General features: G+C 43.2%; 9 protein-coding genes and 1 long non-coding RNA gene across 35 annotated transcripts in view; 5 read left to right on the top strand and 5 right to left on the bottom strand.

Moving 5' to 3' along the window:
- The first annotated feature begins 6,657 nt into the window (after positions 1-6,657).
- Positions 6,658-43,326, top strand: TSPEAR (thrombospondin type laminin G domain and EAR repeats). Its single transcript, XM_053389821.1, has 12 exons — positions 6,658-7,232; positions 17,073-17,293; positions 19,087-19,325; positions 21,196-21,286; positions 27,574-27,730; positions 29,180-29,311; positions 30,121-30,353; positions 31,839-32,025; positions 34,645-34,874; positions 38,646-38,827; positions 39,141-39,242; positions 41,812-43,326. Exons 1-12 carry the CDS (start codon positions 7,139-7,141, stop codon positions 41,963-41,965), a joined length of 2,022 nt encoding a protein of 673 aa, XP_053245796.1. The 5' UTR covers positions 6,658-7,138; the 3' UTR covers positions 41,966-43,326.
- A 1,698-nt stretch (positions 43,327-45,024) lies between these two features.
- Positions 45,025-52,849, bottom strand: LRRC3 (leucine rich repeat containing 3). Of its 2 annotated transcripts, none has more exons than XM_053389825.1 (2): positions 52,643-52,849; positions 45,025-48,416 (listed from the first exon to the last, which is right to left on the bottom strand). In XM_053389825.1, exon 2 carries the CDS (start codon positions 48,386-48,388, stop codon positions 47,603-47,605), a length of 786 nt encoding a protein of 261 aa, XP_053245800.1. In that variant the 5' UTR covers positions 48,389-48,416; positions 52,643-52,849; the 3' UTR covers positions 45,025-47,602. The 2 variants fall into 2 exon arrangements, with proteins under 2 accessions (XP_053245800.1, XP_053245801.1); XM_053389826.1 differs by lacking the exon at positions 52,643-52,849 and adding an exon at positions 52,140-52,346.
- A 6,038-nt stretch (positions 52,850-58,887) lies between these two features.
- TRPM2 (transient receptor potential cation channel subfamily M member 2) lies at positions 58,888-98,185 on the bottom strand. 21 transcript variants are annotated; one of them, XM_053389789.1, is made up of 34 exons: positions 97,983-98,169; positions 93,076-93,139; positions 90,316-90,623; positions 89,968-90,053; positions 88,218-88,386; positions 86,549-86,729; positions 85,268-85,431; positions 84,437-84,617; positions 82,053-82,114; positions 81,159-81,359; positions 80,955-81,057; positions 79,446-79,567; positions 76,356-76,706; positions 74,983-75,120; positions 74,276-74,405; positions 73,206-73,351; positions 71,952-72,064; positions 71,579-71,792; positions 70,719-70,837; positions 69,604-69,736; positions 69,272-69,443; positions 67,632-67,815; positions 67,032-67,213; positions 66,411-66,543; positions 65,927-66,014; positions 65,334-65,421; positions 63,921-64,072; positions 62,533-62,609; positions 62,244-62,345; positions 62,068-62,154; positions 61,125-61,230; positions 60,549-60,650; positions 59,728-59,844; positions 58,888-59,089 (listed from the first exon to the last, which is right to left on the bottom strand). In XM_053389789.1, the coding sequence occupies exons 3-34, from the start codon at positions 90,508-90,510 to the stop codon at positions 58,964-58,966; spliced, it is 4,524 nt and encodes a 1,507-aa protein (XP_053245764.1). In that variant the 5' UTR covers positions 90,511-90,623; positions 93,076-93,139; positions 97,983-98,169; the 3' UTR covers positions 58,888-58,963. The 21 variants fall into 21 exon arrangements, with proteins under 21 accessions (XP_053245764.1, XP_053245760.1, XP_053245762.1 ...); XM_053389785.1 differs by having other exon boundaries at positions 97,949-98,169; XM_053389787.1 differs by having other exon boundaries at positions 93,008-93,139; positions 97,949-98,169.
- A 153-nt stretch (positions 98,186-98,338) lies between these two features.
- On the top strand, positions 98,339-105,573 carry CFAP410 (cilia and flagella associated protein 410). The gene is made up of 7 exons (XM_053389836.1): positions 98,339-98,551; positions 99,402-99,420; positions 100,504-100,550; positions 101,804-102,033; positions 102,289-102,463; positions 103,355-103,451; positions 104,579-105,573. Exons 1-7 carry the CDS (start codon positions 98,361-98,363, stop codon positions 104,705-104,707), a joined length of 888 nt encoding a protein of 295 aa, XP_053245811.1. The 5' UTR covers positions 98,339-98,360; the 3' UTR covers positions 104,708-105,573.
- A 4,506-nt stretch (positions 105,574-110,079) lies between these two features.
- PFKL (phosphofructokinase, liver type) lies at positions 110,080-149,452 on the bottom strand. Of its 3 annotated transcripts, none has more exons than XM_053389817.1 (22): positions 149,231-149,452; positions 141,993-142,066; positions 139,879-139,956; positions 135,085-135,274; positions 133,235-133,400; positions 132,005-132,049; positions 131,717-131,825; positions 130,478-130,573; positions 129,417-129,509; positions 127,188-127,313; positions 125,635-125,699; positions 123,644-123,707; positions 121,839-121,985; positions 121,425-121,495; positions 118,116-118,203; positions 117,087-117,239; positions 116,665-116,829; positions 115,061-115,122; positions 113,316-113,427; positions 112,798-112,897; positions 112,038-112,143; positions 110,080-111,161 (listed from the first exon to the last, which is right to left on the bottom strand). In XM_053389817.1, the coding sequence occupies exons 1-22, from the start codon at positions 149,334-149,336 to the stop codon at positions 111,014-111,016; spliced, it is 2,364 nt and encodes a 787-aa protein (XP_053245792.1). In that variant the 5' UTR covers positions 149,337-149,452; the 3' UTR covers positions 110,080-111,013. The 3 variants fall into 3 exon arrangements, with proteins under 3 accessions (XP_053245792.1, XP_053245793.1, XP_053245794.1); XM_053389818.1 differs by having other exon boundaries at positions 112,798-112,893; positions 113,312-113,427; XM_053389819.1 differs by lacking the exon at positions 149,231-149,452 and adding an exon at positions 142,508-142,565.
- A 4,807-nt stretch (positions 149,453-154,259) lies between these two features.
- On the top strand, positions 154,260-160,211 carry LOC128414471 (endothelial protein C receptor-like). Its single transcript, XM_053389824.1, is given in 6 exon segments — positions 154,260-154,846; positions 154,848-155,068; positions 156,565-156,600; positions 157,519-157,770; positions 158,821-159,093; positions 159,931-160,211. Coding segments are annotated over 6 exon segments (954 nt in total). The 5' UTR covers positions 154,260-154,787; the 3' UTR covers positions 160,044-160,211.
- A 3,280-nt stretch (positions 160,212-163,491) lies between these two features.
- Positions 163,492-178,162, bottom strand: DNAJB11 (DnaJ heat shock protein family (Hsp40) member B11). Its single transcript, XM_053389823.1, has 10 exons — positions 177,975-178,162; positions 173,934-174,090; positions 170,847-170,944; positions 169,046-169,178; positions 167,281-167,423; positions 166,671-166,753; positions 165,807-165,864; positions 164,908-165,019; positions 164,574-164,733; positions 163,492-163,856 (listed from the first exon to the last, which is right to left on the bottom strand). The coding sequence occupies exons 1-10, from the start codon at positions 178,040-178,042 to the stop codon at positions 163,792-163,794; spliced, it is 1,077 nt and encodes a 358-aa protein (XP_053245798.1). The 5' UTR covers positions 178,043-178,162; the 3' UTR covers positions 163,492-163,791.
- Positions 178,163-179,051: 889 nt separating this feature from the next.
- On the top strand, positions 179,052-189,005 carry TBCCD1 (TBCC domain containing 1). Of its 3 annotated transcripts, none has more exons than XR_008330666.1 (9): positions 179,052-179,169; positions 180,950-181,309; positions 181,627-181,776; positions 182,768-183,134; positions 183,255-183,441; positions 183,558-184,055; positions 185,341-185,498; positions 185,792-185,925; positions 188,548-189,005. XR_008330666.1 is itself a non-coding variant. In XM_053389822.1 (8 exons), the coding sequence occupies exons 2-7, from the start codon at positions 180,965-180,967 to the stop codon at positions 185,468-185,470; spliced, it is 1,677 nt and encodes a 558-aa protein (XP_053245797.1). In that variant the 5' UTR covers positions 179,052-179,169; positions 180,950-180,964; the 3' UTR covers positions 185,471-185,498; positions 188,548-189,005. The 3 variants fall into 3 exon arrangements, 1 of the variants encoding a protein (XP_053245797.1); XR_008330665.1 differs by having other exon boundaries at positions 185,792-185,904; XM_053389822.1 differs by lacking the exon at positions 185,792-185,925.
- Positions 189,006-201,815: 12,810 nt separating this feature from the next.
- On the top strand, positions 201,816-205,263 carry CRYGS (crystallin gamma S). Its single transcript, XM_053389831.1, has 3 exons — positions 201,816-202,145; positions 203,317-203,559; positions 204,921-205,263. The coding sequence occupies exons 1-3, from the start codon at positions 202,125-202,127 to the stop codon at positions 205,191-205,193; spliced, it is 537 nt and encodes a 178-aa protein (XP_053245806.1). The 5' UTR covers positions 201,816-202,124; the 3' UTR covers positions 205,194-205,263.
- A 63,375-nt stretch (positions 205,264-268,638) lies between these two features.
- The window catches only part of LOC128413439 (uncharacterized), a 6,051-nt gene continuing 1,463 nt past the window's right edge, over positions 268,639-273,226 (bottom strand). Inside the window, exons 2-4 of the long non-coding RNA XR_008330343.1 lie at positions 272,963-273,142; positions 271,477-271,563; positions 268,639-269,234 (exon numbers count right to left, since the gene is read on the bottom strand). This is a non-coding gene — a long non-coding RNA (uncharacterized LOC128413439). The remainder of the gene's footprint in view (positions 269,235-271,476; positions 271,564-272,962; positions 273,143-273,226) is intronic.

Genomic DNA, 273,226 nt, shown 5'->3' on the forward strand with positions numbered 1-273,226 from the left:
GGGAGCTGGACTATGGGCCCTTGCCTGCCTCAGCTTCCTAGAGTGTCACTCCTGCTGCTCCCTATGCCTCAGAGCCTGCCACATTTGTGGGGACAGGGACCCATCTGTCTCTGGCTCCTGCTTCTCCTGTACATTGACCTCCATTCCCTCGTCATCGTCCATCACTCTGTGAGTACCTTTTTCTCCACCCCCCATTTGCCCCTGTGTATTCCAGTCCCAGCTACAACACTTACTGGGATCCTCTTCCTCCTCCCTGTCATTCTGCCAGTTCATGACACCTCTCACAAGCCACTCTTGAGTTCCTATACCAATAATTTAGGAAGTTTTACCGCTGTAACCAAGCCACATTTTACTGCCTGTGCAACTTTTTCTGAATGCTGTATGGAAAAGCCCATGAACCAGACCCTTGAAGAGTTTGTAACTAACTCATTTTTTAATTTGCCAAACATGTGGTCTTTTCCTATACTGGGGGAATAGGGAAGTTTTGGAACTCACAAGGGCATATTTTAAAGGTCTAACAGACTATATTTCCACATTCAGGTAGGTAGCCGTGTTGGTCTGACACAGTCAAAATTAAAAATTAAAAAATAGTCCAGTAGCACCTTGGAAACCAACTAAGTTTGTTCTAGGTATAAGCTTTCGTATGCATGCAAAATTTGTATCTTGGCACCCAGGAATTCTTCCCTTCCATATCTATATATATTTTGCTTGAACCAACACAAAGGGCACAGGAAAGCTGAAATTAGATGACAGGGACAGGAAACAGTGTCTAAAGGATAAAAATGGTCATTTGTGCATTGTTCTGCATACCTGCCATACTACGATGTATGGCTATAAATATTTATTAGGCATCCAGAAACAGGAGCTCAAACAAAGGGAACTAAATGAAACCACAGGGCACCAATCAATACTCCAATTTTACAAGATACGCAAGGGGTTGTGCTTCAGGAGTTGGAAGTTGTACAGATTGGCTCAGATGAATGATGTATGGGCCCCAGCACACTGCGATGGCAGTCTTGTTGGCCATATTTCTTGCTGGTGTGAATGCTGGCAAAATGTTAATACTTTTATATCCTTTTTTTAAAAAATAGAAGTTCCTCAAACCCCACCCTCACAAACGCATTGAAAAATAATGAGGCGCTTAGTTCAGAAAGACAGGCTGTATTTTTACTTTATTGGGATTTTATGAGGAACAGTTCATTAAACCATGTGCTACTTGTAGCTAATGAGCTTGCATCTGAGGCTTCTTTGGACAACAAGGACGAGAAAGACTGAACTTGGCATTTTAATTAGTTCAAAATGTCTGCTATGCTCATACACTCAGAAAAGTCAAGCAGAGTCTTGTTTAATATGGACAATTATTATGATGCCATGTGTGAATCTTGACAACATTTAAGTTTGGGCACCTCAACTTTCAGAAACATACATATGGCACATGAAAAAAAAATACAAAGCAGAGAGCCCATTTTAAGTATGGCAGGAGACAAGACTTGACAGCTGAGTCAGCCGTCAAGTTGCTGGTACACTTAAGGGCGATCTACTTTCACACAGCTGTGTATACGCACAGCACTGGGAAATAGATTCAAACCAGGAAATGGCAGAGTCCTCATGACTCGCAAGGAGAGCCTCCCTGAAGCCCAAAGAGGACTTTGGGAGAGCAGTGAGAGCAGATGAAACTCCAGAGAGACCTGAGTGGGGCTTTTTGTAGGCTGCTAACCTTCCCTGCAGGGGACGCGGGTGGCGCTGTGGTAAAAGCCTCAGTGCCTAGGGCTTGCCGATCGAAAGGTCGGCAGTTCGAATTCCCGCCGCGGGGTGCGCTCCCGTCGTTTGGTCCCAGCGCCTGCCAACCTAGCAGTTTGAAAGCACCCCCGGGTGCAAGTAGATAAATAGGGACCGCTTACTGGCGGGAAGGTAAACGGCGTTTCCGTGTGCTGCGCTGGCTGGCCAGAGCAGCTTCGTCACGCTGGCCACGTGACCCGGAAGTGTCTGCGGACAGCGCTGGCTCCCGGCCTCTTGAGTGAGATGGGCGCACAACCCTAGAGTCTGGCAAGACTGGCCCATACGGGCAGGGGTACCTTTACCTTTTAACCTTCCCTGCTGCTTTCCCACATGTCCTCCAGCCTCCAGTTGGCTGCTGATGTTCAACTCTAGTCAACTCTAGCCTACTTTGTCTTTCAACACACATAACAAACTTAAAGGAGGATAACTCATATATAGATGTATCTATATAGATTCCCCCCCCCATTGTTTTGCCACAAAGCGGCTTACAAAAAATAAAGTGAAAAACAAGATCAACACAGTACTGTAATGAAAACGATAAAAGCAGCAGTGAAGTAAAACCAAGTGGACCACCAACAGGGCAAAATGCAATTTAAAAGTAGTGAAAATGGATATACCCACTGTAAAGGGAATTGGGGGTTGCTCGTGCGTAAGGGGGCTGCTGCTCTAGGCAACGTTGTCTGGCTAAACCTTTCCCTGTCTGGACAGCCCTTTCTCCGTGGCTGTCTCAATCACTGGCAGAATCCGTCAGTGGGCGTTTCTTGAACTTCTTCCAACATAAAAGCTCTTTGACGCCAAGTCTCCGCCTAGCCTCCCTGCGCGGAAGTCTTCTGCGCAGAGTGGGCGTGGCCAGCGGAGGTCCTGGGCTCTCCCCGCTGGTCTCTGTGGAAGAGTCTTGGAGCCATCTCTCCGAAGTCCTTCCCTGCTCCCCTTTCTTCCTGGTGTCACGCCGATTTCCTTCCCCAAAGGAGGTGTTCTCTCTCTCCCTGCTGGTCCCTTCTCCTGCATCGTTGGGGAGCCTTACCTCCACTCTTGGCTCCGATGGCAGTTCCCTGATATCCACTAAAAGCATGTGTGAAAAGGGCAAACGTTGTGTGATACCAAAAGGAAAATAAAAAAGTTTTTTTTTCTTCGTATGTTGGGGGAAGGAGTTATTCAGTTTGGGGCTGCCACACTGCCTCATTTCCAATTGGTGCATATTCTGTGGCTTCCTGCTAAAATCCCATAACCTTTCATAGCACAAATGTATTTTTTTTCAGGGGGAGGTCCCACTCTTGCTGCACTAGAGCCCCTCCAGATGCATCTGCAGAACTTGTGACTCACAGGTTTCTGTGAGTGATCTATAGTTCCCAGCGCTGTCTTCATGCTGTGACTATATTCCTGCTGGCCACCGTCTCCCTTGCCCTGGGGCAGTCCAGTGTGGGAAGGGCTCCATTCAATGGCAGGAAAGCCGCAGCGGCATCTGACGCCTTGAGGTCCAGACATACAACAATCTGTACCTAATTTGGAATTTGGATCATTGTTATTTTTTATGTCCAGAGGATGTCTGGGAAATCTGAACGAATAGCAGATCATACTCTTGGTGGTTGCCGTCTTTGCTCATCTCTGTTATTGGAACTGAAATGTCCAACGTTGCTGCAATTTTAACAAAAGTGCAGCGTCTTCAAGGCTTATCCTCAGACAATTCAGTTGCTCTTGCAAAATTTCCAACATTAGATGGGCAATGTGTTAACACTCGGGACCACCTATAGGTGAACTGAGGGAGAGGAAAAAGCAAATAAATCAGGCCCTCGAGGTCTTTTTTGGTGGCCCTTGGCAACATTTCACATGCCCCCCCCCCGACCCTGAACTGCCTTCCAAAGCCAGGTAAGCATGGTGCTGGGCTTTGGGAAGGAGGCATGAGGGCTCTGGCAGGGTCCTAGAGCCCTCTTCCTCCTTCCCAAGGCCTAGTTAGTGTTTTCCCAGATTTTGGAAGGTTATGAAAGGACTCTAGGACCCTGTCAGAGCCTCATGGCTTCCCAAAGCCCAGCACCTCAGCTGGCTTTGGGAAGGCAGCACAAGAACTTGGGTTTTTCACCTCACTCCCTACCACCACGTGAAAAGGTAGTGTGTGGCCTACAGGCTCTGTGTCAAAGTACTTTTGCAGCCCACTTGGTATGAAAAGTTGGGCTGCCTTGGTCTAAATCTATGCATATCCCGGCTTCTTGTTCCCCGCACTTTTGCCCCCAGCTGAGCTCAACACACTCCTGCAAAGTCCTCCCATGGGCTTTGTTCTTCCCCAGCAAAGCCACCATCCGTCACAACTTGAAGACTGTACTGTAGTGTTCCAAACCACAACTGAAATTTGAAATACATATTACAGCCACATCCAGAGATGTCAACAATTTCTTCCAGATAGCTGCCTTGCGCTGTCGTGCTCTGAACACCCAAAGTATGGACGACTGCCATTTGCGGCTTCATTGCAAATCTTTAGCTGGAATTCATTTGCAACATTTGCCTGTGAATACTAACCCAGCTTGCTAGAAGATATTCATATGATCAGGATTCTGAGATGCCTGAAGCCTTGCTACATGCATTGCAGAGTAATGGGAGGATTTGGGGTTAGGAATAATTAACGGCACAGAGGAGGTCCACATCCTGAAATGGTCTGTTTTCTTTTCCCATTGTCTTGTTGTCTGTGTGCTCCTAAGTCTGCTCTCTTTTCCCACCAGGTTCCTATAATTTTTAAAGCTGAGCAAAAGGCAAATATATTACCAGCTGCACCCTTTTCACAATGTGGAGCCTACCGTGGTTGGAAACTTTGTACCTGATCCATTGTTCTGCTCATGCAGCATCTTAAGAGCTGAAAAGCCCAGTCAGAGTAGGGAGGGAGTAAGGCAACAACAATAAAATGAGTAAGAAAAAATACCTTACTTTGGTGGATGCTTTTCTTTAACAATAAATAGAGCACCTCAGGGGGGAGGAATCCTGAGCCTCCCTCCCTCCCGGATCATCCTTCTTTGCAGTCAATAAGCTTATGTCACTTCCCCTCACCTTGGGAGGAAATGGGCAGCCAAGCCTTTTGTTGTACTCAGTCTAAATGAGAATTCGATATGTGAGCAGCCCCAAGCTGCTCCTTCCAGCCGCATGGCTTTAACCAGCCTCTTTTGTTTCAGACAATAATGGAGTTTGAAACCAATGTTTTCCTATACTGATAGTATAGGAATGTTTACCAAGTTTTATCCAAGCAACATCTTACCGCCTGTGCAACGTTTTCTGACCGCTGTATGGGAAAGCATAAGAACCTGGCCTTTAAATGGTTTTGTAAGTAAACCATTTTATAACTGTGGTCTATCTGTGTGCTAGGGGAAGTGGGAAACTGGAAGGAGCTCTTAAAAGAGACGTTTTGGAATTCACTGAAAAGGGCACATTTTAAGGTTTTGCAGCCTATATTTCCATGCTGTATGTTTTACCATATTAAATCTCTGCAAGGGTTCTCTCACTTGCCCCAAACTTGGATCTTGTCAGCCAGAATTCCCAACATGCTTTGCATTCAAAAAGTGCCTGGTTCAATTCCTGGCATCTCCAGCTAAGATTGGGAAGGACTCCCACCTGACTATAAGGAGAGCCAGTCAGTGACAATACTGTGCTAGATGGACCAATTGTTCTTCTGACTTGTACAAGGCAGCTTCCTATATTGCTTTCCTGGAACAGGCAGTTGTGTCAGTCTTGTCATGGTCAGACCATTGTCTTGTAGAAGCTCAGATGTCTGTGGCACAAAGCCTTCCATTTCTGGGTCTGATTGGAATGTTATGCTCTGGAGATTGATGAATCCCCTTGGTTTCCAGCACAGCATGTATGCAGGGCGGTGGTGGAGAGGGAAGGATCTAGTCATAGACCTTTTTGTCGAGACTCAAGATGCTAATCAGGGCTGTTCCCTGTCAAGAACAGCCTGGAAGAAGTATTTGAACGGGTCCAAATTCACCACGATGGTGCAAAACGAATTGGCACAGAATGGTGCCCATGTTCTTCCTAGGCATTCATTTATTATCTTCCAAGGAAACAGTCCCCATTGTTAAAGAACTGCATTCTCATTTTTGTGGCCACAGTAATTGGATGTTTGCTATTATCTAGAGACCTTGCAGCTCTGTCTCTAATTCTACTGTTTTAAATTTAATGAGCTTCTCAAGCTGTATGTTTTCTTGCACTTTTCTCATCCCACCCCACCCGTCTCACAGCCGCCGCCTCATCTCAGGGAAATCCACAGCTTCACCAACCTCAAAGTGAACATCTCTATGTGTACATATCACACATTGAAAGTATATTTAAAACACATGATTTATCCCAAATAATCATGTGCGCTGGAGTTTACCTTTCACAGCGCTTACACTACAGTTCCCAGAGCTCTTTGGAGGAAGCTATGTGCTCTACATGTGGTTTTTAATGCCTGGTTTGTACGCAGCTTAAACCCAGCAGCATCAGTTTCCTTTGTTTTCTGCGCATAGATTCCAAATTGAGTTTTGGCAGCATTTAGACAGGCAGCTAACTCCCTTCAATTGCAGTAATATTGGTGGTGTGAAGCACTGCCTAGTTATTTCAGAATCCCTTTTTTTCCTGCAAAACTCTGGTGGGTGGGAATAATTACAGAGCCAGGAAGACAAGGCACATAACACACGCACATGGCTCTATCTTAATCTAGGCTTGCAGCATCACGGTCGATGAGATGATGATGATTTCAGGTGCACACAAAAGCTGAGCTCCTCCTCCTGCTCTTTTTCTGCCATGCCCTCTGAACACTGGCTCTGCTGGAGAGGGAAATTCCTTTGCTTAAACATTAAAACCCAACCTCAAGAGGGCTGGGCAAAAGATGAAAAGCTCCCCAAGGCAGTACTTCTCCTCCTCTTTTTCAGGCTAGTTTCCATTTAAATGTCTGCAAAGGCAGCCTCCTGCTGTTGCTTATTTTGTGGCTGGTGGGAGGTCTCTTTCTCCCTGCGTCTTCAGGATGGGGCATTTCAGCAACTAGACACCAGAAAGCCACTTTCTGGCTTTCCTCTGCTGATTATGTTTGTGCTTCCCTTTGGGGAGAATGCCTCTTACCTTGCAGCCTAATAATAGCAGCTGGCTAAGCCTGGACGAGTGGTTTTAGGTGGCACTGGGAGGAAAGCCTGATGAGGAGAAGCAGAGAGAGGGAGAATTCAGACTGTGGTCACCAGCCTGATACAACCCCTTCTCCTAGGAGGGGCAGGAACCTTGGAGGGCTGGGTCACTCCTTGTAGGTGCCCCCCAACAAGATGTTCCTGTAAGGTCTCTGAATGACCCAAGAGCAGAGGTTTAGGATATGAGGAGATTAGATGATGACCAGGAGTGACAAAGTTCTCCGATGTCTGCTCTGCTAATGGTTTGGGCTGTGCTTCTGCACTTGGGGATTGAGCAGACCCTGGCCAGAGGAGGAAAGTCATGGGAGCACTGCACAGGTAAGAAGGGCTGGGGTGTCAGTATTGGGGTGGGTGGCTACACTTCATCCTCTGATCTTCAGATCCTCAAATGAACTTGCCTTCTAAATATGGGATCATGATTATATTGCAGAGCTCAAATACATGGGCTCCCAAGTCCTTACCCACCCACCCCGAAATAAACCATGATGTGTGGAATTAAAAGATGGGAGGGACAGCAAAGATATCATGTAGGGTTGAGGTAGAATTTTTTTATATAAAACAACAACAACTGGCTGCTTTGGACTTTTCTGTGTCAGGTTCCATTTCAGCTGTGCAGAACCCTTGGCAAGACAAGAACTGTGTTACTGTGTTAGTTAACCTGGAAGTTAGTTTTCTTTCAGTTCTGTCATGTTATCTAGTTGTGAGTGAAAGTGAATTATGTTGATGAGCCTTTTGAGAGCAATGCTTTTTCCCCCTCTCGCACTTGTTCTTTGAGAAATCTCAGTTGATTAAAGCAAAAGTGCCACGCTGCCCGATCCTGAGCATGTTTGATCAGAGGTCCTCCTGTGGCTGATGGGGTTTTCTCCCTAGTCTATGCGTTTGGGATGGTAGCCGTAGTAAATTTACTAAAATATCATTTGATGGAAACTTTCACAGCATTCAGGAAGGAGAAGATTTTGACACCCACCCCCTAAGTTCCCTCTTCCAATTAGCCATGTATTCAAAGATGCATTCTTGGAAGTAGCAAATTCTTGCAGATGTTAACCATGATAGGGTTGCCATATTTCAAAAAGTAAAAACACCCCGAAAGTTGTTGACCTTTTTAAAGGAAAAGTTGTTGAGCTGTTTTTAGACAAACTCCAACATTGTCAAGCTTCCCCCCCCCTTTTTTTCTTTTTTACAAATTGGCTTCAGTTTCAGCCCTTTGATCTCTACAGTTATTGGAATCACAGCTGTGGAGACATATATGCTGGGTCTGCTGAAATAACTTTTAGAAGCACCTTTTTAATACAGAATACCTGTGCACAATTGTTGCCCCTAATGAAAGCACTTGTTGAAATGTTTAGTCGCATTAATAAACTCTCCTGGCACCTGTCTGAAGCTCACCTTTTTCTGCATTTCTGGGCAGATTTGGTGCTGTTATTATTATTTTTTAAATCCCTTCCACTTTTCTTTCTTTTTCTATTTCAGTCTCGCGTATTAACATATTTTTGCATGGTAAGTGCTGCTCCACATGTTACAACACTGCTGCATTGAGGACACATCTGTCTAGCTATTGACATGCAACCCACATCACAAATGACCACGCAAGGGACATATGCCAACAAGCTGTGGTTTTCGGTGCTTCCCAAGTATGGGCACAGAGCAAAATAAACCCCACGTGTGCAACCATTGCACATTACTATCTTCATCTGAGGTTTACATTCATTTCTAAAATGCATTCCTTCTGCATAGGAATTTTGTTCTACATCTAACAAAACAGCTCTAGCTTTGAGACTCGGTTCAAATGTTCATGCTGTGCTGGAGCTACTGATCCTTGTTAAAAGCACCAGAGAAATTGTTTCTCTCTTTGCAAGTGTCTACACGAATATAGAAAATGAATGAGTTTGCCATCTTTAGCTGATGACTAGTTATATGCATTGCCTTCATTTGCCTCTACTAAACAGTTATTTTGGGGTGGGCGGAGAGAATCTACCCCATAGTTAACTCGCTGGGTTTTCAGGATTTGTCAATGTAATTTTAATTTTGCATAGAAATCAAACCATTTATATTTTGATTTGTTGTTAACAGCATTTAATACACTGCTTGTTTGCAAATAGAACTTCTAAGTGCTTTACTAATGGCAGGGATGACGCAAATCATAAACCTGACAGAAAGAATAAAAGCAAGTATAAACACAAAATGCTAAATTCCCCTTGGAATCACAAGAATTAAATCTAAAATATTCATATAACACAATAGTTTATGTGCCCATGGGCTTATCTGTAAGTGTAATTACATCTAGGCATGCCTGGTCAACATTTTTTTGATGCCTTCTCTTGGCAAGCGGGAATATTGTAACAGGCAGCGATGTGGTTTCTGGATTGTCCCAAGACACACTGCAGTGAATGAGCTCAACAGGGTAGTCTGGAAATGTCCATTTGCAAGTCCAAATCTATTCTGACATGTTTTCTTTTCTGCACACCGTTTGAATTTTGGTGAGTTCAGCATTTCCCTGCACATATCTGAGGGTGTCCAGTGTTTGGAACTGGCCCGTAAGATACGTAACTAACAAGGAACCAATTGAATACACTTCTTAAAATATATCTGCACATATTTTCTCCCCTCACCAATACAAAATCAAAGCAGTTTCAGTCATTAGTAATCTGTCTTGCTTTGAACCTGAGAATAAAAACTCAATTCCAGTAAGAAAAGGGACTAGCGTCAATTTCAGCAGGGTCATTTCAAGGACAAAAGCCTCCCGAGTACAGAACATTTCTGAATTACCCCTCCATGGAAAAAGGAGAGCAAAATGTTCGAACAGACTGCGTAAGTTCTTCAAAGCTCTTTATAGTTACATATTGCTAAGTGCTTTTAGTCTTTGAAACTAAGTGATGAGTGATGTGTGATTATTTCTATTCCACTTGTGGTTCTTTTCCGTTCATATCAGCAGTGGGAAACATGTGGCCCTCCAGATGTTGTTGGAGTCCCTACTCCTAGTCTAGCAACATCTGGAGGGTTCCTCACCCAACTGACCAAGCATAGCGAATCTCTCTCTCTCTCTCTCTCTCTCTCTCTCTCTCTCTCTCTCTCTCTCTCTGTGTGTGTGTGTGTGAGAGAGAGAGAGAGAGGGGGGGGGGGAGTGTAAACTGAGTATATGTTACTTAAACTATTCTTCCATATGTGTCTTAAATAAGCAAGATTCTTTGATTCCTGAAGTTAGTAATCTAGGATAATGAACTGATTTCTGGACAGCACAGCAATACACAATTTTATGCTTGTGTATTGTACCTCTCCGGGTGCTTTCAAAAAGGGATTTAATATGGTGGTGTTGGTGTTGCAAATGGGTCGTTGAGAACAGCTTTGGTTTTCCTCACCAAGGGTAAATTTGGGGGAGGGGAATACAGACTAGTGTTTTGATTTCGATGTTTTGTGGATGCTTCAAAAATCTTGTGCGTGCGAGGAGCACACCGAACCCAGAAGAAACACCTGATGTCTCTCCACGTAGTTGGGTTCTTCTTCTGGGGCCGCTGAGCAATCTCTAGGAATGCAAGTTTGATTTCAGCCCATTTCCTAGGTTTTCTTTATTTTAAATTACTGAAACAATTGCACAGTTATACTCTCCTGGAAGTGACATTGCCGGTGCCTTTCCCACTGTTAAAAAAACCATATTGCCTTATGTCAACTGTTGGAAGTTATTTAAAATGTAGTCAAGGGAAATAATGGGGGAATCCCCATTCCATGGTAAATTTTACCTTTTGAACCCCGGATGAGATTTCTTTTGCCAGGTTCAGGAGATTTTTTTGTCTGCGTTTATTTTTACAGTGCACTGAAGCAGGGAAATCCCCTCTGCATCCTGAGCCTTAATGTTTGGTATTGTAATACTGTACTGCAAGACATTAATTTCCATATGTTATCCTTTCAGATGAAGGATTTGTGTATTGCATGGGGTATTTCAAATATCTAGAATTGCGATAAGATCAGGATCTTCTATGGTTCTGTTACATAATCTAAACACAAGACAACAACAGCCCCCTCTTAGACTACTTATATTGAATTTATCGGTGGCAGAAAATGTTGCATTTGTCAGGCAGTGGAAATGGCTTTCTGCACCATCTGCTAAATATTAACTCATTAAAATAACAGGGACCATGGAGATGGATAAATTAATAGATTGTATCTGAAGAAGAAACAATATTCAGTCTTAAGTTTTTTATTTGAAAAATGAGGGAAAGGCACAGAAACTATATCATGCTAGGCGAAGATTTCTTTTGTGTGTGAGTTTTTAAATCTGTTTCAATCTTAGTCTTTACCAAGGAAAAATAATTGTAACCCTTTGATGGTGGGTCTGGTGCACATTTCAGTACAAACTGCACATATTAGGTGTACCAACACCTTGACTGAGCAGTGGCTCAAGGTAACCAACTAGTACATATATTATTTATTATTATTTATTGAAATATACTCAAGAGTCGCAAAGTGATTTCATGCTCTTTATTCAGCTCATAGTGGTGAGGAGGAATGAATGAATGTCCCCTCAAAGTATCTGCTTTATATACATTATTTACACAATGGGCTGCACATGATTGGCTAATTCTGGAATTCTACTGTAAGCCAATCAGGTTGTGGATTCACTTCTATCTGGAGCATGATTGGGTAGTTCCTGCCAACCAATCATACTGCTGCATTGTTCTAGGACCAATCAGACTGCTGCATTCTGAATCCTATTGTTCTAGGACCAATCAGACTGCTGCCTTTTGGATCCTATTGTTCTAGGACCAATCAGACTCCTGCCTTTTGGATCCTATTCAACTCAGTACATAACATTTATTAAATCTGTGAAGGAATTCTAGTGCAATCTAACTGCACAACCTTTGATTCTTTTCTTAGGATCTATTTACACAGTAGTTGTTAACCAGTCTGGTGCTACAGCACACAACTGGGAGCGTGGGAAATGCCAGCGGCACAGGAAAGCACATCTCTCATGAGCTGTGCCAGTTCTCAAAGTGAAATGTTTGCTTCAAGATTTTGCAGGAGCAACGTGGGCTGTAAAGCAAATTCCATTTGCCCACATGAATGCATCAAATCTTCAACGTGAAGATGGATCCAGAAGCATGAAGGAGATGAAAGAATGGACAAGTGGGGGAACATTCCCAAAGAACTCGGCCCTAGAGAAATATATAAAGCAAGACAACAATTTGCATAAGAGTGTATAAAAGCAATGGAAATACAGGGTTGTAGTCAACTAAGTCCTACTCTGACCCGGTGAAATAAATGAACCTATGTTAGTTATGGCCATTAACTTGAATGGGTCTACTCCAAGTAGGAATAGTGTTGGACGTTGCGCACATACAACACTGTACTATTTCAGTTGTTCCATCTGCATAAGCATTGCAACTTGCCCGATGAAACACCCCCTTGTCCCCCCTGTGCTGCTCTTTTAGTTCTCTCAACCCCCTTGAGCCAATTTTGGGGGGGGGGCTGAAGGGGGAGGGGATGGGGGAAAGCCCTGTTGCACAAGTAACAATTAGTATCAATTGCATATGCATTTCAGCTGTAGACTGAAACATCTAAGGCAGTATTTGACTAAACAGTTCCCCTAGCATGAGGAGTTTTCAGTTCACAGTGAAAGTTCCCTGTGCAACCGCTAAATGTGTTCTAGTGGTGCCCCCAACCCTTCAGAACAAATTATGGGGTGCGAGCAGGGAGAAGAGAGGGTGGGGAGTTCCATTCTGCAGCTAAAATTCCTTGAGCTTGGGCAGTGCTTTTCTTCTAGAAAAAAAGGTGTCAGTACAGCGTACCATTGAGTGTCCCCAGGAAAAAAGCGCTGCACTTGGGAAACTCTTTAGTAAGAAGGCTGATCTAGAAAGCTCTCAAATGCAGCCTTTGTTTTGAGACAGGAATTTTTAAATTGAGACATGATGGGCACGCAGAGGCCCTGATCCACACCCCTTTCTAGAGTTTACCCACATAGGCTTCTGAGTTTCAATTTAAAATAATTAACTGGAACATGTTCAACAGGAGAACTCAGCCAACTAGCCTTAAGTCTGAGAGCTGTGCTGAATTCCTGCTACAGGAATGGAGAATGGCCTCCATCTCTTAGGGCCTGGCACACATCTGCCATCCGACGAACAACCAGACTGATGGATAACTGGCAAAGTTGAAGGCATTGCATGTACTGACAATACCAAAGGCTGATTCTCTCCAGTGTGGTTCAGAGACATGAGGAACCACTCCCAGTACACCTGGCAGGTGCTTCCATCACAATCTTTTAGAGCTGCCAGATCAAACCCACTGAACTGATGGTTGCACGTGGCTGATATTAAGATGTCATGTAGTTTTTAGAACACTTGTATATTATGCAACCTGATGCTTTTTTGAGTGTTTTCACACAGAAGATATGAGGGGCATATTCCTCACTCCCAACCCCCGTTGTATAACTTCAAGTGAACATGTTACTATGAATGTTTGCTGTGGAGATTTTGCAGGAAAGGCATTACGCTTGCAAGTTCAAACACCGTATACAAATGAAAAACGGACGTTTAAATCATATGCAGCATAAATATCTCAAGGAGGCTGCTGTGCTTGTGAGGTTCTGAGGGACTTTGTGCATCCAGAGTGCTATGCCAGTTTGGTTATTTTAGAAGCCGCGCTGCAGTCAGGCTGCTTTCCCTCCCTGCTTTCTTCTCTTTCGGGCCCAGAGTGGAGCTCCATCGCTTTGCCAGCCAAGGGAGATTTAGGCTCCTGTGTAACTTAAGAGCTTTTGAAAAAGCTGCCCCAGGCATTCCCTTGATCTCTCGGATGATGTGGCCCTCCTCGAGTCTCTGTTAAAAGTGAAAGAAGGATCTAGTCAGAGTCTTCGCAACATAATTTGCCTCACTTCTCTCAAGTATCCACAGCTGCTGTTCTGTAATCATTAATAAGATTCTGCATAATCCCTCGCTGCACTTTAATCATTAAGAGCGTCTGTATAATGTGGGAGGTGAACTGAAAATAACTGCTTTGGCTTTCATTTTACGTCAGTTTGAGACCGAGGTGCTCCACCATCTCTGAGGAATCTGTCTGCAAGCCACAGACAGCTGAGCTGCTCAAAGTGCCTGTGGTAACCTACCACAGTCAGTCTTCCCATTGAGAAAAGAAACGCAGAGCAAATTTGTCTACTTGAGGAGGAGCATCACCCCTAGGGATCTAGGAGAAGGGATCTGATTTTTTAAAATGGGTAGTTCATTTACATCAGGGGGTGTCAACATTTTTGGACTCCCATGGGCCAGCGGTGGAGTGTGCTTTAATGGCGTCCAGGGCGGGCGCACACATGTGCCGGGAGAGATGGACAAAAGGAGCCCACTGCATGCCAGCCTAGCCCTTGCCAAAGCGATACCAGCCCTGAGCCTCTTTGCAAGGCTGGAATGATCCCAGCCTCATGAAACAGCACAAAGCTGGTTTGGGGAGAGCAGTGGGGGCAGCAGCCCCACCCAAGAAATGTGCCCCCCCCAAGCCCATGCCATGGGCACATTTACAAACTAGAAAAACTGTTGTGGGCATCTGGCATGCAGCCATGCACCCTCCCTCACATGCACACAGGGTTCCTGCAGACACCCCTTTTTTCACATCCATGATCCTTTGTGCTCATGATGCTATTAGGTGCTCAAACATAATCCCACTTTCAACATGGTTTGCATCTGCAAAAGTTTGGGGGCAGTCACACTGCTTCATTTCCAATCAGTGCATATCCCATCACTTCCTGCTTCCTGTTTATTTTTGTCCTAGTTTTGTTGCTCTGTAGCCTCCCTGGGCAACAGTCATGTGGTAGCATTGAGGAAATGTCACACAACAAATGAAAGCAGAATAAATCCACCACTAATATAGCACCTGTGTGGAGGGGCACTCACTTGCCCCTCTCCTGTAACCCTAGTCATTAGGTTTGGGAGAAAAATAAGGAAATAAGAAGCCAAACCTATTTTAGATGTTATATATGCATGCATGGAGGTGCAGAAGTTTGTTGTATATGACCTTACCTCCATGCATCCATCTGAAGATACATCAAAACGTGTAGGGTCTTTCAGATCTCAAAACTAATATGTATAAATGTACATATGCCTCTCACCATTCTTGCATTCATAAAACACCTGCAAGGGGGTAAACTTGAGGGGTAGGGAAAAGCCCAGTAGCTTTGATGTGACTACCGGCATGCTGACTGATACAGGAAATGAAAACAAAATTAATGACAGCATCCAACCAACTCTGGTGAATCAGTTGCAGGCACAGGATAATTTACTTTGCCATTCTTTAGTTGGGATAGATGAATGCAAGGTTTTTGAGTTGCACAACTCTTCAAGGTAGCTTATTCAACCTAGATCAAGAGAAAAGCTGGCTGCCTGTGTGCTGTGGCTGCTCAGCTGGACTTATTGGCTCTTAATCCCAAACGAGGAAGGTTAGAACCACAACTCAAGGCTGTCTACATTTACCATACTTTTAAAGCACATGACTCCCCCCCAAAAAAATAATTCAAGGAACTGTTGTTGGTTAACAACAGGTGCTGGAAATGGTACCTCTGTGAGGGGTAAACTGCAGTTCCCATAATTTTGCAGGGGGAGTCATGTGTTTTAAATGCATGTTGTGTATGGAGCCTTCCTTACTTCCAACTATTAATGACAGAATTACAAAATAGCTATCACTTCCATACAATTATCAGGCAATATTCTTGCAATGGCTCAAGACCACCATTTCCTTTTGCTCCTTAGGCAAAGAATAGCAGTTAATTTAAAATGTGGGTTTCTTTTTTTTCCTTTTTAAGGAAAGAAATTATATAGGTGCTGCATAAGCATGTGGAGCCTCCAGGTAAGGTTTAATCCCTTCCTATTTGCCCCCACCCCCACCCCCCAGCACAATATTTGGGAAGACATCAAACGGTGGGTGTTTTCCCTGCTGCTAAATGGACCTAATTTGGTGTTGCTGGTGTTTGTTTGAAACACCGCAGACAATCTTCACGCGGCTCAGCTGGTCCTGCAAGGCTGGTGTCTGTGCTTACCAGATGTTTTCTGTCATAGAGGCTTATCCTCTTTCCCTCAGTCCATGTGATTCCCTAGGGCCACACATGTGTCTTGCTTTCTTCTGTGAATAATTTGAATTATTTGGAAACTGCCTATCTTTTTGTGGATGTAGATTTGAGTGAGTTTGTTGCGTAACAAAGATAGCTAGGCTTGAGGCCAAATCCCTGGAACCTCATATCCATATCTATCTAGTAATGCTGCAGTTGTCGGATTCTGGGCTTCTGAAATCACCTGTTTGTAGAGCATTCATCCTGATTTGATTGCACAAAACTCACATGGAGGTTAGACGATGTCTGGTCTTTATTAATCAGCTCAGGACTGCAATACCTCAAGGACTGCATCTCCCCATATAAATTCATCCTGGCTGTGTTCATCATCCAAGGCCCTTCTTTGTGTGCCTCTCCAGTGGCTCTCAGTTTGTGAAATTCTCTTCCCAGTGAGGTTCACCTGGCACCTTCATTATATAGTCATACCTCGTGTTACGTTTGCTTCACGTTGTGGCTTTGCAGGTTACGAATGTGGCAAACCTGGAAGTGTTTACTTCCGGGTTAGCCGCATGCGCATGCGCAGAAGCGGCACTCTACTCATGGGCTTTTTGGGGTGCGAACGGCACCCCAGAACAGATCGTGTTTGTAAGTAGAGGTATCACTGTATATATATTTAGGTGACAGGTGAAAATGTTCCTCTTCAACCAGATCTTTGGCTGATTTATATTTTACCGCCTTTTAAATGTGTTTGTGGGAGGGTGGGGCTATTGTTTTATAATTTTGATTTTAACTACTCATTTGTGTTTTCATCTTGCATTTCTGTCTTGTGAACTGCCCTGAGATGGAACAAGTGTTTAGTTTCAAAAAATAAAAGATACTTGCTTTCAATAAGGGATGTCTGGCAACCATAGGACTTGATGGTCCACTTTCAGTTCTATGTCAATGTCCTTGTTAACCAATGTTTGGTTAAAAAAAACAGATGGATTAAGAAAAAATCTTCTGCATGCAGCCAGCTAATCAGTTCTTCCCATAATTTTGATTTATCTGGAAGCTGTTTTCCTGACATAAGTGCCTGGCCTTTGCAGTCCTTTGCTGTGTTTCCCCAGTTTTAGTAATGCGTTTTGGTGCTGTCTCTGGTGTAGATCTGCGTCCTTTGGATATTCTCTCCGAAGTGGTTCCTGTGAATGGGGTGAAGAGTGGGATACGGATGATCCAGATCCAAGGAGCACGTGGCTTCCAGTTCTCTGCAATGCGCCCTCGCTTTCTCAGTTTTCCAGCATCACGGATTTTCATATACTGTGACATCTTCCCAGAGGAATTCTCCATTGTGGTCACCCTAAAAGCTTTCCCCATGCAGTCCAAGGTAAGCATGTGGTAGGCTTTTATTTTTACACTAGAGCAGAATCACGTATCCAGAATCACGTATCCACTGATAAAATTGTGGTTGGTGAATTCAGTTTTCTAAACCTGAGCTTAATTAATACTGTAATCAATTTGGCAAACTTCGCAATATCACGTGATTTAAATAACTCATCCCATATAAACTCTGACTGGAACAGTTGTTGGCAAATTTACTTGGATGTAAATGTACTCGGATGCCTGATAGAATCAGTATGCATAATTTATGCTGTAGGTGATGAAATAAAACTGTCACAGGTGACAAGAGATAATCTTTAATTGGTCATGATGTACTTTATGAATTAGATCCTTAAAAAAAGAACTTGGAAAAACATCCTGGGGTTTGCTTTTTTCTGGATTGTGATAGCACAGGAAACAAAATGAAACTGGAGCTTGATTCTATCTTTATTTGGAAGTTAGGCTGCGTACACACACCCTGTTTACTCTGCATCCAGTGCGTTCCCACCACAGGTTTGGGAATCGGTATACACACAATATTTGCCTATATCCTGTCATTTCTTATGAAATACAGTGGTACCTTGGTTCTCGAACTCAATCCATTCTGGAAGTCTGTTCAACTTCCAAAACGTTCGAAAACCAAGGCGCGGCTTCTAATTGGCTGATTGGCCCCAGAAACAATGTCGACAGCTGAAATGGATGTTCGGCTTCCAAAAAATGTTCACAAATCGGAACACTTACTTCTGGGTTTGTGGCATTCAGGAGCCAATTTGTTTGTCAACTAAGCCGTTCGGGAACCAAGGTTCCACTGTACTGTGTTTTGAGGTGTTCCCTGCCATACCAGTTTCAATCTGAAGTTACCGTATTTTTCGCCCCATAGGGCGCACTGGCCCATAGGGCGCACCTAGTTTTTTTGGGGGGAAATAAAGAAAAAAAATTATTTGCCCCTCAGGCATGGGGCTGGGGTGGGGGAAGCCTGAACTTCCCCTGACCCCAGCCCCCAGAACAGGCTGCTATCTGCAAGCCTAGGGAGCCTGGCAGGAAGTCGCGCCGGGCTCCCACGGCTTGCGGATATCTGCCCAAAGCCCGGGGCGCGCTGAGCACGCCCCAGGCTTCGGGATGCAGGCAGCTCTCCGCAAGCTGTGGGAGAGCTGCATGACTTCGCGCCAGGCTCCCACGGCTTGCGAATAGCTTCCTGAAGCCTGATGAGTGAGAGGGGTTGGTGCGCACCGACCCCTCTTGCTCTCCAGGCTTCAGCGAAAGCCTGCATTCGCCCCATAGGATGCACACACATTTCCCCTTCATTTTTGGAGGGGGGAAAGTGCATCCTATAGGGCGAAAAATACGGTAGCCAGAGAAGCCCCTAGATGTGTTTTAAGGTGGTGTACACAGGGAACTGGGAATTGCAGTTCTCTGAGGTAAATAGGGGCATCCTAACAACTCTCCACACTGTTGACAAACCGCACTTCCCAGGATTCTTTGGAAGGAAGCCATGACAGTTAAAAGTGGTATGGTACTGCTTTAAATGTATTGTGAAGATGGGGCCAGAGTGCTCAGAAAATTAATTTAGTGATTCATATGCTGGTAGAAGAAAATAATGTATTTCAGGCTGACAAGCTTATCTGTGTTTTCAAAAAATGAGTTTCGGAGGACATTTATTCTGTGAACCTTATTGTTCCTCCAATGCTTAGGATTAAAGGTTTTCTTTTCTTTTTTACAAAATATTTTGACAGGTCAGGTTGATAAATAGGAGGAGCAGGAGGAAGCTTTCCGACTAACAGCCTTTAACTGTCCTTTCAGAGAAACGAGTACATCTTTACAGTTTTGGAGGAAAACAGTGACACTCTGCTGCTTGGACTCCGATATTCGAGGAATAAAATTCACTTCATCTTCTGGAGCAGAGAGCTTTCCAATGGCTGGCAGACACGGGTCACCTTCCGGGACATATTTTTGGCAGACAATCAGTGGCACACACTGGTACTGGCAGTAACTAAAGGCTCCTTCTCTCTCACTGTGGACTGCAGCATCCCCACAGATGTGTACGTGAAGCACGTACAATTCAGGGGTAATTTTGCCACCACCACCATCCCTGGGTTGGGGTTGCATGGAAAATTGCACTGCCCAGAACTGGGAAGTCTGAAGGCTTTGTGCAAAACGTGGGAGCTCTTTTTATCAGGTCCTGGCCAAAATCTGCCTCTGGTTTTCTACAGACACACATACACACACCTCCATCCGCCTTCCAGACAAACAAGAGGCATTATCACAGGAGGGAGCGGCTTATGGGAGGGTGTGTGAGAATGTAAGAAAAGCCTGCTGGATCAGGCCAGTGGCCTATCTAGTCCAGCATCCTGTTCTCAGAGTGGCCAGCCAGATATATGTGGCAAACTCTCTGGCAACACCCCAGCACAAGAACACTCTCCCCTCTTGCAGTTTCCGTCAACTGGTATTCAGAAGCACTACTGCCTTCGACTGTGCAGGCAGAGCACAGCCATTATGGCTAGTAGCCATTGATAGCCGTACCCTGCATGTGTCCTGGGGAGGGGCTGGTAGAGAGCCCCAGGGGCTAAAGGGCTGCATTTGGGGCCCCCACCCGCTGCCTAATGGTGCCCTATACTCTAGTCTGGCCTCCAGACTATGAAAGTGGGATTGTAGATTGGGTGGGTAAGCAACTAGGGCAACAAGATGCAATGTCATGAGAGCAATTAGCCTGTCATAGCTGCCTGGAAGGATTGAAGGCATAAATGGATTGCAGAAACAGCAGATAAACTGCAACCCTATTTTGCACAACTTTATAAACAAAAATATAGTACAGTGGTACCTCGGGTTAAGAACTTAATTTGTTCTGGAGGTCTGTTCTTAACCTGAAACTGTTCTTAACCTGAAGCACCACTTTAGCTAATGGGGCCTCCCACTGCTGTCGCACCGCCGGAGCACAATTTCTGTTCTCATCCTGAAGCAAAGTTCTTAACCCGAGGTACTATTTCTGGGTTAGCGGAGTCTGTAATCCGAAGCGTCTGTAATCTGAAGCATCTGTAACCTGAGGTACCACTGTACAGGCGACTCCCCATTTACATGTGCTCAATAGGTGCACGACTGTGCATACACTCAGACTTTCCCAATGGTCTTTCAAATATATGCAATTTCACTTAAATGTGAGGTGCCTTGGAACAAAACCCCTGTGTGAATTGGGAGTTGCCTGTAAATGGTTTATTCCCTGACTCCCGGAGGAACATAACCCTCTGAGCCAGACACCTGTATTGTCCAAGATTGATAAGCTAAGAACAAATCTTTGTGTCCCATCATGGCTTCTTTGAAGTGAAACAAACCACAGCCCCTGACTTGGACATAATGCCAAGCTAGGGGGCCATGGTTTGCTGCTCCTATTCAAACTAGGGAAGGTGGTGAAGCAGGAACTTCCTGTGTCTTCATGGTAAACCTTACTGCAAGGGTAGAGGGCATTTTCCAGCCTGCATTCCCTTCTAGGCAACATTTGAGGAGTGTATGTGTGTCACATTCCAGGGGTGGGTGGAGCCTAGAGTAAAAGTGGGCGGAGCAATGAATGTGCATTTTATAGTAAGCTAGTTTCTGTACACAAACACCTCTCTAGCCTTCATCCAGGGAAGCAAGAGGCAACAGCAGAGAGTTCAAGGACATTCCAGCCAGGCAAAAGAAATCAAGGAGATTGTGAAGTAGGGCCATTAGAAGGTGTGGCTGAGAAGGATTCTGACCTGGGGAGAGTCTCAGGGGCCACAATAGGCCCATGGACTTCAGGTTTCCCAACCCTTGATGTATGAATGCACACATCAAGAGGCCAGATGGAAGGTGTAAGTCTGTTTACCTCTGCTGTTACCAGTGATGATGACTTAACTGTCTGGATACATATGTCCTTTCCTTTTTTATTCACCTTAGGATTACAGATGCTGTTTTCCCCACATCTTTGACTGTGACAGGATCCCGGTTTTATGTAGGGAGCAGAAGGAGAAGAAAAGGTTTCTTCACTGTGAGTACATTATTTGTGTTGAAGAGATTATCATAGCCATTCAGCATACAATGGGCTGACTCTGCCATACATGGGGATGGAGATGTGCATTATCAATGCATGCCCGTTTAATATCACTTTAACTTTCATTGGTACCCCCAAACCATTTTGAGAATTATAGCTTGGCAAGATACTGAGAATTCCTTGTTTGAGATTCCTAGCTCCCCCCTTATGGAAATACAGTTCCCTTGATTCTCTGAGGAAGATGACCAATTTAAGTATAGTATAGAGATAAGTAGAGACTGCAACAAAATGTTGCAGCATACCCATCCTTCTAGCAATGGGAAGGGCCAAAGCTCAGTGGTAGAGCACGTGTTTAACTTGCAGAAAGTCCCAGGTTCAATCCCTGGCTCTTCCAAGAAGGAGGATTAATTCTCCTACTGAGTATTAGTTAACTATTGATAGCCACCGATAGAAATAACGCTGAGGCAGATGGACTGAGGGTCTGGATCTGCATGAGTCAGTTTTCTATGTTCTTCCTAACAGGAATGCTTCTGTTTCAGCCAGCCATTATCACCAAGCAGGGCATTCCACTCCCCTAGTTTTCTGTTTTTCTTTTCTGGCTGACACTTAACATACCTGGGGCCTGTTCTGCAGTTACATGTTCCTGTGTAATGGTGGAGCAAGAGACACTGCAGGCGAAGTCAAACTCTGAGGATACTGGAGGAGCCATGTTGTCAGGCCAAGGCAGTGTTGAAGGGACGGGGACTACTGCATCATCTGACTCGGAACCCTCTTCAGCAGTGCTGGCTGGTGGCTATTGGGATTGGTGGGCCAGAAGGCAGGAAGGTCAACAGTGGGTGGAGCCAGAACCAATGAGAGGCAGAGCCAACTGATTCTATTTTTGTCCCCGTCTTTCTTCTGGCTGAGGGGCAATGCTGAGACTCATGAGAAGGAAGGGGACAGGCAGTGCCACCCAGTGGCGGAGGAAGCATAGGGGCAGGGTGAGGGCGAGGCGATCAACCCATAGTGGCGGGGTGAGGACGGGGCAATCTGCCCATAGGGGTGGGGTGCACCATGGGGCCTCTGGAGTTTGCCTGCCTCCTCCCAGTCAGCCACCCTACAGCTGGAGAGGAGGCAGCGGGTGGACCGTTTGGGTCGCACGGAGAATGTGCCACCGTGTCTCTTCCAGGAGAAACGCATGACTCGGGCATGCTGCAGGCCCCACGGTGAGTGCTGCCCACCATTTTGTCACCCCCATCAGTGTTGACACCCGAGGCGGCCCACACCCACTGCACCCCCCCCTCCTCCGCCTCTGGTGCCACCCTCTAGACCAGCCTTTCTCAACCTGTGGGTCCCCAGATGTTGTTGGACTGCAACTCCCATCACCCCTAGTTAGCAAGGCTAGAGCTCTGGGATGATGGGAGTTGTAGTCCAACAACATCTGGGGACCCACAGGCTGAGAAAGGCTGCTCTAGACTATTTGTAAATAAGAAGGCAGACAGGTGGGGTGGCTGAAGGCAGACTGAGGTTGGTGGGTCAGTGCCCCATTTGCCCCAGAGGGCCAGCCTTCACTGCTTTTCAAGCCAACACAGGTACCCTGAGGCAGGGGCAGTGGAGTAGCGTGGGGGGTGCAGGGGGGTGCGGCCGCACCGGGCGCAACATCTGGGGGTTAGGGTTAGGGGGCGCAAATCCACGGGTTAGAGGGCGCAAATTACTTGCCTTGCCCCGGGTGCTGACAACCCACGCTACGCCACTGGGCAGAGGATGTGACAATTTTATGTAGGCTGTGAGGTGAGATATTGATAAAAAGTGGTCTGTGGTAAGAGTTTCTGTGACATTCATCAGCCATGTTCTGTGCAGGCCTCATAAAACTCTGGAGTATGCAAAGCTCTGCATAAAGATCAAACCAACTTCAGAACAGACCCTGAGGGAATCACACTGATGGAAGCCGTGGTACTAATCTGCTAGGAATGCTTTGGCTTTCCCTCTCTCTTGTAGCCTTTCCAGATAAACAGCAGATGCATACATGGAACAGCTTCTGTTCATTTCTGGGTTGCTGGCGATAATTTTTAGCCATTTTCTCAGATAGATCAGTAGGCTTTCATGAGCAGACATTGCAACAGATACATAATACCGTGTGTGGCTGGGACTGGGAGACACGATTGAGTGAGAGATAAAATTCTATTTTCCCTTCTTTTAAAACTAACTTGTGAAAAGAAGCCGACAGGAGCAGAGAAGCGCCTGGTTCAAGATAACTCAGCCTTTGGGGAGGATGATCTGAGTGTTCCATGCCCACAAATTATGTACAAGATAAAAGCTGATAATAAGGCTACAAAGCCAAAGGAAAGCCAATCTGATAGCCAAAGATTTTCATAGCAAAAATCACAGGGAGAAAGACACAGAAACTTCTAGGGCAAGAAAGATGAGTCAAGAGTAGGGATGGGACAGAAATTGGATTCAGTTACCATTTCAAGGCAAACTTGCAGAAATTTTCCAAAACAAAATGTGAAATGGAACACAGCCACCCTTTGAAATTCACACTTCTCCAGTTTTTTGCATTACAGTTCTCCAGCCAAGTAATGGGCACAAAATGCTTATACTAAGTTAAAGTGTGCATATAAATACATGTATTGGTGAGAAAAATATATGAAAGTGCATTATATTACAGAAATCGCTTTGAAATAAATGTGTATATGAGGAAAAAATTGCATAAAACAATGTGCATATTAGGAGAAATGTGCAGTAAAATGTTACCGAATTTTCATTAGGACTTTTTAAAAAAATGCAAATGTGTGCTATATGTGGAGAAATGAAGACTGGAAAAACAAGAAATGGAGAGAAGCCAGAACCAACACTTTCATTCATCTCTGGTCCATGTGATATCTGAAGAGAACACAGATATACCGAAACAATGAGAAACCCGGTGGAACACTAATAATCCAGCCATCTGTGGGGATTTTATTATTATTATTATTTTTCAAAATGTCTATGCCACTTGCAGATTAACAAAACTTCCAGGGTAATAGTCGTTAAAACAATTTCAGATAGCTATAGATATCACTTAACAATGATGGAACTGTAAAAAACCTAAAGAGAGTAATAAAAACTAGCAGCAACCAATAAAATTTATTGGATTAAAACCAGCTGCCATGTTGGAAAGGCTGACTAAATAAAAATGTCTGCTGCGGGAAGGACATCTAATTCAGTACCAGGCAAGGCTCTCTGGGGAGAACATACGATGTGTGGGCTGCCAGAAGGACCAGGGAAAGGGGTGGGACCTCTTTCTTCTGTCATCACCAACCTCATTTCAGAAGGCAGAGGGATTTTTAAGTAGGGATGGGAGAGAAATTTGATTCAGCTTGCATTTAAATGTAGAATTACCTAATTCACGCTTCTCCAGATTTTGCAGCACAGTTCTCCAGGCAAGTAATATGTACAAAAATGCACATACCAGGGCAAATTGTGCATATAAATTCATATTTCAGTAGCATACAAAAATGCATAGGTGAAAATGCTTTGCAAAAATGTGTATATTAGGCAAAACTGCATACAAAATGTGTATTTAGGAGAAATTTGCACTAAAATGCTGCTATGTTTTCAGGGCGACTTTAGAAAGTAATAATCACAAGCTGATGTAGAAATATGGAGAACTGAACTTAAAACTGGACAAATGAGATAATGAAATTGATGTATTTGGCCATCCCTAATTTTAAGCAGGGGCCTCCAATTATCACCTTAGCAATCATACAGGTTCATATAAAAGAAAACCATTTTCCAGATATCTGGGCCCCAGACTATTTAGGGGTTTAAAAGGGAAGCATCACCACTTTGAATTGTGCCTGAAAATGGCCTATCAGCCACATTAGTTTAAAAACTGGAGAGATACCTAGAGGGGTGGTTAACTATCCCAGCAGGTTTTCAAGCAGGGGCTGTTGGGAATGCTCTGGTTTTCCTGCATTAAGGAGGGTTTTTTTGGCTATGAGATGTGTTCCATTTGGTTGGTTCAAGTTACAAAACCTACAGAACGGACACAGTATATCGAAACGAGGCTCAGAGCACTGTGAATCCACACACACAAATGTAACAAGTCATTGTGAGTGTGCCTTCTCTAGGAATTTACAGCTCTGTGGTCCTTAACCCCTTCATTTACTAACTAGCATAGATACTAGCATTGTTAGGTTTGACTGCCAAAACTCCCACACTTTTGCATCCCAGAAAACGTGATTTGTTTCTGAGTACATCTTTGCGACAAAACCACCTATCCCTTTCTTAATGTTTTGCGATGGTTAAAGGTCAACAATCGTTCATTTTTTTAAAAAAAATAATGTTTTCTTGAAATGCTTTCCATTGTAGTCAAAAAGAGTCTTTGCAAGATCAGGTAGAACAAACAGGAAATGAAGAAGACATTAGCTGAAGTGATTTATGCTGATCTTCATCTCGCACTTACAAATGATTTATTAAATTCAGATTATGACAAAACAGCCTGAAGCGTACATCTCAAACTTAAAGAGAGTGAAAAGCCAAACTATTTGCACCGAGGGTGTGGGTGTGTGCTCAGGATGGGTGGCTGAAAGAGGTGTATTGGGGGAGTGCTAGAACTGGCTCTAAGGGGATAATTGGAAGATGGGGGGTCTGGCAAATTGTTTCTGAGATGCTGAGAGTAAATTTAGAGAGAGAAACTAGTGCAGGAAAGCCATAAAAAGGATCCAGTTACTGTCCCAAAAGACTTATAGATGAATGAGAGGCATAGGGGAAGAAGTAATTCTAGACCAGGTGTGGGAATCCTTTGGGCTTCCACATGCTGCTGAACTACAGCTGTCAACCCAGCCATTGTGGTCAATGACAAAGGATTATGGGAGTTCAGCAACATCTGGAGGTTCAGAGGTTCCCCACACCTGTTCTAGGCAAATTGGGTGCCAGACACGTAGCATGCAGGGACACCATCTGAAAGTCCAGGGAATTTTGTCTCTTGCTCCCCTTTCTGAATTAGATTTCACATGCTCACTTCTCAGGAAGACTCAGAAGTCATAGTTGCCAACAGTAGATAGAGGCAGAGCCACTGATGGGCAGAGCCAACTCTTCTCCCTGCTGAGTTCCAAAGGGGGCAGCTCTGAGGAAGAGGAGGAGGAGGAGGAACTTGACAGCCAGAGCCAGAGTAAGAAAGAAGGCAGGGCAGGTGGGGGCTAGCTGAATGCAGATTGAGGCTGGTGGGACAGTGTCCCATTTGCCCAAGTGGATCTGCCTCCACTCCTAGCACCTCTGTTTCTGCCAGCTCACTGCTTCTAAATGTGCCCCTGAGGACATTATACTCCACGGTTGAATAGTCATTCCCTTATTTGAAGTGAAGCCTATTGGAAGTGAAGGAAAATACTCACCACACTCTTACAACTACTGCACATGCATGCTTTTTTCCTAATCTCCCTCCTTGGACAAGCAGCCAGCCCAGCAGGTTTTTGTTACATATCTATGTTAAATAATGTATAGCTCGATCCTTAGTTCAAGAAAATATGGAATAGTAAGTTTTCTTAGATTACAGGGTGTGGGTTTTCCTCCACCAGTAGAAGCTTATTTCCACATTAGCTTCAGTAACAGTTTAATCCCTATCAAAGTGGCAGGGTAACCATTGCAGAAGTGTTTTATAACAAACCAATGTTAACATGGGGTAGTATACTGTTGTTTGAAAGGCAAGTGCTCCTTAATATCCAGCATTCCATGAAGACCTAGTATGTTTGTGCATGAAATGTTGCTTTGATCTGCATCTACACTGTGGTGTATAATTCAGCCATACACTTTCAACAAGGTCAACATAACATGAAAGTGTCATAATTTATCTCGTGTTCCCTATTACCCTCAACGTTAATGTGGATAGTAAAAGGACAGATTAGTCAAAGAATTATTGGTCATATATCATACATGTTCACCCATCGTGTACACATTGGTGAGAAGTTGCTCTTGTGAATAAAGAATAAAGGCCAGCAGCACAGAACTTATTTTGAGCAGAACCTCTGAGCTCAGCCCTGGAATCAATGTTCAATGGCACATTCAATAGCCCACTAACACATAGAGCAATATGAAGAGGCTGCCCCTGAGCACCTGAAAGGTAGTTTTCCCCTGTCACTGATGAGTCACAATTGCTCCCCACACATATGAAAATTGGGGCCCATGATTTTTCAAATGGGCTTAAGCCACGTCATCAACTGAACAAAGAAAGAAAGAAAGAAAATCAATGTTGTAAACATACCAACCATGGTCTTCCAACAACCCTGATTGATTTCATTCCCTAGTCTGTCTTCCTCTCTTTTCAGGGCTTGCTAAGGCAGCTGGTCCTGTTGCCAGGATCTGATGCTACCTCAAGGATGTGCACTGGCATGAACTTTAATCTAGCAGTGCTCTCCATCCCTAAAATTCTGCAGGATCTCCCCGTGAAACCAGCGGGCAATGGGCTGCTGAAATACCCTTACGGTCAGTAAAACAAACAAAATAGGTTTTGAAGTGCTTCCAACAACTTGCATTAGGAAACTATAGAGGAGAACAAGCTGGTAACCCTTCCAAGTGCAGAGAGAGAGCCTGGAGTTAGAGCAGATCTGGGCTGATTGACTTGCAGCAGCAGAAGGGTACGTTTCACTTTTGTCATCTAATACTATTCTGTTTCGTTTCCCCCTTCAATAAAATTGTGAGATTGATTCCTTGCAGTTAATGAACCTTTCTTCCTTGTGGACCTTTTCACTGATATACATAATATATTGCTTTAAGCCACCCAGAAAATTTTGTATCTTAGGACAAATGTTGTTAATAAATAAAAACATGGTACAGTGTTTCTGTTATCAAATGCAAAACAATATTTCTTGCTTATACTTTGATGACAGCAACATATGTCTGATTTGCCATTTACTAGTGGAAAGGTGTCACCACAGAGAAGGCCCTGCTCCTTATCCCTACCTGCCTGACTTCGGAGGCTGGCAAGTCTTGGAGCAGAGCCTCTCCTGCAAATCTTACCCTCCAGTAGTGTGTATATATGGGAGAAGAAATTGTATACACTGTAGAAGATTATGATTCCCATCTGCCTCAGCCACCATGGCCAGTGGTCAAGGTTGCTGAAGAGATATAATTGAGTGTTATCAGCCCACTGGTGACATTTAATTCTGAATCCTCAGATGAACTCTCCAAGTGGTTTTATGTAAAGATGTTAAAGAGCTACGAGGGACAAAATGGGACTGTGGGATTTCATACGAAAATTCCCAAGGGGAATTTTCAACAACAGTTCCACAGTGCAAGCTCCTAATTAAGCCAACTGTCATTGCTTAGTTTATGGCGTAATAAAACATTATACCCAGAGTGCTTCTGGATGAACTGTTCCTTTGCAGAAGATTTGGTTGTTATCACACACCACCATGGCTTGTTTATTGCCAACAAAACCACAATCTGAAGTGATGGTTTGTTGTTTTGCTTATGAATCTTGGTTTGTTTTAACTATAGCTTGGTGTTATGTGTGAACCCAGCAGCCTGTCTTTACCATGGCTTATTTGGTGACTTCATGTGCTAGACCAGTGGTTCCCAACCTTTTTTTTGGCCATGCCCCACCTAAGCATCTCTAAAATCCTGACACCACCCACCCCCACATAACATATAATTTTTATTATTCAAAAAGTGAACTATTCACATGGAGGAAGCCTAAAAGGCCATTCACTGTTTATAACTCATTCTCGAATTGCCCCCCCCTAAAAATCAAAGACCATACTTGTCCAGCAGCAAATGAACACAGAGAAAAACATGTTTGTAGCCAAGCATTATCTCACATAATCCAGTGCAGTTGCGTATTGATATCTATAATTGCATTTCTCGTAGTGCCAGAGCAAGTATTTATTTGCTGCTAATTTGCTTGTGTGTGTTTTTTTAACTGTTATCATTCAGAAGCAGACATGAAGGTGACTTTGGGGTCTCACCCTCCCTGTACCAAAAGTGAAAGTGGTCAGTTCTGGTTTAATGCTGCTCAGAAAGGGCTATTTATATGCAACGGGGATAAATGGATTTCCTTGCTAGAAGGTAAGCCTCTCTGGGTACCGATTGATTGGTTGTATTTCTGTTCCGCCTTTCATTCAAATGAATCTCAAATCGGCTTACAAACAATAAATAACAAATTGGTTGGCCTCCGTCTGTCTCGGGAGACAATGCAGGAGTGTGCCTTTGGGGGTGAAGTCAAACCTTTGGGGAATTACAGCACCTGCTGTGGCAGTAGAGACCAAAATGGGAAAGACATGTTTTGTTGCAGCTGGGGCAGATGAGGGTGTTCGGTTGTGCTGGTGCAGGTAAAGCATGGCATTTCTTCTTTCTGCGCTCCTCCAAGCAGTCATTCCTCTTCTGGTCACTTCTGTGGTTGCACAACCTGACTGCCTGTCTCCAGGTGCTGTGGTCATCTGTGAGGGATTCTTTCACGGTGGAGTTAATGTTGCCAGCCTTCACATCATGTTTCCAGACATCTTTGTAATGCAGGGTTGGTCTGCCAGCAGGCCTGGTGCCTGAAGCCAGTTCCTTGGGGATCCTGCCATCTTCTATTGTGTGTACATGACCAAGGCAGTATAGATGTCAATGAGATAGAAGCGCAAACATGCTGAGCCACCATGTTTAAACTGGCTTATAGGCATCTGAGCAGAGAAGCTAGATCTAAATGTGAAAGGTAAGTTTGAATAGGATCAGGAGTAAGGGAAACCAGAAGGAATGAGAGGGGAATTCAGGCCCAAGGAAGAGGGTCACAGAAGGGGTGAGGAGGAGAAGATAAATCATTTCAGGAATGCTAATTCTGCTGGATCATTCTGCCTACAGAATCCCCTTATTAATGCCATTTGATTTCATAGTTGAAGAAAGACTGGACTATCTGGAAGAATACCAGAGTTTAGCTACAAATTCTGAAACCATGGGCATTGAGGTCTTTGTCATCCCTGACGTGGGACTCTTTGCAGCTACTGCTAATCGGTACACTCCTCCAGGGTCAGCCATCTACAAATGGACGGATGAGAAATTTGTGGCATACCAAAATATCCCCACTTACCAAGCCCAGTCCTGGAAATTCTTTACTATCGGAAAAAAGGTAAATTGTAAGTTAATTTTCAGTATTACTGGATACTCCACTATTCCCATCAGCTTTTCTCTCTGGTCTTTTTCTGACACCTCCCTTACCAGTTCCTTAACTGGCAGTTAACCCCCCATCTGACAGTCAACTCCCAACTGAATTGGAACCTTAAGCCATTAAGAATCTACTGTCATCCAGACCGATCGGATTAAATTTACCTGATCCAGGCCCCACGTAATACATTTGTAAAGTGATAATTCTCTCTCTCTCCTCTGTCATAACCTGCCCCCAAGAACTACTACTATGTAGGCTTGCAACACCATGACAAATCAAGGCACTTTGATAAAGGTCACAACACATTTCCCCCTTCAAACACAAATAAATATACAGATATAGATTGAAATGGATATAGATATAATTCCTCCCCACCTCCATACTGGTGTTCTTATTTATCTAGAACAGGGATGGGGGGACTCCTTACCATTTGGCCAGCAAGGGTAGGAATTCCTTTGATTGAGAAAGGTGTATTCCTAGCTACCCATCAGTTTCAACTCCCGCTTGAGCTTTTCCTTCAGAACTCTGCAGTTTGAAGCATGGAGGGGGCTATGTTTGAAAGTGCACTCCTACCCACCCATCAGCTGATAAATGGTCAGCATGTGCCTTGATCAAGGCTTTCAAATGCGCCCCCCCCCCCGTGTTTCTTCAAACCATGATACTTCAAAGGGAAACATCACATGACATCAGTATGTCAGGTGTTGGGCAGGTGGGCAGCCCTGCCCACCGGTCAACTTTGGCCTGCCAGGGTGGAGAAAAGATCCAGCCCTCTGGCCAGAAAAAGTTCCCCACACTTGCTCTAGAAGAAGAGATTTGGAGCAGGCGGTTCTAGAAGACTTTAGCAGACCAAGAATCTCATACCAGAGATGTTTGGTGGCAAAGTGCAAGAGCTTTTCTAAGCTGACTTTCATTGCACTGCTGTGTCTTGCTCTATTGCTATTTATGAAATATGGCTTCTGTAGCGGTTTCACTATTTTATTGTAGGAAATTCTGAGAGCATTTTATGGAGTGTGCCCAATAAATATTCCAAATAAAGTATGTGTGGTCTGGGGTGGGGTGGGGGGAAGGATAGCATATTTTCGCATTTTGAGAGTTTTTCCTCTCTGGAAAAGAACCTGTTGTGCTTACAGGCCTTCAAGGTAGGCCCCCTCTGATAGAATGCACCATCGACAACGTTCGTAGAACTATTGGAAACTTCTGGAAAAGTCCTCTTTTCGTACTGCTTTCAGTTCTGCCATCACAGCAGCTTGGATGTATGAAATGTTGGAAAATCTGTGCCCTTTCAGTGCAGATTTCAGTTTTGGAAAAAGAAAGAAATCCGATGGGGCCAGACTGGGAAAATATGGAGGGTGGGACAACTCAGTAACCTTAGTAACGATTTCACGCAGAATATATGGATTGTTCTGTGCAAGAAGAGAGACTGAGCTGTTCTAGCTTCTTGTTTTTCAGATTTTCCTTGCAGTGGCAAATTTTGAAGCAAATGAAAGGGGTCAAGAGTTTTCTGTGATTTACAAGTGGAACTACAGAAAGGAGAAATTCACTGTGTACCAGAGGATCAACACATACAGTGCTCGAGACTGGGAGGCATTCGTCATTGATGGAGAGGCCTTCCTCGCAGTGGCTAATCATAGAAAAGGTATCTAGTTGCCAATGTACAGTGACACCAATTGGCATGTGCAAAATCCCTTCCCTTTGCCATTGGACAACCAGAACCACCTGGCGTGCACCTGCTTTCCTTACATATGTTCTGTTCCTCTTAACAGCTGTGTGGCATGCATCAAGTCAACAGGTGCAACTTTTGGCATGGAAATGCCGTGATGAGGGAAAAGCTGCCCTTGATTAATTTAATCTATCTATCTATCTATCTATCTATCTAGTCTATGCCCTGCTTGCAAGACACAGAGGACAAGTACAGTGGATGCTGGGGTTGCAAACATGATCCGTGCAGGATGCATGTTTGCAACCCACAGCATTCGCAACCCGCGTCTGTGTGTCTGTGCACGTGCGGGTTGCGATTTAGCGCTTCTGCGCATGTGCAAAGCACGATTTAGTGCTTCTGTGCATGTGCAACCGCCAAAACCCGGAAGTAACCCGTTCCAGTACTTCCGGGTTTCAGCGGTCCGTAACTCGAAAAAATGCAACCTGAAGCGGCTGTAACCCAAGGTATGACTGTATCTTAGATGACTTTCAAAGGGGATTAAATGAATGTGTATAGGGATAGGTCTGCCAGTCTCCACTAAATCACTGTTGCTCGGGGGAGAGCTACTGCATGGAGGCATCTGGTTGGCCACTATGGAAAGCAGGATACTGGATTAGGTGGATCCTTGGTCTCATCCATCTAGGTTTGTGTTCTTAGGAGACTTCCACCAGAAGTGACTCTTCAACCAAGAGAGATACTGCAAGGGATCACTGAAGCTGCTGTCACTGTAGCTATTACAATCAGCAGTCCAACTGACTGCAGCCTTCCCTTGTGGTGCTAATCAAGAGTTTTTGTAGGGTCTATAACAGGGAAATAATGAGTTGCACTCCTCTTTCGCCCCCACCTGCCAGGGTTCAGAGGCTGCTGAGCAATTCACTGTGTCCTCTTCAAATTAATAATTCCTATTGCTAAAACCATTTTTAAACAGTGGGTGTCTGCTTCATTTTGCACCAGCTTTTTCATATTTGCATCTGTACTATGTTTAGTATGTGGTTATACATATTTAGACCCCAGCAACAAATGGATGCTTTCTTTGTGTGTCAAGGCCTATGCAGTGTTAAGAGAGAGATTTAAAAAACCTGGATTTATGAAAGCAACCCTGGGGGTCCTCAATCCATAGTGAGATTGCAACATGGCAGGATGTCGTTGTCGTTGTCATTTATTTATTTTTAACCATTTTCCCCATGTTGTTTTCCTGCTGAAAATCATCCCCTTGTGGTTTCTGTCCCCCTGCCTAAAATTGCACAATAACGAATAGCAACTTTGTGAGGTATTTTCAGCTGGGAAATGGGTCCCCTGCTAGAGTGTGGGCCTTATCAGGTCCCCCACAAGGACAGACTCTGGTGCTGTGCCTGAGAACAAACAACTGATTCTTAGTTTCCCACAAGCAGTATGCTAAACCTTGGATGAAAACGTGGCTGGTAGTTTAGATTTCAGGCATCTAGGTTAAAATTCTGCAACATTCCTCCAAACCATCAGAATGGTTTGTCACTTGGTATGGTTTGCACTTCACAAACTATGAGCCAAAAAGCCAAAGCCTGAACATAGCTAAACCACAGGTTTGGGTTTGCCCAACACATCAAGGCAACTAGAGCTTCATTTAACTCAGTGCAGCAGCACAATTGGGAAGGAGCACAGAAACCACAATCACCTCTCAGAGGCTGCACACTCACATGATTGCCTTGGGCTTTAGCATGGCTTGCAAGCCTGGCCTCCAAACTACAGTGGTACCTCGGGTTACATACGCTTCAGGTTACATACACTTCAGGTTACAGACTCCTCTAACCCAGAAATAGTACCTCAGGTTAAGAACTTTGCTTCAGGATGAGAACAGAAATTGTGCTCCGGCGGTGCAATGGCAGCAGGAGGCCCCATTAGCTAAAGTGGTGCTTCAGGTTAAGAACAATTTCAGGTTAAGAACGGACCTCCGGAACGAATTGAGTACTTAACCCGAGGTACCACTGTAAAGTAGAACCTCCTGGAAGCTTTTTGGGATCCAAAATCATTTGGAGTGCCCATGAAATGACCATATGCTGCCACCCAGTGGAGTCAGTTAACATAATCCATGGAAAGAACTGTTTTTCTAAAATGTATTGTGTCGGAAGAAAAATTAAAATGTATAGTTTCAGCCTTAATATAAAGTAAACAGGGACAATATGGAAGTAAATGCTATTAAATCAGTCCTAATTGTACTGGGCCCCTCACTTGCTTTTGCAAAAAGAAAAAGGGTGGTAGTGGTTATGATTAAAATCTAATGCTTAGCTGACCAAATTCTTTATTCCTCATTCATGTAATGCCTTACTCTCTTCCAAGTCTAGCCTTGCCATTAGGCAGGCCTCAGGCAGCTGATTCTATCCCATGCAAAAATTCCATTGTCTTTTGAAATCTTTTCAGGTGAATTGAATTATTAGTTCCCTTTTTGGTTCTTTATCTGGTCAAAAACTAGACAGTCATTTCCTCCAGCTTGACAACAACAACAACCCTCTCACTTGACTCTCCATTTCAGATAAAAACCTTGAGGTCAGTCCTTGACGTCTGACATTTTTTCTTCCTTAGGGAATAACCACAATATAGACAGTGTCATATACAGGTGGAACGCCAGGACAGGCCTTTTTGAAACCAACCAGACCATTCCTACCTCGGGAGCCTACGACTGGGAATTTTTCAGCATTGGGCCTTATTCCTTCCTCGTGGTGGCCAACACATTTAATGGAACATCCACCACAATCAACTCTCACATCTACATTTGGCTCAGTGGAGCCTTCCAGCTCTTCCAGTCAATATTGGTAAGATATTGAGTAGGAAAACCCAATATAATTCTTTGATTGCTTGGGCAATGTATTTTGCCCCAAACACCTCAGTGGATATACCCTATATAGGCATAGGGTGGGTGGGTGTGCTGATTTTTATACAGAGTTCTGTATTCATGAAGCTGCACTGAATGCTGCCACTGCCACCAAAATGGCATAGCCAAAGATTTCCCTTCCATTCATATATGTCAGTACTGAAGTCTGTTGCACACAGGTAATGAAAACTGTACATGCAGATGTGACTGCAGATCAGGGGGATGCAAGTATAGATGTGCATTGTGCAATCTATTGTCTGTATCCCCCTCATAGTGCAGGTTGTCTTGAGTCACCATATACCAACTTTTGTGTTACTTGTTTTAATGGGACTGCAAAATAAAAGTGTGGGGTCATCCTTCCTTGATTTATTTTTCCCTTAGTGCTGATCAGCAGCATCACTGAGTATGCTAATTGGTCATATTAGCATATGTTAATATGCACAGTTACAGCTGTGTGTGTTTTTAAGTTCTGTTGGAATCTGTAACATTAGAGATTAAGTTCATTGGGGGACTGGTAAATGGCAAATAAAATCATGCTTGAATTCAGCTCCTCCCCTCCCCCTCCCCCGCAACCTGATGCCCTCCAGATGTTTTGGACTGTAACTACCATAATGGCTGGAGCTGATAGGAACTGAAGTCTCCGACATTGAAAAGTTGGCATTTTTTTACTTCTTCAAATGTAATGGGTTTTTCTCTGTCCCATCCTGAGCTTGGCTAGCCATCTGCTGGGATTTATGAGCCACTCCAGTCAGCAGCTGTTGCCTGAATGAGTTTACTAAGCTGTTTGAAGGCAAAAAGAGCAGGTTGTCTAAGGCAGGCGATAAAGTAGCAAGATAGGGCATGCTGCACATCCTGATGTCAGGGTGAGCTCACCCCCGGGCCACTTCAGTTCAGATGAAGGGAGTTGCTACTTCCCTGTTTCCCCACCTGCTGCCCGTAGTCTCAGGAATCACATGGCTCTCCTTCCTGGCTCCTGCTCCCTTTGGGCCTCCATGCTTCGTCATGCGCAATTCCTTCCCACAAGTCCCCCTGCTGCTGTGTTACTACCTTGGCACATCTCAGTCACCGTGGCAACCAGGCCAGCTTCCCAGCTGGAGATGGCAGCTGTGGTGGAGAGCATTCCAGTTGCCATGGCAATGTCACAGCTGTTCTTGGTCTTGCCATTCTGCAGTGCTCATCCCACTGGCCTGGAGAGAGACACTTTTGGCCTCACCTTCCTCTTTCCGTGAGGCAATTGAGGTCACCACTGCTGAGCCTCACAAAAAAATGGCAGCACTTGGGCCAGAGGCTCAGGCAAGTGGGGAGCAAGATACAGGATCCTTGCCTGGAGCCAACAAAAATCTGGAGCTGGCCCTTGTTTTCCTTCATGGAACAATGCCTTAGAATGATTCCTTATGATGGAAAGCTATTGGAAAATGCTTCACTGGAATAAAAAATGCACATGGATTTTTCTGGCAAGCAAGCTGCCTCTGGGACTCTTAAATCTGCATCCATACAGCAGTTTATTCCATTTCCCCATTACCCTAATTGTTAATTTCTGCATTATATTTGAACTTCCACACAATGAAAAAGCCACTTCCAGGAACATAGAGCAAGTTGATAGATTGTTTCCATGTTGTTTGCAAGCAGGGTTGTTTTTTCCCCCCTGGAAGCAAATTACATGGAGATGGGTGCTATACTTGCACTGTAGATTTCCAGAAGGGCTTGCTTTTAATGCCACGTGAAAGCTCAAATTAACAGTTAGGGAAATGTCATAAACTGCTGTGTGAATGCAGTCAAGTTCCAGTCTCAAGGAACTTTGAAGAATCTACATGGATTTTCAGCTTTGGCACAATATTTTCTGGCTACGTTCCTTCATAAATACATAGAAAACTGCTGTATACTGAGCCAGACCTTTGGTTCATTTAGCTCAGTGCTTTTAGCAGCAGCTCTCCAGGATTTCAGAGAGGAAGCTTTTCCCATTCTTACCTGAATCTGCCAGGGGTTGAGCCAGACACTTTCTTCAGGCAAAGCAGATGCTCTACCATTAAGCTACAGCCTTTGAAGTATTGCAATGGAGGAAAGACCATTGCCTCATTGAGACCACCCATAGATCAGTGTAGATGTTCAGCAAAGGCAATCCTATTTCACGTGAGCTATGTTAGAAAATGGGTGGGTTGGCATGCATCATTTAACACAGCTCTGGAAATTGTGGTACTAGTTAAGAGCAGAGGACTGGGTTACATTTGTCCCTAGTAGGGCTGCTACTAAGATAATGTCCTAGTGCAAGGGAATGTCATGCATGAAATAAGAGAGCAGGAAGAAGCATTTGCCAGACATTCTGCTAGCAATATTTCCAATGGAACCCAGCTGTGCAGGAAGCAGAATGGAATGTGGTTTTGCATTCTTCATAATTGTGAACACCAGGGGGTTTCCAAGTAAAAACCAAGTGAGTGAACAGGCTGACATATCTGGACAGCTTTCTAAAATTGGGACCCACACCAGACCTTCCTTCTCATTGCTAACTAACTGTTAGGTCTGCTTCTGCAAGAGTTACGTGGCAACTCAAACCCTCTTGTACACCAGGCTGCAGGGGAGAAACGTCATTCTTAGAGCAGGAAGAAAGAAATGGTTTTTGAATGAGAGTGGCAGGGGAGGAGGGTAGCCCATTTTAATTTTGGTAGAATTTCCCTTTTTAAAAGGCGATATGAGCACTAATATGGAAAAGAAGAAAAGCATTCAGCTTAAAAACACACACCCAAAAATGGGGGGGGGGGGGCAACCAAAAAATGCTTCCAAAATGGCTTGGGCATTTGGTGGATGGATTGGCGGTTGGAGTTTTCTTTTGTTTTCATGAGCAGAGGTCACAGGAACTGGGCAATGAGTGCCTGTGGCAGTATTGCAATCACCTTACACCAGGGATGAGTAGCCTTTGGCTCTTCATAGCTTCATGGCTGGGGCTGGTAGGAGTCCAGCTGGAGTCCAGTTGGAAAGCTGCAAGTTCCCCATCCCAGGCTTACACACACTACCCTCAGCCTTTATTAAGAGAGAGAAGAATCAGGTATGCAAGCAATTTTGGTTTGTCATTCAGTTACTGGCAAAATCAGTGTTCAAAGTCCAGCCTAAAAGGATGATGTCTGCACTGCTTGTCACCAAAAGGTTATGACAGTGGTGTTAATAAAATTCTTACTGTATGTAGAAGCCCTTAATGCAGGAATGGGGAACCTTTTTCAGCCTAAGGGCCACATTCACTCATGGGTCAGCTTCTGGGGGGCCACATACCAGTGGTGGGTGTGGCCACAGGCAAAAAGTAGGTGGAGCAACAGTGTGGTTCTTGCCTTTGTGCAGTAGGCTACATTCAATCCATGTACATGAGATGTTCTACATACATCTCTCCATCCAGACACAATTCAAGGACATATTCTAGCAAGGCAAAAACTCTCAAGGATGGGATGGAGCAAGGCCAGAGTGGGGCCTGGCCTGGAGAGGGTGAACAGCCTAGATAGCACCTTGAGGCCTAGACAGAGTGGCCTACAGGGCTGAATTTGGCCCCCAAGCCTGAGGTTCCTCACTCCTGCTTTAATGGAAACTGATGTGCATATGCTGAACAGCTTCCCGGAGGGGAAGTTGAGGTCTGGATTATTCTCCTCCATGTATTGTGTTGGATGCATTCTTCTGCAGTTGCTGCTCATTTCCTAAAAAGCTTTTCTTCACGCCTTCTCTTTTGGTCTAGACTTTTGGTGCTGCTGACTGGGAAGTCTTCCAGATCCAAGACAGGGTCTTCCTTGCTCTGGCAAACAGCTATGACAGTACAATTGTTGCCCCAAACAACAGCTTTGCCATCAATTCTTCCATCTATGAGCTTAACATTACTGCACAGATGTTTGTCAAGTTCCAGGACATTCTTACCTACAGGTGCCTCCTTTATGCATTGCTGAAAACACCAGCATTGTGTCATTTTGATAATAGAATGTGTTTCGGTCTGCCAGAATGTTTTGATTCTTTTTTTAAAAAATTGTAAGACTGCAGTCCAAAATGTGTTCTTAAATTGATCTAGGCGGTCGAAATGTATAATAGAAAGATGAAAACGCTCACTTCTCTTCAAATAGCCTGATTTTGGGAAATGGTTAAAAAAATGTATTCTAAACAGTAAATGGAAAGAGGATGTTTTCCCAGGCAGTTATCCCGCTGTTGTAATCTCTTCTTGTTTGGTTGGTTTCTGCTGCAGTGCTGTGGATTGGGAGTTCTTTTCAGTTGGAGAAGATAACTTTTTGGTGGTAGCAAATTCATTTGATGGTGTGACCTTTGCTGTAAACAGCATTATTTACAGGTAAGTAGGTGCACAACCCCCGCAGTGTCATAGCTTGAGTCATACTTGATTATTTTCATAGTGAATGAAAGCGGAACTAGTAAAAACACTAGTAAAAAAGGTAGGTAAAGGACCCCTGGATGGTTAAGTCCAGTCAAAGGCGACTCTGGGGTTGCAGCGCTCATCTCGCTTTCAGGCTGAGGGAGCCAGCGTTTGTCCACAGACAGCTTTCCAAGTCATGTGGCCAGCATGACTAAACCACTACTGGCGCACAGAGGACCGTGATGAGTGCCAGAACACACAGAAATGCCGTTTACCTTCCTGCCACAGCGGTACCTATTTATCTACTTGCACTGGCATGCTTTTGAACTGCTAGGTTGGCAGGAGCTGGGACAGAGCAATGGGAGCTTACCCAGTTGAGGGTTCAAACCGCCAACCTTCCAAGAGGCTCAATGGTTTAGACCACAGCACCACCTTATGATGGTAACTAATATAGGAAGGAAAATCAATCTGATCTCAACCTGTGGGGTTGTGTTATTGTAAGGGTCTGGATGCAAATGAATATGCATATGTAAATAACATAGATCAAATATCACGGCAGAATTTTCTTATCACCTGCTTAGGTCACATAAAACAAAATGCACTCTTCCCTCACATTCTACTTGGAATAATTAAAGGGTATACACGTGTGCACTAGCCCTCAATATATTGAAACACCAGATCTAGGAACTATCCCACGAGCATGTCACTGGATACCACTGTTGATTAGTTAATATTTACCCTTTAAGTGGGGACGCGGGTGGCGCTGTGGGTAAAAGCCTCAGCGCCTAGGACTTGCCGATCGAAAGGTCGGCGGTTCGAATCCCCACGGCGGGGTGTGCTCCCATTGCTCGGTCCCAGCGCCTGCCAACCTAGCAGTTCGAAAGCACCTCTGAGTGCAAGTAGATAAATAGGGACCGCTTACTAGCGGGAAGGTAAACGGCGTTTCCGTGTGCGGCTCTGGCTCGCCAGAGCAGCGATGTCACGCTGGCCACGTGACCCGGAAGTGTCTCCAGACAGCGCTGGCCCCCGGCCTCTTGAGTGAGATGGGCACACAACCCTAGAGTCTGTCAAGACTGGCCCGCACGGGCAGGGGTACCTTTACCTTTACCCTTTAAGTACAATTTCCCAGACTGCTGAGAACCCGTGCTACCTGCCCGCAACACACTCTGCTACCTGTTACATATTTCAGAAGCTTTTCCAGGAGGATATAGACTACACCTCCTCTATTAAGTCAGCTACTTTATGAAAGAAGGAAACTAGGTCAGTCTGGCATCATTTGTTCTCAATAAAACCATGTGAACTGTTAATGATCACTCGTTTGTTCTATTCAGTAACAGCTGTACTGGTTTTTTTAACTGTTTCCTCCCATCAGCTCTACTTCCCTGGGGTTTATTCCTTCCATTAAAAAAGGCATGATATTTGCTCTTTTTCCATTCGTCTGGGACTAGCCAGACCAACCCAGCTGATGCATGTACTCTGGGAGAAAGGATATGACTTGCAACAACTTGCTATGAAGACTTGCCTTGTGCATTGTATTGGAAACCTTAACTGGAAGTGAATGGCCCTAAAATTATATCTGAATACTGTCAAGCAATAGCAGCCATCCAGTATTGGATTCTGGACTTGATTGTGCAGTCCTAGAGAGGAGGGATATGCAGTCAGGAGTGGGTGTGCACAGAGGGTGCTGCACATGCAATTCATTCCCTAATACAACTGTTAGGACTGTTTTTCTTCCCTTCTGCCCCTCCCTCCCCCTCTCAGGAATTGGCAGTAAATCATGGTGTAGGGAAGTCAAAAGGCAATGTAGCCCCACCTGTGTAGCCCTGCTGGCTACCACAGCTCAGTCTATTACCCCCAATTTGTGCCCACAGTACATTTCCCTTCCTAAGTCAATAGCACTACCATATGAGTCTCTGAACAACAGGCTACATGCAGAAGTCACCTCTGAAAGCCAGAGGTGAGGAGCTTTAGGCTTAGGGGCCAAAAATGGCCCTCTGCACCTCTCTGTTTAACTCTTGGGGCCAGCTCACCCCTACATCCCAGCCTATGCCTCCTCTCACAAAGCCACACCAGCTCACTGACTGTGCTCCACACACTTCTCAAGTGCTCTAGCCTGGCCAGGACGTGTCATTGAATTGTGGCGATACCTCTTGCTTACCTGAATGGTGGCTGGGGAGATGTGCTTTCTTTGTAAATCTACATATGATCCACTGTATGAAGGAAGAGACACACATCTGCTACACCACTCGCATGCGTCCCCCAGAAGGGAATGTGGTCCCTGGGCGGAAAATAGTTTCCCACACTTGCTTTCAAGTGCTGCCTTGCAGCACAATGCCAGTGTCCCCTTCAAATATGATACAGTTATACTGGGTGTTAGGAGCATGTCTGCTATCTATAAGGTAGGCTCTTTGAACTGGTGTTAAAGGAGCGCATTCCTCACTAGGCCTTTTTCTGAACGGGAAAGCTGTTTGAAGGCAGTGGGGTAAAACGGATCCTGTGAGGTTGGTGATCATGAGCATTGAGTAACTCTTTTCTCTCTCTACTGTAGATGGCAAGGATATGAAGGCTTTGTAGCTGTTCACCATCTTCCAACGTTTGGCTGTAGGGACTGGGAAGCTTTCACCACTGCAGCTGGCTCTTACCTCATGTATTCAAGTGCAAAAGAACCACTATCCAGGGTGCTGAAGCTGAAAACCTTTTGATCTGGACAGGGGTGCTTTGATTTGCTGCAAACAAGTGGGCAAGTCTGGACTTGTGAGGAACTACTTTGGCTACTCAGGGCTAGGATCAGGAATGCTGTACCAAAGAGTCACTGCCATGAATGCCAGAGATGCCAAAGGATAGATACCCAGGTTGCCTCTCTGGATTAGGCTGAGTATAAGGCTGCTCAGGATTAGATTTCAAACCTGTTTTCCATTACCTGGAATGAGCTAAGAATATACATAACTTGGAGCTGGCCAGTGATATTAGTGAGTACAGTAACCTTGATTTCTCTCTCTCTCAGACATACCACACCATCCATGCAAGACAAACACATGCCCACTTCTGAACATCTTCCAGGAGCTGCTAATATAATCCACAATCCTGTGGGCAACAGAAACTAGAAGATGCCTTTAGCACATTATGGGCTACTGACCCCCAATTTAGCAATATGGAACAAGTATAAGCATTTGGGTTCACTCCTTCCAGATTCCAGATGAATGCTTCCACTGCCATGTCACTTTATGGGAAGAGCTTCAGTGTGCACCATTTTGGCATATTCCAACCCACTGCGAGCCCCTGTGGATATTGCTGGATCCCTGAGAAAGATCCCAGAAGAACGGAAAGAAGATTCCTTAGGATATGGATACGCTATATGTAGCTTGAGAGCTTTGTGCTACAGCAAAGACCCATCTGTTGTTTTTTCAAAGCTATTAAACCATTTCAGACATTTATTTATGGCTCTGGATTTTAGGAGTTCAAGGGAAAATATCTGGGCCTTGCTGAGAAAATGAAGCCCAATTATTCCCTTAATACAAAGTACTGCAGTCCACACCAGAGAAGATGCACAACCCATACTGGCTTGGGACGTCGTCATGCCAACAGTTGCACAGACCAGTGGGCTATGGTGAAAGCCCTGGCCTTACAAAGTGATCTGTACATTAGTCTTCCACATTTTCAGCATAACTACAAGGAACGGAAAGTCAGATGTATTCTTGTTATGTTTAGGCTTTATGGATTTCACAAAATGGTGCTTACTGACATTTGGAAAGCCATTAGTACCTTGTCATGTGGATCTGTGACACTTCTCTAGTAAGCTCTACCCCATTTTCATTGGTGCTTTCTCAGTCTTTGCTTACATGTTAGCCTGTGAATAATCCCCCACAATATAACTAATACTTGTTATTGCAAAGGATTTCAAATCATTCTCTATAAATGATATGTTTATATTGTATGAATTGCTACTATTGACAATAGCAGTTCTTATAGGGAGGTGGTATTATTATTTATTATCCAAAGAATATTTGCAATTTTGAAAGTAGCACCTAATAAAATTGATGGAGTGACTTTGATAACCTCAGGGGTTCTGCTTCAGGGGTTACTTTTGTTAGCACTGTAGACCCAAACACCCACCTTAGCTGAAATAAGTGAACAAATGCAGTTCCAGTTGCCAGAACTTTCTAGGTCCACATTACCTGGCTACCAGACTTACCTAAGTTAGGTTCGGCTTTGTTTGCAAAAACACACTGAAGTAACGAAACATAAAAGATGACTGCTGATTTTCACTACTACTTTGCATAATGCACGATTAATTTATGTAATTCACTGCCCCAGATTGTGGATTTGGCCACTAGCATAGGTAAGTCTCAAAGGGGATTAGAGATGGGAACATTTTACAGGGTCTGGAATGTGCTTCTAATGCAGCCTACAAAGTGCAAGAATGAGTGGAGGAATCCCATTCCAAAGCATCCTATGCAATCACAACTCCTAGTGAGACGTTCTTGACCACTTATGTCAATGTGACATCACTCTCCTGTGCAAAGGTCCCCCTCCCCTCCATCACTTTCACCATCTATATATTCCCTTCTCCTACATATTGCTTGCTTCTTGGAATTAATGCAGTTTTTAATTTGTTCATCCTAAATAAGAATATATATATATGCTGATCAATGATTTTATAGATAGGTTTAACTAATCTAGTATGTTCAGCCCTGGCTAAAAGTAAAAAATAAAATGGTTGTGTTCCTTACCAAGCCCAGGAGGGGGCAATGAAGGAGAATGTTCCAAAGGATGCTGTTAACAGTATGAAGGGGACTAAGCCAGTTAGTGGGGGTTTTAGTAATAGCATTTTCTAGGTAGGTCTTTTGGGCAATATAACCCTCATGTAGGAAATATGTGGGGTGTGTGAAGCAGTCTGAGGAAATGTTTGCCCTGTTCCTCACATACCAGGCACAACAAACAGCAGCAAGCCTGACTTTACTGTACTAGTAAGCGTACACTTAACCAGCAACAATGTAAGGCTATTTTATCTGTCTAAAACAGGGAGCCTACATGCTTCCCTCCAGATGTTGCTATGTTCCAGCTTCTCTAACCCTCAGCCATCATAGCCAGGGATGGTGGCAGCTGTAGTCCAACACATCTGGATGGCACACCACTGGCTACTCTTGACATACACCAATATTCCAGCTGGGAGTGGCTGTCTAGGGTCTCATGGAAGTTTTTCTCACCATCAGATGTTACCTGATTCTTTTAACTGGAGGTGGCAGAGATTTAATCTTGGACCTTCTGCATTCAGAGCAGGGGCTGTTCTCGGTGAGTTGTGATCTTCAAAGTCAATCAGAAAGCTGCTCCTGGTTCTCTGACCTAGATGATGTCACCTGTTTGTTACTTTCACATTTTGACAGTTCCTTTGAGGTGAGGGAATCTTAAGACAGTGCCAAGCTTTTTTGAAACGGCAATGTGTGAAGAAGTCCAAACATTTCGGCTAAACAGTGCTGTGGGTAGCTGTTGCCTAGGTAACACACACACACACACACACACACGACACAAATAAAGAGCAAAACCCTCCCAGCAAAACTTGCTAATTATTCCTTTTCAGTTATAACCAAGTCCTACATTCATCTGCTTGAAATAAGATGAATGGTATCTTTCTGGGCTGGCTTCCTGCCCCTGGACCCACAGAGTGGAACTGTTGCTGAAAAGATACTTGATTTAGGCTTGACAACACCTGATTTAAGCTTCAGCATAATGTGTACGACTGTTTCCAGACAATAAACACACACACAACATACCAGATTTTATCCATTGTGCTTGCATTAGCTCTGATCCAGCATCAACAGCATAATATGTCATCCTTATGTATAATGGATGCAGGTAATCATCTTGTCAGGGAAAGGATATACAACTTCTTTAAAAATGTGCAGTAGGAGTGCTCTAGCACTGTATCTGCGGGGGGGGGGGGGAGTCACACTCAGCAAGAAAATTACCGTATTTTTCCGTGTATAAGACAAGGGTGGTTTTTTTAACCACAAAATTAGGTTTAAAATTGGGGCTCATCTTTTACATGGGTAGTGCTGAGGGGTGTTTTCTTAATTTGGAGTCCCCCAAAATAGGGGGCATCTTATACACAGAAAAATACAGTAAATACAGTCATACCTCGGATTGCGAATGTGATCTGTACGGGAGGCACGTTCGCAACCTGCAGCGCCGCGTCTGTGCACGCGCGTGACGCGATTCGGCACTTCTGTGCATGCGTGTGACGTCATTTTGTGCTGCTGTGCATGCGCGAGCACTGAAACCTTGAAGTAAACCATTCCAGTACTTCCACGTTCAGTGCGGTCCGTAACCTGAAAACGCACAACCCACAGCGTTCGCAACCTGAGGTATGACTGTAGACAAATAAAATCCAGTAAAATATATCCACTCCATACTTCAGCTTGGCTATGACAAACTGTCAATTGGCTTCTCCATTTCTGGAACACACTCTTAATAGCCACTCCACTTGGTCATTAAACATTAGTGTAAATTTTGAAAGTGCCTCAAAGTCCTTAATTTGCTGTTTTATGCCCATCCCCTTTTTCAAATGTACCCTATAGGCAGGGACTGTATTGTTTTTTAATCTTTCTGAAGTGTCTAAAAATCTTTATAGGCAGCAGCAGTAGCAGTGCTCCTGAAACTGAAGAGCAAATGGTCAGGTGAGGGAATCTTAGACAGTGCCAACCTTTTTTGAAAAAGCAACGTGTGAAGAAGTCCAAACATTCCTTTTTAAAGTAGCACAGGATGGGCACTCCACTGTAGTGGCAATGGAACCCAAAGAGCACACAGCCACCCAATATAAAGTTCACAAAACAGGCATTTGTGTAATGCATCATGAGTGATGTCACAGGCACAAGTTGTCTGTGATACACAACTGCATACTACAAGGACATCCCAGTAGCAATGTGTGTGCTAACAGAAGGATGATTTGTGTTCCGCCAGTAATGTAACATAGCAGTTCTGAGTGTTGGGCTGAGAGATATCCCTGCAACCCAATCTTGAGGAAGTCATGGGCACAACAGCTGAATAGCAAATGTGCATAAAGAGATCATCTGAAAGCGGCCCTAAGATCCTGTTCTTTTGGCATTATGTTATCCCTCTTTTTTATTTTGGCTGTTAATTGCCAGAGTACTATTAAATTGGATCGTGTGTACTGCAGAAACAGAGTCTCAACAAACATGCATGTAGCTATATCCATTTTTCCAAAAAGGCTATTGGAGCTTTGAATACTGCAGCAGCTGAGATTATTTTAACAGTTTGAGGAACCACTTGAAATTTTATTTCCTTACTGTTTATTGTTTCAGCAAATGAGCTGCGTTGCCTAGGAATTTTTGTCAGCTGGAAAGACATGTTGAGTGTAGCAACTTGCCACTGCCATGTGCCCCCTAATTTTTGTTTGGTTTACATATACTCCATACCCCACTTTTCCGCCTTACTAAATTCCAGCACCAGCTACATCTTAGGACCACCCTTGAGGAAGTGGGGTGGGTTTGAAATATGAGAAAGAGGCATATTTAGAAATAAGCATTTTCAGTCACGTGCTTCCTTCCTCCCTTTCTGTGGAAGAAGCCTGTTCAGGCTCGTTCATTACATAATATATGCTTAAAATTGTCCTCTCTGATTATATTCAATGCTCACCTTAATAGTGGTCACCATGAAAATAGGTTAGTAACCTAACAAAGAGTGAAGAGGTGCAGACTCCAAATGCCATGTAATACGTAAGCCCAAAGGAAGCACATACCCTCTTCAGCTTTGCAACACAAGCACGCTTACATCAAACATAATTCCTGCTCATGTACATGAATCTATGCGTGTGCATGCTTGCACAATTTACCGATTTGAGAGAAAGGACTTTGTGTGGTTCCAAAAACTCCTGAGAGAGTGTGTTTGCAGCGTCCCAAAGAATCAAGTAAAGGTCAACCATGTACATACTTCCCATTGAAATCAAAAGCATTTTCGGAGCCACCAAGTTCTAGACACTGCAGGGCTTTGGGGTTTCTCCCACAGAATCAAATTCTGATTGTAAACATCTCATATCAACCGTCCATTGTCCTAAAGTTCCCCTAGAAAGCAGATCTCCTTATCTCTAGTTTTCTGCTGGAATCCTTCTGCTGGTAATATGGCACAGAACATGGGAACCTTGGCTTGGACACTCTTCCTATATTTATATAACAACAAGTTTTCATTTTCTATTAAACTGTTGGTTTGTTTTTGTTAAAAAAAAAGTTGTTGCAGAACTAGTTGGACATAAATGTCCCAAGTCCCTCCCAACATTCTTTCCTACATAGAAAACTGGAAGTCCAGCCAAGGATCAACATTCCTGGCTACAGGATAGTGCTGATGGTCTCTTTAGGGACCCTTGTGCTAGGCAGGGATTTCAGATATTCCAGGTGCTTCTTTGTGTCCTCTTGGTTGTGCCGAACATAGTACACCACATAGCTGATGACTAAAGTAAACCAGCTGAACATGGTAACAAACATGGCAACATCCGTGGTTTTCTGGTGCATGTTGCAAAAGTTGATGCCCGAATCGAGGATATGGAGCAGTGGTTTCCCAGCGTACTCCTCTTGCACAGATGTCTGGCAGGTGATCTCGTTGACTGAATCAGGGTCTAGTTTCACTTCCCACAAGACTTCCTGCAGAGTACATTCACAGTGCCAGGGGTTATTGGACAGGCGGATCATGGCATTTAAGTTGACCAGGGCTTCCTTTGGGATCCTCTGGATGTGGTTGCCAGAGAGGTCAAGCAGCCGCAGGCCATCGGCAACCCCTTTGAACGCTGCAGAATCAATCTTCTCAATGGCATTTTTGGAGAGGTCTATCTCCTGCAAGTGGGCGAGGTGCCTGAATGTGCTGTTAGGGACAGAGGTGATCTTATTGGCATCCAGTTTCAAAAACATGGTGTCCTTGGGAATATCTTTTGGAATTTCATCTAGGTTGCTAGCACTGCACAGAACAGCTGTGGCTCCCGAGTAGTTGGTGCACTGGCACTGGTCTGGGCAGGAGGTACAACAACCGGAAGGGGCGCAGAAGAGGAGGCAGAAGAGGGCTTGAGACCAGAACAACAGCACAGGCCGAGATGCTTCAGCTGCTAGAAACATGCTGGTCATCCAATCAGGAGTGTGCAGTCCTGCATGGCTGCAAAGGCAAAGGCAAGGCTCTCTCAGAATCTTTTGAACTAGGAATTCCTACCATCACACACCAGCCCCCAGCTATCTGCAGAAACACAGGTCCAGCCCAGCCACCTGCTCCTCATTCATTCCTCTTGTCTTCCAGAGGTGGGTAAGCAACCCAAATCAGTGCCGGATTAAACCCTGTGGAGGCCCCTAGACAGTCAAAATCTCAGGGGGGGGGCTCACATTGAACTAAGAAAGCTTGATTGTAATTTTCTTTCAACATCAAATCAATATTATTTTGACCCATTGTTGTTTGGCCCATGAGATGGTGCTTACTCTGCCTATTTGGTAATCTGGCACTGATCCCCATGGGGGAAGACAATATGAACAGGTTTTTCTAGGATTCCTGATTCTCCGGTTCAGTCTAAGACAGCTGACCAAGCACCTGCTGTCCTACAAAGTTTGAGGACATGTTACAAATGCATGTTACAAAGGCCTGATAGCCAGCCAACCTTCCTTCCTTCGCTGGAACCATGGACATGGGGGGGGGGGGAAACAAACAAATGACAGCAGAAGTTTAGCCCATATGGCCTTGGCAAATACAGGCTCCCAAAGCCACATTGGCTGAGATTAGTACAAACACTGGTCTGGCACCAGGGGTGCTTAACTGGTTTTGGATCATAGCTTAAGAGGACTTTAAAGATAATCTAGATATTGGTGTTCTTCCATTTAGAAAGGGCAGGGGACACGTGAATAAATCCTGTTTTACATTTGAATTACATTTTACTGGCTACTATGCAATGTGTTCTGACATTTGTATTGCACTGTCCGTTGTAATTTTTTTATGTGAGGAATTTTCTGTGTGGCAGTTAGTTTAACTGTCACTCGGGGCCTTAACTGACACCTATGAAGAAAGGTTGGTATTAGAATTCCCAGTATGCAAATAAAGGATTGAATGTATGCACATGTTGATTGGTGGGTGCAGGTTTAGAACTTTCAGTTAAACAGTGTGATTGGCTGGGACTGGAATGGAAGGACCAGAAGAAGCACATATAAGGTCAGCTGCTGGTCAGTGGTTAGTTAGTTGGCTGGAGACGGCTGGAGGTGCATGGTGTCTGTGGAGTCAGCCAAAAGGAAGAGACAAAACCAGAGGAAGAGGATTGGATAAGAGGAAGGAAGACCTGAGAGGCAGGTAGAGCGGTTTGGTGGATGAAGTACAGTGGAAGCATTTGACTTAGGCTGAATAGAAAAGGGGAGAACCTGCCGGCAGCACTGAAGGGAGAAGGGAGAAGCAGCTTGAAATGCTGGATTCTGGTGACTGACAGGAGTAGTGAGGGAAGATTCTGACGGCAGTACAGCAAGACAAACCAGTACTTACACAGGTCAGAAAAAAGGATTGGAAAAAGTCCTCCACTACATGTTGGTGGGGATTAACTTGGATGGAGAGAACAGAAGGGCAATTTGGCAAAAGATTTTTATAGGGAAGCAGTTACTTCCTTAAAGCTGTCTTCGCTTAACATTATAGTTGGATATAAGCTGTTGATATTTAAACGTGACAGTAACAACAAAGCGTATACTACAGTACTATTTTGAAGTAACCAGCTAAGCTTGTGCACCTTATAATCTTATAGGGCATAAAGGTAAAGTACCTTCATTAAATGTAATATCTGTATATGACTAGCTGTCAGCGCTGCCCAAGGTCCCAGCTCACACAAGACCAACGCTGCTTCTTGCTCAAGTTCGAAAGTCTTTATTGAAGTTCAGTCTCATTTCCAGACGTGCAGCGCGCAACGCTACATCTATCCGTCAGATCATAGAAGTCCCATCTGAATCTCCGCCCCCCTGACACCAGCTTAAGATTCTAGCTTTACTCCACCTCTTCCTCTGTTCCTTCTTTCTCTGGGTCCTTCTGCTAGTGGGAGTCTCTGCCCTCCGAGATTCTTCTGACGCTGATTCTCCCGACTCCTCCTCCCCCCTCTTTCGGGCTTTAGGACCTGGCTCCCAATCCGGGTTTTCTGCTGTCCCGCGCTCCTCCACATTTGAACTTGGCGCGCGCGCGCAGCCTCCCACTTTCCTTCTGACCGTTACACTTGTGTCACTGCTCCCCCTTTCGGGGAGGCTAGCTGGACCTGCCCTTCCCTCCGTCTCCCCACTCCCCGATGGAGGAGACGCTGGTCCTGACTCCCATGCCTCTTCTCCCCCACTGTGCTCTGGTGGGGGAACTGGCCCTACTTCTCCGCTACTCCTTTGGGACTCCCCTCTGGTTCCCTGTTTATGGATCGTCCCCTCTGGGATTCGCCTCGCCCTTACCATAGGCGCCCCCTCCTGGGAATCTTCTGATTCGCTGGAGAAGCTCATGGAATCTCTCGGTCCACTGTCATATTCCCCTACGCTCCCCTCTGATTCCTCTCCTCCGCTCTCTATTTGCTCTCTCCCCTGCTCTTCTGCTCCTGAGCCTCTGACACTAGCTTTGTACCATGCCTATCCCCCAACCTTACTGGGTTGCTGGAAAGTTAAGGGTTCAGACAAAGTAAACAAGACTGAATGAGCAACATTGGAATGAGAGATGGGTTTTGTTAAGTAAGGAAATGCCCTGCCCTCCTTTCCTCTACAGGTGGCAAGAAGGAAATGGGCCTTCTCCCCTGTTATCAGAGAGGTATTAACAACAGCATGCTTCTGTCACATCCATTTAACCAAAGGTTTTCCCAGTAATTAATGCTAGATTCTACAATCATATATTTTTCTGATATTTGTATTTTTCAAATGTATGCAGGAGCAACTAGTGCTGTGGTGCCAGTCACCATCTAGGCGGCAGCAACACTGCCAAGTGTGGCAGCAGGGGGGCAGTGTTTCAGCCTTACCACTGTCTTGTCCCATTCAGGTAAGTGGCAGCACCACCCCACCCATTCCTGAACATATTTTACATTGTGAACTGCTTTGAGATTTTCTTAATAATAGTAAGCGATATAAAAGTACTTTAAAATACATTAAAATAAATGAAATGTGTACCCTCTGCAGAGGGAAAAGCAGCTTTGGAGGGCAATGTGGAGTGGAGAAGTGATGCGTCTGAAAGGGGTTAGGCACTTCCTTAACCCCTACCACACCTCTGCTTTAAAAAGCGTACCCTTCAGAAGTATTTTTTCCTCAATGAAACCAGGTCTATCAGGTTCGTCACATGCATTTGTGCATAACACTCAAATATTTATTTGAATCATGTTCAGAATATATTACCAACTTCGTACGCTGTTAATAAAATGACCCCAATTTTTAAAAAATCAAGACACTGAAACCTGCATAACCGATGGCCATTATTGTTGCTGTTGCATTTATCAATCCATGCCTCAACCTATGCTACTCATAGCCCATTCTACACCACAAATTTGTATCAGTTTTATACAAGCTTAACTATGATGGATGAGAACTGTAATCTGGGGAAGGGTACTTACAATTCTATGACATCTCTAAACCTTCACTCATAGAACTACAATCCCCAGAGTTCCCCGAGGAAAGGAAATGACTAGGACTGCTAAATATGCCCTGCTAGTGGCCAGCTGGGATCTAGAAAATTGAAGTTATTTTGCATTTGAACATCAGGGCATTATGGGGTGTTGATGCCCAGCTGTATGTATCCTGTTATGGATCTCAGTCTTTGACTGTAGTGATGATGACGATGGTGATGATGATAGAGGAGAAATCCCCTCTATCTCCGGGAGAATCCCGCTGCTTCCCCCCTCCCTTGTCCTACCTAGGAACGTTTTCGGCGGCGGCGCTCCCTTTCCCTTTAATAGATGCGTCGTCGAGGGAATTCTGACAGGCGCAGCTTTTCCAAGCTGGGCAAGCGCCGTGACATGACAAGAGGCATCTGCTGCTTTCCCCACAACTATTAAAGGTACATGAGTCATAACGCCCAGAGGTTTGGCCATCCCTGCTGTAAGCCCAGCAGGGAAAGAGGCTGATCTCTCCTTTCCCTCCAGGCGATGTGAATATGACACTAAAGATCTCGCTGCAGCATCCGCCCACACGGCGCTTCGCAGACTTCCGAGCACGATGCCCGCAGTGCAAAAGCAGCCCGGATCTCGGAATCCCGCTTTGCAGGGCTCAGAGAGCCTCGCCAACACTGCTTTAACTTAGATCGCTATGGATCCCATCCATCCTGCAGATCTGTCCCCGTTAAACCGACCGGCTGGCCCTCCCCGGCGCACCCCTCCCTCCCTTCCCCAACCTGAGGATGGCGTGCAGGCGCGTTACCTGAGCGGAGGTCACTGGAGCCCACCGGACGCGACTGTGCCAAGTTTCTCCCGCGCCACCAGCGCAGCGCCGCTCTCCTGGCCACGCCCTTAGTCGAGGGGGCGGGCGCAGCCCAAGGCGGCGGCGGCGGCGGCGGCACCGCGGCTAGGACTTGCAGCCCGCTTGCGCGCAGGACTTGTTGCTGCCATCCTCTCGCCTTCCTCCCAGTCGCACACAAAGCCGTTCATGGGGGCTGCCGGCTGTAATTGGATAGCGCCTGCTTGTCACCGACAGCCTGGAGGGGGGCATCCTTGGGTTTTTTAAAGGGGCAGCTGCCGCTCAGGCAGAAGGGAGGCTCGCCTTGCCTCGCGCTCACAGCCATATTGCGCTTTTACGCATTTGGAAAGCAGATCCGGGCAGGCGAGAGAAAGCCGCCAATCCTGGTTGCGTCTGCTGTCGAGCCGCCGGCTTGGGTCTCGCTCCGAACGCCGCTTTTATTAGCTACTAAACTGCCATCTGTGAAGTTGCATTTCAGTCCTCGTGTTGAGAAACGGTGACATGGGATGGGGAACGCGCGTCTGCGCACACGTGGCACATGCATACCCGGCATGTGTTTGCAGGCGCGCCTCCCGACACCAGGGAAAGGTCCACGACGAACGCCGTAGGGCGTGAGTCCCGTTTGTTTGGCCCAAAGACTTAAAAGGCCGTACAGTAATTCATAGGCACTTACTACCATTCTACGTAATAGAACTTTGGTTGCAAGTCCGCGGCGGGAAGGGATCCACACACGTGTTCGGATGTGTAGGGAATTTTGAGAGGGGAAAACCTTTGTGAAAATTGTCTGGGGCCTGCCGCCTGGAAGGAGTTCTCATACAGTCTACTTTCATTAAGCCTTTTTAGATGGGCTGGGAGATGCCAGTGTGGTAAGTAGGTTCCTGTTCAGAGGCCCTTTGCTGTATAGCTGCCACATTACTGTACACAAGATTTCTGGATCTCACTTAAAAATATGCAGTGTGCAGTATAGCAGACCAGTTGTCATTTTCAAAACTTCACTATTTGAAAGCTGTAGATTTGATTCAGTATCAAAATTGTATTTGTATACAATTTCAACATTTCAACACTACCGAACTATTCACTGGTCACAGGTTTGCCCTGATTAGGCGTTAAAATTTTGTTGCCTAAAATCTACAAAGGAGGTGAGCACTTTGGCACTCTGGTCATACTTATGAGCTTCGCCATAGGCAACTTGTTGGCTCTCATGAGGCCAGGATGTTGTATTAGATAGGCCTTCAGAGTGCTTTTTACAAGAGTCTTCTCATGTTCACACAAACACTTAAATCCATCTCATGGCATAGGTGTAACCAGGATTTATGTTGGGGGGTGGGGAGCAGAACACACACCTGTCCTGTTCCAGAACTGAGCTACCTGTGATGCAATTGGTCAGTTCATAAAAGCCATGCGTATCACTTATCCCTAGAATGCACCACATCATCATCCAAGTGACCTCAGCAAGCATTTCAATTTCAAATATTCCGATTATTTCTTTTATTTTAAATTATTTACTTGATTTAGGGGGGCAGCTGTGCCCCCCCAGCTACGCACATGTCTCATGGACTCAATTTTAAATTGGGCCTTTGAAGCCTGAATATTCTAAGGGAAAAAAATGAGTGCAATCAAAGGTGTAATTTTAGGCTGAATGCACTTACCCATTCCTGTGCACAAGTGTTTCTGCTGTAGAGTGACCTCTTCTCCCAACTGCCACCTTAAAGGACATGCATACATAGCTCCAAACTGAATGCTGATGGTTTTTCAAGCACCTGTTTGTCTTGTAGTTTTCAACCACTTGGTTTATTTCAAATTTGTTTAAAACTGTAAAGTTGGTAAGCACTTTACTATTAAAAAAGCACTTTAAGATGGGAGGAATGGCTTTGTCATTTGCATGAGCCAGTCAGTAGTGATAAATCGGCATGTGCAAATAAGGCTTTTATTGAAAACCAAAACAGGATTACTCTGAGCTTGATGTGGGATATACTATGGAGGGGGACATGCACAGTAGGTTATCTGAATCCTCCAGATGTGTGTCCATAGTGGTCTCACTGCTAAAATTATATCATTTGGTCACAACATATTCACGTTTCATATTCTCTGGGACCAGCCCATCAATACAATTCTATTAAAAACATGTCTTCAAGTTCTGTCTCTTTCATGAACCTTCCCAGATTTGTCTCAGGCTTTTAGAATATTTCTACATAAAAAATCTGCAAATGAATGGGAGATCAAACTACTTTGCTACAGATTAACAGAGAGAGTAAAGCTATTGAGGAAAAACTAGCTGCAGTCTTCACAGTGTATTATACAATCTTCCCACCTATAAATAAAAAGCAGCAGCATTAATGGAATCTCTGGCATGGATATATCAACACTTGGCGAAAGCACAGCTTTTTATTAAGCAGCAGCAGACCAATGTGAGGCATAAGCATAGAATCCATTAACATTAGCACCATTGGACTAACATGAAATATCAAGATGCCCCAATATTAAGGTGAGTATGAGGAAGAATGTGAAGTAGGAGCACTACAGTCCAGAGAAAATTCAGAAGCAAAAACATTTCAGTAATGGCATTTGAAGCAGTTTCTTCTAATTAATTTTACACATAATGGATTAGTGGTATCTTACAAAGAAGGATTAGACCAGCACCATTTGGAATTGTGAAAATGCTCATGGGAATACCCTTTGTAAAATGTTGTTTCTGTGTAATGAGTACTTGTGAGCAGGGACCATCTAGTCACTTATGCATTGCCAAAAGAGAGGGCAAACAAAAAGGATTTGTCTGTGCAAATTACCTCCCTCCATTGAAACAAATGAGTTTTGTAGTGTTGTTGAAAAAGCATTCAGAGTGTATCAAAACACTAGTAGAACAGATTACTGGGAATTAGTTTCTCTGGCCATAGTTCACTGTGTAGTAATGTTTCAAGTAACTTTTACATGATTTAAATTACACAAATGGAAATTTTTTGAATGCGTAACACAAGCTAAGCTTATGATATTTGGGGAACATTTTCCTTTTTTTACCTGAGGCTAAATCCAGAGTTTACTATTACAGCAAGAAATTGTTACTAATATTAATTACCATGCTGTGGCATAGATTGTGGTCACATTCTTTCAGTAACTCTTCAAGCTAAGGTTGCCATATTTCAAAACGTGAAAGTCCAAACACAAAAGTTCCGACATGGGTTGCCATATGTCCGGATTGTCCCAGACATTTTAGTGCTTTCTGCCCAGTTTCCGACTACCATATTCCGGAATTCCAGACACATGGCAACCCTACTTCAAGCAAACTAATTTAGGCTTTGAACTCAAATAAATTGACTTTACGTTGAACTCACATTGACTTCACTTGCACCAGTCTTTTAGATCTGGGGTAGTCATCATGGTGCCATCTTGTTGGACTACAGTTCTCATTATTCCTGACTACTGGCCATACTGGCTAAAGCTGGTGGGACCTGGAGTCTGGCAACTTCTTGAGGGCACCACATTCACTAACCCTTACTAGGTAAGGCCCAACAGTTTCTAGCATGAAAAACATAGAAATGGTAAGTTGCTGCAGTTTTGTACATTATTGTTTTTAAAGCTGAGAGCCTGGGCCTCTCGAAGCACAGTCAATTTGCCCCATAAATAAGGCAGAATAAGACTTAATATATGGAGCACTAAAAAGAGGAGTGTATTAAACGCAAGAGAACTGTAAGCAATGCAGACAAAGCTCTGTGCATCTAAATGGCAGTACAGGATTGATAAAAGAAAACATGGAGCTTTGTGCCTTTTTAGCACCCTGGCTAAAGGCCTATACTTAGAGGTAAGTTTTATTATAGTGGCTATTAGCTAAAACAGAAACAGTTATGTTCAGAGATGATGCATCTGATTGCCAGATGCTGGAACCAAATATCTGGGAAGCTATCTTCATCTTGCACTTTTTATTGGAAATCAAATGTTGGATTATTTGGACCTTGGTCTGATCCAGGTAGGGCATTTTATATTCTTATGGATGATTGTGACATAACCCAAGAGAGCATGGAGAAAAGTAATTTGATTCAAAGACTGCACTCAGATTCACCACAAGAATCAACACACTATCAGCTAGATGGCAAAAGGGTGAGCACAGAATCAGAAAAGGGGGAAACAGTTAAGAAAATTCAAATGATGTGGGTGCCTTGAATGAACAAACTAAGTTTTAATTATGTCAATATCTGATGCAATCTAGCTATCAGCCTACTTGCAAATTGAGAAGACAATTTGTTGCAGTAGAACAGGGGTGAGGAAACTTATTTCAGCCCAAGAGGCAGATCTGAATTTGGCCAGCCTTTTAGGGGCCACATTCCTGTGGTGGATGAGGCAAAATAAAAGCTACCAAAAAGGAAACACATGTACAGTGGTGCCTCGCAAGATGAAATTAATTCGTTCCGCGAGTTTTGTCGTCTTGCGATTTTTTTTGTCTTGTGAAGCACGGTGTCGGGAAAGTTTTGGAAAAGCTTCAAAAATCACCAAAGTCTTTAAAAACCTCAAAAAAGGCTACCACACCGCGTTCTATGAGTTGCTCCTCGAAGTCAAGTCGCAACTGTTTTAACGGTGTTAAGAAAAAGGAAACAAACTTGCAGACGTTTCCGTCTTGCGAAGCAAGCCCATAGGGAAAATCGTCTTGCGAAGCAGCTCAAAAAACAAAAAAACCCTTTCGTCTAGCGAGTTTTTTGTCTTGCGAGGCATTCGTCTTGCGAGGTACCACTGTACAGTATCTCCATTCCCTACCATTGTCAGAAACACACATGTATCAGACATGAAGGCATACGGTTCTCACTCACTTCCCTCCCTCAATACTCTCTCTTATCCACCCTCACTCTATTGCTGGGGTGGGTGGAAATGCTGCCTTTTACTTTTAAGCACACAATTTATCTCTGTGCACTGTCGAACTTAGCGCTAAAATTGGAGATAAATCCTTAAGGAGCAGGCAAAGGGATCTCTTATCTCCATAAAAGGACATGGGGTGATTGGCAGGTGGGCAGGGCTCATTGGGACAGGTTTGGTGGGCTGGGTTGTGGGATATGGTGGGCTATATTTGCCCCAAGGTTCAGAGATTTCCCATTACTGGAGTGAAAGCTCCTGTAGTTTCAGTTGAAAAGAGCCTGGAGACTTTATAAAACTTTACCCTGCAGGGTCTAGGATCAACAGTGTAGAAAACCCATGTGATGTCATGGTTAGTGTGTTGAACTAGGACCTGGGAGACCAAGGTTCAAATCCCCACTCGGCCATGAAGCTTACTGGGTGACCTTGGACCAGTCACTCTCTCCACATATAATAATAAGAATAATAATTTATTATTTATACCCCGCCCATCTGGCTGGGCTTCCCTTCACATAACCTACCTCACAGAAAAGGAGAGGGAAGAGCCATTTGCACCAAGTTAAGTTCCTTGAAGAAAAAGGTGGTATATAAATGTAATAAATAATAAACAGTAAGAAGCATTGTGCAGAGGTTCCTTCTGCCTTGGCATATCTCCACAGCAAAGAACGGATTTGGTTACACCTTTAAAAAAACCCAGTGTCAGAATGAATTTCCAGCCTCAATTTGGCCAGAACTGCATTGATGAAAGCAAAGCAATAGGTAGCAGTGGAAGAGCCGCCTTCTCTTAACCTTGGCAACCACTAATGCCTGATTCAGAGATGCTTCTTCAGCTCAGTATGCCAAAGACTTGTGACGGAACGACATCAGACTTGTGAATTGATCTACTGAAAGCTGATGGCCTTCGGCTTGCAACAAATTCCTAGCGCCAGTCTTTGGGAAATGGCTTGTATGCTGGACACAGGACTACTTTTTCCAAAGGCAGCATTGATGAGGGGACATGCATCTTGAAGGCAGTGCAGTCGGCCTCTTTCCATTACCGTTAGAGCAGTGATCCTAACCAGAATCAGGCCCCACTGCACTGCCTACTTTGCAGATTTAGAATGCCATCCTGAGCGCTAGGATTATCTGTATGGGTTGCAAGATACATTGTTAGCCAATGGAACAGCTGAAAAGGAAATCCAGTGCCCCAGAAGCCCTGCTCCAGGACGAACAACAAAAGAATGCTCTGCCCTTTTCTTTCTATGGGCAAATACTGTTATGCAAAGGCCAAGATTACATTGCTTTCTACGGTCGTTTTGTGAGGGTCAGCTGAAGTGTTATTCTGCACACAGGAAAAAGAAAACACACAAAGAAAATCACCAGAAGGAAAGGTATCAGTCAGGTTTTGCTGCATTTCGAAAGAGCTGAGAGAGAAATGGGAGGAAGACTAAGGGTGACGGTCCTGTGTCCTCAGTAGTATGCCCCCAGGAGGACACATGCTTTCTGCAGGAGTTCTTTGTGGTTCACATAAAGCGGGATTCTCTTATCCACAACCTGCCACCGGACGGTCGCCTCCAGATCACAGCCCTGGAGAAACTGCAGAAAGAAACCCCAAAAGGAATATAGGTTACTGTCAGCTTCCTATCAGCCTCTCACAAGCCACAGTCACAGTCCAAGTGATATGGATAGATTCTCTCAGAACCATCAATACAGCTACTAACAGGGTCTACCGGGTATTAAAAGAACCTGTGGGAAATAGTCAAAACAGGCACTCTTGGGGCCTGCTCCACTTTTTTCTACTTTCTACTTTGTGCTATATATAGCACCGTGCTCTGCATCTGATTACACAAGGTGTGCTGAATATTCCTGATTACAGCCCTCAGGAACTGCAATGCAATATTTTAATTACTGAGTAGTATTTGGTAATTATCTCTCTCACACACTCAGACGCATACATGCACACACAGAGAACCACCTCTCTAATATCTGCCCATTCATTTCTTCCAGTGATTTCTTTTTCTATGCCCTTAGCATCGTCTTTCTTAAGCTTCCCACATATTTTCACTTGGCACCATGCCCATTCTGATGCTTAAGATCCAAGGAGCTGCCCTTTCTCCCTCTTACACAGCAAGATTTCATGCCATGGTTTCTGCAAAACCTAGGGCTTTCATCCCACTACCTCTAGAGGAGAATTTTGTGGCATAAGGGTAATAAGGGTGCATTATGGCATGTACCGAATTCATACGCTTCATCTCCACATCATTATGCTCTTCAAAGTGCACACTAATGGCCACCGTTTCTATCCAGGCATTGTCTGTGTTCCTGGGGTCATCCACGTATCCTTTGTATACCTAGAAGTAGAGGTGAATGAAGGGTAGATGGAAAAAGAGAAGACATAATGTATGGACTCTTCCTAAAGCTGGTGATCCTTATGTTCTAAAGATCTCTCCAAATGATTGAGGTGAAGAGTAGATATTAAAGTAGCTTTTCCAAGGGCATGGTGGCTTTGCTCCTTTATTAAAGAAAATACAAGTCAACCAAAGTGCCCAAGGATGGAAGGTTAGTACCAGGCAGCAATTAGATTTCATCAGACTCCTACAGCTACAACTACCAATTCAAGCTTACCACTTTTTTCCTCCATCTTTCTCTTCCGCACCATGTCTGTGTCAGCTTTCCATACTGGGCCATGTAGGGAGGAATCACTGTGTGGCTCTCGGGTTAAGGGCTCATGGGAAAGCATGACAGAGTCTACTCTGCTTCAGCACCCCAGCCCACAGATGTGATCTAAGGCAGCAGTTGAGGAGTGTATGACCAGAGGAGTGTCCACAGGAAATTACAAAGTACTGGTGAATTGTCTGGAGCCTGAAACCTCCTCTTCATTTTTAAAACACTATTGATTTAAGACTATGTCATGTGCCCATTTGGTGCATCATGCCCCAAAGCCTAATGGAATGTAGTTCCCCACCATCTTCTCATACATTATTTTGGGAGTGGGGCGAAGGGGTTCACTGACAGTGCCCTTGTTTCTGTAAAGCCCCACTGGTGCTCAAAGTACCTCTGTACCCTGATTCAGCAATTTCTGAAATTGTGGCCAGAATTCCCGTCTTAGGATCCGCTTCAGCTTCTGTGGCAAAGCTTCCCCTGGCTCTAAAGATCCCTGGAAGAAAAATCAAAACATTACTTGGTGTAAGAAGCAGATAAGCTTCCAAGATACTAGGCCAAAAAAGCAGGAGTTTCTATCTGGTTTCCAGCTGGCAAACGTTTCTTGGAGTTGCAGGAAAGTATGCCTTTCAAGTGAATGAGTATTACAATCAAATCTTGGAAACTCAAACAAGAAAGCTAGAACCTCTGGCTTGAACTTTTAAGAACCAATCAGACAAAAGATGCACCTAACACAACAATCAGTGGGAGCTCACTGGCACAAGGCTAAGAAAGAAGGTCAGCTTAACATAGTTTTAGTGCCCTGTTGTTTTATAAAAGGCTTTTTAGGTTTGGCATTTTCTATGGCAGAACCCCTGGAATGCAGGGGTTTAACAGCTCATGTAATTTATCACTCTGACTTTAATAAAACCTTGGCATACACCTCCCTTCTTCAGATATGGGCTAGATGTGAAGAAATATAACTACTTACCCCAGGCAAAGCCCAATGATCCGAAAAGGGGAATTTTACTATTAAGACTTCCAGCATTTTCTTTAAGCTTTTTCTATAAATGGATCCATCCACATTCCTCCTCCAGCTACAAACACCATAGAGAAAGATGTTACAGAGTATTATCCCATGGTTTTGAAGATACTTGATACAATGACTTTGAGGCAGCTATGCAGATCTGGGTCTAGACACTGTCTGGATGGAAGATCACATGGGAACCCAACATATGCCGCCTTGAATTGTGTAATGGAAAAAAGACAGGATATAGCTATCATTCTTTGTATACATGCATCTTAAAAAATGATAGTGAGAAGTCTCTCCACCACAGCTACTGTGATGGACTTCTCTGGTGCCTGTGAAGTGTTCTCAGCTTCAAATACAATTTCTTTGACATAGTTCCCAGACACAAGGACAAAACGCTGCTTTTTGGAAGCAAGAAAGTGTCTTCTGAAGCAAGGAAGCTATCTGCAGCCCACATGACCTGCATCAGTCAGTTTTCAGGCTAGGGACATCCATGTTTCTTTTCCTGGCCTGTTGTTGTCATGGATACAGCACTTACTCCTGCAAAGGCGCTGCATTTATCAGCTGAGGCTCAAAAGTGCTCTGAAAATAGGCAGGGCACTTTACAGTATTAACTTGTGAAAAGCAGACTGCTTGTGGATGAGTACAAGTCTGAAGTGAGGGGGGAAAATGCATCTTGCTGCTCTCAAAATGAACCTGGTGAAATTGCCCTTGATTGGAACCAAGAACGGAGGAGTAAGAACAGGCTCCTGCCCTTTATTGAAAATCAAAGTAGAAATCATGGTAACATTTCATTTATAGCTTATTTTGTGGTTTCTCACACAGTCCTGAGCACAAAGCTACCAAATTAGAGTAGAAGACTACACTTATAGGGATGAGAAATGGCACTCTGCTATCTACTCACCGTGTCACAACAGGGTGAAGAGCATGATTTGGTCCAAAGAACCGAAGAATACCTTGGCCCTTCAGGCCTGTCCTTCCCATGGGATTCCTATAAAAATATTAAAAGAACTATGTTGCTGCTGGTGTGATGTGGGCACCATAATGAAGATTCCCACTCTTGTTACCAGACTCACTCACAGTGGCAGGCCGTCCTCAATAAGATAGGTGCCATGGAAGCTCTGTCTGTTGATATCTCCATCCATACTGTTGAAGTTTATCCTTGAAAGATTCTCTAAAGAGCTGAAAGACAGGGACAAAGCTTTCATCTCCGCAACATGTCGAGTCAATGAAAATCAAACCCAAAGTAGTTTACCAGTACAATGAAATACAATCACTAGAAGATGGGTGGCATAAACAAAGGAAGAAAGAGCAAAAACAGTACAGATAAAGTGTGTGTATGTTTCTGACTCTCTGAGGACATACATACTCTTTCAGGAAGTCAGGTGAAGCATTCTCCTGCCTTTCTGCACTGTAGAAGGGAGGGTTGTAGATCTCAAACTCTACCTGTCAGGGGGAAAGGATGTTTTAGACATATCTCAGAGTCTTCCAGAGTAGCACAAATTCACATTTCAAGCATGATCTATTATTAAGAACCCAGAAGCAAGAACTCAAGAGTTCTTCATTTATGACTTTCCTTGTATCTAAATTCCGGAGTGTGTTTTTCTTTGTTTGGCAGCTCTGACAATACTCCCAGAGCTAATGTGCCACATGTTTTTGCTTGTTTTTTCCTGCTCTGTTGTGTTACTGTATGTTAGATATTGTCAGGGAACTGCCATCGCAGCCAGGAGTGGAGGAAGGGCTCCCAAGCGATGCCGGAGAGGGGCCCAGCAGGGAGAGAGGGGACTCATCGGCCGGGGAAGGAAATCAGCGTTACACCAGGGAGAAAGGCGGGCAGAGGCGGGCTTCGGAGAGATGGCTCCAGGACTCTTCGCCAGAGACCAGCGGGGAGAGCACGGGTCCTCCGCTGCCCACACCCACCCTGCGCAGAAGGCTTCCGCGCAGGGAGGCTAAGCGGAGACTATCCGTCAAGGAACTTTTATGTTGGAAGAAGTTCAGGAAATGCCCACTGACGGATTCTGCCAGTGACTAAGACAGCTGCGGAATCAGGGCTGTCCAGCCAGGGAAAGGTTTATCCAGGCAACCTCGCCAAGAGTGGCGGCAACTTACGCACGAGCAACCCCCAATTCCCATTACAGATATGATTTTTATTCATACTTTTATCTTGTTATGATCTTGTGAGCCACCATGAAAGCTTGTTAGCTTAGGGCAGCATATACAATCTTAATAAACAAGTAAGTGTTTTCTCATGCATGAGCAATGCACCCATGGCAAAAACTGCACATGGGCTCTCTTCAAACCCCTCTTATTGTGCCAAGGGAAGCTGACAATATTGCTACCATCAACTTTCAGTGAAGGCTGAGCCCAAAGCCAATTCTGTTGGGGGGGGGTGCGCGTGCATGCACACACACATTCTAATTGAAGTCTATAGGCATCATATATACACTACAAATATCTGTATCACCTCTCCATATACATTTTTTGCCAGCTTAATTGACATGGCTTCTCCTGTGTCAGAACTATAGAATGTGAGGGTATGGCAAATTCTTGCTTGAAATTTCTAATGCCCCTGTCCTCACAGAAGGACAGTTCGCAGGGTTCACTGGGGAGAGGTAGTGGCTATTAAACCATCTTAAGATTGTAATATAGCTCTTCTCTCAGTCATGCACAACCGTGGTCACATATAATGACTTATGGCATCATTCCTTCTTTTTTATATGAAACCATATCTTGCTCCCTAAGATATAAAGCTCCTACCTCCCAAGGCACCTTCTCATCTGGTACAGGAAAGCAGACAGCAGTGGAGCTGGGATACATGAGGTTCCTGGCGCTCACATGATATATGGTGTCAAAAGATTCTGGGACATCCTCTTCATGGCATTCCTTCATCTCAGGGGCTCTGCTAGGAACTAGGTCAAACAAGATGACTTCTTCACACTTCACATATTCAAACTGTGGATCTCGCCATGCCATGCTTTTGTGTCTCTATATTTTTGGAATTTATTTTATTTCCAGCCAACCAACCACTGCTGGAAGACAGTATTCTGATATACTCATTTACTCAAAACTGGTTAGACTAAGGCAAATTCTATCACACTCATTGTCTACAATTCTGTTTGTGTAGTCTTTCCTCCTAATGAAACAAGTTTTCCTCGTACAGGTATAATTCAATTAGCAAAAAAAAGTTACATTTCAGCATGTTATGTTAAGTGTTTTCCATGTTTTCTCAAGCTCCAAAAAGCAAGGAAATTACAGCACTTAAGGGCCACACCTAACAGATGCGTTATTTAGGTAATATGGTATGGGATCCTATTGAGCATCACCACTACCTTGGATCTGGATGGCTGTCAGTGGTAGACCTCAGTCCCAGATTTGTCTGTTTACTTAGGGTTGCCATACATCTGGAATTTCCTGGACATATCCGGAATACTGGACATATGGCAGCCCATGCCGGCAGTGCCGTTTTTGCCGATTACCCATAAAAATAGCTCAAAAATGGCAATTTTGTTTGCTATTTTGCCAAAATGCTCAACAACTTTTCTGTCCAGATCTTCACTGTTTGAAATATGACAGCGCTAGTTTACTAGAACTGACACATGGATAAATAATCATAATTGCCATGTCCAGGGAAAGTACTGCTCAGTATAGCTCAAACTAAGTTGGGCAATTGGCCCATCTCAGGTCTACTTCTTGTGACATGTTTTGCACTCAGGTTCCAAAAATCAAGTAGAAAATGCAGAACACAAATTTCACTTCCGTTATGAACAACAGCATTTGTGTGTGCATGTATAATTCAGAATGTTTCTCTTATAAAATACCTGCAGGGGAAGCAGGGGACAAATATGTCTGGAAAACCTGAAAACAATTCATGCTGTTCCCTCATAGAACTGTCGAGTTGGAAGGGACCACAAGGTTAATCAAGTCCAACCTGCTGCAATGCGGGAATCTTTTGCCCAACGTTGGGCTCCAGACCACAACCCTGAGATTAAGAGTCTCATGTTCTACTGACTGAGCTATCCCAGCAGTCGTAAGTGATGAGTACAAAGTAGGTATATACCACAAAAGTATCAAAAGTATCAGAATCAAAATTTTATATATATATATATACATATATGTATAGAGAGAGAGAGAGGAAACAGTCCTCAGACTTATATTAGTAGCTAGACATACCTATGGTGGGGACATCTTCTTCTGATCCAAACCCACTGCTTGAGAGTGAGTGAACCACCCACCGCAGTGCCTTTGAAAACTGGAACATCTAAAAAGAAGCAGCCCATCAAACTTGTTAAGGCCTGTACTCATCAACTAGCACCTCTGTCCAGAAAGGGGGGTAGGGAGGGAGAAGATAAGTCCGTTGAGTGAGTCTAGGTCCCAAAAAGGAACCTGGGAATGATCTTTTCTCCAGTTTTGGTCCAGGAAACATATTGTTCTTACTGGTGAATCATTCATGGATCTCCCGTCTTCCCTAGAGAACATCCTCTCCACTTAGATAAGGTTAATCATGTAGGTGAGCAGACAATTGGCCACATTTCCTCTGGCTAGTTAATGGCAGAAAGAAGCTGGCACTTAAGAGACTCTTCTGTATGGAAACCTCTGTAATGCAGTGAAGTAATGTGGCTGACACAAGATAGGGCACCTGATCTTATTTTCTTCCCACCCTTTCCAGTTTCCTGACATTGACTGACAAGCTTCAGTTCACCCCATCCTCCTCAGAAAGCCTTCAGCATTCTCCAGGTGGGGAAGCCTTAAAAGTCACCCCTCACCTGCTCTTCCAGATACGCCAACTTCTGCTCCACCAGGCCTGTCCTTTTCACTCGATCGAGGTCCAGCATTTCTACCAGCATATCCATTCTTGGGGGAACAAAATCAGTGTTAAGTGAGAGGTGCAGGTAGCATCCTATGGACAGCCACTGAGCCCTCAAAACTTGCCATTTAGGTGTATCATTTATAGCTCCAATGAATGAGTAAGGATGTTTTTCTATGACTGTCCATGGGGATCACCTCTAAAATGGAGTGTGGGCTTATGACACTAATTTCCACAGTTAAGTGGTGTTCTAAGTCATGATGAACAAATAGCAGTAGGATAGGGTAGGGCAATGGTGAGGACTTCTGGCAGCTGCAAGGCCTTAAGAGCAGTATGCATGAGTGAAGTGCTAGCTACACCAGGTTCTTTTGAGTTGTACCCATGAGCAGCATACCCAGTTGGTCTGGCATTGGTGACTACTTAGCATGGCAAGGATACCTCACCTTTCTGCAGTGTCGCTGATCTTCTGTTCAGTGTTCTGCTTCTGTTGGGACTGTTGAATCTGCAGGTAGTTTTCCTTCATGTACATCTCCCAGGACAAGAGAGCTGCCTCTTCATTCTTCTCAAGCTTCTCTTCTGCAGATCAATCAAACAGAAGAGGCAATGCAATGTACACAGTTCCCAGTTATGGAAGAGAAGAGGCAGATTGGCCATCCCTTGAATCCAATGTATATAACAATATTTTTTTCTCTGATAAGATTAAAGCTGTTAATGTAGACATTCCCGTTGTTGCCTTTAAACATTCTATGTCACCCTCACGTGCCATGCATACCATAATGTCATAGGAGTAGGAATTACATGAAGAAAGGCACAGAGGAGACTGAGGTACCAGCCAGCCAAGCAACATTGCTGTTGTTTTCCATGGTCCCCTAAGAGAACCAATGGCTCTGGTGTCCCCCGTTATAGCGCATGCTTCAATCTCCTCCCTTCCAGTATTGATGAATATCACAGGTCATCATAAAAATGGTCAGCAGTGATGGAGGGGGTACCCTCATATGATAACTCCAGTCAAGCTGACCCTGCAACACCCACTCTGCAAGGCCCTACCCAGCAGAGCTTCTTACTGAGTTGCTTATGCCGTGTGGCTGGCTTCCGGAGAATGACCCGCTTGATGAAGAGCTGAAGGTGGTTGAGAAGAATGAAGGGTGGTGGCGCAGGGGGCCTGCCATGGTACTCCTCAATCAGGTCATGGCGCTGAAACTTCCAGATTTGATCGGTGTGCTCCTGCACCTGCTGAAATGTGTAGCTGGGAGAAAAGAATACAAGAGTTAGCTCTGCCTCTCTGTGGTTGTAATTTAAATACATATAGAGTATGGTGGTCCTCTCCTAAACATCCCATAAGTAGTGACGGAGGGGCAAAGTCTTGCGGAAGCACATCTCCATACTGAATAGTGGAGGCATCTTGCAGAACAGCCTGCTACTATCCATTAATACTACCTGTGTTTAGCTGCTCAAGTGATGTCCTGAACTGGCCCACGCAACCTCTAGTTGGGTTCTGTGCATGTTGCAATTTGGCAACCTGGGCTTGATGTAAATCACAAGAAGCTTAGTTGATCAAAGGGCAGTGACCATGGCAGGCTTTCTAGGCCTGTCAGTCTCATTGTTGTTAGAAATGAACTAAGGGGAAATAAATGATAGAAGTTGGTGCTGAATGTAGAACTCACTTGAACATTGCAATGAGGAGATTGAGGAGAAGGATGTTGGTGAACAGCAGGTACAGGCAGAGCAAGATGACCGTCAACCACTCAGGGAAGATGGGCTGTTGATTTGTCTCATTGTTTTCTGGGCACTTGGGCTTGTATGGGTCAGTACCATTTGGGCTGCACTGATCCGGGTTGAAGTTCACTCCTGCCATAAAACACAATGAACCTCAAAAGTGCTGAGCTGTTCCTGGAACAGGAAGTCCTCATCCTATTTTCTTGCCTGCTGAGAGTAATCTGAAATGCCATATCTATAACACAGAATGACAGACGTCAAGCTCTGTTTAGAGTTTAGAAAACAAAGTTTTCGAAGGTATGGAATGAATGACTCAGTCCTTTACTGACTGATATGAAAGCAGGAGCTAATCTGAGAGGAGATTCACATAATCACACACTTTTCTTCCTCTCTTTGAGAAATGTTATTAAAGATGTGCTGCCAGTGAATTGCTGCCAGAGACATGTCACAGGAGCTCATCTCCTGGGGACCCTGTATTTGCTTGAAGTGCTATTTATAGCAGCAGCCTAAGAACAAGGGCTGAGAAACCCAGTGATGTAGCTGCCTTGGGACTAAGAAGCAAATATTGGTGCATATACTTCAGATATACTTAATCAAACCAGAACTTACTTAACACAAGAGGCACCATTGGGATAATTTTATCACATGTAAAAGGTCAACAACACATGATAACAGCATGATGGTTGTTTATGCCAGAGCAGCCTCAATCAAAAGCATATTAGGTAGCCATATTTTTCTAAAAAGCTTGATTATCACGTTTATTTAGTTAACGACTGCTTGCACCATTGCTTCATATTTACTGTTTTTTACACAGTGCCCCCATGTGAGGTCAGGTCTGGGCCTATTGTGAGGTCAGGTCCAGGCCTGGAGCTGTTTGAATACAGTCAGCCCACAACTTACACGTTCCTGGGATTATGTCTAAAGCCAAATTTTGTATAGTCAAAACACATTGGGTTTGATGGCAGGTGGGGTTGCCAAAGTCTTTTTTCCCAGATCCTTGACTCCTTTCAATTTTTTTGGATTTTTTTTTTGCCAAACATATAAGTTATGAGCTTACTGTATACAGGCATCCTCCTACTTACATGGGGGTTACATTCTAGGCCCCCACATGCATAAGCAAAAATTGTGTAAGTGGGGAGCATCCTCCCAAAAGCCTCTAAACTCGTTTTTTCCTGCTCTTCTGCTCTCTCTCCACACAACTCTTCAGCTAGATTTGAAGCCCTGAGGGTGGCTGGAGGCTGCGCAGAAAAGCAGCAGCTGCTGCTGCTGCCCTACCCTGTGTTTCAGCTGTTAAGTGGGGACTCTGAGCAGTCTAGACAAAGCCTCACTACATCTCAGATCTCTTTGGGACTTCCTACGCCCTCACTGAAGTCCTCTTCAGGCTCCAAAGAGAGTCTTCTTGTGAGCCAAGAGGACTCTCCAGCTATCTACTGCCATTTCCTGGTTTGAATCTATTTCCCACCACCACAGAAATATTGGGTCGCATGTAAGTGGGGGTGGGCTGTCTGTACTCTTAGTGGTGAAGTAAGGCATTCAAACAAATTGTCCCTTGCTAGTCCACAGTATGCAAAGATTCTGTATTCTGTACCATCGATATAGGAAGGGATCTGTCCAAATATTGTCAAATAAGAATGGTAAACAACGCCTCGGAAGATCCAGTCCACACGCTTCTCATTGTGGATCAAGATGGCTTGCTTGGCAACTCCGAAGGACACAACCCAAACAGCCAAGAGGAAGAGGAAGAAAAAGACATCCTTCATCTGTAAGCCCACAAAACAAAGCAGAAATTTATTTCTTTTCTCTTTTTTAACATGGAAATAATTGTTGCCCCAGGGCATATTTGATTCTGGCACCCTCATCATAAAAGGAATGCCAGAGACTATGCAGTCACCATGGTGCTTATCAGTAAAAACAACTTACCATCCTCTTCACTATGATGATCTTGGGACCTAGAGTTTTACTGACTGTGAATATGTGCATCAAACGCAGGCAAAAAATAATAAAAGCCAGAGACAGAATGATCCTTCCAGGATATAAAGTGGCTGGAATCCATCTTAGCACAGGGGAAAGAAACAAAAACACACTTATTGAGATAGCAAGAGGAAATATCAGAAAGACATCCCCAAATATCACTATACCCAGACACAAGGAAGCAAGGAGGCTTGATTACCAAAGGACATATATTTCTGCACTAGTGTCCAACCTGCTGCAGCAAACAACTGTCATTCAAATAAACAAAGGGGATTGCGCATATGCTCCTGGTACAACTATTTCCTAAGGCATACCAAGCACAGCAGCCAAAAGATGAAAAATACCCATAGAAATAGAAGAGGCTTAGAGGCTTAGAGGGAACTGGGTTGGGAGTTTCAGGAGTGAGATTAGATCTCCAACCAGGAAAAGAGCAGCAAGTGATGCCAAATGTTCAACAATTCCAGTCCTGCCAATTCATGAAAGAGCCAGTTAAAGGGAACTGTGGCATAGTAGGCAGCAGCTTTGCATACATAAATGTACTTATTTTTCTAGACCATTCTTCTGAGAGATGTCAGAGCTGCTTCCTAAAAATGATCAGTGAGGATGACTGTCATATCTTCCACAACCAGGGTGCTGCCACTAGGGCGGCCCTATTCTGCATCATAGCAAGATGGATAAAGCCATCAGCATGATCAGAAGAAGAGTCTTCCCTGCATAACACAGGGCCTGATTTGAGAGGTATGGGGAGAGATTGTCTTTCAAGAGTTTGGGCCCTTAGTCATTTAGGGTTTTATATGCTAATATCAACATGTTGAATTGGGCCTGGTAGCAAATGGGCAGCTTATAAGCTTCCTCATACATGGATCTAAAGGGGACTGAACTGAGGGATAAAAATACAACATAAACACAAGCCTCCTCCAATTATCCGTTGGCAAAGTGATCCAGTTTGATGAAAAAATTAAGCATAAATCAGCATTTCGATTTTAAACCCCCCCCCTCATTTTCCAAACATGCCTTGTTCTCTTCCCTTTCCAGCTAGCTGGAATAATTGAATATTAACTCACCTGCAGCTTAGCCCAGCTATAAATATTAGGATGGCACACACATCTAATTTATTCCAGAAATCGTTGAGGTACAAGGAAGCCATTTTCACTAAGCCAAACCCATCTGGGTCATAAAAAAGCTAAAGGAAGAGAAATGATTTTACTAACCATAGTTTATTGGATCAAAAAAGCATTGTGCCAAGGCACTATTCCCTTCTCTTTTGCATATGAACCAGAAAATTGGGACTTGCTCTCTAATTACAAACCAGGATATCAAATGCAACTTCCCCACAACAGTTTTCTTGGAGGTTGATTCCAAAAGCCGAGTAATATTTTCTCATTTCTCACACGTAAAACAATAATCTCAAAAGGACCAGAAGACTAAGGAGGGAGGGAGGAATCTCAGGCCCACAGAACAAATATGGCCATCAAGGTTTCTATAATTGGCCACTGAGATTCTCCATGCCATGCCTCATCCCCAGGCTACATCCCTCACTATCTCTGCCTAGCACTCTTCATGAGTGCTTTTGCATAGCTGGAATGTATTCTTGAACTGTGATGATGATGCTTCTCTTGCTATCCTGGATGAAGAGAGTTGTGGTGTGTTTGTCTGTAGAAATCCCTGACTTTAGCATTGCTAGACTATAATAAAGGCAAAGTGTACAAAGGTAGCATCTATTGCTCTATCCACTTTTGTCCCCAGTCATGCCCTGGCCTCACTCACTATTCAGCACTGTCTTCTGGCCACCAGAAGGTTGCCTATGAGGGTATGTGACCCTTTGGGCTGGAAAAAAGTTCCCCACACATAGCCTATGGGAACAGGCACTTGAGAGCACTGTTTCTGAACTGCATTGTCACGGCAGCCTTTGCACAGCCAATACCTGCCGTGTCTCCTCGCACACCAAGGAGAAGAGCCAGAAATAGATGACATACTCCCGCCAGGATGGAGTTGGCTGGAAATCTATCATCAACACGTAGGCAAAGAGCCAAAGGAAGGTGAAGTAGGAAAGGATATTGAGGTGGAAGATGACGACAGGAGCTGTAAAGAAGGCTCGGAAGCGGTTCAGGCAAGTCATAGGCTGCAGCCTCTTCTCTCTGTGAAAAGTAAGAAAGAATGATATAGTTTTACATCTTTGGAGGAGATACAAGAGAATTGTTAAGAGTGGATTGGTCATAGCTGCTACCATGCAGTACAAAAAAGTGAGAACTAAATCTCTATGCCAGAGAGTGGTGCAGTCAAGCCCTGACAAGTACCTGAATGTGATGAGGCCAGTGTAGAGAAGGGGGAAGAACAGCATAGACATGATGACCCGACATATCCCATTATCGACACTCAGCTTCCCCCACCAAACTTTGGTTAAGAAAGCCTAGAAAGAGAAACAAGGTGCAATAAAGGTTGAGGTCTGTTTTCCATCTCCTGGGTAAGGTCAAGAACAGAAGGCGAAAGATGGGACATACTTGGGGATCAGTTTGCAGTGAGGACAGCAGGCAACATTCTCTGTTGAAAGTCTGTGGGCTTTATGCCAAAAAATAGAGGACAAATGCTATATAGCATGACTGTGACTGTGGTAAAAAAATATACCAGAAATTTGTGTGGTTTGAACTTGGCAAAGATAACAAAGGAGGGTGATAGGGCTTGTCACATGCTCTGGCAAAATGAAAGTGGCTATCATGTGTGGATCTCAGGACCCAGAAGGATGCACATAAGCATGAGCTGTGTTGTTAGCTGAGTCAGAATCACTGGCAGTACAAGGAATCCCACCTATCAGGAAAATTTAGACCACATAATAACTGTAGCCCTTGACTTAACTGCTGTGCCCCCATATCACACACTGATTCCACATCTGCAACCTAGAATGAATGGTGTTTCCACAGTAGCTCCCCCCGCCCTCTACAGTCAACACCATTCTTCCTATTGCATTTGGTTAGCCACTCTGAATGCAGGACTAGTAGGCCTTTGGTCTCATACAGTGGGGCTGTTCTTATGTTCATTCACTCACTCATTTGTTTCTGAAAACCCAGATGATATTTCTCTTATTTTTTTAGATGTAAACTAATGTAGTTCTGGTGGTATTGCTTTACAATTTCCCATCATTACTTGTTCTAAAAGGCCTGCTCTTTGCTGTAGAGTATCTGCAGTATTTCTGCAGTTCAAACCCTGAGTGTTCACCCTCAATGGAGCAGCAGGAACTACAACAGGAATTCTTAAAGGGGCAGCCAAAGTTTCCCAGTGGAACTCTACTTAGAGAAGAGTGACCTTTTCTGTCAATGGAGCATCAGCAACAATGGCCAGGCATAGTGAGGTGTGAAGTTTCTCAGGCAGTAGTAGAAACAGAGATGGTTACTTTAATTAAAGGGTGGAAATTGGGTGATGTTTCCCCAACAGTGGTCTCTCTTCTAAGTATTTCAGTTAATCCATTCTGTTGGGGCTACATATTGCACAGTTAGCTGTAAATCAGATTAACATTACTATTTAAGCAACAAAGTTTTGTCAGTAAGCACTCCAACCTGGATGCCCCCATAAGACACAAATTTCATATTTTTGGCCTCCAGGGCTAGTTGTAAGCAGGTGGTCTTCCCCCAAGCATCAGATATGCGGATCAACAGTTTTTGGGCTCTTTCTTCATCCTTCCGGTAACATTCAGTGAAGACACCTAGAAGAGTAACCAGGATTAGAGATTCTTATTATTTCTTTTGTATTTCTCTCCCACAGGTTCTCGGAGAAGCACTTCCACCTCAAACAAGCCTGTGAGGTAGCTTAGCCTGAGGATTAGTGAGCTGCTACGTAACAAGCTTAACAGCCAAGACTGTGAAAGCCACAGTAGTGTAGTGGTTATTGTGTTGACCCAGGACTGGAGAGGCCTGGTTTACAATCCCTACTCAGGCATGAAGCTCTCTGGGTGTCCTTGGCCAGCCACTGTGGTCCTAGAAAGCACAGGACTGAGGGGTTTTCCATCAGCCATGCCACTATCTCTGCTTTTACCACTGAATGAAAGCGAACGTCAGTCCACAGAAAACCCCAACTGACATTTGCTTTGATTCAGCAGTAAAAACGAGTTTCCCTGAGGGAAAAGTGGTGGGGTGAGAGAAAGTGTGGACAAGCCCTGTGCCTCTCAGCCTTATCACAGGTCACAGGTGAGCATCATGTGCATTGCAGGGACATAATAAGCAATAGTACCAGTATAATGACACTGCATTTCTGGTCACAGAAACAGAGACTACAACTATGTGTGTAGCTCAGGAAAGAGCTCAGGAAGTAGGATATGTGTTGGGGGGGCCCTCTAAAAGCGACTTAGTTAGGGAACAGGCATAGTTGTAGTGTAGCTTCTTGATCCCAGTGTTCACCTGTTGTTGGGATCATTGCTTACAGAGCATTTACATACAAAACGCCCATGTTTCAAGATGAACTGAATTTATAGGATATGCGTAGTTGTACTGAGGGATCTAGCCTTTCATGAGATAATGCCATTGTGGTCTGTAGTGTGAGCAGGCAAGACAGAGTAGGTATCAGAGGAAAGCATCCAGTAAGTTGGAGGACTTAACGCGCCCTGATCAGAGGCCTACCAGCCCAGACTCACCAATGGCTCGGTACTCATACTCCTCTGCCAGGCTCAGCATTTCCTCTGTGCTGTCAGTGTCATCTTCCTCCTTGGACAGCTCCTTCAGTATCTTGCTGCAAGCCAAAGCTGCTGCAGTGCAGTCCTGGCTCTGAAGCAAAAGGACTCAGGTTAGCAAGAACATGATACTTCTGGGTCCCAGGTTGACCGTGTAACCTTCAGGAGTCCTCTCTTTTGGAAGTGAGCTTGCTGCTCTTTCAGCCCTTCCCACTCCTAGTCTGTGGACATCTTTGTCATTCCCAGCTTCTCACTGACTTCTCACTAACAAACCTGTGACTGGCCTGGACTGCTTCAAACTCCAAGCAGAGACTCACAGGAGTAACAGCATCTTTGCAAAAAAATAAAAAATCCCTGTACTTTAGAAATCCAGGATAATCTTCTATGTGGAGAATATCTTTCATTTATTTTTTTTAATGGAAGAGCATTCTGTCGTGTGCAACCCAGATTCAAATTTATCACCTAAGTGAGAACTAGGCCCAAGGCCTCTTCATGTTAAAGGAGTGCCAAAGGAACCCCATGTCTCATGCAAGGGGGCTGCTGCTAGCAGAGGCGGTGAAGGTCGTGAAGGCTCAGGACTGTAAGGAAGACAACTATGAAGACATCTTACCAGCTTCTCTTGAGCTGCGTACGGTACTATCTGGAGATTGTTGAAAAAAGGAAAACTTTACCTGGGTCCAGATGATGTCAGCCAGTTCCTTGCGGTTTTGGACAATTGCCCAAATGAGCAAGTCCCTAATGGGATCCATTGTGAATGTGACTCGGCCAGCAGAACGCTTGTACAGGGATCGGAGACTAACCCCTTGTACCTTTAAAAGAGGGGGGGGGAGAACATGATTATAAAGCTGGAATCAGATAACAATTGCTAAGTGGTGGTGTGAGTGAAAGGAGGACTATTGTTCTTAATTTTCACGTTCATTTTCTGTCCTACTATCGAGCACACACACCATGGTCAGTGATGCCTTCTTCACACAAACGACAATACTGGATTGGGTGTCTTCAGCCTCAAATTAATTTCCCTCATGGAGGCTGTGTACACATAACTTTAAAGCTCATTCAAAGCACATTCTTTCCCTCAAAGAATTTTGAGCATTGTAGCTTGCTCCTCAGATTTACAATTCCCAGCAACCTGTAACAAACTACAGTGCCCAGCATTGTTTGAGGGGGGGAAATGTGCTTCAAAGGTCTAGTGTGTACACAGCCATAGACTCACCATTCAGCTTCTGCCACCAACAGAGGGCACAAGGAAGGAGGTATCTAACCCTGGTACAGTCTCTTTCTCTCCCTCAGCTTGCTTAACTAATTCTAAGGCCATTTCTTTTAGTCTAGGAAGATACAGCACATCAGGCCTTTTCCTGGTTTGAAGTTATGGAACAAAATCTTGGAACTAAATTTAAGAAGAGAGAGGCTGGGATACAGAGATCCACAATCATATTGAAAGGAAGTCAACATCAAAGATTTGCACCAGTGAGTGGAGAAAGGGCACTAGACATAGTAAATGGAACCGGCAACAAAATGTTTCAGTGTGACGTGCAGGATTCCAGCTGCACTATTCTACTCCCATTTTTGTCTCCATACCCCCAAACATTGAGTCAGCATGCTGTGGCAGTAGGTTGACAGGATTTCCCTCCTTACAGTTGTATTTTTTTACTTCTGCAAACTGGAAGGTTTTTTCAAACCTGCTGATACCTCTCTATTGCAATTGGGCAGTGCTGTTTTGGTTACATAACTGATGGCACTTGCAACTTGAACATTGGAAATAGGGGGAATCACTGCATGAATGTCCTGGATGCCAGTAAAAGAAATCTCCAGTATCAATTCTTCATTCAGCTTCTGCTGCTACAGCAAACTGACTTCAGGACACAGTACAATATTAAAACGTATACATATAACTAGCTTACCAAAGGTGATGTTCTCCTGGCATTGGTACAGGGACCACTATTAGAAGTGGCAAGGGGATGTATGGACTGCCCTGTACATTCTGTACTAAAAAGGGGTGCCATGAAAGGTTATAAGGGATTAGTAACATGCGGAGATACATTACATTGAGCTTGATATGGGGCACAGCGATAGAGAGCCGATGTCTCTCAGTGTTCTTCGGCTTAGGGTAGAGCTGCTGAGTGAAATCTCCCAACAGCTCCCTCAGCACCTGGGACACATGGTGCATTTGGACTCTTGGCACTTTGGAGAAAGCTGAGCGCTCCTTCTCTTCCATTAACACCTTCTGTAGCTTTGTGTGGAAGACGCTGGAGTTTGCCATGTTTTCATAGAGGTAGATCAGGGTGTCCCAGGTAACAAACTCCTTCAGGCGCACACCTTGCTCAAGAAACAGCTTGACAAAATCTGGCTTGTTGGCTATGAGGGCAGCAGCCATCATTGGGTGCAGATCAGAGGGCTGTTGGCCAAGAAGACAACCAGAAAGAGACAACATCAACCAAGGGTAATGCAGGTTGTCCTCCCCTTGATGGGGGGGGTGGATGGAGAGAGGGAGAGGGAGGGAGAGAGACAGACAGACATGAACATGGACACACACACAGTGCAAGCTCAAAGGTAATGAGGAAGCATACAGGAGTTGCAGCAGTCTCTAGAAAGGCAGCAGCTGATAGCTATAGCAAAGTCCCTGAAGAAGATGAAGCAGGCAGTAGAAAGCTGAGAGATAGAAGCTGGCCAGCATATGTTCAAGTGTTCTATCTCCCATTTAGTCCACATTTACACCTCAGCAAAGCACAGAAAGCAGCAGGCAAGCTGAAGCAAGCAGGTCTCACTGATGCTGATGGGACACAGCCGCTTCCTCTCTAGCATGGAGTGATGGATGCACGAGAAGCCAATAGTAAGAGTCTTTCCACAGCATGCTACCCTAAGGGACAACAGGACAACAGTGGGTGAGCCATGCCCACAGGGTCAGTCAGCAACACACGCCATCCCCTCATGGTTACCACTGCCTCCCATTCCAAGAAGTAGCTGGTATTGCCATGTTGGCTCTGACACAAAATATGTATGACACAGGTATTACAGTGGTGCCTCGCAAGACGAAAAGAATCCGTTCCGCGATTCTCTTCGTCTTGCGGTTTTTTCGTCTTGCGAAGCAAGCCCATTAGCGGCTTAGCGCTATTAGCGGCTTAGCGGGCTTAGCGGATCAGCTGATAAGCGGCTTAGCGGCTTAGCGGATCAGCTGTTAAGCGGCTTAGCGGATCAGCTGATAAGCGGCTTAGCGATCAGCTGTTAAGCGGCTTAGCGGCTTAGCGGATCAGCTGTTAAGTGGCTTAGCGGCTTGGGAAAAAGGGGGGGGGAGGAAAAAAACCCTGCAGGAACTCGCAAGACATTCTCATCTTGCGAAGCAAGCCCATAGGAAATTCGTTTTGCGAAGCACCTCCAAAACGGAAAACCCTTTCGTCTAGCGGGTTTTCCGTCTTGCGAGGCATTCGTCTTGCGGGGCACCACTGTATTAACATGTGATTTTTCAAGGGATGTGGGTGGCACTGTGGTGTAAACCACTGAGCCTTGGGCTTGCCGATTGGAAGGTCAGCGGTTCGAATCCCTGCAATGGGGTGAGCTCCCATTGTTTGGTCCCAGCTCCTGCCAATCTAGCAATTCAAAATCACGTCAAAGTGCAAGTAGATAAATAGGTACCCCTTCAGCGGGAAGGTAAACAGTGTTTCCGTGCACTGCTCTGGTTTCACCAGAAGCGGCTTAGTCATGCTGGCCACATGACCTGGAAAAACTGTCTGTGGAAAAACGTTGGCTCCCTCAGCCAGTAAAGTGAGATGAGCACCGCAACCCCAGAGTCGTTCACAACTGGACTTAACTGTCAAGAGTCCTTTCCCTTTTTAAAAAGATTTTTCAGTGAGGGCAGAACCCAGCTCTTTAGCATGTCACAGCAACAGGGCAGCCACTCAACCACACTGCCAGTGCAGCAACAACAGGGTTTAAATAACTTGGTTTACCTATTTGTAAAAACCCTAAAAATGTGAAAGTATTCGCTATTTGATGAAATGTTACTTGGAGCCCATGGGATAATTCCATCTTACTCTGCTATTGTCTTCTGTTACTAATTGACCAGGGAGAGTGTTTTCTGCACAGACAGAAACAAAAAATGGCATTTCCCCTGCTTTTTCTGTACACCTCTAAGAAACATGATATGATCCCTTAAGACAGTTTACACTTCTGATAAAAGTGGGTGTCTTAAAGATTCCTCAAAGTAGCAAGCTGTAAAAGTTGAGTTCTTAAGAGTTCACATCCAAACTGAAAAACCTCTGGCAATGTAAGTGTTGTTTTGCACCTTCTGACACCACGAGTTCTCTGAATAAACTGTTCTTTGATCATCCCAAGTATGCCTGCCATTGCCAGACAAGCATTATGGCTATTCTGTCCGCAGTATGAACAATAGCAAACAAGGAATGTGTTACATAAGACCATGCATACTAGTGCACTGATCTATTATTCCCCTACAAAAAGTTCTCTTGGCAGCTTACAATGCAACTGAGTGAAATATACAAAAGCGAGCCAGGAATTACTGTTGAGATACAACAGGCACCCACAACTTTGCAAAGACAACTGAATACATTTTTGTATTAACAATGCATCTAGATGAGAAGCTCTCTGCCTTAAGTGTTCATTCTTTATTGTTTTTAAACTTAGCTTTAGTTGTTTCCATACTGTTTTAAAAACTATTTTATATGTTTTTATGGCATGTTTGCAAATATTAGTCACCTTTTTGCCATGGCAACACAAAGCTACTTACAAAATGACTGTAAAGAACTGGAAGAGCTGCCATTCCATTACTCTTGACCCTCTCTTCCTCATAATGTGTCTACAACACAACACAACATCATTGCATTGTGTCTCCTCATCCCTGCCTGCCAATTGTGTGAAGGTGGGGAGAAACACCTCATGATGACATGTCACAGGTGACACATAGTGTATTGCAGCACATATTAGGAGGAAGGGAGAGCAAAGAGACACAGAATAGCAGCTGTGCAAGGCAGCTCTTATAACATCTGGTTTCACCCTCAAGACACCCCATGCCTTCCCAAGACACATGCTTGCAGTCAAGCCAAGGCTAGTGCTTTTAGAGCCTGCTCTAATTATGCAGGCAGAAAGCAGATAAGCTTTGTGTCATCAAAAGCTTTCCTACCTTCCACTCATGATCATCAGTGAAAATCTCACTCCGGGCAATATCCACCCTGTTCCATGCCACTGCAAGCTTCAGCTGGTGGTCCCAGTTTTCATGGCCTAAGTGATCTCTGTATCGAGAGGCTGCAATAGAGGAATAAACAAAAACATGGCTGAAACTAGGTTGCAAAGGGCTGACCTTTATTGGCTGTCTCTTACTCATGCACATCCAGAACTTGAAGGGGAATGAATGGCAAGAGAAACATATTGGGAGGCCTAGGTACCTTGCAACATAAAGGTATCACTAGCATACCCTTTTGGCCCCCAACTGCTTCTTTAAATATCCTGTGGATTTAAGCACATGTAACATACCCAAGATTACGGCCTAGAGCTTGGTTATTCTGAGCATTTTCCAAATAGACTTTCTTGTTTATGTTGACATTTAATGGCTGGAGCAAAGCAAGTATGGAGTCATTTTAATGTTTCCATTATGTGGCTTGCATGTTTTATTTGAGCTGTATTTGAGTATTTGAGTTAAGTATTTGAGCTGGTTTTTTTAAAATTGCTGTTACCTCCTATGAGTTGTAAGGTTAACAATCAAACTTAACACATCAAATAAAATGTGTTTGTGTCAGATGACTTTGTATCTCCTAGGTATTGGTCAACATTCCACTTCATGCAATGTCACAGTTTCGGGTTATGATACCAGGTAGTATTTGTTGTACTGTGCAGTTACTGACTCACACTTCCATGTGTGAAAGGGTTAACCTGAGCTCAGGTTGCCAGTGAATGTGGCTTAGCAGGCTGTCAGCAGCCTCTGCCCCCCCTCCTTCCCCCCCTTAATGCTTCCTAGAACAAGCAAAGAAGGAACCATGTAGCTTTGGCTCCCCACTCTGCTGATCCTGTAAGTGAACTGAATCTCTTTAAAAGTGAGTTTTTAAAACTTGCAACTTTGCAAACCAAAAGATTCCTTTTGTAAGGAAACAAAGTACGATACTTTTCTTTTTAAAGTTGTTTGGAACCTTTTCATCTTTGTTTTACTGCCAGAAGATGGAGATTTGTTTGCTGTAACTTCTGGGAATTTCTTAAGTAAAAAAAATCACTTATTTGCAAAGCTAAGTTTCTGTGATTTTTTTCTAGCCTAAGTATTTTAATGGGGAACATTCTTGAAAGGTGGATGAGGGTAGATGCAAACCTAACCTAAGTTTTAAAGTTCTACGAGCGATCACCATTGTGTTTAACTCTGCTACTGGAGAGTAGGAATCTCTCTTCCAAGCCTCTCTCTCCAATAGTATTTTGCTCACTGCATATGGCAATCAGGTGTCCTTGCTGTGCCTCCACTTCCATGGAAACAAATCCCTCAAGGTAAGTGAAGTCTAAATTATGACACACAAAAGTTTCTACAGTTCAGTACTGTCTTGTGCTGCATTCTGAGGCAATACCACATTCCAACACAAAGGGATGTCCTAAAAGAAACAGTTTCACTTACTGATCTCTGTAGCTCATCTGCAACACCCACTGCACTTCTCACCTTTGAGCATTGCTTGAAGAATGGCTACATCGACATCCTGTTGTCCATCTTTGCCTTCCCTGAAGATGGTCAAGAGCTGCCTGTTGCGCACAATATCTTGGATCTGCAAATGCCAAAGAAAAGGTAGGACTGAAGGTCCTAGCTCATGATTGCAACTTCACCAACAAAACCCAGTAAAAGCTGCACAGAGACCATTTGCCTTACCTTTTTGGTCCATTCCACAATCTTACTCTCAGTAAACTGCTCATAGCTCTCTTTGAAGAATATGCTCAGTTTTTTCTGAATGAGGGAGATGCTTATTTGGGAGATGGGCAGATTAGCCACTTGAGCAATGACATCAGCCACCCGTCCTGAGCCTTCCACAATCACACAGGGGGTGCCATTGGTAATTGCATTGTAGATGGTCTGTAGAACAGAATACAGGAGCATGACTACATTTGAGCTGGTGCTGTCTCATGGACATCACTTTCATATTGCCACTAAGTTCTGAATCAATTTATGAATTGATTAAGCTTGTAGAATGAAATCTTGGAATTCTGAACTGTATCATATCACATGGCACAGGTGGGAGATCATATTTGGGAATATATATGCTCCTTGTATGCTGTAGTAATCTATGAAGCATATCTGGGATTAAGGAGTAGTATAGAGAACTTCTTATGTGAAGGAAAGTTTAAAAACACAATTCTCCCATCTGCTGTCTTAAGTGATGTAGTTCAGAATTCCACTTTGCTCTGCCACTTCATTCTGCCGATCAGCATGTTGACCAGGTTTCAACAGTTTTAGAGCAATTCTCATTGTTTACAGCTAAAGCATACTCTCATATCTTCTGCTATGCAAAATCTCTTTGCTATGTGTGAGTTAAAAGGGCTTGAAATGTACAAGTCAGAACTCTCTGTGCCCACACAGCCAGTCCCTGCTTTGTAGTTACAACTAGATGTGTTTCTGCAATGTCACACAGACACCACAAAAGTGGTAACCATGTGATTGAGGCACACTGTGCTCTGAGAAATATCCAGGTGTTAACAATTACTGAATTTTCCTACACTCTGCTTCTTTTCCCATAATTAGTTGCCCTGATGCCTGTAGAGTACTTACATCAAGAGTCCCAGGGCCACCCTCGAGTACTACACAAACGATTGGTATTTTAATGGCAACTCCTGTAAGGAAATAAAGGCTCAGTCAGTCCCATGTGCCGAAAGCTAGTCATTCTTTCCCTTCTTGCTGATGCCCATTGGCAGTTACCTTTGAATCCAGTTAAAATGAACAATATTTATCTCAAATAACATTAAGAGCAATCAATTGATAGCAGCCACATAATTAACATTTCTAATGATGATGAACAAACGCAACTACCATCACACAAATAAGCCAGCGTTAAGCCACAATTGGTTACTTACTCACTATGGTATCAGTTGTTTGTTGCTTGCAGTCAGTCCATTTGCTTATTTCGTTTAAATGATTTTTAGGGGAAAGTATCAGAGCAACATACAATAGGAGTGATAAAAGGCCAATATACAATCATATAAAAAGTAATAACAGAATACAGCAACAGCAGAAAAAGTGTGCAAAAACATCTTTGTAGTTTTTTTGTTTGATATGAAAACCTCCACCTCCTCTTATACTTTGCAGCTCGTTTTATTGCTCATATAGAAAATAAAACCATGTCAAACTGTAAAGTCAGATTCTGGTTGGGATTCACCCCATAACATGGCTGCCGCAAACCACAACTTTGCCTACTACCCTTCCAAGGCAAGACCCTTAGCATTTTTCCATTTCTGCAACAAGCATAAAGTCATTCTTTGGAGGGTTTTCCCCCTAAAATCAGGCAGTATATAAATTTTAATAATATAAATAAATACAAGATTTGAATTTATACTCACAAAAATAGATAACATAATTTGGTTCACTTAACAACTTGCTCCCTGGAGGGCAGTTTATCACAACTGCCAGTATGTACCCTTATGCCAGCAGCTTCTCCAGTGCAAAGCCGTTGTCTCATCCTGTTACTTTAGCTAATCAGACTTTGATATAAAACCATCTGAGTAGGAATTCCATTTGGTTTTTCATGGATATCAGCTGAGGTAGACCTGAGAGGCATACATTGCCACAGGGAATCCCATTATTTTACTCAAGTTCTTCATGGAGGTCATTTTCTCGTTGATTATTGAGACCTGAGAATCCCTTAGAATTGATATATCTCAATAACACATGTATTTTTTTAGACCAGGTCTTTATAACTCCTCAATTTCTGGTGACTATTCATTTTCTTCCGCCTTTCTTAGGTCTCTCCATAACTTCTTTTCTTCAGGTCCAACTGTCACCAACTTCTTTTTCCCACTTGCCCTTTCCCATCATTCTGTGCCCCTCCCTTCGCTTGCCCTGCATTCCACCATGTCACAAGACTAGCCATTTATGCTGTCACAACTAGGAACATAGGAGCTGCCTTAGACAAAGTCAGACCATCAAGCTCACAACTGTACACTGACCAACAACAGCACTCAGACTTTCTTCAGAAAACAGTCATTCCCACTTTTATCTGGAGATGTCAAGGATTGAACATGGGACCTTTAGAACGCAAAGCATGTGCTGAGCAACATCACTTGACAATATCTTGGCATCAAAAACAGACTAGTATATTCAAGACTGCAGTAGCAAATGGAAGAAATTGCATACCACTGGAAGCAACAACCAAATCTAAAGAAACAACTGTTCTTCCCTCCCATCTCTAACAACAGTGCCCCTATTATAGGGATGTTGATTCCAGGATTCAAGTCTTTTGGCACTTTACCTTAGCAAATAATGTCCTGATATTTCAGTGTCCTGATATTTCATGATCTCTCCACTCTCCATCTGACATCATCAAGGCCTAATGCAGAAGCCTAAAAATAGGGAACCTTTGGTCCTCCAGGTGTTGATGGGCTTAAAACTTATATTGAATCTATTCCTGTAAATGTACAGTGGTACCTCAGGTTCAGAACTTAATTCGTTCTGGAGGTTCATTCTTAACCTGAAACTGTTTTTAACCTGAAGACCACTTTAGCTAATGGGGCCTCCCGCTGCTGCCGGAGCACGATTTCTATTCTCATCCTGAAGCAAAGTTCTTAACCCAAGGTACTATTTCTAGGTTAGCGGAGTCTGTAACCTGAAGCGTCTGTAACCTGAAGCATATGTAACCCAAGGTACCACTGTAATATGTTTCAACTTTTTTAAATTCTGAATTTTAAATAACTGAAGCCCACCCAGGGACTTATGATGAAGGGCAAGTAATCAATTTAACAACAACCAACCTGGCTATAGGCCATGCTGAATGGAGCTGATGGGAGCTGAAGTCCAACAGAACCTGAAACAAGTTCTTCATCATTGGCATGGCTGACATAAATGAATTCCAAACTAAACAAGCCTTAGAGGAGGGAAGGGCTCAGATTGCTCATCAGACTTTTATCAGTAATGAGATACCCTGTATAGTGCATCACAATTACCTTCTTTCACCTTCGTTTGCTCCGAAATGAACTTCTCAAGTCTGGTCCTCAAGGGGATCTCCACACCATATTTCCCATGTGTCCCATCATCGACTAGGATGAAGTGTGAGTGATTACTGTCCAGGCAAGAGAGGTTCCCTTGAGTCTCCTCATCCAGCACATATTCAGCCGGGAAGCTACCCTGTAAATATCCAGGGGTTGGGGGTGGGAAAAGTGGTCAGAAACCAACAAAGGACTTAATTATTGAGGCTCTAACTCTTGCTTCAAAATAAACGCCACAAATGGCACTTACTTTTCTTGGAGTTTGGTGAGGTAGCAGTGGGATCTGCAGGGTGTTAGAACACAAAACTTTCCACTCCCCAAGAAATGGTACTTGTACAGTATATGACTGGTCTATATTTATAATGCAGTACCATTATAATGAATGGTACTTGTGTATGATTGGTTTGTATTTATAACTTATCTTTTTGGCCATTGCTCATCCTTCTTCATCTGTCATCAGAGTCTTAACAAAACAAAACAAAACCAAAAACTTCTTTTTGCAGTGCACATGTGATCCTATACACCTGTTAATTTCACCTGCTTTCTTTCTTTTCTTTTTTTAGCAGAAGCTTAAATGCAAATTGGATTAAGTATATTGTGTGTGGGGGGGGGGAGAAATTATATGGATATACCTGCATGCTATTTTAGGAACAGTAAGCACGTATGTATATGAAATATAGCCATATTTCCACCAGGATAGAACAGCAAAAATGACATTAAATATGACATGTATGGGATTGAGCTGTAAGCATCCTATTCTTCTAGTAGCACAGCCTGAAAATGGCTCACCATAGGGCAGATGAGGCTACTCCGGTTGTGTACTGTCCCCCATGTTGCAATGCCAATGGTGATAATCTCTCCTTTATAGTTGCTGCTCATGCTGAAGTCCCGTACTGCTTCTCCAACTTGCTTCATCACGCCAGCATGAGAACCACCAGTGATGATCCAGGCACCTGGGAAACAAAAAACATGAGTGGATTAAGGCCAGCTACTTCATTTCTGAATCTTTGTTCAGGATTAGGGAGCAATACTTCATTTATTTTTTTAATAATAATAATAATAACCCTGCCAGCCATTTAGTCTGGTGGAGTTGAGTGTTTGTTCCCCACTGCTATGAAGTCTTTTTACTGGCTCTCATTTTAGCTTTCTGATCTACTTGTGTTGGGAATTTTATTTTAGGTTTTATTACTTCTTAATGATTGAAAACCACCTCAGGGGTCCATCTGATTCTTAATGATTGAAAGAAGAGGTCAAAATATTGTTATCAAATTAGGGATTGGGCTAGGTGGTCTCTTTGTGTCCCTTCCAGCTTTAGGTTTCTATAGTTGTTAGAAGAGGCTGCTAAAATGGTCGCACTGGTTAAGATACATTTTGCACAGCAAAACCCCCATTTTAAACAATGGAGATTAGCTTAGGGCTACCATACATCTGGCATTTGTCCGTCGAAAATGGTATGGTGTCCAGGCAGGATTTTTAGAAAGCAGCTGAAAAGTCTGGAAAATCTCGGGTGTATGGCAGAAGTGTTGGGTTTTTTTGGCAATTTTCCTAAAAACTTCAATTTATTTATTTACAAAAAACAGCTCAACAACTTTTGTGTCTAGATTTTCACTTTTTGAAATATGACGATCCTAGCTATTGGCTCTTAATGGCAAACTTTATCAATGGCTAGCAAAAATCTGAATGATATTTCCATAGTACACATAGCAGCTTGAGGCAGATAGAATCAGACAAAAAGGGCAGATTTTGGACTTCTGGACCTCTAAAGGTGCTGCAAGACTTTATGTGGATGTGGTGAACTTTGGTGGGGGTGTCAGTTGGAGTACTTGATGCTGTATCTCCACCAAAGTGCAACTTGTATATTTGTGAATAAATACAAATATTACAAAATACCAGTAAGCTTCCAGTGATTTCTTTCCATATGAAATGAAAGCTGAGTAGGTGCTGCTTCCTTGTAACCCTCTTACCATCTGGAGAAGTGAGGGAGCAGGTAACAAAATTACATAAAGAAACAGAGAAACAATACAGGAATGTGTCCTTTATTGGTGGCTTTGGAGCAGGATTCTGCCTTACCTGTTGTCTGCGCTACTTTAACAAGCCCCCTCCGGAATATGTTTTTCAGTCTCAGCTTCATGTTGAAGTTTTTAGCTCCTCCTGTCACAGATATTAAGAGGTTGGGTATATCAAGTCCCCAGTGCTGCGTCATCAGCTGGTAAATTACGCTTGGGGGGGTATTAGAGGAGACACGCACAAACTGCAACAGGAGAATAAAGCAAATAAAGCACAGATGGTATGAGAAAGCTATTCTCTGATTCTAGCAACTATGGCCAATATCGTAAGAGTTCCAGGCTCTCCACAGGCCCTCCCATTTAATTCAAGCATCCAAGGAGTCTTGTGAATCAGAAACATATTCTCAAAGCTTTGTGTCTGAGTGGAATAGGAAGTCACAAAGACAATGTAGAGAATATCTTCTGTGACTTGGGGGGGGGGCAGAAATCTATTTCAAGCTACAAAGGGTTCTTTTTCACTCAGAGACAACTCTTCTTATTATTCCACTTATTATTTATTAGAGAATATAAACCACTTGATAAAAATCTCCAAGCAATGCACATAAAAATTATCAGTGTAGCACTGATAAATTCAGCAAATATTAAAAACAAGTGTACATGAATAAATTATGTGTCTGGCTAGGCTTGCTAAAATAAAATAAAGAAGTTTTTATCAGACATCTAAAATAGTACAGTACCTGCCTAATGTTAATAATTCCCAGTATCTATGCTATGCAAGCTCTATTTCTGGACATTTTGGGAGCTGGGAAAAACAACACATAATGGCAGGCTGTGGAAACAGGTGCACTAACTGTGTTCCCCTACCCACCCTGCTCTGTACGTTGAAGGGTGACAGGAAATAAATGTTCTGCCTCATGCAGGGAGCCTCCACATGCAGAAGCAGGCTCCCCACTCCTGACAGTTGCTCCCCTTATCACAAAAAACACTATTCAGATGAAATGCTCCATGATGAATCTACATGAACTGGTACCTCCACCCAATGTCACACACACCAGCTTGCCTCTGCCTGAGGTTCATGCACTCAGAACAAACATCTGCTGTGAGGGAACATTTGCATGCACAGCTTCCTCTCTGCAGACATTCAAGCTATATTTGCAGAGATCAGGCACAGATGATGAATGACACTGGGGGTGGGACTACCTTGGGGGTGGGCTGCTTCAGATATTGATTCAGTGCATAAGCATTTCAACTGAATGGGACTAAATTGTCACCTTCAATACTGTCAAGATTATAATTTTGTAATGAGACACATGCAATTGGTCTTGCCTGCATGGCTGTGGGATTATTAACAAAAACAATAATACCCTACTCATCTGGCTGGGTTGCCCCAGCCATGAAGAGTTATAGCAACAAAGTAGGATATACTCGTTGCATAGGGGCTAGCTTGGAGCCCCCATAAGATTTAAAAGATACCTAGTAGGTTAGAATCCCAGAGTATGAGTACAGTGTCTTACTTTACATTCTTGCCCTTGCAGCCTGAACACTTAATCAAAAATTTAATTGGCAGGTGTTTTTTTAACCCACTTCCCTTACAAGCTTTATAAACAATGCTCTCTTCTTAGCTTCCAAATCTTGCTAGAAATCCTTGTGGCCTACACAACTTTCAACTGCTATGAATGCTAACCACTCATGTTGAAGTAGTAGGCTCCAGTCCCTTGCATGTGCTAACTCACCTTCCCTGCTTTCTGCCCCACGGTTGTGAAGCTGAGATCCCCAAAAGCATCTGTTGGCACTTCCTGGACATGTCTTCTGGGATCCCATTCTTTCCCCTGAAACATGGTAGGCTTTATGGCCTCCTCCAAGTGCTGCTCCCTGAGATAGCCACACTCACACACTACTTTCCTGGGGGGAAATAAAACACCACCATTGAATCTAAGAAACTACTTGGTAGCCCTTTCAGAGCAGCCTGCTGGATCCACAATAAAACAGAGGGTTATACTTATAGCAATTCATGAAATTACTATTAATTGGCTTTGCTAGAGTTGTCAAATTTCTTACAGGACAGAGCTTCTATGGTTTTAATCATTGTGCAATGGAGTAAATTTTGGTGCACTCAAGCTGTACTGTTCTTCATAAGCAACACTAAGTTCAGATACAAGATGGTGGCCTGTGGATGGTTTCATTATATAGTTTGTACTGGACTTACTTGAATCTGAGACCTGCGTGGAGCAATAGGTTTTCCATTGGTCTTGTATTCTTGTTGGAGACAAATAATAATAAAAAAATTATAGCTTCCTGACTGGTGGATCTTCTAAGCTAGGCATAGGCAAACTTCGGCCCTCCAGATGTTTTGGCCTTCAACTCCCATGAACCCTAGGTAACAGGACCATTGGGTCAGGGATGACTGGAATTGTAGTCCAAAACATCTCGAAGGCCAAAGGTTGCCTATGTCTGTTCTAAGCCTTCCATGACAGTGGAGCATAGGGTCTCCAGGTCTCACCATTCCATAATTCACAATTCAATGCATTTCCTTTCTCAAAATTTTGGATTCCTCCTGTGGCACCTTAAAGACTAGCACATGCACTGAGGCATAAGCTTTCATTAGATCCATCTGTTTTGTGTACTGAGCATATGATGATAACTGCTCAAAAATCTTGTTCATGCTGGATTTCAGTCCACCCGTTAGTAGACAAAGTATTGATCTCCAAACATCACTATTTTGGAGCGTTTGCTAGCACATGCTAGCAGCTGAATTTCGTCCATACTAGCAAATACACATGATCAGCTTTGCTGGGGGCTGTGGGGTATCAATCATAGCATTTCCAGGTGACTTTTGCCTCAACTACTCCCCACAACCTGGCCAGGTGACATGAATAGGTCCACAGGTGTTAAAAGGATGACAATTCCATCCTCTAAATACAACTCAATATAGCTTTTTTGCATGAAAATTAACAATGCGATCCTATACATGCCTACTCAGAAGTACTCAGAAGTCCCACTGAGTTCAGTAGAGCTTATCCTTAGGTAAGTGCATATAGGATTACAGCCCTAATTGGTTTTGTTCTAAATTGGCTCCTAGGACAAACATAATATATATCTGTTTTTCTTCTGAATTTCTGTCATAACAGCATTCATAGCAAGACACACATGAAGCATGAGAGAAGCTCAAATGCTCTTAAGCTCAACTGAACACAATTTACACAGCATAGTTCTTTTACTGAGTTTGAATTTTAAAATTTTGGGTTTTATTTTAAATGTAAATTTTATTTAATTTTTCTATAAACATCTATCAATGTGATCTATCATAAGCAAAGAAAATTACAATGAATCAAATTCTGAGTAATTATCTTCTATACAGAGCAAATTTTGATATATTAAACAATTTCAACAGGAAACTGAGGCCCTTCCTGACCATTGATAGGAATAATGGTTGAAGCCAGAGTTAGAAGTGTATGAAGTAAGAAGTGAAAACAAGGCACTTACCCAGAATCTGACATTTGGGAACCTTCAATAAAATAGACACATTCTTTTTTCCGTATGTTTTCAGGGATCCATGTGCTGAGATTTTCCTGTGATATTGGGAACAGAGCAGTCAACAAAAAGTAGCAGATAAAAAATAAAATGCTACAAAAAAAGTGCTAATTTGCATCATTTGTATAAAATTCATTTTTGCACAATGCGGAATTTGGGGTCTTTTAAGGGACATAGTTCAACTTGTAGCCAAGCTATCCCTTTAAGATGGGGTTATTTTTTCGCTTCAACTTGCACTCATGATTTCCACCCCATGTTAGTTTACTCCTCCAATGTATGACTTCTTTTTATTTAACTTACCTTTTCATTGGCACCAGAGTTAAAATGAGCCCTCTTCTTGTTCTTACTAAAGGCGCTGTTACTTCGTCTGAGATTAGGGACCACATCAAGGTCATAGTAGCTCCTAGGATACACAGGATAGCCATCTCCTTCATCAGGGCAGACCTTATTCAGATCCGTAGGGAGTGTTCTGATTCGCCTGCCTGGCCCAGCCATGGCTATATTTCTCAGGTCACTCACTGATGCTGTTCAGACTTCAAACACAATTGGAAAAGGATCCCTCAAAACCATCACCTCAGAGATAGTGGAATTCAACAGGAGTGCACTACCTGCATTTTGGAAACACCAAAATGGATCTGCTGACTGAAGCACTTCCATCATTTTCTCATATTTCAATTTAAGTACAGTGGTGCCCCGCAAGACGAAATTAATTCGTTCCGCGAGTTTTGCCGTCTTGCGAAGCACGGTGTCGGGAAAGTTTTGGAAAAGCTTCAAAAATCACCAAAGTCTTTAAAAACCTCAAAAAAGGCTACCACACCGCGAGTTGCTCCTCGAAGTCAAGTCGCAACTGTATTAAAGGTGTTAAGAAAAAGGAAACAAACTTGCAAGACGTTTCCGTCTTGTGAAGCAACCCCATAGGGAAAATCGTCTTGCGAAGCAGCTCAAAAAACAAAAAACCCTTTCATCTAGCGAGTTTTTTGTCTTGTGAGGCATTCGTCTTGCGAGGTACCACTGTATTATGGTGAATCTGCTAGATTCCCCTATGTTCAGATAGTACCACAACACTGAGGTTATGACTAGTATTCAAGGTACGTAAATATATTTTAAGTACTAACATGCTGAAAAATCACTGAGCTACAGGGATAAATGTTGTCCTGTTAATTGAGCAACAGCAGGGGAAAGTCTTAAAAACACAAAAAGAGCCCTGCTGGATCAGGTCAAAGGCTCATCTAGTCTAGTATTCTGTTCTCACCGTGGTCAACCAGGTGCTTATTTCTAGTTAGACTAGATCCCCCTGACTGATGCTGCTTATTTGTAGACAAGTCAAATGTAAGAGTAAAATATAGAATAATCTTAATACTTTCTGCATCTTCCACTATATCATAACGCCCTAACCATAGCTGTCAACTTTTCCCTTTTTTAAAGGGAAATTCCCTTATTCCGAATAGGATTCCTCGCAAAAAAAGGAAAAAGTTGACAGCCTAACACAGGGGTAGAGAATCTGTGGCCCTCCAGCAGTGGCTAGACTATAGCTCTCATCATCCCGGACCATTGGCTATGTTGGCTGGGGTGGATGAGCGTTAGAGTCCAACAACATCTGGAAGGCCACACAGGCTTCCCATGTCTGTCCTAACATTTTATGGGAATCATGGCAAAATCTGTTCGGTCAATAATTCTTTCTCACATACTTTCCAGTATCCAAACCAGTTTTCTGCTGTTGTCTGCACTGAAAGAAATTTCTGCTATGCAGCAGAGAAACCCACCTTTATTGGATACATTATTAGTCTTCTACCCAGGCATCTTAGGTACCAATGTTTAAGGAGTGACTAGTACACAAGGTGGTATAAGGTGACATGGAGATCCGAAGTCTTTAATAATGGCAAATCCTTATATCTGTTACCAGATGTAATGTCATTTCCACAAGAAAAGGCACAGCAGTTGTTCTCGCATTAAGGCTGCAATTCTGAGCATACTTTCAAGGCAGCAAGCCCATTTGAATTCAGTGAGACTTCCAACATGCTTAGAATTGTGCTGTATGCCTACTGTAAGCAGTGCCTCTCTGCACACCACCCTGATCTCTCTTTGAGAAATTTTAGACAAAAACATACAAATGGGCAAACTATGGTAAGTCTCTTCATTTATATGAGTTATCTACATTTCCTGGCTCCAATACTGCATCTTAAACTGTTTTCTTAAGATTAGTAATTCAATTATCTCCCTTCCCCTCCTTTTAAATTCACTTAAGGAAACATCTGAAACAACACGTATTATGCCACTAGAGACTAATGACCTCAGGTGGTTTTTATGATGCTTCAAATATTTCTAGCAAAGGGAAGGTGGCGATATATTTGGGAATGGTGTAACCAGCAAAGTTCACATCAGCTGAGAGCCCAATAAAAAGTATCAGCATGTGCTCTAGTACTGATTGCACTTCTGTCACAGCAGCTTCCTAAAAAATATCATTCTAACTCCAAAAATCAAAAAGACATTTTTCTAGCTCTGGATAGTCTCATAAATGGTCTCGCTGTAAGCACTTTGCCAAGGTTTTCCTATAGGCATAAACTACAATCCTATGCACACTTATTTAGGAGTAAGAAACATTGAATCCACATACTTCTGAATAAATACACATTAGCTAATGAGGTACCGCTTGAAAGAAGAAAATACAAAGCATCAACTCATCCATGCATGCACATACAGTTAATATCTCTATGCACATAAGCATCCAGTTCCGTGTGCATTGCACAAAGCGATCTCAGACTGTTTAAAATGCATCAAGGATTTCTCCTGACCTTGCAGTGCAGAGTATTTCAGTCCAGTCAGTAGAATTACTAAGCAATTTCTGCAGAGACTGTTTTATCCATCTCTAAATGTGCAAAGCATCACTTAGGTGCAAATTCCCAGCCTTTGCTACTTCAGCCCCTCTCTCCCCATTTTAAAGGTTCTTAGAATTTGCAACGAAAAGCCACACACACAAACAGCTTGTCTCTACCTTTCCTGCTGCATCCTCCCGATCCCACTCCTACTCATGTACTTCCTGCCAGACACAAGAGAACATACCTCTGTCTCATGCTGCAAGCTGGTCACTTTATGGCTGGAGAAAGAGGAAGCCTTTCTGAAGTGACTGCAGTTAAGAGGAGGAGACAGATCAAGGGTTGGCAGCTTGCCAACAAATCACACTGCAGAAAGAAACTGTCCCCAGCCCCACTCAAGAGCTTGGGACAGGAAGACCAATCCAGAGTTTGCTAGATTGTGTGGTGTAGTCACACGTCTGTCTTGAACAATTATCGAGAAAGCAGTCTAGTTTTTGAACAGTCTCACTGAGGAGCTTCCCCAAATGAGCAATACAAATGCTGGGGTGAAAGTCAAATTGCTTTTTGATGCATGTTCCAATGTGGCTACTAGTCCACATGTATCAGAAACAAATAATGCCCCAATAACTTAAGAAGATGCCTCTGGGGTCTGATCTGCATACAGTATGGATGCAGTATACTCAACTGCAATTAGCCGACTCTCCTTCCTGCTAGTGTTATGGTGACATTCTTGTAAAAATAGGCTAACAATTCCCCAGAGTGAATAACTGCATTTAGCTCACAATATTCCATATAATCAGGATAAAATACACTAAATTGTTTGGGGGGAAAGCCAAGGAATGGCCCAAGGTAGTAGGCCTGCATTAAAATTTTAGAGACTGTGCCTACACGCAACCACAACAGTCCAGCCTAGCAGTACATGCTTCCAGCTGCCATAATATCTGTTGGATCCTTTGTAGTAAAAGCAAGGGTCAAAATTCACTCACCAATTCATGGGTCCTCACTTTACCTATTGATAAATAGCTGCCCCCAAAATAATGTTGTGGGTGGAGAAAATCACTTCTAGTGGAGATTGTTTATTTATAAAAATATCTGTGAGCAATGCAATTAAAAGCAGAAGTCCTTATTTTAGCTTTCCATGTACACATGCAAAACCATTTTAAATAAATTATTTAAAGGTGGGAATAAGAGCCAAAATGGGAAAAGTTCTAAAAAGATAAGACTCCCTTCCTACACACACACACACACACACACACACACACACACTATTATCATTGATATAATGATAATTGAAAATGACATTGCATTGCATAAAGCATTACTGTATTTTAATGGAGATATCGTAATAGTCACCTATCTCACAAAGTACTAGTTACCAAAGCAGCAAAATAAGTGACAGGCTGAGCCAGAATGTTGTCCCCAATATGATAGTTTTCTACTTAAAATGATTTTTTAACATGGGAAAGCATTCTATTCACCTTTAATCTCATCTAGTACTGTCTATTAAACCACCTCTTTATTCTATCACCTTATTAATACATCTGCTGCACATGCAGACTCATGATGCTTAGGTCAGTGATCTTTAAAGTATTTCCTTTGATCATTACTTCTCCAAGCTCTCAGGCAAAGGTATTTAACTATCTTGCTATCTCAGATGCAGGTATTATAACTGGAGATTCTTATTAATAAACCAGTAGTTTAATACATATGTAGCATAAGCTCTAGCACAGGGTTAGCTCATGTGATCCCCTCCATTTCTAAGTTTTATACTACAACTCTCATCACCATTCTATTCTCATATGCTATTTTAGGCTGCATCAGAAGTGCAGTGTCCAGATGAACGGAAGTAATAGTACCACTCTATTCTGCCTTGGTCAGACCCCACCTGGAATACTGTGTTTACTTCTGGGCACCACAATTGAAGAAGGTATTGACAAGGTGGAACATGTGCAGAGGAGGGCAACCAAGATGATCAAGGATCTGGAAACCAAGCCTTATGATAAATGGTTGAAGGAGTTGGGTATGTTTAGCATGGTAAAGAGGAGTCAGGGAGGAAATATGATGGCTATCTTCAAATATCTAAAGAACTGTCACATGGAATATGGAGCAAGCTTGTTTTCTCTTGCTTTGGAGGGTAGGACACAAACCAATGACTTCAAGTTACAAAAAAGGAGATTGCAACTAAACTTCAGGAAGAACTTTCTGACATTAAGAGCTGTTTGACAGTGGAATGGACTCCCTCAGGAGGTGGTAGACTCTCCTTCCTTGGAGGTTTTAAAGCAGAGGTTGGATGGCCATCTGTCATGGATGCATTAGTTAAGATTCCTGCATTGCAGGGGGTTGGTCAAGATGACCCTCAGGATCCCTTCAATTCTAGGATTCTATTATCACCGACCATTGGTCATGCTGGCTCAGTCAGATGGGAGCTATGGCCCACAACAGGCACCACAGTGGCTATTCCTGATTTAGCTGCTTCTTTTCTCAGCCAACTTAGATGCCCTCCACCCCACTATCTGGCTGGCATCGTGCTGTCTACAATATAACCACTGAGGTCCTGATCCAAGTCTATTTAGGCAAGTATGTCTAAAGCTCTAATGAGCTTAGAAGGTGCTCCTGAGTGCCCATGAATAGGAGTGCTTTTCAAGTTTTTACAGCTCTGTGAAAGGAAAAACCAACAGGCAATTATGTAAAAAATTACTTTAGAAAAGATGGAAAGTACATTAATCTCAGACATCAAGGTCACCAAACAGCTTCTAGGATATATGCTGAAGAAATATGAAAGGTGCTCTGGTGACTGAGATAAAGGGTGGTTAGAGACAAGCATCTTTTTCCATCCACACTGTAGTATAAATGCCAAGTTGTCACTTATTTGTTGCACAAGCTCGAGACATCTTTCCTCAAGGAAGTGTATCCTTTTATGGATTTTTGTTAACCTACATACAGTACCACCATATCATAACAGCCCTCAAGGTGGTTGCCAACAGTTAAAATATAAGAAGTGAGATAAAACAGTAAATACACCAATAAATAAAACACAGTAAAGTTTATAAATCAGTGCAAATGACACAAGCAACAAGAAGAAGACCACAAGAATGGAAGCCCAGCTGCATTCAGGTACTACATAATTAAGCACCATAAAAAAGCATAATTAGGCATTTCATGGTAATGGATAGTTTAGTTGCCTCCCTTAAAGTCCATAGAAAGGACACCAAGGGCCATATGACCAGATCACAACAGGGGACAAAGTTCACAAACACAAAAGTTGTTTCTCAAGTATGCCAAGTCCTGACAATTTCTGACTTTACGGGGTTTTTAAAAAAAATCGGAACTTTTATTTGTGTGCCCAGAAGTTTAACTGTAGCCAGTACAAGTGTACTTGTGTAATATTGTATCAGTCAACAACAAATAGAAAACTCTTGCTATGAGGCTACAGATGACAGCAAATAATAAAAATAAGTAAACTCAGCAGCTGCAAATTGTCCAAAGTAAAACTTCTGAGCAGTGGCAACTCCAGTAAGAGTGAAATTTGTTGTGGTAATTAATCTAGAGATTACCAGATCATGGCTAATTCTGGCAAAATCCCAATTCTTTAGGAGAGAGTACAAAAGACTAGGAACAGTTACAAGCTGCAACTATGGTCTTCAGGAAAGTATGATCCCATCTATAATATTTAAGTCTTGTTAGTTACCAAGTTATAATACTCTCCATCTTGTTTTAAATTTGTCCATCCTCACTCAGCTACTGCATTTCCCCCAAACTCATTTGTTCCATTCTTGTGAATATATTTTACCTTGCATTTTATATATATGCGCCATTTATCAATTGCTAATGAGTGATGTGGGTGATGTAGTTGCCTAGGTAATCATGGGCATCTGCGGCCCATGTTATTAAGACACACAGATACAGTGAAAAACAAGCTATTGTTGTTGTTTAAATTTATATACCACCCTTCACCTGAAGATCACAAGGCAATTTACAACATGAAAACACAAAATACCGTATTTTTCGCTCTATAACACGCACCCGACCATAACACACACGTAGTTTTTAGAGGAGGAAAATCCGTAGGCATGCCACCCATAGGCATTCCCTCCATAACACGCACAGACATTTCCCCTTACTTTCTAGGAGGAAAAAAGTGAGTGTTATGGTGCAAAAAATACAGTACATAATAAACTAGCAAAAACAAAACAAAGCTCCCAGACACATAACGTTGTAACTCAAAAGTTTGTTTTGTTTGTTTTTATTTATTTAGAAACTTTTTAAATTTGCATAGTTCTTTCTGAAGACTGGATGTTGCACTAGCACCAATGGAGCCAATTGCAAAGTAAATTTATTTTACCAGGATTAATATACAGAGGTGCCTTGGTTTTCAAACATCTCCGTTGACAAACGTTTCGGAACTCAATGGCTGAAAACCCAGAAGCAAATGCTTCCATTTTCGAATGCGCCTCGGAAGTCAAATAGCTTTCGCTGAGTGTTTCTTAATTAAATTTGCAGACCGCCCTTTGCACCTTGGTTTTCAAACATTTCAGAACTTAAGCAGATTACTTTCGAAAACCGAGGTGCCACTGTACTGCTTAATCATCAAAACCTCTGAGTAAATGGGTACAGGATACGCATGTAATGGCTAGAATTTTTGTGTGCCTGATGGATCTACAAACTGAGCCAGAACAGTATATTTCAAACAGTTTTAGTGCAATGTTCCTCACTCAAGTATAACTGTTTATGAAGTCTAGCTTTATTTGTTGGATATTATTGTTCCTGCCCAGATTATTTTAGGTATAGACTCAGACTGACAAGCTTTGCCCTGGGCGGGTTGCAATCTCTCAACCTAGTCTACCTTCCAGGGTCGCTGTGAGGATAAAATTGGAGTGGAAAAAACCGCCCGTGCTACTTTTAGTTCCTTAGAGCAGTGTTCCCCAACCCTGGGCCTCCAGCTGTTTTTGGACTACAACTCCCATCATCCCTCGCTAGCAAGACCAGTGGTCAAGGATGATGGGAATTGTAGTCCAAAAACAGCTGGAGGCCCAAGGTTGGGGAACACTGCCTTAGAGGAAAGACAAGATAGAAGCAAAACTCATAAAAAATAGTTTCAATATACATACATACATACATACCACCTTAACCCACACCGGGGTCAAACATACAAACCGCACAGGGTCGCTTTAGCATTTCAAAAAAGGGGGGCCTAAGCTCCATGTATGCTACTTTTGAGGTTCTTGGCTGGAAAAAAACGTAGGAGCGATAATAACAATTAATTTGAGGAACAGGCGAGCGCCGTCAACCGCTGCATTCCTATTTCAGTTGACGCGCACGCGCAAAGCACAACGCCGCCAAAAGGTACTAACGGTCTCCAGGCGACTCCGCCCACTCATCTGACTCCACCCCTCGGGGTCCAGAGCCGCGACTAACTCCGCCCCCTGCAAGTCGTTTGGCTCAGGCTCGCGCCACTGGGTGAAGAGGGCGAGGGGCGGGGCAGGCAATTTAAGCCCCGCCCCGGCCCAGCGTGCCGGCTCTGCCGTGAGCGGGATGGAGGCGAAGGCGTCTGCGCCTGCGCCCGGGCCCGCCCTTGGAAACGCTTCGGAAGCTGGCGAGCGGGCCTTGGCGACCCGGACCGGGAAGGCCGGCGACCCCGCCGCCGCCATGAAACTGACCCGTAAGGTGGTCCTGTCCCGGGCAAAGGCCACCGACCTCAGCGGCGTCCGCAAGCTGAACTGCTGGTACTGGGAGAGAGGCCCGCGCTCACCTGGCGGCGGAGCTGGGAGGGAAGAGCCGCATTGCAAACCGGGGTGGAAGAGGGTTCCGCGGCTGACCGGCTGGGGAACGGAAGATCCGGGAGTTTGAATAATGGCACCACAGAATTGTGGAGTTGGGAGGGACCCCGGGATCATCTAGTCCAGCCCCTGCAATGCAGGAATCTCACCACGCGGTCGAAACACAAAATAAAGATGCTAAAACCGGTCCATTCTCCCTCCCCTCCCCTGTTGTGCTGCTGCACCTGATAGGGTTGCTAAGGTTTCCTCCTGGCCAGTATCTCTTTTGGCAGCATACCTGGCACAAATCAACAGGTGGTTTGCCCCCAGCAGATGCAGCCTTGGGGAAAGCTTGGCCAGCAAAATTACTTCTTGGAAGTTGGAGTCCAACAGCAACATCTGGAGGACTCATACCTGATTGCTTGCACTGTTTTCAGTCATCCAGTGTCTGGCTCCTCTTCCATTGGGACGTTTGCAACATCCCTGCATACGTAGCCTGGTATGTGCATAGCAAATTCTCCACTGATTTCGGATTGTGTGGAGAGGTGCTCATGCACATATAATTGTAGACGCACTGCAGAGGTGCAGAAATACATGTGTACAGATATATTTGTGCACAGGGGCTGAGGAAGAGCTTGTCATTGCAGTGCCACTCGACACACTTCCATTGAATGCAGAGGAGAGCCAGAATGCTTGTAAAGGCCTTTAATGGTGTCTCTTTCACAAGTGGCTTTCCTTTGCTTGCTATAAATACTGTTTCAGCCTTTTAAGTGCATGATCTGTTTCACCTATTAAAAAGATTGTTTTTCTCTTTTAGGGGCAGTCGCATCTCAGATGTAAGTGTTGTTCCTAACTTTCTAAAAAAGCAGTGAATTGGCATGGTGTTTGCCGTTGTTGTTTTAAAGGATAGAAGCAGAGAATTTGGATGCCCCCCTTGTATACCTTACTTGTTGGTGTATCTCAAAAATTTTGCTTTCTGCTTGTCTTCAGTAGCTAATTATAATGAGAGGATGCATAGAATCCAGTTTTCTCCTGCCTGTTTTAGTTATTGGAAAAGGGAAATGCTCCAGTCCTCCTATGATTAGTAGATATGGCAAGGTCTTCATATCAATTATAGCACTTGCATTTTCCCAGCAGAGGAAGGAATGGGGTTAGGAGTGGTTCTTAGCTGTTCCTTGTTAAAATCAAACTGAGAGAGAGAGACCAGCCCTAAGGAGGAAGCAAAAGTTAATAACTTGATCCCTTTTGCTTCTTTCTAGAACTATACTTCTATACTAGAAGTATACTAGAAATAAGGAGGTGATCAGGTGGCTTTACAGTAGCACAAGTATCAGCAGCCACTATTTCATGCAGAAATTGTCAGTAAGTATGAAACAAAGAGCTGTCTGGCTTCCTTGAGATGCCGCCTTTCTGTGCTTTGTCTTGGCCTACCTTTCACAGCCAACTGGGAATTACGGTATTGACATGATGGCTGTAATGGACCCAGAGCCTTCACTGCCTGTGCTGATCTCCATTAAGGAGTATAGCTCATTGGTAGAGTACATGCTTTTGCATTCAGAAGGTCCCAGGCTTGATCCTTGGCGCTTTAACTTAAAATGATTACTGGTAGGAAAAGATCAGAGCAATCACAGTCTTAAGAACCTAGGAAGCTGCTGTCAGAAAAGAGATACTAATCTTTTGTAAGTAATTTGGAAGCAGAGCACCCTGCCTTGACACAGGTGACCTTTCCAGCCCTGTAGTCCTGGAATTTATTTATTTTTTAAAATATTGGTTGATTCAGAGTTCTTTGGCCCTAAGTTAAATAAATGGTTGCAAAACAAAACTTCCATTAGCAAGCTACATGCTTCCTCCCTGCCCCACCAAGAAGAGACTGCTAAAGTTTGCTAAAGCTTCTCTTCTGTTTGATTCTCTTTTTCTAGATTTCTATCTGCCGTGAGCTTCCCAACATTGAGGTGATCACGTTCAGGTATGTGTTGGAGTCTGTTAAAAGCTAATTGTTGGCTTAATCAAGCCAGGGGAAATAAAAATCTCCCTTCTGAGGATGAATAGGACTCTACCTTGAAAACCTAACCAGTCCAGGCTATTTACCTGCTACCATATTGAGAATCTGTAGCGTTTTGACTCTTTGTCTTCATCTTCTTACCTTGATTGGTTGTTGGGTTGCCTGCCTTCTGCCACACGCTCTTTGTATCTCTTTCATACTTGCCATCAATTCTGCTTGGAACAGGTGTTATGAAACTAAATAATGCCCACCTGCCTTCTATATAATAGAATATTTTGCTTGTACCACTGTGAACATGAGCACCAGCTTAAAAATAAACTTTGATATATAGGATTTGAGATGCGCAGTACTGTACTAGCTAACAGTAAATAATTGTTGATGACCATTCTATGTACTTTAATTTTGGGTTTCCTACATGTACGGGTAAAAAGCGGGGATAGGCTTACATACAACACTCTGAACTCTTTTTAAAATTATTATTATTATATTTATATTTATATACCCGCAGGTCTCAAAGCAGGTGACAGAATAAAATCAAAATATAAAACCACAAAATACATAATCAAAATAAAACAACAACCCAATAACACCCCCCTTTAAAAAAAAACCACATTTTATGAGCGCATAGGATTTCAATCAAATCAACTGTTACAGATGCTGACCATAAGAAAGACCCTATGTGGGAATATTTAAAATATATTTGAAAGAGAGTGTGTGTGTGTTGTTGTTTTTTAAGGAAACCATGCGAAATATAGACAGTGTGATAAAGAGATGCAAGACTTGGTTGTAAGAAAATTGTGGACAGCCCTGAGATCTATGAATGAAGAGTGGTATACAAATTTAATAAATGAATAAAGCTAAATAAAGCAGTAATATAAACAATACTGTCTGTGGTTTACCTAATGTTTACTTAGTTACCTAATGTGACTGCCCAGATGATGGGTTGTACCAGCAGGACCTAAGCCAGTGGTAACCAGCAGAAAGGGCAGTGGGAGGGTAGACTTTGAACCAGCACTTGATCTGCTGCATCATGTGCCAGTCATACTGCTGTCATGAGGCTTCATAAGTTCCCCTGCAGAGAGACAGGGCAGTGCTGCAGATAATGTGTATTTCTCACAGGGAATCGCAGTCAGATCATGAGCTTTATGTCATGCAAGCCTGATACAGATGATAACACTTGCATCTGGTTTCCAACTTTCCTTTGCTTTCTCCAATAGTGTAAATCACATCTCCAGCCTGGAGCCAATGAACCAGTGCCAGAACTTAACGGAGCTTTATCTCAGGAGGAACAATATTGCAAGCCTCCTTGAGCTGTTCCACCTGAAGAAGCTGCCCCGCCTGAGAATCCTCTGGCTCTCTGAGAACCCTTGCTGTGGTCCTGATCCTCATCGCTATCGGATGACGGTGCTGCGCAACCTTCCGAATCTCCAGAAGCTTGACAATCGGAGTGTGTATTACGGCAAATTGCCCTGCCTCTGTTGGTGTTTTGCATTTGCTGATTTAAACTTCTCTTAGGTCTACATGCAGTAAAATGTGGTGGTGGTAGAATCCTACCATTGGGGATCCCATTTTCTTAATACTATCCATGTGGGGAAACCCTTGCAAGTAAAGAACTAGCCCACAAGGGCTCCCTGTGCCAGCCCTAGAGCACTGAGCTCATCTAACAAAAATGCTCTCTCTGCTTTTTTCCTGATATTTGCAGTGGTGACAGAGGAAGAACTGTCCCATTCCCTGCTGGAAGGGGAAGAGATAACGTCACCCCCGGCCAAATTGGACGTGGAAAACTTCTGCCAAAACTCCACCACTGAATCCAGTGTAACGGAGTCTACAGCAGAGAATGAAAATGAAGTCATGAACTTCACCTTGGAGGAGACAAAGTGAGAAGGGCTCTGTTTCTTGCTGGTGGTATTTCTTTATTGCAACTTTATTAATACACAACGGGGGTGGGGTGGAGACCTGTGCCTCTCCTGCTACGATACGATACGATATCTTTATTGTCATTGTCCCATACAGAACAATGAAATTGAAAAATCTACATAAGACATTCAAAAACCCCTAAAAACTCTGAAACCCCATTTTAAAATACAATATACTCCTATAGAGACTCCTTATACTGCATTTAAAAACAGAATTGCATTTGGGTAGAAACTGTTTCTGAGGCAGCTAGTCCTGGTCTTTATGACCCTATACCTTCTTCCAGAAGGCAGAAGCTGAAAGAGATCATTTCTCGGGTGCGTACTATCCTGCACTATCTCTGCAGCTTTCTTATGGCACCTGACAGCATAGATTTGATCTAAGCTGGGAAGAGTGCACCCATTTATTCTCTCTGCAGTCTTTACAACCCTGGACAGCATTGTTTTCTCCCTGGCCGTGCAGCTCCCCAAACCACACACACAGACCATAAGTTAATCACTCTCCACAGTATAGTGGTATGTTGTTGAATTCCATTTCCCATCAGCCCCAGCTAGCATGGTCAGTCATCAGGGATGATGAGAGATGAAACCCAACAACATATCAAGGGCCACAGATTCCCCATCCCTGCTAGAGAATGTCCGACTCAACACAGAGATTCTGCCTCTTCCTGTGTAAATTCACATAGTGTGTTACTGTGTGGGATGCCAAGAGTTCGTGTCTTGAAATGCTCTTGTGATTTGATCTCTTGTGTCCAGCAGGAGCAGCTATGCTCTGCCATTTCCGATAGCGCTGGTGGGTGCTTCCATATGACTGCTTTACTTATTTCCTTTTTCTTTTCCTTTTATCCTGCCCAGTAAAATCCGTGAGCAGCTTGGGATGAAGCCTGTTGCTCCGAGGGAGAAGTTTGTCTCCTTGTGCCCTAGGCAGATGGAGGGGAACCGAAAGAAACGGGTGCGTGTGAGAACCTTTTCCCTCTCTCAGTACTTCTCTCTGTGTTTTGTGCGTGATGCGCTATGCCACTGCTTTCAGCTAAGCCCTGCTGCGGCGCTCAAGTCAGGAATAGCTTGGTCCTGCTTCTTTGGAAAGCTGCAGCGTCCTGTAGGTAGGGTAAACTGGATATGTGTGAATAATTTGCTGTCCCTGTGCAGCAGCATGTGGCATGAGGGAGAGCTACCCTCACAACACTGGGGCCATTGCTGAAAACCTGGATGGGGCATGGTGGTGGTGAAGTCAGAACTGTGCAGTTGCAGGAGCTTCGGTTGGATGACAATGCTCCCATACAACCCTGATCTTGTTACCACCCCATAAAGCGAAGCTGCAGCAATGCCAGTGTCCGGCGGGCAGCTCCACTTCACCATGCGCTGCTGAGTAGTAGGAAGGAGTTGCTATCTCGCTCTCCCTTGGTAAAGCAGATCTTGGCTACAGGGAAGAAGCGGGTGGCCGGCCTTGCTTCCTCATCCCATGGTTAATTCCAAGTAACTGATCTGCCCTTGCCGTCTGGGAGGGGAAGGGCAGATTTATATCATAACATAACTGGCAGACTCTCAAAAGGTAGCCTGTTCTGACTCATGCATTAATTGACCTCATCCTGAGATATTTTGCCATAAGCAGCAGGAAACCAAGTGCCCCCGTTCAGAGATGCCTGGTTTTGTGGTATTGTCCTGCAGATGGGACAGCATTGTTTTCAAGAGCAGTAGTTACTGCAGATTATAAGCAAGGGAGTTCTGCCGCGTGTTTGGGCTTCTCAGAGGCATCTTGCTGGCCACTGTGAGAACAGTTTGTTGATCAAGACGAGCCTTTGCTCTGATCCAGAAACTTATGTTTGTGTAAGAAAATTGAGAGGGCAAAGTATGGTCAGTAATAATAATAATAATTTATTATTTATACCCTGCCCATCTGGCTGGGTTTCCCCAGCCACTCTGGGCGGCTCCCAACCGAATATTAAAAACACAACACAGCATTAAACATTAAAAACTTCCCTAAGCAGGTCAAGTACTAGTAGAGACTAGACTTCAGAAAAGTAGTGAATTTCCTGATCCATTTTTGATCCCTTTGTCTTGTGTGTCCTGGGTTAACAGAACAACATCCTCAATGCCATCATGATGCTCCTAGAAGAGCTTGATTCAGATGGACTAGAAGTTGTCCATCAAACAACTGGGAACAAGCTCCAAGCCTTGCAGAAGAAGGAACTCCATGAGGACCGATAGCGACTCCGAGGCAGCTGTGTCGTGGATCAGCGGAACTAGCATCACCAGCCCCGGCTGCTCCATCCCTGTGCTGTTGGGCTTAGTGTGGGGATGTGCTACTGAACAGAGGAAGAAACGTCATACATTCCTTGTGCATCATGCACTTGGACCATGCTCTAAGGCACACTTTCCTCTGCAATCACAACGTGTGTGCCTGCATCTATGCAACTGCTACCCAGCAACCTGCAAAAGCCTTTGGCAGTGGGGGCAAACAAGTGTACACCGAATTACAGCAAGTAGTTGTCACATGGAAAAAGGGGTCAGCATTTGTGGCCCTGCCTTCTCCTTAGTGCCTCCCCAGTAGAAGAAGAAAATCACTCTTCGTCTTGCTTCAGTTGTGAATCTGTCAGCCGAAGCTGCTGATCTGTTAGCATAGTCTTAATAGTGGAACACAAATCCCTATGATGCCGCCATCCTCCTGCAGTCAGGAGTTTCTGATCCTTGATCTCAAGGCCTGATTTATACAAAAACTGAGACATTTTTTTAAAAAAAATCATTGAACTTCAAATTTAGTGGCAAACTTTTAGGCTTTCTCTTCACCTTTCCTTCTCTTCTAAATAGTGATTTGGACTTAACAAGAATGTCACCTATAGTCAGAATTCTGGATTTGTATAATGGAACATCTTGTTTCTTACTTGATTAGAATGCGGTCTTGCACCTTTTGGATATTGCCTTTACTTTCTTCTGCCACTTGCTTGCTTAATCTACACAGTAACCTTAAAAAAGAGAAAAAGTAAGTTTACTTAGTTGTTGTGACGGAAGGACATGGGGAGGTGTGGTTGATGGTATATGGTTCAGGAAGTGTATTAAAGTCTGAATCCAACAACTATACAGACTTTGTCTCTGCTCAATATAGTATCGTCTCCGTTGTGTTTAGTCTGTCAAGCTGCATCTGGTGCACAGCAGCACACTTTAAGTGCTAAGTAACTTACAGGTAGTGTGTTCTTACCTGTAATAGGAAGCTCTTAACTACAATATCTAAAAGAATAATATTTTTTCCTAATAATTCTGGTTACAAATATGTCTCAACCAAGGGAAGTGTTTTCTCTGATTACATATAAAACACAGATCTGATATTTCTGCACTCCACCTCTGGATAGATGGCACCAATTGAGAATTGCTTACTTTGTAGTGCTGGTTTTCTCTCCTGCCTTTTTTTCTGTTTCTGTGTCCCTTGGAGTGGATGGGTGTTACACAGGTACAAGCAAGCTCTGAGTTCTCAGCCTCAGAGGTAGGCCCAAAATGCTACTTTTGGCAAGTCGTGGCCACTTTTCCCACACAAGATGTTATATGTGACATCAGGTGCAGGAAAGTTCAAGCTGTAGCTCCTGAATCTTCCTTTGCAGGCAAAATTCGGCACTTTTTGTTTTTGACACCTTTTTCTCTTCCGCACACCAAATTCAAAAAGCTGTGGCTTTAGAAAGTGCTCACCGTTCTTCCTCTGCAGTCCTAGGTTGAAGTTACACTCACCTGATACCATATGACAAGTGGATGTCCACAACCATCTGTCAAACTGACCTGTGAAGGGCTGACCCCTTTGGTTCTCCACCCCTGTCGTAAGCAATAAGACTTGTTTGAAGAAGCAGTAGCAATGACTCTCAGGGCATGGAGAGGGCAGTATTCACAACGTTTTAAGCCACAGGTGCCAGCCTCTGAATGGCTCTCAGTTTGATAACGACACAACTAGTAAGGAGCTACTTGTGGAAAAACTGAGCTGAAGGCAAATGTGCCAACCAGCAAAGCCTGAGTAATATTTACCAGCTGAATATTCTCTGAGGAATCTGATTTCTCTTTTGTTGCAGTAGAAATCCAACATCTTGTAAAGGATGTAGGTTCATCACAGGAGAGACCATTTGTGAAGTAATACTGGTTTACCCTAATGCAAGTATTTCACTGTATTCAAAGGAATGCTTAGCATAATTACGTAATACAATTAGCTGTTGGATAGCCACTACCAAACACAACTACCAAAATCATAATGCCCGTGTCATAATCATAACAAATCTATTATAGGCCCATAGTTGGAATACGGTGTCCAGTTCTGGAGAAATAATATTATAAGGCTGGAAAAGATGCAGAAAGGGGCAACCAAAATGACCAAGGAACTAGAGCAACTCCCCTATGAGAAAGGTTCCAAAGTGGGACCTTTTTTTTTTTTTTAAAGGCAAGTAGATAGGGACATGATAAGTGGGGTACCAGCCCAAGCTGGTAAAAGATGATGCTAGCCGCTGTAGGTACTTGACTTACAGTGACAAGGATGGCTCAAGGAACACCTCTACAAGTGCAACCCTGGCCAGAACATGCATTATTGCCCAGTTCCTGGATCCACAAGATTTGTCTTGTAAGGATATGGCTTCTTGGTCTTCATCACTGCTTTAAGGCGCTGGTCCAGACCTTGCATGGCACCTCCTGATTTGGGTACAACAGAGAAACAGCTGAGTATCATCAGTGTACTGGTGACAGCATGCTCCAAACCTCCTATATGCCAAATAATATTGGCATGTATGGACTTACAAGTCTGTAATCCTTTGGCACTTACTTAGGAATATACAACTCTGAAGGAACGAGATCAGTGTTTCCCAAACCTGGGTCTCCAGCTGTTTTTAGACTACAATTCCCATCATCACTGACCACTGGTCCTGCTATAGCTAGGAATGATGGGAGTTGTAGTCCCAAAACTATCTGGAGACCCAAGTTTGGGAAACACTGAACTAGATTTCTTAGTAGACATGCCTAGGATTGGGCTGCAAGATAAGACATGCTCTTGGACTGCATGGACTAAAACTTGCTCCTGCAGGCTGACTCATCTGTATTCCAGTATAACCATAATCAGCATAAAATGGTTTTATACTGAACTCCTGTCACCCTGAAGAATATCTCATTCTTCTTTAGAAGTGGACTGTAAAATGAACCTCGATATGTCCCAGGGTAGCCTCTTCTAGGGTGCCAGGAATCTGAAATCGGTTACAACCAGACTAATGAGCCATAAAAGGGGACTTGCATGCTATTTTGTAATTCTGCACACTGGCAAAGATGTATTTGTTCACTTATTTTAATTGCTCCTACTCATGAATCTCTAATTGACTCTTCTTTTGAGGTTTGTAATAATAACTGTAGAGAAAAAAATGCAGTTTTAGGTCTGCAATAAAAAAGAGAAAAAAACAGCAAAGACTCCAGTCGAGTTTGTGTTGAAGTATCAGCAACTGAAGGCACTTTCAAAAGGGACAGCAGGGACAGTTCTTAGTGCAGGGTGTATCAATTGTGAATGCCATTAATGTGTTCTGGAAAATAGAATAGGGCCCCTTAAAAACCAAGAGCTATGTTCCAATCAGTGTAGGTTTTACTAATGTAGGAAATATAGGTTATGGTAAAAGTTTATTTCATTATAGCTTTCTCTGAATTTTGAGGGTGTTGTCTCATTCTGTGTGTTTGCCAAATAACTGAGAAGCATAGAGAAGATCCTTGCTCCCCTCCCTGAACACAAAACCAGGCTTACCTTCTTTCTGTCTACAGCATGTAGTACAGCATAAAGTGTGTTTATAGAATGTATGTGAATGTTATCTTTGTACAGCAGGCGAGTTTTACACATGCTCACAGACACCCCTCTATCTTCCTCCATTCAGGAAAGCAGGAGGCACTATCGGAGCTCAAGGCCACAATCCAGCTATGTGAAAACACACAAAGAGAATAGAGAGTAGGGCTGGAGAGGGTGTGGCTGGGGTACAGTTGTACTCTAGGGGGAGCTGCCATATTTGCCCTTAAGCCCCCCCCCCACTGCTTTAAGCAACTGCAGAGCAGCCCTGTGAGCAGTGATTAAGTTTATACCAGATGCTAACATGAGTGTAGACTAGTGTTGAAAGAGGGAGGAGCAGTTGCACCTGAATTGATCTAGTTGTCTCCAAAGCGACAGCAGAGATGTTTCATGTTGTCACTCTTTTCCATGTGAAGCAATTGTTCCACCAATTGCTTTTATGCTTTGGCCCTGGTTGTGAGAGCAAAGATATAGCAACTTGCCCATCATTTTCTCTGCACAGTAGTTAACTTCACATAGACACAAGATCATGTTTTGCAAACCAGAGCAGTGAGCTGATGACTCTGAGGATCAGCCTGTTCCCACTTGGGAGCATGAGGCTATCCACCACCTGCCAACTTGACTGACCTCATTTAGAGAATTCTGGTATATCCTTGGGTGCTGTGCTGGGCTTATCATTGTACATTCCTTTTGATGAACTTCTTGTTCCTATGTGGGCCCAGCATAGAACACTACCTTGAGTCCTATGGACCCCCCCCCAAAAAAAAAACAACCTGTACAAAATAATTAGGAATGACTAACAATTTCCCTCTTGCATAGTCCAGGGCCTAGTCATCTCAGTAGTTTTTGACATCCACCAGAAGTTCAACGGAAAGTGCAATTGAGTTGGCTGGTTAATTGCCCCAACATGGTGTGCTAGGAGTACGCTGCATTGTAATCTCACTGGGATTTATGTCCAGAACCTGTCATGCTCTTCCTGAAGATGTGGGTGTTAAAACAGCCAGGCACTCTGAGCCAGGCACCGAGAAAGGTATAAGATTCTACCTCTGTGTAATGTAAGACACAACCCATCTATTGATATTTGATCCTAAACGTCTTGTAATTCTGGAAGTAGTGGAAGAAAGCATTCGAATAGTGGCATGGAATAAGGAAAAGGTTTAGAAAATAACAGGTTTCTTGGTCTAGGGGTATGATTCTCATTTCAAAGAAACACAGAACTGAAGCGTTGGAAGGGATCTCCAGGGTCATCTAGCCCAACCCCATGCAATGCAGGAATCCTGTCCACAGCCATCCCTGGGTGGGCTCAAACCACCAACCTTCTGGTTAATAGCCAGACACACTGACCCATGGCGCCACACGTGTGAGGTTCTAGGCTGACATTCCTGACAAGCTATTCTTATCAGGGATGGGTCATGGCTTAGTGGAAGAGTACATAGCTGAGGGCACAGGTTTAGCAGGTCCCAGGTTCAGTTCTTGACATCTGACTGAATCTGTCTGAGACCCTGGAAAGCTGTTGCCAGCCAGAGCAGACAGTGTTTGAGGCACAAACTGTGATCTAGTATAAGGAAGTTTTCCATGTTCTTATGTCTTCATTGTGAGGAGACTAGAGGTAGAAGATCCATCACCTTTCCTGTCCCTCCTTCCTCATGTTCCAACTTCTCCCCCGATAGAGAACTTAGGGTGCATAAGGCTAGTATTCCAGCACAGGACCGCATCATTCCTGTTAGTCCATCCCATGCTGTGAGGTCAGAGACAGTTTCCCCAAACAGGAAAGAGAATCAAACTGAAAACACACACAGGCTTGGTTGATCGATTTCTTTTAATGTACTTCTAGAAGTCACAAAGCTGTGGCACAGACAAATACAGGCAACACAGGACACTGAGTTCACAGAAGTGTATTGGGAAGAGTACACAAAACGGGTGCCACCATCGCAGCTCTAGCCAGGAAGATGGCTCAGTCAAACCAGTCAGACAGCATGGAGAAGAGTGTTTTCCCATGCAAATCCACGACACACTGGGCAACCCCAGCCCAGCATTCAGACATGCTGCCATATCCTGATTGGCATGCATCACCCCAGTGAGGGAAGGTGGGGCAGGGGAAGAGGGGAAGAGAAGAGCTGCTCCACTGCTAACTGCTACTTTGCAGTATGCCGCTGACATACTTCTGCTAGACAAGATATTTGTGCTGGATGTTAACATGATAGTGGCAGAAGGTCTTGGTCGCAAATCAGACCCATCAGTTGTCTTACAGCACTCCCCAAGTTGGGGAGGCACTTGGGGACCTCACATTCTCTGTGACACCCATCTAAGTGACACCCCCTTCTGGACTCCTGCAATCTCCATGGCACCAGGCTCAGAAAGAATCTAAAACCAATTCCCATTGTCCATCTGATTATTGAGTACATGATTCTTTAAATAGTGTCTGAATAAAAGAGCAGCCTGGGAAACAGGGATGGGCCCTTTCTGGAGTGACTCTGCTGCCTGGAGTGAATAGGCTCCAAAGAGGGAGCCATGGACAGAAGAACACTCACCCTCTTAGGCAGTGAGGAGTATACAGCAGTGATTCCGCAATGTCAGCCAGGCTGGCCTCAGTCACACTCCTACAGGCTCACAGTGGCACCAGCACTGCACTCAAAAGGCATGAGAAGGCCAGAGGAAGCGGGGGGGAGTTGTGGGTGTGTGCAGGGAAAAACAATGGAGAACTAGTCTGGGGTGAGCAGAAGAGAAGTTTGCAGCTAGAACCCCTTTTCGATGCTGAGCGTGCGACGGGTGACATGCTCAATCTTCCCAGACACATATTCAGTCAGGCTGATCTGGTAGTGGGCCAACATCTTCAGCATAAGGCGCAGGTTCAGCCACCACTGCTCCTTGGGGAGCCTGTGCCTGCAAGAACGGAGGGGGAAAGCGAACTCAGCACCAGGGTTCAATCTGAGCTGGGGCTCAGCCCTGGAATGTGTGATGTCGTTAGCAATAAACAGAGCAGCTCTGTGCACCTGTGAAGTCAATTCCCCTCTCATAGTTGGGGGAATTCAAATCTTTGCAAATTGCAACGGGAATTGACCCCAATCTTTACCTCCCAGATGGATGTACAGATCAGCTTCTGTGCTGAACTTAACAACACAGAAGGCTCAAAAAGTGTAGCAAAATGTGTATTATACAATAAGGTATCATTACAAGTGTGTACTTTGACGGGAAAAGCTTTCACCAATGTTGTGGGGAAAAGACATCCAAATATACATATTTAAACACTGAACATTTTCTCCTGAAGTTTTTTAAAACTCAAAGAGATTAATGCAGAAATGGGAGGGGATATGGCTGAACACATGTGAAACTGGCACAAATCGGAAACAGACCGGCCCGCCCATATCCCTGTTTACAGGCAGCCTCCACCCATCTGTGGCTGTGGAGCATATCTTAAGTAAGAATTCATCAAGGGAGACACACCCAGCTCACTTTGATGCTCAGTATTCTAAATTCTGAACATTTGACTCCCAGGAGGGATGAAAATGTCCCCACTGGCAAGCAAGTCACAAGGCTGGCCAGCAAACAGAGAGTACCTCACCATTTCCCAAAATATCTGGGCACTTCCCACTTCCCTTAGAAAGGAAGGACAAAACAGAGCTAAGAGGACTGTAGTTAACGCCTCACAGCTGCTCTGCCCACCAGTCCTTTCCATGAAAAGCACTGGCAGGAAGTGTCCGCCCTGCTCCCAGAATCTCACATTCCATGACTCGGATGGCAAAAGAGGTGCCTACTTACTCAAAATCTGTGACTTTCTTGAGCTCAGTCACAGGGCTAAATGACACAGCCTTCCTCTTCAGGCCTATCACACAGGCAGAATCGGCAGAATTGGCAAATACGCGGCCTGTGGAAACAGAGAGGACTTTTAGGTGTGGTGCCGAGAAATTCTGATGTCAACCAAACGGCTTGCCATTACTTGAGAAGGCCTGGATGTGGCTACCCTGGTTGTCTCCGGCAGAGAGCCAGTAGCTATAGAGGCTCCTGGAACCCCAGCAAGTCAACAGGACTCAAGAAAATTAGTTGCATACTGTTTTCAATGACTATGGGCACACACTGAAATGCTGGCCTCGTGAGCAGTCCCCACAGAGCACTCAGTGGCTTCAAAGCACAAGCACAGCAAACCAAGGAGCCCTCATTTTAGGATAGCATCCTCCTCCTAGGTACAGACAAGATGCTTCAAATTACAATGGTTCCCTGGGGTGCCACCCTGCACAGTCCTGGCTAGGCCCTGGCCATCTCTCATGGTAAGGGGGAAGGCACATGTGCACAGCAGCCTCCTGGCATTTGTCTCTTACTGAAGGAGCAGTGGTGCTTCACCTGACTCCCTTAATTCCTCTCCTCGGTTGATTAGCAACCGTAAAAGTGGTTGACAGGTAGATGGAGGCATGGTGCATAAGAAGTTCACCTCATTCTGCCAAAGTTTTCCTGAGGATCTTCCCTATTACAAAACACCAGGGTGAAAATTTTCCGTTCCCAAGGTGATCCTCTCTGGACATACCCTTGCGGTAAACTTCCTTCAACTTCTCCGACATCCACAGTACAGCTTTCACACCCAGCTTGGTGCCGTAGTTGCGGTCAAAGGGGGTTGGGGCACCTCCCTAGAGACAGAGAAAAGGAAATGAAGGCAGAGCACAAAGGGTGGTCATGCCACTCCTGCTGCAAGGGAGGCCCAGCTTTTCCTCTGCTGGGGCCATCCCACGGAGCAGCCATTTTGCATGCCTCTTCTGCAAAATGAAGATAGTTCAATGAAAACTAAACAAAAAACCCCAGTCAGCTGAAAGCTGGAAAACAGGACCTTGGCATGTACCCCACTGCCCTGAATGGAAGAAGTAGCTGATGAGTGTTTTCATGCAAGACTAAAAGTATTCCGGTTACAAACTCTCAAACAAAAGCTCTGCTGTTTCTCCCAGTTAATATCTGCCTGCCTGCCTTTTCTCCACCACTAATCTTCTAACCCATTAGAAGTGACTTAGCCTGACACTGCCTTGTGGCTACCTAATATGTAGCCCCACTTGCCTGTTGGAGGTGGCCTAGGACGTTGATCCTGCAGTCAAATATTCCTTTCCCTTCGGAGGAGTATAAGTTGTAGAGGAACTCGGTGGTATAGTGCTCATGGCACTTCTCGTTGCTAAGAAGACAGCAAAAGGGAGAAGGCACTTTAAAACACAGGCAGCTGCCTAATAATACCAAGTCAAACTCTCAGTTCATCTAGCTCAGTGCTGTTGACACTTGACAAGCAGTGGAGCTTCAGAGTTTCAGGAAGGGGCATTTTCCCAGCCCTGGTGGGAATCGAATCCAGGGACTTTTACATGAAATGTATGTGCTTTACCTGCTGCACTACAGCCCCTCCTCCCCTTTGATGCACTAAGTGAGTATGACTGTATCTCTCACAGAAAATACAGCACAGAAAGCATCCCGGGCCCAACTGATTTAAAATGCTGAAGCCCTTGGTGGTGGAGCCTTGTGTTTTTTATACACTGGCTTTTTCCATACAAGACCTTCTGCTCTCTGATTTCATAAGGAGGGCCCTGCTTCAGGTTTCATCCCCTAATCCACAACAAGAATAAAGGGTGGGGCTTTCTTGGTAGAAATCCAATGAAACACACCAGGGTCACTCATTCTTAACTCATTCTTGATCTTGTTTCAGTGACTGGTTCCTGATTGTATGCTGCATTTTTATAGGGTTTTTTAGGATATATGTTTTAGCTTTTAAAAATATTTTCTGAGGTTCTGAATTCTGCACACAGACTATCTTAATTCCAAAACAAGGGAAAGACAGTTTTTGGAAAGAAAAATCAAAATGAAGTGAGTTTGTTTGCACAAGTTAACAATGCCAGGGATAAGAGCTTTTGAGAAGAGTCCTTTATGATCCAAGAAGTGTGCGGGATTGAATATTCTTATAGTTTTGCTCTGCCAGGACTACAAAGAGAACTGGGTTTCAGGCAAATGCTGACAAAATTTAGACAAAGGAAGCAGAACTAAACCAGTGACAGTGTAGCCAGCAACTGAGCACTGGCAAAACCATTCTCTCCCCTGTACTAGCCTTGCACTTGAGGAATCTCCTCTGCCCTTTTTCCGCAGGACTGCGGTAGAATCCATCAGATCTCCATCCCGGCAGAGAGCCAAGCCCAATCTCATCACATTTCTAAAACCATCCATCTCTTTTCAGTGTTTCAGAGGTTTCTAGGCTGCAATTCCTTCATTTGTGCTGAGTCACTATTCACGCATGCTACAGAGATGCAAGTCTTGGCAATACTCCAGGGATTGGGTCAGCATAGTCACAGAGAACAGTGCCAACCCTGTGATCCAGGAGTAGGTGATGGCATCCTGCACTATTAGCTGATGCTTCCCATAGTTCAGAGGCAGTGAACCAAGCTCCCATCATCCCTGAGCACTGACCATGTTGGCTGGGACTGCTGGGAGATGGGAGTCCCCAGATGCTCCTATCACAGATATTGTACAGCATAGTACACTCCCTCTGCTGAACTCATCACTTGCTCCCTCCTTTCTTGAGGGAGACAGTCTGAAAAAGACAGTCTGATGAACCCATTTTGAGCCCCAAATCTCTTTATGGCTTTTTCAGCTACCGTCTCAGCCTTTTTAAAAGAGCTGCTGCCATAGCATTGGCACACTCAATATAAAACTGTGTATTCAAAAAAGCTACAGAGATAAAAGTTATTTCAATCCCAGATGACACTAAAGATTTCCATCTTCTTCAAGAACTGAAGCACGGCCGTTTCAGAGTCTTTTCCGCAACTCACCGCAGTACTAGGCCTCTCTGAATGTCTGTTTTCATTTTGTCAGTTAAATGTTCAACATTTGCCTGGAAAGACACAAAGACCAATCGTTTTCATTGGAACAATTTTTGCTGATTTAAGAGAAAACAGCTCTTCAGAAAAAGGAAGAAGGAAATGTCACTTCTGAGCTACAGAGAGAATGAGATTAGATAAGACAAGACTATAAATGCTTTGCTCAAGCCTGACTGTGTTAGAATCAACTGTCATTAAGTGCAACAAACAAGTGAAAAGAAAAGGTTAACCAGGAGGGAAACAGAATGTTTTAGCAGCTTAAATAATCTTGGTCACTGTTGTTTTTGATAGCAACACATTTATATGAACAACAGTTGCTGCATTTGTTCCATTGAGATCAATGTAAGTCAGCCTTCCCCAATCTGGTGCCCTGCAGTTGTTGGTGGATACCAACTCCCATCAGCCCTAGCCAGCCTGGCCAATGACCAGGGATGATGGGAGTTGTAGTCAGAAATATCTGGAAGACACTATGTTGCAGAAGGCTGTCTTCAAGTAAACCATTTTATAGCTTGGATGTATTCATTGCCAGCAAAGATGACAAAGGCAAAAGGCTCCCCCAGAACAAGAATGGAAAAAATCAGAAATGGAGAAGTGGTCACCATCTGATGATATATTGCTTTTGTTCTATGATCAGGAGTTTGCTAGCATAAATGCTTGTATAAGGCATGTCTAAGGAGAGGAGAGATTGTTGCCTCAAGCAAGCAAAATGCTTGTCTGATGTAACAGAGCTACTTTGAATTCCATCCTAACTGCCTTGGGCTTTGGAGCCAAAATTTGCTGTAGCGGAAAAGGGTGGCAGAGGGGCAATTCATTCTGCCTCATTTTTAATTTACCCTGTAAAAGGAGACAGACAAGTTGTCACGATGAGCATTGCCACCACACGTGGTCCTAATACCTCCTCTTTCTTTCAGCCAGTTCATCTCACCTGCACTTCCAATATCCAGATAAGTTACAGGATTCATTGGGAACACTTCAGTCTTCTCACAGATGGAACATGACTTATGTAAGAGAGGATGTCTGCATTTTATAGAACTACATATGTAATTTAGGTCTTGCTTTTTCAAATATTGTTTAATAATAATAATAATAATAATAATTTTTATTTATACACCGCCCTCCCTGGCCAAAACCGGGCTCGGAGCGGCTAACATCAAATGTATAACACATTAACGTAAAATCAGCCAATCAATTAAAATACATCCGGAAATCAGATCAGGATCAGAATAAAATCCAATCAGATGGCAACCAGCAGATTAGGGTTGGGGACCTTAAATGCTCACCAGGCCCAACTGTTTGTGCTGAACTTATACGAGCCTGTGAGAAAAATTGGGAGGCCACTTTCATGCAAGTTCTTATGAAAGGGGAGGGCTGCAACATGAAGTACACAAATCAATAACAATTTATAGGTTCCTGATAAGCCTTGATTTGAAGTTTGGAATTTTTCCCCCAACCAGGATTCATCTTCTTTTCCATATTCCCTCCTCATCCACCCCCAATTATCACCCAGTCCTCTGCTCTTTGCGCATTTGACAAATGCAATTCTGCCACCAACACACCTTTAAGTCATGAATGGTGAAAGGATCTTCGTAGACGTAGGCAGCATCAGCTCCTGTTGCAATGCCAGTCACTGTAGACAAGTAGCCGCAGTAACCACCCATCGTCTCCACAATGAACACCCGTCTTTTTGTGCCCGAGGCGGACTGCTTGATGCGGTCACAGCTCTACAGATCAGGGAGGAAGGAAAAGGATGCTTAGTTGCCCAGGTGTTAAGCTGAGTTTCTGTCTACCATTCTGGGGCAGGTGTAGTTTTACGTGGTCTGTATTACTCCCCTGCTCCACCTCCTGCCTCCTCTATCTTTCTTGCCAACATTTCTGATATATGCAATAGAAATACACTGATGAAAGAAAGGTTACATAATTCATCTCCCCGCATGCCTAGTTCCCGGTATTCTGCGGCTGCTGGATAGACCCATCTTACCTCCATGGCAGCATTGACAGCTGTATCGGAACCCAGGCTGAAGTCAGTGCCCGGGACGTTGTTGCTGATGGTGGCTGGAATCACACACATAATAATGCAAAGCTCATCATACTGCCCACGAGCTTCCACCAATTGTAGTACTCCCTCATACGCCTGCAAAAGACAAGAGTGGCAGAAATGTAAGCCACATACCCAAGCCTAAGCACTGGGCTGCAAGAAGTACAAGATAAAAAGAAATTTTACACCTCTGAGCATCTTAAATCAAAATTTTGATTGACTCTCTTGAGCTGGGTAGGAGTCATGACCTAGAAACGAACCCTTGGAAACTGGGTATCTATCAGTCCAGAGGTATTTTTGATACATAGTCATTTAAAGCGTATGTTTACTAAAGAGGATTGCAATTGTTGAAAAAAAAATTGCAATCCTATGAAAAGAGACCAAAAAAAGACTAACTCTATAGATCTCACTATATACTATATTTAACCTAGTCCGTCATCACATGGTTTTTATTGGCTGCTTCCCAAGGGTCGAAAGGCAGGAGTAGGGAAAAGACGATGGGCAGGGGGGCGGGGAGAAAAAGGAAAACTCATTGTAGTACATGATGGGGGGGGGTTACAGGAAGGCCTTGGTGTGGGGAAGAAGAGTTTCTGTATATGACAGTTTTAGTTCTTTGGTGGCTGCCGGGAAGAGAAAGGAGGAATTGGGGAAGCAGCAAGTGGAACTGGCAGGGGAGTGGTTAAGGTGGCATTTGGAGATATGAGGGGGAATATGGGAGGGTTATTTAGGTGATGAGTGGAAGAAAGCTGGAAAGGAGGAGGAATTGGGATGGGGAAGGTGGAAGTTGAAGGGGTTAAAGGGGCATGTGTTCTATGACTGAGCTGAAGCTCAATGTGGGTAATTCCAGCCTTGCAGTCTGTCTACACACTGAAGTACCAACATCAGTGCAATCATGCCTGGCCCAGCTTTTTAGGAAAAGGAGAAAGGCATTTCTCATTCAAATCTGAAAGTGTCCAATGAACTTCTCCACACCTCAAATCCTCCAACAACCAGCAGTGCATGGATGTTAAATTTCCGGACATTTTCGACAATCTTTTCCATGCATGTCTTGGGAAGCGTTCTGGCAAAACAAGAACAAAACAAGCTGTTAGAAAAGCTGCATCACGATGCCTGCCTCTTCCTGCTTTACCGAACCTGCTTAAGAATAGGATTGTCTAAGCACAGTGAAGGAAAAGAGAGGAGACGCCAATTCCATGAAGCAGGCAAAGAGATCTTTTGAAATCTTCCACGTTTAATTTGCTGCCTTACTTCCCAAATAACAGCATAAAGGCAAGTTAGAGCATGCACCAACGGCCAGCCTTTGATAGGATATGTTCTTTGCCAAGGGAGCAGAGACAGACAGGCTCACTCCCACAGACTGGCAAGTGCAAGTCATTTAGGAACAATGCACCTTTTGTATTGCTTCCTGCAGAATGAATGGCCTACTGACCAGCAAGAGGAAACATGCTTATTAAACCAACTTCCTCCCACTTTGGCCATGCTAACAATTGAAGAGTACAGTCCAGATACTCTGGAAAAGACTCTTATGTTCAGATAAGCCCAGTAGAATAGGTACTTAGTCAGATAGCTCATAAAGATCTGTGGTCACTCTTCACCTGCAGAACTAAGTAGAAACGAGGCTGTCTATGTGAGGGAACATAATCCTGGCAGCTCACATAGCAGGTGGTTACTTCAGTTGCTACTCATCACACTCCCTTAAGAAATACTGTACTGCACAAGTGAAGCAGGGTCAGTACAGGAAAGGATAAAGATGTAACATGCAAAACTGTTACATTTGCAATGGCCTTGTAAATGATTTGGAAATGAGTTCATGCTTGCAACCTGTGACTGTTCCAGCTATACAGTCTCTGCAATGGGATACAGCAGGGGTCAGCAAACATTTTTTGGAGAGGGCCAGTTCACCTGCCCCCAGACCTTGTGGGAGGCCGGACCGCGCACGCACCCAACAGAGGGGGCTTCTCTCTCTCCCCCAGCCCCTCCCCTCCCCCTGCCTACCTATGGTGATGCCAGCGCAAGGGCTGGCTGGCTCCAGAGAGGAGCTGTGCTCTCCCAACTGCGGCTCCTGTGTCTGCCCTTGCGAGCAGCAGAGGCTGTCAGCAGAGGGACAAGCGGCCCAAAATGTGCTGGCTGGCTCCGGAGAGGCACTGCCCAAAATGGCACTGAGCCAGCTCAGCCCAGCCCCCTTCCTCCTCTATGCAGGGCTGGCAAAAGGACGAGGAAAAACCAGGAGAGAGGGATGGAGGAGATGCCACTATGTGTGTGTGTGGAAATGGTGCCCCTCCCAAAAAATGGTGGCGCAGAAAAAAAATTAACGAAAATTTTTTAAAGAAGGAATCACACGATTCAGACTGTCCGTGGACCGGATGTTGAGGGCAATTGGGCCGGATCTGGCCTGTGGGCTGTAGTTTGCCGACCTCTGGGTACAGCAACAGGATATACAGTGAAATTATCTGTTAAGCCAATAGAGCACAGCTGAGATCGAGGACTGTAAGGAGACAAATCTCTGTAGGACTGAATTCCACAGGTATTCTTGACTGGTGAAACAGTCCAATGAAACTTGTGTCTGTAGCAGATCTGGTTTTGCATTCATTACCAGTTTAAATAAACCAGTTATTGTACAGGCCACATGCACTTTATGGCAAGAATGTGCAACTGTTGAACATTATCCAAATTCATACTTGCAGTACACATTTTAAGATCCTCTGCCCCATATGTAATTTATAGATGAGTATTTGCATGCACACAGACCCCATCAGGTTTCCGAAGCAATCATCACCATTGCCATCACATTTCAAACCCTCACAAAATTTCAGAGCCCACAGGAATAAATGGCAAGCTCAGTAGGTCCCCCTGCCCTGTTTACCAGAAAGGAGAGCAATTTGGATGAGATAATGCTTCCTGCCTGATGGGACTCAAGTCTCATGACATTATTATGCAAACCCAAGAATTTGCAACATTTAAGACTCACCCCTTCTAACATTCCACAACTTGATTATCAACCTAAAGCAGGGGTGGGAATCTTTTTTGGCTTCACCAATGAGATCCTTATTAGGATCTGCCTTGTGGGTTAAATTTGACAGGTGGCATCATTATGACACCACATGACTGACAGGTGGACAGGACTGCCCTATTGTCAAAAATCCCTTTCACCCCAATATTAAAGGCGGGGAGCAGAAAGAGGCTTCCAAAAGCCTTTGCAGGCCTCCCTAACCTTTACAGTTAGAGTGAGACTGGGGGATTAAAAGGGAAGGGGGGGAGGAACCTTGCAAAAGCCATTGGGAGCCTCCCACTTTAAGACTTGCAGCATGTGGGTGGCCTATAAAGAAATGAGAGAATGAAGCATGGCAATTCCACATTGAATAACTATTTTGGAAGCCCTCCAAATGAGACAATGAAGAATTGGCAAGGAAGTAGGAAACAGAAAATATTATGTTTGCTTATCATAGAGCACCAAAACATTCAGGAGAAGCAGATAAAGCATTCTATGAAAGAGAAATAAAATAAACAAAGGGCCATGAACTAACAATAATGAAGGATCCTGTAGAGATAATACAGGAGCATGATGACTGTCCAAGAAGTTCAGGCATGCACTTTCCATTTCCGACAGCTGAAAAAATAAGATAGAAGCTTGGCAATTTTAGGTTTGCGTCTAAGAAATGAAGAAGACAAATGACACTGGAATGTTAAAGGGGGAAAGTGTCTATGGAGAAAGCTGGTTATGAGATGACTATGGTAAGAAAAGAATATAGAATAGCAAAGGATGAGTACATAGAAAAACTGACTGTCATAAGCTTGGTATGTTATCAAGAGACCTTTCAGAGAAATATGTTGATATGTTGACAGTGGCCAGCAATTTTTAAGAATAAATCATACAGGAAAAACAACCACACAAACAATTAATTTCCACAACTGGAAGGCAGAGGTAAGATAAGCTGCAGGGGGAGAATTCTTAAATTACAATAGTTCTGTAATAAATTAAGCAGTGATACATCCCTGATCACCTTCATGAAAGGTTGAGAAAGGTTTGCTCTGTTTTAGGTGAAGAACAATTGTGTAAAACTGCTATGCTATGCTATGCACCCCCTGAGATAATAAACTAATTCCATTTTAGAACAAAAGATCCCTAAATGAGAGCCAGATTGCATGTGAGAATTGCAGGCTTGCATGCTCACTACACACTTCATAACAGGTACCAACCTTTTGGAAGGTTTTACCTGTATCGCCCCCTCTTTGAACTCAGTCCTGCAAAGAACCACTCTGTGGGCTGTCATGCCAACTTACCTTTTGGTCCCCAGCATGGATCCTCCACGCCCTAGCCAGCCTGCAACATCGTGCCAGCCCACCTCTCGGATCTACGAGAAGAAACATTTCATTAGACCTCTCCTGATTCGCCCAGCCATTCCCAACTGCATTGCACCAGGTTGTCTTCCAAATCTTGGATTTGAAAGTGAAAGCAGTGTGGTTTAAAAGAAGAAAGATCAAAGTGATATTTTGTTTCCTGTTACAACCAACTCTGCATCACCCCCCCCCTCCAATCAGAAATTAATAAGTCATGGTGCCAATTTTGCAGCAGAAATGACAGCTGGAGTTCCAAATGAATGTTGCCCTGTAGATGTTCTAGTTTACAAAGTAATGAGAAGGACTAGTAGTCCGACAGGAGGGAGGACCTCCTCCCTTCCAATTAGAGAGACTCACCTGTCCTTTGCTCAAGCCTTCAAAGCCATCATTCACCACATACATTGTGTGGCCTTGGCAGATCCCAACGCGCACAGCTGACCGGACTGCTGCGTTCATGCCGGCTGCAGGGGCTCCCACATTCAGAATGGCAATATTGAAATTGCTCTGTCCGAAACAGAAACGGATACTAAACAGCTGGAAGAAGTCATTGTCAGCACTCAGAGGGTGCTGAGAGCGCAGAGAGCCTTTAGGAGGTACCTCTGCTACAAAGCAAGCTATGTAAGAGGACATTGTGCAACTTCCTTGTCCTGCAATACTTCAGGTACCCTAAGTATTTTGAGGACTTCAGACAAAATACTGAGTAGCCTCGGCTGAGATGTGCCTCACTTCCTTGCATAACCATCTCAAACAAGGTGGTCCAACTTTTCATACCAAGCGGGCCGCAAGAGTACTTCGGCACAGAACCCAAGGGCTGCAAACTGCCTTGTTGCGCGGGGGGAAGGAAGTAAGGCCAAAATTTGACACCCCCTCTCAGTCCTTGCATTGCCTTCCCAAAACTGGCTAAGTTTCCCAAAGCTGGGAAAGTACTACCTAGGCTTTGGGAAGGAGGAAGGAGGACTCTAGGACCCTGCCACAGCATTGCGTTTCCTTTCCAGAGCCTCACTTAACCAGCTTTGGGAAGATAGCATGAGGGCTGGGTGGGGGGGATGAAATGTTGCTGAGGGCTGCCGAAAAAGGCCATATGCTGGACTACCCTGATCTAAAAGAAATGACAGGAAGACCATATATCAACATAACAATTACAGTTCACAAAGTCTTTACCTAACTTTTGGCTGTAGGAGAGGGCCAAGTTTTTCCACCCTGTGCAAGGAGTTCAGAGCTCCATATAGCAGCAGCAGCAGCATTGGGTCCTACTACTTTCACCTGCCCTCTCCATCTCTTTGCACCTCTGTTCAGGCAGCTCAAAGAGTCAGGCATGGCACTGCTGCCTATGTCCCTGGGATGAAGCACACATGAGGGCTGCTGGTATTTCCTTTGTTTGACCCTTGAGCAAAACAGGTGAATATCTTTTTCCAGTACAGATGGCAGCTCTTTCCTGGTCTGTAAGGACACATCCGACCTCTACTGAAAAAGGCTGGGCATGCAAGCAACTGCTTTAAGGCTGCAAGCATCTGCAAATGGGAGGGGGAAATGTCCACGAGACAGCACTTCTTTCGTGACTGTATTGGAAACCTTTATTGGATATACAGTGTGGATTCTAGCATACACAGGAAGACATTGCTTTTACTGTCTGTGAACATAGAATGCAAGTGCAATTTGTGGACATTTTTTTAAACCTTGCATTGTATCCAATGCTGTGCCAGCAGGGTTCCACTAGTGCAACAGGACTTCCGTTCCCTTTCCTACCCTGATGGGTTCCCAAAATCAGCTCTGGAGGGTCCCCCAATATAATTTTAAGTGTGTACAGGAGAGGAAGTTCCATTGCACACAGAAGTCCTTTTTGGAGCTGCAGAATTGTATAGGTCTGTCCACCATTAAATGTCCAGATGCACCCTCTTGAGACCTGCTTCCTGCTGCCTTGGGGCTTCTGATTTGTGCTTGTGCGCATCAACTTTTTTATTTATTTAATGGTGGCTTTTTCAAACACTTTCTTTACAAGGAGCTCACAAAAACAAATTAATAACAAAAGCAACATGCTTACAACATGCAACAACAGACCATGATAAATGTGAAAACATTAAAGCAGCAAAAGAAATAACAGCTATTCCTTTCACACTGCAAGAAACCTGCAGAACAAAAGCTGCTTCTCTTTGCTTCCTCACCTTTTCCATTGCAGGCTTCTGGTGTGCAAGAAGCTTGTAAATGTTCCAGTTGTTTTCAAAACTCCTGGCAAAACAAGCCCACAATTATATTGGTAATTTTTATCGTAAAAAACCACCAAAGCCAAGTCTAAGAGACAGAGAGATCGTCTCTTCTCTTTCTTACTTGGACTCTAGAATGTTCCTAAGATGCACAACACCTTCAAACGTGAACCTCTTTTTAAATCCTTCCAGAAAATGTACTATCACTGAAGTGCATTGTGGATGTAACTTCTCAAATTTAATTTAGCTTTTGCCTGAAAGTGCTGACCTATGGAATCTTCCACCTATTTCAATTAAGGTAAGTGAATTTTCTACTCATGCATCTTAAAGCATGCTCAGACCTTTTAACTTATATTTGTTTAAACAAAAAATACACACAAGAATATTTGCACTCCCAAAAACAGTCTTAAATTGCTACTCCTGTGTCTCCTTGCCAGGAAGATCACTTAAAGCAGGCTTCCTAATTCTCAAGGGAATTTAGCTATTGCTGGACTCCTTCAGCTATTGTTGTATTCCAAGTACCATTAGCCCCAGCCAGCATGGCCAGAGGTCAGGGATGATCGAAGCAAAAGTCCAGCAACATCTGGAAGGTCACAAGTTCCTCATCCTTGCTCAATCTGGTGTCCTCCAGATGTTTTGGAGGGCACTAAGTGGGGAAGGCTGCCTCCCCACTGTGTACAGAATAAATTATTGCCTTGTTTTGCTGCAACTGGTTATCAGTCATTTCCTCAATATGTTATGTTTCTGTTTTCAAAATAGGCTGATAGTTTATCTAGGCCTTGAGTCTGCTATAGCAGTCACTGTGACACTGTCTTATAGGTGACAGGAAAAAGCGTTAGCCTGCAGTTCCTTCCTTAAGCATTAAGGACTTACTTAAAAGAGTGGCATGACCAGAATACTGGTCAAAAAAATTCTCTCTATCTTTGATGTCTAGACTTTCAGTGGAATGCTTACGTAGCCAAAATGGTGCCATCGATGCATGAGAGACGGTAAAACCCAAGGTACGCAGAAGTACAAAAAACCTTGAAAAATGGAAACCCTAAGGAAGGACTCCAAAAACAGCCCTATGAGGGCTAAGTGTGCAGTAGTCGTGGAAAGCTAACAGACTCTGAGGAAAAAGAGCAGCAGAAAAGGGAAATGATGGAATGGAGTGGCTAGAACTCTAAACAGAACCAATTCTCACTGCAACATTTTGCCTAATTCTGCCCCCCCCCCATTTTAGTTCCTGTAACACTATATTGTTATGGAGAGATCTTGCCATTGAATGAGTGACCAGAACATACATAGTATGTATGTATGTATGTATGTATGTTGTATGTCCACCCAAGTAGTAGTAGAACGGGATTAAAATAGGAAGAAAACCAACTGCTCGGAATCCAAAACATGTGTGAGATTTATTTCATTCTCGTGAACTAATGATCCATGAAGAAACAAGGTTAGTCCATATACATGACACTTAAGACTCCCATGTTGCTATTAATGTCAAGGAGATGGGCCAAGTGGGTTGCAGTAGAAATGAGAATGAAGGAAAAGTAACCATCAGCTCTGATGATTTGGCTCACAATAAATAGGACTGGCCATTAGAAGTTGAAAAAAAGAACACAGATCCACTAACATCTAGAGACTTCCTTAAACCGTGAATCATGGCTATGGGGTGGGGAGTCAGGGTTTCTCTATGGGCAGGAAAAAAGAGGTAAAGAACTTCTGTAATGTTAGAGGAGTTTTTAAATGCTTTTTTTGTACCTGACTTCACATTTCCTATGAAAAAACACCTTGGAAACGTTAAGAAAAGAGAACTGAACAAATGAGTAACAAATTCTTGTCTTTGCTACTAAATACCAAAGGTCTACAGCAAGACTTGCCTTCATAACTGTTGTTATTTTAAATGCTAATATAAACAAACAGATGAGAGGAAATTCAATTTCCACCCAGATCCCAGAAACATCTCTCACCTCCCTCTGAGCTGAATTGCTTCATCAAATCTTTTGTCATCCATTGCCTTCTGGACATCTTTGGTCTATAAAGATATTGTGGAGGTGGGGGGTTAGAGAATCATAGCGAGGCTCTAGTAGAAATCTAATAAAACCAAGGGTACAGTGAGATTAATTCTCTTCTGCCAATTCCTTTTCAGGACATTCACAAACACACTCATTGGAGGGCCATTTCAGGCACAGAGAAAAAAGCAGCATAAAAAAGGGAGGCTGGAAGGACCAAAGGATTGCAAGAACCCCTGGGGGAGATGCATTCTCCAGAAAAAGAACTCTCCCAGGGAGAGTTTACTGGCGCAGCCTGTTCCGTCATGTATGCCAGACTCCAAATGTTTATGGCACTGAAAGGGCATGGTTCAGGGGCTCTGGAGGTTCTGCGCTCAAAAATCCAAAACCATACACCCACAAACTCCATGTTGACGAATTACAACAACTTATGCATGCATATTGCATACTTGATTTGGGAAGTTGTTGTTTTTTAATCAATTTTATTTTGTCAAGAACCAGAAGAAAATGGTTATTCTGGTTAATTATGTTTTTAAACAGTGCTATATCTCCACTGAGAGGGAATTCCACAACTAAAGTGTAGTATGACAGAAAAGGCCCAGCATCACCACAAACCAGGCCTCAACCATCAATGGGACCATAATAAGCCTTCCTTGCAGAGCTTAAGACTCAGGCCTCATGGGAAAATATGGGGACAAAAGACAACTGGACAGCTATATATAAGGGTGCAGATGCATGGGGAGAGGCTGGTACCTATGCTAATCAAGGCTGCATTCAGACATGTTTTTTTCTGTTAATTTGATTATATTGCTAGATTTCTTATGTTTCTTTTACGTTGTAGCACATTATGGAACTGTGGCTTTTCAATCAGCATACTACCATGCCATGCTAAATTTTAATGGTGGGAAAGGACACGTACACTGGGATGCCACCTTAGATTTCGTCATGTGCAGTTACGACATAAAACTCCTGCAATTTTCCACGTGAACAGGGTTGCAAATGGACTCTTTTGGTAGAAACAGTTAAAACGGAAATCAGTGCTAAACTTCCACTAGATTTCCTGAGGTGGTTTTTATGCTGTGTAAAAGATCACATAAAACAGGGGAATGAGCAGGTAAGGAAATGTAACAAAAAAAACCCCAACTAAAGTGCTGTCAGAATGCAAGCTTAGTCATACCTCCTACCCACTGGAAATCTAGCAAAACCTCATACCATGTTTTCAGATTTCTTTCTACGTAGGCTATTTTTCTTGTTTGTTTCAATGAAAGCAAATAGTTTTGGTATTCCGTCTCAGATGCCATATTCCCTCTACATATGCACAATTCCCGCCCTCCTCCAGAGAACCTTCCAAATATCTGCTTGTTTGCTGATTATCATCATCATGTGTCAACTGTGAAGCTCCCTGTCACCCCACTCACATATATAAAAATGGAGGCCTTCCCCCCCACCCCCAATGCTGTGCTTCTCCACACTGCATATATATGGCTTCTGTGATCATGTGAAATACTCACCACTTGCACACATTCCATTAGGGGTAGGCGCACTGACTGGTTCCCGGAGAGACTGACCACACAGGCAGGAGTGTCTGGTGTTGCTTCCAGCAGTGCCATCACAGCTTCCATCCCCATTTTGCTGCTCTGGGGGACACACAATGCATTTCCAGAGACAGTCAGCTATGTATACCTTGCATATTTAGGCACATACCATGTCTCTTTGGGATTCTGCAGCACAACATGCTTTGGAGGGTTGGAGCCTTGTCTCACCAAGCACTGGAAACCATACTTCACCCCTTCAAAAATGTGTACGTGTTTCAATGTAAAAACCACTGAGACAGAAAGATGGGATAATTGTGATGCTAACAAATGCCCATGGTTTTCACATCAGCAGCAGCACACAACCTGTATAATATACATCTCCTAACGTTACAAAGCAGCAAGACTACAAAGAAGTGCTAATGGGAAAAGGCTTGCCTTTAAAGAAACAAAAAACTCCCAGCAGCAGGAATATGAACTGAGATGATAGGAAGAGCCAGTATTCAAAGTTTCCTCTGACAGAAAACACTCTTCCCATGTGTTCCCACATTTGGAGCAGCACAGAATGGCTTTGGTCCACAGCTGCTCCCTCTTACCCAACAAAGTTCTGCAGTGCTATCTGACACGTTCTCATAACAGCTGTTTTTCCAAACTACTGTATTTTCTCTCTTCTTAGTGCACGTTTCTAACTATCATGTCGACCGATCTTGTTTAACAGGCCTAGAGAGGCACCTCTTCAGAGGAAACTGAATACGTGCAACTAATTGGGTTGTTTGCTTTACTGAGAAACGGAAATCTGTCTTTTTCTGTTAGTTCCCATTCTTGGTAGTGGCAGATAGGGGCAGCCTTTACTTTGAGGGCAGTGCTTCCTCTGGGTCACAGGGTCAGCTTGCAAAGATGCCAAGGAGGGCACTGCCAGGCTGCACCAGAAGCTGAAAAATAACTCCTCCTATCCTGTAGTACTGGATAAACCAGCAGTTTGCAAAATTCAGCTCTCCAAACACCAGGTTGACCAACTGGACAAATATTACTGTAAAAACACATCTAATGGACCATTTCCGAAAGAGAAAACACGAAGAAGACGGGACAGAAGGTCATCCCCAGGTCTTAGAACGTTCTAGCCTACAAATGCAGAAAAATATTCACCCACTTCTTTCTTGCGGCACAGGAATTCCTGGTGCGATTTTCCTAACCTGTTTAATAGTGTGTGTTTTTTGTGGGGTGGGAAAAGACTGCCTTGTTTCAATACCACTAAGAGTGCAGGAAATCCTCTGGAGCAGTGGGAAAGGTTAAGACAAAAAGAAAACCATGACCTAATGAAAAGCCTCTCCTTCCAAGTCCAGTCCTAAACAAAGAGAAGGGCAAAAGAGGGAATAGAAAAAAGAAGTATCTAAGTATTCTGAGCTCTGAATGGAGCTCTGCTGAGAATCTTGCTTTTGACCAGCCAAGACCAGCCAGGGAGAGTTCCTAGCCCTTGGATTATTTACAAGTCAACTACTGCTTGCAACAAGATGTGACACTATCTTGAAAGTGAAGACTGCCCCATCCCTGCATTAATGAAGAATACTCAGATCCTGGAAAATTTCAAGGTAAACAAAGGTTTCTAAAAGTGTTAAATAGAAATGGATCAGGCATTCTACACAATGGAATGAAGAACACAAGGCTGTCTCTATTATGCACAGCAGGGTTTATTGTTCAGACAGGACTAAGTCACACCCAGAGATCTAGAAGCACTAGCCTAAGAGAAGGTCCAGGAAGCCTCTGGATTTAACACCAGAGCCTGCAAATCCAGGGCAATTTTTCTGTTTGCTTCCGAGTGGCCAAGCCAAGAATAAACAAAACAAACACCATGAAGGGTGCAGAAAATGCCTTCTTGCCATCCAGTTTACTGCATTTGCCTATTGTGAGTTCTGCATGCCAGTTTTGAAAGAGGACTTGCAGTACAACATACCAGCAGTGTTTCCTTTTAGTTATGGCTTACTTATCTCCACCTATATACAGTGGGGCATAATGCTCGACCAGTGTGGGCGACTGATTTCTAAATGGCAGAAGGGCACATGCACTCAGTCTGTGAGGTTCCTGCTTTTTTCAGGGTCTTCAGCTCTGACTCGCCTTTCTGCTGCTAACACAACAGCACTTTACCAAGAGAGTGAGAAGCCATTCCTGAACGTCCCAGACATCTAGCAAAAGGAAAAGAGTAACACTTACCAGGACACGATCAAATGCTGAGGGGGTCCCACCACGCTGCACGTGGCCAAGCACAGTCACACGAGTGTCGAAACCCAGGCGCTTAACAACCAGCTGATCAGAAAGTGTGGGGGGGAGGGAGACAGAAAATCTGGAGTTAAAGTATGCTTGCACCCTCCCTGTACCAGATTCCTTGGTAAACTGGGAGAGGGGCTCTAGGTCAGACATTTATTACTACCATCATTATTACTATTATTATCAATTTATTAATCACCTTCTAAACCACTGTCTCAAAGCAATTTACATGATGAAATACTGCTAAAACCACAAATATAATAAATACATTTAAAACAAGACTAAAACCCTAACAAGCGAATATTCATAGCAAAGACCCATTTATCCAGCTGGGAAAGCCTGCTGGAACAAAAATGCATTCAGCTGCTTGTGGAAAATGCAGATAGTAGGTGCCTGTCATATATTGACAGGAATGCTGTCCCACAGAAGAGGGGTGGCCACAGTAAAAGCCCTGCTCCAAGTTACCATAAGACAGGCTTCTGGTACTTGTAGGGGAGACTCTCTTGTGGACAGCAGTGATTTATTGGGTGTGTAAGTGATAAGGCGGTCTCTCAAGTAACTTGGTCCTAAGCTGTATAGGGACTTGTATGTTAGTACTAACACCTTGAATGTGGCCCGGTACCCAATTGGCAGCCAGTGCAAATCCTGCAAGCAAATTGTTTGCCCCACAAGCAACCTAGCCGCAGTTTTCTGCATCAGCTACGGCCTCCAGATCCACTCCAACAACACATGTAACAACACATAGAGTGCATTGCAGTAATCCGTAAGGTTGCCAATGCAATGTTTACATCTGCATTGAAGCTGCAAATGCCCACTTTAAAATTCTCCGGAGTGATTCAAAGCCCGAAGAAAGCTGGGAAGCCCATGAAAAATGGACAGCTGTCAAGTTCACAGGATATTTTTATACTCAAGATAGTTCCAAAATATGGAAAAGCCTGTTTTCTAAGAACCGTGTGCTGAAAAACACTTTCACTGCTATGGCTCTACAACATTAATCAGTTACTTACATCCTTCACGTAGTTAGAAGTGATGGGTTTTCCATTCCTGTCTATGGCACCTTCAGCGATGATGATAATATTCAGCCGGGATCCTCGGCTCCGGGTCTATCCAAAGAAAAATATGGAAGCCAATGATTGATCCATCAGGGAAAGGCAAGCGGCTATGTTAACGGAGACTCTCTCATAATCCTAACATTAACACCTTAGGCTTGACAGTCAAGCCTTTCCCCATCAGCAACTTTGCAGTTCAGGGATGGGGAAGTAATGGTCCTCCAGGTGTTGCTGCTCTACAGCTCCCATCACTTTTGACCATGGTGATGCTGGCTGGGGCTAACAGGAGTTGGGGGTGTCCAACAATATCTGGAGGGCCAAATGTTCCCTGCCCCTGTTGTAGTTCCTGCCTGCTGAGAAAGGATGACTAAAGGCAGTTAGGTGGTTTGGTATCTAATACTAAGATATTAAGAATGATCTGCTGGATCAGGTCAGTGGCTCTTCTAGTCTAGCATCCTGCTCCCATAGTGGCTAATCAGATGCCCATGGGAAACCTGGAAGCAGGGCCTGAGCACAGCAGCGCTCTCCCCTCTTGCAGTTTCCAGCAACTGGTATTCAGGAGCTTATTGCCTCCAGGAGTGGAGGGAGAATGCAGTCAGGGTGGCTAGCTTCTGATAGCTTCATCCTCCATGAATCTGTCGAATCCTTTTTTAAAGCATCCAAGTTGGTGGCCGTCACTGCCTTTTGCGGGAGTGAATTCCATGTGCTTCGCAAAGGAGTATTTCTGTCCCAGATCTTCCAACATTCAGCTTCATTGAATGTCCTCAAATTCTAGTATTAGAGGAAGAAAAGCTTCTCTCGATCCACCTTCTCTAAACTAAAAAGCCGCCAATCCTCAACTCTCTCTCTCTTGAGATCCTGTCCTTTTCCCCCCAGCTCCATGCCTCTCTCGGCCAGTTTTTCCTACCCAGTGTCACCTGCATTTATCTGCAGTACAGCATACACACAAAGGAAGGTCTTCCACAAAGAGCAACACATCAGCAGCATAGAGAGCTCTGGAATGCTGCTGTGAGCTGGTGTACAGTGCATTAATAGATCTGATCCTGTAAGCTCTCTGGGGAAAAAAATATGGCCCCATCAACTTAGATGAGACCACTAAAGAAGAGAATATAAATGAAATGTCCCCCCATTTGTACTTATCAGAGAAAGAGCACATAATTTCATTTTTGTTGTGCAACAGATACCACCGACACCCACCTCACCAAGCCTCTCACACATGAAATCCTCCCAGTCATCCTCAGGAGGTGACTCAGGGATGAAAAGCCAGTCTGCACCAGAAGCCAAAGCTGAAACTAATGCAAGGTACCTGCAGAGGAAGAAGAGAGTCAGCTTGTGAATGATGAACCCGGGGGTATCAATCATGGTGAAAGATTTGGGAGATGGGTGGGTGGGTGGCAGGCATATACCCATGTTTAGATTTAATCCCCTAATTGGAAACCCAGGTCTCCCTCAACGAAAAAAATAACAAGAGAGCTCTCTCCTTACCCACAGTGCCTGCCCATCACCTCCAGCACAAATGTTCTCTGGTGACTGCAAAGCAAAATAAGAGAGTAAAGACTTGTCCAGATGGTCATTCAGTGCATGCTTCAGTTGCATCTTCTTATTACTGCAGTATTTACACACACATTAGCTGGACAGGGGAAGAGACAGCATCAATGCTGGGAGCACGAGCCCACAGATGTGCTTGAGAGCTTGCTGCTGGTGAGCACATTTTTCATTTTATCTTCCTGCCAGTCTCCTAGGCCTTTGAAGGGGACTCTCCCAGGCCTTGTGCTGACTTTGGAAAGAATAAAAAAGTGGCAAGTTGTCTCCAGACTTGGGAAAGAACATCTTGCTGCTTACTCAGCAAACCTCATTGTGACAGGGATGAGCACCTGAAGTTGCATGCACATCGGAAGTGCTCAGAAGGATGTCACAATTAAGACTCCACATTTTCTCACAGAGGGAGGAGCAACCAAAATTTGTAGAGCCTAGGTTAGAAAATGAGCCACACCAGGGAGGAGTGAGCGGGGAGGTACTGTGGTGCTGCTTCTCCTCCACCTCTCTGAAAGAGTGTAGGGTTGTGCATTTTAGCCCAGGAAAGATGCAGTGCACTGCTACTTGTGGAAGGAGCAGAAGGCTGCTGCAGCAGTGGCTGCTTGCTTCTGAAGATCAAGGAAGGCAACTAGGTCTTGTTTCTGAATCATTTGGGCAAGCAGATCTTGCTTACATGGTGCCTCCAGCACAGGAGCTCCAAAGTGAAACAGTGCTCATGTGACAAAGACTGCACATGTCATGCAGGCAGGTAGGGATTCACATTTTCTTAGCAACATGTTGCTGAATGAGTGGGGAGAAATATAACATCTCAGCAACACAAGTGTCATCTTTGATGAAGACCTCTGTGTACTTGGCTAATGAGTTCCTTTTATAGTGCAAGGAAAAATGCCAAGGGTGGCATTCAATGAAGGTTTACTCAATGAAAATGACTAAGTTAGGTCCATTGATTTCAATGGCTCTAACTTAATTGTTCTGGGTGGTGCAACTATCTGGGAAGGCTCTAATAGGGAGTTAGTCCCAGAGAAGCAGGTTCATCACATCTACACACCCCTTGGAAAAACGCTTCCGCAGGGCAGGAACTAACTGCTGGTTACATAGTTCTCAAGCTAGTCCTGGGCATGCTGCAGTCTTTTGTAAAGAAACATAGGAAGCAAAAGACCTGAGAAATCATTTGCTGACCTCTGGGCAGTAGTGGTGATTGCGTCAATCACCTCCATGATACGGTGCAGGGCAGAGTCAGTGCCAATGGTCATATCTGTACCACAGAAATCGTTGTCAATGGAGCCCACCAGGCCCACAATGTTTAGATGACAGTATGTCTGAGACACCTCCTCAGTGATCTTCCCTGAGGAAGAAAGAGAGAGAGAAAATATTAACAAATGGATATGAATGAGAGATGGTCTGTCTAGGGAAAGGACTATGGAAATGACAATTACATATGAAGAGAACATATTCTACAGTAGAAAACAGGATGGTGTTAGCCCAACTGGAAATGGTTAATTGTTAATTTGAGTGAAGTTATATTTCTTTCCTGTTAACTTGAGACTGTAAATGAGATTATAGCCTTAATGTCTTTTCAACTTGATTTGCAATTGCTTCTTGATAATCTGAAAACCATAATTTGGCACTGATACTAGCTTGATTGCAGAATCATGTTTTTAACTAGGGGGGAAAAAGAATTTTAAGAAGGAGCAGGGCAGCAAATTAAGCCCTACAAATTAAGTTAGCATTGACTGCACTGAGACAGAAAGCTTTCTAAACTCAAGTATAACTAGTCTCATATACTAAATGTGTTACTATTGTGTAATTTTTAGAGAGATGAAAAAGCCAGACTCATTTGTTAGATTGTTTCCTTTCAAACATCTTGGCCATGGATACACAATATCATGTAACTAAATCACTGGCAAATTTTGTATTCTAAGCTATAAAGATTGCTAAGCAACTTTTTGCAGAATTAAGGCGTGCTCATCTTTAACTTTGTTCTATTTTGTTCTTTTTTAAAAATCATGAACAAAGTAGTGTTCATAGGCTCTCTTGTATATTTGAGTTTCTTTTCCTCTCCATTGTCTGAAATCAGTATTTGTTTTTGGAAATTGAAAGTCTGCAAACTAGCAAGAAATCTGAATAGTCCTCAGTGGTCAGGCTCCTGTGTGTTTATTTCTGTGCTACTGAAGGTCCCTTCTGCTCACTGCATGCATGTATTGAGGAATGAAAGGGTAAGTCGGTGTGTAATTGAATGTAAAACATAGTCACAGTAAGTTTCAAGGCCCTTCATAGTGATAAACTTTCACAGAAGGTTGAAGTTGTAAAGACAATGCTGCCAGGGAGGGAGGTTGGGGAAATTAAATGGGGGAAAAGCATGTATATGAAACTGCTTCAGAATGAGTTTTTAATGACCCATTTTCCTTCCTCGTACTGTGTAGAGTTTTTGTACTGGTAACCTGCATCTTACGGTTCTTTTATTTACGTGATCGTAGGTTTGCATGGAAGCTGAAATAAATAAATGGACAGCAGAGGAAATCCACTCTCTATTTATTTATCCCCACCCCTGTGAAAGTTGAAATTGCAGGCTTACCCAGCTTTGGGAAGGCAGTGCAAGAGCTGTGACAGCATCCCAGGCCACCTGTGAGGTCCATGCCCAGGATACAGTAAGTTGTAAGGGAATCAAGAAGGACATTTTACTCACGACACCCGCCCACCCCCATTTTTGATTTTATTTTTGAACTGACACTCAACATTTTGAAGATATTGAGCAAAGGATGCTCTGTCCTCAGTGGACTGGGAGTGGGTGGGGTTAAACCAAACCTTTTTTTTTTGGCAGGGGGTACCTCTACAAACCTAGCATGCTGATCCATCTCTCTTGTTTCTCAAAGGCTCAGTTTGGGCTCCAATTCTATTGGCCTTTACCATGTGGGCTCATTGTTACGGGGATTTCTAACATCCAAGACTGCTATTGGGATTTCTCCAATATAGGCATCAGCTTGACTCACTGGAGTAGCGCTCTGAAGGGGACTAAGGTTCACACGTACCTTCTTTGACCAGTTCCTCCAAAAGACCACCCCACTCCGAGCGGAATATATTTGCACCAGTCAGGCTTCCGTCCCCACCAATGACGCACAAGTTGGTGATGCCGTGCTGCACCAGGTTGTAGGCAGCCTGGAGGCGGCCCTCCCGGGTCGTGAAAGCTTTGCAGCGGGCACTGCCAATGATGGTGCCACCCTACAAACGAAGAAACCAGGTGAGAAAGGAAGCTCAGAAGACAAATCAGAAGTCAGCAGACAGATCGACGGATAAGCACACAGGTCATCAACATCTTGAAGGGCTAGGAGTTCCAACAGGAATAAAGCATGGGGACTTTCTACATCTGGGTTGGGGAACCCCTCCAGATGTTGGATTACAAGTCCAACCACTCCCAGCTGGAACGGCCAATGAGAGCTGTGGTCCACCAAACCCCAGAGGGCTACAAGTTTCCCAACCCTGTTCTAAACAGAGATACTGTTAAAAAGATGGTTCCAGATTCAAGCAGAATTGGATTGCAATATCCTGTAAACACAGAAGGCATATGTCACATCGGCCCAAGAAGTGCAGGATTCTTATTTCTAACCTGATGTACCAGGGGACTCCAGTACTAGTGGGTATGAAGATAAATGCAACAACCCCAAGGCATGGGATTATATAGAAATGTCTCTTTCTCTATCCAGTCATGCTGCTGCCAGAACTGTGATCTTCAGTGGACGTGGTGTTGCAGTCTTTATAAATCATGTACTGTTGTAGTCCTTATAAATCATTTTATTGATAAACAGCAGCTCTGACTATTGCTAATAATAATAATAATAATAATAATAATAATAATAATAATAATAATTTATTTATACCCCACCCATCTGGCTGGGTTTCCCCAGTCACTCTGGGCGGCTTCCAACAAAGTATTAAAATACAGTAGTCTGTTAAACATTAAAAACTTCCCTAAAGAGGGCTGCCTTCAGATGTCTTCTAAAACTCTGGTAGTTGTTTTTCTCTTTGACATCTGGTGGGAGGGCGTTCCACAGCGCGGGTGCCACTACCAAGAAGGCCCTCTGCCTGGTTCCCTGTAACTTGGCTTCTCGCAGTGAGGGAACCACCAGAAGGCCCTCGGCACTAGACCTCAGTGTCCAGGTAGAACGATGGGGGTGGAGACGCTATGTAATATGTACCACTGAACAGCTGACTTCACTATCAGGCAACTCTCCTTTTGAAAGGGTCTTGGACAACACAGCTAGAGGAGCACAGGCCTGGCCCAGTCTGTGTGCTGCAACCCAGCCAAGTGTGACAAATCTGCTCTGTCCCCCACCATAATACAGGGGCATCTCTCATTTCACTCAAAATCACTCCTGCCCCTTGATCAGTGTTCAAAACTTACATTGTTCTAGGTGCATTTTGCGACAGGGAATTTCATTAGCGCGAGCAGTTTCTGAGCTATGGGCGTAGAAATGCACCTAAGATTTCAGATAAAAACTGCAGAGTGGAAGAAAAGGAGCACCTTTTTCTGCCTCCCCACTTCCAGCTATTCTCTGAAGACTGGAGAAGAGACCCTCTTAAGAATATTAGAGGGGTGAGCAGGGGAAGGACTAGACCATGTGAAGAATGAACATAATAGATTTAGCTGCAGTTCATTCATTTTCAGCTTTGTATTCTTGTTATAAAAAAGCTCACCTAGACATTCTGTTGTTGCACCCATAACCTAGGTTTAAGGTGCCATTTAGCTCCTGGCTTTCATATCTCAGTTTCTAACACTGCCTTCGATGCTCTTCACACAAAACTGCTGCTCAGTCAGATCTCCTGCTGGGATCCTCACAATGTTGATGAACGCTGCTGTGACAGGGGTAATGATCTTCCGGAACACCCTCCCCACTTTTGAACAGCACGGGAATAGCACCACAAACCTACATCCATTGAGCTAAAACTCCAGACTGTGACCAACAAGCGTCACTTTAGAGCAAGAAAACAAGAGGGGGTAGAGAAACACAACAATGAGGGATGCAAGTGTTACTGGAATAAATACAAAGAGCAATGTGCTGTGAAGGTCTGTAGAGGGAGAACATGCTGTTAGCACAGTTAAGATTCCTGCCCGGAGGCTTGCCATACCCTGCTAAAGGGGCGCGCCAGCACCACAGTCACTGACACAGCTGCCACCCTTGTCCTCATCTTTCTGAAGGTAAGTCTACATGGGCAGGTAAAACAAAGCGCTGCAGACAGCATGCTGGGCTTGCTTAAGCCCATCAGAAACAGCAGGCTGCATCGACAGCATCAGAAAGACATGGAGGGTGAGGGACAAGAAGGGAAAATCCTGCAGAGGCATGCAAGACCAGAATGTTACCTGAGGGAAAGGAGGCACACCAGTCAAATTGGGAAAGGCTCTAAGAAGGGGAAAAACAACAACACAAACACTATTAGGAGGGGGCTGAGCAGGTCCCAGTTCAGAGAGCTCCTGACAATCAGGATCACCTAGGAAGCAATTCCAGCTCAGTGGTGCAAGAACTGCAGCACTCCCACCCTACCCGCAGGTGACGGATGTTATACCCAGGTGAACGGACCTGAGTTGGATTAGACCCAGCCTACAGCAGAGTTTCTGAGACATCTGGAATTACCAGGCAATAACTCGGGCTGTTATGATGAACCAGGTGGAAAGAAATAAAAACAGGAGTAGAGTCAAAAGCCAGAAATTGCGAATTACACTTAGTTATATTCTATACACCTGAACAAAGCAAGGTCACTTCAGAGAGAGAGAGAGATTTATTGGGAAAACACAATTCTCACATAGGTAGGGCTGCTATACTTCTGGACATATTCTGGATTAGGCCAACGTAAACAGTAGAAATCATTGCAAGTGGAGTTTTTGGAGTATTTCCTTAAAAATAGTTTTTTAAAGTTTTGTGTCCAGATTTTCACTTTTAGAAATATGATAACCCTACACATACATATACAATGCAGGAAGATGTGGCCATTTCAGGGTTCCTTGAAATCTAGACATGCATCACACATGTATTTTAAATAAAAGCATTGACTCTCATTAGGCATTTTAGTTAAAGAACTTAAAATTGGCAAGGCCCTGATGATGATTTCTCTGTCAACACACACTTTTTTGAGCCTGAGGAAGGAAAAAGGAAATTTAGCACCTGCCTAATAATAATAATAATAGTAATAGTAATAATAATAGTAATAATAGTAATAATAATAGTAATAGTAATAGTAATAGTAATAATAATAATAATAATAATAATAATAATAAATCATGTGACACAGATATTTTAAAACTGTGCCACCACAAATTAATTCCTATCACTTGTGACTGTGGTGGGCCAAAGAATGCATATGTCTAATCCTCCCACAATAAATGGCTCTTTTTGTAGCACAAACCCAAAGCCACCATTTGACCTTCCCTGAAACCAAGCACAGTGAAGAAATCATAAAGGTGAAAGGGCAAGTTAAGCATCCCAGGCTGACAGATGAAATTAAAGGAGTCTCTCTGGAGGATGGCCATATGAAGTAACAATGACTGACAAGGAAAAGTGATGTAATCTTTGGACTGGGGAATGCATCAGGTATGAAATAATGTGAAATCAATTAATTAGGAGATTTAACTGACTGGATTGCTTTCTCCAAAACTCAACCCTTTCTTGTGATTCCTCCAAGAAAACATTTCTTGGTAAACTACTGCAAAGCTTATGCTAAATATCCCAATTCAGGGAGGGACCCTGCCTCATCTCACAACTGGGGCCATATCAGGTGGAGAGGCTACAAGGGACCTCTGCCTGAGACATGGAAGACCTTACATAAGAACACAGGAAGCCGCCTAATACAGAGTCAGACCAAATTGGTCCACCTGGCTCAGTATTCTCTACACTGACTGACAGTGTCTCTCTGTGGTTTCAGGCAGGAGATGCCAGAAATTGGATGTGGGGCCTCCTGAAGCATGTGCTCTGGCCCTATCCCAATCTTCCTAAAGCTTCTGCTAGCTGGGACAAACAGTACCAGGTTAGAATGAATGGGTTCAATTCAGGGCAGCTCCTGCAATCTTATTATTCAGGCAGGCTTCCTTTAGAAGTCAATTTAAGAGTACGATAATGTACCAAAACACTCCTCCTTTCTCCCTGCAGTGGCAGCCAAGTACAACTCCCATCTCTCATGAGGCCACGCTAGGCAGCTACAGAACCTTTCTTAAACAGACCAAGGGATCTCATTTCCAGTGCTAGTCAACATATATTTCTGGTCTGTTACCTAACCAGCTGTGCCACAGCTATACCGACTGTTGTGAATTCACACATTGTAGACTCAACCTCCAATTGATTCCTGTTTCCTTCCTTCTAACATGGAGCCTTCTAGGAGAAGGAATACCTCACTGCCTATCCAATCAAGATTTTGGGAGCAGAACTGTTATTTATAAAGGGCACAGGAAAGCAGGGGAGGTGGAACAGGTCATAACTGGTGATCTGGGAGACAAAGGCTGAGAAGAACCAAACAGAGCTTTTGCAGAACTATGTAGGCCATGTTGCTACCCCAGCACAGTCCTTCTCCCTTCCTGTGAGGAGAAAATTGCATCTGCATGAATTTTGAGAAAAATGGGACCATGAGAGGAGGTGGTTTGTCTTCACTAGCACCCATAAATTAGCACTTCAACTCAGAAATGTACAACTAAACTAAACCACTCAGAGAGCTACTGTAAGTCAGAGCTCTGTACTCCAGAAGGCAATGTGTGGCTACAGACGGACCTGAGATGGGAAATGTCATGAGGCCTGTCTGCTTCCACAGCAGGGAGTCAGGCAGCATGACCATTTGGGCCTTACCAGTTGAATTATGTTGGATACACTGAGCCAGTTTGCTTGCTTGATATTCTCTCCTCCTTCTACCAGTCCCTCGTAACCCTGCAAAGAGGAAAGAGAGCAGTGTGAATGCGTCATTGCACTAGGGAAAGCTTGCTCCATGACCCTTTAAAATTAATCCAGCATAAGGAGTGTTGCAAGAATCCCTTAAAACAGCTCTAAGCCACCCATATTTTCTCCATACTCCTCAGATCACACAAAGACTGACAATTAAATGTGAAGCCCTTGAATATACAAAAATAAAGTTGCAAAAGCTTCAAGGACACACATTACAAAGACAAATGGCATGTTATCACAACATTTCTACAGGATTTGATCTTGAGGTCTGACAATTTTACAGTACCACAGCAAGAGTTCTTGCATAACTTGCTGGACTGTGAGAAGCTCGTGAGGAAAACTATGGAACTGTCTGCCACAATTTATAGGCAGTACAAAGTGTCTTGTGGATTTACAGTTTGAAAGTTATCACAAGAACAAAGGTGTTTTTGCCTGTTTATCTCACCATTGCCATTGCTTTAACTTTTCTATGAAGAATACAGTGGTACCTCGGGTTAAGTACTTAATTCGTTCCAGAGGTCCGTACTTAACCTGAAACTGTTCTTAACCTGAAGCACCACTTGAGCTAATGGGGCCTCCTGCTGCTGCTGCGCCACCGGAGCACAATTTCTGTTCTCATCCTGAAGCAAAGTTCTTAACCTGAAGCAATATTTCTGGGTTAACGGAGTCTGTAACCTGAAGCATATGTAACCCGAAGCGTATGTAACCCGAGGTACCACTGTATACTAACGTTTTTGAAAGATCCCTCAATGCTACTCAGCTGCAGAAATATAATGTATTCAGCATTTGTTCTTGTAAAGCATGTTGTTAAATTATTATACTACAATTAATTTTGTATGTCAGAGAATGCACAGATTGTCAATTTTTGTGAAGTGGTATCCTAGGTGATATCTAGTTCTAACTTGATCATCATGCCTCCCGAGCCCCGTTTTACAGTTGCCTCATATTCCTGGCCAGGGGCTGCCAAGGTGCCATGCTCTGGGCTCTTAGTGAGAGTCATGTGATCACTAGTCAAACTGTGAAACAACTGCACCCAGGAGCACTAGTTTACTGCATGACTAATCATGCTGTGAATTGTGAAATCTGGCTTCAGATGTGACATCCTGTGCCTGTATGACGTATTAGATTCTTGGTTTCCCTTTTAAAAAACCACACAGGCATGCTATTTAATCTCAACAGGTGATGGGGAGGTTTGTTTTTAAAAGGAAGATGCAATAGACAGGATCCAGGTGGCCATACACACTTGCTTAATTTGCATATCTAATTTTATTTCCTGTATATTCATTCTAGAAACTGCACCCTGGATTTCCCTAACTTCAAAGGACTATTTAATGATACTGATTCTGCCCATGGGAAATTTGCAAAATTTGCCTTTCCAGGCTGTGGCTTTTTAGAGGGAAAGGAGTGAAACAGTCAGTTATGTTTCTTAATCACACAACCCCTGCTAAGACAATTTCTGAGCACCAACCTTCAGAGAAAGAGACTGATGCTGTTACCACATCACTGAGACCCAGGCCTACTTTGGAAGACACTCTACCTTCTTCCTTTGACTGTGTAGAGGTGGAGTTCTTACCATCCTATTCTGCCTGCCAGGCACACATGACCTGCCTTCGACACTCCCAATATGTTCACAAAGTTTGAATAGCATTATAGATCCATATAATTCAATGCACATTAGCCCAAATCACACAGTCAATTTCCACCCTCACCCTGCCAAATCTGGGAACTGGCCCTTCCCATAGTGGAATTTATGCATGTATGCCCAATGTAAACATTACACTCTAGCATTGCAAGTGGTGTCAAAAGGATGGATAATCACATGGTGGGCAGGGCAGAAAGGTGTGATCTCACTCTCCCAGTGCTAAGAGGAAGAAGGTAGGAAACAACATAGTCCAAACCAGGCTCCGCTGCCATTTACATGATTCCAGAGTCTCCTGGCAACTATCCAGCAATTCTAAAAAGAACAAGGCTATACCAATAACCACCCACATGCAAAGAAAAAACAACACAGCATTTTGAACCTCATAGATCAGGAACACTTTTGCTCCAATATATATCCCCATGCGAGTCACGGCTCGGACAGCAGCATTCATACCTGGAGAGATAGAAGACAAGGTAAAAAAATGGTACAAACCTGAGCTAAAGTGACGCAGAATTCTGCACTTTTATTTTGGTGAGAAGCATAGCTAGTTTTGCATAAAGCAACACACTGCAAAAAGGTTGAATTCTCACTTATTTTCAAGGAAGGACACATGAGACTTACAATCCCCATTAGCTCAACAAGACTCAGGAAGTTGTCCTAAATACACTTACTAAGGAGCAAGCTCCTTTGAACACAGTGGGATTTCCTTCCGAATGTTTAGGTTTGCTTTGTTACAGGGCCCAGGGTGGCATTAGTGGCATGCAAGTTGCCAGTAACATGTTAAAACTCCTTGCACAGAAAAGCTAATACACTCAAAAAACGAAGGCAAGAAACAAGTATAATTTGATGATAAAAGAAATATGTATGAAATCCCACAAAAATGGCACAACATACCTGGGAAATAAAAAATGTAACTGCAAAATGTTTGTCTTGACATATTCAGTGTGTACATTTGACTTTACTTCACTTTAGCTGCCAAAAGAAAATGCCAAAGATGATGTTGCCTCCTTCTCACATTGGGCAGAATAATTGGAGAGGAGGGAAGTATGTTTTTAAATAAAAATGTATTAACTTTTAATAAATCATTATAAATTAACCAAGAGATCCACCTGACTTTGGCAAAACAGGATAGGACTTTTTAAGCTATTCTAGTTCCAGAGATTTTTTGATTGGAAATAAAGCAACAGTGTCTGCAATCTGTGGCAGAGATGCAATGAGAAATAAGATACCCACTAAAGACTCAGATTTCATTAACTTTTGGCCTGAACATGAGGCCAAACTAAAGAGGCATGAAATATATTAGAACCAGTGTCATTTGCCAAATTTCATATACTCTCTCTTAACTCATCACAACAACGCTGAATCTTGATATTTACCGTATATAATGCCTTTCCTAACTCAAATCATTTTCACAAACGTTATCTGTGCAACCATAACAGCCTTGCAATGTAGAATGCTATTTATTATTACCCTCATATTGCAAACTCGCAGTGATGGGGAGTGGGGGTTATAAGCATAAGATGTAGCAGCTTGCCTAAGTCTACCCACTGAGCTGGGAATTGAACTGTGAATTCCCAGTTTATTGAAACCACATTCTGCACTGTTTCACACGGCACAAGTTCCAAAAGTGAGACAATGCAATTTGGCTCCACTGTTCATGTTTTCTTCTGTCCAGAGAAATGGGAACCCTAAAGCACAATTTCCCCCTCTTAAGTACCATTTTCTCTCTTTAATCTGACAAAAGAAGGCTTATTGGAAGCCAGGAAATTTGAATGGGCGTTTTCCAAAAAAGGTCTCTTTCTCTTTTAGATAACTAATAAGCCAGTTATGCAGGATGTTTCTTTTTTCTTGGTACATTTGGTTGTTGTCTCTTTTCTTGTCCTTGACTGAGTGTCAGCAGCTAGTCTCTCTGTTTCTGTCTCTCTCTCTCATGGCTTTCTCCCCACTCACTTGGCTCATTTGTTGGATTTTTGTAGCTTACTCTTCAAAATCTGGTTCTTCTCTTTTCTTTTCCTTACTTTCACCTCCTTCCCCTTTGTATAGTACAGTATATACCCTTCCATCTTTGAGTCCCTTATTTTGCACCCCTAGATTTCCATAGCATCTTACAGATGCTCACGTAAAAAAATTATCTGTCTGCAACACATATCCAGTGGCTTTGTATTTTATGCCAATAGATTTCCTTAACATGGGGTCTGAATTCTAATTTCAAACAGTCCAGTAGATACTGACCCCTCATAGTCACACTGAATCCATGGAGTCCAATTCCCTGCTCTAAAGATGGGAAGATCCATCCCACTCTCCCATTGTAACAGGTCACAAGGAAAGGCAAAAAAACTTCTGTCAGCAGGGAGCTGTGTCAGCTACCTGATAACAAATCACAGTGGGCAGTTGTGCTATCGGGGCTTCATCCCTGCAAAATATGCAAGTAGATCAGCTTGCCTGTGAAACCGCTATTTACAGAGACCTACTTCCCCTGGAGGGACACGGGTGGCGCTGTGGGTTAAACCACAGAGCCTAGGACTTGCCGATCAGAAGGTTGGAGGTTTGAATCCCCGGGGCAGGGTGAGCTCTCATTGTTTGGTCCCTGCTCCTGCCAACCTAGCAGTTCGAAAGCACGTCAAAGTGCAAGTAGATAAATAGGACCACTCCGGCGGGAAGGTAAGCTGCATTTCCGTGCGCTGCTCTGGTTCAGCAGAAGCAGCATAGTCATGCTGGCCACATGACCCAGAATAAAGCGAGCCAATAAAGCGAGATGAGCGCCGCAACCCCAGAGTCAGTCACGACTGGACCTAATGGTCAGGGGTCCCTTTACCTTTACTTCCCCTGGAGAAAAGCAGATAGAGTCAAAATACAAATATGCCTAGTGTGTCACAATAGCTCAGACCAGATTTAACTCGCTTCTCATAGGAAGTTGCCTTGTGCCAGGTCAGACTATTTCGCCATCTAGTCCAACCTTCCCCAGCTTGGTGCATTCCATATGTTTTGGACAACTCCTACTATCCAAGATATTCCCTTCTGTACTCAGATACAAATTGCTACCTGCCTCCGATCTGTATATGCCTGCTGTACTTTGGTCCTTTGTGTACAACTCACAAGCAGCTCTTCTTGTCATGCGAGTCATCTCTGAAATTGGAGTTAATGTGTAAAACAAGTCCCAGTTATTCAACTAATTTGCCATATTGGGGCATGTATTGCATAAAATACTTTTCAATACCATTAAAAGTGATGCCCAAACAATAATGAGATCAAAAGTTGATTCTGAGTATACTGCCATTTTTTCTGCTATCAGAAGATTACCCCATTTGCTCCAGTATACTGTGCTAAAACTTGCAAGGATTAAACAACGTATTTATTTTAAAGTTTTCTATTCTGCTTTTCATCTACTAGGAGAAATCAAGGAAGTTACTTAAGAGTTAATTTCCATTTTTTGTGCAAATATAAAGTATTAAAACCACTATAGAGAGAAGCTAGACAATGTGAAGTTCTAAAACAGGGGCGGGGAAAACTTGTTTACTGGAAAGTTGCATTGCCCCTTGGTCAACCCTTCAGGGGCCCCAGGCCTGTAGTGGGCATGGCCAACTGGATGTAACCAATTTCCAGCACAAACACCACAAAAATACACAAACATTTGCTGCCCTGAGCTCCTTGGGGAGGAAGGGTGGGACGGAATAACAGTAACAATACATACAGTACCCACATGCACACAAAGCAATTTTATTGAATTCCACGGATATGCTTTTCCCAATGATGCAAGGTGCTGTGGTTTTCCATGCTCAGTGGAGGCCTGCATCAGGCTGCATGCATGGAAGAAAACTCATTGCAACATTATTTTATTTTAAAACTTCATGACTTTTAAATCGGTTTTAAAACATTGGGATTAGGTGTGCCAGAGGACATGAACTGACTTAACTGATTAGAGGCAGAAATCACAACTGGCCATCTGGTGCCATCTGTCTAGTTGTCATCATACTGTGCTTTGTTTACAGGCCCCATCAGCTACACGAGAGTAGCCCTTGCCAATATTCTGCCATGTCTACAGCTTTCTCCCTTGGTGGGCAAAGCATCTAGAAAGAGACACTGGTTTGCTACAAGATACCATGGTGATGTCAGAAACCTTCATTGATGTCATCCCCAACAAGAGGCAACCCCCACCCCACAACCCTGTTTATGTCATATAAAGCACTAGCCAAGTGATAATGTTACGTACCTTCCTACCTTTGGGCGAGTGGAAATATAGCCACTTCTCTCAGGGAAAGTACAGACCAGCAAGATTTTCCACATCAGAAGGCTTTGAGAAGGGATTTGCTAGGCACCTCCCTCCAAAAATTTGCTCCAAGCACCAAGTGAGCACACAGGTCCACAGGCATACTTCAGAATCACAACAGAGATGTATTACCTCTTCCATACTAAATGGATTACATCCTTTACTGGTTTACGTTAGGCTGCTTCCACTGAAGATACACTCACATACTTCCACTTCAGCAGTTAGGTAACTTGCCAAGCCCTGGAGCATATCCACAGTAAAGATCAGAAACCAAGACAAGGGAGTAATTAGTGGGACTAAAGGGCAAAAAATATTTGCCAACTGATGGTTGATGCAGGAACTGGATAGTTCCAAGTATGTTATGAATGCAATTTGCCAGTGGAAGAGGGGAATGGTTTCTAGGGCACATAACAAGGAATATTAAATTGTTTGTTTTTACAGTGCTGTTATAATGCATGGTGCTTTGCAGGAAAGGTATGTGTCATAACATTCTTCAAAACATTCTTCACTCTAAACCGAACAGATTATTTCATTACAAATGACCACAGAAACTACAGAACAAAAAACAAGGGCAAAGAGAAAGCTGTGTAAGGGTAGAAAGCTCTTCCAGAATTTCCCCCTCCACACACAAACATCCAGCAAATTCAGTTTGTCTGAAACATTCTCATTTTATTCCTAGCCTTTATGTAATCCCCCCACAAAGTGAAAATTAAATTCAATCAGCCTTCACTCTTGCACATGATAAATTTATTTGGATCTCCTGTATTCCAACAAAGCTCAAAAATTTTACTGCTAAAATGGCAGGGAAGAGGGAGTTGAAATTAAAAAGAGTTGGATGCTAGAATATTGTCTATCATTAGATTATATTCTAACATCCAACAAACAGTCAGTGTTATAACTTAACATCCAGTCTTAGGGCTGTATCCAAGTTCAATTCAGAATAGTTAATAAACATGACTAAGGTTCATTAATATAAAAGGATCTACAATGAATAAAACTTATTTGTATCGAACCCTTAATTTTGATTTTTCTTGGGAATTTGTCATACCAATAAATATTCTAAACAAATGTTTTAATATTCAGCAATTACAAACAAAATAGTGATAAACACTTTCCACCCATCTGCTTAACTAGGCTGGAGAAAACCCACTACTGCCCTCAACAATATGTTTATTGTATAGAAGACCATCACGATATATTTATCCCTACTCCATCATAGTATACAGACTCAAAAATGGCTCTGTCCTGTCAAGGGCAAAGCAAATTGATCAGGCAAAAATAGCTGTATGTCTATTTTTAATAGGTTCCTATGATGGTCACAGCTGCACCACAACACACAATAGGGGCAAGTTCAAAACAGAGAGAAAATCATTAAGGTACCATTAACAAAGAGGAATCTGAACTTCTACATATGCAACTGTCAATAGATAAATTAGCCCAGTTATACCAGAAAACTCATTAACTGCAAATACAGTTTTCCTTTCCTTATGAAGGAAAAATATCTTTTGTCAGTGAAGTTATAAATGTAACAGTTGTTCCATTCTAGCTTGCTACAGAGATACAGGCAGGAATCACAGAGTAAAATGGGCAAACCTAATCCAGGCCCCTGGAGCCATGTGTATAGTTTAACTGCAGTGGAAGGGAACTAGAAGGGCCTTGATGTCACACTGAAATCATCTAGGGTATCTCATGGTTAGTGCTATTTCAGAGTGCCTAAATATCTGTAATTAGCTTGCAATGTATCTCCTAAATTAGCATGTACAAAATATGAAAATTAGTGTAGCTGATTCCCCCCCCCCCCATTGGAATGATCAATAAATGTGTTTTGGACCCAATGCTTCAGTAGATCAGCACTTGATGCTGACCAGTGACCCTTGCCCTCCTGTGCCTAATCTTGTCATGTACTGCTAGAATGCACATTGCATAAATTTTCATGGCAGTTCTTACAAAAGCGGGGGGGGGGGGGACACCTGGCCAAGGGCCCAATTAGGCCTGTCCTATTTGGCTGGCAAGGCTGTTTCAGCTAAGACATGCCTACATCTTACATGAAATCAGGCATGGGGGTAGGTAGACATGATTTTGCCTGGAGGTCTCAGGGTGGTTCACAGAATCAGGTCATGGTTGGGTCTTGGAAGAGCTGGCCTTGGACTTCACAAACCTGAACCATCAGCTGATCATTGGCACAGCATACAATGTGCTGATTGTCTACAATGTGTGGGCTGTGTCTTTGCCTGAAAAGTTTGACTTCAAACTGTGCGGACAAAAATAGGCCTCCTGACTTTGTTATGTGAGGTGATTGACCAGTGAGTGGCTGCAACCACTTGTCAAACTTGGCCCATGGGGGCAGGAGGAGATAATGGTTTGGTTGCTGCCTTAAAATAATTATTTATGGTAGGTCAGCATTTATCCCCTTATTGCAGACAGAAGCGAGGAATGAGGCAGACAGCGCAGCTTCCCTAAATAAAGCTAAGGAGTTCATGACTGAGATGAAATGTGAACCAGGGATGAAGCCTTTCCTGCTTCCTGACTCTCACACTTTCTCTTCTGCTTTTTCTCCCTCAGGGTGGCAAATGTGAAATTCTCAGGTGGCTTCCCACCTAGGCGCCTCCTAGAACTGCTTAGCTTCTCCAAGGTGACTAATTTTAGCCACAAGGTCAGGCCAGGGAAACCTGGTTCCTTCCTAAGGTTGCTGGACTCCAACAGCGCCAAACTAGCAAAGGCCCATCCATGGTGAAGACTGGCGGGAGTCCAGTGGGCTCTCAGTGGGAATCTGCTCCTTCTCCCCAACCCCAGATGTACAAGGCCTGCTTCTGCCCACTCATCAGGCGAGAGAACTCTTCACATGCTCCAGGGCGCTCTCGCTGCTGCTTCACACATTCCTTACTCTTACTCTAGCCTTCCCACACGCCTTGCAGCACAAGGATATGACCCCGAGCGTGACCCGAGGGGAGCAGCAGGGACGCGCACACGCGCGCGCAGCCCTCTGAAGTAATTGGGGGGAGAGTGGCTGAGGGGAAGCGGTGGGCGGAGCTCGCCTGAGGAGATGCCGGTCGCCAAGGGCGGGCTTGAGGAAGCTTGAGGAATCCGTTTCTCTGGCTTCGATTGAGCAGGCGACCCTTCCCATCCCCGCTCAGCCCCTCGGGGCGCCGGCCTTCCATTACTCAGGCCTTGCGAGGAAGAGACGTTCCCCCGCCGTGTCTGCCTGCACGTTCCACCTGGCGGCGCGAGACGGGAGTCCACCCCCCCGCCCCCCTCACGCAACATCCTCCCTCCAGAGTCTCGAGCGCAGGCGGCAGGAAGAGGAGGCGGATGGGATGCTGAGGAGGATCCTTCCTCCTCCTCCGACTGACCTTGTGCGTCGCCGCCGCTGGTGAGCACCGCGAGAGCCAGGCCGGCGCCCGCCATGCGCAGCTTCTCCAGGTCCAGCCCCGCCGAGCCCAGGCCGGATCCCGCCATTGCCCCGGCTGCGTCCAAAGTGCAGAGCCACGGCGAGAATGACAGCAAGCGGCGGCGGCGGCACTCGGAGCCCGCGAGTCCAGCTCCCTTCAGCCACGCCCCCAGCGACCGCCCTCAGCCTCTGGCTCCGCCCACAAGGGGAGGGGCTACCTGCCTCGGCCGGGCAGCAGACGTCACGGCGCGAAGGCTTCCCCGGGGGTCGGTTTTCTGAGGAGGAAGGGACTCTCTGCTCTTCCGGCAGACCAGACCACCACCACCTCCTACCTGAAAGGCCTGCAGGACTTGCTTAGCAAGGGTGATGTGGGGGGTGGGGAATGGCAGGTCGTGTGAGATTTAAAAAGGAGCCCCCAGCTCAGCATCCCGTTTCCCACAGTGGCCGGTCAGAGCAGAGCATGAAAGCCGCAGTGCTTTCCAGCAAATGGTGGTCGATGGCATGTTGCATCTGAGGGTGGAGGTAAATGACCCTGTAAGCATCGCAGATTCATAACCTCTGTGAATCCGAAGAGGATCCCTTCTGAAGGCAACTTTTATGTGGCTACTTTGTTATTATCAATTTCCACGTTGCCTTTTGCCAGTTTCGTGTCGGTGTTCACGTTTCTCTCTATACCATGCAGCTTCATAAAACTCTGATACTATATATAAGGCCAGATTGCAAAAAAAACCCCCAGCATATTTAAGAGCACTTCCTTTTTTTAAATCTTTATTTGTCCTGTGGACACAGCCAATTAATTTTATCACCGTAGTGACACCCAGGGGCAGATTTAGGTCTAATGAGGCCCTAAGCTACTGAAGGTAATGGGGCCCTTTATATGTCCAGCTGTCCTTTGTCAACAACAAATTGTCTGCTGTTTTTTGTGTTGAATATATTCTATATGGTAATTTATGGACCTAATTAGTATCTAAAGCCATTTGCACATAACAAAATATGTATTTTATCAAAGTAATTGTTGGACTGAAATACAATTAAGAAGAAATATATTAATAGTGAAATACAATGAACAAGTATATTGGGAGAGGGGCAAAAGAGTGAGGCCCTAAGCCATTATAGCTTGTTTAGCTTATACGTAAATCAGGCACTGGTCACACCAGTGAGCTGGCCAGAAAGATCTGTGGTTATTCCTGGGGCATATCTATATATCTGGCCAGCTCGTGATGAATGCTAAAAGCGTTTATTGAATATATGGAAAATAATTGTGTGCAGCTGAAAATGCTGGCAGCATTAAGATAAATTCAACAGTGTAAATAAGTTTTGATCAATGCAATACTGGAATACCAATTGGTATAGTTTTTGCAAAATATGCAGGGATATAAGATATGCAAAATGAACCATGAAAAGAGAAGAAGGGAAGTCTTTGATAGCTTAAGTTGTAAAATGCTTATTTGAAATTGTAAAACAGAAAATTTAATATAAATCATATTTTTAAAAAATGATGAGTGCTAAAAGCACAAAGGGAGAGTGAGGCTGATTCTATAGTTATGAGATATAAAAAAGTAACTGCAACAAGTGTTCTTAAAATATGGTTTTTTGCAATTTGACCTTGAACATGTTGAATGGTACTAGTTGGGGAAGGAGAAGGATGCACACATTGCATGCAGAAGATCCCAGATTCAATCTCTGGCATCTCCACGTAGGGTTAGGAAATACTCCTGTTGGAAAGCCTGGGATGCTGCTGCCAGTCAGTGTGCATAACACTAAGCTAGAGAGGCCAATGGCCTCTTTATATGAGGCAACTTCCTATGATACTAGGGGGTGTTTACTATGCTGATCTTTACATTAAGTACTAAGAGAGCAGAATGGCTTCCAGGACATGTTCAAGATAAGAACTAGCACCAGGGTCAAAACAGTTCATAATGGAGATCTCTTTTTATATCAAATTATGCCAACTTTACTGATCTATAGAAATAAACCATAAGTTCAGATTGACAAACACCATTACAGTGGAGCTAGGATGGCCAAATCCTTTAATGCCATTCCATTCCATTCCATTCCCTATAACCCATAAATCAGTCCAGCACATGATGGCTTCCCATTTTACATTTCTGTTTCTTTTTATGGGTAATTTTGGTCAATTTTCATACTCAAAATACCAGAATACATAATAACAAAAGAAGGCTTTTCCCAACACCAAACTGAAATGCTCAGGCTGACCGCACTCTGCATGAATCACCATGCAGAGACTATAGTAATTATTTTGCAAAGTGGAAACATGTTATCACGTGAAATTATTCTATACAATAAAATTTCATACAAGGGGGTTGTGGAAAGCATGGAAGACAGCTGCACTGTTGTGGAAGATTGTAGAAATTGTAAGTTAAGGCTAAGAATAGTGTGTGACTGCTGGATGCACCCAAAGTGCAAAAGACAATTCTCAAAAATTTAATTGATTGATTTCTACTATTAGCTGTCCTCATCTGATTCCTGCTGGTCCTTTTGTTTCTCAGCTCTAGCCATGTTAACTATGCCTTCTAATTATTATTCATATTAATTGACTGACCTCAGATGTTCAGCTTTAGTGAGCTGACTTGTATCCACGTCCAAGCAGAAACCAGAAATGCATTAAAAACCCAAGACTGCTAAACCAGGTTAGATGAAAATAAGATAAACTTTGGTGTTATTCTTTTAAATTAAAAGATGAGAACTGGATATTCTTGCTGCACCTATATCTTCACACATCTGCACCACACATTCTCATATACAGATTGAGCAGGAGAAGGAGCATGCATCTTAAACCTTTCAAGAATGTATAGAAGACTTCCTGAAAACACTTAAGTTTGTTAACATCTCTGTTGCCCTTTGGGACTCCTTTGTTAGATATATAACTACATTCAGCTGCTAACCTATACTTGCCCAACAATCTCAGTTACAAGATGCATAACCTTTTGTGTTTATCCAATTCCAATCTTCATGGTAAGTACTCTACCAGTTTCACATAAAACTTAAAATTCAAGGCATATCTGAGTTTTGTGAAATAAAACATCTGTTTTTCTTCTGGAAAATTGTGCTGTTATGTTTTGGGTCTGGCTGTGCTATACCTCATTCAAATCTCCACCAGTGCACCTCCCACAACAGACTTTCTGAAACCACACTTCGTTTTCTCTGCAGAGAAGTGGGGGAGGAAAAAGAAGCATCCTTGCTATGGCAAGGCACAGTAACCGGGAAAACCATTAAAACGAAGAACTCCAGAAACATGCTGTATAAAAGAAGGCCTCTTGATATGGTTGTTTTTACTGAACCCACTCCAGCTGGAACACTTAGCATGTAAGCATTTTGATGTTTTAATAAACTGACTGAATCCTGACAATAAGGAAGCGCAGTGGGCATGTCCAGATAATTGGTTAATTGCCCGCTTTGGATGTGGCCATACTCCTCTTAAGGAGCAGATTCATAGTTTGGGGTGCTCTTTGACCCATTTTGTCGCTAGAGTCCCAGTGGAGCAGAATATCACCATCATATTTCTCCATTGCTGAAAGAATTGCATGGGCTGAGGGGGTCTGATATATGACCATTGGAGCTCTGTTAGGTGAGAAATGGAGAAGCAGAGAGAACAAGATGTTTTAGTGGGTTCCCCTCCTCCTTTTAGTGGTTAGAGTGTTGGACTAAGACTTGAGATACTGGGGTTCTAAGCTCTACTCAGCCATGAAGCTCACTGGGTGACATAAGGTTAGTCACTGTCTCTCAGCCTAACCTACCTTATAGAGACCCATGTACACCACCTTGAGCTGCTCAGAGGAAAGGTGGGATATGAATATAGTACATACATACCTACTGTGATCACTGCCAATTTGCTTGCCTCTTTCTTCAGGCCCAATCCATACCAAAACCTAGAGGTAAAAGCTGCTGTCTTGAGCAGCTGAACATGCAGTGAGAGCACAAAATGGCATCAGGATCTGGGACTCGAGGGTTGGCAGTGGGTTGCCTATAGGGGTGTGGGCTTTGTCAGGTGCCCAGCAAGACAGACTTCTAACACCACCCCTGGAGACAACAAAATGGGGAGATGTAGAAGTATGGACCTGGGTTTACATTCCTTTGCCATACAGTCATATTACATTTTATATAAAAGCTTGTACTCTCATTTTTCTGTTGGCCTGAAATAAAGCCAGAAGTTTCCAGCCTTGCTTGCTAAAAGGCTTACAGCAGGATGTTGGGATTTTCTGTCAAACACACAAAGTCTATTGTTTAATTAAAGTTGGGAGCCCTGCATCACACAGACGAGATTTTGCTATCTGCTGAAAGGAGATTTTTCTAGTCGTTCTGGTAATATCCACTATCTTGGAATTACTTAACTTAGTCATTGCTACTGATAGGGTTAATCAAGGCTGCAAGGAAATGGGTTTTTGTTTTAACTTTGGAACTGTGAGTTAGAAATGGTTTAGTCAACAATGAAGAGAGTAGAGAGCTAGAAAAAAGAATAAAGGGGTCAGGCAGAAAAGAAAAAGCAAACAGTCTGAAAAGGAACCTTTCTTCATATAGGTTTAAAATTTAGCAAGTGAAGGACATTCAACACTCTCAAGTTGATTGGTACTTTGAGGAGGTTTTGTGCAATATTTTCTGCATTGTTTATAGTTGTCGTTTAATTGTTTAATGTTTACTGAGTTAATTCATGTTTGAAAGGAATGGGGTTTAAGAATTACTCAGCCCAGAGATGGATTAACCAGTCTGCATCCTCATATCTATACTGAAGAGATCATCCTGATATACTTGTTGGTTGACCACTGCTTTATTAGATGAATTGCTGGTTAATAGTCCAGGATGGAGTGGTATGGAATGGTTTTCTGATAGATGGAAATCTCTCTTTTGAATCAGAATTTGAATAAAGTAAGAGAATGTGCGTATACAAAAGCACATACACACATGCATGTGTGTTAAAAAGCAATGGGTCATTTAGGGAGAGTGAGAAAGAAAATCGTGATACAGGATCCCTGGTGACCTGCAGTCTAGTGGATACGCTGCCCTGCAGAAGTGCTTCTGTGCCTCCACATATATTAGTAAATGCAGCAAATATCACAGGTAGCATAAATCTCTTGTGCATAGGATATTAGACCAAAAATGCAGCCTCTGGAGTAATCTAATTGCTTAGGGAAGTAGAGACTTTGGAACAATATGCTTTACACATTTGAGCCTTGAAACTGTGTATTAACTGCAAAAGTCCCCGTGAACCCAAAAAGCTCTGCTAGAGGCAGGAAACAGGTTTTCTTTTCCATTGGGTATAAATAGTACTTTCCCCACAATGCCCTATTTTGATTTCCTCATCACATTTATTTCCTTCCCCCACCCGCTTTTCACACAATAAACTTGGGGAATCCTTTAAATAATTTTTTAAAAAATCATTTCCCAGTTATAGTCTGGGAATGTTGCAATAGTAATAGCTCTGGGAGAAAAGAGGGGCGAGGTCTGGCAAGGAAAAGTGTCAGTTCCTCTACTGCAGATGAGGAAATACGAAGATAGATGGAATGACATGCTCCACCCTTCAATTCCCAAGAAACCCTGGGCTCCCTCCTCTAATCCTGACGGCAGGGTAGAGAGCTGGATCCCAGATTTTGTTTGCATTTCCAAAAGACTTCAGCTCATGGTGGCTCGAGATACAGAAAGCTTGGGTTTCTTTCCACAGACTACAACACTGCACAGCACCTCCAGCACTCCTGGATTTTGCAAACAAGCGATCACCTTCTGGGAATGTTACTCCTGCAAATAATCTTCGCTTGGGCTCTCTGCCACTGGGTGTATGGCGTAGGTAAGTGAAAATGCCTTGTTCTCTAATGGTGCAATTCTACTCACAAGAAAGAAGCTAGATTATTGATAGAAAACTTCACACAGAATTATAGTGTGCAATCTGTTAAGACGGGGAGTGGTGTATGGCATAGTGCAGTTTTATTAAACTGAAAATGTTTGTAGAGAACTTTTAGGGGTGGAGACAGAGATGTCTATTACCTAGGGGCTCCCTTCGTGTGTGATCTATATGCATATCTTTACTTCTGTATCAACCTGCCTGATCAGTGAAATCATCTGCCAAGATTCTCCATGTGTCTCGTCAGGGTTTTGAAGAACATCTACAAAGCAGAGGGGCTTACTTGAACACCCTCCTCAAGACGTTTGCCTGGCGCCACTCACAGCTGCTTAGGCATTAGACAAAAACATTTGTATTTATCCAGACATTTAAATAGTTATCATTTTAGCCAGCAATCCTTAAAGCACCCAGACTAAACCTCATTCAACACAGTGGGGCTGCACTCTGCATAAACATGCACAAGTTGGTCCTGTTATTCTTTTGCTTTCATCCTTTTGTTTTTACGGTGTACGCTGCCTTGAAAAATGTTTTAAATAAGTAAGACTACGGTCTGAAATCTGGGTGAGGGGGGTGGAGAATCAGAACAATAGATATTTGGGAATCTAGCCAGCATTTGTAAGTTCGGCTTAGAGCAAAAGATGGAAACGGCTGGCAGGAACACAGAACTGCAAAGTAGAAACTGAGTTCAGCCTCATGTACAAGACCTGGTTATGAGAACAGCTCTTGTTGGTCTCAACAAAACAGACTTGCCTGATCCATTAAAGTACTATATGCAGGCACACACACATATATTGTTCAGTGAGACATCCATTACGTTCTATAGAGCAATGGTGTTTTTAAATAAGAAACAACCCTTAAAGGCAGGTGAGGGCTCTCTGACCCTCCCGAAATTGTTGGGAATATACTATCACAAGCCCCAGCCAGCATGGCCAGTGGTTAGGGATGATGGGAGTTCTGCAACATCTGGAGGGCCGCAGGTTCCCTTCCCTGATTTAAAGAATGTCTTGACACAGCTGTGTTCCAGAAGCCCTGTCCTGGCCCCCTAAGCTAACCACAGATTGCCAAAGTTGAAGTAACATTTACTCCCAATCTAGTTAGTTTTTGAACTTAGCAGCAGGCAGCAAAGCGTTTTTGGTTGACTCTGGCATCTATGCTTGCACCATGCACCAGAGTTCAAGCTCTCCTGCTTACCATGGTACCATTACATAAGAAGAAAATCTAATCTGGGATCTTGACTTTTCTATGTGGCACAAAAAAGTGCTCCACTACAATAGAGACCATTATAGCCCTGGGTAAATATCACCTACTACTGATTCTTAATAACTGTCAGCTCTTGACCAGAATCTTGTGACTATTTGGCATGGTATTTGGCATAATGCTCCATTATTAATTATTATTATATTCTTATTGCCATGCATCAAATGATCTATATTTGTTTTCAGAGAGAGCTCATCATTCAACAGCAGCCTTTGTAGCAGGTATTTTATAGCATCCTTTTTCAAGCTCAGTGTTTTAAACAAATTCCAAGCAAGCACCGACTGTAAAAATTCCGAATTTTAGTTTCCCTGTTTGAACTGAGGAAAATTTCCCTTTTCGTTTTAAGCATGAGAGGGACAGAAATGAATCAGGTAGGAAATGTGCTAACATTCCAGATAAACAAAAATATGGAATACATATATAATACATTCAGAATTATTTTAACTTTTAATAAAGCATGCTAATTGGTTTAAAAATTCCCAGAACAGTTCCGTAGGGCAAATTGTTACCAAGCCCTAACTACCTCTCACCACCTTGACTGCACAGGGCTGGCCTTAACGGATTTTATTCTTTGCAGCTACAGCAAAATTCAAATTGATACCTCACTTCCACTCATCGTTAGTTTGAACTGCACACAGAGGATGGAAGCAGGGAAATAGCACTCCCTCTGAAATCTGTTTCCTGAAGTAGCTGTTTTTATCTTGCTTCAGAGAAAGGCCAGCCATATGATAAGGAGCTGGCATTTACCATGGGCACAGCATGCACCTGCATATAGGAAGCTACCTGCTCCCTCTGTGAGGGAAATTTATTTCCCTCTTAGCTGCTTTCGAGCAAGAGTCACCACAGGAAAAGAGTGGTGCCTTCCAGTCTAGGAACAACAATGGGATGGCAGTCAAATTCATGCCACTTTCAGCCCTGCGCCTAGAAAAGCATCCCCTTGAAGGATAAGCCAGGAAAGAAACCCCTTCCTTCCTTCCTTCCTGTATGAAGTTTCCTGTCAACTTTAGTTTTATTCACTTGTGGTTGCCTCTGAGCAAAAGGGAGCAAGGAAAGGCTAGTGTGAAAGAACGTGCTTTTGCTATTTCTCATTTGCAGGTGGCTGAACGCAATAACTTAGGTTGTTCTGGTTTTCCTCTCAGAATCTCATGCCTTCGTTATGACTCACCTGGCCTACTTCCCAAACGACAGTTCAGTGGAAATGGTAGGTAATGCCACTCTGGATGGAAAACTTACCCACAGCGTGGAGTATCAAAATGAGCAAATGAATGCAAGCCAGTTGCTCCAGCTGGAATCTTTAGATCTCTGGGAGCAGAGGAAGAGTGCACTGCAACATTACCTTGACCTTTTCAAGACATTGGTCAACCTGTATGCTCGCGAAAGGAAAATACCATGTGAGTATTGTGGTGCGATGGTAATGGGCACAGTTGTTGCCATAGCAACTGTCACAGCTGCTTAAGATGATGGTATCATTGAGCACCAAACTTTGGGACATGGTGTGATCACGGAGTAAATAGTTTATCTAGAGATTTGTGTATGACGGAAAGTATGGTGCCATTTACTGTTAAGTAAAATTAAGCCACAGAGGCAGCCAAGAAGCCACCTCCTATTATTGCAGTCAGCTATGAGACCAGCTATGAGACCAATTTGCAGTCTGTGGTGGAAATAAAATTATATACTAATATATGCATTCATTCATATTATATCCCTTAATGAATACTAAGAACTCTTAAGGTGCTTCATTTTGTATTATGCTTTATAACACATTCCAGGCCTTGTTCTAATTTGCTTGTATAAGTTTGTCAAATAAAGACACAGGTTTAGTAAAACTGACTTGCTAAAGAAAGCAAGAGATGGCAAAGGGGCTGTATAGTGAAGATGCATTGCTTTGATCCAGCAAGTTCAATGCTTGGATATTTTAGTGGGCAGTAAGTGCTAAAATGCCTCAATAAAAGGTAAAATTGCCCTGTCTGATGTCCAGATTTTGCACTGAGAAAGTGAGATCTTGAAAAGAAAAATGGTTTGTCTTCTCAAAATATTCCCAGAGTAGGGATGCATTTGGTAAACCTTCCAGCCTCCTATACTGAAGATTATTTCTTCTGCCCCTATTACTTTCTGAGGTGTAGTTATTTTTTTCCTTGTCTACCAAAAAGTATGAAATAGGGACGTGGTCAAACAATTATTTGAAAACATGCACATCTTGCTTATTGTGTTGTATGCATATTTACACTTTCTGGAGAGCTAGCATTAGCTGTAGCCTGTTTGCCACAATTTGCTACTGTATAAGTGAAATAGCTCTTTGCGGACATGTCAGGGCTAATTTCCCTGAGAAGTACAGACAGAATGCTTCCTTAGGTAATTCAGCATAATACAAGGGTGCATGTGAGAAAGATAAGAGGCCAGTTACGGGGGAAATATTTCTAACACATTTGCTTTTGTTGCAGACCCCCTACACATGCATTGTACTTTGGGGTGCCAGATCTTTGGGAATGGCACCAACAGAACCTTCTACGAGGTTTTAGTCAATGGGACTGATTTCCTGAGATTCAATGCAGCCAATAAGAGCTGGGTACCTTTACAGAAAACTCCTGTGGCCAGCTATACCAGTATGCAGCTGAGCAATTACAATGAAACCAGTGCGGACCCAGCTTTCTTCCTGCAGGAAACTTGCATCAAGATTGTAACAGAGCACACTGCAGTGAAAGGAGCCTTTACAGGTATGTGAAACACTGGTTATATGATGTCTGAGAAGCACTCCTACCCTGTGCAGGTTGTCCAAGGGAGGACACAACCAAGTATCCTTTATGGCAGTCTTCTTACCAACACACACTAATGGACAGGGATGGGTATATTTTGTGGTGCTGTCACACCACAAGCATAGATGTTGGAATGAGGTACAGAATTCTGAATCACTGCCTTTCTTTAAAAAGAGAAATATAAGCACCTTGTCCTCAATATGCTGAAGATAGTCTTGGAACTGTTTGATGAAAGCAGGAATGCAAAACACCTGACAATTCCGTAAGATGTCATGGGGCGACAGTGGGGTGGAGAGGCAGAAAGAGTGCAGCATATTACAGAGGCTTTCCAGAGATCCAGACTTCAGGACCCTTGCTAGCTTTGCTGCTTCTGACTAGCTGCAGAGCTCTGCGCACATATAAAATGCTTTATTAGCTGCAGAATCCAGAATTACCTTGGTGCAGAGAATATACCAACTGACATTTGCTTTGAGTTTCCTCTTCCTTGCAAGGGACACCCACAATCTCCTGCTGAAGCAGTGGGTTGAAAGTGGACGAGTCCATCAGTTCAGTCATATTTCCCCCCCAAACACCATCCTACTCAACTTTTTTCACGAGCTGACTAAAATGCTTAGAATTTTTAGAGTGAATGCATTAGCTCAGACAGAAGCAACTTAAATCTTGAAAACAAAAGTTCCAATCCTTGAACCCACCCACCTAAACAGCTAAAGCAACATTTCCTTATCAAGTCTTAGAATGCAGCTTCAACCCCTCAGTTGTAGAAAAAAACTCTCAAATCTTTATTTTTTTGCCTTACAGGGAAACATGAAAGACGTTCACACACTCCGCTGGTGGTAGGCATCAGCCTTGGTGCCCTTGCTGTAATGGCACTAGCTCTTTGCATCTTCCTATGCACAGGAGGGAAGAGATAGCATCTCAAGTATTATATGGACCAGCAGCTCTGCAGATGGGTTAGCCAAACACCACAGAAGAACAATGAAGTTGGGATGGGTGAATCTGCCCAATTCCGTTTCTCATCTTTCCAATTTTAAGTCCACTTCTCCACATTTCCACATCAATCAGAATTTTATTTTAAGAGTCCTTATTTTAGTGTGAATTTCTATGTCATTTCACAATATATGCATTTTTGTACACATTATGTGGCTGGAGAGCTGCATTGCAAAATTCGGAGAGTGAATTTCAAAGGATGGCTATATTTTGCTTTGTGTATTTTAAAAAGAAAGTGTGGATCAGGTAGGTTAGCATTTAAATGTAAACTGATTCAAATTCCTCCCATCCCTCTTTTTAAAAAAATTTCTTATGAAGAAATAAGCCAATGTCTATATAAATCTGTATCCCTTGCCTCACATGTACCTGTAAGAATAAGATGGGCTCTAGAACAGCAGCAAGATCACTGCCGGTCTCACAGGAATCTCCTGTCATTACTACCAGGGCAAACAGCCTCTCCCCATAGAACTTTAGTGTTTCACCCACATCTATGGACAGACACCACAAAAGCACAGCATAAAAACATACCTGAACCTCGTTTTGCTCAGTCACAGCCTCTTTTAAAGCATCCTAAATCTGGGAATTATTACTGCTCCTATTTGACATTATTTCAGTCCAACAGCATAAGATATTGAGATGGAATCGATGTATAGTTTTTAAAATAAAGTCTTCACTGCCACAAAATGTGGCAATGGCTCTTGGGCCAGACTAATTAATGAAGGATAGGTCTATCCATGGCTATTAGAAAGACTGGCTGAATGGAGCCTCCATTTTGAGGCATCATGTTGCTGTAGTGAGCGTGTGTGCGCGTGCATGTACAAACTACTGCCTTTATGCCCAGATTGTTGACTTTCTGGAATCATCTGGCTGACCGCTGTTGAAACAGAATGCTGGACGAGAAGGGATGTTGGAATGATTCTGGATCCAGAACTGGGCATTGCAGCATCTGTCCCCAGTCTTCAGAAGCAGCAGTGAGATCACTCTGTACTGCAGAGCGTTCCAAACTTTTCATGTTGGTGACACACCTTTTTGACACGCATCGCTTTGTGACACATTGATTCAGTTCTCCTAGCAAACCAGAGCTCAAACTAACCCCTTATAAGAGATACAGACACAGATCGCGCAACACACCTAAACGCTGCAGCCGACACACTAACGTGTCGCGACACAGTTTGGAAAGCTCTGCTGTAGAGTTTCGTGTGGCAGGTATATCCAAGGCACTGTGGTATATTTCAGCAGATTTTGGAGAAGAAAGCCGTGTGCGACTCTTGTTATATCTTCATACCTCCCTTGGATATATAGCGTGCAATGCAGAATGATAAGTTTCAACAATAACAACCCAACATCTCAGGAATATCTATTGACTGGGTGAGTGAGTGGGGGCGGAGGAGGAATCAAGAGCCACAGAAATGTCTACTTTGATGAAAAGGAAGCCAAGCTAGAAAGAGTGCTTCTCTTACCGAAGCTAGTACTGAGCATACAAGAACACTTCCAGAAGCCAGGACTCCCATTAACTTTCTTTCCACAGACTTCCTTGAGATTACAGCAGCAAGGGACAAACCAGGAGTTGCTCCTCAACTCTACACATTTTATCCTTGCAACAGATCTGAGTGGAAAGCCAAAACTCATTAAAAAAATTTCTTAGGAACATTAGACATCTGCTCAATCAAGCCTCACTGGGTTACACCCCAAATAGGTAAAACTCTACTATTTCGGCAAAATAGCAAACTTGTCTCTTTCTGCTTTGAAATGGTAAAGGTTCTTTACTAAAAGCAACCCTAAAACCCTTCCAGCTCTCTCTTTAAGGCCTCTTCTCTTTATACATAAAATACGTTCAACAGTAGGAGGAAGGATAGGAAGGGGCTGTCTGTCTGAATGTAGCAAATGCTGGATATTTTTTATAAAATCATTCCAACTTATCAACAGTTATGTGGACACTTTCAATGCTAATCTATCTCTAGTTCTCTGTGAGAACCATAGATTATGGTGACAATACATTGTTACTTCAATGGCTGTTATTTCAGATAGTATTAGTGCCAATACAACACTTTCATCTTCAGCAGAGAAAATAAGCACTGATTCACTCTTATCCAGCACAAGGAGCTGATATATAAAGGAAAAAAATCCAGCTAACATTTCACCAAGAAGAGAACATAAGCCATATTGAAACATACACAACTAATTGCAGGGGATATACTTCAGGAGCCTGAAAGATTTTAAGATTGCTGTGCTCATTAGCCAAGGGACAGTTTGGATGATAAAGGAAGAGCTGGATACCATTCTGAGTCTTTCTGTCTTGCATGAATGTATGTGTTATCAACAAGTCTTCAAAACAGTTGGAAACAAGGGCAAATTCAGATACAAAAGTGTGTGTTGCATATATGCCCAGTGTTTGCAGGAGTACAATACCATATGCAGTGTGAAACGGAGGCAATGGTTTGTAAGCATATGGGAAGCTCAAAGTGTCCTAGGTTCCTGAGTGGCTGGGGCTACCACATCGCTTATTGCTGCAAACATACTTGTTCTGTAAAATATGAATTGGCTTTACAGTTCCCACAGAAGGCTACATGAGTATGTTGGCTTACATCAATTGCATAAAATGCAAAGACTGAATTTGTTGAACCACAGGCTAGGGAGGAAGTGTTTTGATGCAGTTTCTAAGAAATAGGGGGAAAGCAGCAACAGCTGCACAAAGGTGGAGGAGCGGGGAGTACATTTCTCTTTTAGAGCTGCATGGAGCAAATTCTCTATCAGCAACTAGAATCTTATCACTTTCACCCCATATAACCAAGTGTAAACCTTCTCTACTCAAATGGTGCTCCATCTAAGGGACTGCATAGTCTTTGCTTGCTGGATTGTCTGTTTATGAACCACAGATTACAAATCCATACACATTTGCTATAGTCTATAAAAGAAACCCAGTGGTAAGTACTGCTGCCACTCTTAGAAATGCATAGTAAGCTGTCAAAATTTTTCATGGACAGTGTCATGTACTGCAGCAATGCTTGTGCAGAACTAAATGAAAACTGTGTGGTGGCAACAGCTACAGTACACTTCCACAGTACAAACAATAGGAAGTATCTGGACAGTTGTCAAACCCCAGAGGACAATGCAGAAAGCAAATGAAATTTCAACTGCAGAGATAAGGGTTTCTCATGCCTCAATTCCATTAGAGTGAGTGATAAGAGGACTAGGTATGTACAGAAATTAGGAAACTGAAAAGATTTTAAACCCATATTTTCCAAGCTGGGCCCAAGAACCAAAAATGCTAGCAGCAAAGAACCCATTAGTTTAAAAGTCTGAAACAGAGACAATATAAAGTAAAACAGAGGGATAGGGAACGAGTTATGAAAATTCACTCAGAGGGGCAAGAAAAAGTAACATCAAAATATATTTTAAAACCAGAATTTCAAACGTGGTACGTGTGTTAAAACGCCTCACATTTCTCAACTGCTGGAGCCTGATTGCTCCAGATAGAGCACCAGTTGTGTCCCAAATAAGGAAAATTCTTTTACCGTCTTCTGATCTGTCCCCAAATCACCTTCACTATTTGTAAAAATGGAGGGCTCAGCAGTCACTCCAACACCCCTCAGCTTTGTTCTACAACAACCAGAAGACTGCAGTTCATAGCACTGATTTCTCTCATTTGCAACAAAGTTCATTTGTCACCACTTAATATCCCTGCAGTCCATTGTACACCTTCTGCACTGATGCCTGTTTCAGCAGTTGTTTGAGACCTGCAAAAGATTGAAAAAAGTAATAACCATACAATGTTCCGAATATGTCACAAGGAGGAAAGAAAATCAAATGAATTCAGGCTCTTCCAATTTTAAGCCAGCACATTCAGTTTCGATATTTTGAGACCAGCTCACTCAAAACGGTTTTGAGAAAAACTCCCAGAATGATGTCTATGCAAATACTCCCTAAACATAGAAAAACAGATATGCTACAAAAGCAATGATATTACCTTGGTTAATAACTAAAACAGACTAGGAACAAGCAAGATGTCTGGAAAAGATTCCTGACCTGTTTTTAAATTTCACTGTTTGAAAAGTTAGCAATATTTAAAAAATTGTACTAAGCAGCAATGGCTGCTCTCCTCCCTACCATCCCTAGTCTTCCAGAACATACCCCTGAAGAGATCCTGTCACTTTTGTCACAATGTCTGTAGTGGCTGGGACCATGTTATAGCCAGAGCAGCCCTTTCTGACAGGCTGCAGCAAACTGGTTGAATCATTTTCTTGCAGCCAACCTATTCTAATAGATGGCATGCCTTTCTGAACACAGAATCTTAAAACTGGAAAATGACAGAATGATACCCACACGATGGACACTTAGATGACAAAGTAACTTCCAGATCTCAGCATGAAGAATATATCAGTAAATGGAATTACTGATCAAACCATTTGGGATTTTACCATAGCAACACTATTCTAGGATACATAGATACAAACCTTCTCGTTGTTCACTTGTCAGCTGCTCTTTGGGAAAGTCTACATCAAATGTAATTATTAGAGAGCCTTTAATGTTATTGTTGTCAAAGTTGGGAAGACCTTCTCCTTTTTTCCACAGCTTGGCTCCAGGCTTTGTGGTTTTATCCCGGGCAACATGCACCTAGTAGATGGGAGTATGGTGAAGAGTTTACAGGATTAGCATTTGTGACTAGATACTTTGACACATCAGCACCCCCCCCCCCATATTTTAGTGTCAACTGATGCAATTATCATGGAAATAACATAGGAGACTACTCTGAAAATGTATTATTTCAAATATTAAAAACTGCCTTACCTTATGCCCATCTAAATGGGCAATATCCATTTCAAAACCCACAAGAGCCTCAACCAGCGAAATAGTCACATTTGTATATAAATCGTCTCCTCTTCGCTCAAAAACTGGGTGCCTGTAGGAAAGATGTTAGAAAATGTTAACATATTCTACTTGTTACTTCATCATTTTTCTGTATACTTGTCAAACTCTCTAACATTTAACTTTTAAAAAATGAATGAAGGCTTGTGAATTATCCTGCAAGTCTGTCACTCTTGTTGCCAAAGGCAATAAATCCACCTCAATCTTTACAGGAGGGGACAATTTTCTGTGGGGATCATCAAAACCTTCTGCAGCTTAGCAGGTGGAAATATTTATGCAAAGTAGTTTTACATCATGGTCAGAATGGAACTGACCCCAGTATGCTTGTGTCTTTTGCTCTAACCTAGTGGGGAGGTCATTTGTTGAATAGCTACTGAAGTCATGAAAGGGGCAGGCCTAACTCTATTGCAGTTACTCTCACAGATCCAAAGTGGATATGCAAGTCTTCTGCCAGGAAACATTCGTCTTATCCAGGTCTTAAGTAGTAAGGACAGGAAGGTACTACTTGCTTTAGAATCCTATCCATTTGGATAACTTCACACACACTTCTGTGTCCTGTGTGCCCCCTCCCCATTCCCCAAGGGATGTCCCCGCACAATATGACAAGCACTATTGTTAGGGAAATACTTTTCTCATTGCAGCACTTAATTATATGGGTTACTTCCCATACAGGGAATGCATGCATCAATACACATATGGAACACTTCATCTTTCAACATAATCCAATGAGGTTTGTTCAGTGACTAGTTAATATGTGGTGTTTTTTTTTTGGGGGGGGTTAATTTCTGGGTAAACAAGGCAAAAATAACTAAGCGACTTACTTGAGAACTTTTATTCGGAAGCGTAAGTCACCTGGCTCTCCATCAACATGTGGTTCACCTGTGGAAGTTTGAATATGGATTAGGTCTGGTTTCAAAACCATTTCACTTCCCACAAATGAAACCCAAAGGTAATTCTTCCCTTTAAGCTTTCCAATAGTCACATGATCCAAGAAAAAGATGTTTAAATAATTCTATCCTGCTCTTACACCAAAATAGGACTGTATAGTAGCTTACAGATGATACAAAAAATCCTCACTCAAGTCCCTGCTCTCATACTTACCATCTACAAAGTAATGACAAAAGTGAAATGGATTGGATGGCAGAAAGTAAGTAAACTTGGGTACAAGTTATTTGAAGTCTTAACGACTAGTTGGGGTGAAAGTGTTAAAGGAAAAGAGGTGCCAAAAGTTGATGGTTTCTCAGCTGTACTGATGGTGTGGTCTTGTCTTCGTTCTCTTCTCTGCTGCAGCCTGACAGAATAGCTGCTGCCAGGTGTCAGGGGAAGAACCCTGACTTATTAGCTGAGCTAATGGAAACCCTGCATCCCTTCCTTATTATAACCTAATGCAACTGGTGCCATTGATGGGGGCATGGCTGCTGCCCATGGCCAATTGGAGGTTCTCCACCAGAGCATCCTCTGGAACTGTCATTGCTGGAGTAGCTATGGGGATAATGTTCTCTGTAGATAGTGCTGAGTTAGAAGAGATGAATCTTTACTGCTGTTCTAGCCCCAAAACAGGTTCTTTCAACAAGGAAACCAATTTGAAAAATCAACTAGCTTTCTGACAAGTTCTACCCCCCCAAGTTCTTTACTACCTCAGACCCAACAAGATATTAACTCCAGATAGAAAGGGAATATTGTACCTTCTCCAATAAAAGGATATTCCATGCCATCTCTCACACCAGGTTCTATCTCCACTTCTAGGGTTCGTTCTTCATTTACAAGCCTAAGAAACAGGGGAGAAAGGCAGCACTTTTAAAATATATATATATATATATTCTTTCTTTAATGATTGCACTACAGAAGAGATGTTTGCTTTTCTTTGCTATTCAGACCATGCTGCGCAACTGAACTACAGAAGTGTTGGGCTTACTACATTATGGAACCTTGAAGGTACACAGAAACAAGGTGTTTCCAGATGACTCAAGAAGTCATCTATAAGAATGCTGCAGGGAGCATTCACAAGTTCCGTTCCATTCCATTCCATTCCAACAACACAAATGAAATGCTCTATTTTACAGGAAAAAAATCTATCAGGGAATCTATATTGGTGGGGCAATTATTCAAATTCTAGTCAGTAACCCTGGTTTTCCAACAATTTTTCCTTCCTTCTTTCATTCCCATAGATGATCCCATACACAATACACCGCCATGTGGCTCAAAGTGGTAATTCTCTCTCTTGTGCTACTTTCAACAGTGATGCATAATTGCAAACTATGCATGCACCAAAGAGCCAGAGGACCTCAGACTCACTTGACATTGGGACATTCATCACAAACTACTTCTTGGGTCATCTGGAAACGCCCTGGGCCTAGTTGAGTTGTCCTCATCTCTTGCCGGCAATTGCATTTCCGCTTTCCTGGTGCCTGCCTTGCTACTGGCTTGTTTCGAATAACCTGCAGAAATATAAATAACCAGAGTCTCATATTCAGATTATACACATAAAGCACTTTAGTCTTGATGGCTTGAGTAAACGCACACATTCCACTTACCTCAGCTTGCCACCTTAGGCTTTGCAGCTAGCATGTCACATATATAAGGACAAAACAAGGCAGCCTAGCAGAAGTGAGAGTGCTGCTGCTCCCTCTAAAAATGCTTATATATTTGGTGGGTAGGACTGGTTGTCTCTGTTGTATTAATGGGCAGTATCCAATGCACTCTGTTTGTGCAATGGATCCCTCCTACATCCTCCCCCAATCTATTTTGGAGGATTGAGGAGACCCAAGGAACAGATCTGGGGGGGACAGGGGGGAATTCCATTGTGCAGCAGAAATCCTTACTCTGATGGAACAAGTCAGTTAGATACCAACATATCCTAATTTAGGTATGTGTCTGAAGAGGTGTTTTTGATAGCTGTTGACTGGTGAAGATTAAATTATGTATTTTAAAATGTGTACATTGGTACCTCGGGCTACATACGCTTCAGGTTACATACGCTGCTAACCCAGAAGTAGTGCTTCAGGTTAAGAACTTTGCTTCAGGATAAGAACAGAAAGCGTGCTCCGGCGGTGCGGCAGCAAAAGGAGGCCCCATTAGCTAAAGTGGTGCTTCAGGTTAAGAACAGTTTCAGGTTAAGAATGGACCTCCGGAACGAATTAAGTACTTAACCTGAGGTACCACTGTACAGTATTCCTTATATTGTATGTTGCTAATGTTTTGAATTGTAAAGTTGCCTACACCTTTTCTGCATAGGCGACTCGTAGGTTTAGTAAATATTAATAGCAATCTTGACCTACTTATGAATACCAAAAGCACAACTTATTTCAACGATTTGTGAATACCTGCAGCAGTTAGAGCAGGAACCCACAAATTTGGATAGGGCTTACCAGAAGCCAACCCTTATTTGTGTCCAGCTCTGGTTGTTCCCCTCTGAATCCAAAGTATGCTCGAGGATTGAGAGAGGGATTTATCTCCCTTTGCAGAAGGTAGAAGCTGTGTTAAAGACTGTTTCTGGAAAAGCAACAGTAAATATGACCCAACCACTACTAGCAGTCTTCTTTTTTTGGCATCACAGTCTTGTTTCACCTCACACAAAACTCTCCAGAGGGCAAGACACAATTTGAGTTTGTTGCCACTTCCTTCCACACACACTAGAAGCAGAAATAACTTGGCAGCCTGCTCAGTAATGACGAAAGGCAGAAAGATCAATTAGCAAAAGCTTTAGTTAGACCAGTTAAAATCACTGCAGCTGTTCCACTGGAACATTAGCACTACCAGCTGTTCCACTGGAACATTAGCAATACCCTCAAGACTAGCTCAACAAGCACTCAGGTGACAACAACATTCTTCATTGTATGGTCTGTTAAAGGCAAAAGTGCCAGGAAAGGCAGAAACCACAAACTCTCAGTAGCAATACAAAAGTGATAGTGATTTGCTACTTTTCTGTATGCCATTCATGGGAAGAAGAAGCCTGATGCCAAATTTCAGTGTAGACTCTCATTTATGTTCAAACAAGAATATATAACTTCCATATCCCCAGAACTTAACAAAATCATAAGGAGCAGACTGGCATGCTTACTTCCACAAAATTTCCTGAGTACACTTCTTCCAGTGTAACTTCTAGGTCCACAATGATATCACTTCCTCTTGGAATATTCCTATCTTGCTGGCGAGGATTACCTCCAAACATGAAACCAAAGTCTCCAAAGAAACTGTAAAGAAACGAACCATCATTATTTAAGAGAAAAGAGTCATGTGCCTATTGTGGGGCTCCTTCAAATCAACTGGTAGGAGAGCATGCATGAAAGGGTTAATGTCATCAACTCAGAAGATTATCAGATTTGTATCACCTTCCTGAAAGGAATCTCTTCCCAATTTGAGGGATAACTTCTGTGAAGAAATAACTAATAAAAACAGGAAGAGGAGCTGCTTGCAAAAACAAAAGCAAACTGCACTGAGACAATCAAATTGCAAAAATTGAAACGTGAAAAAAGCTTACGGGGCAATCAGAAACAGCTCTGTTACTCAGTTTTGCATAGACTCTGAGCCCCCTTCTCAGTAAACTTGGCCTGGTCTATACATGGGTGGGTCTGCCTACTTTTCTACTAAATGAACAGTGTCAGAACAGGAAGGAAAGGGATGTATAAAACCTGCTTCAGATCCCAGAGTGGGTTTTTAAGTGGTTGTGCCCTCTCAGGGAAAGAAAATATTACAGAATATATCTCCTGAAGCAAGAGGTCTGCAAATTTGTGCATCATTACAAAATTGATACACATGTGGACAGGGAAAACTATACAGCTGGCTTACTGATTTTTATTTAACTATTTTAAATATATTTACCTTGCTTCAGAGCATCTTACATAAAACCACTGATATTCTCAGCTTTAACATTGCTTCTGAGAGCTGCAGAGATTTATTAAGCATATCCACATGCTACCTCCAGAAAATTATTTGGAACTGCTAACATGATAACAAAAGGCTGCTGTGCCTTGGAAATAGGAAGGCATGATACATGTTGGAAATGGAGAGCCACTGTGAACTCTGCCATGGCTTCTGTGTCTAGAGGGTTAACAGCTCCAAGAACCAAATATGTTTCTGCCAAAATGAAGCAAACAAGGTAATCTCTGTTCAAGTGGCCTTGATATTTGGAGGAAAACTTTAACACTATCCCAAAGCAAGATGTGAAAGCATTGGGGAAAAATCAGACTCAGGGGCCAGAGAATTGTGAGAGTGTTTTCTGCCTTTGCTTTCACTATCTGGAACTTGCAAAATAACTGTCCTGCCTTGGCATACCCCTTGCATGTGAACTGAGCCAATGTTGGGCCTCTCCTCATAAGGAGGATGAAAATGTCCACATGGAGGACCCATTCACACCAATTAAGAAACTGATATTCAGACATTCTAGTTTGACTTTCAGATCCCCTTGGAAGTGTTTGCTCCAGCAGAAATAAAATTTAATTGGTTCTGTCTTCCCAGTCACAAGGGACTTAACTCTTCCCTGCCTCTTCTATAGCTGATTTTTAAAAAAAGGAATATTCACTTGTGTGATATGGATTCAGTGCAGTGTCTACTCACCATGACAGACTTCTATTGCTGTAATATATTCTTGCACATGTCACTCATTATGAAAGAAGCCAGAGAAGAACCTGAAGACAATATACTACAGCAATAGTGTTGGCTGCAATGAACTACCAATGATATCCCAAACAAAAAATTTTTTTCCTTCCAGTAGCACCTTAAAGACCAACTAAGTTAGTTCTTGGTATGAGCTTTCGTGTGCATGCACACTTCTTCAGATACTGTAACTGGAACAATGATATCCCTTCACTGTAAAGCTTGTAATGTTGTGCAAATACGTTGGAGAAATAAAACAGACTTACTGTGAAAAAATATCTCCATGAGAACTCTGGTGACCCTCTTTCAATCCCTCTTCTCCATATGCATCATACTGCTTTCGCTTTTCCTCATCTGACAATACCTGCAGGAGATAACAGTGTGCATCTACGTATCAGGCAAAACTTTAACATAACTGTTACAAAGCAGTGAAATCTGGTATTAATTGATTCTACGTCAAGTGGAAACACGTTCCACTGATTTTTGTCAGGGAAATGCCTTCAGCAGTGGCCTTATGGCAGCCTAAAATGTTTGTTTGCTTGATTGCAATTGATGTCTTAAGGCTGATGGAAGATTTTGAATGCAGTTATTCTTAGAACTGCATGGAGACTCAGCATTATAAAACTTATGAACAATGGATTGTGTCCAATATTGTCACTCAGCTGCCAGTAAGGTTTCAATTAGCAGAATGAGCAAAGAAACATTTTTTGGCAATTTCCCACTGGCAACCCCCTCTCCTTCGGGCTCTAGAAGGTTGGAGGATCCTCCAGAGAAGATTTAGGGTGGGTGCAGGGGGAGGGAGGGAAATCACAAAAATTTGCTTCTCTCCTTGTTTTAACAATGGAAGCTTTATTGTCAGTTGAGCAACACTTTTTGATATAACCAAATATGCAAATATTTAAACAACAATTTGTGACTTTTCTTGACACTGTAGATGAGATAAGCAACAGTCACTGGTTTCCATTCTCAACCTGTAATACAGTGAAAGCTGTAGAAGGGCTTACAAAACATTTTTTCATTGTCCATACTTTATCATCAGAAGATGTATGCCCTTCTCTTGCGGGGGCCCAATTAGTGCCATTGCCTTCCGTTAAGAGTTTGGGTGTAATCCTTGACTCCTCCCTTTCCATGGAGGCGCAAGTTACAGCAACAGCCAAGGCGACATTTTTCCACCTTCGCCGCATCAAGCAGTTGGTCCCTTACCTTTCCCGCCCCGACCTGGCCACAGTGATCCATGCGACGGTCATCTCCAGGCTTGACTACTGTAATTCGCTCTACGCGGGGCTGCCCTTGAAGCTGACCCAGAAACTCCAGAGGGTGCAGAATGCTGCAGCGAGGCTCCTCACGGGGTCTCTGCCACGGGAGCATATTCACCCACTGCTTTTCAAACTGCACTGGCTCCCGGTAGAGTACAGGGTCAGATTTAAGGTGCTGCTTTTGACCTTTAAAGCCCTTCACGGCCTAGGACCCTCGTACCCACGGGACCGCCTCTCCCGGTATGCCCCACGGAGAGCCTCAAGGTCCATAAATAGCAACACCCTAGTGGTCCCGGGCCCTAAGGAAGTTAGATTGGCTTCAACCAGAGCCAGGGCCTTTTCAACTCTGGCTCCGGCCTGGTGGAACGCTCTGTCTCATGAGACCAGGGCCCTGAAGGATCTGATTTCTTTCCGCAGGGCCTGTAAGACAGAGTTGTTCCGCCTGGCCTTTGGCTTGGAGCCAATTTGATTCCCTCCCTCCCTTTCTTTCTTTTTTCCTTTCCTTCTCCTGCGATGAGGCTACATTTTAATATTTCCATATTTTAATGTATTTTAATTTTGTTTTTAAGTTGTAATCATGCAATTTGTTTTTATTATTGCTTGTAAGCCGCTCTGAGCCCAGCCTTGGCTGGGGAGGGCGGGGTAGAAATAAAAATTATTATTATTATTATTATTATTATTATTATTATTATTTGCACCCCAATCCTATGTTTACACAAAAGCAAGTCATACAAAATTTAGCAACAGGCAAGTTAGGGTTAGGGTGATTAATTGCATATTTAATAACATACTGCAGACTTTAATTTCAGCATAAGAAGTGGTCAACTAGATAAAGCTAGCTTGCCAGCTCCTAGTGCAATAGTTCTTATTTCTCTAGAGTTCTCTTCCTGCCAACCACACTACTGTGCATTCCATGCTGCAGCCTGTTCAAGTATCTTGATTCATTGAATTTACAGAGCAATGGAAAACTGTCAAAAGGGGATTCCTGTTCTTCAATTCAGAAAAGAGAGATCTGGCTATCTAGAAAAAGCTAGCAGAAACATGAGGCATGAGCAATGCATAAAATGTTTAGAATTTCATCTGTTTACCTCCCTCTGCCAATAACATTCCTGAGTTTAATTTCTGTAACGTGTCATTCAGTGGTTAGGCCAGTGTGCTTTTTTATCTGTATCAGGAAGGTGCACCAGAAAGCCAGGCATGGCCTATCTAACACTAAAATCTCCACTTGTACATTAGCCTGGACTAGTATTTGCAAATACAAGAATCATGCCTGACAACTGTGCTCACTTTGGGCTCCCTGGAGATGTCATCTGGACTAAATATAAAATCTTTTTCTGTAAATTCTTTAGAGGCTTAAAAAAAGAGCAGGCATTATATAAATTTTGTTAAATAAATCCTTCGCCTATGCTCCCAAAAAGCACAATAACAGGCCAACCAACAAGCTAATGATTTTTTGTTAACCAGCCATTAACTTCAAGAGGTCCTTTCACTATGTCAATTTAAAGACAATTGGTAGAGCATGTAAATTTGGCACAGATAAAATACAGATATGATACATTTTGTTGCTAATGTAAAAACAGTAAAAAAAACTCTGTGTTTTGGCTGTTTGCCAAACTTAAAACCATCTACAGACCATTTTCAAATACAGCCGTACCTTGGAAGTCGAATGGAATCTGTCCCAGAAGTCTGTTCGACTTCCAAAACATTCAGAAACCAAAGCATGGCTTCTGATTGGCCAACTGGAAGCTGCAGAAGCCCCATTGGACATTCGGGTTCCAAAAAACATTCGCAAACCGGAACACTCACTTCCAGGTTTGCGGCATTCGGGAGCCAAAATGTCTGAGTACCAAGGCGTTCGGGATCCAAGGTATGACTGTATAGGTGTGTCTATAAATTATCCTAAAGAAATGAATGATAGGAAAGGGGATGGAGATGACTTTCTAGGAATGCCTGTTAATGACACTCTATCATAACCATGCTGTAGTTGACTTAAGACACTCTGCTCACTCTGCTAAGGTTTTGCTAAACAGCAAATATCGAAACAGAGAAAGCAATGGGTGCATTAGTTGGGCACAGACTTTCCCCAAATACACCAACCTCATAGGCAGCCCCAAGATCCTGGAATTTTTCCTGCGCACGTGGATCATCAGGATTCCGGTCTGGGTGAAGCTGCAGGGCGAGTTTTCGGTAGGCCTTCTTAATGTCTTTAACAGATGCACTACGGGGCACCCCCAAGATCTTGTAGAAATCTCTCCTAAAAGAAAAATGAAGCGAGTTATTGTTGTGCATCTTCTTCCTTTAATGCGACCACATACTCAGGCTACAAGTTAGAGAACAGCAGGAGGGCTCTGTTTCCTTCTTCTCCTCCAATATTGTTGCTTACCACAACAATTATAACTTGTAATAAAGCTCTACAAGCACAACAATTATAACTTGTAATAAAGCTCTACAAGCAGGGCATCCAGAGAATGACAGAAATGGTGCCTCCAAGGATGTATTAGAACTTTCAGCCAGAGAATACTTGAAGGGAAGGTCCTGTTTTTAAAATGTGAGCTCACTGAAAACCACATGCCATGTACACAGCCAGTCTCTAATAGTGCAATCCTAAACACACTTACTAAGGAGTAAGCCCTACTGAACACAGTGAGATTTACTCCAGAGTAAATAAGCTTAAGATTGCCCTATAAATGTACTATGCGGTCTTAATCTACACATTAATAATATGCATATTCCCAAGTGTCTACTCAAGGCCTGTGTCCCCTGAGGGAAAAGAAAAAAGAAGAGAAACACAGGCAAAAATTAAGGAGCTGATGTCCAAACACCCCAGCAATTAGATATTGGCAAATAAAATTATTTGAATTTGTCGAATTAGCAAAAATGACACAAAAAATCAGAAACCAAAAAAATACAAAGTTTATTAGTGACTGGAATAAATTTATGGTATACACTGAAGGGAATTATAGAAACTTAAAAACTATAGCATGTTTGATATAGATCGTACGATGTGTAAACCATTAACAATTATCAGCTGCAGGAAAAAGAAAGTATTTTTATTAAGAAGCCCGAAATCGGGAGGGATGGAGGTCAATAGGTGTGTAGAGGAAAGATTTAAATATTTAAAGATATAAAGATTTAAGTGTGAAGACAAAGAACTGTAACGGAAACTGATGTTATTTTTATACTGATGTTATGTTTGGATATCCCTTTTGAAATTGTTGATTTGTTTTCTCTTTTGGTTATCTAAGTGAAATTCAATAAAAAGAAACAGATAAAAATTAAGGAGCTGATGTGATAAGAAGGCTACAATAGTGTGTTTGTGTGTAGGCATGCATACATTAGTATTTAAACTGGATACCCCTTTAAATACATTGGCAGAAAACGGATGCAAATAAAATGGGATGTGAAGTATATGAAATAAAAGGTGTTACCAAAAACACACAATTACAGTGAGAAGAAAAACAGAAGGCTTGCTTGGTCCCCACTCTTAAGCTTCTGCCATTTATTGAAAACATTTGTGTTCCAATAGGCTTTTGGGCTGATGGATTGAATTATTTTAATACAGTACAGTCTTAGCAGACTTATATATGTTAGGCATTTATTATTTATTTAGGTAAATTTATATATTGCCTTTCTTCCACTACGGAACTCCAAGTTGTGTACATAGGGTTGCAAGACACACACTCATCTAGAAACAGACCAAACCCAGACATACTTAGCTCCAATAAGGTGGCTGTATCAGGCCACAGCCATTTATTTTAATTGTGTAAGCTTCCCTGTTTATTGCAATTTCAATAGAAAGGAATGTATAAGCTAACAAGTAGGTAAATTTACTTGTGGGATTTATGATACTGTACATTCTCAACCAACGTCACAAGAAGGGACAAGCAAACATAAGTTACACACAAACTAACAGTGGCTGTGTTTTATCTTGGAGTTCCCAGACCTTATCTTTATTCAATGTCATTTGGGGCAAGCCTACACATATTTACTCAGAAGTAAGACACCCTGTGTTCAATAGCATGCTCCTGTACTTTATTTATTATAGATTTATATTTTATATATTTTAATTATTTCAAAAAATTGTACACAGCTTAATCACACCGATCCCTAAGTGGTGTAACCAGGTGACTGGCAAAATTTCAATTCACAATAAAACAAATCAAAATATATAAAAATAATACAAATAGAAAAGGCATAAAAACAAGTCCAACCAAGATAAAATGGATCAATCTGAATTAAAAAGTCTTGAGAAACAACAAGGCCTTTCCCTGAACCTAAAATGACATCAGAGTGAGTCTCCCTGAGAGAACATTCCACAACTGGGAGGCTACCACTGAGAAGGCCCTTTCCCCAATATTCACCCAACTGTACCTCAGATGGCAGGGAACCTAAATAAGGACCTAAGGACCAGCTATGAAAATATTAATGTACAGATAGGCAGACAAGGATAAGCGGTCCTTCATGTACCCTGGGCCCCATATCATAAAGGGCTTGAACCAGCACTTTGAATTGGACCTTGAAATAGATTTGGAACCAATGCAACTGATGAAGCACAAGCATACATTATCATAATGCCTAGTCCCAGCTAGCAATCTAGCAGTTGTAGTTTCTAAACTGTCTCAACATGTATTTTTAAATTTTTTTTAATTAAATTTGTATCCTTCCATCCATTTTAAATTACCTCAAGACAAGTAACAACCTCTAAAATTAGATGAAACCAACAAGAGGATAAAGGAAAATATACAGTGCAACTCTAAAACAATTGATCAATCTGCCTATCATTATCAAACCATACAGGTTCTTACACCTAACATACTCAAAAGACCTGGAAGAAGGGCTAGGTCTTCAGCCTGTGCTGAAAAATGTTCAGTGTTGGCATCAGTCAAACGTCTGGGACAGTGTGTTTCACAAGCAGGTAGCAATTGCCGGAAAAGCCTTCTGGTGAACCAGACTCCCAAACCTTACTCAACAATATTACCAAAAGCACCTCCCTGGCAGACTTCAAAGCTGAGACAGCACAATGTAGGGGGAGGTCCCTCTCAGGAGGTTACTGGATCCTATAATAATGCATCACAGTTGTCTAATCTGAGGGTTATCAGAGCATGGATAAGTCAGTGAAAGGTGCTCAATGACAGCAACAACCTGCACCTTGACAATGATGGATGAACTATCCCCAGGCTGCGAACCTGTTCCTTCAGAGGAGACAAACACATCCCCAACAGTACCTCCCCACTTTTTTTTGGATCAGGTCACAGTGTACTGGCCTCCATTCAGTTCCTGCCTGTTCCCAGTGCACCAGCATCTCAACCTGTACAACAACGCGATGTGAAGGGCAGCACCTACTTCTGTGCCACGTACCACATCTATAACCTGCCTTTCCTCAAATGAGCCCAAGGCAGTGGGCGCAGGCCTTCCTCCAATCTCTCACAACAACAACCCTACGGAGTGGGCTATGCTGAGTGTGGTCCATGGCTGAACAGGGCTTTCAACACAGTCCTGGCCAGATAACTCTGATACCCCGAACTACAGGCGGAAATACATGACTAAACAGTGGTACCTCGGGTTACATGCGCTTCAGGTTACATACACTTCAGGTTACAGACTCCGCTAACCCAAAAATATTACCTCGGGTTAAGAACTTTGCTTCAGGATGAGAACAGAAATCGTGTGGCGGTGGTGCAGTGGCAGCAGGAGGCCCCATTAGCTAAAGTGGTACCACAGGTTAAGAACAGTTTCAGGTTAAGAACAGACCTCCAGAACGAATTAAGTTCTTAACCCGAGGTACCACTGTACCAACCAACCGAAACTCCCTCGTCTGCACAAGCTGCGAAAGCGGCAGCAAACCGGCCTTCTTCCCGGTCACCCTGGGCGGGGGTGGGGCGAGGGGGAGGAGCCATAACGGCTGTAACCGGGGAAGGGGAGGACAGGACCACCCGCCCCGCGTGGGAAGAGGAAGGCGAGAGCTGCCCCTGTGAGGAAGGGGAGAGGTGGCGGCGAGGGACGGGGGAGACGAAGCCCCCTGGGCGGCAGTGAGGGGCGAGGGGAGCAGGGGGGCTCCACCCGACCGCGAGGCCACCTGCCAGTACCGGTGGGGCGGCGCCGTTTCCTCCCGGTCCCTTCCCGCTCCCCTCGGCTCACCCGGCGACGGCGTCTCCGAGCAGGCACAGCAGCAGCAGCAGAAGCCCGCCGAGGGAGCGGGGTGACATGGCGGGAGGGGGGGTCTCTTCGAGCAGGTTCCAAGCGCGCCCCCTCCTCGGCTTCTCTCACACGCCGGTAACCATAGGCACGCACGAAAGAGAACCCGGTGAAGCTAACCGCCCAATCAGGCTCCGACTCGGCGCGCGCCGCTGGCCAATCACAACCTCACACTTCACCCGCGGCCGGCTACAGCCGCCCAACCAGGCTTTGAGACGTCAACAAATAGGGACGGGGCGAAGCCGCGCGTCGGTGCCTTAAAGCGTAGCGTTGGGGCGTTGCGACGACGTCACGAGGAGACGCCTACGGCTCCTTCAAGAAGGGACTTCCTACTTCCTTTCTGTATTATTATTATTATTATTATTATTATTATTATTATTATTATTATTATTATCACTCATTGTTTTGCCTGCGGCTCCTTATGGATGGCTTGCAGCAAACGGGAGGACTTTAAAAGTTATTGTTAAAAAATCAGTCATGAGGATGATCGAAATGAATGGCAATCAAAACGTCAAGCGAATGCCATTTTCAGTTTTCCTTTAAATGCCTTTGTGTGAGGCGGAATTGGGGAGCGCTTTATCCCCAGATCTGTGTTCTTTCCTGTTTCTTCGGGGGTTGCCCCAACAACAGCCTCGCGGTGCCTAAAGAATTAACAAATACGTTCATGCCATAAATTGTATACTAGACAGTTCACTGCCGGATACCTGAAGTGTTATCCTCGGTTGGGGCAGATAAATTAACATCGGCATATGTGTGCGAGGTGAGGGGATCAAAGTAGGGGGATCAAATAGCAGAGTAAGAATCTGACGATTCCTCCCCTCCTCAGGGGGCGCAGTGGCCTCTGCTAGGCCACTCCGCTAGCATTCGAACTGGAATACTATACATTTTTAGCGGAAGTGCTGGAAGCTAGTAAGCGGAGGGGGCGGCTCTTGCCACTTGCCAGAGATTCGCAGTGACGGCTCTGCCGCTCTAGGCGAGCATTTCTCTCTCTCGAAGGTGTCTTGGGTGAGTGTTTTATCTGCGGCTGGCGTCCAGATTCGTCTGTGCGCAGGCGCAGTGGTGGGCGGAGGCCGCGGGCTTTCGAAAGTAGCTTGGTCGGCGCAGCCAGGTCGGGAAAGGCGCCGCCGGAGGCGCGCAGGTAATGGGAGGCGGGCGGGAGTTTCGTTCCTCAGTCTGAGGCGGGCTGTCGGGCCCCACCTCCCAGGCGGGGAAACGCCACAGGCTGAGGGGGACTTTTCCCTTCTCCCCTGTTTCAGAGGTTGGAGCCGCCCTCCGCCTCCTCTTCCTCCCTCTTGCTTTGGAGCAGCATCTCCAACCCTCGGCCCTCCAGATGTTTTGGACTACAATTCCCATCATCCCTGACCACTGGTCCTGTTAGCTAAGGATCATGGGAGTTGTAGGCGAAAACATCAGGAGGGCGGCAGGTTGGGGATGCTTGCCTTGGAGCCTTTCATTCGCCCTTCCCCTCAACAAGCGGGACTTCCAAATGCGCGTGGAAGAGAGAAACTTGCCGCCTTGCTCCTGCTGCACTTGACATCGGGGGCTGGGGCTTCGCTGGAGTGCCCTCTGTTACTTGTCAGAGAGGGAAAATGTGCCAGTGTTGACTGAGGGAGCAGTGGGATGCAGTGAGGAAACCTCTCTTCTAGGGAATCAGCTAGAGGATAGAGATTTTCAACTGGTGGATGGGAATTGCGGTCTGAGACAAGCTGGGTCTCACTGGTTTCATTAAAACCGTTGCCAGTTACTCTTCAGCCGTGGCTCTTCTCAGAGTGGCATGCTAAGTAAATGGATAAAAACACTATTAAAACATGAATGTTGGGAAATAATTTTTAAATCCCAACCCCCCCGGAAATCATTTGCTTAGGGACATAAAAAAGCCCTATGGTGCTAAAAATAAAAATTGCACTGTCATGAGAAGCAAGTTTGAAAGGTGGGGTGCTATAACTGGAAAGTCTTGATCTCCTTTTCCCCACCTGCCTTAACAGTAACATGTTTTCTTGGAACAAAGTTGCAGGGTGAAATTTGAGGTAGTAATTTTTTATTTAAATGAATAATAATAAAAAATCAATGGGGGACACACACACATGGACCTAGAGGAACTTGGAAAAGACCCATAAAAAAACTTTGCAAACACAGGTATGATAGCATTCTGTCCTGCTGCCTCTGGTAACTAGCACACAGAGGAAGAAACTTGTATGCAAAGCAGCAGGAAGACTGTTGAAAATAAAGTTTGGGGCTTTAGAAATAATGAAAGCTGGTAATATTTAATTGGCCTGGTTTCTGGAGTCTGGGCAACAGGAGGTATGTCTATCGTAATATGGTCTGGCTTTGAGGCCATGTAGTAGTACATGACTCTACTGTGCCTTTGCTGCCTTGAATAGAGATGCCGTTATTGAAGAGTTCCCTATATTGAGTGAGCTGCTACAGCAGAAACTTCTGAGCGTTTTCCTATTATGTACTGTATTCCATCTGCTCCCTCATTTGCATGAGCAAAGACATATGCAAACAGGAGTGTCTAATGTGAATAAGAGAATGGTTTGCCCAAGCTTCTTGCTGTTCCTATTGAGGAGGAGGGATTAAAGAGCCAATGTTGTGTGCCTTTGAACTTTGACTTAATTCAAAATACAGCTTTAGCTAAAAATATTTGCCGGTTGGGGCTGGCAGGACTCACTCAATATATTTGAAAGTTTAATTTCTCAATAGTCATTTCTGTGTTATGTAGAATGAGCGTGTGCATACGGTTTGGGACTGCAAATGTTTAAATATAGGATATTGAACAAAAAAAGAAGGCATAATAGAAGGGGGAAATAGACCTTTGACTTCCTTGCAAAAAAGTTCAATCTGAAAATATGGAAATGTGTATTATTATTTTTTAATGGTCGAACTAACTTCTTATTTTCATTTTCTTGAAAATATAGATGTGAGTTTTGTGGATGGCAAACATGGATCAAATCAGTGTCAATCTCTGGGTGAAAATGGAACCTTTTATAGTGGGAGCCTTACAAATCCCACCTCCCTCCAAGTTTAGCATGCATTATCTTCGGAAGATGTCAACTTATGTCCGGATGCGCTCCAGTGAAGGCTATTATCCACACCTTTCTTGGCCTATGTGGCGACACATTGCCTGTGGGAAGCTGCAGATAGAAAAGGACTTGGCTTGGCTATACTTTGAATTATTTGACAGTCTTGTTGAACGGACTTCAGAGGAGCGACTGGAATGGGCAGAGGTGATATCCAGCTGTGCAACTGAGGAGGAGGCAGAGAAGCAGAAGAATAAGGCATGGAATGTCATATTGTCACTTTTAATACTATGGGTGTATGCTTTTCATAGCAGCCTTACCGACCCAGGCTTCTCATGCACTCAGTGTGGAAGAAATGTCCCTGCCCAAGTACATTACATGCTGCATGTGAGCCACAATCCAATATGAGGTTAGCTGTTGGGCCACTGTAATTGCTTCTAGTTGTTAAGAATATTAGCAGTGGTCTGTCTTTTTCTTTTCCACTTCACTACATGCTGCTAAATATAAAATAAGAACCCCTGCTAAATTATGTACTTGAATGTTCTTTAAAATAAACCTTTTTTAAATCTTCTCAGTTGTCTGTGGACACTCTACAGTTCCTGCTGTTCCTTTATATTCAACAACTAAACAAGGTTTCCCTGAGAACATATCTACTTGGAGATGAGTGGCCGAATCCTAGATCCAAGAATTACAGTCTGACTGGAGAATCCACCAATCAGATTAAGGTATTGCTTTGAGGTTCTTTGAGTTCTTCTTTCATCCATGCTTCGTTAACCATTAGGTTAAATTGCTGCAATGTGTTATATGTGGGGCTGCCTCTGAAGACGGTTTGGAAACTTCAGCTAGTGCAGAATATGGCAGCCTGGTTGTTCATTGGGCAAGATGGTTTTAGCATATCACACTGTTCCTGCTGACTGAACTGACTGCCAATTCATTTCTGGGCCCGGTTCAAAGTGCTGTTTTTGACCTATATAGTGGTACCTCTTGATGCGAACGGGATCTGTTCCGGAGCCCTGTTCGCATCCTGAAGTGAACGTAACACACGAGTGCGCGTGTGCGTGTCACGTTTCGTCGTTTCCAGGCATGCGCGTGACGTCATTTTGAGCATCTGCGCAAGTGGCGAAACCCAGAAGTAATACGTTCCGTTACTTCCGGGTCGCCGCAGAGTGCAACCCAAAAATGCTTAACCTGAAGCATATTCATCCCGAGATATGACTGTAAAGCCTTAAACAGCTCAGGACTGCAATACCTCAAGGACCGCCTCTCCCCATATGAACGGACCTGGACCCTGTGATCATCATCCAAGACCCTTCTTTGTGTGCCTCCACGAGATATCTGGAGGGTAGCAACACAAGAATGGCCCTTATCTGTGGCGGCAGCTCCTGGTTTGTGGAATGCTCTCTTCAGGGAGGCTTGCTTGGTACCTTCATTACGTATGCTTAGGTGTCAGGCGAAAATATTTCTCTATAACCAGGCATTTGGTTGACTAACATTCTATGGCCTTTAAAATGTGTTTGTGGGAGGGAGTTATTGAATTGTTTTTGTTTTATTATGTATTTTGTGTTCTCATTTTGTATTTTTATGTTGTGAACTGCCCTGTAATATTCAGATGAAGGGCAGTATTCTATTACAACAACCACAGCCACCTAGGATTTTGTTTGTGTGAATGTCCATTCTGCATCTGATATTTTTCTGTTTTTATTCTTTTGGTCTAAGAACTGGAATGACAACTATCAGCAAGACTTTATCAAGAACCATCTGCAGGATATTCTTGAACTGCTGCTGGACCCGGATCAGCTCACTGCCTCCTCACATTCTACCCACAATAGCCTGATGTCACCTGAGGCTGTTCGCGCTCTTGGCTTCCTTATTGAAGGATGTGTGAACAGAAACAGTACTGTCCACTCTCTTCATGCGCTTGCACTCTGGCAGCCATTACATGCAAAGAGTGGCTACTCAAAGATCTCCAAAGCCTTCTCCTTCCCCAAGCTTGAGTCCTGGCTGAGGGCTTGTCTGACCGGGAACCCGTTTGGAGCATCAGCTTGTCTCAAGTCTGGGAAGAAACTTGCATGGGCACAACAAGGTACAGTTATTTCAGGCCATCAAAGCTTTGGCACAAGGATAAAATCTCCCTTTTCCCTTGCTGTTATAAAATGGCTTCTTTCACTTTTTTAAAAAGCAGTGTTTAATTTTATTCTTGCAGTTGAAGGAACAACCAAGCGAGCTAAGATAGCCTGCAATACTCATATGGTCCCTTCAGCACACCGCATCGTTGTGATGAGCCAAGTTTACAAGCAAACACTGGCAAAAAGTTCAGGTACCCTAGAAGATACGCACGTGAAGATTCATCGCTGCTGTGAATCCTTCATCTATTTGCTTTCTCCCTTGAGGTGAAAGAGCTTTCAGCAGTCATTTTTTGCAACCACATTTCGAAGCTATGTGACCATTTTTGTTGTGTTCTTTTGCTCCAGCTTTAATTGGCTGCTTTCCCTTCTTCCTCTTTCAGATCTGTGACCATAGAGAAGTGCAGGAATAGTACCTTTGTACTTGGCCCAGTGCAAACAGTAGTTCACCTCCACAGCTGCGACAATGTCACACTTATTGCTGTTTGCCGCCGTCTGTCTCTGTCATCAACCACCAGTTGTACCTTGCATGTTCTCACCCCAACTAGACCTCTCATCTTACTGGGGAACCTAGCAATAACTTTTGCCCCCTTCCATACGCATTATCCAAAGCTTGAGGACCACATGGGCAGGACTGGCCTGGCTACTGTGCCTAACTATTGGGATAATCCAATGTTAGTATGTAAAGAGAACTGTGATCGAAATGTCTTCAGACTCCTCCCACCGTCAGAGTTTTACCCCTTTGTTGTCCCATTTGAAATGGAAGGAGACACCACAGAAATACCTGGTGGGCTGCCACCTGCTTACCAAAAAGCACTGAGTCAACGAGAACAGAGAATTCATATCTGGCAGAAGACCGTGAAGGAGGCGGGGCTGACCAAGTAAGTAAACAACCTTCTTCTTCCAGGTAGGAAGAACCAGCTGCAGCAGCAGATGAGAACAAAATGTAGCAGTGTTAGCAGATAAAAAGATTGCTATATGTATGTTGCTCAAGTATATATTCACAATTTCTGCAAGACAGCTACAAACAGTTTGCTAATCTTTTATAAGTTATAAACTTGTTAGCTAATGCTTTTTAAACTGACAAAACTGAGAAAAACACTACATTGATGCTTTTTAAACTGACTCACGAAACGGAGAAAAACACTACATTGATGCTAAACATACTGTGTATCCTGCCACCATTTCTCTAAAAGTACTGCGCAGATGTGCAAGTAAATTTTCATTGAATTGACACCTAGATGGGATTGCTTGGATATGATGTTTACTATCTGATTTGCTCTCGTATAGCTGCCATCCTGTGCACGTTTACTTGGGAGTAAGACAACTGAACACAATGGGGCTTAATTCCAAGTAGAAATGGATAGGATCAGGCTGCATGTCTTGTCTCAACATCTTTTGGCCCACATCCTAACCAATGGAGCCATGGTAGACCTACTTGGTCAGACATGTCCTTTGTCCAAGCTTTAAGAATTGTCTTGTCTTCCAGAAGCACCCCAAACCTATAGTTATTTTGAACCTCATCATTTCAGAGGCAGTTTGAATAAGGTTTGAATTCATACGATTGGCCAAGTCATCCAGTTTCCACTTAGAGTTAGTAGAATCTGCAATGTGTGGGGGCACGAATGGTAAAAATTAATAGGAATTAACCATCTTGGTTAGAGGTTTCCTTTCACTCAAGAGCATTTAAATAATCTCTACCCTCAAAGTATACAAAAAAAAAAACTCCCACCCAAAGCAAAACCCCATGAAAAAATTGCCTGTTTTTCCTTGCAAAATTCACACCTTTTATTGTAGGGTTCCTACTCCTCTGATGGGCAGAAATAAGTTCAACAGATTTTAAAAGACACAGGAGTGTAATTTAACTATCACTCACCTGCTCTATTTTCAAAACTGTCCTGCTCTCTTCTCCAAGGAGGTAAACCAAAACAGTTTCAAAGATATTTTGTGGAGGAAAGGTTTCCATATCTTTGAAAATTGATAAACATAGCTCTCCAACATGTAGCAGTACTTAAATAGTAATGAAATTAGGTAGGACCATGAAAATCGCACCCCGCCCCGAACCAGAACTTCTGAATCATGTGCATGCACTTCAGCAGATATTTTCATTGATGGGTCTTACATTCATTGTATGCATTATAGTGCTAATCTTTTACTGGATTTCAGGGACCAGAGAAAGACGTTCCAGGTGTATGTGGAAAACAAGTTCAACGAATGGCTAGTCCAGACAGGCAGTCGCCAACAACTTGACAGCCTAGTGCTTCCTGCTGCAGGTTCTAAGCAGGCAGCAGGATAGGAGAGCTTTTGAAGTACACAGTTATTTGGTGAGTCCGGAGGCCATGTTCTCCTCTGCAATTGTGAAAAGCTTGTATATTGTCTTTCACACATTACAAACTAGAATTGCTCAGATGGATCACTTCATAGGTCCAGATAGTCTGGCACCCCTTTACCTGTGGAGGATGTTCCTTAAAACTAAACAGTTTGTCTCCTTTGTTTCCTTCTCTTTCTCTCCCCGCTCCCCTGGCAGACTCTGTTTCTTCCTCAGTTTGGGGAGGGGTGTTGTCTTAATTAATTAATTTAATTAATTTACTAAAATTTAGATACCTCTTGATTGTAGAAAAAACATCAAAGCGGTTTAGTTTGAACTGAAGAGGCAGTCAGAGGCTTTGCTGGTTTGGTGCAGTTCGAAAACTCAGCAAGAATGCATTGTCCATTTCCATGAGGGAGAAGGTCAGAGGCTCTTCTTTGCAAGTACTGAGCTTCAGATTATGGTTGTGCAAATATTACTGTTTACTTCAGCTCCAGTGCACTCCCACTGCTGGTTTTTTGTTTTTTTAAAGCATTTATTAATTTTTCAATAAAAACATCCAATTAACATATCAAATCAAATCCAATAAAAATAAAAAACTGAAATAAAAAAAGTCCAATTGTCTTCCAAATTGTAATAATTTTTGTTTTGGCCTCCCACGGTCTGAATTCCGAAGCGCTTTCAAAATCATAGTCCTGCCTCTCATCATCCTCAATGTTTTTCATAATTCCATATCCATTTTTTTCCTATGGAGTGCAGATTTGTCCGTATATTGTACTCTTTCAGCTGTTTTGGTTTTTTCATCACACCACTTCATTTAATTGCATCCAATTTCAAAGTTCTGTCCAGCTCTTTGAGAATTGTTATTTTGGCAGCTCCCAAATCGTTGATCTTTCCCGTCCAGGTGTTATCAAAGAAACAGAGAGAAACCTCCTTCTTTATTCTTAAGCAGACTGTTTGCAATGTAGCCATATATCAGACAGTTAACAATTGGCCTTTGGAATCCACCCAGTCCCCCCTCCGGGCCCTAGAGGGGGGCTGCCAGACATCCATTTAGCCCTCTCTCTCGCTCATAATAAAAAACATCTTTTTGCAAACAGTTGTATATATAATATTGTTTCCAGGCTTTATGACCAATCATCAGTTAGCTCCTGTTTCTCTTAATCAGGGAAGTATTTCAGATATTCCATAAGTGCATGGTGGGTAGAAGCCATTTTGTCCTTTGTTCTTTGTTTTCGTCTTTAACAGGCATTTCAAATCTTAGAAGAAAAGCAGCTGTGAATAGGTCCCAATTATATATGAAAGTCCATCTGTACTCCCTTTTCGAAGAGCAATTTAGGTTCTTAATGAGGCTTGGCATGCAATACGAATTGTTAATGTTAGAGGGAGAAGAAAAAAACATACCAAGCTCCTCCAGATTCCAAACATCATGATGAGGATCTCTTTGAAGTTTGATCTTTTGCACCAGAGACTGTACATACTGCAGGTTTTCCCCCAGCTTTGTCAGTTCAGAGTGTGTCTGTTTGTTTTCCAAATCTTTATATTTTCTCAAACAGATGGCGTCCAGCTATGGGGTGGCGTTGCAGGGGTGTCAGTCCGTCCCTTGCTCCGTGACCCAGTGCCCCTGCCGTCTGCCACATTGGCAATCTGAGGCAAACCGTGGGTCTTCGAGACAGTCCTCCCCTGCCCTGGGGAGGCTGCCAGGGTTAATTACCCCCATATCAGCCCTGAATTTTCGGAACGGCTGAGGTCCGATCGTGTGGGATCTGCCATTTCCCACCGCCGGAAACAGGAAGTGCCCACTGCTGGTTTTTGAAGCAGAGTACACATGTCACCCACAGTTTATATGTATTCTCTGGTTTCTTGAGAAATCATGTTGCTTTATGTGTTTTCCCTCAAACCAGTTTTTATCCACATATAAGGTACAGCTAAGCTGAAATGTGCACATTTTACACATGTGCAGATGATGGCTTCATTGAATAGAATTGGTTTTGTGTGTGCAAACAAATTAGGTAACGGTGTGTACAGCAACATAAAAATGCAGCTTGAAACACTGTGTGTGGAGGGGTTGAGGAATGACCTTAACTGCGTTCCAGGCTGCTAATGTGTACATGCTGAAAGCTCTGCCATTATGTGAAGCTTCTGAATGCCTCTAAAGACCAGTGAGAGGTCCAAGATGAACCACTGCCCATCTCTCACTGTGAACTTGAGCAGGTATCCAAAATATGCTTTCCACTGGTTGTTCTTTCCTGGAGCCTAAGTCTTTGCATCATCTCCCTCCTCAACTTCTAACTCATTTTACTCCATGTTCCTTGTATTTCCATTTAAAGCACTGTGCCATTCATTACACTGGTTCTCTCCATTTCCCTTCTTTTCCGTCATATTCTGCGCAAGCTCTCCTGTTTGTTCTTTTAACCCCATCTTCAGAATATCCACTGTGCCACTCTAGGCACAGAACAACCTAGCTCTTGTTCTCTGTCATGCTGCTACCTTTTGCCTTTGAAAGCATACTGCTTCAACAGAGTCTTACTGACTTCTTTAGTTCCTAGTTAACTGTTCTCTATCTCAGTGTCACTAAAGCTGTAAGGTCAGACATGGCCAAACTTGGCCCTCTAGCTGTTTTGGGACTACAACTCCCATCATCCCTAGCTAACAGGACCAGTGGTCCGGGATGATGGGAATTGTAGTCCCAAAACAGCTGGAAGGCCAAGTTTGGCCATGCCTGTATAAGGTCATTCCATCTCTTTAGTATTCTCCACAGCACCGATATAAAGCAAATGCTTTATATGTGCAGTATTGGTATTTGACTAAGCTTCTGATACTTTTATTTCATTCCTGTGGCAGTTGCATAGTGGTGGTGAACTAAACTGGAATTTTACCCACATGATGACGTTTTTGTAGTGGAGTGTGTGTGTGTACATGCAAGAGAGTGAGAGAGTGTGATTCCAGCTAATAATTGCTGTGTAGTCAGAAAGCAATGGGATTGTTGTTGTTTTGTAAAGAAGCAATGGGATTGTTGATTGCTGCATTCAACAAATACAATCTGTTTATCTGCTTTGTTACAGTTCTAGAGATGAACTTTGCAAAACTGAAAGTGTTTTTACTGCAATAAACTGGAGCCAAGCTGATTAAAACTCTTATGGCATTGCTAATGAATTTGGAAACTTGAATTTGCTTTGTTTATTGTCAAGGCGAGGATCAACTTTCTCTCCCTGTTACAGCTGTCATAGTATCTCCCTTCGTTCTACACCTTTCTCAGACAGCCAGTATCTATAGAAAACAAGCCAAGACTTTGCTGTTAACATGTCTATCTATGGCTGAAATGAAATTTATGTATAAAGGTACTCTGAAAAGGACTTTTACTTTCCTGGTGTGAAGATAGGGATAAGGTTCTGGCTGCTGAATGAACCTTTTCACTTCTCTTAACTAAATTTGTATTGTATAAAACTCACAGATGTATTTTTATACCAGTTGTTTAACACTTCAACTATGAAATTTGATTAAATTCACGTGATTTCTTTTATTTCTTTTTCTTCTTTTCCATATTTTAATTAAAAATGACCTTTTTCAGTATTGTCATTATGCAACCTAATAAGGGTCACGGAGGCACTGTTTTTCCTCTTTAAAAAAAACACTGGTATCCTGCTCAGTCCCCTGCTCCCTTAAAATACTTTACAGATACAGCATTCTCATCTGAAACATTCATTTCACTCCAAAGATGGATATACACATTGTGAATCCATAAGGTGTACTGACTTACCTTGCTTTTTCTGAAGACACACCTAGGTAGGACAGTGAATTAGCCCAGGCAAAAGTTTTTTGAAATGGGAAGGTAAGGAAGTGACATAACATGTGTTCAGGTCATCTATGACAACTGTAGGCATAACAATTTTGAACAAAAGTTGTTCAATTATAAAAAGTTAGTGGTTCAAGAGATCTCCTATTGCACCTTGTTAAAAGGAAAAGAAAGTCATTTTGCCTGCAATCCTATATATATATTTACTTAGGAGTAAACTCTATTAAACTTATTTTAAGGCTTATTTCTGAGTAGAGCTACATATTTCTCCCCTTCTACTCACATTTTGCAACTTTTCTGTCATTCTGTGTATAAAAGTGGAGGGAGAGGGATTGTTTGTGTACTTGGTGTTGGCTAAATTTGAATGCTAACATGGATGACAAAGTTAAAATCCTTCCTTTCTGAAATCATGGTGGTTTTTCTAATTAACTAAAACTATCTAGCTCTTATATGCAGTGGGAAAAATATTCAAGGGAATCAGGGTTTTAACATGGATGTCTTTCACATCATCAAATCCCAGAAGTGCTTTGTTATGCTTCACATCTATAATGACTTCAAAGCATGCACGCCTAATTGGTCTAATACTACAAATGTCAGCTCTCATTAATACTCTGGATTCATAGTGCAATGAGAGCCATCTTAAAATTTTCCATTTACAAAGTCACATTTTCTTTTAAGCAGCAGAAACTCCCAGTTGAATAACTTCATTTTTATGGAAGAGGACTGAAATGCAAGTTTCTAGGTTCAATTGTTGCAGAATTAATGTCAGAAACCGTGATAATAGTAAACTAAAAGCTCAAAAATACTGAAGAGGAGCACACACAGATCAAATGTCACATTATTTCTAAACCCATTTCATGTTTTTAAGAATTAATATTCAAAAGTATACCTCAAAAATTACATCTTACATATATTATAGATTTTGGAAAGAAGCCTGCCACAGATTGCAGTTCGCTACTTTCAAAACAGTTCTATTTATCGCTCTGGTGAACAAAGCATTTCCAATAATATGTTTATTCAGATTTCTTTATCCTGAAGACTTGGGAGTAGGTTGCCGTAACTTAAAATGAACAAAATAAAAAAATGCCGCAATCCTGTTCCATACACTGCAAAAATGCTGCTTCCCATGTTGCTTTTTAATTGTATGGGGATGAATCTTTTATTTTTTTTGGGGGGGGGAACTAATGGAAGAAGACATGTTAAGTGAGGATGTTCCAATAAGCAGGAATGAAGAAGCGTGCAACCCAAACATAACACTGTTTGCTGGAAGAAATCCCAATTGTTTTGAAAGAGCTGTTAGTGTTGCTCCCCCCTCACCCTTTTGAAACCTGTGCAATCATGTGCAAAGAGCGTGGTGGCTTTTTGGGTACATGGGAATGGGAAGAATTCAAAACAGAATATTGCTGCAGGGTTCATCTAGTGGAATTTTTCTTTAGGTCGAAGAAGAGAAGGCTGGGAAGATAAATTGAACTAATGAAAAAACACTCTTTACAAACAGTAAAAGTGCCTTCTAGTCTTTGGAACAACTTGTAAAATCTGATCCAGCAGAGGTTTTGGTCAGCAGTCACACCGAGGGAGGCCATTTTTGCCAGTTCCCTCCCACTGCAGGCCCCTGCTGTGTTCTACAGAAGGTTGGGGGGCAGTAGTTAACTGAGGTTTTTATACTGCTTTGCATTATTATTATTTTTTGCAAAGCTAGTAAACTGCAACACATTTTTAAAACGTGTTTCTCTGCATAACTACCATTCTAAGTAGTAATAGATTGAAAGAAATCCACACCCTAGCAGTCCTCTTAAATACAGTTTACTTAATAATGTAAGAAATCTCAAGGAGTTTAATGCTAGAGGTTGTATCTGATGGGAGGCTCTTTGAGTCAGAGGAGGCTTCTGTCAGCAGGAGGGAGATGAGAGGCATCTTTGGCCACTTCCTCCCATGCAACCTCTCACGCTGTTCTAAAGGGTCCTCCAACCTTCTGGAGCAAAATAGAGGGAGGCAGTGGGAGGAGAAATTGGCAAAAATGGCCTCCCTCCCTGGTACTGTGGACAAACCCCTTCTGCATCAAAGAGCCATCAGTGGAGGGACACCATTGGATATGGCCCTGCCTAGGCCTTTTCCCATTTCTTCCAATGGATGCTGAATCCTTGTAAAGCTGGGATGGAGAAGTACTGGTCCTATAGATGTTGCTGAACCACAGCTTACTTGACCATTGGCCATTCTGGCTGGCTTTGCTGGGAGTTGGAATCTAACACGTTCCCCATCCCTCCTGTAAAGTTTTGGGGTACCCTTTCTCCTGTCTCAAATAACCATAGAATGGCAAATAGATGGGGGAGAAAGACCACTGTAAGCCAGCTAACGTTCAGGTTTTTATTTTTTTTTAATGTCTCTGACATTTCTTGGCTAGCCCATGTCTTCTGAAATTATTTTCTCTTATTCTCTTAATCTCTCTTCTGTCCCGTCCCCCCTTTCTTCCACCAATAAATCCATTTTGGGATTTTGCTGTTAAATAACGTCTCAAGTGTATGGGGATATTTTGCTAGCTGGTTGCAATGACGAGTGTAATGAGCGTCTAGTTAATTTTTTGAGCTGTACCATTTCAAACTTTTAAAATCTTCCCACACAAAGGATAATTAAAGCTCAAATTGTTCTGTAGAAAGTAAATTGTTTCTAAGAGCGCCACACTGAAATTCAACCTTCTGAGCAATTAATTGTGTGCATTATTGTGCATATTGTAGCTTCCTGCTTTTAAACATGCCAGTTGGCAAGCATTTTAACATCTAGAAAAATGTGCAGGATTTGGCTCATCGAATTATTTTTATTTTGTGTCTGTCTCTGTGCTGCATGGTTTAAATCCTGCTCATTTCTCTTCTTGTACAATGCCTTGCGAATGAACAGCTTGGAAACCGCTGTCTCGCGCACATGGAGTTCTTTAAGTGCTTGCCACACACCTCTAGCTGTCTTGATTCCCCTCACATACGGCAACTGGGAATCTTCCAGCCCCAAGACAATTGTGGCCCTTGCTCTTTGGTCTTTATCGAGATCTTCATCATCAGGCTTCGCAGGAAATTTACTCACCACTTGCCAGAGACGATCCCTCTGCAGCACTGCCTGCATGCGTTCCGACCACAGCAAGTAATTGAAGTCATTCAGATGCTCAAAAGCCATCTGAACTGGTTGTGAGGCCATCTTGAGAGCGATGTCCCTGGAACCCGGAACCAGCTACTCACGACCACCGAGAGAGAAAACAGGAACCACAGCACCCAGCACTCACACGCTGCAGCTGTTGTCCTTGTGTCCACTGTGTCACCAGCTCACAACAGTCAGGAACCAACCATCTGCTGCACCAACAGGAACAACAACTTCTGGAACTACTGGAACCAACACCGTTGATGTTGACACCACCACAACTCAGGCTGGCAGCACAATACCCATAACCTCATGGAACTTTGAAGTGTCAGGCATAGCTCTAATGGCTTTAGCCCAAACGTAGCAGAGTTTTCCTGCACAGCGAAGAAGCTAGTTGAGGTGGAAATGACTAGTCAGCTAGACTCAGAATAACTATTTATAGGATTTATTAAAAGGAAAAATAAAACCAGCAGAGTTTCTGCATACAAAACAAAGCAAAATAAATCCTTTCTTTCTCTCTCTCTCTTAACCATACACAGCACTCCTACTCCTAACACACCTAACATCACACTGTGCTAGCAATCCCTAGATAACAGAGTTGAGTGCTGGTCGTTAACCCATCAGAGTAAGTAGTTTCTAGGTCAAGCTGACCTTGGCTTTCTGCCAAGAGTAAATTGACACTGCCTTGAGTTAATTGTGTGAAGCCAGAATCTGTAAGTTTCCCATGAGAACCAATTAACAGAAACTGAACAATAACGGTAGGTAAAGTTTAGGGCTACAATTTGTGAATCACCAGGATTCTGGGAATAAATTGGTAAGGGCTAGTCAAAAGCAAAGGAGTGTTCGCTTTGCTAAACACACTAAATTGATCTCAAATGGGACAGAGTCTTAAACAAAGATGTGCTCTCCCAAGCCAACATTCCCAGCATGTTTGCACTCCTATCTTGGTAACGTCTGCACTGAGTTGATCATGTCCACAGAATGAAAGATGGCAGGATCCCTAAGGACGTGCTGTACAGGGAGCTGGCTTCATGTACCAGGCTCCTTGGCAGACTAACTGTGTTACAAAGATGTCTGCAAATGCGAAATGAAGGCTGGCAACATCAACCCCTCCATGTGGGAATCCCTTGCAGACGACTGCAGTGCCTGGAGACAGGCAGGTTGGGTAATCCATAGAAGTAACCAGAGGAGGAATGACCACTGGGAGGAGCACAGAGAGAAGAAATTCCATAGTGCATCTGCAGCAGCATGATTGGACCTTCATCTGGCCCAGCTGCAACAAAACATGTCTCTCCTGTATCGGTCTCTACAGCCACAGCAGGTGCTGCAACTTTCCAACAAGTTGACTTCATCCTCAAAGGCTCACTCCTTTATTTTCTCCTGAGACAGACGGATGCCAACTCTAAAAGGTAAAGGTAAAGGACCCCTGACAGTTAAGTCCAGTCGCGAACGACTCTGGGGTTGCAGCGCTCATCTCGCTTTACTGGCTGAGGGAGCCGGCGTTTGTCCGCAGACAGTTTTTCTGGGTCATGTGGCCAGCATGACTAAGCCGCGTCTCGCGAAACCAGAGCAGCGCACGGAAACGCCGTTTACCTTCCCGCCGGAGCGGTACCTATTTATCTACTTGCACTTTGACGTGCTTTCGAACTGCTAGGTTGGCAGGAGCTGGGACTGAGCAATGGGAGCTCACCCCGTTGCGGGGATTCGAACTGCCGACCTTCCGATCAGCAAGCCCTAGGCTCAGTGGTTTAGACCACAGCACCACCCGTGTTGTGTCCCCAACTGTAGCCTCAAGGTATTTGCAGTGGAAACATAGATGCCCCTAATGAACTCTGGAGACAAGGTTTGCTTAACGAAACCCTTACCTCACCAATACTGCAGAGGAATTGCTCTGTGATATTGCCCCCTTCAGTCCGTGTAGAGCTTAGAGGCCCAGGGCAGGAATCTTGCTGAATAAAATTATAAACTCAAAAAAGCAGATGGGCTAGATGTACCACTTGCCTGATCCAGCAGGACTCATCTTATGTTCATCCATCACACAATGAACAGAGGGCAAAACAATTTCCTCTCTTTACTAGGAGGTACATCAGACATAGGAAGATTGTGCTATATGCCCAGACAGCTCAGTAAACTGCTGATAATGGCAAGGTTGCTAGTTCGATCCCTGTGTGGGACAGCTGCATATTCCTGCATTGACACCACAACTGGCTTACCCTTCTGAGGCCCAGGACAAGCGGCTACCTCTCCCGCTCTGCACAGGCCTGGCTCCTTTTGTCCCAGATCCTCAGAATAATAAAAGCCCTATCATTTGCACCCACTTCATATAATAGTTTTAGGTGTATACCTAAAAGCTCAATGCCCAAAGCTAAGTGGGTACAATATGTGATAGCAAACTTCCCCCAAACAGTAATCTGTGTACCCACTGAATATTTGTACGGTTTGAATGCGCGAAGGATAGAACATATTGGAGGAGGGGACAGCTGTGATCTCACTTTCCCTCCTCATGTTCCTGTCCCTGGATATGTTGTCCAAATAGGATTTGTGTGAATTGGCTTTGATGCACATTCTGAAAGGGACAGGTGTTTAAGGTAGCCTGGAGTTCCCCTGTCTTGAACTGAAATGATGATTCCCCGCCCCCTCTGGTGCTCAGTGTGATGCCCTTGTGTGAAGTAGCAGGATAGGATTCATTACCAAGCTGCCCATTTTCTAAGAATGTCAGAGGAGGTGCTTTTCCATGTTCCATCTTTACGTGAAACACATCATATACAAAAGAGAGGGCCTTATCTGTGGTGGCTCCCTGACTGTGGAATGCCCTCCTGAGAGACATACATCTGCTACTGACAATATATTATTTTTGCATCAGGTCACAACCTTTTTATTCACTCAGGCATTTTGAATTTTGGCATTTTGAGCTGGTTTAATAGCCTTATTCCTCCTAACTTTATTGTGCTGTTGGTTTGTTGTATGCTGTATTTGTAATTTTACATTTCTTTGCATACTGTCCTGAAATCCACATTTGGATGAAGGGTGGTTTATACATTTTTTAAGTAAGGAAATGCTGTGAGCTCAAGAGAGTCATGTCATACATAAGAAATGCAAAATGTTGGGATACTGCCAGGGAGATAAAGTCCATCTGAGCCCCCAAGCTCGTTGCCGGACGATCCATCGACCTCCCGTAGTCAGGCAATATCAGCAATTTAGCGGCACGAAGCCTCAGGCTTGTGCACACTCTATCAGCAGAATTCACACAGCAAAAGTTGCACAGCAGGACAGCATATTTACAGTTTATTTTGCGTAGGTCAGAACAAAAGAAGACATGACCGTCTGCTCCGACTGCTCAGGCAAAACAGCAGAAAACGAAAGGAACAGACAACATAAACATCCTGTGAGACAGGAAATGCGCAGGCTGTTATACAAACATCCTGCTCCCTTTTAAGGTGGAACGGAAACATCCTAACATCCTCCCCCTTTCTGTGTAACCTGTAGTACCTGTGGTTCAACCCAATTGCAACCTTTGTGCGTAAACCTTAAGTTGTTCTCTGTTAACAACCTTAGACAACAGATCAGCAGGAATTTCATTTCCTGGCATGTAGGACACCTGAATGAGTCCTTTCTGAATACACTCTCTTGCACGATGTAGCTTAATCTGCAAGTACTTGGTCCTTTGCTTGCAACTCTCCGAGTTCAGCAAAGCCAAACAAGATCTATTGTCTTGATACACTTGTATAGGACATTTCACAGAAACCCCAATGTCCTTAAACAGTTGCATCAACCATTCACAGTCCATGAGTGAAAATGACAGAGCATTGAGTTCTGCTTCACAGGAACTTAGGCTAACTGTCGTCTGCTTTTTGCACAACCAGTCAAACAGGCAGTGGTTGTACATGTAGCATACTCCAGAAGTGCTTGTACCATCCGTGGTGTCACTTCCAAAACTTGCATCTGCAAAGATTTCAAGACCTCCAGTCTTCTGACTGGTGAACCCCAGCCTGTAGTGCAAAGTCCCTTTCAAATACCGGGCTATGCGCTTCAGAGCTTTCCAATCCTGAACAGTAGGATTGTTAGCATGTCTGCTAAGCAGGTTAGTGCTTACAGCAATGTCAGGTCTTGAGCATCTAGCAATGAAATTCAACTTGCCTAGAATGCATCTGTACAGCGTTGTGTCAGAAAACGCTTCAGCAGTACTATCTACCTGGTAACCTGTCACCATCGGTGTGTCTGCTGGGTTTGCATCAACCAAATTCAACCTGGTTAATACATCAGCAATTTTCTGTGTTTGGTGTACCAGAAAATTACCTGCTTGGTCCCTCTCCACCTGCAGAGAAAGATAGTTGGATACCTCACCAAGATCCTTCATGTCAAAGTGCTCCTTCAGCTGAGCTAGGGTGCTTTGGTAAAAAGCCTGATTTTTCCAAAACATCAGAAGATCATCAACAAAACATAAACAATACAGTTTGTTTTGCCCCTCCTCCTTGACAAACACACATGGATTAGCTTTGCCCTGGTGAAAACCTAGAGAAAGCAACGTTTCAGTGAGTTTTGTGTTCCAACACCTGGCACTCTGCTTGAGACCATATAAGGATTTCCGCAGTTTACAGACCATTCCCTTCTGTATCTGCATCCCGTCAGGTGGAAGCATGTACAGCTGCTCGTTCAAAATCCCGTATAAAAAAGCTGTATTAATGTCATGATGGGAAACATGCAGTTTCTCCTCCGCAGCGATCTTGAGCATCAGCCGAATGCTCTCATATTTGACCGTGGGCGAGTAGGTCTCGTGGTAATCCTGTCCTGGTACCTGTGAAAAACCTCTGGCAACCAATCTGGCTTTGTGTCTGACAACCTTGCCATTCTGGTCTGTCTTGGCCTTGAAGACCCATTTGCTGCCAACCAGTCTCATTCCTGGGACTACCGGTACCAGCTCCCAAGTTTGGTTCCTGTTCAAGGAATCAACTTCAGCCTTCATGGCATTTAGCCAAGGCTCAGCATCTTTAGAGGTTAACTCCTGAACCTCCTTGAAGCTTGAAGGTTCCCACACCTTCTCTGAGCTACTAAGAACAGCAGTTGCCGTCTTAGCAAACTCATCAGCAAATCTCTTTGGAGGTTTGCCTTTGGTCGCCCTTTCAGACCTGCGAACCAGACGCAAGTCTTCTGGACTCATCTCCTCCTTCTTAGGGGAAAAGTGACCAATGGTGAACAGTGGTTCTTCCAGTTCATTGTCAGACTCATCAGATGGTCTGACTGAGGCCTTTGCGCTCTTGTAGTCTGCTGTGTCATCACTGTCACTGACACCAGCAGCAGCGCCGCCCACTGAACTGGAATCCGAACTCTGATCATCCTCATCCTCATCATCCTCAGTTTCCTCAGCTTTCTCAGCATGATCTGCTTTCTTCACATCACCTTCATCCTCCTCTGGGTAACTCTGGAAAATTCCCACATTTTCCCCCCACTTAGGATTGTACTCAACACTCCTTGTGAACTTTATGGATTTAGAGTTAGTCATCCATACCCTGTATGCACCTTTTTCGTACCCCATGAACAAACCATGTGCCCCACGCTTCCCAAGCTTGTTGCTCTGTGGGGTGTGTACCCACATGTCAGAACCAAAGATTCTCATGTGCTTGGTGTTAGGTTTCTTACCAAACATCTTCTCATAGGGAGTGCAGCCAATAGGTGACGACAGTCTCCTGTTAAAAGAATAAACAAAATTCGCCAGAGCCTCCCCCCAAAACTTCTCAGGGAGATTGGCATCATGCAACAAGGTTTTTATTCCTTGCAGCAACGTTTGATTTGCTTGCTCCGCAAGCCCATTCATCCATGGCGATCTAGGCGTTGACAAGTCATGCTGGATTCCCTTCTCAGTCAGGAAAGCTTCAAACTGCTGAGAAGTGAACTCCCCGCCTCGATCAGTAAACAGACAACCGATATGTTTACCGTGAGCATTCTCCAACCAAGCACAGAATGCCTTGAACCTAGGAAATGCTTGCGATTTCTGCTCGAGCATAAACACATGAATGTACCTGGAAAAAGAATCAATTAGAACCATGAAGTACCTTGCTCCTCCCAAAGAGGGCGCAAGAGGACCTACCAGGTCTGCGTGCACTAGCTGGTAGGGTTTGGAAGCCTGCCTGCTAGACTCCTTGCCTTTTGGAGCAACCTTCACCTTGTTCTCTGCACAAGAGACACATTTCATGTGAAATTTACAGGGTTTGATGTTCAAACCTTCAACCAACCCAGGCATCTTGGCTAGCGCTTGCCAAGATAAGTGACAAAATCTTCTATGTGCATCATGAATACATCCTGCATGAAGAACCTTGTTAGTTTGTGCAACACAACAAGTATCAGCATTAGACATAGCAACACCATTGTCATCATAAGTTAGACAGAACAAACCATCCATCAACTTTGCACGCAAAAAGTCCTCTTTGCCTTTTCTGATGACACAGACAGTCCTCTTGAAGGAAACCTCAAAACCACGCCCAGTCAGCTGTGGGACACTAAGCAAATTGTCCGCAGCTCCTGGAACAAAAAGTACATCTCTGATGGTAGTATGCAGACTTGCAAGTTTCACAGTCCCAACTCCTGCAGCTTGCAAAGTCCTTCCATCAGCCAGGTGGATCTCTCCATCTTGAGGTGTGAAGGAGATAAACAGATGGCGGTCCTTGGCAAGATGGCGACTGGCCCCAGAGTCAATAACAAACCTGGCCTTCGCTTTTAGAGCAGGTGTGCTGGCAAACATAACCTTGTTTTCCACCAGCGTGGGCTTTTGCAGCTTGCCCCCCTGCTCCTGGCCATCAGACGTGCCTTTAGCCTTTGGTGAAGCAGTGCCAGCAAACATAGCCTTGTTTTCCACTGGCGTGGGCTTTTGCAACTTGCCCCCCCGCTCCTGACCATCTGCAGGCTTTATCCTTTGTTTACATCTGGCCTTCCGGCCTCTGCTTAGGCTCTGACCTTGGTTCTCACGAGAAACAGAGCTCTCAGCTGCCGACTCCTTGGCTCCCCCTGGAGGCTGGAATGCTGCCTGGGATGACGTGGCAGTCTGCTCCCCCTGCAGCTTGCAATCGGTGCCCTCAGCATCCCTGCATTCACTCGCATTCTGGGAAACAGCCAGGACCTCCGATGCATTCAAACACTGGGTTGGGATTATTGGCAGGTGGGCCTTTTTCAATGCATCCCACATGTCACGTGCCGTGAGATTTCCAGCAAGCGTCTTTATTTCCTCCAGAGAGACGGATAAGACTATTATATCAATGGCCTTCGAATTCTGGCCCTCCCATTTCTCTGTCCGAGGAACTGGAGTGGCTTCAGACACAGTATGCCAGACTCCAAACTGACGCAGCAAACTCTCACACCATTTTGCCCAGGTCTGATAATTGTGCCGATTTAACTTTGGGCACTCAGTGGCCTCAGAAGCTTGGAAAAAATCCATTCCAGCTTTTTACGTGAGCCTTTATGCCTTCAAAGACGTCTTATCTCGGCAGCACATAAATCACGATGCCTCTGGCTCGGCTCCCAGGCCAATTAGTCTTGCCGGACATCAAAGACTTCTTCTGCGGCAAACAGAAAAGCCTCTGCTTTCGCTTTTCCAACATACCTTTCAGCAGTCTGTCGCTGTCTTACTCTCCTGCAAGTGCCGTGAATCTGGGCCCATAACCTGTTGTTGGGATACTGCCAGGGAGATAAAGTCCATCTGAGCCCCCAAGCTCGTTGCCGGACGATCCATCGACCTCCCGTAGTCAGGCAATATCAGCAATTTAGCGGCACGAAGCCTCAGGCTTGTGCACACTCTATCAGCAGAATTCACACAGCAAAAGTTGCACAGCAGGACAGCATATTTACAGTTTATTTTGCGTAGGTCAGAACAAAAGAAGACATGACCGTCTGCTCCGACTGCTCAGGCAAAACAGCAGAAAACGAAAGGAACAGACAACATAAACATCCTGTGAGACAGGAAATGCGCAGGCTGTTATACAAACATCCTGCTCCCTTTTAAGGTGGAACGGAAATATCCTAACAATCTGTACCTATTGCTGTAATATTGGCTAACCTAATTGCAACCTTACCATAGACTTCCTGTTGACTCAGGGTACTTTTTGCCTAAATGCTCTGTCAGCTTGACAGAACAATGCCTGGGTTGTTTATTTTTATGGACCTTCTCTGGAGCATTGCAGTTGCAGAGCTGCTGTGCTCCAGTTTAAACTCCTTTTCCATGTGGGTCTGTGAAGCTGAAATGTATCAATATGCAAAAGCACGGCACATACTTTAGTCAATGGCAGATAGTGTTACTGCCCCACAAACCCCTGGGCAGGATCCCAAGGGCCACATAGATGTGGAGGCCTCCTGCTGTAGTGGCACCAGTATTTTAAAACACTGTTCCTAATGAAATCAGACAGGCACATTTTTTTATATTTTCTTGTTTGCTGAAAGCCTTTTTGTTTCATGAAACATTTTTAGAGAATTTATTACATCCATTGTTGTTCCTGGACTTTATTATTCTATGATGTCTTAATGGTTTTTATTGTATTTTGGAACACACTGCTGCAATATACCTTATTAGTTTGCAGTTTATAGATACCCTTAAGCAATAAAATACCCCTTGAGCTGTCTTTCAGAGGATTCTCCGTAAGCAAAGGCACTTTTCTTCCTCTGCTAATGTTCCCCAGTTTACCTTCTGACTCATACAAGGTTGAGGAGTTGTGTGGTTTTCTAGATTTTGAGTCCCCCTGTAGGGTTTCTGTAGTTGAACTCATAGCTATACATATGTCAAAGTTGGGTTGGGAGTGTTGGCCCACTCCACTAAGATGGTACATACCAGTGTGGTACTCTGGTTATCTCCCGTTTGGCTGTTTCAATGTACTTTATGTGGAGGCTACCTTTGAAAGTGACTGGGAAACTATAACTAATCCAGAATGCGGCAGCTAGACTGCTGACTGGAAGCGGACGCTGGGAACATACAATACCAGCCCTAAAAGATCTACATTGGCTCCCAGTATGTTTCCAAGCGCAATTCAAAGTGTTCATGCTGACTTTTAAAGCTCTAAACAGCTTTGGGCCTGTATAACTGAAGGAGCGTCTTCAACCCCAGCGTTCGGCCCAGACACAGAGATTCAGCTCTGAGGGCCTTCTGGCTGTTCCCTCACTGCAAGAAGTGAGGTTCCTGGGAACCAGTAGAGGGCCTTCTAGGTAGTGGTGCCCACCCTGTAGAATGCCCTCCCATCAGATGTCAAGGAAATAAACAACTGACTTTTAGAAGACACCTGAAGGCAGCCCTGTACAGGAAGGTTTTGAATGTTTGAGGTTTTTTGTGTTTTAATACTTTGTTGGAAGCTGCCCAGAGAGGCTGGGGCAACCCAGTCAGATGGGTGACATATAAATAATAAAATTATTATTATTATTAGAGGGCAAGCACTTTTTATTTTGAATATTTCTGACAGGAGTTCAGTGTTCTGACTCAGCAAAGCATTCAAAACCTGATAATGCAACAGGCAATGCCGAAAAATAAAAGGAGCAATGAAGCCTGCCTTTATTTTGTAATCCTGTTTGTTTTTCTAGAACAGATGAATAGCATCAGAATCACTGACTCAATTTTTGGATGCCATTTTCATGACAAAGCGAATGTCTAGTCTAAAAATGAGCTCACTATAAAATGAGGCTTCCTGATTCTTGCTCTGGCAGCTGCTTCTAGTTCACCTCTTCCTCCAGGAATATTTGCACCCCACATTGATCATGTCCAAAACTGGAAGCAAGGTAAGTATGTTTGTGGTCTCAGGATGCCTCTCTTCCATTCATTGTCTGCAAGAAAATGAACCTCTTCTAACAGGAATGCATTGTTTGCCAGCTTGGCAGAACCAAGAAAAGAGCAGATCCTTGAGTGGCTCCCTTTTTAAGGAGGCAGGTGGTTCATTACTAGTGGAAGACGTACAAGATATACCAGGTTAGATAATAAATAAACACCTGGAATAATTAGCGGACTTTCCTAGTTTTCCTGGTAGCAGCTCCAGCAGATATAATTCTGTCAAATTGAGATCAGTATTTGAGAATTACAACATTAGACAGTGTGAGATGCTTATTTCCTTTGTTGTTGTTTGTTCTGTGGAAGAGGAATAAAGAGGAACATGGATTTAGTGGCATGCTTTTCTTTTAAATGCGGCTTTATTTCACATATAGAATCAATAGTCTTGATCGGTTATCAGAGTAAAAAACAAAGTGCATTTTGTGTGTGGCTTAGATGTCTTCCCTTCATGTTGCATTGCATATCTGTTGCTGTGCTATTTTGTCTTACATGTCCCAGCTGTGATTACTGGGGAGATACCGCCATTGCTATTGTAACTGCAATTTGGAAAGTGGTCGCATAAGAATAATGGGCACCTGTCAGATATTATCTGTGATGCTGTTTATGATGCTGGGTTGTTTATGAGCCTTGGCATTCACCTAAGGTAACTAAGTCACAGGTACTCTTGCGCAACTCTCTTGTACCTAAAAATGGAAGAGGAATTCCTAGTGGAGCTTGTTATTTAGGGATAGGAAATAAATTTAATGCAAACTGACCTAAATGCATATCAATATGTGAACTGAAATTTACACTTCTCCAAATTTTGTGACGCGGTTCTCCAAGCAAAACAGTGCACAGAAATAGTTTCAAAATAGTTGTCAGGAAAATTGCAAAAAACGAGGTAAAATTGCATGTAAAATGCACATTGTAGAAGATGCAATTTTCACAAATTTTCATGCAGATGTGAAAGAAATTGCAAACTGATGCAGATATGGGCCAAATTGGAGTTAAGCTTGGGGAAAAATAGGAAATGGAGAGAAACTGAAATTGTTATACGCTTCCATCGCTTGTGTCTGTGTAATTTTAGCTAAGCTGCACCATGTCCAGTGGAAGCATGATTCATTTTGTACTTTGCTTGTGTTTCAGATCACCTTCTATGAAGGCAAGAATTTCCAGGGGCGCCGCTATGAGTCTGACAGGGACTGTTTGGATTTCCACACTGACTTGAGCCGCTGCAATTCTATCCGTGTGGAGGGGGGTGCCTGGGTTGTTTATGAGCGGCCAAACTTTGCAGGGAACATGTACGTGCTGACTCATGGGGAATATCCTGAATATCAACGATGGATGGGCCTAAATGACCGCGTCAGCTCATGCAAATCTATTCAGCTAGTAAGTCGGACATTTCCTTCCTCTCTGTTTAACTCTGAAATCTGGGCAAATGGGATATTGACACTTGAGACAGGTTCATTTATAGGTCTCCCCTTTTTTTAAGTACACACAGATTCTCACACTGTATCTGTATCTAATGTTATTAACATGGATAAACACTGAAACAGGGGTGAGGAAACTGTGGCCCTCCTGATGTTGTTGGACTCCAACTCCCATCAGCCCCAAGCAGCATGGCCCATGGTAAGTATTGATGGGAGTTGTAGTTCAACAACAAATGGAAAGCCATGGGTTCTCCATGCCTGCATTGAAGAATGTGAAAGCTTTCTTGCTTCCGAGAGCCCTGCTGAATCAAAGCAAAGACCCATCATCTAATCCAGCAACCTGTTCTCATAGCGGCCAACCAGATGTCTATGACTTGATCCACCTAAAGCAAGAGTGGTCAGGGTGGTGCCCTCCAGATATTGTTGAACTGCAGCTCCCATCACCCCTGACCTCATACTTTTGAGGCTGGGGTGGTGCTGGAGGACTCACCTCTTTTGATAGAGCCTTTTGCCTGGGTCTGCAAAAGTTCTGGTAGGCTATAAAGCATGGTTAACAGAATGCATGTCGCATGGGACCTTTGAGTCTGATATGCCATAGGATATTAAAGATGGCATATGCCATATTGGGAACAGCTTGCCCAGAGGGCTGAAGACACAGCAACAGCCTCCTGGCAGCAACACTACTGCCGCTTACTGGAAGGAAGGAGGCAGAACGATGATGAGGTAAGAACTCTGTCAGTGCACTGGCAGGAGTGCTGGATTGGCTTTGCCGGTGCACCTGTGCAGCCCCAACTTTACCATTGCCTCATTCCTCTGGTCAGCAGCAGCAACAACAACATTGCTTCTGGGAGGTTATTGCTGCATCTCCACTGCAAGCCACTCCTGTGCCATGTGCAATTCCCACCATTTGGTTTTACAACAGGGATGGGGAACCTGTGGTCTCCCAGAAGTTGAACTCCAACTCCCATCAGGCTAAGCCAGGATGACCATTGGTCAGGGATGATGGGAGTTGGAGTCTTGCAACAACTGGGGGGGGGCACAAGTTATCAATCCCTGTTCTATACTCACAATTGGTAATGAATTAGATCCTTCCTGCTTCTTGCTAGGGGGCACTGGCTGACAGGGGTCTCACAGAAAGTATAAAAAGTATAATAAAGATAACTAAATACACATAAAGTGGTGGTTGGTTCTGCAGCCACAATACATTCTTTGCTTTATTGGGTAATGTCAATTTTCCATCCAATATTGCAGTCTGAACTGTACACAGCCTCTGCCCAGCTCCTCAATAACATGTTGTGTTCTCCATCTTCCTCCTTCTAGCTCAGTGGAGGCAAATACCATATTCAGCTCTTTGAGAAGGGTGACTTTAGTGGCCAGATGCACGAATCCACAGAAGACTGCCCTTCTGTCATGGATCAGTTTCACCTGCGCGAAATCCACTCCTGCAAAGTCCTGGATGGGGCCTGGGTTTTCTACGAACACCCCAATTTCCGTGGCAGGCAGTATCTTCTGGAGAGAGGAGAGTATAGTAAACCTGTTGAGTGGGGGTCTGCATCCCCAGTGGTCCAGTCCTTCCGCCGTATTGCAGAGTAATGGGCAGCATTAAGTCTAAAGCCGACATGAAAGCTGACTTGATGCCATAAATAAAGCACTTGTGAGTTCAGTTCCGCTTGTCATCATTCACGGTAAAAATGTGTGTCTGTGTGTTTTCTTTAAGGAAGATGACTAATCTCTGCAACATCCATTCACAAGGAAACTTGAGTTTTGCTCAAATTATTGGGGGTGGAGAAGAAATGAAGTTTGCCCCTTTACTTTCTATGACAGCCCATAGAATACTGTTTTTGTTTGTTTGTTTCAAAAGGGATATTCCTAATGGTTTGGCTAAAACTGAGGGGAGTCAGAGGGCAAGGTTTCAGGATTCCCTTAAGGGCCCCTCCCATTTCACTTTTTGACCCCACCTGCACTATACATTTAAAGCAGTATCACACCACTTTAAACAGTCATGGTTTCCCCCAAAGAATCCTGGGAATTTTAGTCTGTTAAGAGAACAGGGATTGACTATTAAACCACTCTAGGAACCGTAGCTCTGTCAGGGGGATAGAGGTCTCCTAACAACTATAAGAATTGCTGTAATTTCCACCATGATAATCCAACAATTGGTTCAACCTTCTCCAGCCTTCGCTCTCCAGATTTCTGGATGATTATGATTTGAAATGCACTCCCTGCCCTTCACCCCCAAAGCCGCAGGGCAGCTTACAACAATTAAAACTCAAGGTTAAAAACAGTTAAAAACAATTGAGAGTCACAGAAAGAAGGTGAGTTTTTTAAAAAGCTACACTGCAGGTGTCCGAAGTCAGGGTAAAGAGGACTGCAGCTCCCATTAGCCCTGGGAGCTCTGTTAAACTGAAATAAAACTGATTTAAGTTTGTAGTCTTTCCAGCTAACTTAGTCTACTGTAAGCAGACAAAGAAGTCCAGGAGTACCTTTAAAGCTTCATACAATGATCAGATGAACACCCCAGTTTAGATAATAATAGTGGGGTGATTAACTCTTTACTGGAGTCTCTGTACAAAAAGCAAAATAAATAAATAAATGAAATAACAATATATGGACCCATGCGTTCAGAATTTCCATCTCAACATGGACATGTACAATTATAGAGTGGGCTTCTCATAAAAGCACTCTCAAGTATTGCTGAAGGAAGCACATTCAGTCGTGCACTTGAGAAAGCTCTTCTATATTTTAGATTTGTTAGATTCCATAGATAAGGTGCCATTGTATCAAGGGGACTAGTTAGAAAATAGTCATAGCAGGGATGAAGTTTTCTCATTGCAGAGAGATTGCTCTGTTGTTCAGTGTCAAACAGGCATTGCTTCAATATGTGTTTTGCTTTACCGAGATGTAAAACTTATAACTATTGTGGCGAAAAGCCAAGAAGGCATAACCTTAAATTGATGGCTTTCATCCAGCTGCTTTTGTGGGAATCAGGCAGAACTAAAGGAAGAATGGCACTAGTGGCTAAATTCAACTCGAGTCAAAAGTTAAATGCCCTCAGCCAAACCTGTGTGGAAATGGAGGGAAAAACAGCTTTGAATCATAGAGCAGCATTTAAAACACATCCTGGTACAGGGAACATTTATCTTAAGGTATTAAGCAGTGCTTTTCCCCTCTAAAGAAATGTTTAGGGGTACAGTGGTACCTTGGGTTAAGTACTTAATTTGTTCCAGAGGTCCGTTCTTAACCTGAAGCACCACTTTAGCTAATGGGGCCTCCCGCTGCCGCCGCGCTGGTGGAGCACGATTTTTGTTCTCATCCTGAAGCAAAGTTCTTAACCCAATGTAATATTTCTGGGTTAGCGGATTCTGTAACCTGAAGTGTATGTAACCTGAAGCGTATGTAACCCGAGGTACCACTGTACTCTCATTTTCCTACTCATATTGAAATACTGCCCCTCAATGAGGCCAAACTTAGATTCACAAAATGTTTAGGGCTATGTGTACCCCTGCATCCCCCCAGAAAAAAGCACTGGTATTAAGACCACAGAAGGTCTTGTGGGTTTTATAAGGCTCACCCAAATTTGAATCTAATGAAATAGTTGAGTTAAAGGTTTGCCTTAAGAACTTCAAGCAGAGCAGGTATAAAATCATGACCTCATTTGGAAGAAATGGATTAAAATGTTAATACTACTCATAGCTTTTTCGACCACATATTTTTGTTGAGCTGACCACATTCCAGAGGCCAATCCCAAATACATTAAAACTCTTACAAGCCTTGGTTTTGGTGTAATTTTTTAATTAGAAAAAGGAGTCTTTTTACAGTTGATGCAGTTAGTCCCCCCCCCCCGAACCTCATGTGTGAAATTGAATCAAATGCTACCCTTAAGTCAATGGATGCTGCTTAGAAACCACCCCTGGACATCCCCCCCATTTATCAACCAAATGGTTTAGAACCAAGCAATAATCTACAGTGGTTCTACCCTGCTCAAACCCTACCTGTTCATATACCAAAGTGGTTTCCTCTTCTAATCAGCTGGTTAGTGTACTGTGCAGGTGCTCTGCAAAAAAATTCCCAATTACACTTAACTAGGGTTGCCATGTGGGACGCGGGTGGCGCTGTGGGTAAAAGCCTCAGCGCCTAGGGCTTGCCGATCGAAAGGTCGGCGGTTCGAATCCCCGTGGCGGGGTGCGCTCCCGCTGCTCGGTCCCAGTGCCTGCCAACCTAGCAGTTCGAAAGCACCCCCGGGTGCAAGTAGATAAATAGGGACCGCTTACTGGCGGGAAGGTAAACGGCGTTTCCGTGTGCTGCGCTGGCTCGCCAGATGCAGCTTTGTCACGCTGGCCACGTGACCCGGAAGTGTCTCCGGACAGCGCTGGCCCCTGGCCTCTTAAGTGAGATGGGCGCACAACCCCAGAGTCTGTCAAGACTGGCCCGTATGGGCAGGGGTACCTTTACCTTTACCTTTAGGGTTGCCATGTAGGGACACAGGTGGCGCTGTGGGTTAAACCACAGAGCCTAGGACTTGCCGATCAGAAGGTTGGCGGTTCGAATCCCCGCGACGGAGTGAGCTCCCATTGCTTGGTCCTGCTCCTGCCAACCTAGCAGTTTGAAAGCATGTCAAAGTGCAAGTAGATAAATAGGTACCGCTCCGGCGGGAAGGTAAACAGCGTTTCCGTGCGCTGCTCTGGTTCGCCAGAAGCGGCTTAGTCATGCTGGCCACATGACCCGGAAGCTGTACGCCGGCTCCCTCGGCCAATAAAGCGAGATGAGCTCTACAACCCCAGAGTCGGTCATGAACTAATGGTCAGGGGTCCCTTTACCTTTAGAGTTGCCATATTTCAAAAAAGTGAAAATCTATGCATGTGAGTGTGTGTAGAAAGCAGCCTATTGGACAGAGGTTAAAATCTATATTCTGGCCACATCCACTACTGGAATGTGGCTCCCAGAACATTGCCAATAAGAGAATGCTGCCCTTAGGATGAAAAAGTTTCCCTGCCTCTGCTTTAAAGAATATATTGTAAACTGGCTTTATTTCCTTTGCCTGCAGTTAAGAACTGCAGTCTAGAGAAAGTTAGCCATGCTTACAGTCCAGTGAGATAAGCAGCAATTAGACATGTTTGGTTCCTTACCAAGCACCCCAGGTTGCACCCCAAGTTCTTTCCTGCACTCTGGGTGCAGAATTTCCAATTCTTTTCTAATTTGAATAGATGTTCTTCACCTCTTTGCCACCAGGTGCCACCCTTTCTCTTCTTTCCTCACCCACAGAGACAGTTTGATGAAATCTTTGGGTAAGCTGACTTCAATGCCCCCCCCCCCCGCTTCCCCGGTTATGTTATGCCTCAAGTCTTAGAAAATAACAAATGTTCATTTTGGGTGGGCATTTTCTTTGCTGGGTACTCTGGGGAACCTAAGAATTTTTGCATATCAAGCAAGGGAACGGGGGACTTTGGATAATGATATTCAGCGTATAAAGTGCGCACTTCTATAGCAAGGGCCCTGCAGTCTCTTCCAGTTTGATATATGAGGTTATTATGTAGGAATGAGGCAGGGGTATGTGATGCTTGTCAGCAGCTACAATAATACAACCCTTGTGAATACCGTATTAATTAGGGATTGGCCAAATAGGATGCACACTCTAATAGGGCCAAGAGTGAGGAACTCTGCTTCAGTCTGGTTGTGGAAAGCAGGTGGTCAAAGAATACAGTGGTACTTCAGGTTAAATACTTAATTCGTTCCGGAGGTCCGTTCTTAACCTGAAACTGTTCTTAACCTGAAGCACCACTTTAGCTAATGGGGGCCTCCTGCTGCCGCCGCGCAATTTCTGTTCTCATCCTGAAGCAAAGTTCTTAACCTGAGGTACTATTTCTGGGTTAGCGGAGTCTGTAACCTGAAGCGTATGTAACCTGAAGCGTATGTAACCCGAGGTACCACTGTAATAGAATTGTAGAGCTGGAAGGGACTACGAGGGTCATCTAGTCCAAGCTCCTGCAATGCAGGATTTTTTGCCCAATGTGGAGCTCAAACCCACAGTCCTGAGATTAATAGTCTCATGCTCTAGGATGATGGTGTGATGATCAAGGTGTACTTGAAAGTGATGAGGTGAGTAGCGGATTAGGGCCTCATCTGCACTACACAATTAAAGCAGTATCATACCACTTCAAACAATGCTGATTATCTCCCCCCCCCTGATAATTCTGGGAGGTGGGGTTTGTTAAGAGTTGAGACTTATTAGGAGGTCCCTCCCCACCCCCTGCAGAGCTACAATTTCCAGATGGGTTTAGCAGTCAATCCCTTTTCCCAGGTAATGCCGGGAATTGTAGCTGTGTGAGCCCAATGACAGTTTAAAGTGTCAACATAGTGTTTTGAATGTATGGGGTGAAGGGGGCTGTAGGCCACTGAAATCGGGAAGAGAACACCTGATTTGATAGGTGACGGGCAACGTGTTTGGATCTTGACAGGCAGATGATACGAAATTGGCTCAGCTGCACTAGGGGCATGTATAAAGTGGCGCTGGGCGGGAAGTGTCAAGTTCAGTTTAAGCTGGAGCTAAAATGGCGCCACAAACTCTGCGCTCTAGGAGGAAAAGGTAACCATTCTGCAGCATATACTCCATGGAGACAATAACTTCTCAAACATTTTCTCAGGAGTGGTAAAGGGACATCCACAAAGCCCAAAGACCAGCCACCATTTTGCAACCACTAAAATGGCCCAGACATAGCATCATTCCCTGCTTCAAAGGCAAAGAATATTTGAAGACTATCCTGAAAAAATTTCCCCTTTTGTGGGAGAAGTGGGTAGAAAAGAAAAATCTCTGGAAAATTTCTTCAGGGAAACTTGGACTCAGCTCTAGTTTAAACATGCCTCTTCCTCTCCAGGATAAAACTATGAAGAAACCGGTTCTACAAGTTCGCAAATGCTGTTTGTGCACAGCCTTGACAGGTTGGGACCTGCTATGTTGGTACCAAGACACATTCCCCACCCCCAGCCTCTCCAGAGGAGCTGAGCACGTAAAAATGTTCTATATAACAATAAATATTAATATAATAAATAAAGCAATAAGTGCTTTAGAAACATGCAAAACATGCTCAGAAACATGCAAAACAAAAGATCAGGCAAACAAGCAACCTGAAACATGGCAAAGCAGCTGATCCAGCGTTCAGTTGACTCATATGCATGTGGTATTTGTTATAAGATTTGTTAACTGCTTTTCACTCTTAAAATAACCCCAAATTAGGGTGTAACACCGTCTTGTCATTTCAGTTGTGAAGATGGGAGACAGCTGTACTAGGCTCCCCTTATGACTGAGGGGTACACTGTGAGCTTGCTTCTTATTAGGGAATGTTTGATTCCAAATCAATCTACAGACGCTGTATCATTCCCCACAGGGGATTCAAATGCATGGAGTAGTGGTTTCAGTGGGAAACAGTAGGAAGCAGCAAATAAGCAGCATGCAAGTCATTTCCAGGAGTGAGGATAGGTCAAGGTCAAAGCCTGGTTTGTGTATGTCGAAAAAGGGAGATTGGGGCAGAACTGGTCTCACTTTGTGTGGGGCCAAGTCAGTGGTCTACTGATTGTGGGCCCTGAATGTGAGCCCTTTACAGTCAGTGTTACATCTGTCTTAGACCACAGTTTCCCTGAAGGATCTTTGGGACAGTAGTGTTAGGAGACAAATGATAAATCCTTCATTAGATCCTTCCTAGAACTATAATTCAACAGGCCTGAATTAAAATTAAAATTAGATGTCAACCACAGGTGGAGTAAAGATGCCTGTAAGTGATTTACAGTCACAAACTTCTGGCCTTTAGGGGGCTCCTGTAGTGTTATAGTTGATTCTTGGGATTCTTCTCTTTTTACTGTCAGTGTTACAGAGACACTGAACCAGTCTGTCAACCTGTCATTTGAGTCTCAGGTGATTTCTGTGGCAAAGAGTGCTTATGCCCAACTTAGACTGGACTATCCTCAGTTTTCTATGCCCTGGTGACATCCAGCCTGGATTACTGCACTCTAGGTGGGGCTGTTACACCTTCAAGGCTGTCCTTGAAGAGGGACTGGAAGCTGCTGCTCGTGTGGTGGACAGGTTGGTGAGTGGGGTAGCCTGATGGGACCATGTGTTGCCAGTCCTGAAAGCAATGCACTGGTTGTCTGTGAGCTACCGGATCCAATTCAAGGAGTTAGTACTAGTGTACAAAGTCCTAAATGGCTCGGGACCCAAGCACTTCCTCCAATATCAGTGATCTCTATGATAGTTTAAGGGCACAGGAGACCTTCAGATAGCTGACGGTGGGGCGGGGCTGGAGAAGAGAAGGTTGCAGTCAGGAATAGATAGAGATGAAAGCAGAGAAATAAAGTGGGGTAGCAGCAAGGTCATGGAGGGCATCATAATAATATTTACATAATGAATAATAGTATTTGCATAGCACTTTTGTGCATTCAAAGCACTTCACACAAATTTTCTCATGTATATTTTTGGAACAGTTGTGATGGGGAAGCTGTGGCCCTCCAAATGGGGATGGACTTGAAGCACCAGGAGCCCTAGTCACCATGCGCAGTGGCCAGGGGTGGAGGGAGTTGGTAGTCCGGCAATAGATGGAACCACAGGTTCTCCATTTATGCTCTGATGTATCATTGTTAGCATTATGTCCAGTCCTTTTTTCCCCTTAAAAAATGTTTAGGGGTACTCTCATTTTCCTACTCATATTGAAATACTGCCCCTCAATGAGGCCAAACTTAGATTCACAAAATGTTTAGGGGTATGGATACCCCTGTGTCCCCCCAGAAAAAAGCCCTGATTATGTCTGTGCCTCAGGGGATTTTGTGTGTGTGTATGTAGGCCAAAGCTGGGAAAACAGAGCCTTGTCTAAGTCCACTTGGGAAATTCCTAGCTGAAACGAGAATCCCAGCTCCCACTCTTAGCTAATGCAATATAGCAACTTTCAAAAATTACAGCACTAACAACACTCCAGGCCTTTGTGCTGTCGATCCAGAACTAGACGATGGACAAGCAGGTTGCTTTTAAAGATCTGGGAAGTGTAATATCAAAATCAGAATATCCTGTGATAAGGGCGAATACACATAAGCCATGAGACCTCGTTTTAGCACTGCTGCTGTGACAACTGAGGCTCCATGTATCCGCATGTACACATACAGAGCACTGCCCATCACTTATGCTAGGACAGCTGGGCCAGGCATGACTATGTAAAGGGGGAAGCTGAGTAAGATTTGAGTGTGCGGAAGACATTTTGCTTGCTTGTTCCACTTGTCCTACATTAGCATTTCCTTTGAGTGTCCTTTTATTGGATTGCTTGATCTGCCTAGCACCAAAATGCAATTATCAGAGTTCCTTTCTCTCCTCTCCAAACGGCTCTTGCCCTCTGGTGAATTTCACATTGTGCCCCAATGTTGGCAACTAATACGAATAACAATAAAGTGTGGTAGGTGTTTTAGAAAAAAAAAATTTTTTTTAGATTACTTTTTCCAGTGGGGGCTCCCTTGTTGGAGCAGCAGACAGAACAGAGTGGATATGGATATGAGCCACAGACAGAGAGCAAGCAATCGGAACTGCTCAGCTGATGCCTTGCCTTGACAGCTAATTTCCATTTTTCAGTATCAGGGGGTCTGTTCCAGTAATTGGCATGCAGATTGTGTCTGATGGGCCTGTTAGACAGAAGAAAAGAATCTGCTAGTTAGAATAAACCAACCCCAGGCTGATGGATGGGGCATAAGGAGGTCATTCCAAAAGAGAATATATGTAGGTATATATACCACACACTCTACATAGCATGTATATAGAAATTCACAGTCCGTGCCCTCCCCTTCGCCCCTTCTCCCTTTATCCTGCAAAGTCTAATTTATCATGTTCCATTGAGACAAATCCGGCTCCATTCCCCTCTCTCTTTCCCTTTTTCCCTTTAAGGGATATTTGATGGAACCTATTCTTGGTTTTAATAACAAGACGGTGGGGCAAGAAAGAAATTAAAGTGGTGCCATGGTTCATTACCAGCCCAAGATCCTCCAGAACTGGCCCAGTTGTTAATTACACTAAAGGAATTAATTCCTTTCCTCCATCATCCTTAATCCACTGGGCAAGCAGGGAGCTCTTTGAGCCTGGCAGAAAATCTGGGCATTTGTATTTGCTCCCTCTACTTTGTCTAAATGATTGTTTATATTGGCTTTCAAACTTGGGATCTTTTCCAGTGCTGAAATGCGCTGGGCTGGAGCAACGTGGCCTTGAGTGTGCCGACTCAAGCTTTGCAGAGGCTTGGAGGCAGTTTTGTTGATGAGTTGCCACTGATGCACATTTGTGTGTGTGGCCCACCTCTGGTCAAAACAGCTTGGCAGGTTTTGTAGTAACTTTGACCAATACACTGGAGAAGCCCCCCCAAGAGAGAAACCAGCACTGCTGGTGTCTGTTGGATGGTGCCAGTGGGAAGCTGCATACTCACCTCCCCCCATAATACCTACAGCAATTTTGAATTGTTTTCATTTAAACAATTATTACTTTTTTAAAAAAGAAAGTGGGTGTGGTCATGTGGCTTTTGAAAAGTACAGTGGTACCTTGGTTCTCAAACTTAATTCATTCCGGAAGTCCATTCCAAAAACAAAGCATTCCAAAACCAAAGCACGCTTTCCCATAGAAAGTAATGCTAAATGGATTAATCCATTCCAGAGTTTTAAAAACAACCCCTAAAACAGCAATTTAACATGAATTGGACTATCTAACAAGACCATTGATCCATAAAATGAAAGCAATAAACAATATACGGCAGTCACACAAGCAATCAATCAGTAGCTGAACTGGGTTCCACACAGTCACAAAAACAACAAAAAAGAGCTGCAAAAGCAAAAATGCAAAATAAATAGCAAAAACTGACAGACCTTGGTGTAATACTCAAAACGGAAGTGTGGCACTCAAATCGAAAGCGTAACACTCAAAACGGAGCACGTTTGGCTTCTGAAAAAGGTTCGCAAACCAGAACACTTACTTCCAGGTTTGCAGTGTTTGGGTTCCAAGTTGTTTGAGTACCAAGGCATTTGAGAAACAAGGTACCACTGAAGTTAAAAAATTTTGGGATTCCATCTACAACGAACTAAAGAAAATACTTAAATACACCTTTGTCAAAAAGCCCGAAGCCTTCCTTCTGGGAATGATCGGAGAGGAGATTAAGAAAGAAGATTATATAATGTTTCAATATGCAACTGTAGCTGCGAGGATTCTGTTAGCACAAAATTGGAAAACCCCAAATACCCCGACTGTTAAAGATTGGCAAATTAAATTATTTGAGTATATGGATCTGGCAAAAATGACGCAGAACATTAGACAGCAAAAAAGGTTCAAGGTTTATCGACAATTGGTCTAAATTCATAACATATATAGAAACAAATTCTAGAGATATAAAAATCACAGTAGGTTTAATATAACCCTTGTGATGTGTTTACGTTAAAAAATGAAAAACTGCAGAATGGATTTAATATTCACATAACCCAAAACCGAAATGGAGGGAAGTCAAACGTTATTTATTGTTAATTAATGTTTGTTTTTTGGTTGGTTTAGGTGTTTTGATTTGGTTGATGTTTTCTTTTCTTTTCTTTTCTTTTTTTGGTATGTGTTGGCTATTTTTCTTTTTCTTTCTTTGCTGTTGTTTGGTTATAGAAAATGAATAAAAAAGAAGTTAAAAAAAAAGAGAAACAAGGTACCACTGTAAAAGTAAACAACAATGAAAGGTTGCACAAGCACCTCCAGTTTCTTTAAAGAAGGAAACAGAGTTTCTCTCTTCTCACTATCTACTATTCCCCCTGCAGCAAGACTCCCCCTCTCTTTCATTACATTTGTGCCCTTAACTTATCAAGCTACAGAAAGAGGATCTCAATGATAGTGCCACCATGTTTACTTACATACAGTAAGTAATTAGCAGAGCTGGACAGTGGAAGTGTGCTGGGCCCATAACCTTTGTTGGCTGGACTCCAAATCCACCCAACATACCATGGGAAAATGTGGGATATCAGTCTCATTGTTCTATAAACTTTTGTGCCTTCCACTGCCGAGAGTCCCTTTCCACTTGTTACATGGCTAGAACAGCATAGTGAGTAGGATAGTTATAATGACTATAGCAAAGACAATTGTTTGCTAAAGTCTTCTGCATCTGATGAAGTGGACTATGGTCAACAAAACTTCATGCCATAATAAATCTGTTGGTCTTTAAGGTGCCACCAGACTCTCTCTTTTTTTTGCTGCAGGAGGCTTGATATGGCTATTCCTCTGGAAGCCATTTCCCTCAAAAGTTCTCTGACTTGGAATTTTAAACGATATTCTGAATATTCAGCAGATCAGGTGCCTAAAGCCAGTAGCATTGTAGGTGCCTGCAGAGATGTATTTTTAGGTTAACTACTTACCTGTGATGGAACTTGTGCTGATAAATGGAAACTGCAACAAAATGTTGCTGCATGGAGTGTTCCTGTCCAGGGTTTCAGCCAGGGCTTGTGTCCGTATATGCCATTCCACATACAACCATTTTTTGACCCCTGCAACAGAAAGTCAGAACTCTATGCTCACTGTGTATGCTTAATTCTCATAGGTTAAAGCGAAAGCTTTTTTTCTTTTTGCAAACTTTGGTGTTCCTCTAAACCTGCTGATATCTCTCTCTCTCATGCGTGGATGCATCTGCTTCTGAACTGACGACATCTTTGTTGGTCCAAGGTTAATATCAAGTTGTCCAAGTTCATATTTCTGAGACTTCTGAAAATGCCTTTGCAATCCATTGCTCACCTATTGCTGTAGTCCAGCTCTTTTGCAAAAATGTCCCTGCCTTTGTTTTTGATTCCTGTTTAGAAATGTCCATGTGGCAACCTGTGAAGGGGAACAAAGAGGGAAGGTCGAGAACAACATTCAGCCTTTCTCCACTTATTCCACTGGCAATCTCTTGCTCTCTTTTAATATGTTGTTAAGTACTAGCTCTTAGTTGGTGTCCTGCTAGCTTAACTATAGTATGCACAATGTGGCCATGAACTACAGGTTGAAAATATATTTTCTATTCTTTCAGAATTGCCAGGATAGAGAATGGCTGTTAGCATTTGCCCTTGAATATCTAATTATACAATTCTGGCTGCAATGTGTACACAAGGAGAGAGATGCGTTAGCAGCAGCTTGTAATGGATTGGTGAGCCTCCACAGAATTGAGCAAGACTCAGTGGGAGAGGAGTGCAAAAGATCAGGTCCTCTAAGCAAAGTAGCTCCTCTGAGGTATTCAGAGAGAGAGAGAGAGAGAGAGAGAGAGAGAGAGAGAGAGAGAGAGAGACTGGCTAGCATGGGGCTTTAAAAAGCCCTATCACACTCAGTGAAAGAGGAATCTGATTGGAATTGGGAAAAACTTCAGAGTACCCTGTTAGGGTAGCCTCAGTGACTTCAGTACTGTTGCAGTTACAAGATGCATTCTAAACCTATGGTGGCTGAGAGGAGGATATTGTGGGAGTTGGGGAGTCCTTCAGAATGTGGGAAACTGGTTTTGGAAATACAAGCCTAGGGAGAACCATAGAATCATAGAATTGTAGAGTTGGAAAGGATCCTTAGGGTCTTCTAGTTCAATCCCTGACAATGCAGGAATCTCAGCTGAAGCATCCATGACAGATAGCCATCCAGCCTCTGCTGAAAAACCTTCAAGGAAGGAGAGTCTACCACATTCCAAGGGAGTCCATTCCACTGTTGAACAGCTCTTACGGCCAGAAAATTCTTCCTGATATTTAGTCGGATTCTCCGTTCTTGTAGCTTCAAGCCATTGATTTGAGTCCTGCCCTCCAGAGCACGAGAAAACAAGCTTGCTCCATCTTCCATGTGACAGCCCTTAAGATATTTGAAGATGGGCTGTGAGGAAAGCTCAGAATGATTTGAGAAATGCAGAGTATGCAACAAAAGACTCCAGAACATAAGAAGAGCTCTGATGGATCAGAACAAAGCCTGTTTAGTCCACGATTCTGTTTTCCACAGCAGCCAATCAGATGCCTATGGACAGCCTGGGAGCAGAAAATGAGGTGCGACTGTCCTCTCCGCCTGCTGTTCCCCAGTCACTGGTCGTCTGAAGCATGCTGCCTTTGAACTTGGAGGTAGCCATAGCCATCAAGACTGGTAGCCATTGATGGCCCTATACTCCATGAATTTGTCTAATCTCCTTTTAAAGCTACCCAAATTGGTGGCCATCACTTCCTTTTGTGGTAGTGGATTTTATCATTTAAGTTGGTGCCGTGCAAAGAAGTATTCCCTTCTGTCTGTCCTGAGTTCCCCACTATTCAGATTCATTGGATGACCATTGGTTTCTGGAATAATTTATGGCTTTCTTACGAGGAAGCTAAGACAGGGAAAATGTACAGCAGCAAGTTGGGCATTAGGAATGCACCTTGCCCTCTGAGCAAGCCTGAGGCAGAAAAGTTAAATTGTGCCTCCCTCCCCAAGGCTGTAAAAATGTAAGAACCAAAAATACAATAACTGGCAATTTACTGCTCTTTAGTGAGACCCCAAAACTGTTGAGCTAATTCTCCCTTCCTAAAGATAGGATGTCTCTGTCTCTGGAATAGATAAAGTTGGGCACACAAATAAAACGACTAGTCCTTTTAGGTCCTCAGTACAGGCCATGAATAGATGTACTTTTTGTAATGAATGATATTGTCAGTTGTTTATGAAGACAGACTATGGTTTCCCTTTCCTACTTTTTTGAGGGGGTGGGGAAAGAAAAGATATCTGAGAAAATGTATTATTTATTATTAAATGTTCTACCCCACCTTTCAACAACAAGGTTCCCCAATCTGCTTACAAGAATTTAAAAACAGCACACAATAAAATCACAGCAATAAAAGGCAGTTAGTAAAACAGGGACCTAAAAGAAACAGGAGCAGCAACATCACAAACCACAAGAGAATGGTTAAAGCACCTTGGTGAAAGTGGAATATCTTCACTGCTAGAGAGGGTGCCAATCAGGCTTCTTTAATCTTGGTGCTACTACCAAAAAGGCCCTGTCATGGTTCAGAAGATGGTGCCATGACAAGCACCATGGAGAGTAGATGGAAGGATAAGGTGGTACTGTATTAAAATGTTTGACATATTGTTGGACACATTGGCTTGGATCTTATAGATCTCTTGTGCAGGGCCAACCTTACTGTTAGGCAAAGTGAGGCAACTGCCTGAGGCGGCAGACACATTTTTGTGGGGTTGGGGGGAGCTTGTGGCAGCTCCTGTCCAAGCTGTTCCTTGTGGGTTTCCTAGCCAGTCCCCTCTGTTAAAAAGGGAGCTATGTGTGCCACAGGTTTGACATATACCTCCTAAACTAGCCTGCTGCCCTTGAGTGTACTGGCAGATGCCATCTCACTGCCCGTATTCAGCTCCTAGTCGAATCATCATCTACGGGGCAGCCTCTCTTAACTGTGCTACAATTAACTGAAAGCCAGAATGAGGCAACATTATGTGGAATGTTAGCATCCAAAATGCATATGTAAAGTGTTAAGGTTTAAAAGGGCTGTAGAGCCCTGTGATGCCATGTGCATGAGGCAGTTGTTGTCATTTGGTTCAGTTATTAACCATCTGGGGATTCTTAACAGAGCAGCAGGTATGTTGTGTTGTGCTGCTGTCCGCCTCAGAGTCAAGAATGTCAGCCAGTCTGTAAATGTTTGTTAGTCTGTAACAGTTTAGTTTATGTAAGATGTTTTAGCAACTAAAAGAAACATCCACCTGCATAGTATATATATTTAATCTTCAACTGCAAGTACACCAGCTACAAGTTACATGTTCTTTATGAGAGCGTGTTTTGTGTAGTTATTAGAGGAAAGAGAACTAAAGGGTCAAACAACCAAGGGCTGTCTTCCACATACTTTGCAAATTGGAACTAGAGTCTAATTCTCCACACATTAGAGGGGGACTTCTCAGTAGTGGCACCTCATCATGGCACCCCCTTCCTTCTCAGATATTGCTGGCACTGATTCCTGTCAGTTTTCAGAATCAGCTGAAGATCTGCTTATTTGCGCAGGCTTTTAGGTGAGGACTGATGGTCCATCACTGTTTATTTTGTTACCTGTGTATATTCCGTGCTGTTTTGTTTTCATATGTGCCATGTGCTTGATATTAATGAAACCCACTCCAGGCTTGCTTTGGCAATGAAGGAGTTGGTGACAAATATTTTATAAATAAGGACACTATGGTTGCTGGGACTACAATGAATCTCTGTAGCTCTATTCTTCCTGTAATCTAATGGAAACCGATTGCCTCCCTTCCCCCCACTCACCATTCTGTTTTTCACCTAGGCTTCTTCACTAGAAAATGTCAAAGACGTTAATAAGACAGGATGCGCTTTGTGCCAGGGGGCGTAAGTGATATGCTTAGGAATGAAGAATATTCCTCTGAATGTTGTCAATTTGTAACTTTTCAGAGATGCCTGGTGGCTGCTTAGCAAGGGGCATGGTTATCTTTGAAAGTGGGGATCAGTGTGCAGATGTTCTGCCTGGTCTCTTAGATAGTGTTGCATAGTCCCAGCGGGACATGCAGAATTTCCTTTTTTTTACTAAAAAGAAAAGTTTAAACATCCAGCAGATCCTGGTTGCCTGTATGTATCACTTGGGCTAATACAGTATGACACCATTTAGTAGCTGGCTTTAATGATCATGGGCAGAATGCATGTCCTTAAAAATGCGGGTATTAGCTACAGTGTTCAGAGCAACTGAATTCAGGAATGAGTTTGTAAGTGTAAGGTAAGTGAATATGTGAGTACAAAGAAATATCTTTATCTTGCACTCAAGAATGTAGAAAACAATCCTCCCACAATCCAAACTCTGAAGGTTTATCTTACCTCACTGACTAAAATTGGCTTAATAGCCTTTCTCTCCCCTCAGGGATCTCTGGGAATTATAATTCTGTGAGGAATCTCAAAGTATTACCACCCTCATTGCATTTCCACTCCCAGTATTCTTCAGAGGAAGCCATGACAGTTACATTTAATAAAGCAGATGTAAGGCTATAATGTAGAATAGGGATGTCGGAAATTTCTTGCATAAATAAGAGCAGAAATTGCAGGGGTTCGCTTATTTGTCCATGTCCAGAACAGAAATCAAGGCAGGTAATATGATTCACATTTGATGCTGTTGTTGCTTTCAGCCTGCAAATGATACATGACTGATCACATTCTGTCTTCCCCCAGCCCAAATTTACATTGAGTTTCCTTTGTATTGAAAAAATGTGGTCACATTTTTCTGTAATTATTTTTGTAAGCTATGCAATTTCTGTAATTAATTAAGTCCGTTGTGTAATTTTGCCAGTGGCGTAGCGTGGGTTGTCAGCACCCGGGGCAAGGCAAGTAATTTGTGCCCCCTAACCCGTAGATTTGCGCCCCCTAACCCTAACCCCCAGATGTTGCGCCCGGTGTGGCCGGCCCCCCTGCACCCCCCACGCTACGCCACTGAATTTTGCCACAGCAGACAATGAGATGGATAACATTGTTTTTGATGGAAGATGAACTGCAGCAGGACAGAAAAAGTGTTGCATACACCGTAAGTCTTAAAGAAATAGCTATCAATTTAAGCATAGTATTTACCTTTGTGTAGTACAAGTCAAAGCTTTCTATGTACAGCCACACCTCACACACGCCGTCTTACAAATCCTTGACCTTTCATTTAACCCCAGGCTGAATTTATGTGGATGGGGACCTTTTTCAACCTAAGGACTGAATTCCCTCATGGGCAACTTTCCTATGACCACGTGCCAGCAGTGGGCAGAGCCAGAGGCAGAAGTGGGTGGACTAACTTTTACCTGATTTTACCTTTGTCGTTAATAATAATTAACGAGTAACTTGTTACTTTTGTTTACTTACAAAATGAGTGTGGCTAGTCTCTGCACCTTGACATAATGGAGAGATAAGTCATGAGTATTCTGGAAGTAGTAATGATGGGAACGGAGAGGGTGAATGATTTAATGCGAGTGTAGAGGATAACAAGCTACTCTGGAAAAATGACCCTGTGAGCTACTTCAAACAAAATGGCTGCCCTGCAGGAGTTACTCAAAATGGCCTCTGTGGCAACTGCTCCATCCAACAAGCCATTCATCTGAGTCACCTCCCATGGTAGGATTTATCTCTGCAGCACTGACAGCGGTTTCATAGTTACTCAGAGACAAACCACATGGAATACTTGACCCACCTGGATGAACTGGTACAAGTTAAGCAGACTGATGTGTGAGCCACATTTATGGCAATATATAAATACACATTGCTTCTCTTCTGATATCTGATGCCAGCACTGAGTACTTCCCTTACTTCAGAATGGGCCTAGCTTGCATATTATTAAAATCACAAGTCTCCAATTATCCCCATAATGTCTTAGAATAGTCATGCTCTATTTTCAATATCCAGCAGAGGGAACCAAAGGCATACTTAAGCCACCCTTCCTTGAAGCAAGCAAGTTTCACTGACATCTGCTTTCTTCCCTCGGTTGTGAAAAGCAGTCTACAAATCCTACTCAAAATTCCTATTAACTTGATTTGCTTTGAATTGATGGCTAAACGAATAGTCGCTTGACTGGCAACATTTGTGTAATGGATTGCTATTGCTATATAGGCTCCGGGGGACAGAGGAGAAATCGATAAAAGGTTACGCCCTTTTTGTATTAACATGCATTGTATTTAAACGTGCAAAGTGTCAAGGGTTCACAGAGCTCTTAATCAGGAAGGAAAGATCAAATATGAAGGTTAGTATGGCAGGACTGGAGAACCTGAGTTCCTTGGGGCTCTTCTTGAGCCCTGCCCTCCTCAGGCCACACTCTCTCACTGGCTTCCCACAAAGAATCCTGAGAACTGTAGTTTGTTGAGGCTGCTGATAGTTTTTAGGAGACCCCTATGGAGGAGACTCTTGAGAGTTCCATGGACTGCAAGAAGATCCAACCTATTCATTCTTAAGGAAATCAGCCCTGAGTGCTCACTGGAAGGACAGATCCTGAAGCTGAGGCTCCAATACTTTGGCCACCTCTTGAGAAAAGAAGACTCCCTGGAAAAGACCCTGATGTTGGGAAAGATTGAGGGCACAATGAGAAGGGGACAACAGAGGACGAGATGGTTGGACAGTGTTCTCGAAGCTACAAACATCAGTCTGACCAAACTGCAGGAGGCAGTGGAAGACAGAAGTGCCTGGCGTGCTCTGGTCCATGGGGTCACGAAGAGTCAGACACGACTAAACAACTAAACAACAACAATGTGTATCCCACAAAACTACAATTCCCAGAGTTCCCTAGGAAGAGGGGTGGACTGTTAAATCACTCTTCAAATTATAGCTCTGTGAGGGAAATAGGGGGGCTTTCAAGCAACTATCAGCACTCTTCACAAACTACAGTTCCCAGGATTCTTTGGTGTGTGTGGCAGAAGCCATGGCTGTTTAAATTGGTATGATATAGTTTTAAATATATAGTGCAATTGGGACCTTTGATATGTAAATGAAAGACTGCATGGAGTGCTCCCTCACACTGAACCCCAGGGAGAAGGCTTTTCCTTAAAGCTTTTTGTTTTTTCACAGAGGGATTTCTTATTGAACATGCAGGAGCATGTAAATATGAACTATCTTACCTGAGGTGTTATGCTCAGGAAACGTTTCCCTATGAGATGTTTTTGAACGTGGCTCTTGGTGTCTGTGGCTATGACACAGGGCGAGCTGCCCAACATTTCTCACCTCAAATTAGAGTACAGCAGGGAATGCGGACCAACCAGGCAGTGAGGGACAATCTGTGGGCTACTGGTTCAGATGAATGGTTCTCTGCAGCTTCAACTTGCCATATTATAGGAAGCCATTTTCTGTCTGGCGGTTCAGTCATATATGGCAAGCAATCTGAGAAATGACATTGCAACAAATCAATATGATGCGATGCAACTGAAACAACCCATTTTCCATTCACGGACAATGTCTGCAATATGTGTTGGACGTTCATGCTACAAATTTCCACACGAGGGTGCTGCTCTCTTTGCCAAACTTGGAGACGACTAAAAAGATGCTGAATAAACAGAAGAGAGTTCACAAATAAGAGGTTGTCGGGAATCTAATATTTGTGTTTCTACTATTTGTTTTTATATTAATAGACTTAAAACAAAGTAATGAGGGGGTTATGTTGCTATGCAATCCAGGTCTGTTAATGTGGGGTGGGGCTGGGGTTGCTGGGAAGGCAAGCAACTGCTGTTGGAACAGCTTCTAAGCTGGCTATCAATAATAAAGCCTCAGACCTTGGGGCAAAATGTTTCCTTCCATGTCTCTCTGGCCTTTGAGACCCTTCCACAGGCTCCCCTTCCCAGACTACACCCCTCATCAGCCCTTCTCCATGCCCTCCTCAAGAACTTTTGCCTGGCTGGAATATACCTTCATACTATGATAATGCATCTTGGTTGCCTGGATATAGAGGTGTCTGTAGAAAACTCTAACTTTCAAAAAGCTTGGGGGAACCCCCAGAATATTTCCCTTGCAGAAGGGTAAATCCTTTTTTAATATTTATTTTTTAAGTGACAAATTTAACAAAGAAGGGGGTGAAAGCTCAGTCAGGCGCTTGGAATAGCTCAGTTGGTAGAGCAAGAGACTCTTAATCCCAGGGTTGTGGGTTTGAGTCTCATGTTGGGCAAAAAGATTCCTGCATTGCAGGGGGTTGGACTAGATGATCCTCATTGTCCCTTCCAATTCTACAATTCTGTGATTTTAAAAGAAGAGAGAACACACACAAACAACAATAATACACACTGCCAGCTCACATTGGGAACACAACAGCCATTAATACTTTCAGCTGAAATTAAACATATAAGTTGATTTAAGCTCTCCAGCTATCCAAATAGGTATCCACGTGAAATTGGCATTCATTAAAAATATATTCAAATATTTATCCTTCCACGCTTGAAGTAAGTCTCTTGGCAACCATAAGGGCTCACAACATCCACTTTTATATCCCATTGTTAATCATAGAATCATAGAATCATAGAATCATAGAGTTGGAAGAGACCACAAGGGCCATCGAGTCCAACCCCCTGCCAAGCAGGAAACACCATCAGAGCACTCCTGACATATGGTTGTCAAGCCTCTGCTTAAAGACCTCCAAAGAAGGAGACTCCACCACACTCCTTGGCAGCAAATTCCACTGTCGAACAGCTCTTACTGTCAGGAAGTTCTTCCTAATGTTTAGGTGGAATCTTCTTTCTTGTAGTTTGGATCCATTGCTCCGTGTCCGCTTCTCTGGAGCAGCAGAAAACAACCTTTCTCCCTCCTCTATGTGACATCCTTTTATATATTTGAACATGGCTATCATATCACCCCTTAACCTCCTCTTCTCCAGGCTAAACATGCCCAGCTCCCTTAGCCGTTCTTCATAAGGCATCGTTTCCAGGCCTTTGACCATTTTGGTTGCCCTCCTCTGGACACGTTCCAGTTTGTCAATGTCCTTCTTGAACTGTGGTGCCCAGAACTGGACACAGTACTCCAGGTGAGGTCTGACCAGAGCAGAATACAGTGGCACTATTACTTCCCTTGATCTAGATGCTATACTCCTATTGATGCAGCCCAGAATTGCATTGGCTTTTTTAGCTGCCGCGTCACACTGTTGGCTCATGTCAAGTTTGTGGTCAACCAAGACTCCTAGATCCTTTTCACATGTAGTGCTCTCAAGCCAGGTGTCACCCATCTTGTATTTGTGCCTCTCATTTTTTTTGCCCAAGTGCAATACTTTACATTTCTCCCTGTTAAAATTCATCTTGTTTGTTTTGGCCCAGTTCTCTAATCTGTCAAGGTCGTTTTGAAGTGTGTTCCTGTCCTCTGGGGTGTTAGCCACCCCTCCCAGTTTGGTGTCATCTGCAAATTTGATCAGGATGCCCTTGAGTCCATCATCCAAGTCGTTGATAAAGATGTTGAATAAGACCGGGCCCAAGACAGAACCCTGTGGCACCCCACTAGTCACTCTTCTCCAGGATGAAGAGGAACCATTGATGAGCACCCTTTGGGTTCGGTCAGTCAGCCAGTTACAAATCCACTGAGTGGTAGCATAGTCAAGACCGCATTTTACCAGCTTCTTTACAAGAATATCATGGGGCACCTTGTCAAATGCCTTGCTGAAATCAAGGTAGGCTACATCCACTGCGTTCCCTTCATCTACCAGGCTTGTAATTCTGTCAAAAAACGAGATCAGGTTAGTCTGACATGACTTATTTTTCAGAAATCCATGCTGACTATTGGTGATCACAGCATTCCTTTCCAGGTGCTCACAGACTGTTTGCTTAATCTTAATCTCCACACTATAGTTTAAAATTACATGAACATCTGCAAATATCAAACATTTTGCCAGTACAGCAGTTATACAAAAACAGCTTTAGACCAAAAAGACTATAATGCTGGACATGCCCACATCATAGGCCTCAACATGGCCTTCACAGCATTAAACTTCCAACATCTATCTGTATTAGACAGTGCCTTCCTGTACAAACATTGTAGAGTCTAATATATTAGAAAAATCATTTTTTTTCTTGGTTCAATCTATTTTCAAATCTAGTGAAATGTTCCTATATTCTTAAGCATTTTTTTTTAAAGTTTCACCGTGCAAGGGTAGATCCTGATATTCACCACCTGTTATTGTGGTTAATACCACAATATTGTGACTTTGTGTTATCCAGAATTCCACTTCTCACCTCCCCTAGCTCCAGCAAACACAGATTTACTGTATTTTTCGCTCTATAAGATGCACCAGACCACAAGTGCACCTAGTTTTTGGAGGAGGAAAACAAGAAAAAAAATATTCTGAATCTCAGAAGCCAGAACAGCAAGAGGGATCGCTGCACAGTGAAAGCAATCCCTCTTGCTGTTTTGGCTTCTGTGATAGCTGCGCAGCCTGCATTCGCTCTATAAGACGCACACACATTTCCCCATATTTTTAGGAGGAAAAAAGTGAGTCTTATAGAGCAAAAAATATGGTACTTCACTAACTGATTTTCTTCCAAAGATGGAATTAATGAACTGACAAACCCACTGATCATGCCAAATTGGGCCTAAGACTATTTTCTGTGTGGGTTTGCTCTAGGATTGATTTTTGTGGGACCTTATATGAATGGACCACAGGGCCAATGTAGGTCATGTTGAAGGGCAATGGGTGAGAATAAGTTCTTTCAGTTCTGTTGAAAAGATGGTCTCTGTTTTGTCAGAACGCAGTTGCATGTGTATTTGCAAGGCAAAATATGTCACATAAATTGGCCTAAGATTTTCCATATTGGGCTGTGCAACAAGTATAATTTCACAATGTTTGTAAGTTTGGCGGGGTGCCAACTTGAATAAAATATGGGGGGGGGGCTCAGGTAAGCCCCACCCCACATAATTGATCATATGACACAGTGCACGCACACTATTTGAATGGCAATGTCCATCAACTGGGGGGACGGGATGACTGGCCCTCTCAAATATTTTATTGGGGGGGGGCGAAGATCCATTGGCCCCTAGGAGTTGGCTCCTATGACTTCAGCTCTACATGAAGGTTTGCATTATCACAGACACAAATTAGCCGAACTGATGTTTATTTGTAACAAATGACTAGTAAGTATTCTTCAGTAGGCTCTGTCAGTTTAGGTTTTGATGTAGGTTTTGTAGCTGTGAAACTATTTATGAATTATTCTGTTTGAGAGGAATAGTGAATATGAGGCAGGATATACAGTTATTGTGGGTCATATTACTGGAAGAATAATATGAATGCTTACCAGGAAGTAGTCCTATTGAACTTTGTGGGTCTTCTAAGTGGACCTAAATAGGATTCCTCTTTCTGTCTCTCTTTGTGTATGCAATTGCAGTAAGAGGGAGTACACAACTTTATGGCAATATTAGAACTTTTTTGCTCCCCTGCTCTCTTCCTCTCTCTCCCCGTTGTTACAGTAGCAAGAAAGTGAGGAAAAACACAATAAGGAAAGCTTGAGCCAGCAGTGCCTTTGCCTCTAATAAAGGTAAGTCAATATAAAGATCATAAATATATTCTCATACAATTACAGGCAATCCTTGTTTTGCATGGGGGTTACGTTCCAGACACCTGCGTGCTTAAGCCCACCCCACCCTGTTTCACCCCTTTTTGTAATGTCTTGATGATGTTTTGGGGCTACTTCCAGGTTCGGTGACACACCTAAATCGGTTGTTGCCTATATATCAGTTCTGGTTGTGTTTATAGTCAGTCATTCTTTCCCTGTGCCAGCACCCTGATTTATGGCATTGCCTGAAATATAATGTGACCAACTGGTTGGTTTGAATTATGGGTGGGGAACCTATGACCCTCCACAAGTTGGACTCCAGCTCCCAATAGCCTCAGACAGGTCAGGAATGATTGGGAGTTGTAGTCCCAACAACATTTTTTTTTTGGGGGGGGGTACAAGTTTGCCACCTCTGGTGTGGCTAATAGCAGTTAAACTTCTGTCTAGATTTGCTTCTCTTATCGGTTGCTACCTGCTGATATCAGAATGATGGCTATGATCTGATGAGGTGTTATTCTCACCAGCACAAATGTGTAGAGGAAGGCCTATGGAAAGTACAAACTCTTTTGATTGTTGAATTCTCAATGACTTTGTCAGTCCACAAACACAGGCAGGGAGAAAGATTCATTTAGGGTGTTCTAAAGGTAACCGGAGTAATGGGCTGAAATGAAGAACGGGGCAATACATTGTAGCACACTCCCATTACTCTATGGCATTATCAATTACCTTTGGATTATTACTTATTCCACCCAAAGTGAGTCACGGACAGCTATTTCCTAATGGGGAAATGTTACAGGCAACGTATTAATGAACAATACATTGTTAAAGGGGAAGAGCTTCAAAGGCTCATAAATGCATTTCAAAGAATACAATACGGATGGAGTGTGTAGTCACATATCTGGGGGACATGGCAAAATGTGTATCAAGGAACAAACTGGTCCCAATGTAATTAACTAATTCTGATCAAAGAGGTTTAAGAACTGAATGGCCAGGGAATTCAATTATGGATTTCCCAATGAACCACTGTTTGCTAAGCGTGCCGGATAATTTCCTGTGGAAAGATGTAGCTGTGGATGTGGCCTATACTTGGAGGAATGTGTGTGTGTGTATGCGCGTGAGAGAGAAACTGGAACCTTCCAAAGAGGGCCAGTAAAAGCTAATACTTGGCCTAAGTACCATGGCTTGTGCCACGAAAGGCTCAAAGCTATCTGGGGCTCACTTTCTCAAACAAGGTAGTGCTATTTGTGCACCTTCATGATAATGGGCTTACTTCAGAGGTCAGTTTAGTTTGCATTAAGCAATTCAAATATAGGCAACAGCTGTCACTGCAGTTGTTATTATTATTATTATTATTATTATTATTATTATTATTATTATTATTTTAAAGAACACCAATTCCAAAACCCAGCTAACCTAAAATCCCTGGACCTAACTGGTTTGTGTTAGTGGGCTCCTGAAATAATTATTGCTTTCATCAGTGTGAAGATCAGTTCTATGATCTTGGCAAGTATTTAAGAGACTTCCTGAGTAATAATAGTTACAGACTAGTTAGCTCATGTCTTGTATTGCTCTTAAAGGTAGAGGAGAGTCTTGGAAGAAGTACTCAGTTAACTTTTCTGTCATATTAGCTAGACCCCCTTAACTTTCTATCCCAATGTCATTATTTGTTCACGACACCCCCTGCTCCCAGCAGCAACTGGTGCTCCAGCTTACCATATTTCTATAAGCTACTGCATGCAGTGAGTAGGGAGGACAGTTACACATGGCAAAAAAGAGGACAAATTTGCATTATGGTGCCTTCTCAGTCTGCTATCTAGGTGCTTACTGTTGGTGGAGAATTTTTCTCCCTCACAACAACCCATGTGAGGCGGTTTAGGCTGAGACTGAGTGACTGGCCCAAGATCACCCAGTGACTTTCATAGCAGAGTGGGGATTTGAACCCTGATCTTCCAGGTCCAACACTCTTATCAGTGAGAGGACATTGCCTTGCCTGGTTGTATACTATCTCCAGGATCAGAGGCAGACAGTCTCTCAATGCCAGTCATTGGGGGCTCAGCCACACTTTCTTTTTGTCCACGATTTCCTCTGCTTTTTCTGTGATTTCCAAGCACTGGTTCAAGTGGCCCCCCCCACCGGAAAACCCAGCCTGGGAAAATGCCAGCATCAGTTTCTGAGCCTGCTACCTCTGACAAGGTTGCTGAAGAATTAGTGCCAGTTCAGGATTTGATTTCCATATCTGTGTATCTGTGTGTGTATGTGTATGTGTGTGTTAATTTTGTTACTGCCTCCCATGCACATTTGTGCAACCACATAACACAGTACCTCACCCTTTGTGGGCTCCATCATCTACAAAGCCCTTTTCTGGGATTAAATAAACTTTTTATAAGGGGAAAAAAAGAGAAGAAACATAAATTGAGTTTGATAAATTGATTGACATTCTTCCGATTCAGTGCTAAACCGTGGGTTTTCCTGAGGAGAGTGGTGGGAGAAACAAACCCCACTCGGATCTGTGCCTAGAAGTCCTAGGACAAGCAGGGGGAAATCTTGGACCAGAATGAAGTGTGGAGAAGCCCTCAGGAGCCACAGCAGGAGACTGCCTTGCCCTCAGTTCCTGCTTGTGAGCTTATCACAGGCTTCAGGGTGGCCTCCATGAAACTGGATGCTGGAGTGAGTAGAGGCCCAATCCAGTAGGGCTCTTACATTCAGTCATTGTAAGAACCATGGCCCAGGCAAAGTTTGGCATACAGCCTTGCTCTTGGGAAGCCATACATTCCTTTCAGGTCCTATCATACATTCATACAATGGCTCTATGGGAATCAGACTCAACCTCTATGTTAGAAATAAATTCATCCTTAGTCTATGACATGAAAGAAGCCTCCTCCCTCCCTCCAGTAGTTTCTGCTATTGCACAAAGTTGGTTTGCTCACTTTACAAAGGGAAATGTATTATGAATTTCCCTTCATTCCCTTCTCTTTTTTTAACTACGTTTAACAACCGATTTGTGTGTTGCATGAAAGTTACACAGTCCTTTAGATGCATTTGCTATTTTATTTTTCTTTGATTCAAAAATATGTCAGTAATCTTTTTGTTAACATGAAAGATAAAGGATTAGTAATGCAAGATGCAGTTTTCTTGTAACCTTCTTGAAAGCAGACTATAGTTTCTTATCTGGCTCTAACATTCATTTTCCTGAAATGGAAAAAAAACCCCTACTTCTTTAAAATGAAATAAACTATATTTGATTCAGATGAGCAGTGCTAGCAGAGAAATTTATTGCACTTGGAAGAATTGAGCAGATGCAGGATGGCCTTCCTCCCCAACAGCAGATACCTTTTTAGTATATATACATATTTTACATATAAAGCACAATCCCCAAAGTGAAAAGACCATGACAAAGTCCTGAATTGATCATAAGCAAATTATTACAAGACACAGCTATCCAGTTAATTCCGCTGCCTGCTTAAGAACCACAGAACATTTGGGGAAAACAAAACCAGACCAGAAACAACGGAACGAGAATGTGAATCTGCTAAGCTGGTGGGTCGGGAGAAACACTGCTTCTTTGCATAAGGAAACTGAAGATCCAGGCCTTCCCCAATGTGGTGCCCTCCAGATGTTTTAGACTTGCATCAGCTGCAGGCAGCTTACCTAATAGTCATGGATAGTGGGAGTTATAGTCCCAAACATTCGGAGGCCACCAGGCTGGGAAAGGCTGATCCAGAGCACAATCTTCTTCAACAAGGCTACAGCGGATTGATAGGTATGCACAGTATACACAGAATTAGGCCCCCCTGTGGCTGAGGGCTCCCCAAGTATACATGGTTAACTAGAGGATATCTTGGAAATTTGACTACAAACAATGCATTGCCACTGGTGAATTCTAGTATTTTAGTTTGCTGTGGTGTTTCCACTCCTTATTTCTCCTACTCCCCAATTAACGTCAGTGGAGACTCTCTATTAGGGCAGGGACCCGGTGCCTATGAAGGCCTCTATTGGTGTGCTTGAGCTTTTCTTTTCTGTCCTGTCCTGTCCTCTCCCTGGCCCACCTAGAACTAAAGTTATGTGCAGGTACTCTTTTAAGCAATTTCTGCTAAATGAGCAGTTCTCGCCTGTCAGTGTTTTTAGCCAATGAGTGAAGTTGGAGCTGACATTAATAGGTGAGTTGTTGGACACCTGGCAACAGGAATTCCTGAAGAACCTAACACAGCTGAATAATATAATGGTGGATTTAGAGTTTTGCACCAGGGCCCATGCTAGCAAGGGTCCCAGACTCCGAGCTTTCATTTTTAAAAAGGAAGTATCTAGCCCTTCTAGAAAGAAAGTTATGAAGCATAATGTGCAGGCAATCTTTGAAGCCAGGAGTGGCAGACACAATGTTTCCCCTGACTCTGCAGCACAGAGCACTTGCTGGTTTTGGAAGGGGCCACCAACTCCGAACTCCAACGGGCTATGATGCTAACGCCACCCCCCCACCCCCAATTTGGAAGGAAGGATTTCCCTGGGCATCTGTTGTGGGACAAAGATGGAGAGGAGGGAAGAGGTAGGATAGTTTCCCTTTGGGTGTTTGGAAGATGTTGGGGATGGGGGAATGTCAATGCTCTTTTGATGTCCGGCTTTTATTAAATTGGAGGCAAATAATGCAGATGGCCTGTTCGTTTGCTTGTTTCCTCTGAGCTAGATTAAAACAAAGAGTGGAGCCATTGCAAAAGGCAGCCTGCATGATTTCCCCCCTCTATTTCTATCAAAATCTAGACTCTGGAATAATAAATAAAATGTGGCCTTTAATCCTCTGGGAGGTCAGACTGTTCTAGTTTCTAAGCAGTAAATGCCAGGAAACACAATCAGTCCTCTTTCAACTCACTTCAGGGGTTTGGAGAAGAGGGTTACTGTGGATTAAGTGTTTGCTTTTATACAACAGAAACAAAACAGTGGCTTTAAAATGAGTTAAACACTTATATAAAAATGTTGGGCTGCATAAATAGCAATTAACTAATGGTCCTTAACCATAAAAAACACCCTTGAAATATTCACCCAGCCTTCCACGCACCCGCCCCCCAAAGCTGGTTTTGCTAATATAGACTCAAACTAATGAGAAGATAGCACTTGCAGTTTTGTTTATCAACTAATTTGTTGCTCCTGGAAAAATAATAATCAGTGTTTTCCATTATATAAAAATTCTAGGAACAATATGTACACAACACTGCCTGTGTTGTTTCTTAAAAAAATGTTTTCCATTATATAAGAATTATAGGAACAATATGTACATAACACTGCCCTGATTCTTCCTTACAGTTGAACAGCAGGCCATGATCCTTTTCCACACTAGCCTGGGAAGTAAGCAGCACTGAATTCAGTGAAACTTATTTCTAAGTGAACACGCCTATGACTGAGCCTTCACTGTATGAGAAGAGAAAAGAGAAAAATCTCATGATTTTGAAATAATAGATCTGTAATTGCATTTGTAGTCAAACCATGTTTTCATAGGAAAGGGAAATAATCATACTAGCATGGTTACTTCTGCTCCTTCTGCCTTAGCGTGTGTGTGCGTGTATGCGCGTGCACACACACACTTTTAATATTTCATATATTTTATAAGCTTTTATGCTTCTAAAAGAGAAGTGAATTTGTGGAGAGCTCTGCTTTCTGGAACTGTACTTCAGGGTTGGGAAGTAATTCAGGGTGAAGCCTGTATTAATCTCAGGTGAGAGAGATATTTAAATTCAGGCAACTGGTGTGAATATAAAATGGGAATTTTTTTTATATATAAAAAAATCAGATTGTAATATGCAAAACTTAAAGAAAAAAAATGGCCCTGAGGGAACAGCTTTCTTCCAGAACATTTTGTTCCAAACATCATCTCTTGACTATTATATATTTTTTATTAAAAACACACTCCCTTTCCTATTTTATGTTTGAAAATTAAATCTTTCAGTTCTTAAAATGAAATTCTTTATTGCCACGGAATGGATGGTGCGAGAGGAAGTTCTCACACTCGGGCGCAAGCACAGGGGGCATGGCTTTATCGGGTGTGAAATAATAAGGAGGTTGCGGTGTGTCCTCTTGCTGGATCATGAACCAAATTCTCCCTGCTATTTCCTACCAGCAGCCCACAACCATAGCCTGAAAGGCATCCTCACAAACCTCATTATAAAAGCAGCAACAACAACCTCCTAGAGAACTCCCCGTGGCCCTGTCATTGTCTGAAACCACCACTAAGCTCCTCATAACCAGCTTTACATACTTGGAGGAAATGCCCCTAGATTTCATCCACGTGACATTTTAATGTTTTGCAAAACAAAGCACATTATTTAAAGTACTTTCTCTACAGCAGTCTCCTAAGTGTCCTCTTGAAAGGTCTGGGGACTTTTCCAGAAAGTATGTGAGGTGTGCGTGGATGCAGGTGAACTTGAGGCTACCTTTTGGAAGCACCATTGTGTGGCTCCTTGTGAGTTCCGAAGGCTGATTCATACAACTGTTTATCTCATCATAAGTGAAATTAACTTGGTGTTTTGAAATGGCTGTTAGAGATGGAGCCTTTTAAAATCACAGTTCATGCACTTAATGGAGGCGAGAGGTAAACTTAATGCTTGGGTGACGTGCCTCAACTCAGGCATAAATAGTGATGGGGACAATGTCTCTGATCAATGTCAGGGCCTCCATTAATTCAAGAGGACACCCAGGCTGTTGATGTACTATTGTCAATGCTCATACAGAGGGGAAAAAATCTTTTACATCATGCTTTTCCTGAGTGCCATTATTTCCTGAAGTGATTCACATGCATCATCTCAACAACCCTTACAACGGCTATGTAAGGATTGTTGGTGCTACTATACCCATATTGCAGATTTGGGGTGAGGTGGAGAAATGCTGGTGTGCGTTGGGCCATCAAGCCAATTCATGGCTCAGGCAAGACAAACCAGGAATTGCTTGGCTCACACTCTTGGCCACAAAATGACACCAACTGTCAATTTCCCAATTCGCATACAATTTAGCCTCCATTTTTGTCCTTTCAAAAGCTTCCTGGGTCAGTGGTTCACATCTTTCCATGAAATACTCAGAACTTTCTATCTGGTCATATAGCCACAAGACATACTTATATGTGCTTATATGGACAGATCTGTTTGTTGTAGCTTTAAACCTACAACCACTGTTCAGTTACTATCTTTGGACTCCTCTTGATGACCTATTTTTTCAGTATTCATCCTGATTTGCTTGCATAAGGCTTACAGATTTTAGATTATATCCAGGCTTTAGGTAAAGGTAAAGGTACCCCTGCCCGTACGGGCCAGTCTTGACAGACTCTGGGGTTGTGCGCCCATCTCACTTAAGAGGCCAGGGGCCAGCGCTGTCCGGAGACACTTCCGGGTCACGTGGCCAGCGTGACAAAGCTGCATCTGGCGAGCCAGCGCAGCACACGGAAACGCCGTTTACCTTCCCGCCAGTAAGCGGTCCCTATTTATCTACTTGCACCTGGGGGTGCTTTCGAACTGCTAGGTTGGCAGGCGCTGGGACCGAGCAACGGGAGCACACCCCGCCGCGGGGATTCGAACCACCGACCTTTCAATCGGCAAGCCCTAGGCGCTGAGGCTTTTACCCACAGCGCCACCCGCATCCCTTATATCCAGGCTTTACTGAGCATTTATTCTGTTACACAACAGAAGGTTATACAACAGTGAGCATTCATTCCTATGCAGGGTGTTTATTCACGTCCCCCTGGATCATTTGTCCATTCCACACTTTTCAAGCATTTCCCTGTCACTTTCCTAACAGCAAAAACTGGTTTCTTTTTGAAAGAGAATTTAACCCAAATTTCCCGCTCTGCACTTTGAATATTGACAGAATACTGACAGGTTAGAGGCACCCTTTGAGACCTGAGGGTGTTTGAAGAGCAGTGGCGCTGTGGGCAAAAGCCTCAGCGCCTAGGGCTTGCCGATCGAAAGGTCGGCGGTTCAAATCCCCGTGGCGGGGTGTGCTCCCGTTGCTCGGTTCCAGCGCCTGCCAACCTAGCAGTTCGAAAGCACCCCCGGGTGCAAGTAGATAAATAGGGACTGCTTACTAGCGGGAAGGTAAATGGTGTTTCCGTGTGCGACTCTGGCTCGCCAGATGCAGCTTGTCACGCTGGCCACGTGACCCGGAAGTGTCTCCGGACAGCGCTGGCCCCCGGCCTCTTGAGTGAGATGGGCGCACAACCCTAGAGTCTGACAAGACTGGCCCGTACGGGCAGGGGTACCTTTACCTTTACCTTTTAAGGAACAAAAGGCTTGCTTTCAGCCATGGCTGAAATGGTTTCTTATTGTGATGCTTTAAATCAAGGGTGGGGAACAGTGCTCAGGACCACAATACCTCAAGTACCACAATATCTCAATCTCCATATGAACCTACCCAGACCCTGAGATCATTATCCAAGACCCTTCTTTGTGTGCCTCCTCCATGGCATGTCTGGAGGGTGGCAACACAAGAACGGGCCTTTTCTGTAGTGGCGCCCTGTTTGTGGAATGCTCTCTCCAGGGAGGTTAGGCTGGTGCCTTCATTATACATCTTTAGGCACCAGGCAAAAATGTTTCTCTTCAACCAGGTCTTTGATGGATTAACATACAATACCCTTTCAATCTCCAATTTTCTTGAACAGATCTCTGGTTCTTCCCATTCTGTTGTTTTCCTCTATTTCTTTGCATTGCTCGTTTAAGAAGACCTTCTTGTCTCTCCTTGCTATTTTTTGGAAATCTGCATTCAATTTCCTGTATCTTTCACTATCTCCCTCGCATTTTGCTTGCCTTCTCCCCCCCCCACTATTTGTAAGGCCTCGTTGGACAGCCACTTTGCTTTCTTGCATTTCCTTTTCATTGGGATGGTTTTCGTTGCTGCCTCCTGTATAATGTTGCGAGCCTCCATCCATAGTTCTTCAGGCACTCTGTCCAGCAAATCTAAATCCTTAAACCTGTTCCTCACTTCCACTGTATATTCATAAGGGATTTGATTTAGATTGTATCTTACCGGCCCAGTGGTTTTTCCTACTTTCTTCATTTTAAGCTTGAATTTTGCTATAAGAAGCTGATGATCTGAGCCACAGTCAGCTCCAGGTCTTGTTTTTGCTGACTGTATAGAGCTTCTCCATCTTTGGCTGCAGAGATTATAATCAATCTGATTTCGATGCTGCCCATCTGGTGATGTCCATGTGTAGAGTCGTGAGTGTAGAGCCCTGAGTGCTCACTGGAAGGACAGATCGTGAAGCTGAGGCTCCAAAACTTTGGCCACCTCATGAGAAGAGAAGACTCCCTGGAAAAGACCCTGATGTTGGGAAAGATGGAGGGCACAAGGAGAAGGAGACGACAGAGGACGAGATGGTTGGTCAGTGTTCTCGAAGCTACCAGCATGAGTTTGACCAAACTGTGGGAGGCAGTGGAAGACAGAAGTGCCTGGCGTGCTCTGGTCCATGGGGTCATGAAGAGTCGGACACGACTAAACGACTAAACAACAACAACCCTTTCAATTGTGTTGGGCTTTTTTGTTCTTGTTTTTATTATGTATTTTGTACTTTTCTCTTGAATTTTATGTTGTGAACTGCCCTGAGATCTACAGATGAAGGGCGGTATACAAATTTAATAAAGAAAAATATATAAATCCCTATGTTGCTGGATTCAAACTCCCACCATCCCTAACCATTGGGCATACTGGCTGGGGCTGATGGGAGTTGGAGTCCAATAACATCTGGAGGGCCACAAGTTCCCCATTACCGCTTTAAATATTCAAAACTGCTAAAGGAAGAGTGGTGCAGAAAACTATTGAAATGTTATCTGTGCCACGGTGGAATAGGAACAAAAAACATTCTCTTTGCAAGCTGTGACAGCTTCATTGGTGAGAGATAATGATGCTCTGCAGAAGGAGAAGGAGAATATACTTGGCATATACCATCGTATGATATTCAGTAATCAGAGCGTAATTAAATTCGCAAAGAAAACAAAGGCAAACACTTTAGAATGCTCCATTAAAACGTTGCTCAGTAACTTGGGAATGAAGGCAAAGAAGGGCCTGCTTTCTGAAACCAACCAAAACTCCTGAAAACAGAAGGTCCAGTCGTGACCGACTCTGGGGTTGTGGCGCTCATCTTGCTTTATTGGCTGAGGGAGCTGGCATACAGCTCCCGAGTCATGTGGCCAGCATGACTAAGCTGCTTCTGGCGAACCAGAGCAGTGCATGGAAACGGCGTTTACCTTCCTGCCGGAGCGGTACCTATTTATCTACTTGCACTTTGACATGCTTTCGAACTGCTAGGTTGGCAGGAGCAGGGAGCAGGGACTGAGCAACGGGAGCTCACCCCGTCACAGGGATTCAAACCGCCGACCTTCTGATCGGCAAGTCCTAGGCTCTGTGGTTTAACCCACAGCGCCACCCGTGCCCTGAATAATAGTCTAGACAGGTGCAAATGTCTGGACCAGGTCCCCATCCCAAGGTCCGAAATCTTTCCCATACAGTGGTTAACCTTTTCCTCCTGCAGCAGATGCACCGTGTGAACAGAAGTTGAAAGCTGTGGAAGGACCTTGGTTCCATGGCAGGACATCTGCTTTGCATGCAGAAGGTCAAAGGCTTTATCCCTGGCAACTCCAGGTAGAGCGGAGAAAGACCGTAGTCTGGAGAATTGCAGCCAGGCAATGTGGTCCACACTGAGCTAGCTGGATGAGTTGATGAACCAATGGTCTGACACACTATATGGCAGCTTTGTACGTTTCTAGAGTGATATTCTTTTTGTGCATTAGAACGTGTGGTTCCTGGCCTTTCTTCTTTCTTTACAAAGAGGGTAATAAATAACCCATTAACCAGCTAACATAATAATCACAAGAGGGCCACCTATACAGAGAGTTTGAATCCCTACATGGCTATTAAGTTCACCTAGGGGCCAATCACTCTCTCCTGGCTGCTGCCTTATTTGGAAATAATATTACCTTGCATTTATATAGCACTTTCATATGTGCAGAGCACTTCAGACATATTAGCTTGCATTAACACAGGACACTTCTAGGATTGCTCAAAGCTGCTTTTAGTGTTTGTGGAAATTCTGGCTTCAGCTGGTTTTGTTCCATTGAAGTCTATTGGGCCAAACCCATTTAAATTGATGTCCTTCACATTAACTCAATTGTGAATCAAGTTGTCATTGAATCCTATTGGAACGGAGGAAGTTTTATTCATGAGTAAATGGGTCTTCAGGACCGTGGCTGCATATATGGCAAGCTCCTCAGACTGAGAATTGGCTCCCAGGTCAGTGAATATAGTGACAGATGACATGCTGTTATCAGCTGTTTCAATTAATTAAATTATACATTATGCTTATAAGGATGATATACGGAGACACTCCAGATTAAGCATCTCAATTAAGTCTTTAATTTACATTTAATACATGTTAATAAAAGATCAATTAGTTGTTAAAAAGAGCATTGATCCAGGTACAAAAAGCATGTCAGGGAGACATCAAGTTGACATTGAAATAACTGGAGATTGTATGCACAACACATGCACAATTAAATTCTTGGTGTAATCAAACTGTAATAAACGTGAGCATATTTTAACTGGTATTTTGCTGGCGTATTTGGGAAGTGCTGAAGTTTCTTATTATATAGGGTATTGCATTTGTAGAATCAATTCAAGTGTGATTAAAAAGAAAAAGGAAATCCTGTCTTAAAACGACTTCAGATAAAATCGCAGCATGTGCGTGTGCGTGTATACACACCCACCCTCCTGTCCACATTACATGGTAATCAGCTGATTCATATGTACCAGCTCATATGTTTTTATAAATCAGCATATATATATATATATATATAGTTTAAAAAAATTGTATACAGTGGTACCTCGGGTTACATACGCTTCAGGTTACATATGCTTCAGGTTACAGACTCTGCTAACCCAGAAATAGTACCTCGGGTTAAGAACCACAGAGCCTAGGAGTTGCCGATCAGAAGGTTGGCGGTTCGAATCCCCGCGACGGGGTGAGCTCCCGTTGCTCGGTCCCTGCTCCTGCCAACCTAAACAAAGTACAGCTCCCATAATTCTTTGGGGGAAGCCATGACTGGTATCATAGTGCTTGTTTGGTGTGAACGTAGCCTGTCAAAGCATTACAACAGCCATATAGAAAACCATATTCGCACCAACTACTCAGTAGAAGACATAGATCTAAGGCAATGGAGGTAGTTCTCCTACCCTCTTCAGGGAAGAAGCCCCGTAATTTGAGGATAGTCATAGTGAAAATTCAACTGCTAACCATTATTATCCAAACTTGTCTTAAGCATGGGACAGTAAAGTCTTCTGACTAGACATCAGATGGCATGTTGGCTAATATTAGGGAGGCAAGGGGCCACATGTCCTCTGCTTTACAGATCACAGTGCTCTATTTGAAGGCATCATCTGTTTGAAGAGCTGTCTGGTCCAGGGCCAGGCAAGGATGGAGAACCCTAAGAAGGGAGTGCAGGAGGGGCCTTGAAGCTAGCCATCAGTAGGGAACACTTGGACAGCAGACCGAGCAGGCACATAGGGCACTGTGAAAATAAGGATTTCCAACTAAATTATATTTTTTCAACCCTCACATCTATATTAGTGTATGCAAATTTAGAATATGCAAACACTATGAAAATCTTTAGAAAAAAACACACAACATTTGTGTATGTCCCCCTCCCTCGGCAATGTGTCCTCTTTTTGGATGATGTGTAAGTGCCACCATAGCTCTCATGGAAATAGATTTTGTTTAAAAAAAAAAATATACGAGTATCTTAGGTCATACCAGTCCAAAACTGGCATCTTGAATTGGGCCCAGAAACAAATTGATGACCAGTGCAGGTGGCATAAACAGGCTGAATATGCACTTGCCTTCTAACACCTCTTAGGAGGCATGCAGCAGCACTGACCCTTCTGAGACACTGTGATGAAGAGTTCCATGTAGAGCACACCTCTCTGTAACCAAGCCTGCAAATTACATAAGCACGAGTCAGCATATTAAAGCCTGACCTGCCGCCTTAGGCTAATGCAGCACAAGGCACTCACAGCAACAACTCCAACCTGCTTCTCAAGAGCAGTGCCAGGTCCAGCAGTGTTCTCCCAGGCTCTTCATCTGATCAGATATGGTGACTGAGACCCCACTGACAGCTGGGTCAATTCCCTCTAGACCACAGCCACCCCTTGCAGGTATCACCTCTGTGCTGTCTGGAGTCAATATCTTCTAAAAACTGTACGCAGGTTGAGTTTTCTTTTGTATGAGGATGACGAGAGAGCCTACAGCAGGGATCAGCAAACTTTTTCAGCAGGGGGCCAGTCCACTGTCCCTCAGACCTTGTGGGGGGCTGGACTATATTTTGAAGACAAAATGAACGAACTCCTATGCCCCACAAATAACCCAGAAATGCATTTTAAATAAAAGCACACATTCTACTCATGTAAAAACACCAGGCAGGCCCCACAAATAACCCAGAGATGCATTTTAAATTAAAGGACACATTCTATTCATGTAAAAACACACTGATTCCTGGACTGCCCATGGGCCGGATTTAGAAGGCGATTGGGCCAGATCCGGCCCCTGGGCCTTAGTTTGCCTACCCATAGCCTACAGTGTCATTTGCAATAAGCCATGAACAGGCTGAGCAGGTAGAAATCAAGCAGACACATCTAGCAAGGCTGTGCTGGTCTGACAGCACAGCAGTCTCAGAGCAACCACATCATCCCAAAATACTTCTGCCAAGCAGCTCCAAGCACTTAAAAACAGTGCTCTCTTTCTATGGGCATATCAGGCCCCTTGGCCCACAGCTACCAATCCCTCCCCATGAAAACCATGTCATAGGGACCATCCTGTGATCTGCTACCTTAATCGCTCTGTACTTAGTATTCATCATTAGTGGCCTAGAGGGAACTTGAGCAACACGATAGCAGAGTCCATAACCAGACATGCAACGCCTGCACCAATTCCTCCTGAAATTGCCCTATCATAGTTCATATCCACCTCTTAAGGGTATTTACTTCACAGCTGTAAGTTTAGTAACTTCACCAGCATTCAGCACTTGTTAGTGATTTATTTTGCAGGGCTCATAGTCAGAGGAAGTGATTTAATTATATTTCTTTCTGCCTGGATACAGAGTAGGGCTAAAGTATATTTTCCTCTTCCTTATTTCCTTTTTTTAAAATATTTTTTAAAAATAATATTTATTACTTTTGAAGATTACAGAAAAAGAAGAAAAAAGAAAAATAAAGACAAGAAAGAAAGAGAAAAAAAAACAAAAAAGTGAAAAAACACCGCAATACAATACAGTATCCTCTTCCTTATTTCCTCCCATCCATGACAAGGATTTGTGGGATAGCCATTAATCCATTGCTATCAAAAGGATAACAGGGAGGTTTAAAGAGAAAGTAAAGTAGTTATAGAATAGTAGTGGCCTTTATTAGGAACATTTATTTTTCCAGGAAACCCAGAATATGTAAGTAGCACATGGCTTTCTGTGTGAATGTAAGCATTCCACTTCATAAGTGTTGGTGGGAACAGTCTGAGTATGGATGATGTCCTTGTACAGAGCATTTGTTTCCGTGGTGTAAAAGTTTAAAGTGGTAGTCTGCGGTGTTGAAATGCTGGATTTAAAGGAAAGGGGGTGGAGACATGATTAGAATAGCACACGTTTAAAGACTACAAGATTCCCCCTCCCTTTCTAATATCTTTCTGTTGCGGTTGGCATGCACACAGTACATCCTGTAAGAAATTAAAACACTCCTCCTAAGTACACACCAGGCAATAACAATGGCAGAGTTAAGAAGGTTAACAGACTTAGTTGTCCCAGCAACACATCACCAAGTTGAAATGAGGAAGAAACACTGATAATATGAGAAAGAGTGGGGGGAGAGAATCATAATAGCACAAGAGGGAAACTGCCAAAAGATTGAAAGAGAAAAAGAAAAAGCCTTTTTAGTTGCTGTTTCATTAGGGTGAATCAGATTTTTATAGTCTGTAAAAGAGGCTAAAATATAATCTCCTTTTGTGTAATGTGTGTGTTTAAGAAAATGTATCATCAGCAGTTCTGCTAAATACTGCATCAGCATTCAGGGGGGAAAAATCAGCAGGGATATTCATGGGAAGCTGTACAGGGAAGCAGGCAGTTTCCACACATTTCATCAGAGCTGCTTGTTGGAGGATATATAGATTTTTTATTTAGTTCTACTAATATATGTGAACATTTTAAAGCAGGGGTTGATGGACGTCAAGCTTCCAGGAGTTACTTAACATCTATCAGCATGCGCCAAGTGCAAGACTGACTTGGAAAAGGAGGTAGAAAATGCCAGCATTCGGGTGGATGCACATTTAGGGGTCTTCCATACTTGCACTTGACCCGTATCTTGATCGTATTGTGTATCGATGAATCCTCCTGGATGTGACAACTTTTCTCGTTCTGCGGCTGTCTTGCGAAAATTTGATCGTACCTGCTGAATCAGATATTATCAGATGTGCGGAAAATCCAGAGAGAAGTTTTGCTTAACTGAGCTTCAACTCAGCGGTTGAAATCTGATTTTCCCAAGGCACAGCCGTGGAACAATGAGAAAAGCTCTCAGACCCAGGGAAATTAATCGGTATACAATAAGATCAAAATACGGGTCAAGCAAAAGTGTGGATGAACCCTTAGAATCATTGAACCTCTGGAGGTGCATCTCAGCCCAGAGATTTGTTTTCAGTGTCAGAATTGACCTCACGGGTCATTTAGCACAAAAAACTATTTGTGCAAAAGCACAAGCTTTCTTCATTACCACAGCCTAAGAAACACTCCTCCCATGATGTTGCTCAGTGTCCCTCTCCTGCAGCCATTGCAAGGCTGGAAAAAAACCCCTTCCTATGATGTTGCCCTCAGAGCCAGCGAAGGACACTACCAGTGTTGTGGTAAGATTCAAGTGATGCTCTATACTGACTAGAGGGGCCACCATCTTGTCCTTTGCCTGAAGGAGCAAAATGTCTTGGGATCCCCAGTCCTGTTAAACACTAAATACCATCTTGAGCAGGTGAAGTAATACTTAATGTCAGATGAACTGAGATATAGATATAGAAATAAATTGGCATAGTCTATTAAAGAAATACCAAAATGATTTTTTAAAAAAGATCTAATTGTTGTTCATCTGGCTTAGGTGTTCAGAGCAAGAGAAAATGCAGACTGTTGAGCATTTGAACAGAAACTTTGAAACAGATTGCAATTGGGGACATCCCACATATTGTCATAAGGGGGACACCTAATGGACTTATTGCATTTTATGTGCTAATTGTGAGTATTAAGGGTCCAGCATAATACTTTTTTTTAAGGAAAGCAGGTTCAGACTGGGTGGTTGACGGGAGATGTAACGGAGTGTATGTATCATTTCCCCCTCCCACTGTTTCTTCACTCAGAAGCACCCCATGGCTGTTTTCCCCCACTGCACAATTTAAAAGGCCTTAATGTGAAGATAGCCAATATATTTAAAGTGCACACCCAAGAATATTAAGTATGAATGTGAAAAATTGCACGCTTGTATCATATAAGCACTTTTGTCAGGGAACTATGAAATTTTGGCCCCGGTGGAAAGTACACACATTGTGGACAACCCGGGTTTCCCTCTGTGTAACTAGAGATGGATGGGGATTTCAATCCAGTTTGCATTTAAAGGAAAACCTACCTAATTTGTACTTTCCAAACTATACATGAACCGACATGCAGCCATCCTCTGAAATTCACACATCTGTGAATTTTGCATTGCAGCTTTTCAGTCAAGAAATGTGTACAGAGCTGCATATAGAAAAGTGTGCATAAAAACACACATATGAGTAAAAATAACAAGCCTTCTAAAATTTATTGTCCCAGCTGGTATGCATCTTAAATCTGAATTGTTTTATTTGTGTGTCGCTGTTTTAAAATGTTTCTATATTTGCACTTGTTTTTTATTGTTTATATACTCAATTGTTTCCAAATGTTTTTAAATACAGAACTGTTTTTATATATGTTATGATGTAGAAGTTGTCAATCACGGGAAGTGATTCATAAATGAAATTAATAATGGTAACTACACCTGGAGGAATGCTACAGCTTCCCCTCCTCTGGTGTAATGTGTGAAATAGTTGCCTAAATGAGAAGATGCACTTTCCAGCTGACGTAAAGGCAGCCAAAGCAGGCTTCCATGCCAAACAATTTTGTTGTAATTTACATTTTATTAATTTTTGTATGTATTTGTCAACCCATAAATTCACTTTAAACTACTTATATGTATTTTAATTCCCCCCATTTAATTTTTCCAACCTGCTCACTCTGCCTTCTTTTTGACACAGCCTTCGCAGTGTCAAACTTTCTGTAAAAATCCATCTCGGTTAAAAGCTATGGATATTTTTTTATTTTAAAAATTACCTTCTTGTACATCCAACCACTATGCACAGCAAAGAGATAATCAAATAAACAGAAAAGCCGAAGGGGAAAAAAGGAAGGAAGATGATAGGAGGGGGACAGTGAAGAAAGAACAAATGAAATAAGAAAGACCCACTCCCCATGAGGCTGTCCAGCCTGTAGTATATACAAGGTGTATTTTCCTTTTTGTTATTTAAATCTTGGGACCAAGCTGGATGTGATTGTGGCAGCTGTGTTTGTTGGTTGCATTTCTGCTCCATTATAAAATAAAGCAAGGTGTGTGGATGGGTCTAATTTTAACATCAAAGGAGCAAGCAGGTGAGAGAAGCTGAGCCCTCTCCTTCCCACATGTCACTCCCCCTATAGGGTGTGATACCCCAGAAGAGGGGGAGAGACCTCACCTGCACACCTATGATCTGAGAAACATAGACCCCCACTTTCTTTGCGAATGAAGCTGTCCCATGCAAACAGACATGTCTGACACTTGGCACACACTCCAGTGAAGGAATTATGGGGAGGCCAACTTCTCACCAGAACCGGATCAGTAAATCGCATGTAACAAAACCACACGAACAGGTTTACTGCCAAGTACACACTGTGCAGAACACATTGGGGTGCATCCAGACTGTCACTGTTTTGCAGGAAGGATTCAAATTTAATGCTGTAAATTTAGATGTATGCAATAAAGTGCATTAAAGCCCTCCATCACCCAAGCACAACAAATCCATTTTTTAAAAATGAACATTTGCAGTTAGAAGAAGAAGAAGAGTTTGGATTTGATATCCCACCTTATCACTACCCGAAGGAGTCTCAAAGCGGCTAACATTCTCCTTTCCCTTCCTCTCCCACAACAAACACTCTGTGAGGTGAGTGGGGCTGAGAGACTTCAGAGAAGTGTGACTAGCCCAAGGTCACCCAGCAGCTGCATGTAGAGGAGCAGAGATGTGAACCCAGTTCACCAGATTACGAGTCTACCGCTCTTAACCACTACACCACACTGGTTAGGAAAGTGATGGGGAAATGTTTTGACAATGAGTGGACAAACCAATGATTAATAAGGAGATGTATGTACACACTCCACAAGCAAATTAGGATGAATGCTTTAGTGATGTATATAACCTCCCTGCCAACCAATCTGAATGAATGCTCAATAAAGACCAAGCATAGTCTCACCTTCATGTAAGTGTTCTGCAAGCAAATCCACATGAATACTCAATACAGAGGTTATCTGGAGGAACCGGCAACCAGTCTTGGCTGTCTAACAAATGTATACACGATACATGCATTTACAAACATGTGTTTGTTGTATTCACACTTTACATTGGGAAGTATTTAAGAAAACCTTTTGAGTTTATGCCTAAAACACATTACGTATGCAGTGGACCCTGACAAGTGAATCTTCTGTGGTGTGTTTAATATGGACTAGTGCTTATGTAATATAAGCAGAAGGTGCTTATAATATAACTAGTTGCTGCAGCCGTGAAGAAGCATCTTAATTCATTAAAAACCACTAATGTCAACTGACAATTATTTTGTCACTTTTCGTAAGCACTCATGGGAACATTTCCACCTTGTAGTCATTGCCCCTCAGGGCATTTGTAGCTTGTCAGCAATTTAATGAGTGCTTCAGGATGCTAATTATGTTTATAATCTAGACAAACACCCCTTTAGTTTGTTGAAAAGATGCTTATGGCTTATTAATATCACAAAGCAAATAAAATATAAAAGTCGTGCATGTGCTGGGAACAATTGAATTATCCGCTGTATAGAGTGCAGCCAAAATATACAGGAGCGTTAGAGAATTCCGAGTGTCTTTTCAGTTGAATTTAATGCACAACAAAGTGTTGTATGTCTGAATTTGAGGACAGGAGCCCTCTTGAGGTATTTGAAACACCTGAAGACAGGTAGGGGGAGCAAGGATGAGCATGTTAGTTCTGCCCTCCTCTATGCCATCTTGGAAGGAAGGTGACTGTTTGTGGCTGGCAACCTCTTGAATTCATGGAGGCTCCCTGCACATTTTGGGTCTCTTCAGGAAGCCTGTACAGATACTGAAGGTTCCCTGCTGCAGACAGATGCCTCCCTTTTCATAGGCACAGAGAGGGGCAGTGGGATTTCAGCAAATGCTACTTCAGATCAAGCTGTGAAACTGCAGTGCCATATCCAATGAAACATTTTAGGGTGGGTTCCCCCCCCCCCAGATGTGCCGAAATTAATTTTTGGATTCGTTCCTCCATTAGTTCATTTTAGTTCAGTATTTTTGTGTTGTACTTTAGAATGGTTGTCACCAGCTTTGAGCTTAAGGAATGGGCTGGATACAATTTTTGAAAAAATAATAAAGCAAAGTAGGGATTTAATGTAAAAAGGAACCATTTGATGAGTGGCTAATGCCCTAAGTGGATCCCACCGAGGACACGTCATTACTATCCCACATAAACTGACACAAATCTCCATTTTGTTAAGAATTAAAGTTGCCATATAGATTAGTTTTCAAAACTCAAACCCAAAAAACACAAGGAGGAGCCAGCTAAGCTAGCAGATACGACTTCAGCATTACAGACACCACCAGAATGTTAGCTGGAGTGTTAACAGCCTCAGCCAAACTGTATACCAAATGGAACTCCACCTATAAACACAAAACTCCAGATCTATTAGAAGGGCCCGACTTGTGAAAAAAAAATATTAATTTTGTTGGCAAGTTGAAAGAAAGAGTGCCAGTCAAGGATTATTACTGTTTTTAAAAAACTTTATATTTTCTCATTCAAATGCTATAAGCAAATCTATCAGGGAATTAACACTGAGGTCTATATCGTCCCCAGAAAATAAAATGGAAGATCCAAATTTAGCTTCATTTCTAACATGTAAGTTTCTTAAGACACAAGGAGTGTCAATTAAGAGGAATATAGGAAGTTGCCGTATACTGAATCAGACCATTGGTCCATCCAGCTCAGTGTTGCTTTATTGACTGGCAGGTGTTTTCCAGGGTTTCAAGACAGAAGGTCTTTCATTGCCTTGCTTGGAGATGCCAGGGTTTGAACCTTACCCCTGTATAGAACATGCTATACCACTAAGCTGGGATAGCTCAGTCAGAAGAGCATGAGACTCTGAATCTCAGGGTCAAGGGTTCGAGACCCACATTGGGCAAAAGATTCCTGCATTGCAGGCGGTTGGACTTGACCCTCATAGTCCCTTCCAACTCTATGGTTCTGTGATTTAGACTATTGGCCAATAAGGAATGCTGCAGAGTTAGCTAGAAACCATTGGTGGCCAGGATGACACAGGCTTGTAATTCTTAGTTCCACATGTCGCTGAAGCTAGAGACTCACCTGGCACCTTCATTACATACCTTTTAGGCACCAGGCGAAAACATTTCTCTTTAACCAGACCTTTGGCTGATAAACATTGCAGTGGTTCTCAAAGAGTGTGGTGCGCCCCACTGGTGTGGCAGGAGAGGCTGGCAAGTTTGTGTGGAAGATTCAAGAACAAGAAAAGAAACATTTAAACATTTCAGTGTAGCATAGGATAGTATCAAAATCATTTTCTTTTTTGCAGAATATGGATAGATATCTTTTCAAAATGAGAGCAACAGCATCAGGTGATACTGAGGACCATCCTAGATGTGATTCAGAATTGCCATTCTCACAGAGTACTGCAGAATAGCGTGGCTATTCTTCTACAGTTCCCCACAATGACCACTCCCCACATTAAATGGGGGGCGCCCTTTGTGTGGTCGCATGCAGCCCCTGGACCCTATGTGGCACCATTAGCACAGGCTTGGCTTCACCTCCCCCCAGCTGGGATACCTGGAGGTCTCTGCCTACCTCAGTCAGTTGCCCAGTCCTGCCTGGGGAAGCGTTGCCAAGATGATCAGGCCAGGTAGGGGGAGGGACTACCTGCCCACACAATAGAGGGAGGATCTTACCTGTGCTGCAGAATAGCATTGGCTATTCTTCTACAGTTCTCCACAACATATTGTTGTGAACAGGGATTTTCAACTCTGACAAACAGAAAAGAAAAGAAAAGAAAAGAAAAGAAAAGAGAAGAGAAAGGCTTGTTAAGGAGATGAGAGTTGGTTTGTCTCAAATTAGACCTAATATAAATGCGATTACCCAGTAAAAGCAACCTCACACCTCTGAGTTTGTATACATACTTAAGGTACATATATAAGAGGCTCGTTTATCATTATATTTTGGGAATGATACATGTTCTTATGTAGCTGCCATGTCCCATGATCATATTATGAAGTAGTTGTGTTATAAATCAAGCACTGCTAGGCGATGTTTCCTTTTATTTCCCCAATGTATTTCTCATCAATAAAGAGTTCAGTGTGGCGTGAGCAAATTTTTATTCTGAAAGTGTGGCTCAGAGAAAAAAGTTTGAAACCCCCCCCCCCCATTCTATGTCCTTTAAAATCGGTCTGTGGGTGGAGGGTTACTGGTTTGTTTTTGTTATGCATTTTGTGTTCTCTTTTTGTATTTTTATGTTGCGAACTGCCTTGTGATCTTCGGATGAAGGGTGGTATACAAATTTAAATAATAAGAAAAATAAATAAAAAGAATATGAGCTGCTGCAGTTTCTTTGATAGCCACTGGGGGCTGCTGCAGCATTTGTTGAGTGAACAATTGCTCACATGTTCCTTTCAGGTGTGTTTCAAGGAGGCTTGTCCTGAACAGGTAACTGAGAGGAAGCAGAAGTCTAGCCAGAGGGTCTCCCTCTTTTCCACCAGAGTTTTGCTTCTCCTAAGGCAGCCTTCCCTAACCTGGTCCTCTCAAGATGCCATGGTGGGACTACAACTCCTCATGCTGCCCGCAAGGAGCCAATAAAGGCCCATTACAAACTCCTGTGGGGCGGGAGTCAAGCCAGAAGATCCTTGGAAGAAGAAGCAAGATGGAGAAGCTCATTATGTAGAAACAGATGCATAGCTTTGAGAGATGAAGAATGAAACAAGAAAAGGAAGGCATCCTAGCAGAGTTGGTGTGGTGTACCCAGGCTAATGTTTCAGAAATTTGGCTGCCTGAGGCTAAGGACAAGATGGCGGCTTTTGTATTCCATGTATAAAAGCCAACTGGACTTGCAGCTGAGACCAGTGTCAATACTGGCAAGAGACAGTGTCCTCCAGTGCATATGAACACAGTAGAGGAGCTCAGGGGGTGCAGGGCACCCACAAGCACACCTTGCTGATGTTCCTGGCTTATCCAGGATCTCGGCCCAATGGTAGGGCTGGCACTATGAGACAGGAAATTACAATTAGGGCCAAACTGAGTAATTGCAATCAAAGCTATAGGACAATTTTTACCTCTGTACTGCTCTTCGTGATTTAAATTGCTCCTCTGAAGCTGCCCGTAGTCAAAAGGGAAGGGAGGAAAGTGGGTACAACATGGATATCTTTCTATTTCTATTTCTCCTTCTGCAGCTAGTAGATGATCTGTGTGTCTGCATTTTAAATTACCGAAATGATGCAGAGGAAAGGCTTCCATCCCTCTCGTACTTGCGAGCCTCACAGTCCCAACCCAAGTTGCTTCCCCCTCTGCTGTGGGTCTACAGTATCACAATACTGAGCTAGATACACCAATGGTCTGACTTGGTATTATGCAGTTCCCTGTGCTGTTACTCACACTGTTGAATAAACACATGTTGTCTCAGTAATTATTTCAACAGCCCTGCAAGGTACATTTGAGGCTGTGAGAGGCCTCAGTTAACTTTTTAAAAAAGAGTTTACTGTTGTTGAAGATTTCTAGAGTTTGTCAAACCACAGTTTCCCAGTTATTCTTTTTGGTTATTCTTAAAAAGTATTTTGGTTGACTAACAGCACAATCTTATACAGTGCATGAAGTAATTATCATTGAATTGTTGGGACCTTTTAATTTATTCCATTTATTTATTTATTTAACAAAATATGCATACCACTTGATTGTAAAAAGCCTCTTGGTGGTGTATAAGAATAAAACAATAAAACAGTAAAAATATTGATAAAAACAATTAAGACAGGAATTTTAACATATTCAATAGATATTCATTCATTCATTTAACAAAAATTGTTTAACAAAATTTATATACTGCCTGATTGCAAAAAAACAACAACCCTCCAAGTGGTATACAAAAAGTATAAAATAAATATTAAAATGATTGATTAAAAACCGTTAGGAACAGGTAGTTAAAATATTCAAAAGATTATTAAAATCAACATTAGTTAAAAAGAAATAAAACACACATAACATCTATATGTCTGGATAGCCTTGCCTAAACAAAAATGTTTTAAACAGGCCCCTAAAAGAGGAAGACACCTGCTTGATGTCAATTGTCAGGGAGTTCCAAAGTGTAGGTGCTGCAGCAGGAAAAGGTCAATTTCTTGCAAGTTTGGAACAAGTTTTATGCAGCTCCTATAGCAGTGTCAGTCCCACAAATCAATTTGAGCAAGTAAAGCAGTCCCAAACTGTTAGGGGCTTCATATAGTAATAAGAGCAACACCTTAAACTTGACCTGGTAGCAAATGTGCAACTAGTGCTGATCTCTGAGTGGAGGTGCATAACTCTTGCCAGCAACCATGCCAGCAATAACTGCAGCTTCTGGATCCAATGCAGCTCCACATAAACTGCACTGCAGTAATCCAGTCTTGAAGTCACCGATGCCTGAACTACTGAGGTCAGGCTCTCCACACTCAGCAACATCCACAGCTGTCACACCAGTTGCAGCTGGTAAAAGGTGCTTCTAACCACGGAAGCTACCTGGGCCTCCAGTGACAAGGTTGGACCCAGAAGCACCCCCAAACTCTCCTTCAGGGAGAGTGCAACCCTGGCCAGGGCAGGCAGCTCACCAGTTTTTAGGTGGTGTTGAGTGAACAGGCTAACCTATGATCCTACAGATCCTCAGTCGCCCCCCAACATTCCACAGGCAGTCCCATTTTGGCCTCCACCACAAGTAGGGCATTTATACCCACAGAGCTTTCTGTGACATTATTAGGGGGTCTCTGTTGACATACGTGTCCTCCTGCCAGCGGGCCTCCCTCTCTGCTGGTGGAGTGGCACTTATGCCACTTCCCATGACCCCCTCAGCTGGCCCAGTGGCAGCTGTAGACTTTGCACCCTTAATGGCTGTTTTACTGGACTGTTTTAACTGTGCTAGTGTACCTATCCTGGGTCTCAGAGCCTTGGAAAAATCTTTTGTTTTAGTCTTCTCGATGGCTGTTGGTGTGCTTTCATTAGCACACTTTCTGCTTTCATTCTGCTTTTTGCTGAAGAATATTTGTGCTGCAAATTGTTTAGCATATTGTGTTTTTAAATTTTACTTTATTATTTTATAAGCTGCAAGCCACCCAGAGAACAAAGTTACTGGACAGCTTTATATGATTGTAGCCTTAAATGATGCACACGCGCACACTGTTAAAGTTGAATGTATGAGTGCAATCAAGCTGTATACAATGTAAGAAAGAAGATGCAGGTTAATTTATTAATGCCTAAAGAATATACAGTGATTGCAAAGAACTCAAAACGTTAAATCTAGACTGAAACTTTGACGTGCTTAGGGTGCAATATTGACTTAATACAATTCAGTGGCGGGTTTTCTGCTATGCAGTTGTGCTAAAAAAATCATTCATTGTGTTGCGAGACCTTCGTTGTTGTGACATTGGCTTCAGCGGTACTATTCCACGTTGAGTGGGCTGAGATTCACAGCACCAGCCTGCTAAGAACAGCTGCTAAGTCAATAGCCAAGTTCTGCTGACTTCAAGCCCTGGAAGTGCGTTTGTGAAGAGCAAGATAAATAAAGTGTGCTTGCGTATGATGTGCTAACCGGCAAGCAATGAAGACTATTTGTAACTGATCAGGGATTTATAAACTTCATTGAAGAGATCAATGCATGCTTAAGTTGCATTGGTGGAAAAGCCATCCTGGTTTAAAGAAGATGTGAAAGCAGCAATAAAAAATAAAAAATCAATATATAAAACTTGGAAAAGGAGGAAGTTAATGGCAGTGAGCATATATCAGTGATAAGGGGAGCTTACCGAAACCAAATACACACACACACAGGGAGAGAGAAGGAGAGAGCAGTAAGGACTAGAAACCAAAATGTCCTTTACCTCTCTACCCTCATGCAAGAATTGTGCAGTTCTTGTTCACCTTTGGCATGAGTTGACATTTCTCAAGTTACACCTTCTGAAAGGTGGGCAAGTGTACTTTGCCAGAATTCAAACACCAATATCTTGTTTTCTTAAAAAGAGGGATGGGGGAGGACTTTGATTCACCTTGCATTTAAAAGTGATTTCATCTGATTTGCACTATCCAAAATAATGCACAAACTGAAACACAGCCATCCTTTTGAAATCCACACTTAATCTGAATGCACATAAATGCATATATTCACGAAAACAGCATGATGTGTTATATTAGAGGAAATTGCTTTGTAAAAATGTGCGTATTAGGCACATACAACTGTGTGTGCTAGGTGAAATGTTCACTTAAATCTTAATGAATTTTCACGAGGGCTTAAAAAAATGTGTCTTTTGGAATTAAAAAAACCCTCCTTATTCCAGAGCTATCAGCAAAAACAACAGAAAATATTCTAAGTTAACACACCCAAGTCCTTAAAAAAAAAAACTTTACCCAAAAAACAAGTTAGAGAATTCCTAGCAAATTTCTCCCCTCTTGCTCTTTTTTTGAAAACTGCATGGTCTGTTTAAAGTTTGATGCAGATAGGTAAATAGTGCCTATGATAACTAGATTTTTGGATATATGTTTTAAAGATGTTAAGGGCTTGTGTACATTAACATTTTAAAATAAGTGTTGTACTAATGTTGCCCGTAGTTTTTGTTTATAGCTCTTGAATAAGTTTTTTTTTTTACTCCAAAATGCTTTGAGCTGCAATAAAGTATTTTGTATCAATGAGCTCCAAAGCCTGTCCTCCCTTTTGTCTTGCCTCATACTTTATGGACATTTGAGAGGCTTTATTGTATTGTTTATTTTAAAAAGAAATGTCTTAAAGCTGAGAGAATCTTGGCCGAGTTAAGGATGTAGATGCAATTCATTTCATTTCACAGTTTCACGAGCACCTAGCTCATTCACACTCACCCAAACAATACCTGAACAGAAACACAGCTATCTCTTGAAATTTGCACCTCACCGATTTTTGGCAATACCGTTCCCCAACCAAAAGAATGTTACAAAAGTGGGTATATATATTAGGGGCAAGCGCACAAAAATGCATATATTAGTGAAACTAGCATACAAAATGCTTTATATTAGGGAAAACCGAATAGAAAATGTGTACATTAGGAGAAATGTGCAGTAAAATGCTGATATTTGGGGGAGTGAGGACTAAAATTTGCAAACTGGTGTAGAAATGTGGGTGAACTGAATATAGGATTGCAAAAATGAGAAATGGAGAGAAACCAAAACTAACAGATTGGTCAATTCCTAGGCGAGGAAAATTCAGGTAATAATAATAATAATAATAATAATAATAATAATAATAATAATATTTATACTCTGCCCATTTGGTTGCTTCCAACAAAATATTAAAATACAATAGTCCTTCAGATATTAAAAGCTTCCCTAAACAGGGCTGCCTTCCAATGTCTTCTAAAACTCTGGTAGTTGTTTTTTCATTTACCATCTGATGGGAGGGCATTCCACGAGGCGGACGTCACTACTGAGAAGGCCCTCTGCCTGGTTCCCTGTAACTTCGCTTCTCACAGTGAGGGAACCACCAGAAGGTTAACAAAGCCATAAAGAAGTCACAGCCAATATACTCTCAGGGTATATACGGTTCATTTAATGTGGGACTGAGTTCCAGTGAAATCAATGGGATGCTGCCAAGGAAATATATTTAGGATCAGGATATATTAGAATATAAGATGAGCCTCTTGGATCAGGCCACTAGCCCACCTGGCTTAGCATCCTGCTCTCACAGTGACCATCCCAATGTCTGTGGGAAGCCACCAATCAGAACCTGAGCCCAACAGCACACTGTGCTTCTGAGTCCCAGCAACTGGTATTCAAAAGCTTACTTCCTCCAAAAGTGGTTTCTTGTACTCTGTGTGGGACAATGCCAAGGACAAGCATTCCATCCCTTACTGGCATATGAATAATTGTCTGTTATATACAACTGCACAAAAAATGTTGCAGAAGGAAGTAGATGCTTCAACTGACTTTAATACAGTGCTCAGTAAAGATAATGCAGCTGCTGTTTCACTGATTCAGAGATTATTCAGAGAGACAAGCAATTTTGAAAATTTTGGCCCATATTGTATTCATGTTTGATGCAATTGGTTTCACCTGCCAGCAACTACCTTGGCATTTAGTTGAGCTAGTTACTAGCACATATCGATGCTTATTGACATCTTCAGTTCAAATACAGATTCTGGGTACAGTGGTACCTCGGGTTACATACGCTTCAGGTTACATACGCTTCAGGTTACAGACTCCGCTAACCCAGAAATAGTACCTCGGGTTAAGAACTTTGCTTCAGGATGAGAACAGAAATTGTGCTCCGGCGGCACAGCAGCAGCAGGAGGCCCCATTAGCTAAAGTGGTGCTTCAGGTTAAGAACAGTTTCAGGTTAAGAACCGACCTCCGGAACCAATTAATTACTTAACCCGAGGTACTACTGTACTTGGAAGCAGCTTCAGCTAAATCAGGAATGAGGAGCTTGGTGCCCTCCAGATGTTGGATTCACAACATCCTTAAATGTTGGCTGTGCTGGCTGGGACTGATGGGATTTGGAGTCCACTGACATCCAGAGGGCCACTGCTTCCCTGTCATGGACTGGTTGGATGCAAAGGAATGGTGGAAGGAACCAGCAGGGGAACCACCAAGGAAAGAAGGCTCAGAGCCCAGGGAGTGGTGGTGGGCTGATGATGAGTTGTAAGAGGGAGAAGACTGGGAAGAGGAGGTGGTTGAAGCTGAAGAGGTAACAGGGCTTAGTGAGCTGGGAGAGTCTGTGGCAGAGAAAAGGCCAGAAGCTGAAGCAGGAGGATGAGAGAAGAGAGGCCAAGAGGCAGAGATGAGTGAGAAAAGTCACAGGTGTCTCCCCCTCTTGCTGTGACAAACACCCCTCCCTGAACCAGAAGAGGTATGAAAAGGGCACAGAAGAGGCTGACTTTACTAGGCACATTCTCTGATTGCTTGGAAAAAAAGCTGGAGAGGAGATTTTGCTGGCTGTAGGGAGGTGGGGATTTCCAGACTTGGCAACTGATTCATGGGGAGAGCTACTGTGCTCCTTAGGCCTGACACTCTGCCAAGTCTTGCTAATAAAGAGTTAACTCCACCTTGAGCTGTGTGATTTACTGCTGGCTCACTCCTGACATTCCCCACCCTTGATCAAGAATGCTTTATTTTAGCTGGATGTGGTGCCAGACAGGATACCCAAAAAGTTGTCTCCTCCTGAAGGCTCCTGCTTGGCCACTGAAGTCAGTAGGAGATGCCCCTCTGCATGTCCCACCACTGGCAACAAAATAATAGCTTGTGGAAATTTAGGAAATGGCCTCCTCTACTGTGTTGCCCAGGATTTGGAATTACCTCCCTTAGGAAATTCATCCACTCCTTCTCTATTGGTCCTCCATTACTGACTGACTGAGGACTTTTATGCTGTACCTTTCAGCTCCCTCCAGAATGTGTTTTTGTTTTCATTTGTTGTCATTCCTTTGTTTCCTTTGTGTTTTAAAAGTTATTTGACTGTATGAATTGCTCTTAATCAGCAATGTTAGTAGGTTTGAGCATAATGAAAGGGTAGAATTAAAAATCTCATGAATGAACAAGCAAACAAATATTTCCTTGTGGATTTGGCCCATGCTAAATTAGCTCCCCCCCAAAAAAATTCAAGATTTCATAAGTGGCCATTTCTGTAGCACCAAAAAAGATTAAACATATCACCCAAAAGGAGGGCAAAAGGAGGGCAAAACACAAATTTACATACAACATGCATGCCATTATTTATAGGTACAGCTGCAATTCAAAAATATTTACTATAATTCAAACAGAAATACAATATATCTCACCACAGTGAGGGAGACCAGGTTGCTTAGTCTTCTGTCCAGGTGGTCACTGCTAATGAGAACTTCAAGGCCCCTACACTTCTTCCTTATATTAAAACTAGACTTAGGCTTGCCATATGTCAGGAAAATTCCTGATATGTCCTGGTTTTCGGGTGTAAAATTGGCGTCAGGGAGATTTTTGCTGAATTGGCAAAATGTCAGGGAAAACCCAGATGTATGGAAAAATCAGTGGAAACAGCTCAAAAACTTAAAACCACTATTTTTGGGTTAGGTTTCCTCAACAATTTGGGGTTTGTTCCCAACAATTTCTGTGGCTTCCTAATAAAACTTTGCAGGTATCAGGAATTTTACTTTTTGAAATAAGGCAACCCTGGCTTAGTCATGCTGGCCACATGACCCGGAAGCTGTAAGCCGGCTCTCTTTGCCAATAAAGCGAGATGAGCACCGCAACCCCAGAGTCGGTCACGACTGGACCTAATGGTCAGGGGTCCCTTTACCTTTACTTTAACTAGAGTTGAACCAGACAGGCTTCATGTCCTGTGCAATACAGGACTCCAGGTCACCCTAACAGCAGTGTTGAAGAGGACGACCACTTCCATGATGCCTAAAATGTTGTTTTCCCCTTTAATGTACATGGATTGGTCTCTGGTTATTTTCAGCATCTCATGCATTCTCCAGATCAAAAGAATACTCAGTAAAGGCTTAGGAAGAACTACAGAGCTGATGAATTGCAAATATGTTGTGTCAATAGTCTGAGAAATGGGTAAGAAAATGTTCAAGTTAGATCTACATAGGACGCCCCAATTAAAGACACACGGGTTTGCATCTGGCATTTTGCGGAGGAAACCAAACAAGCCTGGCACTTGCTTGAACAAAAGCATTCCTGGATGACTGAGCCGCGTAAATGTTTTGTCCCATTTCACAGATTTTGCCAATAATTCTTGGTGGAGCAATTTTGTGTGTGTGTGCGCACAGTGTTTTTTTTTCTCTAAAAAAATGTTTAGGGGTACTCTCATTCCCTTTTGAGACTTAGGAAACACTGTGACAGGAAATGAGGCCGCCATTGGGGGTAGCAACGGAACTGATGATTCACTGTGATGAAATTTTAATTTTTTTAGTTTCTTCTTCTGTTAGATTCATCAAATTTTTAGGGGTATGTGTATCACTGCGTTCCCCTAGAAAAAAGCTATATATATGTGTGTGTGTGTGTTTGTGTGTCTGTACACACACACACACACACACAGTGGCTTCCCAGCATAACTGACTTCTTTGTTATCATCACCAACAACAAAAAATGAAAGCCGGAGAAATAATATGGGCGATTCCCCCAAAATGGCTCCCCTATAATGGCTGCTATGATGTAAAGTGGGGGTAAGGTCAGATACCTCATCTATTTTCCCAGTTTTAATTCACACAACCATTCATATGAAGAGTTGTGTGTGCGTACATATATGTGGATGACACAGACACACAACAATCTGTCTATGAAAGAACAAGGAGAGAACATGATTGGATATCTGAATTGCTCTCCTTCCCCCTCAACCACCCTACTGCAATGGCTCTGCACTCAACAGAAACTTAGGGAGAGAGGTGGGGGGGGAGAGAGAGAGAGAGAGAGAGAGAGAGAGAGAGAGAGAGAGAGAGAGAATACTTATCAAGTGGCTTGGACCGTAGCCGATTTGAAATATTACTAACCTTGCATTTTCAAATTTGATGCACAACAACCAAGATGCTAATACTTTCCTTAGTTTAGAAAAAAAATCCTTTCACCCATCTCTTCTAGCCGAAGATTAGGAGAGAGGCTTTAAGAAGATTTAAAAAAAAAAATCAACTTCTGAGCAGCGGAAAAAATGGTTTGTGATTCAGGGGCTCCGGGCAATTCATCATGGAAATTGGGTTTCTTAGCCGACATCATGTGAATCCTTTCGGCCCTGTCAACTTTTTAATACATTACATTGAGAATGTAAATCATGTTGGTGAAGGGGGAAAGAAGGGGGGGGGAGAGAGAAAAGAGAAAGCTTCCTCATTTTGGATTTAGAGGGGAGGGAGCTTGAGGCCTGTAATTCATATTAACTAAATAATAAAAATAACCCCTCTATAACTATACAGATTTGTCTGTACACCTAGGCAGAGAAGGGCGGGGGGGGGAAGAGACTGAAACACAAGTAAACTGAAGTCATTTTTATCCTTTCTGGAGGGTGGAGATTTGAGACTGGCTTGTTATGGATTTATTTATATTTTCTTTATTTCCTCCCCCTTTATCCCTTTCACAGGATAAACTAGTTGTTTCATCAAAGAGAAGTGTAAAATGAGTGTTTCAGGGGTGCCCAAAGCTGGAGCAAATAGGAAAGGACAGGGCATGACAGGATGAAAATTTGAGTGGAAGTGGTGTGCCAGAGTCCAGGGCCTTTTTGTGAGTCTTTGTGCTTGGAAGTTGGGTGATGGGAGGCAGAAGGAAGTCAAAATACAGTCTCAACATGATGGAGGTTCTGTAGGTAGATTCTGTTGTTGTTGTTCAGAGAGATGGCTTCCATCCTGGATAGGCTTGTACTCTTGCTTAAAGGATCCAGTTCACAGTCTGCAGATACTTTGAGGTGTGGCTTTGTCGATGGAGGCCCAGTTAACTTCTGTGGCGAAGAGTGCCTTTCATCAGCTAAGGCTCCTGCAGCAGCCACAGAGGGAAACATTTGGTGGGACAAAAGCGAGCAACAGATGTATAAGCAGTTCATAGATTTTGTAGTCCTCCTCTGCAGAACAGCAAGTCTCAGGCTAGTCTTGTGTTCAGAAGCAACATGCCAGAAGATTCGGTACAAATCAAAGGAAGCACATCTTCTCACAGTCCATAATTAAACTATGGAATTCATCACCATAATACGTGGAAATGGTCACCAACAAGGGTGGCTTGAAAAGAGAGTTAGACATATACATGGAGGATAAGACTAGCAATGTCTACTAGCCATGATGGCTATGTACTGTCATCTGTACAACCTAGCAGTTCAAAAGCATATCAATGCAAGTAGATAAATAGGTACCACTGTGGTGGGAAGGTAAATGGCATTTCTGTGCACTCTGGCACTCATCACGGTGTCCTGTTGCGCCAGAAGCGGTTTAGTCATGTTGGCCACATGACCCAGAAAGCTGCCTGTGGACAAACACTGGCTCCCTCGGCCTGAAGTGAGATGAGTGCCACCCTCCATGGATGCCTTTGACTGGACTTAACCATCCAGGGATCCTTTACCTTTACCTTTAACCTTTACTCCCATCAGTATTGGAGGTGTTATGTCTCTGTATACCAGCTGCTGGGAATGACAATTGGGGAGAGTACTGTTGCACTCATGGCCGGCTTACTGGCTTCCCACTGGCATCTGGTTGGCCATTCTGAGAACATAATGCTGGACTAGATGGACCTATGGTCTGATCCAGCAGGGCTCTTCTGAGGTTCTGATGGTCTTTGAATACTGGTAGCCGGAGAGCAGCGATGGCTGAGGCCTGTTATCTTCATGCTCTGCTTGTGGGCTTCTCAGAAGCAACTGACTGACCACTGCAGAAGAGACTTTGATCTGATCAGGAGGGCTCATCTCATATTCTAAATAGGCTGCTGGTATCCCACTGTTTCTCCAAGGGCCTTGTTTCACCTTTCCAACTACAAGCCTGTGAAGTAAGATAAATACCCACCAAGGTTAACCAGTAAATGCCAAACTAGATATCATGCTGAAGATGAATGGATGCAGAGCAGGAATTTTCTGTGCTAAAAAATTCCAAAGAATGATTGTGCCTGAATATTACAGGTGTTCTTTTCTGACCAGCTGCCTTCTATCATATAGTGGTCTTCATTTTGCTCATCTCTGAACAAAGTTGCAGGCCAAGTATTCCCCCCCCCTTTTTCCTGAGAGCTGTTTTTCATCCCTAATTACCACATGTTCTGATCTTGGAAACTAATTACAAGGACTGGCAGTTCGGCAGAACTCATAAAAAAGTGCATATATAAGGATGGCTGTTTGGCTTCGTCACTGTACTGCTTAATCAGGACATGATTCAGACATCTGGACCTATGCCTAGGCTTAGATTTTGTTTCTTGAGAGTCATTTTGCTTGGAGTCAGATTCCCCAGCGAAATAAACAAAAGGCTAATTGCTTTTGGATTTTAATTACTAGCAAAATACCTGAGTTCATTATATGATTCATATTTTATAGGCAGTTAAAGGACACCAAGGGTAGATGACAAATTCACGTATGAAAACAGTAATGTTAAAGCAAGGTAATTCAGAATGGTGGGAAGCCAAGGACAGAATATGCATTCATTTGCTTAACTAAACTATAAAGTGTCTGGATTTGGGGGCAACTCCACTCAGTGATTTCTTTTCTGTAGCCCCTCCCACTAATCATTATCTCTTCACCTTTCTGGTCTTGGAGCCCAGCTAGAAGAAAAACCTTCTTGGAGGAGGGTAGAAGGGGAAAGTGACAGGATGGAGGTGGAGCTTTCATCAACCACTTGCCCTCTCTTGCTTTCCTACTTGAAACCATCCTTCAGTCAAAGCTTTATAGGTTACTGGTGTTGTGACCAGGGTTTGAAGAACATCTGCCATCACAGGTCGTGTTTTGCTCAGGATGCAATCCTCATTATGCTTATACAAGAGCAAGAACCACTGAAATCAGAGGGCCTTACTGCACATCCTTTTGACACATTGCTGAAACCAGAGTTCCCCTTCTTCATTTTTTTTTAAAGAATATTTATTAAATTTTCCAATTTTTTAAACAAACAAGCAAAACAAAACAAACAAAAACATAAAAAAGACATAAAATTCATAAACCATACTTTTAAATAACAAATTTCTCAGACCTCCTCATACTTCTCCTTCTTGTATCCCAATTGAAGTTATTTGTTCAGCAAATCCTTCATTTAAAGCATTACAGCTTATAACATTACCTTATCAAACCCTTCCCCCCCCATCTATGTTCCTTTATATCATTACAGCTAGAAACCTCTCAATTTCAATCCAACACCATCTAACTTTCTTTAATTTTACAATATTTCTGTAAATAGTCCTTAATTTTTTTCCAATCTTCTTCAGCCGACTCTTCTCCCTGATCACGGATTCTGCTCGTCATTTCTGCCAGTCCCATACAGTCAATCAGTTTCATCTGCCATTCTTCCAGAGTGGGTAGATCTTGCGTCTTCCAATACTTTGCGATGAGTATTCTTGCTGCTGTTGTAGCATACATAAAAAAAGTTCTGTCCTTCTTTGGCACCACTTGGCCAGACATGCCCAAGAGAAAGGCCTCTGGTTTCTTCAAGAAGGTATATTTAAATACCTTTTTCAATTCATTATATATCATTTCCCAGAAAGCCTTAATCCTGGGGCACGTCCACCAAAGGTGAAAGGAAGTACCTTCATTTTCCTTACATTTCCAACATTTATTGTCGGGCAAATGATAGATTTTCGCAAGCTTGACTGGGGTCATGTGCCACCTGTATATCATTTTCATAATATTCTCTCTTAAGGCATTACATGCCGTAAATTTAATCCCGGTGGTCCACAACTGTTCCCAGTCAGCAAACATAATATTATGTCCAACGTCTTGTGCCCATTTAATCATTACAGATTTAACCGTCTCATCCTGAGTATTCCATTTCAGCAGCAAGTTATACATTTTTGACAAAGTCTTAGTTTTGGATTCTAGCAATTCTGTTTCCAATTTAGATTTTTCCACCTGGAAACCAACTTTCTTATCCAAATTATAAACCTCCATTATCTGGTAATAATGAAGCCAATCTCGCACTTTATCTTTCAGTTTCTCAAAACTCTGCAATTTCAATCTGTCCCCTTCTTTTTCCAAAATTTCCCAGTATTTTGGCCATTTGGCCTCCATATTAAGTTTTCTCTGAGCCTTAGCCTCCATTGGTGACAACCACCTTGGAGTTTTATTTTCCAGTAGATCTTTATATCTAGTCCAAACATTAAACAGTGCTCTCCTGACAATATGATTTTTAAAAGCTTTGTGTGCTTTCACCTTGTCGTACCACAAATATGCATGCCACCCAAAAACACTGTTAAAACCTTCAAGATCCAAAATGTCTGTGTTCTCAAGAAGCAGCCAGTCTTTCAACCAGCAAAATGCTGCTGATTCATAGTAAAGTTTCAGGTCTGGCAGGGCAAATCCACCTCTTTCTTTTACATCAGTTAATATCTTAAATTTTATTCTAGGCTTCTTGCCCTGCCAGACAAATTTAGAAATGTCTTTCTGCCACTTCTTGAAACAATCCATTTTGTCCAAAATCAGAGTTCCCCTTCTTCAGAGAGGGGGAATAACACATAACCATCAAATATTTTTTGGAAAGAAAAACTGGCAAAACTGAGACTTACTACTATTCTCGTTTGCCCATCTTTGTCCCAATAAGGAGCCCCAAAGGCATGATACAGTGAAGCAGCACCATGGATAGCTCCATGTGAGCAACTTGCTCCAAGGAAGCTGGGGGTGAACAGAATCCATATGAATCTGAGACTCCAGCCCTGAGTTCTATAGTAATTGCTCAAAGTATGTAGGCTCTTAAAGGGCCAATCACCTTGCCTGGAGACTGGTGCTTCTTCCATAATCTCTTTCATGGCATTCACCCTATTGGGCAGGGATGGTAGCCAGGCTCCTTGGGATGAGAGGAAGAGGGTTTGGGAACCTGGGGTCTGGCTAATCAGGAACTGGTTTTGTGGCCCTGGTTTCACCAGCCTCAGGCTCAATGTTATGAGCCTGGTCTAGCTCTTCAACTGGTAGGCAGTTCCTCCTCCTTTGATATTGAGGCTGGAGCCATGCATGACAAATTTCATTATTGCCCTGTATGATTGATCCTGGAATAAAGGCTGCTTCATGCATTATATAGCTGCAAACTTGTTAGTGTCCCCAACTTTGCATTTGTCAGGGAGCTGCAACCAACCCCAGTTCCCAGGTAGACTGTACCCATATAACGTACAGGTTTGCAAGCACCTATTTTTCACATGCATACACAACATTTTATGTGTGCATGTGAAACATAGCAGGTGCACACCTAAAAGTGGGAATATGTGACATTTATAGGCTCTTTGATACAGAAGGTATTACTGAATATGTACATTCATACCGAAAAATAATTAAATACAGGAAGCTCAACATGTGATTATTTTATTCTACATAATTCTGAAGCATAGTGCCAAACCCTTTGCAGAAACATCTTAATTCAACTTTTGCAGAGATTTCATAGACTTCCAATTTATACCATGCCGACTTCACATACATTACAAGCTTTGGAAACTACAGAACATAGTTTAGTGACTTCCTAAGGATTTAAAACTGATTGATTAAATGTTGATATATCAGAAATTTACTGTTCACCCCACCCACAAAGGGTTGACTGCTTATGAACATTCCAGTAGCCATTCACAAAAGCTCAAGGGCACTTGCAAAGTGCCTTCCTCTGCTGCCTCCACTATGTCATGGTGGCATGAGGTGTGCGGGTTGAGGAACCAAGCAAGAAGGGAAGGGAGTGAGCAGCTGCCAGGTAGGGGCCACGGCAGGGGAGGCGTCGGCCACACTCGTATGGCAGCGTGCACCAAAAGATTTGTGTCCCGTTTCTCAGCTGAAGAATGTTGGAGGTATGATGTCATGCTCTGCTCAAAGGGAGGAGCCATATCTGTTGCCCACCCAGTTTTGCTTCTAGGTACTCCAGCCACTGGCATGCAGCCCACAGGAGATTCTGCATGGTGGAATGCAGCCCTTGGGCTGAATATGTTTCCCACCCTTGCAGTATAGTATAAGTCTGCTGCAAAAAAATTATATCCACGCTGGGAAATCAGCATCTTTTGAATTTGCCTTTCACATGGCTATTAAAAGCACAGAAGTGCCTGACAAAGAATGAGGCATTTGGGAAGAGAGGTGGGTGGATGTGGAATGCTTGGATATTAATTTGTGTTTTCACCCTTTACTGAAATGCACTTAGGTGATTGTCACTTGTAAATGCTGCACTGGGACACGGCAAGCTCTATAAAACTGCACAGGCTTAATGAGTTCTTTCCCCACTAAAAAGACTTTGGCTGTGAATCAGCCTACCATTTTTCTTCACAGTGTTTTTTTATGGTTAAATCCCACTGTTATAATCACAAGCAAAGCCTCCAGGCCTTGTTTCAATCTAATGGCACAGGAAGGAGGTGGCGAACACCAAATATGACTGATAGCTCTCATAAACAAATAATTCTGTAGTACTTGTTTGTGTTTGTAGTTAGATAACATTTAGAAGGTCTTTCCAATAAATCTCCTGCTGTCCATTTAGCTCTGGTGGTGGTGGGGAAACACAACTCTGCCACTTGACTGTCTTTCAGGTGCGACTCTATACAAACTTCAGCCTTCTCCCCAGAGGCTGATAATGGATACATTGAGAGCGTGCTCACTTATGGCTTATGTGTGTGGTATGGAAGCTGTACTACCCAGGACAGGATGGGGTTGTGCAGAGTTGTTAAGGCAGCAGAGAGCATTGTTGGCTGCCCACTCTCCACCTTAGAGCAGATTTATGCCACAAGGTGCCATAGGAAGGCACTGGACATAGTAAAAGATCCATCGCATCCTGGTCACTGTCTCTTCGAGCTCCTGCCGTCGGGACGGAGATACAGGACGATGAAGACAAGAACGAGCCGTCTTAAGAACAGCTTCTTCTCCAGAGCGATCTCGGCCCTGAATGGGAAGCCTGGACTTTGAAAGTCATCTAATCTTCCTTGCTGTACTATACTGTATTGTTTTAATTAGTGTTTTTATGGAGCAGTCAAGTAATTTCGTTGTCCCTGAGAGAGGGCAATGACAATAAAGATATTATTATTATTATTATTATTATTATTATTATTATTATTATTATTATTATTATTAAAGTAAAGGTAAAGGACCCCTGACAGTTAAGTCCAGTCATGAATGACTCTGGGGTTGTGGCTCTCATCTCACTTTACTGGCCGAGGGAGCCGATGTTTGTCCACAGACAGTTTTCCTGGGTCATGTGGCGAGCATGACAAAGCTGCTTCTGCTGAAACCAGAGCAGCGCACCTATTTATCTACTTGCACTTTGACATGCTTTTGAATTGCTAGGTTAGCAGGAGCTGGGACCGAACAACAGGAACTCACACTGTCACAGGGATTCAAACCGCTGACCTTCTGACCGGCAAGCCGAAGGCTCAGTGGTTTACACCACAGCACCACCCATACTCAGTGCCTAAGCCAAAGCCTAACCACAGCAGTAATGAACAAAGTTGTGGCCAATTTTCAATCCCTGAAAGTTGTTGTGTCAAGTTTGTCCCACCTATCATTGCTTAACATCTTTGCCCACAGGGGTGCGGTCCACTGTGAGTGGGTCTGCAATATATCTGTAAGAAACCAAGCACCAATCTGGAGGAGCCCTAACTTCTGGGACCAAACTGGATGGGACATTAACAGCATCTTTGACTTAAATTGGGGATTTCCACATCAAAGCAAATAAGCAGGTTTTTCCTTAGGACCATAGCAGGGAAGAAAATAGGTTAAAGCCACCTCCACAGTTGCTGCAATTTTAATCAACCCACCCAGTTCATGCTATTTGCATCCCCCCACACAAAAAACAAAACACTGCAAGTTAAGTGCAGAAATGCATTTAACATCACATCTAGTTTGGTAGTCCGTATTACAGTCAGTACCTCACAGTTAGGCACAGAGATTGGTCGTATTCACAATTCATAGCAAGCATGCATTGACCTGTCAATGACCCCAGATAGTGGGAAAGAGGAGGTGGCTAAAGCCCCTTGGAGATTTCCTGTGTGCATAAATATGCTCAAGGTGATCAATCGCCTGGTAGAGGGCTAACATGAACAGAATGAAATCTATCCATCACCTGAGGGAGGGCCCAAGGTCTACACCATTTAAGGCCCTCTTAAATTGTCAACACAGAGCTTAACATGTGATGCATGGACCTTATGCTTTCCCTCTGCAGAAGAGCGGGATCCTCAACACCAGACCCTGCGAAAGCCCTTGGTTTCCCACCGCCCTTCCTGCGTTTCAGCAGCTTATGATTCAGAATGTGGTGGGTCATATGAGGTATGTCTCCTTCAGACACAATGCAAGGTTAAAAATGGAAAAACATCCAAGATTGGTCCTTCCTTGCATCGTGGATAAATGAAAGATAGAAAGGTCAAGATTTCACCTTTTTAATGCGATAATCGATACGTGGTGTTCTAAATGGATAGAAATGGCCATGCCTCTCCCTGATTTAGAGGTGCTTCATCAGGGCAGTGATAAACAGCCCTGGAATAGCAACTAAAAGTGCTTGCACTTGGGTATCTATGCAGGCTTCTCTGTCTGCTGGCAGCTCCTTGCTCCCAATCACTGGAGGTCTTTCTCCTTTCTCACTAATTCTCCTTTGCTGATCTTTCCCTCTTTCATTCTTGTCTTTCTTATATCTCTTCTTTCTTGCACACATCAGCCTTCCTTGCCACAAATCAAACCCATTAGACATTCCAGAGGGATCCTTGCCAATGCCTTCTCTTTGTGAACTAGCCGCCTTTTTTTTTTTTAATCTGCAGTGTTCCACATTACACTACCATTGATTTAATGGTACACCATGAATTTTACTACCTGTCAAACAACAGCACAATTATTTTGAGTTCTATTGAAGTTTAGCTTGACACAGCAGACTGGATCGCATTACACTTTTCACCTAGGGAACCCCCATTGCCCAAAGAGTTTTTGCTATGACTTCCCTAAGTGGGGGTGGGGGGCTAGGGGGCTGGCCTGATTGCTTTAATTTGGTTTTGTGGCAGTTGAACTAATGAGCAGGGAACTGGTAACGGAGACCCTAGAAAAGAGTGCACTGTAATGTGGTACTTAAAAGCTGTGTCTTAGGTCCTAGGAACATGATCTAGAGCAGACTTTGCCAACCTACTGCCCTCCAGATGTTTTGTACTACAACTCCCATTGTAGAAATGAAAACGGTAGAGCAAAGAGAGACAAGACAACAGAGCCTTAAGGAACTAGGGGAGGACTAGATTTACAGAGCTCTGTGAAGACAGAGGCCTTCAGTCCTCACAACTGCTTCATTGGGAAGGAGTTAATGTCACCTCCAGGCCTGCACTGCTTTGGTTTCTTTGAATAAAATGTTAGCTTCACTGACGCCGGGTGCTTTATTACTGACCCACTCCTGACACTGTCTCCTGTCACTCAGCAACTGCTATTCAAAGGTACACTTCCTCTGAATTCAGAGGGCCCCCTTTAGCTCTCCTGGCTAATCTCCATTGATGTCTTCCAGGACATTGTCTAAGCTCATTTTAAAGCCATTGAAGCCTGTGGCCATCACTACATCTGGTGACAAGGAATTCCACAAGTTAATTATATGCTATGTGAAGGAGTGCTTTATTTTATCTGTCCTGAATCTATTGCCAATCAATTTCATTTGGTGACCTTGAATTCTAGTATTATGAGAGAAGGAGAAGTGTGTCCCCCCCCCACTGTTTCCATACTTGTCATTTTATAAACATCTCTTTTATTCCCTCACCCTCAGTTCTCCATTCCACTGTCCCCCAAACGAAATAGCCCCAAACATCCTTGCCTTTCCCTAGAAGGAAAAGCTAAGGGTGGTATTTAACTAAATTTTCCTCAGAGGAAGCCCACTGAAATTAATGGGCATAACTTACTCAGGTTCATTAATTTCAGTGGGCCTAATCTAAAATGTAGTTGACTACCACCCTAACCCTCAAAATTGCCCTGTGGTTGTACTCTTAGCTCAGGGATGAGGAAACTTCGTCCTCCCATCAGGTCCAGCAAGCAGAGTCAGTGGTTAGGGGTGATGGGAGTTACAGACCAAAATATCTGGAGGGCACCAGGTTGAGGAAGCTTGCTCTAAATTGATCCTATGATAGGGATAAACATGTAGACCGATCCTGTGCATGTTTACTAAGGAGTAAGCCTTATTGTGTTCAATGAGACCTCCTCCCAGATAAAAAGGCACAGAAGGACAGTCTTAGGCTACAATTTTGTTATCACTAATCAGATAGGAGTAAGGTCCCTTGAACTCAGAGGGCTTAACCTCCCATAAGGTACAAACAAGAATTGCCTTGTTAGTCTACTGTTGAGGAAGTCTTGGGAAAGCATAACTCTGTGGTGAATGGAACACAAATAACCGAAGCTTCATCATGCTTCAGCTGACCACAGCGGCTTCACCATCACTTACTTACTGATCAGATGCGACTGTGATACAGGTTTCAGTGTTCTGGGGGCCTTCCTCCTCTCCCCACAACTCTTCTCCCGTATGCATGTGTTGTGTTCCATTATTGGATACTAAAGTCAAACCAAATAATTAGGTGGCAACAAAATTTACAGCCTGCAGCCCTATAAACTTTACTGAACACTCTTTCAGCCATCAGCTGGTATTTAATCAACACATCATAACTTTTATTAAGCCTAAATGAAATGCTTCTGGGACACTAAATTTAACTGTGCTTGGAAACATGGGGTCATCTTTGGTTTGATTTACATATCCCAGAGCATCACACCAATCCAGGATACAATTAGGAGATAGCCAGATGTTCCCTTATTTTAAAGGGTGTCTCATGTTTTGAAGAGTCGTTTTTATGCTAGAATACTGAAGCTCCCCTGGAACATAATAGGTGGTCCTTTATCCAGATCATCATAGCCCTGTAGGAGTCTATAAAATACATGCCTGATCTCTAAAGCGATACTTTTTATTACCTTTTCTCTCTCCAATCTGGCTAGTGTAAATACCTCAGCTTTTAAGGCAGCTCTTTAGAGACACCCACCCCCATCTTCCCTTGCAGGAAAGGTGACAACAATGATTTCATCACCTTTCTAGAAGAAAGGTTGCAAATCTTTGCTCTTACCTTTCGCAAGTTGGGTAACACAAGTTAACCTGGCCTTCCACAACCTGGTGCCTTACTGATGCTTTAGACTACAATTCCCCTCATCCCTTGATGTTGATGAGACTTGGCTGTGGATGATGGGACCTGGAGATTTCCCATATCTGATCTAATGGCCCCCACTAGGGACAATGCAGTTGGTACCAGTAGTTAAGTACAACTTCCTCACAAGCAAATTTCGTCTTGATGGATAGAATGCCTTGGAAAACTATCTGGGGTGTTGCTTCCTCATCTTATATCTGTAGGTGTATCAGTAAAATTAGTATGACTTATCTGAACATAATTCATTTCAAAACATTATATACACCAAGATTAAAATACTAAAAGGTAGGTACAGACACTTCCCTTTGTATAAAAAAGTCTCAATATTAGGAAATCTGTCCCGCTTATTGCAGTCACCATAGTCTGACCCAGAGGTCACACTCTTTGAATATAGAAAGCATAAATTAATAGGTTTATCACTTGTACTAATAACACATTTAAAGGGAAATGGGGCAAACCAGTCAGATGGATGGGGCATTAAGAATAAAATGATGATGATAATGATAATAATGGCAGATTGAGACTTTACAGTCCTACGAGAAAGATGCCAACAAATGCTTCCATGTGGTAGTTGCTGAACATGGGTCCATGTGAGCTCCTTACCACTGAATTGGGGGAGTAAATGGTGAGTCTCCATGGCAGTGCCAGAAATCATCAGGCATGTGTACCATTGACATGGAGATTTCCTACCTGTTCAGGGTGATCCATGCAGTAGGTACTTGCAAATGTTCTGACCTCACGGAGTTGCATTTTTTACAGGCTATTTAATCTCTTCAAACTAAATACATTCCAAAAATCCAGGTGTTTTTTTTTAAGATGTCCAAGTTTCTATATAAGTCTCAATCAAGTTTCTGTCCAGTCTTTGCTTGAGAAACATGTACGACAGATAATTGAGCCTGAACAAATTACTGTGTAAACAGCTCAAGGATGACATCAATGTTGACAGCTCAACACCGCTGCCACTTTAACAGCATTTCTATAAACTTCAGAGAGATTAACGCAGCTGCTTAAAAAGTTGCCCTAACTTTACAGTATGGAGGATGGTCTTATTATCTCTATGATGATTACACCAGCACTTGGAGAAGCTGATTTCTTGCTAGATATAATTAAATGCTTGAGTTACAACCTTCGCCACACGCACTCCACCTGCGAACACTGATTGTAAAAGGTTGGAGCCGGATACTATCAGGGAGGTCCCTATCTGTATTTCAAGTTGGCTAGCACTGTGCTTGCTTGTTGACTTGTACCACAAATAAGAAAGGTTCATCCTATGTGGAACTTTGCTGTGGCGATAAAGGTTAGGATGATGGTGGCAGTTTCCTAGGCATTATACAATCAGTGAGGAATAGTAAAGTGTGATCTTATAATCTAACAGTTAATGTTAAAGATGGGAAGAAAGGAAATAAAGAAATGCTATCAAGAAAAAAAGTTGTGATAACAATGAGCCAGGGAAGAAATGAGACAAAGAAGCACCTAGTTAGTCGTGGGCTGTCAGTTTAATTAATTAAAGAATGGATAAACTAAATTTAACTGAAATGAAATAGAACTGAAAAGAACAAGCATGGAGAATCTTAGGCCAAATGCAGACCTTCTGTGTTTCCTACCTGGCCCCCTTTCCAGGAATCACTCCTCATTGGACCTGATCCATGTCATCTTTGCGTGCTTTTGCCTGGCTGGATTGCATATTTGAACTGTGGTGGAGGATAGAGAGGTGTGTGGTTTGTGTTCTGACTTTTGTATAGCTGGAATGTAGCTTGAAGTACAAAGGTCAGCGTCACATCCATTACTCCACCCACTCTGGCTCTGCTCAGCACTGACATGTGGCCCTCAGGCTGATAATGACCCCCCCACCCTCACTGTAAACTTCTGTGAAGGTGCTTTGCTGATGGCTTGAGAAACAGGGGAGTTTTCGTTATATCTGATGATCATTTACCATTTAAGAAATAAAAGATTATGACCGTGGTAGAATGCAATGATTTTTCAACACATGATTTCTTCATCAAGTTCAGTTATATGGAATATCCCCAATTATAAGAACCCACTAAAATAGCTTTAAAACAAACATGTTCAAGATTCTGCAGTCTTGAAAGGTTCAGATGTCAGAGACACATTGAAGTTGATACTTATGGCTCAATCTGTCAATTTCAGAAATTGGCAGCAAACTTTATTTTACACATAAAGTGTCAACTATTCTTGAAAAACCAAAAATCTTGCTGTTACTAAATCTGAATTTGTGGGCCAGGAACTCTGGGGGAATATCTGTTTTTCATTTTTTAGTAATAATGTGCCAATCAGAGACAATTTTTCTCTGATAATACCCTGGCCAGTAGTGGACATAATTTCACTCACAAACTCAATGTGTTGTTTGTTCTCATGACCCATGTTTTGAGCTGTTGTGGCAGTTTCATCCATCTGCACATGTATGTCTGCATTATATATGGCATTTTAGAATCGCAACAGAGCTAAGTTTAGACGATATTTCTGCCTCATTGGATACCTTGCTCAGAATGGCACCAAATGTTCATAATTTTGGTATCAACATGTGTCACAGAGGTTCATGTTAGTCTCTCACATTGGCAGTTCAGCACTGAAGCCAAGCCAGGCACCAAATTGAAAGACTTTATTGATTCATTTGGAGGAGGCCAGAGAAATCGTGCTCCACAAGTGTTGACAGCAACTCTCAGCAACACTTTTTGCATTTCCATAAACAAAAAATGGGTCATCCCAGTCTTTGACTAAAAGGTTGCAGTTTGTTTGCACACATTCGCAGATGCAACTAGGTTTTCAGTGACCCCAAAAGACAGATTAGTAAGTTTTGCACAAAACAATACCTATGATTTTTTACAAATAACAAGAGTTTTGTTGTGTTACAAAGAAGTTTCTAATTGGTGAAAAATATTTAAATAATTTAGATTTGTAAAGAGTTTTTGAAAACCTATGGGGCACTGTTGACCCCTGATACTGTTAAGGAGGTGAGTGATTTGTCTGCTATGAAAAAGGACAAAATAATTGTGTTCTACCTTCTTCATTGTTTCCCTCATGAAATTGTTTCCCTCATGAAATAGACAGAACAGGTTCAGGGCTAAGTACCTGTAGACATAACAAGCAAAGAGTAACTAACAGCTTTCAGCAGCATTTTGTAGGATTGACCTACAGCATGCTTTTTCTTCTTTCGTCATTTTAACAGGAATAAAAGCATTGATATTTTCTGTGAAACATCACATGGAAATTCACATCTCATCATGGTGGAGGACTTCTTGGAATGTGGACCTATGGAATGAGACTAAAATTTTTATTAACCCCAAACATTTGAGGGGTTAAACTCCCTTTAGTTGTCAGCAGTCTTAATAGTTG

This window comes from Podarcis raffonei, chromosome 5 (assembly GCF_027172205.1).
Source record: "Podarcis raffonei isolate rPodRaf1 chromosome 5, rPodRaf1.pri, whole genome shotgun sequence".
Taxonomy (NCBI): domain Eukaryota; kingdom Metazoa; phylum Chordata; class Lepidosauria; order Squamata; family Lacertidae; genus Podarcis; species Podarcis raffonei.

Coding starts and splice junctions, on each gene's coding strand:
- CRYGS (XM_053389831.1), top strand. CDS start 202,125: ATGTCCAAAACTGGAAGCAAG. Junction 202,146..203,316: donor TGTCCAAAACTGGAAGCAAG/GTAAGTATGTTT, acceptor CTTGTGTTTCAG/ATCACCTTCTATGAAGGCAA. Junction 203,560..204,920: donor CATGCAAATCTATTCAGCTA/GTAAGTCGGACA, acceptor TCCTCCTTCTAG/CTCAGTGGAGGCAAATACCA.
- CFAP410 (XM_053389836.1), top strand. CDS start 98,361: ATGGAGGCGAAGGCGTCTGCGCCTGCGCCCGGGCCCGCCCTTGGAAAC. Junction 100,551..101,803: donor ATTGAGGTGATCACGTTCAG/GTATGTGTTGGA, acceptor TTTCTCCAATAG/TGTAAATCACATCTCCAGCC. Junction 102,464..103,354: donor TTCACCTTGGAGGAGACAAA/GTGAGAAGGGCT, acceptor TATCCTGCCCAG/TAAAATCCGTGAGCAGCTTG.
- LRRC3 (XM_053389825.1), bottom strand. CDS start 48,388: ATGACCAGCATGTTTCTAGCAGCTGAAGCATCTCGGCCTGTGCTGTTG.
- PFKL (XM_053389817.1), bottom strand. CDS start 149,336: ATGGCGGGATCCGGCCTGGGCTCGGCGGGGCTGGACCTGGAGAAGCTG. Junction 139,957..141,992: donor AAGTGTTCCTGATCTATGAG/GTTCAAAATGCT, acceptor TCCTCTTTGCAG/GGTTACGAGGGACTGGTAGA. Junction 130,574..131,716: donor TGTGTGAGAGGCTTGGTGAG/GTGGGTGTCGGT, acceptor TTCTTTGGATAG/ACCCGGAGCCGAGGATCCCG.
- TSPEAR (XM_053389821.1), top strand. CDS start 7,139: ATGTCTGCTCTGCTAATGGTTTGGGCTGTGCTTCTGCACTTGGGGATT. Junction 30,354..31,838: donor TCTTTACTATCGGAAAAAAG/GTAAATTGTAAG, acceptor CTTGTTTTTCAG/ATTTTCCTTGCAGTGGCAAA. Junction 39,243..41,811: donor GTAAACAGCATTATTTACAG/GTAAGTAGGTGC, acceptor TCTCTACTGTAG/ATGGCAAGGATATGAAGGCT.
- DNAJB11 (XM_053389823.1), bottom strand. CDS start 178,042: ATGTCACCCCGCTCCCTCGGCGGGCTTCTGCTGCTGCTGCTGTGCCTG. Junction 169,179..170,846: donor CATGGAGATATTTTTTCACA/GTAAGTCTGTTT, acceptor GTTTCTTTACAG/TTTCTTTGGAGACTTTGGTT. Junction 166,754..167,280: donor GATGAATGTCCCAATGTCAA/GTGAGTCTGAGG, acceptor CCTGTTTCTTAG/GCTTGTAAATGAAGAACGAA.
- TRPM2 (XM_053389790.1), bottom strand. CDS start 90,510: ATGGCTGGGCCAGGCAGGCGAATCAGAACACTCCCTACGGATCTGAAT. Junction 84,618..85,267: donor GTAGCCTCATCTGCCCTATG/GTGAGCCATTTT, acceptor GGATATTTACAG/GGTAGCTTCCCGGCTGAATA. Junction 71,793..71,951: donor ACTGGCCTCATCACATTCAG/GTACTTGTCAGG, acceptor TACTTTTCACAG/AGAGAAGAGGCTGCAGCCTA.
- TBCCD1 (XM_053389822.1), top strand. CDS start 180,965: ATGGCAAACATGGATCAAATCAGTGTCAATCTCTGGGTGAAAATGGAA. Junction 181,310..181,626: donor CAGAGAAGCAGAAGAATAAG/GCATGGAATGTC, acceptor AAATCTTCTCAG/TTGTCTGTGGACACTCTACA. Junction 183,135..183,254: donor ACTTGCATGGGCACAACAAG/GTACAGTTATTT, acceptor TTATTCTTGCAG/TTGAAGGAACAACCAAGCGA.